Source organism: Globicephala melas, chromosome 3, assembly GCF_963455315.2.
Source record: "Globicephala melas chromosome 3, mGloMel1.2, whole genome shotgun sequence".
NCBI lineage: Eukaryota > Metazoa > Chordata > Mammalia > Artiodactyla > Delphinidae > Globicephala > Globicephala melas.
In genome coordinates this window covers 138,443,587-138,714,434 of record NC_083316.1, presented here as the reverse complement: position 1 = coordinate 138,714,434, position 270,848 = coordinate 138,443,587, and the positions used below count along the sequence as shown (strand labels likewise).

At 38.9% G+C, this 270,848-nt stretch overlaps 3 protein-coding genes and 1 long non-coding RNA gene across 4 annotated transcripts; 2 read left to right on the top strand and 2 right to left on the bottom strand.

Annotated features, from left to right (window-relative positions):
- Window positions 1-18,498: 18,498 nt before the first annotated feature.
- Window positions 18,499-47,046, bottom strand: HMMR (hyaluronan mediated motility receptor). The gene is made up of 18 exons (XM_030841241.2): window positions 47,001-47,046; window positions 43,701-43,799; window positions 43,166-43,245; window positions 40,994-41,041; window positions 37,807-37,995; window positions 36,687-36,773; window positions 36,496-36,596; window positions 34,497-34,571; window positions 34,184-34,362; window positions 33,565-33,713; window positions 31,856-32,070; window positions 28,906-29,022; window positions 24,046-24,192; window positions 23,647-23,799; window positions 23,461-23,560; window positions 22,224-22,400; window positions 19,391-19,553; window positions 18,499-18,611 (listed from the first exon to the last, which is right to left on the bottom strand). The coding sequence occupies exons 1-18, from the start codon at window positions 47,044-47,046 to the stop codon at window positions 18,592-18,594; spliced, it is 2,145 nt and encodes a 714-aa protein (XP_030697101.1). The 3' UTR covers window positions 18,499-18,591.
- A 571-nt stretch (window positions 47,047-47,617) lies between these two features.
- NUDCD2 (NudC domain containing 2) lies at window positions 47,618-54,695 on the top strand. Its single transcript, XM_030841234.3, has 4 exons — window positions 47,618-47,902; window positions 50,439-50,487; window positions 50,704-50,855; window positions 53,027-54,695. Exons 1-4 carry the CDS (start codon window positions 47,714-47,716, stop codon window positions 53,108-53,110), a joined length of 474 nt encoding a protein of 157 aa, XP_030697094.1. The 5' UTR covers window positions 47,618-47,713; the 3' UTR covers window positions 53,111-54,695.
- A 4,426-nt stretch (window positions 54,696-59,121) lies between these two features.
- On the bottom strand, window positions 59,122-65,957 carry CCNG1 (cyclin G1). Its single transcript, XM_030841202.2, is given in 9 exon segments — window positions 59,122-60,361; window positions 60,363-60,381; window positions 61,253-61,273; window positions 61,323-61,447; window positions 61,674-61,772; window positions 61,853-61,931; window positions 62,508-62,761; window positions 64,381-64,644; window positions 65,721-65,957. Coding segments are annotated over 8 exon segments (909 nt in total). The 5' UTR covers window positions 65,721-65,957; the 3' UTR covers window positions 59,122-60,313.
- Window positions 65,958-66,213: 256 nt separating this feature from the next.
- Window positions 66,214-246,761, top strand: LOC115844270 (uncharacterized). The gene is made up of 3 exons (XR_004036051.2): window positions 66,214-66,249; window positions 120,857-120,998; window positions 246,648-246,761. It is a non-coding gene; the product is annotated as an uncharacterized lncRNA (long non-coding RNA).
- Window positions 246,762-270,848: the final 24,087 nt, after the last annotated feature.

Below are 270,848 nucleotides of genomic sequence, written 5' to 3'. Positions count from 1 at the left end.
TACCTCTGCTTCCCCCATCCCAGTTGTTCCCATTTCTGTGACTCTGATGTCCACACAAATGGCTTTGACCAATACTCTCTCCCAAACCATAGTTTCCACATTCTAGATGCCCAAAAGGCATTTATACCTGATATTCCACTGACATATCAAACTCACAGATACAAGAAACTGAAAGTAAATTTAATATTAATTGTTCGTCTTGCCCCCAAACCTGCTCTTCCTCTTAACCTCCCAGGTTTATGTGAAAGACACTATTACATTAATTAATTCAGCTAGACTCAAATATGCATATGGAAATTTATTAGGGGATAAAGATAATAAATTAAAAATGAATCATTAAAAACAATAAGGCTGGGGGACTTCCCAGGTGGCGCAGTGGATAGGACTCTGAGCTCCCAACGCAGGGGGCCCAGGTTTGATCCCTGGTCCAGGAGCTAGATACTACATGCATGCCGCAACTAAGAGTTTGCATGGCGCAACTAAGACCCAATGCAACCAAATAAATAAATATTAATTAAAAAAAAATAAGGCTGGATTCCTACTTCACTTATACTAAAATAAGTTCTTGACAGATTAAAAAAGTTTAACCAAAATATGGAACAAAAGTACTAGAGGAAAATGTGTAGAATAATCTTAGAGTGAGGAAGTCTTTTATAAGCATATCATGAAATTCAGAAACCAAAAGTGAAAATATCAAGAAAATAGACTACATAGATTTTTGTAAATATCTGCATAACAACAACAATAATGATAATTAACATAATCAAAAGAGACTGGGAGAAAATATATGTTATGCATGAGAGACAAAGAGCTAATTGCCATGCTACATAAGGAACTTTTGAAAATCAATAGGGAAAAAGCCAATAAACAGAAATTGAATATTGGACTTCCCTGGTGGCACAGTGGTTAAGAATCCGCCTGCCAACGCAGGGGACACAGGTTTGAGCCCTGGTCTGGGAAGATCCCACATGCCGCAGAGCAGCTAAGCCCGTGTGCCACAACTACTGAGCCTGAGCTCTAGAGCCCATGAGCCAGAACTACTTGGAGTCCGCGTGCCTAGAGCCCCTGCTCCGCAACAAGAGAAGCCACCTCAATGAGAAGCCCGCGCATCGCAACAAAGAGTAGCTCCCGCTCGCCACAACTAGAGAAAGCCCGCACGCAGCAACGAAAACCCAATGCAGCCATAAATAAATAAATAAGAAATTGAATACTGACATTAAAAGGCAATTCAGTTGGGAGTTTGGGGTTAGTAGATGCAAACTATTGTATATAGAATAGGTAAACAACAAGGTCCTGCTGTATAGCACAGGGAACTATATTCACTATCCTGTGATAAACCATAATGGAAAAGAATATGAGAAAGAATGTATATATGTTTAACTGAATCACTTTGCTGTAGAGCAGAAAATAACAGAACATTGTAAATCAATTATACTTGAATATATGTTTTTTAAAAAAGAAATTCAAGATGACAAAATTTGAATGGCCAAAACACGTGACAAAATACTCAACCTCACCATTAGTCAACAAAATGAAATTGACACTATTTTAAGTTCTCTAACAGATTGAAAAATCTTTAAAGATATATATATATATATATATTTTTTTTATTTTTTATTTTTTTTTTGCGGTACACGGGCCTCTCACGGTTGTGGCCTCTCCCGTTGCGGAGCACAGGCTCCGGACGCGCAGGCTCAGCAGCCATGGCTCACGGGCCCAGCCGCTCCACGGCATGTGGAATCTTCCCAGACCGGGGCAAGAACCCGTGTCCCCTGCATCGGCAGGCGGACTCTCAACCACTGCGCCACCAGGGAAGCCCTAAAGATATTTTTTAATTAATAATTTTTGTCTGTTATGTTAACTGTTGTATTTACTAGTCAAGATAGGCTAGTTTACACTATGTTAACACATTAAATCCAAGATCTCAGTGGCTTCACTTTAAGAAGTGAAGGTCAACCAGCTAGGGCTCTGCTTTACAGTTACCACAGAAAGCCAGGTAAAGGAGGTTCCTCCATTCTGTAACTCCAAGAATATCTAATAAAAGGACATTCCAGGCAGAGGAAACACCAAGTGCACAGAACACGTGCCTAGGCAGCCTGATGGGCTCAAGCATCTGCAAGAAGTCTAGTGTGGCTGAAAAGAATAAAATAGGGAAGTAGGAGGTAGGAGGTGAAGCCGGAGAGGGGAGGGGTGGGCATGTGGGGATGGAGGTCTGTTAGGGCCATTTAGGTCACGTGATAACTTTGGATTTTATTCTTGGCGTCTCTGCACATTGCACTACACCACCACCCACTGAATAACCTTTTTAAGACATAGATCAAATTGTTTTCCTACTTTCTTACAACCTGTCAATAACTTCTGGTCTACATGACCATACATGATCTTTGTCCCACCTTTGACTCCGCTCACACTGTCAGCCTCTCGCCTCAAAAAGACATACAGACAGACACATGTAGACACACAGACACACACACACAATCTTAATTAGGTCTCCATGTTTTCCTTTCTCACAGCATTTTACACCTTTATTCTTTTAGCGTTTTTAATGTGTGATTACCATCATTTACTTCATGTCTGTCTCCTTACACTCAAGTATAAACTTAAGTTTTTCACCTCTGTGTATCAGCTCCAGACTCAGCACCTGGCACAGAATGGATATTTTGTAAATATTTTTTGAATATATGAATCAATGAGTAAATGAATGGATTAAAATCAATATCAAAAGCAGAATTTGGGCTTCCCTGGTGGCGCAGTGGTTGAGAGTCCGCCTGCCGATGCAGGGGACACGGGTTCGTGCCCCGGTCTGGGAAGATCCCACATGCCGTGGAGCGGCTGGGCCCGTGAGCCATGGCCGCTGAGCCTGCGCGTCCGGAGCCTGTGCTCCGCAACGGGAGAGGCCACAACAGTGAGAGGCCCGCGTACCGCAAAAAAAAAAAAAAAAAAAAAATGCAGAATTTATTGGTGAACTTATTTCGTTCTTACTAAATTCTCAATTGTGTAAGTACATGAATATAGTACTTTTTTGATTGTTTTTTCCCCCAAAGTAGACTTTATTCTAAACAATCCAAATTAATAAGGTATGTGTTTGTCATTATTCTGTTGCTAAAGATAACTGGTTTGCTCTTCTAAGCACCAGTGATTGAAGAGACAGCACATCTTAACTGTGAAAAGAAATCACTATAGGAAAAGGCAGAATAGTAGAAAAAGTGTAGAAAGAGTCTATTTCTGTTGATGATTGCTAATAGCGAAATTGAAGTATGTATATTTAAAGAACAAATATTCAAAATATTTATTGTTGAAGATGAAAACACTGACCAAAACTAGCCTTTGTTGTGTCAGACTATTTTTATGTTGTACTGGCAAGAAAATTTGCATTCTAGGAGGTAACATATTTCTGGGCAACTTAAGATGGCACTCTGTTTAAGGATTTTTTTTTTAAATAGCTTTATTTATATATAATTCACATACCATAAAACTCAATTTAATTGTACAATTTGTACAATTTAATGGTTTTCAGTAGATTCACAGAGCTGTGCAGCCATCACCACCATTCAGTGACCATTGCCAAATTCTCTGAAGTGACCATGGGAATTGTCAGGTTGGTGGAGTGAGGGTACAGAAGTTCAACTGAAGGGTGAGGAGAGAGAATGGAAAATAAAGACATGGATGCCAATACTGTAGAAAATTCTTCCAAATACTTTTCCTGTGAAGGGGTTAAGTAAAGGCATGGAAGCTGGAGAGTGATAGAAGATCCCAGGAGAATTGTAAGTTTGGGTTTTAGGTTTTGTTTTGTTTTAGCAGGTCCAATATTAGATCATGTTGATGTGATAGTGGGCATGATCCATTAACCAGTGGGAGGTGTTATGGGTTGATATGTTGAAGTCCTAAGCTGCAACACCTCAGAATGTGATCTTTTTTGGAAACAGGGCCATTGACCAACTCACATTTACCAGGGCAGGGGTGTATAATTCTCTTAAAGGGAGGTACACTGTGAGTTTCATGGCCCAGCCTAACATCAATGGAGGTGAGAAGTATAATCCTCCCCTTGGAATTACTGTATTTGAAGAATAATACAAGGTGCTGCACCTTGTAAGGAGTAAAGGCAGGGGATACGAGTACATAAGTATTTATGTTGGAAAATTTAATAGAGAAAGGATGAGGAAGTCCCTGTCTGACTGCTTCAATTTTCAGTGAAGTATGTGGTAATGCCATCAGCTGAGGGTGATAAGGAATGAGGGATACATGAGTCAGGACTTTGAGGAGAGGCCTGAGCTAAAATTATATGTTATCACTTTTTAGCTAATGTGGGGAAACTTTTTAAACTTTTTAAAAAAATATTTATTTATTTATTTTTTGCTGCATTGGGTCCTTGTTGTGGCGCACAGGCTCTTCTCTAGTTGTGGCACGCAGGCCTCTCTCTAGTTATGACACACAGGCTTAGTTGCCCCACGGCATGTGCGATCTTAGTTCCCTGACCAAGGATCGAACCTGCATCTCCTGCATTGGAAGGTGGATTCTTAACCACTGGACCACCAGGGAAGTCCCCTTTAAAACTTTTTATTATAAAAATTTTCAAACTTACAGAAAAGTTTAAAGAATAGCTTAATGGATACCATTATACCTTCTACCTAATATTGTTTGGTTATTATATCTTATTCATTTTATTTTCATCTAAATCAACACTTCTACTTTTTTAAAAGAATTAAACCTCTTTTTTTTTAAGAGCAGTTTTAGGTTCATAGCAAAACTGAAGGGAAGTTACAGAGGTTTTTCAAATACCCACCGCCCTCACACATGCACAGCATCCCCATTATCAACATCCCCCATCAGAGTGGTACATTTGTCACAACTGATGAATCTATGCTGACAAATCATAATCACCCAAATCCCATAATTTACATTATGGATCACTTGTGCTGTTGTACAGTCTATGGGTTTAGACAAATGTATAATGACATGTATCTATCACTGTGGTATCATACAGGGTATTTTCACTGCCCTAAAGATCTTGTGCTCTGCCTATTTATTCCACCCCACCCTTCACCCCCTGGCAACCACTGATCTTTTTACTGCCTCCATAGTTTTGCCCTTTCCAGAATGTTATGTATTTGGAATCATACAGTGCATTGTCTTTGCAGATTGGCTTCTTTCACTTAGAAATATGCATCTAAGATTCCTCCTCTAGGACTTCTCTGGTGGCGCAGTGGTTAAGAATCCACCTGTCAATGCAGGGGACACGGGTTTGAGCCCTAGTCCGTGAAGATTCCACATGCCGTGGAGCAACTGAGCCCGTGCGCCACAACTACTGAGTCCGCATGCCACAACTACTGAAGCCGGCGTGCCTAGAGCCCATGCTCCGCAACAAAGAGAAGCCACTGCAATGAGAAGCCCATGCACCGCAAGCAAGAGTAGCCCCGCTTGCCGCAACTCGAGAAAGCCTGTGTGCAGCAACAAAGACCCAAGTCAGCCAAAAATTAATTAATTAATTAATTAATTAAAAAAAAAAGATTCCTGCTCTATGTCTCCTCATGGTTTGAGAGCTAGTAATTTTTAGTGCTGAATGAGCTTGCATTGTCTGGAGGTCTGGATGTACCACAGTTTATTTATCCATTCACCTACAGAAGGATATCTTGGCTGCTTCCACGTTTGGGCAATTATGAATAAATCTGCTATAAACATATGTGTGCAGGTTTTTGTGCAGACATTCCTACTTTTTTTTTCCGTCACTTTGGCTTTTTGAAGATACCAATGATGATACCAATTATCTGATTATTTTCTTCAGGGAGTCATTTAATATTCCACTAAGCTTTGTGTTTTCTGTAAAGTGAATTTTTTTTCAGATTTGATTAGATTGACGATGCTGTGTATTCCATATTGTAACACATTAGATGACAAAAGATCATCTCAATATTAGTGATTTTATGTTTTCCCATTTGTTAGAGTGGTACTTTTTTTACCCTTTGCAATAGTAAGTAATCTTTGGGGTCCTACTTTGGAATCTGTAAATATCCTGAAACCTAACAACTTTCACCAAATTGCCTCCATTGACGTTCCTCATCTAAATCAATTATCACATCGGATGCAGCAAAGTGGTAAAGATGGTGTTTGAATTCATGAAATTCAGTGAGCTCATGTAGGAAGAGAGTGTGGATAAAGAAGAAACGGTTAATCCCTTACTCACCCCAACAGTTACAAGTATAGTGCAGGATGGTCCAGCAAAGGAGTGAGGAAAGAAACAGGTGAAAGGAAAACCAAGGAAATGGCCTCAGCAGTCTAGAAATGAGAGCTTTCAAGAAAGAGGAAGTTGTGAATTAGAGTAAGATGGAACTAGAGAAGTGTCCATTGGATTTGGCAAGATAGAATTCACTGGAGAAATTAGCAGGAGACTTCACAGAGGACTGGGGACAGAAACCAAACTACAGTGGGTTAGAGTATATGAGAACTAACAAAGGAGAAAGAGCCATACTATGTACCTTTTTCAGAGGTGGCTTTAAGTATCTCTAGCTTAGGCATGTCAATAAACATTTATTGGCTTTCACAAATTTTACATTTATTTCTCTTCCTTTGGTCATTTCTCTCAACGTGAGCTTTTTTTTTTTTAAATGTCCTAATGTCAGTGGATTATTTTTTTAATTTATTTAATTAATTTATTTTATTATTTTTGGCTACGTTGGGTCCCCGTTGCTGCACAGGGTTTTCTCCAGTTGCCTCGAGCTGGGGGCTACTCTTCGTTGCGGTGTGTGGACTTTTCATTGCAGTGGCCTCCCTTGTTTCAGAGCACGGCCTCCAGGCGCGCGGATCCCAGCAGTTGCGGCTCGTGGGCTCCAGAGCGCAGGCTCAGCAGCTGTAGCGCACAGGCCCAGTTGCTCCACAGCATGTGGGATCTTCCCAGACCAGGGCCTGAACCCATGTCCCCTGCATTGGCAGGCGAATTCTTAACAACTGCGCCACCAGGGAAACCCCTCAACGTGAGCTTTGAAGTGTAGCATGGTGGGATAAGATCTTGAAATACTAACCTTCATGGTTTTTACATTTCTTACTGCACTTCCTTAATTTTTCCTACCCAGGTGGCAAGCATCCGTAGAGCCAGGAGGAGAATTAGGATGATTCAAGTGAAAGTACACAGAAACAGCAAATATTTTTTCTGCTGTTGTTATTCTCTTGAATCTAGAGCTAACAGGGACTGTGAAGTGAATGGGGGAGGGAGAGGATCAATCAATTCCAGCTCAGGGAGAATGGATAAACGTAACTGAGCTGGAGATAGAAGGTATTGAAGCCACCCTCTCTGTTGTAACAGTCTCCAGAAAATCTAGTCAACAAAATTTGATTTGTGATTGAGGTTCAGATGACGTCTAACTTAAAGGACTATTGAATGAGCTAGACTTGGAGTCCTAACTAAAACCTTTGTAATGAGAGTAGATGTCTCAATGTCTTTAGACTCTGGGGCCTTATCTTTTACACTGCCTCCACCCTCCTGGGCCCCACCCTGTACAATGTGGTGTTCATGTAGAAGTCATGAATGGCAGCAAGAAGAGAGGATGTGGTAGAAGGGTTCCAGGGAGAGTGGGGAAGGTGGCAGGGCATCCCAAACTGCAGACAATCCCCTCTTGTCATTAGTGTGGAGCATGGACGGGTATTCACGGTTAAGGGCTATGATGGAGAGATAGGGCCTGAGTGGAACTAGACACACCCCAAGCTTCTCATCACTTGGATTTTTACCTGTCAGCCCAACACACACAGGCCAGGTCCTGCATGTTCCTTGGCAGGCAGCATGGCAAAAACCTTGAGGCAAAAGTTTGGAGGCTTAATAAACAGACCGAAGTTTAGCTCATTCTTCCCAAAGAGACCTCACCCACACCTTCAGTACACTCTAGCCTGACACTCCCTCAAGAATGCAGTCCACTCATATCAGAGCTGAATTCTGAAAGATCTAAAATCTCCCCCTAGATATCCTCTTCTTTTGCAGAAAGCCAGGACTATTACTACTACTACTAACTACTACTACTTAGCAACTTTATGGAAAGCTAACCTCATTGGCCACTCACTCATGTAGCTGGTGTAAACCCTTGCTGGTCATTTATTATCATCCGTACCTTCATCCCCATAACACTATTAAAGCTGCGCTCCTTTCTCTTCAGGGTAGTTAAATGACTTTGTAATGTTACATTTATAAGGATTGTCTTTCTAGCTATACTGTATGATTGTCTTTCTAGCTATACTGTAAACTCTGAAGATAGGAATTGTCTTGGTTCTTTCTATAGCCTCTAGCACAGTGGTTATTTAAAAAATCTTGATAGTTGCTAAATGACTCTAACGTTCGGGCAGATCTCACTGATCCTAAAGATCAATTACCATCGGCACAGTCATCATTTCCAGATGTGTGTCTCTAGCTCAGAGCCTTTTCCTGAGGGCGTATGTATGCAAGATTCTACCTGACATCTCCACTTCCTCAAATTCAGTGTGTATCAAACCGAAAGTGTCAACTTGCCTATGCAAATGTGCTTTTTTAACCCAAGTTCTTTATCTCAAGGAATAGTATGGTCTTTCCTCCAACTTCCCAGGCCAGAAAGCCTTGAATTCTTCCTCAGGCCAGGGGCCACATTTTACCCTTACGTGGAGTATTGTCTTTTTTTTTTTTAAGCAACTAGACAGTGTCTAACTATATATGAGGTATTCATAAATAGTATTGGATGAATAGTCTGACTTCAGGTTTATTCCCATTCAATTAATTTCCTACTCAGCAGTCAGAGTGATGTTCTGAAACACATACCTGTTGCTGCTCTAGTACCCTTTAATGGCTCACCATTGTCCACAGGTTAAAGATCAAACTCTTATTGCATGTTTTGCTCTTTATGATTCACACAATCAGATCTACTTACTCTTGCAGTTTAACTGCTCACCACTTTTCTGCTGGTGATACTGAATGTTCAGTTTCTCAAATATGCCAAACTCTCCTACCTTCCCATTTCATGTAATTTACATTTGCACTGAATCCTCATATCCCCAGCCCCCTTCCTCTGACTCACTCCTACTAATTCTTGAGGTTCTACCTTAGCACTCACCTCCTGACCTGACCTGGACAAGGTTAGAGACTCCTGGCTAGATCACTAAGTACTTAGCTAATCAAGCACGTACTTAATCAGGCACTTAGTTAATCAAGGACTACATTGTCTTTTGCTACCAAACAGTTTTGTACAGAATATTCTTATACTGAATTCTATCCATATCTGTATGGATATCTGAAAGATTAAGTCCTAGAAGAGGAATTTCTGGATCAAAGAGCACATGATTTTTGACTTTAACAGATACTGTCAAGATGATTTTTATGGGGACTTCCTTGGTGGCGCAGTGGTTAAGAATCCACCTGCCAATGCAGGAGTCATGGGTTTGAGCCCTGGTCCGGGAAGATCCCACATGCCATGAAGCAACTAAGCCTGTGCACCACAACTACTGAGCCTGTGCTCTAGAGCCTGTGTGCCACAACTACTGAAGCCCTTGAGCCTAGAGCCCATGCTCCACAACAAAAGAAGCCACTGCAATGAGAAGCCCACGCACCACAACGAAGAGTAGCCCCTACTCATCACAACTAGAGAAAGCCCACACGAAGCAACAAAGACCCAATGCAGCCAAAAATAAATGAATAAATCAGTTAATTTTAAAAAACGATGATTTTTATGATTAAGTTGTACGATATGCCATTTCCTCCTACCTTCACCTTAGTGTGTCATCAAAGTTTTGATCATTGTTAATCTGATATGGAAAGATTAACATTTCATCTTACTTTGGATACCTTGGATGATGAGTAAGATTATCTTCTCAAAAATAAAGAACATTTGCATTTCTTCTTTTAAGTTACATCTGTATGGATCTGGTTTACTTATTGATTTAAAAAAGCCTCTAATCAGAGGAAATTTGCATTGCATGACTTTGTGTTTGTCATTTTATTATGGAATTTTTCTACATCCAGATTCTTTTACTTTTTAAGAATTCACAGCTATCTTTTCTGGCTTCATAATCTTCTTTAGAAAGTCTCTCCATTTTGAAATTATAAAGACATTCTCCCACATTATCTTGTAATAGTTTTCTAGTTTTTTTAATTAAAAAAATTTTTTATTAGAGTATAGTTGACTTACAATGTTTGTTAGTTTCTGCTGTACAGCAAAACAGAAATAGAGTCACAGATGTAGAAAACAAACTTATGGTTGCCGGGGGTGGGGGGTGGGGGGTGGGGGGGGTGCGGGGGGCGTGGGGGTGGGGGCGGGGAAGCACAGCAGGGTGAAGAGGGATAAATTGGGAGACTGGGATTGACAAATCCAGTCATATCAAATATGATATATATCAAATAGATAACTAACTATATATCAAACAGATAACTAACAAGGACCTACTGTATAGCACAGGGAACTCTTCTCAATACACTGTGATGACCTATATGGGAAAAGAATCTAAAAGAGAGTGGATATATGTATATTGTTTTTTTTTTTTTTTTAATTTAAATCTGGAGTTTATTTTTGGTTCGAGAGTGAGGTAAAAGATGCAACTTCTTTCCAACACGCGGAAAGCCAGTTATCTCAAAATCATTTGTTGAATAATCTACATTTTTAGGAAATTCCACCATTGTTATTTTAATTTTCTTTGTGAAGTAGAAGTTGCTATCATCTGCTGAGGGGAGGTGGTAAAGTCTGAGGTTTGAGAAAAATCCAAAATGGGAAAGAAAAAGAAACAATAATGTTAGATGACATTAAGAGCCTAGTTAAGGTAGAAAGCAGGACCTTGCCATGGCCACCAACTCTGAAATTAGACGATTTTCTTTAGTAGTGCTTGACGGCCTGGGTACAAAAGCATAAGATACAGACATTTGAATCTGTGAAGTGTTGAATTTAATAGGGAGGTGAGAGGAAAAAGAATGGAAAGATAGAGGGTAGAGTGATGGAACATTGAGTCTAAGATAAGTAGTAAAGGGAATTAAATAGAAGGTAGTCTGGTAACAACTCACTCTAAAACCTTGTGGCTTAAATGGCAACATCTATTTTGTCCACAAATCTGTAATTTGGGTAGGGTTCAGCCCAGGCCATTCATTGCTGCTTCACACCTGGGGCAGCTAACTCCAAGGATGGGAATCAACTGAAGGCGAATGGCTTCCAAGAATGAGTATCCAAGAACACGAGGGAGACACTGTATCATCTTTGATGAATATGGTAGACAAGCTAATGACTCCACCACATATGCCCACATCCTAATCTCTGGAACCTGTTAATAGGTTACTTTACATGGCAAAAGGGACTTTGCAGATGTTACTAAATTAAAGACTTTGAGATTGGGGGATTATACTTGATGATCTATGTGGGTCCAGGGTAATCAAACAAGTCCCTATAAGAAGGAAGCAGGAGGGTCAGAATCAGAAAAGATGTGACAGTAGAAGCAGAGATTTGAGTGATATGCTTTGAAGAGGGAGGAAGGGGCTATGGACCAAGGAATGCAGGTGACCACCAGAATCTGAGAAAGACAAGGAAACTGATTTGTCCCGGGAGCCTCCAGAAAGAATGCAGCCCTGCCAACACCTTGATTTCAGCCCCATAAGATGCATTTTAGACTTCTCACCTCCAGAATTTTTAGATAATAAATTTGTGATGTTTTAAACCACTAATTTTGGGGTCAATTTGTTACAGCAGCAATATGAAACTAATATAGATGACTTAGCTACTGAAGTTACATAGTGCCACTTCCACTATAGTTAATGGGCCTTCCCAATTCATGGGGTGGGGAGGAAACAGACCACTGTCTCGCAATGGAAGCGAATGTCACTTCAAAGAAGAGCGTGTTGGTTAGGAAATATTATTGTGGCCATCTCTGGAAAATATTATCTGCAGTAGGAGGAAAATTGGGATCAACTTGATTAGTTAAGACCTATATGTTGAGAAGCCCAGTCTTCAGGAGCTGAGTACTTGTAAATCTTCATTAGGGCTTAACCGTGAACACTTTCCAATATGTGGCTTTTCAAGATTGGGTGCTTCTCAGAAATTATAGGCACTCTGGAGTAGTGTTAGCCAAAATATGGGAATATATTTTGAAGCTGTTCCAAATATCTATTAAAACTGCTAATAAATGGAATTTAGTACTTTATATAATGAGATAAAGGGGTTGTCTACCATTTCATACTCGAAGGATTGTATAATGCTGGGGATGAGAGGGGTTAGGTGGGGACAAGAAAATAAGGTTTGGGACTTGACATTCTCAATCTGAAACCATCATACATGTGGTACCAAAGATTCCTCCTAACAACTGTCCCATTTTCCTCATAATCTCAAAAGGGAAGAAATCATTAGCATCTACAAAAAAGGGCATATTTTTTTTTCCCTTAAGGGATTTTCTTCTGTTAATAATTTAAAAACAAACACATTCTGAAACCCTCCCCCCAAAACAAAGCTCAAAATTTTCTAAGAATGAAAACTAATTTCCTTTGAACACATCTTAACTAAAAATAATGCATGTAAAAATGAACAGGTCTTACTAGTCTGTCATACAGAGTGAAGTAAGTCAGAAAGAGAAAAACAAATACCTTATGCTAACACATTATATATGGAAGCTAAAAAAAAAAAGGTTCTGATGGCAGGACAGGAATAAAGATGCAGACATAGAGAATGGACTTGAGGACATGGGGAGGAGGAAGGGTAAGCTGGGACGAAGTGAGAGAGTAGCACTGACATATATACAGTACCAAATGTAAACAGATAGCTAGTGGGAAGCAGCTGCATAGCACAGGGAGATCAGCTCAATGTTTTGTGACCACCTAGAGTGGTAGGATAGGGACGGTGGGAGGGAGACGCAAGACGAAGGGGATATGGGTATACGTACAGCTGATTCACCTTGTTATTCAGCAGAAACTAACACAACATTGTAAAGCAATTATACTCCAATAAAGATGTTAAAAAAAAAGAACACACACACACACACACAAATGAACAGGTCTTAGGTCAATAAAAAATAAATCTAAAAAAAAAAATCCCCAAAGACCCCAAAAAGTTCTTCAGAAATAAAGCCATTTAAAACCAGTAGCCCAAGAGACAAGAATAATCACAATACTAAAACTTTAGTTTCAGAATGAACTACTTTTTAAGAGCTTTACTGAAGTATAACTGACATAATAAACTGTATGTATTTAAAGTGTACAATTTGGTATGTTTGATATACATACCCATAAAGTTGTCACCATAATCAAGATAGTGAATATATCCATCACACACAAAATAATGTCACCTTTCTTATTCCTGATATTGCTAGTTTATGTATTTTTATATTCTCTATCAGTCTAGCTAGATGTTTATCAATTTTATTGGCTTTCCTCAATGAATTATTTTCATTGATTTTTCTCTATTGTTTTTTCGTTTTCCTGTTTACTGATTTCTGCTCTGACCTTTATTATTCCTTTCCCTCTACTTACTTTGGATTTAAGTTGCTCTTTTCTTTCTTATTTCTAAGGTAAAAGCTGAGGTCATTGATTTGAAACCTTTCTTTTTTTTGAAATATAGGCCATCAGTGAAGTAATTTTGTGCTAAATCTGCTTTAGCAGCATTTCACGTTTTGATATGTTGTGTCTTCACTTTCATTCTGTTCAAAATAGTTTCTAATTTCTCTTTTGATTTATTCTTTGACCAGTGGCTCACTTAAAAGTGTGATAATTGATTTCCAACCATTTATGGGTTTTCCAGAGATTTTTGCTATTGATTTCTAATTCAATTCTATTGTGGACAGAGAACATACTTGGTTTGACTGGAATCCATTTAAATTTATTGAGACTGTTTTCATGGTCCAGTGTATAACCAATCTTGGTAAATTTTGTGTGCTCACTTAAAAAGTATTCTGCTGGTGTTAGGTGATGTCTATAAATGTCAATTTGATCAAGTTGGTTCACAGTATTTTTTAAATCTTCTATGTTCTTTCTCATTTTCTATTTATTTGTTCTACAATTTAATGAGGGAGACTATTGATATCTCTGACTATAATTACAGATTTTTCTATTTCTCCTTGTAAATCTACCAATTTAAAAAAATATGTATTTATTTTTGCCTGCGTTGGGTCTTTGTTGCTGCGTAAGGGCTTTCTCTAGTTGTGGCGAGCAGGGGCTGCTCTTCTCTGCGGTGCGCGGGCTTCTCATTGCGGTGGCTTCTCTTGCTGCGGAGCATGGGCTCTAGGCGCGCAGGCTCAGTAGTTGTGGCACACAGGCTTAGTTGCTCCGTGGCATGTGGGATCTTCGCAGACCAGGGCTCAAACCCATGTCCCCTGCATTGGCAGGCAGATTCTTAACCACTGTGCAACCAGGGAAGCCCAAATCTATCAATTTTTGATTCATGTATTTTGAGACCATGACTGGGTACATAAATGTTTAGATTTTGGCCTCCTGATGAACTGACTCATTTATCATTATGAAATGAACTTCTTTATATTCCCAGTAATATTCTTTGCTCTGAAATCTATTTTGTCTGATATTAATACAGCTACTCTAGTTTTTGTTTTAAATTGGTTAACATTATCATGGCATATCCTTTTTTTTTTTTTTTGTGGTAAGAATATTTAACAGATCTACCCTCTAAGAAAATTTTAAGTGTAAAATACAGTATTTTAATTATAGGCATGATGTTGTAGAGCAGATCTCTAGAACTTACCTTGCATAACTGAGATTTTATGCCTGTTGATTAGCAACTCCCCATTTCCCCCGCCACCCAGGCCCTGGCAACCACCATTGTATTCTCTGCTTCTATGATTCTATTTTAGATACCTCATATAAGTGGAATCATGCAGTTTTTGTCCTTTGGTGATTAATTTAGTTTACTTGGCATAATGTCCTCAAGATTCATCCATTTCTTGGACATGGCAGGATTTCCTTCTTTTTAAAGGATGAATAAGATTCCATTGCAGGTATGTATCACATTCTCCTTATCCATTCCCACATCTTGGCTATTGTGAATAACAACACAATGAATGTGGAAGTGTAAATAACTCTTTGAAATCCCAATTTCAATTATTTAGGATAAATACCCATAAGTGGGATTGCTGGATCATATGGTAGTTCTATTTTTAATTCTTTGAGGAAGCTCCATCCTATTTTCCATAGCGTCACACCATATTAAATTTCCACCAACAGTGTATAAGAGTTCTATTTTTTCTACACCCTTGCCAATACTTTCTTTGCTTCTTTTGTCATGCAGAAAGTTTTTAGTTGGATCTAATCCCACTTGTCCATTTTTGCTTTGCTTGACTGACCTTTTGGTATCATAACCAAGAAATTGTTGCCAAGACCAATGTCATTAAGTCTTTTCCATGTTTTGTTACCGTAGTTTTAGTTTAAGGTCTTACGTTTAAGCCTTTAATCCTTTTTTAGTTGACTTTTGTGTAGTGTAAGATAAGGTTCCAATTTCCTTCTTTCGCATTTGGATATCCAGTTTTCCCAACACTATTTGTTGGAGAGACTATTCTTTCCCCATTTCCAAACGGAATTTGTCTGTATTGCTGTTGAATCAGTGTGTTTGTGGGAGGAAGGAGGGCCCAGGTCTTCCTCTCCCTTCAGCATGGTGTATCTTTTAACACCCTTGTACTTTTCACCTGTTTTTGTCATTATATTTGAAGTGTATTTTTGTTGGCAGCATATAGTCAAGTCTTGCTTTTTAATCTAATTTGATCATTTCTGCATTTTAATTGAGGTATACAGACCATTTACATTTAATGTGACTATTGATATGGTTAAGTTTAAATTCATCATACTGCTATTTGATTTCTTTTTGACCCCTCTGTTCTGTTTTCCTTTTCCTCTTTTTCTGCCTTTTTTTGAATTGAATATTTTTTTATGATTCCGTTTTATCTTCTTTGTTGGTTTATTGGCTACAAGTGTTTTATTTTAGTGATTGTGTTAGTGTTTACAGTATACATTGTTAAGTTACCAGTCTGTCTTCAAGTAACATTATACCACTTTACATATAGTATAAGGAACTTACAATCATATACTTGCATTCTCCCCTCCAGGGCTTTGAGCTATTGCTGTCATACTCTAATTTTAAGTATGTATAAACTACAGACCACATTGCTATTCTTTTTGTTTAAACAGTCAATTATATTTTAAAGACACTAATAAGAAAAAAGTTTTTTATGTCTGAAAGTAAGTTTTCATCTTTGCTTCTGAGAACTATTTTTGTTGAGATAGTTTTAGGTTGAGTTTTTCTTTATCATTGCTTTTCAGCAATTTGTGATGTTTCATATTTACTGTTCCTAGATTTCTAGTTTTCATCACATTTGGAAATGTTTCCACCAGTATTTCTTCAAATGATTTTTCTGTCCCCTCCTTCTATCTTCTGGGAACTCTGATTACATATATATTAGGCTGCTTGAAGTTGTCCCAGAGCACCTTGGTGTTCTGTTCATTTTTAGAATCTTGTTTTGATTAGATGTTACTTTAAAATTTACTTTTTTGAGTGCTTGATATTTTTATAAGCCTATAACTTTTCTTGAGCTTTGTTCTGGGATGTAATAATTAAGTTTCTTAGAGTCTGATCCTTTTGGGTCTTCCTTTTAAGAGTTGTTAGGTGGGACTAGAGCAGTGCTCATTTTAGTACTAATTATTCCCCAGTACTGAACACTTCTGTATACCCTACTCAATGCCCTATTAATCATGAGGTTTTCCAGTTTGGCTTGTGGGAACAGGCAGTATTTTCTAGCCTGTGTGAACTTCGAGCACTGTTACTTTTAATTTTGGAGGGTGGCTCTTCCCTAGGCTTCAGGTAGTTTCCTTATATATACGACTAGTCAGTATTCAGGTGATTACTTGAGGGACCCTTTGTGTATCTCCAGAATTCTCTCTCCCTGCAGTTTTCTCCTTTCTAGTACTCTGTCCTGCAATCTCTAGCCTCTTTCTCATCTCCCCAGGTCTCAGTTCTGTCTTTTCAACTCAGTTAGTTCGGTGGGCTCTGCCTGGGTTCCCCTTCCCTGCATCATAGTTTGGAAACTCTCTCAAGGCTGTAAACAGCGAGCAACTGTAGGGTTCACCTTGATTTTCCTAAACTCTAAGGGATTGTTGTGTTTCTTATTTCATATCTAGCATCTTGAAAATCATTCTTTTCTATATTTTGTCATTTTGGATAGTTTTAGGGGTGTGTGTGTGTGTGTGTGTAGGGTAGGAGGAGGAGCAATAAATCTGATTGCTGTTACTCCATCTTGGCTAAAAGCAGAAGTCTTGAATTCTTTCTTTTTTTTTTTTGCGGTACGCGGGCCTCTCACTGTTGTGGCCTCTCCCGTTGCAGAGCACAGGATCCAGACGCACAGGCTCAGCGGCCATGGCTCTGCGGCATGTGGAATCTTCCCAGACCAGGGCACGAACCCGTGTCCCCTGCATCGGCAGGAGGACTCTCAACCACTGCGCCACCAAGGAAGCCCTGAATTATTTCATTTTATTAGACAATTTTTCTAATTTCTACATTTCCTCTGAACTTAATTATGTATTAATATCTAATAAAATAATTTATTATGAAAAGTTATTCTTACTGTAATAGTCTCTGTTGGTCCATCAATGGGGCAACATTACAAAAAAGATGGACTATAATATCATACCAACTGTGTTAATCAGATATTTTAGATGGAGAATGACCACTTTCTAAGTAGTATATTACCATTAGTGATTCTGGAGACAAGTTGGGGAGGGGAGGGCACAGACAATAAACACAGCTTAAATAGAAGGATTAACGTAACTTCATATAATACAAGTTGTATAATTGGGTCAATGACTTAATGTGTGATTTTATTTCATATTACTTAAATATAAATCAAACACCCAGGAATCAGGCAGATGCCAAGTAGCATAAGACAAATTCCCTAAAGAGGTTATGAGCAGAGTTTCTAAGAATTAACCGCAGTTTGTTAAAAATGCAGATTTTCAGACCAAATCCCAGATTTTAATTTAGGAGGACTGGGATGGGGTCTAGGAATCCATAAATTATTAACCAACTCAGTGACTTTGGTAAGAGATAAAGAGGTTGCTACAGAATTAAGCACACCTTTATTTCTTACTTGAACTGTATAAATGGATGATGGGCAGGACAGAACGAACATTATTAGGAGAATCAAAATAGAGGCAAGCCCAAGCCAAGGTATTTTAGCCCGTAAGGTTCAGATTAGACAAGGCCTCCAATATCAAACTAAAAAACCTGGGGATTAGAGTCTTGAAACCACCTAAGGTTTCAGAATACAGAAATAATAGTTTGAGAGTCAGCATTTTTAAAAGAATATTGATTTGATGGGATGAGCTGCAAAGCTGGAAAGCCTGTCAGAAGGTTTAGAATGAGGTAATAAGGGTGAGCATCAAGGAAGAAATACTGACAATAGAAACTAAAATGTCAGAGACACTTAGTAAATGTAAAAATTCTGAACTTCCTTTCACATATGTAAGGAGAGGAAGTTACTATTAAATACGAGATTTAAAAATATTCATTACAAACAATAATAACAACAAAAGTAGCAACAATAACAATAAAAATAATAAGAATCAAATAATCTTCAACAGGCTTTTCAGATGTTTACTTGCATGATTCTTGAAACTCCATTAAGAGCTTAGGAGCAGTTTGTATTGCCTGAAAGGAGTATTAAACAGCAGTGTTAGTTTTCTAAATTAAAATGAATTCATCAGTCATTATGAACTAAAAACAGGCACCTTCTATCTTCTCTAAAGCAGATGAAGCAATGTGTGCACTCTTTAGCATAATTTTATTTATATTTCTTCATTCACTATTTCAGCCAATTTCAGTTTATTGTCAAAGATACAGAGATTTGTAGTCAAGAAAGAAGGAAAATCTACTTCTTCAAAATTACAAATTGGACATTTAGGTTAAAAATGCCAAGTGGGGGGCTTCCCCGGTGACACAGTGGTTGGGAGTCCGCCTGCCGATGCAGGGGACACGGGTTCGTGCCCCGGTCCGAGAGGATCCCTCGTGCCGCAGAGCGGCTGGGCTTGTGAGCCGTGGCCGCTGAGCCTGCGCGTCCGGAGCCTGTGCTCCGCAGTGGGAGAGGCCACAACAGTGAGAGGTCCGCGGACCGCAAAAAAAAAAAAATGCCAAGGGTATGATAGAGGGATTAACTCTGGTAGTGGGTGGGTAGGAGCAAAAAAGTCAGACAAGGTTTCAAGGAAGATATAACTTGAGCTGGGCTTGAAGGACAGATGGGATTTGAAGAAATGGAGAATAGAGAGTATGGAAGCAGGAAAGAAAAGGCATTTTATACAAAAAATCTCAGTAAGAATTTCTTTTATATCGGAAACTGTTAACAAATTTTCACAAAGATGGATAACTTGCTCAATGCTGTGAAAGGAAATCCAAAGGAAGATGAGACTTATGGACATTTATTCATTTCTTACCTTCTTTTAGCGGGGTTTTGAGAACAAAATTTTCTTTACTTTCATGAAGAAAAGACTTTGAAGGATCAAAGTGTTTGATACCCAGAACTTTATTCAATTCCTCCTGAAGTTTTGTTTCATGTTGTTTTCTTTTAGCAAGTTGAGCGCGGAGTTTTGACACCTCCTATATAAGAAAAAATACAGTCAATAAATAATTATTGAAGATCACGTTGGTGAAATACATTACCAATGTTACCGACAATTCCAAAGTTGTTCATTTTTCGAAACTTAATGGCAAAAGCCTACTAGATATAGGCTTTCAGACTATAAATTACAAAATGACTTTGAACAGCTGCGACAAAGAAGACAAGTCATTTAAATCTTCTTGTCCCTCTACAGATACAAAGCTATGTTTCTGATAAAAGTTCAACACCAAATTAAATGCTGAGATCCACTACAAGCATGATATCATGAGAAGCTCTGCTGACCTGTTCCCTAGTGATATAAAAAATTATAAAAAGGCAACCAATTAAAGCCTCTGAAAATGGTCTTAAGGTGAAACAGCAAGTGAAGAAATATTTATTCAAGCAGATCCACAAAAAGGTGGTTAAAAAAGGCAGCGGTCTATTGTGTTTGAACCAGTCCTGTTCCCTTTCTCTCCAATCCCTGCTTAGCGAAGCAAAGACTTTACATCAGACCCTTGCAGCCAAGTGCACAGGGCTCCCTCTTTCCCTAGCTCTCAGTCAGAGGCTTTTCCTGCCAGGAGGAGCAGGACATCAGCATCTCTCATCTTGCCCCCCAGCTACCTGTTGCTCTGAACCACAGCAAATGTTGTTGAGAGGTGGAGGGTCTTTTCTTCCAAGGAATGGAGGCCTTATCTCAGGTGCACAGTGCTGAAAATACTGAGACCCTGATCACCCTTTCCCTGGCTCATGTGACAATGGTTTCAAACCAAGAGAGGCAAGGTGAGAGAACCTCAGGGTGCTCCCCATCTCTCTCTCCCCCCAAGTCTACTGAGCATCTAGCTACTGGGACAGAGGTGTCATTCAGAGAAAAGCTTGCCATTGTCCGCAAATCCAGCTCTGAAGCCTGGGCTCAGAAATTTTGCCTGGTGGGAGAAGCAGGCTATAAAACACAGAGCTCCTAATTTATTCCCAAAGGATCTGACTTCACTTGCAACAGAGCTTAGAGAAGTTCAAGCTGAAGGGTGCTCTCAAGAACAGTAGAGGGACTTCCCTGGTGGCGCAGTGGTTAAGAATCCACCTGCCAATGCAGGGACACGGGTTCAAGCCCTGGTCCGGGAAGATCCCACGTGCCGCAGAGCAACTAAGCCTGTGAGCCACAACTACTGAGCCCGTGTGCCACAACTACTGAAGCCCATGTGTCTAGAGCCTGTGCTCTGCAACAAGAGAAGCCACCACAATAAGAAACCCATGAACTGCAACGACGAGTAGGCCCTGTTCGCCGCAACTAGAGAAAGCCCATGCGCAGCAATGAAGACCCAATGCAGCCAAAAAAAAAAAAAAAAAAAAAAAAAAAATAGAATAGTAGAGTTTGTAGTGCAAGGGAACTGGAAAGTGATTCAAAATGTAGGCTAGGACTTCCCTGGTGGCGCAGTGGTTGAGAGTCTGCCTGCCGATGCAGGGGACACAGGTTCGTGCCCCGGTCCGGGAAGATTCCACATGCCGCAGAGCGGCTGGGCCCATGAGCCATGGCTGCTGAGCCTGTGCGTCCGGAGCCTGTGCTCCGCAACAGGAGAGGCCACAACAGTGACAGGCCCGCGTACCGCAAAAAAAAAAAAAAAAAAAAAAAAATGTAGGCTAAATGGTAGGCTGTCTGTTTTGTAGAGGAGAACTGCTGAATGAGACGAGAGGGAGGAGCCCTCCTGGAGTACTGACATAAGACACAATTCCAACAAAGGAGCCAGAATTAGATTGGATTAGTCTGTACAGCAACTTATTATGCCCCAGGGCATTGTTGAAAATAACAGAGGGATAAGCCAGCAGCTATGAGTGTTTGGGGAGAGAGGAAGACAGCCTTACCAAAACCAAAGTCATCTCAGGTGACTGTGGGCACACCCCAAACTGAACCTTCCTCAGTAGCAACATCAGAGGCACAAACTACTGGGGCTGGGGAGGAGGAATACACTTCACTAAATAAGAAATAATAACATACCTGGAAAGGGATAGTAGTACCCAGAGGTGCTACCACATCTTACCTAAAACATCTATTTTCCAACAAAAAATTACAAAGTATGCAAACAGGAAAGCATGACCTATATACTGGGAAAAAGCAGGCAACAAAAACTGTCCAAGAGAGTAATCGGATATTGAATTTATCCAAAAAAGATTTTAAAGCCATTATAAACATGTTCGCAGAAGTAAAGGAACTAAAAAAAGGGAGTATACTCAAATTACTAGAATCAGAAATGAAAGAGGGGACATTACTACTGATATTACTAAAATAAAAAGGATTGTAAGGGAATATTATGAACAATTGTATACCAACAAATCAAATAACTAAAATGAAATGAACAAGTTCCAAGAAATCCACAAACTCCTGAAACTGTCTCAAAAAGAAATAGTCAATCTGATAGACCTCTAATAAGCAAATAGATTAAACTAGCAATCAAAAACCACCCACAAAGAAAAGCCCAGGTCCAGATGACTTTACCACTGAATTCTACTACACATTCAATAAAGAATTAATACGAGTTATTCACAAACTATTCCAAAAAAACGGAAAGGAGGAAACACTTCCCAGCTCATTTTATGAGGTCAGCACTACCCTAATAAAATAAAACCCACCCCACCCCAATATCAATATCAACAGAACTAAATGTGATTTTACAAACCGATTTGAGTTGGCTATTTTCATCTTTCAATTTCACAACATGCTTGATTTTTTGCTTTAGATTCTGATGACCCAATAATTTAGCATACGAATCTCTTAGTTTATTTAGCTGTTCCTGAGCTGCACCATGTTCATTCAACAAAGCCTGTTTCTCTGCTTCAAATGCATCCAGTTGTAGCTGAAAAATACATTTTTTTATAAAGTTAAGATTTAAACCTGCTAAATCTTACTTGACTCATATAAACTATAAGTACAACTAAAGTGAAAGAAAATAAAAAGGCAAAAGATAAAAAAAACATTATGCTGACTTACTCTTAGGGTTCTCCATAAATTGACCTTTTTTTTTTTAAAATTGACTCTTTTTAAAACAAGTTGTTTTTCATTTCAAAGATCATTATTAAAACAGAGGGAAAGAAATGAGGAAAGAAGCCCTGCTAGCCAGCCTAATCTGTATCAGCCACATCACCCCATTATAACTAATACTGTCTTCTGACTCTATTTAACTACCAAGATTAGCATTTATCCTTTTATGATCAGCGTATTAGAGAAACACTGAAAAAAAATCATAACAAAGTAAGTGTCACAAATTTACATAGCTTAATGATCAAAAGTTCACATCAGCAGAGCCTTCTAAGCTATTAACTTTAAGAAGCTTATTAAAAGGTAATTTAAAAATTTTTAGTTTCAGTTTTGGCTGCCTTGGGTCTTCGTTGCTACACACGGGCTTTCTCTAGTTGCGGTGAGCAGGGGCTGCTCTTCTTTGCGGTGGTTTCTCTTGTTGAGAAGCATGGGCTGTAGGTGCGTGGGCTCAGTAGTTGTGGCACACGGGCTTAGTTGTTCCACGGCATGTGGGATCTTCCCAGACCAGGGCTCGAACCCACGTCCCCTGCATTGGCAGGCGGATTGTTAACCACTGCGCCACCAGGGAAGTCCCTATGTATACATTTTTTTAATGTAATCTTTATAGGCTTAAAATTTACCTTTTAGGGACTTCCCTAAAGGGGAAGTAACTAGAGAAAGCGCACACACAGCAACGAAGACCCAAGGCAGCCAAAAAAAAGAAAAAAAAGTATGCATAATAATGCAATAAAATTTATAGGCTTTTTAAAATAGGAAGTTAAATTGTTACTGTAAAGGCACAGCAAAATGATCTTTCAGAAGAACCATGTCACTTTCATGACTGACAGGGAACAACATGAATTCTTAAATACAAGTAAGCTAAGGCCTAATTGACAGACCTGAAAAGGTTTTGTTTTATTATATAATTCTTCATAGAGGAGACGCCACTTATTCATTTCCTCAGTTAATTCTGCCATTGATTTTTCTTTTCCAGCTTTTCTGTAAGGGAAAATTAAATTTTAAACCATAGTATACTAAAAAAAATAACTGAGACACATGGCATTTCGGTTCTAAACCTAAATTACCTTGCTTCTCCCTTTTCCAGTTGTTTCTTAAAGTCTTCGCCTTGTTGCTTGAGTTGGTTCTGCAAATCAGTTATTTTTTTAAGAGAAGAAACTGTGATTTCTTTAACTTCTGCTTCTTTAAGTGTTGATTTGGTCTGCAGATCTAGAAGCATCCTTGGGTTTGAGAGAGAAGAGTCCACTAAACAATTTACAGCCATTTTAGTTTCTTTAACTCAAGCAACTATCAAGAACTGTACTTTTTTAACTGTGTAAATTCTTAATTTGCAATTGAAGATCACACAAAGCAAGCCATGGGACTACAGTTTCCTGCGTCACTTAGTAGCTGGCTTTCAACGACATTAAATTGTCTTAATGGTTCTCAGGTCACAGATGTCACCAGGTTTTATTTTTCCCCAATACCTTGTATATTCTTGATTTGCATTCTCAGTTGCCAATATCTCATGCTGAACATCCTCTGCACTTTTCTCAGCCTTGGCCACTTTTTCGTGAAGTGACATGTTCTCCACCTTAAGATCTTCTATCTCACTTGCTGCTGATGCTTTATAGCTTATAAAAAAGAAAAAAGGTTAAAGGATTTTTCTAATTGCTGTATGCAGGACAAACCTATAGCTGATTAGCTTATATTTTATGCACTTTTAGGCAGGGGTCCCCAACCCCTGGCCCGTGGACCGGCAGCGGTCTGCAGCCTGTTAGGAATAGGGCCGCACAGCAGGAGGTGAGCTGCGGGGCGAGCTAGTGAAGCTTCATCTGCCACTCCCCATCACTGGCATTACTGCCTGAACCACAGCCCCGCCCCTCCCAGTCCCAACCCCATGGAAAAACTGTCTTCCATGAAACCAGTCCCTGGTGCCAAAAAGGTTGGCGACTGCTGCTTTTAGGTAAAACAAATAAAATCTTATCTATTTTTGCATTTGCATAGGTAAGAATTCAGTGTTTTGAAGTCAGTACTTATATGAACTTATATGACACATGCTGTTCATTTAAAGAGTCAAGTGCCTACTATGTGCGGAAACTAGGCCTAGAGATGCAAAGAAATCAACTACCAAACATCGAAATTATCCCCAAACAAAAAGCCCACACATCCTTCCACCTATTGTCACAGACTTTATCATCCTGTGGGTAAGAGAGGGAAAAAAATGCCCCCACAGGTCTTTGCAAAAAAAAAAAAAAAGGAAAAATAAATATATATAATTAAATTTGTAGTAAGTGTTTTGAAGGAAAACTACAGAACATCTTAGCTGATTAGCTGATAGAAATGGAAGAGGCCTTTCTGAGGAATTTACAGTTAAGCTGAGACATGATGGATAGGAAGGATTTAGCTAGCCAGTTGGGGACAAGTATTTCAGAGGGAAAAGATGCATATGTGCTCAGAGACAGGTAGAACACAGTCCATAAAGAGCTGGGACTGGAGTCTAATGAACAAGAGAGGCAGGGGCAGAAGCAAGAGGCATGAGGCCAGTCATCACTGGTGGGGCACAGTGAGTGGGATTACCTGAGGGATAAAGGAGAGACTTCAAAGGTCTCTAAGTAAGTGTGTAGATTATTCTAGAGATACGTGGAGAACTGACTGGGGAAGGGGCAGGAATGCTAAACTGGAGGATTAACTAGAAGGCAATTATTTTTCAGCCCAGGTGAGTGGTAAAAGAATCTTGAACCAAGGAGTTGGCAATGGTAAGATATGAGCTCTCTTTTGGAGGCAGAATTGAAAAATTCAAGAAATAGATTGGATGTTGGGAGAAGGGGAGAGAAAATGATCAAGATGACTCTAAGATTTATGGAACGAGAAACTCAGAAGATGGAGATATCACTGACTGGGCTCAACAAGAATGAGAAACTAGAGGGAGAAAGAGGTAGAAAGGAGATCAAGAGCTGTTTTGGTCAGGTTAATGTTAGACGATAGTGAGATATCTACTTGCAGAAGTCAAGGAGGAAGCTGGATACATGGGTAGGAAGCTGAAAGGATAGGTCTGGTTTGAAGAAATAAATTTTAATGTTATTAGCATACTGATGGTGAGTGACATCATAGAATGGTTGAAAACTTCTTAAGGCAGTACTTTTTAAAATAGCAAGAAGGGAAATCGCTTTTCAGGGTTGAGAATAGCACTAAAAATTATATATATATATTTAATCTATATAATTCATATTCATGTTGACATGCATAAATTATAATTAAAATATATATACTCACATATATTATGTGTGTGTATATATATGTATGTCATAATATATCAGATGTAGGAACAGATCACAGGGGAAAGAAGGTACTAGTCAATGAATGGGTACTAGGCAATTGATTATCCATATGGGAAAACAAAAGTAAATTTTATCCCTTTATCACTACACATACAGAAATCAGTTCTAGGTGGAAAAATGAAAAGTGAAACTTTGGAACTTTTAGAAAAAAAATAGGTGAATATCTTTATGTTCTTGGGATAGAAAGAAGTTTTGGATGTGAACGTGTTCAATAAAAATTTGTAAACTTAAGCACATTAAAATCAAGAATTTCTATTTATCAGAAGAAACCATAGGCACTTCCCTGATGGTCCAGTGGTAAAGAATCCACCTTCCAATGCAGGGGCCTCGGGTTCGATCCCTGGTCAGGGAACTAAGATCCCATATGCCGTGGGGCAACTAAGCCCGAGTGCCACAACTATTGAGGTCGCATGCCTCAACAAGAGAGCCCATGTGCCGCAAACTACAGAGCCCACACACTCTTGAGCCCGCGCGCCACAACTATAGAGCCCATCCACCCTGTAGCCCGGGCACCACAACTAGAGAGAGAAAACCTGCACACTAAACTAGAGAGAAGCCCGAGCGCTGCAACAAAGAGACCGCATGCCGCAATGAAAGATCCCACATGCCCCAATGAAGATCCTGCGTGCTGCACCTAAGACCCGATGCAGCCAAAAAAATAAAGAAAAAAAATAGATAATCAGCAAGGACCTATGTATACCAAGGAGGTCTATCAACACTCTGTAATAACCTACGTGGGAAGAGAATCCAAAGATGAATAGATATATGTATATGTATAACAGAAAAAGATACTGTACACCTACAACATATACAATATTGTATATAAATGTTACCCCCCAAAAATAAAAATTAATAAAGAAAAGAGGTAGTGAGACACAAGCTTTAAAAAAAAAAAGAAGAAACCATAAAGAAAATGAAAAGACAAGCCACACTTTGCGAGAAGATATTTGCAATCCATATCACTGATAAAAACTACAAATCAACAAATTACAGAAATGAAATGAGAGAGAAATGAAAAAAAGTCACATACAAGCTTGTTACAGAAAAGGAAAGATAAATCATCCATAAGAAAAAGCTCTTTTACATTTATTACACTGGCAAAATTTATGAAGTCTGACAAGTTTTGGAGGGGAGATAGATCATTGAGAACTCACACATCACTAGTGGGAGTGTAGATTTTCACACCCACTTTGTAAAGTGATTGGGCATTAAATTTTAAGGTTGAACATTCACTTAAATATTACTTTAGATAAATTCTTACACGTGTATACTAGGAGACCACAAGAATATTCATTGAGTACTATTAAAAAAATGAAAGAAATGTGAAACAACCCAAAAGCCCAAACTGAGAATGGATAAATAGTGGTAGATTGATAAAATCAAATATTCTGTAACAGTGACCATGAAGGAACACTGGCAACACTGTGATTCAATCCTAGAAACATACCTAACGCAGAGTGAAAGGGCAAGTCCCAGGATATGGCATACACTACATGACATTTTTGGTGAAGTTCAGGAAAAAACAAAATTAGATAATATATTATTCATATGGATATACATGCTATAAAATTATATACAGGAAAAAAAGCAAGGAAATAATCAATGTAGACTCTGAGATGGTGTTATCTGTCGGAGGAAAGCATGAAGGCATGAAGATGGGATAGTGGAAGAACTCATATATATACCAAGTGGTTGAAAATCTTTTATCCTGTAGGTTGTCTTCTATGAGCTCATGCATGTTAATTTTACCTTTATGCTTTATAATTTATGTATACATTGTATATCTTTTCTATTTGTTGAACATACTAAAATAGATATAAGAAGAGCCCTTACCCCCAAATTATATAAAGTATATATAATAAGTAAAAATGTTAACATTAATATACTCTTGGTGTGAGACTGTGTGATGTATCGGTATTTGTTGTATTATCCTTTGCAACTTGTAGTCCCCTCCAAAATAAACTTTAAAAAAAGGGAAAATAACAAGTGAGAAAAATAGGAAGTGAAGAAGTGGATACAGTATATAATCTTCTATCAAGAAGATGGGCTATGAGATGCAAACTATTATATATAGGATGGATCAACAACAAGGTCCTACTGTATAGCACAGGGAACTATATTCAATATCCTGTGATAAGCCATAATGGAAAATAATATGAAAAGGAATGTATATATATATGTATAACTAAATCACTTTGCAATACAGCAGAAATTAACACAACACTGTAAATCAACTATATTTCAATAAAATAAATTAAAAGAAAAAAAAGAAGAAGATGGGGGGAATTCGCTGGTGGTCCAGTGGTTGGTTGGGACTCCACGCTTCCATTGCAGGGGGCACGGGTTCGATCCCTGGTCGGGCGAACTAAGATCTCACAAACTGCGCGGCCAAAGAAAAAAAAAGGCTACGAAGAGGAGTAGAATTTTGGGGTAAGAAGGGTGCTGGGAGTGACAGGTGTTATTGGATAACTGCAGAAGGAAGTGGGGGGTAAAGAGAGACTTTTTAAAAATGTATTTTAAAGATGAAGGCATATTGACATGATTTAATATTGACTGGAAAAATTCTAGAAGAAAGGCTGAAAATTATGAGACAAGGGATAAATGATAGCATGAGGTCACTGAAGGTTAAAGGAATTAGATACTTCATCTGTAATAAGTGGGAGGAAGACGGGATGAGCATAGATGCAGGTGCGTTTACAGGTTTGATGAAGAGGAAATAAAAGCGTTTGTATTCTTCATGAGGAAAATGATGACATCAGGAGAGTCGGACAGAAGTGCCAAAGGTCTGAGAATGCATGAAATTTGAAGTGGGTAGTTGGAAAGGGAAATTACTATATATTCTAAGATACGAGGTAACATTAAATGCCCATTTATGATTGGACACTATGGAATTTAAAGTAATACCAATTGTTTTATTTTTGTGATTATTTTGTGGACAGATGTTCCTACGTAAACACCCCTCCTTGCTCATGTATGTTCGAGAGTGCAGTCTCCCCATACAAATACCTTTCAAATTGAGCGGTAACATCTCTCAGGCTCTGCACTGTACTGTTATACCTTTCCTGCAAAAGCAGTGTGGTCTGAGCATGAGCAGCATTACTTTTCTCCAGTTCAGCTTCTTTCCTAAGAAAAAGGAACAGTTAAAAGATAAAATGCTAACTGCAAATCATTAGTCTCAGAAAGAGACTAGGATTACCTTTGACACTGTGAATCATATATCCCACATCTTCATGTTTATATCAGATACTGGCAGCTTAGACCTAAATTTATGACCTACATCTAATAGCCTGTTCATTTACATACAGCTTCATTTTATCTTTCCTGCTTTTATTTTACTTCTGTTTTCATCCTAATTTACTTACTTATCGTTTCATATCATACGTACTTAGGTAGGTAGTTTAAACACTTTTTTGGAAGAAAGTAGATTAAAAAGACTCTGAAAGAAAATCTTGATAGCAGCCAAATCTAAAGAATGTGAAGGATTACCAGTTAAAAAGCACTAGGGTTGAATAAAATTTAATTCTCTGCATTTAGACATTTAAGGAACACTAGGTACAGTTAAGTTAACTTCATTTTAAGAGTTCTTTTGAAAAAAGAGTTACAGAACTATGTGGATTTATTTTGATTACACCAATTACCACATAATAAATTGTTATCCAAAGATTCAACAACTTATTTAGTAGACTATTTTGCATAGACAGAATGGCTTTTAAGACATCTTTATAAATATATACTATAAAACTATAGAGATTTTAAAAAATATTAATATTACATATTACCACAATGGTGATACAACATTTTTGGTAGGCATATGAGCTTATAAGAGATCTTTTAAAGAACAAATAAAAACTGTAGGTAAGAAGCATTATTCACTTACAGACTAAGTTGGACACTGAGACAAGATAGTTGATCAAATTCATTCTGTAATGAGTATAGGGTTTAAAAAATATATACCACAGCTAAAAGCAATCAACTAGTACTAAAGGGTTTATAATAAAAATGTTCTCTTTCCTGCCCCCTAGAGGAATCGTTGTCAACTTCTAAGTTTTTCTCTTAAGCTTGAAATTTCCAGGCTGGAAAGAACCTTAGAAATGATCTCATAAAACTCCTTTATTTTATATCTAATAAAACAGAAAATAAAAGAAATTAAGATTGTCTTGCTCAGAATCACACAACTAGTTAACAGATCTAGGAATAAAATCCTTATCTCCTGACCTCCGGACTGAGTTTGTTGAGTTAGAATAAATGATTATCTCATCTTTCTTTCCTAAACTGACATCATCCACTCAAGTTTCTTAAAGTACCTGTTCCCTGAGGCTGGTTGCAATATAGAACAATCCCCCTAAGTACACTTTGGTAGTGTTCCCCAAAATGCAAGCATAGAGAAAACTTTCGTGTTTTTTTAATCAGTAACAAAAGAAAACAGATTAATAACAAAAGTACCTAATAAGAGATAGATACACACTTGTGAAATAAGTGGCAATTCTGTAGCTTTATGTCTAGTCCATGGTTCCTTGCTAGAAAATGTTTTACTGCTGAAATCCCAAGGATTCAAATATTTATTCACAAATTGAACTCAAGAATCAACCCAGATATTTTTGTTTTATTTTGTTTTTATACCTTTTGTATTTATTAGCGCTCTCTCTTTTTTTTAAACAACTTAAACTTGTAATTTTTATTTTATTTTATTTATTTTGGTTGTGCCAGGTCTTAGTTGCAGCAGGTGGGCTCCTTTGTTGTAGGTTGTTAGTTGTGTCATGCAGATCCTTAGTTGTGGCACGTGAATTCTTAGTTGCAGCACGCATGTGGGATCTAATCCCCTGACCAGGGATCGAACCCCTGTCCCCTGCATTGGAAGGTGGGTTCTTAACCACTGCGCCAACAGGGAAGTCCCTCAACCCATTTAAATAAATGTAGTGGAGAAGGACCTATAATGTGATGAAAATAGTATGGAATAAGAGTTTAAAAAAAAAAAAAAAGCATGAGAACTTACGCTTTCTACTTTTTTTTTTTTTTAAACCCACTAGCTTTGTCTACCTGAAATTGTCCTCCTCCTCTTTCTGGCTTTGGAGACTGAGGTTATTTATTTACTTATTTTTTTATAAATTTATTTTATTTTTGGCTGCATTGGGTCTTCGTTACTGCGCGTGGGCTCTCTCTGGTTGCAGCAAGCGGGGGCTGCTCTTTGCTGTGGTGTACAGGCTTCTCACTGTGGTGGCTTCTCTTGTTGCAGAGCACAGGCTCTATGTGCCCAGGCTTCAGTAGTTGTGGCACGTGGGCTCAGTAGTTGTGGTGCACGGGCTTAGTTGCTCCATGGCATGTGGGATCTTCCCAGACCAGGGCTCGAATCCGTGTCCCCTGCACTGGCAGGCGGATTCCTAACCACTGCGCCACCAGGGAAGCCCCAGGCTTTCTACTTTTAATGACAAATTTTTTATTTTTGAATGTTTCCCAGTTCTGGTTGTTTTTTTCCCATTGTGCTTTTTGATTGTTACTTCTGAAGTGTTTGTGCTCCCTCAAAAGAGGTAATTAAAAGTATAACTTACACTATGATGCATATATGGACAAAAAATGGAAATGTTTCTTATTAAAGGGTGGGAATCTTATTATTTTGGATATTTTTCTAAAACTGTTATCATTCTAATGCTAATGTCCAATAATTTTTAGAAAATATAAGAGCAGTATAGGAATACAAAATTTTGGTTATTAAAACTCTCTTTAGTTAAACCTTGGGCCTTAAATAAAGAAAGGGCATGGCTTCTGACTTTGGCTGTCATACTTGTTTATATGCACATCCTGTGCATGTACTTTACCTGTCTGTGTTTATCCCTTATTTGTAAAATAATTCCAACCTCACCACTCACACGATTGGTGTGAGAATCCTGAGAGAATGTACTAGAAAACACTTGTCAACATTTGAAGTCATATATAAAAATGAAGTCCTATTAATACAAACCCTTTCAGTCTTTCTTCCATGAGTTTTAGTTCTTCACCTCTAGATTCTGATTCTTCTTCCAATTGCTTGACCAGGCTTTCAACTTGTTCCTCCTTTTGCTGTAATTTATCTAGCTCATCCAGTGCTTGCTTTAATTCTCCCTCAAAGAGATTCCTCTCTTTAACCATTTCCTCTTGAAAAGAACATAGCTTCTGTTGAAGACTAGAAGATAATTCCTGCATCCAAATAGAAAACCATCAAAATAATTTGAAAGCTTTTGAAAAATTAATAAATAATTAAATTAAATTGAATGATTTGTGAGGTTTTACTGAGGGCAAAAAAGAAGTACAGATGATGAAGTATGGACACTAAATTCAAGAGCCTCCAGGAAACTTGAAAAATAGAGAGATATCATATTTATTTTACCATGGATTATATCCTACACTTTGTTAACATTATGGTAAATGCTATTTCAGTCTTTTTTCCTACGCAACACACACACAGACACGTGCGCACGCGCGCGCACACACACACACTTAGAAAACCAAAATCATATTCTACAACTGACTTTTATCATTTTTCTCATGATTTATATAAAAAGAGTACTATGATTTCAATGTTATATAAAATATTTTAATGTTATATAACATGAGTAAATATGAATAAATAAATACAAATAAATCACTTGTGAAAAAATTTTAACATTACAAATAAAATGAAAATTGCCTACTTGTATTCTAACCTTAGTTTTCCCATTCCAGAGATAACCACTAGTTTGGTATTCTATGCCTTATGGTCTTTTTCTATATATTTATATACTTAAAGTGTAAATGATATATACTGTGTATGCAAAGGTCATTTAAAATATCATAAAAATAGTAGTTGAGATCTTTTCAAGTCAATATATACAGATCTACTTAATTCCTTTGTTGTTGCAGATTGACCAATGATACAAAATTTCATGTGCATGTGAATGCCTGCTTGCCCAACTCTCACCAATGTGTCATATTAGTAAATGTTTTAATATGTGCCAATCTTGTAAGTGACAAAAACAAATTATTTCTATTTCTTGGATTACTACTAAGGTAGCGCATCTTCTCGTGTTTACAGACTACCTGAATTTCTTTTTTTTTTTTAATTTTAAAATTTTTTTGGCTGCACCATGCAGCTTGTGTGATCCTAGTTCCCAGACCAGGGATCGAACCTGGGCCCCCTGCAGTGGAAGCATGGAGTCCTAATCACTGGACCGCCAGGGAAGTCCCGAAGCTATCTGAATTTCTACTTCTAAGAATTATTTATTTCCATCCTATGCCTATTTTTTTTTTTTTTTAGTGAATTGTCCTTTTTTCCTCATTGATATGTAAAGTGTTCTTTATGTAATCTGCATTTTAAATAACTGTCAGTTTCCTTTCTTGTCTAATTAGACACTCTTTTACCATAGAACTGTAAATGCCGATGTAGTAATCTACAACAAGAATGTGCTGAAAAATTTTTTTAAACAATTTCCTTATTTTGCTTCAACTGCTCCTTGAATTTTTTCACATTATGAATAACGCTGTGGTGAACAGCAGTTAAATACGTGGCATAGGCACGATTATTTCCTCAGGATAAGATTCTAGAAGTAGAATTGCTGGATCAAAGGACATATACAATTTAAAGGTTTTCTGATATACAGGGAAATGTATTACCTAAAAGAAGCACTAGCGTTTTAAAATATTGTAGTAAACTACCTTTTCTTGTTGCAGAAGTGAATCAATTTGCAACACTTTTTGTTGTAGCTCTTCGTGTTCTTGTTGTTTAAGAACAGACCTCTCTTTTAAGTTTCGTATCTCAGAGTTTAGATTTTCATCCCGTTCTCTGTCCCTATTGATGAGGTCTTCTAGAAAAGGGAAAACATTAACAATGCTGTAATTAGATACTAATATTAACTTTGAGAAACCCAGATTCCCATAATATTCCACTATACTGCTTTGTAGCATGTTACAGAGATCAAGTATTTCCAAAGGGGGGAAAAATAACTCTGAAGTTGGTATGATTACTATATATAAAATAGTATGTATATTATATAATAAAACCCCCAAACCTAGTTCTATGTATCTACCAATTTTAAATGGCCACCCAATGGGGAAGTCAAGAACTGCACAACCATATATATTTCAATCAAGACAAGAAATATATTGAAATAAGCAGACAACAAATATCATAAAAGACAAAAATTCCCAAACATAGAACAAAATTTTTGTTGTTTATATAATTATTTTAGAAAGTTGTTATAACATAGCAGTACTTTTAAAAAATATCATCGGTAGTACTTATCTAAAGAAAGTAGTACTATAAACAGTGGAATACCTTTTTCTTTTTCAAGCAGCTGGCATTTAGCATTCATGTCTTCCACTTGTTTAGACAATAGAGCAACATTTTCCTCCAGAGACTGCTTAAGGCTTAAAACTTCATGATTCTTCTCTTTCAGATTTTCTTCTAACTGGGCAATATCTAGCTTGTATTTTTCCACTTGATCTGATGCACAACTGCATTAAAACAAATTATGTTGAAGAGCACATCTATTTAAGCATAGGGAACATTAAATGAAAAGAGATGAAAATGATGTATTCATCACAGTTCCACAAAATAAAGTCCAATTTAAAACTACTCTTCATATTACCTTATTTCTTCGATGTATTCTAAAAGTTTTTCTGTTTCAGATTTTTCATCAATCTTTTCTTTCTCTATTGAAATACTAAAAAAAATTGCACATATTAATATACACAATAGTCACGCATAATGCTTACTCTGTACCAGATACTGTTATCTCAGGTAGGCTGACTCCGGAGTCCAAACTCCTAACCATTCACTTATGTGACCCCTCAAGTTGGCAATTTAATATATGCAAATAGGAGGCTCAAGTTTTTTACTTTTAAGTAAGAAAGCTTTCCAAATATATTCTGACAAAAGGGTTATGATGATGAGAGTCATCCTCTGCAACACTCCAAGTGTAACAGAAATCATCTTTTCTGTAGCTTTCCTAGCTTCCCCACCCCCCACACATACAAAATAACATTTTGTGTGCCACAAAGCCTTTGTTCCAGGCTGCCTTATACTCAATTACTTATGTGTTTACCTCCTCCAAACACCACAATTTGAGAAACGGGCGAGCGACCAACAGACACCTTACACAAGGATATATACGAATGGTCAATAAGCACATAAAAAGATGCTCGACATTAATAACAACAAATTAAAATCACAAATGAGGGACTTCCCTGGTGGTGCAGTGGTTAAGAATCCACCTGCCAATGCAGGGGACATGGGTTCGAGCCCTGGTCCAGGAAGATCCCACATGCCACGGAGCAACTAAGCCCATGCGCCACAACTACTGAGCTCACGCACCACAACTACTGAAGCCCGTGCGCCTAGAGCCTGTGCTCTGCAACAGAGAAGCCACCGCAATGAGAAGCCCGTGCACTGCTATGAAGAGTAGCCCCCGCTCACCGCAACTAGAGGAAAGCCTACACACAGAAACGAAGACCCAATGCAGCTAAGAATAAATAAAATAAATAAATTAAAATAAATAAATAAAATCACAAATGAGATACTACTTCACATCCACTAGAAAGGCCGAAATCAAATAGATGACAACATCAAATGTTGATGAAGATATGGAACAGATGAAACTATCACACATTGTTAGGCGGGAGTGTAAAACAGCAAAACCACTTTGAGTGTTTTAAAAAACGTTATATGTATACAACCCTATGACACAGAAATTCCACTCCTAGATATTTACTCAGAGAAATAAAAGCCTGTGTCTACAAAAAGGCATATATAGTTGACTTATTGATAATAGTCAAAAACTGGAAACCCAAGTATTGATCAATAGGAGAATAATAAACAAATGGAGGTATATTCATATAATGGAATACTACTCAGAAGTGAAAGGAGCAAATTATAATACACCCAACAGTACGGCTGAATCTCAAAAAATTATCTTAAACAAAAGAAGCCACATATACACACATATGCATGCATGTGGTAATAAATGTCTCCAAAAAGGGCAAACTAATTTATGATGATAGAAGTCAGAAAGTGGTTGCAGGGGTACGGGGGCAGCCATGGGGGAGGAACAGGGGAGCAGGAAGGAGCACGAAGGAACTTTCCGAGGGGATGGCCACACTGTCTACCTTATTTGGGTGGTGGTTATACAGGTGTATACAATTGTCAAAAGTCACTAAACTGAATACTTACGATCTGTGCATTTTACTGTATACGAATTACAGCTGAGTAATAAAAAGAAGGCTAGGATTGTGCATTCATCACAGCTCCCTATACCAATACTTCTCAGTTTTGGTCTCACTACAACCTCCGTAAGATTATGTTGTTAGAAAGACCATGAGTCTTTCCTCATTACTGATACAGAAGACGTACAAAAGTAATACATTCATACATCTTTCAGCATAAAACGTTTGGGAATGATTAGGGCTCAACTGTCACTTAGGAAGAGAAATAGGGCAAGTAGAGGCAGGCAATGAGGTAAGTATGAAGGGAAGGTTAAAGTCTCAGTAAACAATAACTAGCCGAGAAAGGTAAATCAAAAATTGGTCACACACACACACACACACACAAATTGGTTATACAAAGGAATCTCTTTCCTTTTAGTCACTCACATCTTCCCCTCAAGTTGTGCTATTTTCTCCTGAGACTCTTCGAGATTCTTCTGGGTAACCTGCAGCTTCACCTCCATGCCTTCTTGTTTAGCCATCATGCTCTACACAACAGAAATATCTGTTTTAGGAAATGAGAACTTGTTCAGATCCCCCGCTCCAGACACAGCAAACTTACCAAAGGTATCACTCACCCTCATCTTTATTTCTCTTTTGTTTCGAAGTTTCATCAACTCAAGGCTTAGAATTCTCAAATTCTTCTGGTTACTATCATCAGAAAACTAAGTACAACGAACATAAAAAATCGAGAAATATTTTCTATTAAGTCCTGTAAAAAAAATCACTTAAATATTGATTATCTATTATTGGGACTGTTATTTGCCTACAACATACTCTGGTAGAGAAAAGAGCCAGGATTACTGGTTTTACACTACTACTGTTCTTGTCTCTCCTTTTCCTTCATGTGACTTTCTGGTCTACTTTTGAAATCAGCTTCAGTGGTCGTTTATCTGTATATGCTAGAAATTCCACTGTGTGGCTCTAAGACAAGCTTCTTGGAGAGAATTTCGTAAAGTGTGTTTGCTTAACAAAATGCATCTGCATTGTTTGGTCTACTTTGAAATATGCAGACTATAGGGTTCATCGCAGGCCTAATAAATCAGAATCTCCCTGAGTGGGGCCTAGGAATCTGCTCCCTTCCCCGTGCTTAATTCGTATGCATTCTTACTCCCTTTGTAATCAAAGAGCTCCGCACATGACAGGCCCTGAATAAATGACTCTTATTAAGCTGAAGAGTGATTTACAGCTTCCTTCTACTTCTGTAAAAAAGCAAGACGACCATGTTAAGTCCTTTAAGATCATTATTATATTAATATTGATAAATACAATTTATCTATTGAACACATTTAGTCCACACAATTATTCATTTCCCACTATATTTCCAAAAGGATTTGAGATGGAAGCTTGCTATTATGCTATTATTTCTTTCAGAGAAAGATCTTTAAAGATACTTCTAGATGTAAATTCTGCAACATTTATTAGTGGCCTTATTTATTGGGGGTGATTTTGAAGAAGGCGAGAAAGTGTCAGACATTAAAACAAAAAGTAAACTTTTTTGTTTATAACCTCTTATGTGCCAGGCACCAAAATAAAAAAGATGCAATAATAATTCCTACTGGAAGCAGCTTAATATTTAAAGTACATTTAGTGAAGGAAAATGACTAAACTAGGCCTAAAATTCCCAAACAGCTATATGAGAAAAAAAACATGTTTATTATTTATTCAATTGTAAATATTATCATGAGGTTCAAATACCTTAGATTTTAGTAGCTCATTAGTCCTGGTTAATTCAATAAGCTGTTTTTCCAGTGAAGCATTACTTGCAGAGAGAGATGTTTTTTCCCTGACGGCAGCATTTAGTTTTGCTTCCATCTTCTCCAACTCAGCTTCCAGATCCTGGATCCGCTTGTCTTGAGCACCACGTTCCTGCACAAGAACACGAATCTGGACAGAAACAAGGTGATAAATGAATAATTCACTGATTACTACCAACATAATCACTAAATGCTACTGATAATCAAAATATTAAAGTTCTAGACAAACTTCTGATTGTGACATGATGCTCTTAGATATTCTTAGCTGTTTAAGCAATCATATTTATTTTATCACACATCTTGAAAAACTGTAAGCATTTTAAGAACAGAGGATTTGAACTGTCATAAACTTCTAGGTGTAATTAAACTGTTTATTCACTTTTAAGGATTTCTACCTATAAAAAGTCTTCTTTACTCTAGTTCTAATTATAGGAAGTCAAATTATAGCTTGAAATGCTAAATATCTTTTTCATTTCTGGGAAAGCAGAACTGGGCTTCTGAGTAGGATATGGTAGGCATCAGCAAGCCATCATTCCTGCTGCAATTACTAGGTAAAAACCAAAACCTAAATCAAAAACACATACTTGTCAACAAAAAATGTGGAAGCCAGAAGACAATGAAATGTTTAAAAATGTATGCAGAAAATCTGCCAATCAAAAATTCTATTCCCAATGAAATATCCTTTAAAAATATGAAGGTGACATACAGATGTTTTCAGAGGGGAAAAAAAAAAGGCTGAGAGTATTTGTCAACAGTAGAACTGCATAAGGAATTCTAAAGGAAGTTCTTCAGGCTGAAGGAAAATGATCCCAGGTGTTTGTAAGATATGCACTTTAAGGACATAGATTGACAATAAAGGGATCGGAAAAGATTTACCATGTAAACATTAAACAAAAGAAAGCTGATATGGCTATGTTAATATCATACAAAGTAGACTTTAAGGCAAAAAATATTACTAGGAATAAAGAATTTTACGGGTAAAAGATTATTTCAAGAGGAAGACATAATCTTAAATTTGTTGTGCACAACAAAGTAATATCATAACTTCAAGATATACAAAGCAAAAACTGACAGAATTAAAAAGATAAATAGACTAATCCCCAGAGCTACAAATTTAAAAATACCTTTCTCAGTAACTGATAGAGTAAACAGACAAAAATATCAGTAGAGATAAAGATCTGAAGAAAACTGTTAAACAACTTGAACTAATTGTCATATATAGACCACTATAACCAACAAGTGCATGTACATTCTTTTCTAGTTCACATAAAACGTTTACCCAAATAGACTGTTAGCTGGGTATAAAAGTATCAAGAAAGCACAGCTGCATTAAATCACATGAAAAGTATTTTCTACCCTCATTGGCTTTGTATTCATACTAATCTCAGTATTCTAAGCCAATTGCTTTAACTAAAAATATATCAAGCACCACTTATATATACAGCTGTGAACTAGATGCTAGGGACTGAATGAGCTTTAAGATTCCCTACTATAAGATTCTTTATGCCTACATTATTGGTTTAAAACCAATGTTGATAGCACATCATAAAACAGAAAAAAGGATGCTGAGATTATCTACATCACACTTTTTTCAGTTAAAGAAACTTAAGCTCCAAAAAAGGACTGTAAACTCAAAAGACCAAGCAGATAATATAAATAAGAGAGCCAGGCGAGGACTGACTGAGCAAATGTGGGGTCTAAAGAAGGCAACGGATGCGGAAACTGTGCTATCAGATCTTCTAATTTTGCAAGAGAAGTCAGAAATCTGAATTTGTTTTGCATGATATTTTACTTTTAAATATCGATAATTAATTCAAATTAATCAAACGAACAACAAATACTGTGGGGCTTAAATAAAATAGAGCTGTATTTGTCAAAAATTTCTATTCTAAAAGATTAAGTAACTGATACAAATTACCAGTTCTAATCCTGGCACTGTCACTCACTCACCAGCTATCTCATAGACACTCGGAGACACTCAGTTATTATATATCTAAGTATTAACTCCTACATCATAGGCATGCATCCTCAATAAAATGATAGCCAGTATTACTAAAATAAATACAAAAAGGATCAGAGCAACAAGGGCAGAGATTTGCAAAGTTATTTTGACATATTCTGGATCTTAAGCCAACATTTAACTGTAATCAATAGTAAGTTTTAATACGTCAAAAGAATATGTCTAGGGGACTTCCCTGGCGGTCCAGTGGTTAACACTCCACGCTTCCAATGCAGGGGGCACAGGTTTGATCCCTGGTTGGGGAACTAAGATCCCACATGCTGTGTGGTGTGGCCAAAAAATATAAATAAATAAATAAGTAGAAAATTCTTATTAAAAAAAAGAATATGTCTACTAGAAAGAGTTGCTCAGTAATGGAAACACAGAAAAAAGACTGCCAGAAAAGCAAAGCTGGCAGTGATCAGCCTTGCCCTGCTTAGGGAAGTAGGCAGGTTTTTTAGGTCAGCTTTGCTCAGTAGAGATTTCTGCTACGATGGAAATGCACTGTGCAGTATGGTAGCCACTTACCACTAGTGCCTACTGAGCAGGTGAAATGTGACTAGTGGAACTGAAGAACTGAATTCTTAATTTTATTTAAATAGAGACGTGGTAAATGGCTACTATATTGGATAGTACAGGCAGTAGGTCATTTTATCCTTGAGGAAGGCATATACCTATAGTGCAGAGATGCAGTAAGTTAGCACAACTCCATCACAATTCAAATAACCTGCTAGGATTTCATGCTCACCAAGTTTTCTAGCTAGTTACTGTCTGAACACATAGATTACTATATAGGAAGAGTGTATGCTATGAGTAAAGGTTAATATTTGATCCACATATAGTTGTAATAAACTAACATATTGATTTTAGTTATCCGTTTTTCATGAAGTAGATTACCTTGAATCCATCCCTTACTAAGCTAACAAATTGCATACCACATTGACAACCACGCTCTAAAATATGGTATCCAAGCCAAGGATTGGTTACCCTGTAGGTACTGGCCTGGATGGTACATATGCCTCACTATATGACTCCTCAAATAGCAACAGAATCCTTGTCTCTTAACTATGTGTAACTCTTTTTCCATTATATTACACTTACTTTTCAGTAAGTTGAAAGTACTGCTTACCTCTTTTACCAACATCTTCAAATCTTTTTCATTCTTTTGAGATTCTTTCTATTTGAAAATCAAAGAACAGAGACAATCAAATTTAAGTGCCACAAATACCATAGCCAAATTTGATTTTTAGAAAAGATTAAGGGTTCCAAACATTTCACTGACTCTATAAAATATTTTGTAGGTGACTTACCTAGCAAATGAAGGAAAAGGTTCTTCAAATCTTAAAATATTTCAGGCTTGAACATTTTTTACCCCAATAGATGAGGCTTTTGCTAACAAGTCCACTGAAAAGAACAGGTCCTCTTTTCTAATGTTAAACAGCAATACATTTTAAATACTTAAGTATGCTATCTCAGAAAAAAAAAAAGACTCTTAAAAAGAGAAATCAGGGCTTCCCTGGTGGCGCAGTGGTTGAGAGTCCGCCTGCTGATGCAGGGGACACAGGTTCGTGCCCCGGTCCAGGAAGATCCCACATGCCGCGGAGCGGCTGGGCCTGTGAGCCATGGCCGCTGAGCCTGCGTGTCCGGAGCCTGTGCCCCGCAACAGGAGAGGCCACAACAGTGAGAGGCCCGCATACCGCACAAAAAAAAAGAAAGAAAGCAACTTAAACTTAGATCCCAAATATGAGAAAAAACTAGAAGTGCAAAAACATAAAGAAAAACTGAAATAATACACACTGATTCTAATCTACTCATTGCCTTTATTCTCAATAAGATGTATTTTTACGTATCTTTTTATATCCAATAGGCTTTCTGAGATAACGGCCCAAAACAGAATATCTATCTTTTCCATCTAAAGATGGAAGAAAAGTCATAAACACCTTGAACAAAATGTGTTTCATATATTTCTAAGTTGGGGAAGGGCCACCAGTCTCATGTTTATTAATTTCACACTTGATAGCATTTTCTATCAAGGAAGGCCTATTATGTAGGAGTTTTACACAAACTTGTTTGTAATTTAGTTTTAAATTTCAGAACTGTTTCTCTAAGAAATTCAAGTCAAGAAATTTACATCAATTTCCAAGAAAAGGGTATCTGTATCAGTGCTGCCCATAAAAATATAATGCAAGCTATGTACATATTTTCAAATTTTCTAGTAGCCATATTTAAAAGGTAAAATATTTAATAATACATTTTACTTTAACCAAGATATCAAAAATATTATTTCAACATGTCATTAGTATAAAATTATTAACAAGGTATTTTATATTTTTGGTACTAGGTCTTCAAAATTTGCTGTATATTTTACACTTACAGCACGTCTCAACTCAGATGCTAAATTTTCATTAGAAATAGCTATCTATATTTAGATTTCACAAAATATACAGATGAAAAGGTAGATTCACATACCCAAGTTATTCCAAAAACATTTAAGTTTTATAACAACAGAATCAAGTATCAGTTTTTAACTACCCATTAATTAAAATTAAATAATACTAAAAATTCAATTCTTCACTTTCAAGTGCTCAGTAGCCACACGTGGCTGATCACTTCCATATTGGACAACAGCTCTTTTTTTTATAGAACAAGAGACTTAGGTAATCGCCAAATTAATGAACAAGAATAAGCTTAACTTATAGCTTTGATTTCCCAACTCTGAATCTTTTCACATTAAAATACCAAGTTGTGCAACTCCTTAAGGAAGAACAACTTGCTTTATGAACTAATGGAAACCGTAATAGTAGGCTATTGCACAAGCTATAACATGAAGTTATTAAGAATTTAATCTCCTACCACTCCTTGGCAGTTTCTGAGTACTAGACCTCTTTTAGGCATTAGAATGTTTTTTCCTTTTTGTTTGCCAATATTTACTCTTCCGCCAAAACAAATAAACAAACAAAACCAGAACAACTCAAATTATGGTAACTAACAAATCAAAGCATTGCATAATTTTTAAAGGCTTTCTAAGTATTATAAAATTTACCCAGCTATAGAAATGACTGAGAAGTGGAGACCATTTTGTAACTTTGAACTAAGGGCACATTTAAACACAATATATTTAGTAATGACACAGGCAGGTATGTAAAGCTTGCTGGAGTTCCAATGATAATGTTTTACTAATTTACAGATTTACCAATAACCTTAATTTATACACTTAACCCATTCTAGTCAAATACAGTACCTTTCAGAAATATGTTCATATTACAGTTTATAAACCAGCTAGAATATAAGAGCTCCTTACCTTTAATCCCGAAGTCTTAACTTTTCTTGCTGAAGCAGGCAAGGTAGTATCTTTGTCAACATTAAGATTTTGTTGAGATTCTGCTATAAAACAAATTGTACAGATCATGGTTTGTGCTTACATATTTGAACCACAGACAAAACACAATTCCCAAATTTCTTATAGCAATATAAAGTTATTCTTTTCTTGATTGTACATTTTCAAATAATTAGTTGCACAATATTTTTTACACATCTCTTTCCTAATTTTCCTAATATTCTTTGTAATATTCTCCAACAGAGAGTTAAAGTAACCGAAAAGGAAAACTACATATCTATGGCATCTTGCTTAATTTTCCTGGTTATACAACAGTGTAATGATGAAAGTGTTATTCTGAAGTTGACCCTTTTGTAAATCTATCAATTAAGAAAAATTAAATATAGGTGTAGCTTCACATTTTTAGAAATACTACAGCATCTTTAAATTTAAATACTGTTTTCTTAACTTCAAAATTTACAAGATCATATAACCATTATTTTATTTTGGGATCAATTACCTTTTTGTGTTTTAAACCTTTGTGACTTCCGAAAGGATACTGGTCCTTTTAATACTTCTGAAGTTTTAACATCATAAGCACCTGGAGATGGTGCACATCCTAGAGGAAACATAAAATATTAAAATCTCATCTAATGTGACTTATGATCTTAAGTTAAAAGCATGTCTTACAAATATTATATGATATTTATATGTGGAATCTAAAAATTAATACAAATGAATCTATATGCAAAGCAGACACAGACTCACAGACATGGGAAACAAACTTATGGATACCAAAGGGGAGCAAGGGGGGAGGGACAAATTAAGTGTATGGGATTAACACATACAAACTACTACACATAAAACAGATAAGCAACAAGGATCTCCTGTGTAGCACAGGGAATTATATTCAATGTCTTATAATAACCTATAATAGAAAATAATCTGAAAAAAATATAATTGAATCACTTTGCTGTACACCTGAAACTAACACAATATTTTAAATCAATTATACTTCAGTTAAAAAAAAGTCATAGTAAAGTAATATAAATGTAAAAATACTATTAATAAATTGCTTCTTTTTCTAATTAAAAAAAATGATATAAATGAACTTATTTACAAAACAGAAACAGACTCACAGATTTCGAAAACAAAGTTATGGTTACCAAAAGGGAAATATGGGGAGGAGGGATAAATTAGGAGCTTGGGATTAACATATACACACATACATATCTATATAAAATAGATAACCAACAAGACCTACTGTATAGCACATGGAACTCTGCTCAATATTCTGTAATAACCTATATGGGAAAAGAATCTAAAAAAGAATGAATATATGTGTATGTATAACTGAATCACTATGCTGTACACCTGAAACTAACACAACACTGTAAATCAACTATACTCCAATAAAATTTTTTTTAAAAGTTTCCTTTATTTTCAAATGTAAAAATAGCACCCATTTGATATTAGGCTTCTCTGTGAAGAATAATAAATATAATTATCTTCCCAAATGACCTTTACTTCAATTGGGTCAAAGGAACACAGACAACCGAGCAAAACAACAGACAGTTTTGGGATGAAAATTGTGTCAGAACAAGCAATACAGCTTTGTTATTAAGGACTGAATATAAGAAATAAAATATTTGGAATCAACTCTACTCAGAGAGATTCACTGAGGAAACCATCAGCAGATTTTAGAAATGAAGCTACTAAAAATGTCTAGCCCTCAAGATTTAGCTTGGAATAAAAATTTAGTGACGATCTAGCTCTGTCTAGTATCAATACACCAGAAAATTTATAAAGCCAGGTTATGCAAAGTACAAACTACTATGCTAGACTATATTTCTATGTTTCAGCAATTTGTACTGTATAACCTCATGTAACTGGAGTCCCAAATCGAAGGCATTTCAGAGGGCTTATGCAAAGCTGACTTGAGATCCGGCTCTTGCTTACTTTAGATCTCAGCCTGGAGGTCGCCTCTTCCAGTTTTCTCCAAATCCTCAAATCAAGCTAGAAACCTCCATTCCACAGCAGCCTACGCATATTGTTACTATCATAGAACTTCTTGCAGTTTTGTAATGGGTTATAATAATGTACTTATCCATCTCCCACCTTAGACAAAACTGCTTGAAGTTAGGGACAGTCTCAATCATGTCCCTTTCCTCAGTATTTAGCTCAGGGTTGAGTTTGGCAGTGCGGCAAAGAAAACAGAAAGTTACTTGGGATGTGGGATTGGGAATAGAGTTTTGTATAGTAATCAGCTAGATCGATGTTCAAATCCAGCTTTGTCTGCCAATCAATAGATAATACCATATGCCAGGTACTTTGCAGTCATAGGGAGAAGATGATAAATAAGAACATTATACTCTCTCCTTTTCCAGTCTAGCTTTAAGACCCCTGGAAAGTTATTTCTATTTGAGACTGATTCTTCATTCACAAAACAGTAGCTACCTCATACTTTGGTTGTTAGGATTTCTGGAGTAATACGAGAAATCACTATAGTCACACACACACACACAGCATCAAATAGATGGTAACTTATTACTCTTGAAACTGTGAGCCTGAAATTTTGTGTAATTGGCAAAAGCAGTTTAATCTATTATAAAGCAAGCAAACAAACAAATCTCCTTAAAAGACACACTGCTGACAGAACTTAGAGTAGGTTCTTTGAATGTCTGGAAAATTATATGGTTCTTGAGTCTTCTAATTAAAAAATATGCTTGTGCTGATCCATTTGCCCCCTTGGCCTTCCTTTGTGAGCAGAGGTCTTTTCCATTTGCATTTTAGCTAATAGAAATTAAGGTGTAATGAGTGACTGTTAAAACTGTACATTATAAAGGATAAATCATGAGCTTTGATATTAAGCTGTCGCTTACAGGCTGCTCAGTACAGTTACAAAACCCCTTAGTGTCCTTAGCTGTAAAATGAGGACAATATCAGTACCTGCCTCACCTGGCTGTTGGCAAGAATAAACCAGATCTAGTAGGGAAGACCTTAGCATAGTCCCTGCATCCAGTTAGTAGCCACTAAATGATGAATGCCTTACCAACCACACGGAAGGCTTCATGGTTATTGTGCTTTTGCACCGCAGTGGTTAGGAGCACAGGAGGGGTTCGTGGAGGCCTGGTTTCAAGCCCCAGTTCTGACAGTTTGGATTGTGTAACATTTAGCAAATAGTCTCCATCTCTTTATCAATAAAATAATGAACAATAGGGATTTGGGGGAATTAAAATAGAATAATCTATGTAAAGACTTAGTGTGGTGCCTGGGGTACTGTCAAAATTAGCTCCCATTACTTCATCTATAGTGTTTTCACTAAGTGCTACTGCCATAATTTTACACCCATAAACTGCCTTTACCAATCTTCCTTCTTTTACGCCTGAATGGGATATCCAAAAGAAATCCACAAGTTCAAACCAAAAGCAATAGTAAATAAATAAATAAATATATATATATATTTTTAACAGTGAGGCCTTCGGACTTGACCAACAAATAGCTATCAATGCTTCCTAATTCCTATTCCCTTCCCTCTGCTTTAGTTTCTCCACAGCACTGTTTATTGGCTGCATTCTCCAATTGAATGTAAGCTTCATGGAGCAGGGATTTTGCTTCGCTCGCTGTTGTAACCTTATCATTCTGAATAGTGCTTGGCATGTAGTAAAACCTTAGCATGTGTTTCAGGAAAATGAATCAATTAAGTGAGCCCCATCCCAGCCCTAAAAATCGCCTTCTATTTGCCTCTGATGAAGGGAATCAAGAGGGGCAAGGGGCGTGAGAGCTTCTTCTGTCCCCCAGATCCTTTCCCCGTACGCACCAGAAGGGTCATTGAATCGTTTCAGGGGCGCCTTAGAAAAGGACATGCTGACGACCCGCCGCACAAAACCGAAGGTTTCTAGGGTGCTCCTCGGCAACTTCCTGCGGCTTGTTAGGCCCTATTCGCTTCAAATTCAAATCTCCCCGCTTATTCCCCTCCCACCCAACTTTAACCAATCGGAAAGCCAAAGCCTTGGACACACCAATCCAGGACGGGAACATCCATAGAGCATGCGTACTCGGTTCTAGCAGCGTCCAATTAGGTGATCTGTTTAGGCTACCATCCAATAGGAGACTATTACTGTCTCCTCTCGCCCCGCGCCCTCCCCACGGGCCCAACCCCTGCTGGCGTTACTCAATTTTAACTAAGCACCAGCAGCATTTGCGCAAGCGCAGTTCACATCAAAGAATTTTCAGTCGCTTTTGACGTCATGTTGGCGGCAGTGTAATGAATTCTGACTTTACTGGTTCCAGCTGTCTCCCGTCGTTCCTTGGAGGTAAACTTTTCCGGATTTCAGTTCGTTAAACCTGGGTTCTGCCACCGTCCTAAATGGCCTCTGAAAGGGAAAAACGAACACGAGCGGAGACTTCAGGTTACATTCCTGCGCATGTGCAGTGACCCGAGCGGAGAAGCCGGGGCGTGGCTCGAACGCGGATATTCCGTGCGTGCGCTCAGATCGCTCGGTGCCACCGCGGCCGAGAGGCGACTGGAGTATGTCAGCCCCGTTTGAGGAGCGCAGTGGGGTGGTTCCGTGCGCAACACCGTGGGGCCAGTGGTACCAGACCTTGGAGGAGGTGTTCATTGAAGTTCAGGTGCCGCCAGGCACTCGCGCCCAGGATATTCAGTGCGGCCTGCAGAGCCGGCATGTGGCGCTGGCCGTGGGGGGCCGCGAGATACTCAAGGTAGCGGCAGGTTGGGGCTTGTGCTCAGTTTCTTCCCGGCCCCCTGAAATCTCTGAGTGCTAGAGTTCATAGTTTCCTTGGAGACTGGTCTGCGGAGACCCCACCCTCAGGGCCAGTCCTGAGTTGAGGTGGGAATTTGAGTACACCACTTTTCCGGGCTTTGTTTCTAAGCCAAATGAAGCTGTTACTTTTGTTCCTCTGCGGGTCTTCAGCTGAGAACTGCTTAACTAGATCGTTGAAGGAACAAATACTTATGGTACCTATACTTTCCTCTAGGCACTGATCTCGGTGCTAGTAGGACAGCGGTGAACGAGCCAGGTAATGTTCCCGCACTCAAGAGAGGTTATGCTCTTGTAGGGAGTCATAATTAAACTAATAAATATTTAGGCAGTTATAGGAAAATAAAGATGAAAATAAAGGATAAAGATGTCAGGACGAGGATTCGAAGGTGATGTCAGGTGATTTATTTTCTCATCTGAAATTAGAAAAATTCTCATTTGTGGAGTGGTTAAGCAGTGTCAAGAGGTTGTGAAGAAAATAATATCCCTTTTATTCTCATCAGTACCCTTTGGATCTGGTACCGATTATTTCCTTGTTAAAATTTATAGTTAAATTCAGTTAAGTTGAAGTTAGATTTCTTTCTCAGATTAGATGCCCAAGATATTTGATGGCAGTGTTGTGTAATGGTCAAGGGATACTACTTGGTAAGATGCCTGGCTTTGTCATTTTTCCAGTTGTGTAACCTTGGGCAAGAGATTATTCATTGTTTAAGCCTTCATCCACAAAGTGGAGTAATTATAGTACCTTTCTCAGGATTGTTTTCAGCATAGCATGGTGAGTGAAGAGCTTGGAGTAAGTAGTGACTGGTATGTAATAAGCTCACACTACGTGTTATTATTATTTTATAGGAAAGTGTTTTGAGTGCCTCAGAGAAAAGGAAGATTCATGTGAAAGACATTGATTTATGTCAGCTTGGATCTTGATGACCTTTCTGAATAATTGTGCAATTTTGTGGGGTTTACTGAACGGTGATTTAATATTACACTTCAAATTTACTTTAGTAAATTTAGTTAATTTGCAGTAGCTTAGGGAATTTAGCAATAACTCTTAACTCTAGGATTTTAGACAAGTAGGATTTTTTTCCACTGGTATTGACATGAAAAGAATGTGTTTTCTTTTTTTAATGTGACATTTTAATTTCATCTCCTACGACAAATCAAAATGGATTTTAGCAGATGCATTCTCTTTTAAACTTATATTTTGGTTAGTTCTTTCTTAAAACGAGTTTCTGAAAAGTCAGTGACAACTCATCTGACCTCAGATGTACAGTATGTGCTTTAAATTTTTTTTAATGCTACATTGCCCTACAAAGAGATTGAACCACTTTTATTTTTTTATTTATTTTATTTTTCTTAACATCTTTATTCCAGTATAATTGCTTTACAATGGTGTGTTAGTTTCTGCTTTATAACAAAGTGAATCAGCTACACATATACATATATCCCCATATCTCCTCCCTCTTGCGGCCCCGTCCCACCCTCCTTATCCCACCCCTCTAGGTGGTCACAAAGCACTGAGCTGATCTCCCTGTGCTGTACGGCTGCTTCCCACTAGCTGTCTATTTTACATTTGGTAGTTTATATATGTCCATGCCACTCTCTCACTTCGTCCCAGCTTACCCTTCCCCCTCCCCATGTCCTCAGGTCCATTCTCTACGTCTGTACCTTTATTCCTGTCCTGCCCCTAGGTTCCTCGGAACCTTTTTTTTTTGTTTTAAGATTCCATATATATGTGTTAGCATACGGTATTTGTTTTTCTTTTTCTGCCTTACTTCACTCTGTATGACAGACTCTAGGTCCGTCCACTTCACTACAAGTAACTCAATTTTGTTTCTTTTTATGGCTGAGTAATATTCCATTGTATATATGTGCCACATCTTCTTTATCCATTCATCAATGGACACTTAGGTTGCTTCCATATCCTGGCTATTGTATATAGAGCTGCAGTGAACACTGTGGTACATGACACTTTTTGAATTACAGTTTTCTCAGGGTATATGCCCAGTAGTGGGACTGCTGGGTTGTATGGTAGTTCTGTTTTTAGTTTTTTAAAAGTTTGTTTTAAAAGACATCATTTCTTCTTAATATCCATAGGAGAGCTCTTCTTGTAGTTTATTATAGTTGCTAAAGTTAAAGCATTTCACATATTAACTTCACATTTGGCCAATCAGTGATCAGTAGTATTTCTTCATCCTCTAAAAATTAAGGAGCCCTGATCTTTCTGTAGAGAGCCCTGTGTTCTTTGTCGTAGTATATATTCCGTAGTGTAAACTAGGTTCTTCACTCGCTAGGAGGGAACTTAGGGTTGAGCACCTATCAGTGTGTTGAAATGGTATAAAATTTGATCTCCCTACTCTAAACAATTTAAGTAATTATATGTGGATTAGATGGGAAGTAAGGTAAGTCTTAAATCATGAAAACTTTATGAAAATGAATGGAATTTCTTTATTTTTAGTACTCATACGTTTATTTTTCAGGGCAAACTCTTTGATTCTACAATAGCTGATGAGGGAACATGGACTCTGGGTAAGGGTAATCTATTATATTTCTTAGAATCTTTTTAAAAATTAATTTTGTCTTGGAAATTAGTATGTTTATCCCTGCTGTAGATTTGCAGCTTTGGAAGATATAGTAAAAGAAATGTATTGAAAACAATTTTATGTCAAGATTCCCTAATGATTTTTGAAAATACAAATTAATGATTAACTCTGATTTCTTTGTGATTTTTGTTTGTTTGTTTAGAGGATCGAAAAATGGTCCGTATTGTTCTTACAAAGACAAAGAGAGATGCGGCAAATTGTTGGACTTCTCTTCTAGAATCTGGATATGCAGCTGATCCTTGGGTGCAAGACCAAATGCAAAGAAAACTTACATTAGAGAGATTCCAGAAAGAAGTAAGTCAGATGAATGTATGAATATGTGTAGTTAAACATCTTAAACTCATAGAATAATTATTATTTGAAATTAAAACTCAAATGTGGTTTTAAAAAATTACTAAAATTCTTCAAAGAAATTTTTTTAAGTTAAATGGTTAGAAAAATGACTGGCCTTTCTATATATGGATTTGCATGCCTCAACTAAGAAGTCCTCATGCCACAACTAAGAGCCTGCATGCTGCAACTAAACATGCCGCAACAAAGATGCCAGTGCTGCAACTAAGACCCAGTGCAGCCAAAAAACAAAAAAGTCTTCAGTCTCTTTCCCTACTAATACATACAGATAAAATTCATTACTTTTAACTGCTTTAGAGTGTTCCCTAGTTTGAGTGTATCGTTATTATTTAGCTGTTCCCTCTTTGATGAGATTTAGATTTCTCTGTGTCTATTTCAAACAGTTTGTACTTTCATCTCTGAAAATATTCAAATTTTCCTTTAAGATAGGTATATGGGAGAATTATTACTGGATCAAACCACTGTTAAAGTTTTGATGGATAATTTCATCTATATGATAGTGTTTCCCAAACGTATGTCTCTGGCCTGGACTTTTCTCCTGAATGTTGGACTTGCATATCCAGCTGCCTATTTAACATCTTCACTTTTCTGTCTAATAGACATGTCAAACTCAACATGTCCAATGTGAACTCCCTAATATCCCTCCCGCATTTGTCCTACCTATGGCCTTCTCATCTCACGTGATGGAAACTGGTTCAGATCAAAAAAATCTGGGGAATCATCCTCCATTCCTCTCTCTCTCACACCCTCTCCAATTGTCAGGAAACCTTACTTGCATGGCCTTCTAGATATATTCAGGATTTGACCACCAAGTCTACTACCACTCTCACCTGGACCACCTCTAACGTCTTGCCTGACCTTTTAATTGTTCTCTTTACCTCTACCCTTGCCAAGCTACCGTCTTCTGAAAATAGCAGTTAGAGCAGTCCTTTTAAAATGCATGACAGATTATATGACTTCTCAGAACTCTTTCACTCAAGTAGAAGACAAAGTCTTTTATAAGGCCCTAATTGGTCTGGTCCTCCATGGTGTCTCTGACCTCCTCTCCTACTACTGCCCCCCTCATTCATTCTGCTCTAGCCATACTGGCCTTTTTGCTGTTCATTAAACATGCCTGGCCTTTTGACTGCAATGGTCTTCTCCCAAAGCTTAGCTAATTTCTTCACTGTTTTCAAGTCATTTCTCAATGAAGCATACTTGATCATTCTATTTAAATACTCTAATCTCCTCATTTTCCTTACTTGCCCTACTTTTCTTCTTTCTTTTTTTATCCTATACTATAGCACTTACAAACTTTTAACACACTAGATCATGGGGTTGGCAGACTATGGTCACTGGTCAAATCCAGCCCACTGCCTGTTTTTGAAGCAAAGTTTTACTGGAACACAGCTATGCTTATTTGTTTGTGTATTGTCTTTCATATAGCCACAGCAGAATTAAGTAGTTATGACAGAGACTATATGACCTTCAAAGCCTAAAGTATCTACTACCTGGCTCTTTACAGAAAAGCTTGCTGACCCCTGCTCTAGGTAATTTAGGGTTTATTATTTGTCTCCTCCTGTTAGAATGTAATCTCCACCAGAACATGGATCTTTGTCTATTTTGTTCATTCTTAAATTCCACATGCCTCTCATGGTGTCTTCTGAACAGTAGGAAATCAATAGATGTTTGTTGAATAAATGAAATGCCTCTAAAAATACTGAAGGCTGAGGTAGTACTTACTCCATGAGATTGTCGTGAGGACTGAGTATTTTAAAATATATATAGCTCTTAGAACCCTGCCTGGCATGTAATAAGCTCTCAAAAAATGCTAGTTATTGAAAATCTGTTGATACACTGATGGTAAAGTATATGTTTGCCCATACACTTGTCAACATTGTAATATGCATATTGATCTTCTAAATATTTGTAAATATGAAAGTTGGGAAAGTACCTCATAGTTTTATGTTCCACTTTGGTGATTACAGTGAGGTTTGATATCTTTTCACATGTTTATTGTCCATTTAGATTTCCTTTTTTGTCAATTGCTGGTTTATATCTTTTTACCATTTTCCTTTTGGGTTACTTATATTTTTCCTTATAAGTTTTATAATTGTTTTTTCCATATTTTTCAGAATCCTGGTTTTGACTTCAGTGGAGCAGAAATCTCAGGAAACTACAGTAAAGGTGGACCAGATTTCTCAAATCTTGAGAAATAACTGCCATCTTCTTGCTGCATTTTGTGGATCCTAGCAGATTTGCCAGCTTAATAAAACGAACAGATGATGTGGTGGAAGAAAAATGGGAATGTCTGCAGTTAACAAATTGCAAAATATATTTAAATATGGTTCTAAAAATTGCATTCAAATGTGAGTTACATAGGAAACATCTTAAATACTGTAGGAACTATTCTGTTGATATACGGTAACTTTTTTTTTGGACTTGTTTTTGCTCAGCATGAAGTTTTATATGCTGCATTTTACTAATTTCATATTTAACCTGTATTTTTAATACAAAAATCTTTAGGGTATAGATCATGTGAAATGACAGGGTACCATCAGGGAAAATTAAGTTTTTCTTTCAGTAAGTGTGATGCAGGAATAATGTTCAATAAACTTTTCTAAATAGGAATTGTGTACCCCTTTGTCTAAGTGTACCAGTTCATACAAGGAAAATGTATTACTGGAAAAAAATTTTCAGAAAAGAGAAAACAATCCACAGATATATTCTAAGTTAATTTTAAGAGTTACTGAAAATTTCTGAATTCCTTGAGAGATGCCTTTAAGTCAAGAAATTGAAAAATAGTTTAAAACCTATCAGTAAGAATAGATTAGTGCAAAAGAGAATTGGTGAAGTGAATATGGTTATTGGGTGAATCCTTTGTTAGTGACAAATACAAATTATAGTCAATGGTTATAAGTCAGTGACATCATTTTGATCTCCAGTGATCCAGACATATAGGTAAGAATTGTCTTGAAGTTTTACTTCATCCTTTTTATGTCCTTTCTAATTTTAAATATTTTAAAGAGTCTTAAATGTATTGAAAAGTTACAAGTAAAGAACACAGAATTGTTTTCTCCCTGACTCTTCAGGTTTGTGTGTAAGTTGATAACTTGATTCCCCATCACCTCTGAGTACCTAAGTGTGTATTTCCTTCGAAGGACATGCTGCTACATAGCTACAATACAATCATTAAAATCAGGGAAGTAGCATTGACACATTATGACCACCTAATCCTTGGACCTTCATTCCATTCAAGTTTACTTATTATCCCAGTAATGTTCTTTATAGCAAAAGGGTCCAGTCACAATCATGCCTTGCCTTTATTTTATTTTTTTTGCCGTGCCACATGGCTTGTGGGATCTTAGTTCCCTGATCAGGGATTGAACTTGGGCCGCCGTCAGTGAAAATGTGCTAGGTCCTAACCACTGGACTGCTAGGGAATTCCCCATGCCTTGCCTTTAATATCAGGGTCTTTAGTCTGCTTCAAACTGGAACAAGTCTTCATTTTAACCTTGACTTTTACAGCCTTGGCTCTTTTGAAGATTACAGGCTAGTTTTGTACACCTCTGTCATTGTGAATCTTGTTTGATATTTCTTCATGATTAGAATCAGGTTATGAATCTTTGACAGGACTGTTGCAGGAGTGTTGCTGTGTTCTTTCTGTATCCTAAGTTATTGGTTTCAATTTGTCCTTTTTCTGATAGTGTTTACTGTTGGCCTGCCATATGTGTGGGTTTCAAATTCTCAGATTCAACCAACCAAGGATAGAAAATAGTAAAAAAAAAAAAAAAAGTCCAGAAACTTCCAAAAAGCGAAACTTGAATTTGCCTTGCAACAGGCAACTAGTTACATGGCACTTATGTTGTTTACAACTATTTACATAGTATTAGGTATTATAAGTAATCTAGAGATGATTTAAAGTATTGTGGGATGGATGTGGTAGGTTATATGCAAATACTATGTCATATTATTGAGCATCTGGATTTTGGTGTCCGAGGGGGATGCTGGAACAAATACCCTGTGGATACTGAGGGACAACTGTACTTAGATCACTGATTAAGTGGTGTCTGTCAGTCTTCTCCACTATAAAGCTATTCTTTTCATGTTTATGGTTAGGTATTTTGTGTGATGTAGTTTCAAAAGTACCACCTTGTTTCTCATCAAACTTTAAATTTATCTATATATACTCATGATTTCCACTTTATTCATTGGGTTAAAATCTATTATTCCCATTACTTTGATCCTCAAAATTTTTTCTGGATTCGGCCAGTGGAAGGTCATTGTAGGTGGCTTCTATGCCCTTTTGACATGTCCCCATGATTATTTAAGCAACTTCTTATTCTCTGGCATAAGATATACCAGACTTATTATTGCTTTCCCTACCCTAGCACAAGAATCAGCCATTTTTCCCAGGAGCCCTGGTTCTCTAGTGAAGAATGGTATTTAGAAGCCAGGTTCTATGTGTTAGTGAGTAGTTGCTGTTGGTGTGTGTCTATTATGCATACATTTACATCTAGATTTTTATATTTATGTATATATTGAAAACCATGAGTTCACACTTAAACTTTCATTTCTGATCCCATGGGGTTCATTTTTGCTCTCTCCCTTTGTACAGAACTCCTTTCAACAGTGAGATACCTGATCCCTATTATCCTTAATATAGTTGGTTCACTATTCTAGGTCATCTTCCCATGCGAATACCTTTCTCACTGCTCAGGCTCCAAAACTCTATGCCAAGCAGAGATAACCCGCCTCACCTACTTGGATCCTAATGCCCCACTCTGGGCCGCTGCAGCCCAACCACACCCTTCGGCAAGATACCTATGATGTTCATTTTACCCAATAACTTTAGGAGTGAGTTGTTGGGGAAGAGGCGTTTTTCCTTTAATTGGCTTATCTATGTGACATTAAAATTTTTTAATATTTTGAATAAACATACAGTAAAATCAACTTTGTTTGTAGTTCTGTGAATTTTAACTTATGTAAAGATATGTGTAAAACCTCCAAAATCAGGAAATTGACTGGTTCAGTCAGCCCAAAACTCCTTCATGCTTTCTCTTTATAGTTACACCCTACTCCTAGCCTCAAACCCTGGAGCCCACTGATTTAGTCTCTGCCTCAATATTTTTTTTTCAAGATCTTCATTTAAATAGAATCATATATAATCTTTTAAAAACACAGCTTTGAGATAATTCACATACCATACATTTTACTCATTTAAAGTGTATAATTCAGTGGTTTTTAGGATAGTCACATTAAGTTCAACCATCACCATCGTCAACTTTAATTTTCATCATCACCTCAGAAAAAAACCCCACCAAATCCATACTTTTTAACTATCACCCCACCCAACCACGCACAGACACCCAACCCCCTGAAGCAACCAATAATTTACGTTCCATCACGTAGATTTCTCTGTTCTGGATATTTCATGTACCTGGAATCATAGTGTGGTCTTTTGTTTCTGGTTTCTTTGACTTGGCATAATGTTTTAGAAGTTCATCCACGTTCTAGTATGTGTCAGTGCTTCATTCTTTTTGGCTGGCTAAATAATGCTCCATTTATGACTACCACATATTTATCCATTTGCCAGTTGATGGACACCTGGGAAGTTTCCACCTTTTGGCTACTGTGAATAATTCTGCTATAAACATTCAAGTACAAATTTTTGTGTGCATCTGTATTTTAATTTCTTACCTAAGAGTGGAATTTCAAGTTTTATGGAAACTAATTATTTGAGGAACTGCTAGATTGTTTTGCAAAGTGGCTACACCATTTTACATTCCCATCAGCAGTATATGAGAGTTCCAGTTTCTCCACATCTTTGCTAACATGTGTTATGTGACTTTTGGATCCTAGCTATCCTGGTGAATATGGAATTGTATCACATTGTGGTTTTGATTTACATTTCTCTGATTGCTAATTATGTTGAGCATCTTTTCTTGTACTTATTGACCATTTGTGTATCTTCCTTGGAGAAATGTCTATTCAGATCCTTTGCCCATTTTTTAATGGATTATCTGCCTTTTTATTATTGAGACGTGAGAGTTCTTTATATATTCTGCACAAAAGTCCTTTATCAGATATGTGATTTGCATATATTTTCTCCTTTTATATATGTTTTTTCACTTTCTTGATGGTGACTTTTGAAGCATGAATGTTAATTTTGATGAAGTTTAATTCATCATACTTTTGGTGTCACGTCTAAGAATTTTGTAATCCCAGGTTATGAGGACTTTTTCCAATGTTTTCTTCTAAAGTTTTATCATTTTATCTTTTACATTTAGATCTGTGACCTATTTTATTTTTTGTAAGAGCTGTGAAATATAGGTTATTTATTTTTTTGCATATGGATGTCTAGTTTCAAAATCATTTGTTGGAAAGGGTATTCATTCTCCATTAAATTGTTTTTGCACTTTTCTCAAAAATCAATTGCTATTTATATGGGTCTGTTTTTGGTCTCAGTATTCTGTTCCATTGATCTGTGTGTCTTTCCCTTCACCAATACCACACTGCCTTGACAATTGTAGCTTTAAAGCAAGTCTTAAAATTGGGTAGCGTGATACCTTCAACTTATTTCTTCAGAATTGTTTTGACTGTGTTTTCTTTGCCTTTCTGTGTGAAGTTTAGAATCAGCTAGTCTGTATAACAAAAAGTCCTGTTGGAGTTTCCACTGGAATAGCATGTCTTCTGATCCATGAACATGGGGCATCTTCATTTAGCACCTCTTTGATATAGATCATCAGCATTTATGGTTTTCAGCTTATAGAACCTGTACATCTGTTGTTAGATTTATTCCTAAGTGTTCATTTTCTGGAGCTGTTGTAAATGATTTTTTATTTGGTGTTGGTACTTTTCAGTCCTTCTATGTCCTTGCTGATTTTCTAGTAGTTCTATACATTACTGAGTGGAGTGTTTAAGTCTCCAACTGTAATTGAAGGTTTGTTCATTTCTCCTTTCACTGCTGTTTTTACTTCTTGTATTTTTAAGCTCTGATGTTAGGTGCATACATATTTAAGATTGTCATGTCTTGGTGAATTGATTCTTTTATCATTTTTTAATATCCCTCTTTATTCCTGGTAATTTTGATACAATTTCACGAGTCCATTTAATCTATATTGGGAAGTAATGTGCAGAGAGGTTAAGAGCATAGCCTCCGAGTCAGAATTGCCTGGATTTGAATCACACATCCAAGTACAGGTGTATGACCTTGGGCTCATCACTTACCTGTTCCTTGGTTCTGGTTCATTTGTAAATTGGGATAATCTCATTCAATTTATAGGATTAAGGATTACATGAGATGATTCATCTGAAACATCTGACTATAGTACCTGACAGTAAAAACTATCATTGTTAACCACAAATGTTAGATCAGAAATGTCTAGTTTTTAGAAAGTATGTCACATAATTAGAAATACATAGAAGGTTCAGGTCCCTTTTTAAAAACAGCACTTCTGAAAAGAGGGATTATTAAATATATCTAACCTGAGTCAAATACCAAAGGAACCTTTTTTTTTTTGTGGTGCACAGGCTCTGGACGCGCAGGCTCAGTGGCCATGGCTTACAGGCCCAGCCGCTCTGCGGCATGTGGGATCTTCCCGGACTGGGGCACGAACCCGTGTCCCCTGCATTGGCAGGCGGACTCTCAACCACTGCGCCACCGGGGAAGCCCAGGAACCTTCTTTTATAAAAGTTTTTCTTTCACCAGTAATTCCATATACTGTCTACTTTGTATCTTGTTAGTTTAAACATGAACAGTTCAAAGTCATCTGTTGTTTCAGTTCCAATAATAATAATTAACAAGTGATCTTAGCAGATTAACTACGACCTGCTGGAATACTGTTTAATTAGATAATAGGGTTGCACAGAACTTCAGGTGGGCTGAATCTGAGGGTGAATTTGTATTATGGATAGCCATAGTAGTGATGAATCTAAATAATAAAAGTGACCAATAGTGTATAAACACTTACTTTTTAATGCATATTAAGCATATTTAATTGTCATCATCTTGTGTCTATCTTTAAAAAACCATTAGAAAGGAAAGTGTCAATTAGGTAATAGCCATACTCTTATACGAAATTTTGTTTCTCCTACCATGCATTTACTTTAGTGCTAAATTTAAATATAGTGAGTGAAGACAGCTTTTTATTGTGGTTCTATTATCACAGTGCCAAAATAGTTAATTAAATTAGAAGAGAAACAAATAGAAAACCACCCAGCAAAGGAATGCATTTCAGTAACTTTATTGAAAGGTATATCCCTTAGTACCAAAACATAATGGTAGTTGGTTAGGTTACCTCTGCCAACTCAGAATTAACACTGATGTATTCAAAATATTGAAATTTATCAGTCTTTTGGGAAAACTGGAAAGTTATCCATAAAACATGGTTTACAAAAGTATAAGATACACTGTGGTTCTTTGGTTTATTTTCCAATGCATATCTCCCCATAACATGATGTCAAACTTGGGTACAGCCATCCTGGATGGATTCGGGCTACACATTACATTAACTGACACTTTAACACAGTAGATCTCCTTAGGTTCACTGAAATCCTGAACACTACCTCAGCAACCTTATAATTATGAAGATGCCTACTTACCTTTCTTAATACTTTCCTTTGGCACAGTAGGGGCAATTAATGAAAGTATATTCTCTCCCTTTTAAGCAAAACTCTAAATTAGAAGCAATGGCAGTTTCATAAAAACAGTGCTTAGTAAAAACTTCTGGAGTGTTAAATCAAAGTTTTCAGAGTGACGTTAATTTGAGTTACTACTACAGTAAAAACTAATTTTCTTGATGGGACTAGACTGAGGCAGTAAATTTTGTATAAAACTTTTTAAATCATGGATATGAACATCACCTGTTTTCTAGAAAAATATTAAACATAACCTAATATGCTGAAATTAATAGGTCTGTAGTTTTGCTTTATATAAAATGCCCTCAAATTTAAATGTGACTCCCATGTAGCAATAAAGTCCACATCTCTGGATTACATATTACTTGCATTATGGGTGCCAAGAAACCATTTTCACTGCCTAGAATACTGACCCTTATTATGCCTTAAAAGTGCATTTGTGAAGTGGTGGTTTTGATGTAAACCTCATATTTAAATTTAAAGTTTAAATTTAAATTAAGTAGGTTACCGTTTTTAACACCACCTAAATACAATATATTGACCCAATACAGAAAGTTGGATCAGTGTTAGAAATGAAGATTCACAGTTTACCTTCCCAGGCTTGTCATTAGCATTTCACATTTATGCTGTTAGCTTTGATTTGTATGCTTCACAGGTGAATTCAAATGTGAGTAATTCCACTATAGGGTAATGTTAATTAGGCAGTTTTCCCAAATCTGAGAACACCAATGTTAATCTACTTGTGATATTTTGAGGCTTCACAGCTTAAATCTGTTATAACATTATGGAATCCACAGCTCAGGATTGTGGAGAAAGGCTTCAGAAGAGTTATTTGTTGGCTGTAAGAATCCTAATAAACAAAAAAATCAAGTTATCAGAAGTCTGCCAATCCTAATAAACAAAAAAATCAAGTTATCAGAAATCTACCACAAATATTACTACCTGTGAAAATATCTAAGACTAACAATCACGTCTTATGTAGATGTGTTCTATGTTAATATTTAGTTTTGAGTAGGAAGAAAGAAATCACCAACATGAATTAAACTTAGATGGCAAGAATGTATATCATATATTTGTGAGGAGGCTTACATTTTTTATGCATGTAAGTACTTTCCAGTGTTCAACTACTATAGCAATGATACACATACAGTTGAGATGTATAATGATACACTATACAGTTGAGACATCCTGGCAGTTTCTAGACACTCAATGTAGAGACCACCTGCCGCAACTTACTTTTTAAGTACAATACCCAAGTTCATACTGATTTTGCTAATAAGCTAACAGTCTCAAATTAGTTCAATGTATGGTTCAAACTTTTGGTCCTGCTCCCTCACTCAGGCTCGTGTAACTTTAAATGAGCCAAAGCTTAAGTCTACATACAGCAAAATGATGTGAAATTGAAAAAAGAAAATACTGTTTTAGTGCTACTTTTAAAGTTCAGGTTATTAACGATGCTGCTTTTTAAGCTGAAAATTTAATGAAATGGCTAACATGTATATGAAAGGTTAAGAGAATTCCTTACTCTTAGGGTGTTGTACCTTGAATGTAGTAAATGTCCTCAAATACAAGCTGACTAGATCAGAGAAGTCATTTTCCCCTCTGCTAGTCCAACTCCATTTTTTTAAAAATAATGCAGATTTAAATTCTTGAATTGCAGAAGAAAATTATAGCATTAGAAAAGTCTCTCTACATGGAGAAAAACTATGAACCAAATTTACCAATTAAGGGACCATTTCAGGAATTGTTGGGAGGTGGGTTATTCTGTAGTAACTATGCTTCAGTTGCCGTGCAGTACGCCCAGAAACAATCCATTTCAACTTCTGAACATTTGGTTTGGAACACTTGTTTGATGAATATTCAGTTAAACACTTGGATACGAGCTCTTGCCAGAAAGTCAAATCTCTGCCATTGATCTGTGAATAAATTAAAAAAATATATTCTTTAAAATAAAAGTCCTACAGTATTTAATTATAGTAATAATTGCAATCTTATTAACACGTGTGTTTCCTCGTCAAAAAAATTTGAGGATAAGCTACTTAATTGTCAAATAAACACAGGACATCTCATTTTACTTTAGGAACAAGTGGTTTAGTTGCTTTTACAGCTGTCAACAGGATTTAGGCTATGACCTTGACATACCTTGGAATGTTTCTGAAGACATTCTACTCCTTCTGTTAACTCTACACACCTCTGTGCCTGGATCTCCAAGGCAATGATAGACAATGCCAACACAGATGGCTAAAAGAGATAAATTTTAAAGTAAATGTTGAATATAAAAGTAGGTATATAAATAGGTTTAATCTTTATAAAATATTTACCTTTGCTTTAGAAAATATGATCCTGCAGTAGCATGCCTTAAGTTGAGCTTCTAGTCTTTCAAAATTAAGGCTATTCCTCCTTTAAAAAGAAAATGAAATTAATTTTATATAGATAATTTTACATCAAGTCAAAAGAAATTTTTAGAAAAATAAGTCAATTTTAAAGTGAACTTTATGCACACTTATCATAGAAAGTGAATTATTCGAAGAATTTCCTTTCCTTCAGAAACATTAACTTCTTAAGGATACCATATATGAATTTTAACTGATTTGGGCCAAAAAAAAAGTATCATGCTACAACTCCCAAGGTTTCTTTTCATTTTAATAAATCTATTTTTGAATCTGAAGTTCCTTTTTCCATACATCTGTGTTAGATGCTTACCTACTAGGTTCTATAACTTAACTTGTCTATAAATGGAAAATGTAATTTTATAAAAAGTTGAAATGTCCATCTTTAGAATTCACAGACTTCAAGAAGCTACTTTTGACTAAAAGTCTTCTCACTTCTGCTGGAGGGTGAAGTGAAACTCAAGGAGCTTAGCTGTCACTTTACTTATTTTGACTGGAATTCTCCCAGGATATTGATTTTATTTAACATCCGGACAACATCATTCTGATTTCCAAATCTGCTTTGTTAAAAACAAACATCACATACCTTTCATATGGCAAGTTCTCTTGAAGGAGTGCATAATAGAGTTGTAGAAACTGAAAGGCAGTTGTAGCTTTGACTTTCCAACACACCTTCTCCAACACAATCTTTTCCATTCTCATCAAGTCTGAAACTGTGAACCTATACTGGCTTATTCGGATCAAGTCAGTTGCCAATGGGACATTCCTTTCCTCTTCTATTGATTTTACAGCCAAATAGAAGCAGCTCAGTCCAACACACCCAAGGTGCTTGGGTTGTACCTAAAAAGACAGTAAGTCCATGTCTTTACCTTATTTCAGTTAAAAAAAACATAAAGGATAATCTAGAACTCAACCTATCACTTCGAAAATGTATCTTTGAGGTATATTTCTCAGCTGTGAAGGACTTAACAAGATCCACTGATACCTCAACTGTAGCCTCTTAATCATATGTACCCACTTGGAACCAATTTTTGAGCAAACAGACTAAGTTTCAGTGTAATGTGTGGCTTCAGCACATAACAATTCGTACTTCTTTTGGTTTGTTTAAATCAGTGCAGAACGATAAGCAATAAGCTACTAGGTCAAAGGCTTATATGAGGACTGAAATACCTTACAGCTTATGCACAAAATTTCTTTCCAGAATGTTGTGTTTTTCCAGGCTGTTTTCTTTGTAGTAACACATGTAAAATGTTTTTAAATACTACAGCACATACTGTTTACTCTGCCTGTAAAGCTCTATTCACTACCAGTATTTTAAATTTATTCATCATTTTCTGAATGTCTACAAAATTTGTCACAGTCAAAATTCTGTCCACTTTAAGTTCCGCTTAACGGAAACTTTATGAAGCCTTTACCAGTATTTGTGCTCTCCTCTTCTTAGAACCCCTTCAGCAATACATTTATGCCTCTTTTGAGGTATAATGTAATTATTTTTCTTATTATTCCTTGTACTATATAATAGTTATCAATGCAAACATTATTGCCACTAAGATTATAATACACTTAAGGGATAGATGTATTTCATCTATGTAACATTTATAGTCAAAGGTAGTGCCTGCACATGGTGTCTAAAGAGTTGTTTAATTAGGCTATTGAAAAAGTTTCTTGAACCATTCAATACACATTGAGTTCCTCCCATATATGATGCATTCTGTTAGGTACTGAGGACTAAAAGATGAGCTGCATTTTAACTGCCACATTATTTCATTATCTACCGATGACCACTGGCACACAGAGAAGTCAGATGTATTTGTAACAATTAAGCTCTGAAAGTTACACAGATGTCCTGCTTATCCAATACAGGGAAATAACTATATATAAATGCTCCTTCAGAAGATACTCTCTATTATATGCAAACTTAGGCTGGAAATGACAAGCATAAGCATGACTTGGGTAAATTTAAGGCTAAAACAATTAGAACTTTATTCTATATGAATAGAGATCAAGAAATATACTCTATGACCAGACGGTTGACAGCATCAACAAAAAGGGAAAAAAAAAAAAGAAATATAGTCTAATTCTTAACCCCCAATCTAGCATTCGGCCTCTAACACATTTCTTAAAATTTAGAAACAACAGTAAATAAATGAAAACACCCAACCTATCAAAAAAGACTTTTAAAAACAACAGCCAACTCTCCTACTGGGAGACTCTGCAATTAATTATTTGATATTAGACTACTTTTCAATGTCAGAAAGTAAGTTGAATAAATGATGCATCACTCTTAATTAAAAGGAAGGATTTCATCAGTGCTGTAGTACACAGAATTACCATAATGTTTTGGCTACTTGCTGAAAACAAAAAAAGTTATGAATACCAGCCCAAAGCTAGCAATACCACCTCCAAAACACATTGAACAAAACCACGAAATACTCAGGGTAATGTAGCTTTAGACGTACCTTCATTTTAGACAGGAATCTGTCCAGTAAATTCACAGCTAGAGAAAATGTCTCCGTGTCAAAGCCAAAGAACTGAGTTAGACTAAGGAGATCTTTTACTTCAAAGTCCCTCAGTCTTGCAGTCATTCTAAGGCCATTATCGTGTGCAGATTCAATTAGTCTCAAGCCGCAGACCTTTGGCTGACATCTCAACTCCTGTTCCAACAGGGCATTCAGCTGGTGTAGCAGTTTCTGAGAGTCAGTTGTTGTCAGTACCTCTATCATCTATATATAGAACAAAGCCCAGAAAGGAGTGAAAGAACAGCCCTTCCTGCCTTGTGTTGTGCCAGGTGCATTATAACACAAGTCTCCCCTCCCTCAATGCTATTAGTGAATCTAAGTCACTGCAAAATGCCATCTGTAATTCTCCACCTCCCCAACCAGTTGGTCACATCCTAAATTGTGAGTTCCTAGAGGGCAGTAGCCATGGCTTTTTAAAGAAAAAAAATGCAAATCTTCATGCCCAAACTTTGAAATTAGATGGTAGCATGTATTCTGCCATTTATTAACAATGTGAACTCTTCAAGTTAGTAAATTTTTCTTAGTCCTCAATTCCTAGTCCGTAAAGTGGGTATAAGGTTATTACCTATTTCACAGACACTTGTGAGGAATGAATGAGATCATCTAGGTACACAGGTACTTAGCACATACAGTAGGTGCCTAATAAACACTGGGCAATATTAATGAGCTTACTTCTAGTCTGTAAAACGAGGCATATCTGCCTCTTTGAATGGCTGTGAAGATTAACCAAGATGATTCAACTAAAGAGTTTAGCATAGTGCTTGGCACTCACTGCTCAGTAACTGTTAACTTTTATTGATGTTAGGAAAGGAAGCTTAAAGGCAGTTATGGGTGCACGCAGTGGGGGCGGAAGGCTAATCCAGCCTGCAAGAGGAATCTGGGAGTTTCATTAATTTAATACAATACTGAACATCTACTATGTGCCTGCTGCGGGCACGGGCTAAGCCCTGGACACACGGACGGTCCCTCCTCGCAACAATCGAAAGACAGGGAGGCAGAAAGAATCCTTAGGGTTGCGCGACGGAAAGGGTGGGCAGATGGAGAACCGCAAACTTCAAGGGTCCAACTCTTTGGCCCCTGGGCTGGGATCGGGCCCATAAGACACTAAGACATCTCAGGAGGTCGCATCTGGCCCCGCCCCTCCATGCTCGTACTAGCCTGAACTTGTTGCTCGGGGAGAGTTAACCGAGGAAAAGGGCTCGAGACCTACCCCTCACCCCGCGCCCCCCAACCTTGTTCCCTACCCGCACTCCGAGGTCAACCCCGAAATCCGAGCTCACCTTGATCGCGATTGCAGCTCCTCAGCGGTAACCACCCTCCCCGGGCCTGCTCTCACCTCACCCCAAGATATTAGAACCGAGAGGCCTATGAGGCGAGTGGGCTCGCGGGCAAGACAGGAGAGGCCCGGGGAGGGGGAGCCGTCTTGGGTGGAGGTCTCTACAGCGCCGCCGAGACGACACTGCCCCCCTTGGGGTCTGCTCGGAGCCGAAGGGGCCGCGCCTGGCCTCCTGAGTAATATATTGGAGGGCGGGGTTTTCTCGCTGCGGTGGGAGGGGCACATGGGAGGCATTTTCGCCGCTGATTGGTGTAAGTCTTACGATAGATGGCTCCTGCTGTCCAAAGAGGGCTGGTCCGTAGAGGGAAGAAGTCCGGCCAATCAGCACACGCTTTTCACTATCCCGGAGTCAAATTCTCCGCCCCTTGAGACCACGCCCCCTACCTCTAACTGTCTCTCATTGGAGGATTTCCCCGAGTGTCTTCAATGAAGAGGAGGGGGAGCTGAACGCTGCGCGCACCAACCCAGGCCCGGTAAGGCCTCTGCTGGCGGGCGGATTGGCCAGAATATCGTTCCAGAATGTACTGGGAGTTTTCGTTCCGTTCGGTTTAGTAGAGTGCTTTTGCTCTCTCTAAAAATACAGTGTCTGATTACACAAAAAAAAAAAAAAAAAAGGCCTGGTTTTTCACTGCAGTTGGAGAGGTGGTGGATATTCTATGGTGTGGTTTATTAAATCTCCAGAAGTTTCTCCGTGTGAGCTTTGGAAATCACTTGTTCCTTGCCTTGTTTTGCTTTTTTGTATAATTTATCAAAGGGTGGAGTTGGGCTACGTACATTCTTGGTCTCCTACCAATTTCCTGAATTTGATTTTTGAACAAATTAGAAAAGTTGGTAGTTCTTCATCGGCTTAAAATGAAAGGTGTGTGGTTGACTCAAGAGGAATAAGTAGACAAAAATAATTGTAGTGCTTATGAATCTGAGTTCACAGATCCGTGTGTGAAGCAATGTTAGTCTTTTTACTTGCTGTCCATGAACTTAATCTCTGATTGTGAGCCTTTGCCTGGTAAGTGGAAAAATAGTTAGCTTGAAGCCTTCCTGGACTCACTCCTTCCCTCTTTCTTTCCCTATTGTCACAAATGGGAAGGGTCTACATTAAAAGGGCCTGAGGATTGGTGAACAAGGAATTGGTTATCAGTTCTGGTGGACTGTACTTTGATGTCTCTGTTCTCATGGTCTCTTCCTGGTTAGTGGCTACCTGGGCTTTGAAAAAATTAAAATCTGAAAGATTTGCTGGCATGTTTGCTGTTTGCCCTGCCGGGTGCTTCCCTGAGGCAATGACACAGAACCAAGCCCTGAAATGGGAGCAGAGTTGTGGAGAGAAAGGGGAAGGGAAAACCTGAGAGAAAAAGTTAATGCCCTAAAATATTACCTTAGCCACATCACTAGGTCAGTTTGTCAAACCTCTGTGTTTCAAATGGGGAAGAGGCCTTGGTCATCCTTGAAAAAGAACTCACGTAATGAATACAAATGGGCAATTAAAAACATTTAAAAAGTTCTTTTTACAATAATGTGTGAGTTTACAAATGTAAATGTTTCTCCTTTAGTAACAAAGGAACAAAATTAGTAACAAAATTAGGAATATAGGTATGTACACATGCACTCTTTCACTACTTGTTGAACACGTAATATGTGTCAGTGGAGGACAGAATATACTGGTTCCTGTCCTTGTGGATTGTGTAGTTTTGTGGACAATATAAACTGACTTATTTTCAAGTCACAGACTACTAACTAGGTACATGACTTTTAGCAAGTTTTTAATCGCATTGAGTTTTCATTTTCTTTTATTAAAAAATAGGAAGTAAAAGCACCTTATTCACAGGGTTATTGAGAGGATTAAATAATGCAAAGTACCTAAAGGGTAGGCATTGTGCCCAGAGCACAGTAAGTACTTGATAAATGGTAGCCTTTATTATTAAATTACTAACATTTCTTTTGAAATGTCTTGCTTAACATACATTTAATTCTGTTTTATCTATTGTCAGAGTTAGTCTTCTAGAATGGGAGTATTGGAGTTGTTTACTTAACACTAATGAAAGTATCTAAATTGTGTGTATTAATTTCTTTTTTTTAAAAGATTTATTTATTTATTTATTTTTGACTGCGTTGGGTCTTAGTTGCGGCATGTGGGATCTGCGTTGGGGCATGCGGGATTTTTCGTTGCGGTTAATGGGCTCTTCGTTGTGGCGCCCGGGCTTCTCTCTAGTTGTGGGGTGTGGGCTTTCTCTCTCTAGTTGAGGCGTGTGAGCTCAGTAGTTGTGGCACACAGGCTTAGTTGCCCCATGGCATGTGGGATCTTAGTTCCCTGACCAGGGATCGAACCCACGTCACCTTCATTGTAAGGTGGATTCTTTACCACTGGACCACCAGGGAAGTCCCATGTGTATTAATTTCTATGCCTTTTTTATACTTAAAATTTTCACATGCATTAGGTAATATATCATTGTTTATGTAATAAAAATGTTTTCTCTTACATTAGGATCTTATTACTTTTTATTAAAATCTGAAATTACCTGCATGAAAAAAATTGTTTCTATAGCACTGAAGAAACATTGATTCAATACAAATCAGATCAAATGGACATTTTTTACCTTTTCTCCTTCCCCTCACCTTCACTGTCATTTTTATTGCATAATATTAGAATACAATCATTTAAATAATTTTAAAGTCCTAATTAGCAAAATGTGCAAATGTAAGACTGAATTATGTACTGTTGTAAAAGAAAAAAAATGAGCCTTTTGTTAATTGTGATTTATATTTAAAGACTTACAGATTTAGTAATGAGTCTATCAGGAATCTTTCAAAGGACTGACTTCCAGGGTATTTTCTAGGCTCAGTGATATATTCAGCCGCCATCTTCACACCTTCTTCTTAATCAGCAGTTAAGTGCAGCAAGTACTGAAGCTCAGAATAATGGCCTCAAGGCTGGGCAATAATCCAAGGCAGTTAACAGGAGGATTTAATCATATTCTCTACACTGCAGATTATAAAAGTGCCTTGAGCAGCAAAAATTGTAACAAGCAGGTATAACAGTGGTGGCTTGTCAAATGCTGCCCTGACGAGGGAAATTCCTCGTTGGTTCTGTTTCCATCCTAGAGACTGGAGGAGTCTTTGTACCTCACCCTCTGTTGAGGCTCCCTGACAAATGTCCAGAACTTTTGAATGTGGGCTTGTCCAACTGTGATGAGGGCTGAAAAAGTGAGGATCCAAAGATCTCAGCTCAGTCTCTTCCGCTCTACTTCCTGATCCTTCCTGGAGCTAATTATGGCCCCCTCCACCTCTCCAACTATTCTCTAGTGCATCTGCTCTGTCTTAGAAGAGAACTTGCTTGGCTGTGGCTTTTTGGAGTCTTCATTAGCCCCTGGGATAGCAGAGAAATTGTGTATAGTTTGGGTGGTGATGGGGAGGCAGGGAAAAGGATACATAAGAAAACAGATTAGTAATGTCAGATATATCTTGCCTTTCAGAGATTCTAGCTATCTCTGATAAAGTAACCCTTTCCAATTAATTGAGATGTTACTATATTCAGTGGAAAAATAAACTTTGTCAAGTAACCACTGCTATGCAAAGGCACTGGGAGACATTAGATACAGATCTCCCCACTTGCTAGCATTTAGTCTAATGGCCATAGGCTCTGTTGAGTACAGGGCCCAAAGCCAAGATCAGCCAATAACGATAAGAGTTTGCATTTGTTATGTATTTCCCAAGTGCCAGGCTGTGTGCTGAACTTAAACACACATGATCTTATTTAGTCCTCTAACAACTCTGATATTATTATTATGTTCAGAAATGAGGAATATCTCGTATATCTCCTGTTTAGCAGCTACTTTTTACTGTTTACTAAATATTCTTAACACATAGCTTGAATTTGGATTTTACAGCGTTTAAAGACAAGTTTTTATTTTGGAACCTTTTAAACTCATTACCTAACTTCAGTAATCATCAACATTTTGCCCATGTTGCCTATTTACTTTCTGTTTGTCTCATCATTCAACAAATATTTATTGAGAACTTTCTAGGTGCCAAACCATTGTGTTTTGTAGTCCCAGATTGAAAATGTTACAATTTTGGGCCATAGGGTGTGTTGGATATTGTGTTTTGTGAAGATAGGGGTTGGTAGGATCAGCTGGGTCATTCTCCAGGTGCATCTCTTTCTAGTCTGAAGCCCACACTGAAGGTGTCTCTGGGGTCTGCTGCTTTGGTAGGAGAAGGAGGAATGGGGAGGGATAATAGTTCCCTTCCTTATTTAGGTCTCTGCCTGTACTGCTAATCTTCCTCACAAAAGTGCATGCAGACACACCCAGACACACACACATACCCCTTTACAAAAGATTTTGACAGAGTTGAATTTTGGGAAATGAAGTACTTTCTAATCTAGCTTTTTTGTCCCTTAGGGATCTCATAGGTCTGAACTTTTGTTCTCTAGGTCAGCCTTCCTTGCCTGAGGTCACCACTTTCCTCATTTCTTTAGCCTTTTAACTCTTTAACTCGTGATCTGAGTTTTGATGCAGCCAAGTGAAGAGGTTGGTGCAAAGGGCATTCCAGACAAAAGCAACAGTATGTGCAAAGGCATGGAGGAAAGAGAGACTATGTTGATTTCTGTAAATGAAATACAGATGACTCTGGCTAAAGCATGGAGGGTGTTGGAGGTGGGGGAGTCTAGCAGTGAGGTGGGGAAAGAAGCAGTTGCTTATCCTGAAGGACAAGGTATACCATATATACCATTATTGGAATTTTGGACTTTATAGGCTTTGGGGAACCAACCATGGAATTTAAAGGGACTGTCACAACTGGATTTGTGATTTAGAATGACCATTTGGCATCAGTGTGAAGAGAGGAAAGAGGGGGCCAAGAGTGGAGTCAGAAGAGCAGTTTAAGAGGCCACTGCCTTCACCTAGGAAAACATGAGAAGATTGAACTGAGGAAGTGAGAGTGGGAATGGGAAGGAGATGGATTCAAGGGACCTTAGGAGGTTGAGCTGATGGATTGTGGTGATTGATTAGATTTGATTGGTTAGGTGATCAGGATGAAGGCAGAGTCAAGAATACTGTTCAAATTTCTGGTTCAGGCAAAAAGTTGAATGAAGAGTCTATTTATGTGCTAAGTTCAGGGAATACAGGAAAAAGACCAGGTTTGTAGGGGAAGACGTTGACCTAGAGATGCCTGAGGGAACTCCAGGTGGAGATGTCCAAAGGTATCCAGAGAAACATTTGGTGCTACTGATAACTTTGGGACTCATCAGAATATGGGAGGTGATTGAGTCATGGAAGGAGATCAGTCAGGGACAGTTGAAGGTGGTAAGAGAAGCCTGAGGAGAGAGTCTAGGGAACAGGAGTCTCTGAAGGGATCTAGAAGGAGAAGGCATGTTACTGGAGTTAAGAGAAAGTGTTTCAAGGAGAGAGTGAGCACCAGTGTCTGATGCTGCAAAGAGGATGAAATGAAGTATGAACAACAGAGAAAGAAAATGAAATCAATGAATGTGTGACCCACTCTTGCAAGGGGCTGGACTGTGAGGGATAGAGACCCTGGACAGAGAGTGGAATGGTGTTGAGAGAGATATTTTGCTTTTCAGAGATGAGCTAGACTTGTGCATGTTTAAGTAATGACCAGAAAGAGCCAGCAGAGAAAAAGAAGGATCTGACTGCTAGAACAATCTAAGTTCTCAGATGACACTGGTCAATTTGCATTCCGTCAGCTGTATTGTTATAGAAGCTTCTATATAGTCAAATACTCACAGACTACAATGGAAGGGAACAACACAAAGGGGCAGAAATTATGTGTGTTTAGCAAGCCTAAAATTCTCTAAATAGATGTTAAGAAATATCACTACATGCTTTATAAATGTTTGTTTTCTATTGCTATTTTATATTCAGCATTTCCAGTTTCAGATTATCCAAAGCACTCCTCTTGATTTAAAATATTCTGGCTTGCCAGGTTTAGGAGCTTTATATCAGTGTTGAAGTAAGAGTAATAAATAAAAACATGCATTTTATGTAACCATATGTAGTTAAAATATGATAGAACAAGGCATCCATCCAAGCCTTAAATATCTAGCTTTTGTTGAAAGTCAGCCATACATAGATTGAGCTCAAATAGAATAAAAACTTTAGGCACATTATGGAGGTTTCTATTTTTAATGGAAATATACATATATTTACATCATACAACCCTAAATGTGTGTGAGCATGGAAATATGTGGATGTGATAAGTAATACTGCCAAATAGCATTGATATAGATTTTTTTATAACACATTTCCTGTCAATCCTGGCCTGTGGAAGAATTTTTAATAACTAAAAGCAGTGGTTTGGTTGAGACATGAAGGGACAGACTACAGTCTGGGTCTCATTTTCCCCAGTTACTATCTCCCACTCTCAATATTTTCATATTTTAATTGGGAAAATAATAACAGTACTACATCAGAGGTTTAATTAATTGAACTAATAATCAGAAGTAGCATATGTAAGGACTTATTAAATGTTAGATATTATTATCTGCAGAAATAAGTAAACTTCTGTGAGATAAATAAATTGCAACCCACCATACTGCTGACGTCAATTACTAAGTATATTTAAACGAAGCAATGTTATCAAGGTCTTTGCTCTTTTTTACTTACAATAATAAATTAGTCTTCCAGTTGTTTTCACTTTAAAGTGGGAATTCATCTCCTACTATGCCAGATACAAGACCTCATAAACTGGGAGAGTTGCTAGAACAAATCAACTAACAAACATAAACCAATGTTTTAGGTTTTTCCTTAGTCTTTCTTCTGTGAAGCATTTTCCTTAAGCGGACTCTCCGTTACGTATGAAAGTGTATGATGATTCCCATCAAGATAAAAATCTTCTATTTTTAGTAAACTTCATAGTTTACCAAGGATTTCACATATATTTTCTCAAACTCCCTAAAGTCCTTGCCAGATTTTCAGGGCATAGATTGTGTGTTAGTTTGCTAGGGCTGCCATCACAAAATACCACAGACTGGCTGCCTTAAACAACAGAAATTTGTTTTCTCACAGTCTGGAGTCTGAAGTCCAAGGTCGATGAGACGGTAGGTTAGGGTTCTCCTAAGACCTTGCCTTGGCTTGCATGGGGCCACCTCCTCGCTGTGTCCTCACGTGGACTTTTCTGTGTATCTGCATCTTCCTGGTGTCTCTTCCTCTTCTTATAAGGACAATAGTCGTATCGGCTTAGGGACCTACCTTTGTGGCTTCATTTAACTTTAATTATCCCTTTACAGGCCCTATTTCCAAATATAGTCAGATATGAATTTGGGAGGACACAATTCAGTCCATAACAGATGGTGATCCATATTTTCTTGGGGAGAACAGAAAGGCCAGAGAGGTTAAATGATTTTATTCAGGGTCACTTGGCAGGACTTTTCATCCTCCTATTTTTCCCCATTGAACATCCCACATTCCCTTCTGGAATTACTTCTCCAGAAATGCTTTTTTTTTTTTTGCAGTACGCGGGCCTCTCACTGTTGTGGCCTCTCCCGTTGCGGAGCACAGGCTCCGGACGCGCAGGCTCAGCGGCCATGGCTCACGGGCCCAGCCGCTCCGCGGCATGTGGGATCTTCCCGGGCATGTGGGATCTTCCCGGACCGGGGCATGAACCCGTGTCCCCTGCATCGGCAGGCGGACTCTCAACCACTGCGCCATCAGGGAAGCCCCAGAAATGCTTTTTTTTGGTGGCATGTGTTTATGAAAATGATTTTAAGTTCATGGACTAAAGAATGCTATTTTATCCTGAATTTCACAATTTCATTGCTTCATTGTACTTTCCTCTATTCAACTAAACTCTGTCTTAGACTTCACTGTTGTTAATTTTTAGATGGTTATTTCACAATAACTTTTGGACTATCTTGAGAAATTAAGGGCAAGCTTATTCAAATACTCCCTAACGCACAAACCCCTTAACAATAATAAGAACCTGAAAAAGGAAAGAGCCTATTATGAAATTGCTTGTGAGGAATGTGATGTTAAGAACCTCTCTTGGGCTGTGAATTAATTATTATTGTGGTTCCAAGTTTTCATTTTTTTAAAACAGGGGAATGAATAGGGACATCTTGTCAGTACCGATACAAATGAAATGTCCTCTGTGGAACACAGAGTCTCAGTTCTTCTGGCCTCTCCCACCCACAGTCCATCATCCCACAAGGCTCAAAAAATTTGTATAATGTTGAGTAACAGAATTTGGTAATATTTGAGGACTCAAAACATCTTTCTAATCAGACATTTTATTACACTTACACATTTACTCTTGATTCATTATATATTGAAAAAAAAAGATGTTTCATACAGACTTATCTCTGATTCATTGTACATTTCAAGCAAAAGGTGTTTTCATAGCCAGTATGACTATAATCCCCTTTCTTCCAAGGAGAGGTCATCATACCAATACTCTACAGAAAGACATCCACACAAAAGGCACACCTGCTACCCTTTTCCTACCTCTAATTTGAGATCATTACTAAAAGGAATTTAATGAATCTATGGACATAAGTGTTTGTTTTTGAATATATAATTCCTTCTCACATGTATGTGCCTTCCATAAGTGACCATATATATCATTTCTTCTCTCAAAGTGATTTTTAAAACTTTTTGAATATTTTTATCAAGATTTTAATTCACATACATTTCACCCAAAGTGTACAATTCAATGGATTTTATTATATTCATAGAGTTGTGCAACCATCACCACAATCTATGTTTAGAACATTTCACCCCCAAAGAAACACCATATTCTTTAGCAGTCAATTCTTCATTCTCTTCTCTCAATTCCCCAGCTCTAGGCCATCAATTATTTACATTCTGTCTCTATATATTTGCCTATTCTGGACATTTCATATAAATGGAATCTTAGGATATGTGGTCCTTTGCAATTGGCTTCTTTCACTTAGCATAATGTTTTCTAGGTTCTTCCATGTTGTGGCATGTATCAGCATTTCATTCCTTTTAAATAATATTCCATTGTATGAATATACCAAATTTTGTATATCTTTTATACAGTTTATGGGCATTTGGATTTGTCTTAGTCAGCTCAGGCTGCTATAACAAAATACCATTGACTGGATGGCTTAAACAACGGATATTTATTTCTCATAGTTCTGGAGACTGAGAAATCCGAGATTAAGGTGCTGGCAGACTTGGTTCCTGGTGTGCATATAGCTACCTTCTGGCTGTATCCTCAATGGTGGGGTGGCAGGGGAAGTAGAGAGAGAACTCTCTAATCCCATTAAGTGGGCCCCACTCTCATGGCATCATGCAAACCTGATTACCTCCCAGAGACTCCCACCTCCAAATCCCATCACATTGAGCGTTAGGGCTTCAGCATATGAATTTTAAGGGGACACATGACAGGGTTGTTTCTATTTTTGGCAATTATGAATAATGCTGCATTCATGCACATGGACATATACTTTTTGTATGTTTTTGTATGGACATATACTTTCATTTCTGTTGGGTATTTACCTAGCAGTGGAATTGATGGTCATATGGTAGCTCTATATTTAACATTCTGAGTAACTGCCAAACTATTTTCTAAAGTAGCCGCACCACTGTACATTCCCACCAGCAATAGGTAAGGGTTCCAATTTCTCCACATCCTCGTCAACACTTGTTATTATCTGTTGTTTTGATGATTGCCATCCTAGTAAGTATTTCATAGTTTTGATTTGCTTTTACCTATTAACTAACGATGTTGCGCATCTTTTCATTTGCTTATTGGTCATTTTAATATCTTATTTGGAAAAATGTTCAAAGCCTTTGCCCAATTTTTTTTATTGTGGTAGTATATACATAAGATAAAATTTACATTTTAACAATTTTTAAGTGTACAGTTCAGTGGCGTTAAGTACATTTACATTGTTGTGCAACCATCACCACCATCCAGCTCCAGAACTTTTTCATCTTCCCAAACTGAAACTCTGTACCCAGCAATAACTCCCCGTACCCTCTTCCCCAGCTCCTGGCAACCGCCATACTACTTTTTGGCTATGAATTTGACTATTGTTAAGTGTTTCATGTAAATGGAACCATACAGTATTTGTCTTTTTGTGACTGGCTTCTTCCGCTTAGCATAATGTCCTCAAGGATCATTCATGTTGTAGCATGTGTCAGAATTTCTTTCCTTTATAAGAGTAAGTAGTAGTCCTTTGTATGTATATACCATATTTCTTTATCCATTTATATGTCAGTAGATATTTGGGTTGTTTCCATCTTTTGGCTTTTGTGAATAGTGCTGCTATGAACGTTGGTATATAAATATTTCTTTGAGACTCTGCTTTCAAGTCTTTTTGTTTATATTGAAGTGAGATTGTTGGTAATTCAACTTTTTTTTTCTTTCTTTTTTTTTTTTTTTGCGGTACGCAGGCCTCTCACTGTTGTGGCCTCTCCCATTGCGGAGCACAGGCTTCGGATGTGCAGGCTTAGCAGCCATGGCTCAGGGTCCCAGCCGCTCCGCGGCATGTGGGATCCTCCCGGACCAGGGCACGAACCCGTGTCTCCTGCATTGGCAGGCGGACTCTCAACCACTGTGCCACCAGGGAAGCCCTCGGCTTTTAATTTTTTGAAGAATTGCCATACTATTTTGTATAATGGTTGCACTATTTTACGTTCTTACCAATAGCACACAATAGTTCTAATTTCTCCACATACTTGCCAATACTTGCTATTTTCTTTTTGTCTTTTTTTTTTTATAAGAGCCATTCTTAATGGGTAAGAAGTGGTATTTCTGTGGTCTTGACTTGCATTTCCCTAATGATTAGTGACATTAAGCATCTTTTCATGTTCTTTTTATTCTTTTTTTAATTCAACTGTTGTTTATTAGGTGTCTTCCAAGACCTAGGTCTGGGCATACGGAAACAAAGTACATCCATAATCCTGGACCTCAAGAAGCTCTTCTTAGTAGATTATAATCTAGTACTTAAGACCTCTTTGGATTTAGGATAGCTCTAGCTGTGTGACCTTGGGAACATTATTAACTTGTCTGAGAATCCATTCCATCTTCTGTGTAAAAGCAATAACACCCATTTCACAGGGATGTTGTGCCTTTTCATGTTGTTATTGACTATTTATATATCTTCTTTGGAGAAATGTCCAGTCCTTTGTCCATCTTTTAATCAGGTTTTTTTTGTTGTCGTTGAGTTGTGGGTGTTTTTTATATATTATGGATATTAACCCCTTATCATATATATGATTTGCAAATATTTTCTCCCTTTCTGTGGGTTGCCTTTTCACTCTGATGGTAGTGAGCTTTGATGCACAATAGTTTCTCATGTTGATGAAGTCCAATTTTTTATTTTGTTGCCCACACTTTTGGTTTCATATCCAAGAAATTATTGCTAAATATAATGTCATGAAACTTTCCCCTTGTATTTTCTTCTAAGAGTTTTATAGTTTTAGCCTACTCGACATAAGCAGAAAAAAAATCTTGCCTTAGATGCAGTATCTCTCTTCTTCCTTTTTCTCTTCATGTTGTAATCCCGCATGGTTTTTATAAATTTATTTATTTATTTATTTATGGCTGCGTTGGGTCCTCACTGCTGCGCATGGGCTCTCTCCAGCTGTGGCAAGCGGGAGCCACTCTTCCCTGTGGTGTGCGGGCCCCTCACTGCAGTGGCCTCTCTTGCTGCGGAGCACAGGCTCTAGGCGTGTGGGCTTCAGTAGTTGTGGCACGTGGGCTTAGTAGTTGTGGCTCGCGGGCTATAGAGCGCAGGCTCAGTAGTTGTGGCTCACAGGCCCAGTTATTCCACAGCATGTGGGATCCTCCCAGAGCAGGGATAGAACCCATGTCCCCTGCATTGGCAGGTGGACTCCCAACCACCGTACCACCAGGGAAGTCCCCCTCACGGTTTTTATATCTACTACAAAATGGCTAGCTACTCTGAAAAGTTAACCTGTACCAATATTAATGTGTTACTCCTATTGGTTATCTATGGGTACATAAAAACCTCTCCAAGCTAAGTGATGTAAAATAATGATGTCATTTACTTACTAACAAATCTACACTCAGCCAGTGTTGGCTAGAGTGGGTTGGAGTCTGGTGGCTGGAATTCTCTGAAGGGTCACTCACTCACTCAGACGTGTGTCCTTAATGCTCTCTGAGACTTCAGCTTTGGCTGTGGTCAGAATGCTTACATGTGACCTTTTCATGTGGCCGCTGGGCTTCCTCACAGCATGGAGACAGGGTTCCAAGGGTGATCACTTAGAGACAGAGACAGAGACAGAGAGAGTTAAGAGCAGGCAGAAGCCATATTGTCTTGTCTGAGCTAGTTTTAGAAGTCGTGCTTCTTTCCTTCTGCTCTTCTATATTGGTCAGGTAGCCTAGCCCAATTCAAGGACAGGGAAAATAGGTTCCACTTCTTGATGGAGAGCTGCCAGGTTCTGGAAGAGGATGTAAAACTGGAAATATGGCTGTGGCTATTTTGAAAAATATAATCTCTGCACCTCTCAGTGGTAATACACAAATTTTAAAAAGGCAAGGTCAAAAAAAGTGGGAATTTCAGGCAATAAAGCACACCTCTGGCAGAGATATTTAGGCAGCTCTTTCAATAACATTAGGTAGGCAATCACATATTCTTCAGTTCTGAAAGGGAACCATGAACTTTTCTAAGGCTTAAATGAGCCAAGCTTTCCATGGAAAGCCTTGCAAAGTAGAATTTATTTTTGCAAACTCACTAATCTCAGGATTTGAAGGGAATGTTCTAATAAGTTTTTTTTTATCATTCTACTGAAACTTGTACAGAAATATATTGCCATCCGAAATGGTCAGGGTGTTATTAGTGTGGGTTCTTTTATAAAACTCCGAAACCACCTAATTATAAAATTAGTAAAGTTTAGACAGTATGAAAGATGAATGTTGAACAAAGTAATATATCAAGGAAGGTCAAAAAAAGACATTGGATTTGAAGGCCATTTAGAATTCTATGGAGAAAGAGTCACTGTGTTGCTAGAATATGGTCAGTGCCTTTATTCATGCTGATTTTGAACTTAAAGTCTCAGTGATTTACATTTGTGTAACCAGGTCTGATTATTTCCATGGTCAGTATGTGCCTGTTGAGAAAGTTACTCATGACTGGGGTGGGGGAGAACTACTCCAAATTTTATTGTTTGTCACTTTGCTAAACAGACAGTTCTACAGATAGATATAATTGATATTTTTATGCAAACTTCAGTCTACTTACTGGTACCAAATTTTGACACTCACAGGAATTAAGCATTAAGTGAATATTGAATTGCTACAGTTAGAATTATTCTGATTTGAGAAGAAAGACACCGTTGCTTCATTCTCTTGGTCACATGCTGTTACTGGTGGTGTTGTCCCTCCTTATTTACTCCCTTGAATTGTGGGTTAAAAGTTAAGGAAACCCAAATGCTATCAGTTAACCAGAATATTTGAGTAACTCTCCTTTATCATTCCCTGGACAACAGAGCCTTTGTTTCATATGTAAGCTCAAGATTATTGTGGTAGGTACAGGGAGTTCTTGTTAAACAAGTGCTTATGAAAGTTACCCCACAGTTGCAGTAGTGGATTATAATATGAACATACTCACTAATGAACTAAACACTTATGAAATTAGTCTCATCTCAAAGATTCTTTCACTCATTAGCACTTGTGTCTAGCCCACCCATCAGGTCAACATCTTTGTCAAGCAGAATATATAATGTAAATAGGACACAAATGGATTACAAAATGAAATTGCAAACCTTGTAAAAAGGATGATGACAGGATAGATGATTCAGAAGGGAATGATTTGAATATCAAAGGATAAGGAGAGGCCCTTGGGAAAACTGATGAAGCTCTGGAACATTTTACAAAAAATCTGAAAATTGAATATGAAAGACTGACTTATTACTCTCAGAAGACTTTATCAAAAGAATCATGCCAAAAATAAAACAAAGTCTACCCTTAATACAGTTTTTGTTTGTTGTGTTAGAAGTTAATTGTAATTATAAAATAATTTTTAAATGTGTGATAAAGTTATTTCATAATCTTTGGTTTCTCTTCTCATTATGAATATCCTTATAAAATTTTTCTCATTATTTGCTATGAAATGATATTCTCTTTTTAAGTCGATGTAATTTTCTTGTTATTATTTATCCTCAGATAATGAAGACATCCTAAATCAATACTCTTCCTCTTGGTAGTTTCCTAAAAACCTGGATATTAATACATTAATTCTCCCTACAAGACTAGCACCCCACAGACACCTCCTAATCCCAAACACTGGGTTGACATCCCCCTCTTAAAATATTTGAGGATTACAGCAATTGCTGGAATATTAGAGTTTGACATGACATAACATGCACTGCATCTAACAGTGCAGCCCTCTGCCTCTAGTTGAAGAAACTAAACTCTTTCCCTTGTTTCCCTATAATTACTCCAGTAACATTGATTCTGTTCTCCCTGGCTTTTGTATTCTATCTCACCTAAACATAAATTCCTCTGCCTGAAATGTCTCCCACCTTCTTAGCTCCTCCCTTCTCAATTGTTATGGCCCTTTAAGATCGTTTTCAAACACAGCTTCTTCAATGAAGATATTCCCAGTTCTCAAAAGAAAAATAGCTTTTTCTCTTTTAAGTTTTTTACATCATTTGTCTTCAGCATTTGGCAATTATCACTTATGTCTTCTTAGCACTAATAGTAACAGCTATTTTCGTATCTATCATGTGACTCAAATCCCTGCCCGACTTCTTCCCATCCCTCACTTCTGTTTATTAGAGATAAAAGCCCTTAACATTTTAACTACTTTTTCTTGCATTTACAACCACACTTTTAAAATGGAGGGCAGAGGTTCTCATCTGGGCGTGATTTTGCCCTCTAGGGGACATTTGCCTACATCTGGAGATGTTTGTGATTGTTACCACTGTGGAAGATCTATGCCTTTTACTGGCTAGAGTCCAGGGGTGCTGCTTTTACTGGCTAGAGTCCAGGGGTGCATCCTATAAAGTACAGGACAGATCCCACAACAAAGAATTATAGGGTCCAAAATGTCAATTCTGTCTAGATGATTGGGTATAATGACCTCTGCTATATTAGTGATAAGACAACTGGGAGATATATTCACAAAATTATTTCAAAAATTATTGTCTATAGAGCTTCTTGGGGAGACTTCATTTTCTACACCAAGGGATCCTCTAATAGTTTGTCTGCAGAATTAAAAGAAAATAAGTTCAGCTGACAGTGTTCGGGGAGTGAGGTAGGGAAGTCCACTTGTTTTCAGCAAGGTGCCCCACCCCCTCTCCTCAGTGCCTCGTGTTCCAGAGCCCAAGATCTCTCTGCCTCAGTGTCTTTAGAGAATGAACCCAGCAGTGTCCATGGTGGTCTGGGAGAAGCAATTACCTGGCTGTGACGTGGGGATGGGGAACTGGGTGGTTTACTGCTCCTTTTACAGAGTTTCAAATGATCACCAGTATTTCACTCTGTCTTCTGAGATACCTGGAGCCTTTAATTCCTGTGGTGCTTCTCTCTCTCCCCTCCCCTCCACTTTCCCTTCTCTTTCTTTTTTTGACTGAGTAGGTTTTCTTTTTTTGGCGGCAGGAACGGTGGGAGGGGGAAGCTCTTTCCTGCAGTCCTGGTTTATGCTTTCTCAGCTCTGGTAAATCAGTTACCGTTGTGCTAATTACTTCTCATCTTTCAAAAACATGTTAACTTCTTCATTGTCTCCACTCCCATTCTCTTTGTATTTTGGAATTACACTGTTTTCATTTCTTTTACTGTTTTTTTCAGTGGGTGTCAGAAAGGAGTGGCAGTTAACGCATGTATCCACACTGTCACTTTAAACGAAGTCCAAAATGCTGTCAATCCTTTTGCATGGCTTTGAAGTATCATAATAAAAAACCGACATGAAAGAATGAAGTGATTTTCACTCTAGAGATTCATCGTCTGGTTTTCTGGCATGGGGTGTGTGATGGCCAAACAAAGGCAAATAACCAGAGAGCACACACATCAGACCTGAGACTGCAGTATCCACTGGAGAAAATTCACAGAGACAGAAGTAGCAGGCAGGTGGGTACTTTTGCCCATTCCTTCTAGGGCAGCACAGAGATCCAGCAAAGGCAGAGATCAGATTGCATGAGAGGGATTTTAGCTGCATGATTAAGGAAGCACTTGCCCCACTTCCAGAGGGTAAGAGGCCAGGATACAGCAGCAGTATGACGTGATGGAACCTTGGCTGCAGCCCTAGCCCCCATCTAGAGAGTGGCAAAACCTCGGAAGGAACTGCCCTTGGTGGGCCCAGGAAGCTGAATTCTGGGGCTACTGGCTAAGGGAAGTCCCTTGTGCTCTATCGACATGGTGGCAGTGGAACCGCCCACTTCAAGGGGTCCTGCAAAATCAGACATGAGGATAATGGCAGGAATCACAGTGGACCGAAGAGTAGATGAATTTTGTTGATTTCTTAAGTACAATACTTGTAAGCTCCCCAGATTTCCATGTAACTCTAGAGAAGGAAATAATGATGGAATTGGGTTAAAGAAAAATAAATGTGAGATTTCTTACACACTTGAGTTGGTGAATTAGGTGTCACATATACTATATATGTTTGAAATATTGTCCCACTGACTCACTATGGCCTGACATAAATTAATATGAAACTAGGATGTTTTCAAAGGCTTGTTGGGGGCCTAAAACAGAGTTGATCTTTTTTTACTGAAAAGACTATGGAGACTATTTATTGCTATGACAGTTTCAGTATGTTGGCCCCTAGACGTTCCGAACTTCAGGGGGACATTATAGTGATGAGGAAGTAGAAATGAAAGAAATTTAAACGGCACAATTGGAAGAGGAGTAAGAGCAAGATGAATCTAGATGATACAGACCAGTATGGGGCAACCACATGTTCTCCCCCTGTATTGGACCAGCCACCAGGCTATTGTCAAAAAAAACAAACTCAGAGGGGCTTCCCTGGTGGCGCAGTGGTTGAGAGTCCGCCTGCCGATGCAGGGGACACGGGTTCATGCCCCGGTCCGGGAAGATCCCACATGCCGCGGAGCAGCTGGGCCCGTGAGCCATGGCTGCTGAGCCTGCGCGTCCGGAGCCTGTGCTCCGCAACGGGAGAGGCCACAGCAGTGAGAGGCCCACATACCACAACAAACAAACAAACAAAACCAAACTCAGAGTACTGGATAAAACAAAGCAGGAAGATGAATTTATTGTTAGGGTTTCAACCTGAAGCTGGGAAACTCAAGGCTTACGTGAGCAATGAGTTCTGAGTTGCTCACAGACTAAGGGATTTTTATGGGGTAAATGTGGCACTAGTTGTTTGGCTTTTCCAGCTGACTGGTTGCCTAGTGGCCTTCTTCCTTATTTGGATCAGGGTAGCTGGGTCACGGGAACGAGGAAGTCCAGAAATACTGTGAACAGATTTGACATTTGGGGATTAGGTGGTGTCCTCTGCTGATCTCTGAGAAGAGTTGTAAGTTTCCGTTAGGTGAGGTTGTTTTTTTTCCCTTTCTGTGCCTGCATTGACTGTCTCCATTTTGTCCCTGACATAAGTGACTCCATTTTAGTTTGGTTCCAAATTATAATTTTAGAAACTGGCCCAGAGAGGACCCACTTCTCTTGCCTCTGAGGTCTTGTGCTGAACAAGTGCTTCTGTGTTCTGCTGGCTGGTCTCACAGATGAAGGAGGATCAGGGGTGTCTGAATACCACACAGCTTGGTCTGGGAAATGGATCAAATCCAGACTGGTAAGCTCTGGGACCTTGGGTGTAGTGTGAGTGGAATTTCTGAGGGTAGGATGATGTGGGCGTTTGGCCTGGAGGCTAAGAACATCGTCAAAGTAAAATTAACCTCGGCTGAGGCAAATCATGCCTTTCAAAGTAAGTAGACTGAAGACGTCTTCTGTGGCTGAAAAATATAGTTGTCTATCTTGTTTTCATTTGAAATAGCTTATTTTGCACAGTTACCTGTGAAGAGATGGTATGAGCAAACAACATTTCACAGTTAACTAGTTTACAGGATCTATCAAAGGAGAGAATATCTTATCTTACTAACAGCTGAACATGTTCAAAAGCCTAGAATTCAACTGTATAGATACCACAGTACATGCTAGTTCTGAAGTGACTGTGATGTTAGGTAAAAAGAAAAAAGTTCCTTCAATGAATAGGAAATAATAAAGAATTTTATTAATGCAAATTGCATTTGCTTTATAAATATGTGTATATGTGTGTGTATGTATATGTGCATGTATACACACACACACACACACACACATATATATATATATATATATATATACACATATATATATATATTTTTTTTCCTGCATTGTGGCATGTGGGATCTTAGTTCCCTGACCAGGGATCAGACCTGTGCCCCCTGCATTGGAAGCATGGAGTCTTAACCATTGGACCGCCAGGGAAGTCCCTGTATATGTGTATTTTTATAAGTGTAAAATTTACAACAGGCAACCTGTGTGGAGTTTGAGAAGGGCAGTGACATGTGGGGGAGTGGGTGTGGTCATTCTCACATGTCCTCTCTCTTGTACTTTGAAGCTGGTCCCAGAACAATGGCTCAGGAGGCCTCAGTGCCAGGCACTGAGGGGTAAACATGATCTTTCTGGGACTCACTGGCTTCATTTCCAGTGATGCTGCAGAGTGCAGGCTTGGTTTTGTTGAAGTAATTAAATGAGAAGGCCATTAGACTGGGGTGACTTTAATGCTTTGGCACCTTAAGGAAGCAAAGCAAACCAAACCCTAAGTCAAAGTCAATGCACTTGAATCCAAGAAGCTGGAACTTATGAGCAACCAATCACAAACAGCAACTAGGCTTTCCCAAATAAGGCAGTCACTTCAGTTACAGCCAAGGTAATGATTTCCTTGTTTTGCTTCTATGGCTTCTCTGTAAAAACCTCTCCCCCTGCTCCTGTCAGGTGCTCCTAACAGTTTCTGGTTTGGTGCTGCCTGATTTGAATGGACGTGTGCTCAAGTAAATTCTTGAAAAAAAAAAATTTGAACATGCCTCAGTTTACCTTTTAACGGTTTGCTTTTACTGCAACATGGTGGTAAAGAGCATTGGAAGTGGGGGCAGGGGACAGAGGGAGAGCTGGTCTCTGAGTCTGTTTTGGTCTGAGGCTTAGGAGAAGGAAAGCTTCCATATGGTACAAATTGATTATTAGATTTCTGTCTGGAGATTGGGTCCAAGGCTCTGGCTGGTACTAAAGTGTTCCTTTCCTTTTCTATATCTGGGTAAGAGCAAGGATAATAGCTAAGATAATTCCCTTATTTCTGAGTTTGATGGCCATAACAATATCCAGATATCTCTCAGTACGACTCCAATTTCTAACACAGCATGAGGTTCTCAGCCCCTCTCAACCTGGCGGCTGTCTACCTTTCGAATTGACTTATTTCGCTCGGTGTTCCCTCATCAGATCTCTTCCTGTCCTTGGAACACATGATACTCTCATGAGCTTATACGTTGTTCCTTTCTTTCCTTTGTTCTGTTTTCTTTATCTAACAGCTTACTTTTTTTTTTTTTTTTTTTGCGGTACGCGGGTCTCTCACTGTTGTGGCTTCTCCCGTTGCGGAGCACAGGCTCCGGACGCGCAGGCTCAGCGGCCATGGCTCACGGGCCCAGCCGCTCCGCGGCATGTGGGATCTTCCCGGACCGGGGCACGAACCTGTGTCCCCTGCATCGGCAGGCGGACTCTCAACCAGTGCGCCACCAGGGAACCCTAACAGCTTACTTTTAACGCATCCTTCAAGGCTGTATTGGTTTCCTAAGGCTGCCATAACAAATCACAAACTTGGTGGCTTACAACAACAGAAATGTTTTCTTTCACAGTTCTGGAGGCCAGAAGTCCAAAATCAAGGTGTTGGCAGGATTGGTTCCTTCTGGAGGCTCTGAGGGGGATTCAGTTCCATACCTCTCTCCCAGCTCTGGGGGTGGCTGGCAATCTTTGGCCTTCCTGGCCTTATCACTCTGGTCTCCGCCTCCATCTTCACATGGGCTTCTCCTTATTTTTCCTCTTCTCAAATCTCCCTTTTCTCTCTTTTATATGGACACCAGTCATTGAATCTAAATCCAGGAAGATTGCAAGATCTGTAACTTAATTACATCTGCAAAGACCCTTTTTCCAAATTCTATCACAGTCACAGACACTGGGGACTAGGACTTGGGCATATCTTTGGGGACTATTGTTGAACTCATTACAGCAGCCTAACTCACTTTTCTCACTCAAGTCTTTCCTAATCAGTCCACACCGTTTCCCCCTGCTCTGTGATTCTGTGGCACTATTCTAATTGTGTGCCTGTTTCACGTGGGAGATTAGGAACTACTTAGACTTGGCGTTCCTAGCACAGTGCCTGACATATTGTAAGACCTCAGTGTGCTTGTTGAACTTAAAGCATTGCTCATGTCACTTTGTCATTCTAAGGCGGACTTACAACAGCAATTATGTTATTCAGACCAGAGCAGCTCACAATCCATTGTGAAATCAGTGAGCTCCTACCAAGGCCCGATACCTTCTCTGAACTAGAAAACATTTTACTCACCTGTTTTTTAAAAAAAAATTATTTATTTAATTTATTTTTGGCTGCGTTGGGTCTTCATTGCTGCACGCAGGATTTTCTCTGGTTGTGGAGAGCAGGGGCTACTCTTCGTTGTGGTGCGTAGGCTTATTGCGGTGGCTTCTCTTGTTGCAGAGCGTGGGCTCTAGTCAAATGGGCTTCAGTTTAGTTGCTCCGTGGCATGTGGGATCTTCCCAGACTAGGGCTCGAACCTGTGCCCCTGCATTGGCAGGCGGATTCTTAACCACTGCACCACCAGGGAAGCCCTGCTCACCTGTTTTGTGTCTTAGATATGGAGCCAAGTGGAGAGGGCAACTGTTCATGTGATGCTTACTCATGTGATGCTTATTCATTCAACAAACACTGAATAGCTGTTCTTAGCCAGGCCCTACCCTCGGCATTTGAGATACAGTGTACATGTAATAAAGCAGTTGGTACCCAGACTGGGACTGGAACATGTGGACACTCAACTTGTATTATGGTAATGGCTTGAGTGCTGAATGAAGTGCCGGATGCTGTGAAGTTCCTAACATGAGCCCAGAACCTACATGGGTGGGCAGGGAAATTATTTGGGAAGAAGCGACCTGAATTCTGAGACCTGAGGAACACCGAGGAGTTATGATGGCGAAGGCGTAGGGCTGGAGCGTTCTGGGAGAGGCATGTGACAATGGTGGCAATGAGAGGGAAGGTGTAGCATGCTTGAGAAATGGCTGAGAATGGCCAGGCAGTGGTTCTTAAACTTCGGCTGCATCAAAATCACCTGGAAGCTTGTTAAGCACAGGTAGCTGGGCCTTACTCCCAAGAGTTTCTAATTCAGTAGGTCTGGGAAGGCTGGAAAATTTACATTTCTAACAAGCTCCCAGGTAATGCTGCTGCTGCTGGTCTGGGGACCATACTTTGAGAACCATTGGGCTAGAAAGAGCACAATGAGTGAGGTGCAGAATTGGCTAGAAGTGGGCTGGACATGAAGCAGGGGCTAGATTATAAAGGGTCTTAAAAGATGTTTGAATTGGGTCCTAAGGTCCATTGGAAGCTTTTGATGGGGCTTGATGGTGACATACTTTTGACTGCTTCAATCTATGTACGGAGAATCTGTTGGAGACGGACAAAACTAAAGAGGCTGTTGTAGGAATGGAGAGAGGTGGTGGTCACCTCAAGTACAGAGATGGCAGCAGGGATGGAGAGGAGGGATGGATTTCAGAAATAAAGGAGATAGCACAGGAACAGTCTGCAGAGGTGCTCCTTTAAAAATTCTCTCCCTCATCAGCTGTATCCTGTTATGAAATTCTGTCGTGGAAATTGGAGACCAGAGTGTGGTCCCCGGACCAGCAACATCACAACATCTGGGAAATCGTTAGAAACCCATGTTTCCAGAAAGTGTAGGGGCCAATATTCTGTGATTTATAGAGCCCTCAGGGTGATTCTGATGTACACCAAGGTGTGAGAGACACTGCCTAAGCAATTGTGTCCTTAACTGAACAGAATAAGATGAAACGCAAAATAAAACAAAATCCAAACTAAATCAGAACTAAAATGCAAATCTCCCATGGAGTGACCCTGCATTAGGAATTTTAAAAAATAAAATAGCACTGTAAATGAGTCAGATTCTTTCCAGTGTGGTAGGTGGCTGACAGCAGGTTTTGACGGGCTGGATAGGGATAAGACTAGCAAGACCTTGGCCGGAAGGTGGGGCACCAAGTTGGAGAGAACTCAAAGAAGGGGTTTGTGTCAGTAGCTTTGTTGCTATGCTTAAGGAAGTTGGCACTTTACTGCCAATCAAGTCTTGTGGCGAGGGAGTGTTTTTAAAAATAGGGGTACCTTTTGGGAGGATTCATAACTCTGGTTCTGAAATACAAAGAGTTTGGCTTTCATTCATTCAACCACGAGATGGCAGCCTCGTGTCACTTTTCGAATAGTCAGCAAAGTCTAAATTTAGGAGGAAAAGACTCCAGCTTAGGAGTTTGGAAAGGATGCCAGCTCATTCATCTGTATCCTGCGCGTGGTTTTGACATTCTGTTTTTTTGGACTTCCTCCATTAATTATGACACTCAAAGTTTTTGTTCACTGAGAGGCAGAGAGCCAAAGCTTTAATTAAACCCTTGGGGGCGCTGCCTCAATAACTACCATGCGCCAGGCACTTTATATGAATTGTTTCATTTAATTCTCATAACATCCCCATGAAATAAATATTATTACCTCTCATTTTACATTGGAGAAGACTAAGGGTCGAGAGGTTTAGTGATGAGCCCAAGACAAAGCAGCCAAAATGTAGAACTGAGTTTGGAACCCAGGTTAGCTTAATTTACCAGTAAAACACCCTTGCTTAATTCTTGAGAAAATGTTGATTGCAGTTAGATTTTTTGAAAATCTCAGTAAATTACAGCTAGATTCAACCCCAAGTTTTATAAGATGGGACTCATGCACAAGGCTTTAAATTAACTGTTCCCCATATTCCAGCATCAGAAGATTCATTGGTTTTATTTGTAGGGATGGCATTTAGCCTTTTCTAGATTTATTATAGAAAAGAAATCGGTTTAATCAGGATTTAGATATAAAAAAATCTCCTATTCCAACTGGACGTTAGAACTCTAACTCTTTTGCTTCAAAGCTTATAGAAATATAGGCATGATTTTCTTATGACGTATCAGTTTCTACTTTGTACTATAAAGTGGTACACAGATAAAATCATCTATTTCCCTGTGAGTTCAGGAAGATAGGAGCCATGCCTGAGCCATTTCTTCATATTCTTGCCTTCTATTGCCTTTATTGAGTTTGTGTATAGTCAGAATGTGTGTAATCAGGGCAGAAACAAAATAAATGCAAAATAATCCATATGAAGAAAATATCAAATATTTATATAAAGATAGGACCAGTATCAGTGCCATGCTGATCCATCTCGGAGCCTGAGGCAAAAGGTTCCAAAAGGTTTTTCGATGCCCCCTTAAATTTTGCACTCAAATGGGTGTCTCACTTGCCTTTCCCTAGTCCCAGCCCTGGAAATACTCCTAAGTGATTATTCAGATGGATTTCCTCAACATTTATCCAATAAAAATTTATTGAGTGACTACTACATGCCAATCACTGTGCTCAGTGTTTTTTTTTTTGCGGTACACAGGCCTCTCACTGTTGTGGCCTCTGCCGTTGCGGGGCACAGGCTCCGGATGCGCAGGCTCAGCGGCCATGGCTCACAGGCCCAGCTGCTCCGCGGCATGTGGGATCTTCCTGGACCGGGGCACGAACCTCTGTCCCCTGCATCAGCAGGCGGACTCTCAACCACTGCACCACCAGGAAAGCCCTGTGCTCAGTTTTTTTAAACAAAATGATGAGTAAAGATGGACCTAATTTTTCTCTCATGGAGCTTTATTTTTCCTATGTAAAGTTGGAAAGCACTCTTATGCAGTAAATGACTATTACTTACTCACTTCTTTGTTATAAATAGGAAAAACAGGTGGCAAACTGAGCCATGTAATGGCACTTTAATGGAGCCCTGTTTCACTGATTAATTTTATAGCTTCTAACTACAGTTTGCAGATTGAGACCAGAAAATATTCTGAAAGAAGTTTAACCTGTTGAAATAAACCATTGTCCTTAACTCCTCTTCTTTCATTAGTTTTCTGACCAGGAAGATTGGCATACTGTCATAATCGGGGACACCATACGTTGTTTTCCAGTGTCATAGTGATTATGAGTGTGGGTTTGGGTTGGTCAGATTGAGTCTGTGAGTTATTAAGAACAACTGGTATTATAATGCTGGGGTTTGCATCCTGCCTCTACCACTTTGTAGTTGGGTAACTTTGGAGAATTTAACATCTCTTTGCTGCTGTTGCCTCATTGATTAAAGGAAGGTGATGAGCAAATAAGCTAATCTATGTAAGGTGCTTAGAACAATTCTTGGTACATTGTAAATACTGTATATGTATATTCCTACTAATTATAGTAGCAGTAGTTCTGTCACTGTGATCCTATGTAAATTACGTGCTTATCTAACCTTCAGTTACCTAACCGGCATATGGAAAAAATAATAGTACTTTTATCATGAGGCTCCTGTGATGACCAAGCAAGAGAATAAATGGAAATCACTTAGCTTGGCATCTAAATGCTCAAAAAAGGTATCTCTTTTATGTTTGTCTTCTCAACTAAAGATCCTTTAAAATCCAGTAGGAACTATAGATTATTCATCTTGTATACTTGGTGTTATTCAGAGTGTCTGGGACACAACAGATACCCAATAAATCTTTGATGAGAGCATTTAGAAATGACTAAATATTGGAATCATAAAGCTCTTATGTTCTGAGGTGTGTATGTAGTTGTGAAGTAAATAAAGGTCATTTTGGGTGTGTGTGTGTATGAGAGAGAGAGAGAGAGTGAGAGAGAGAGATTATACCTATCTAGGAAAGTACTATGGTCTGAATGTTTGTGTCTCCCCCAAATTTACATGTTGAAATATAATGACATTAGGATGTGGGGTGTTTGGGGTTAGGTCATGGTGGTTCTGCTCTCATGAATGAAATTAATGCCCCTATAAAAGTGGCTCCAGAGAGCTAGCTTGCCCCTTCCGCCATGTGAGGACACAAGGAGAAGATGTCAGTTTGTCATCTGGAAGAGGGCCCTCAGCAGAACCCAGCAATCCTGGTGCCCTCATCTGGGGCTTTCAGCCTCCAGGACTGTGAGAAATACATTTATGTTTTTGATAAGGCACCAGTCTGTGGGATTTGTTATAGCAGCCCGAATGGACTATTGACAGAGTATAAATGAGGAGCTGCATTGAATTCCAGTGAACTTTTTACGTGCATCCTTTGCTAGTGTTTAATAAGGACCACAAAAGAAGTCTTCAAGAAGATAATGCAGGGCTTCCCCGGTGGCGCAGTGGTTGAGAGTCCGCCTGCCGATGCAGGGGACAAGGGTTCGTGCCCCGATCCGGGAAGATCCCACATGCCGCGGAGCGGCTGGGCCCGTGAGCCATGGCCGCTGACCCTGCGCGTCCGGAGCCTGTGCTCCGCAACGGGAGAGGCCCGCGTACTGCAAAAAAAAAAAAAAAAAAAAAAAGAAGACAATGCAGATTTTTGCGTGGAAAAAAAGGATATTCCCAGTTCTATGCCTATCAGTTTCCCTGAGAAATCACCCAAGTCAAGTGGAGTTATTCAAGTAGATACCAGAGTAGATTAGTTTGTTGGAAAAATTTAGAGCTGAGAAACACAGAATAGTGGTGATATTTTTTTTCCTTTTCTTCTTGATCCTCTCCTCCTTGATCATGTTCTCAGTTTAGCTCACCCTTTTATTCTCTTTTTAAAGCTTTTTCAAAAGTTAGAGAAAAAACACCAAGTCAATCAATATTTACTTTGAAGATTAAAAGCTGTAGCTGTTTTAGAGTACATCTGTGAAGCTGGTGCCATTGTTATGAGGCTGTCTGGACTCCCACCTCATGTCCAGAAAGGTTTCATCTGCATTCAGTAAGAATTAAATCATATTGAACAATTGACAATAAGAAATAATCAGTTTAGTTCTTGGGAGTTCAGGCTGTAGTGTTTTTATCATCATAATGTCAGGATGGTTGGTCTAGTTAAAAAAAAATCCATTATCTTCTAGAATTTTGCCTGTGCCTGTTAAATAGTTGAATTAAACTATCCACTTAAGAAAAGAACTAGCCAAGAAGGTAAGAGTGTGAGCTCTTGGGTCAGACTGCTTGGCTTTGAATCCCGATTATACTGTTTGTCAACTATGGGACTTTTGTAGTTTTCTTGAACTTTTCGAGTGTCTGTTCCCTCATCTCTAGAATGCAGAGAATAATATCTGTCTCATAGTTGCTGTAGAAATTAAATGAAGTAATGTATGTAAAGTGCTCAGCACAGTGTTGGCTATGACAAGTGCTCCATAAATATTAATTATCACCATTGTTATTCAGCTGATTGAGCATCCGATGGCTGCAGCCACTGGTGAAGTCACTTCCGAAAGGGGGAAAGTCAGAGCATACATTTTTTTCAAGGTTGCTATTTTGCAAACTTTAATATTAATGCACTCAATTCAAGGGATCAGCTTCAGAAAAATTGGATAGCTGGAGAGGAAAATTACCTAATCACCAATGTGATTTAAAAAGGTTGTTTCAAATTACACTGAACTGTTAGGGAATGAGAATATGGATCATGCCCTGTGTTATTTCATGTTCTCAACTGCACCCCACAGACACTTTCTCAGAAAATATCGGGATTAGAAGCTCTTTCATTGTGTATATAAGAGAATGTATAGTGTATAAACTATTTCTTTGTTTTTTTGTTTTTTTTTAATTTTTTGGCCATGCCCCATGGCTTGAGGGATCTAAGTTCCCCAACCAGGGATTGAACCTGTGCCCCCTGCAATAGAAGCGTGGAATCCTAACCACTGGACCACCAGGGAATTCTCTTTGAAACTGGTTATAATACTTGCAAAAATTCCTAGGGTACCAGAAATTTCCAAATAGTTGGACATAAAAGAAACATAAATTTAGGGTAAAATATTTTAATGTAGTCTCTTCCACCACCAAATGAAAAATAACTAGAGGTATTTCTGGCTAGTCTATATAATATAAACTCACACGAGTAAAAATATTATTAGCAACTATTATTTGGTAGGTTCTGTGTTTAGGTTTGTCCAAAACATCTCATTTGCATTGTCTTTCTCTGAAGGGGGTCAAGAACTTATTCATTTTTCCGCCCCGTAGATCAAATGTTATTTATTTATTTTATTTTTGTGCAGAATTTCAGGTTAATCCACCAGTGATTTTACTCTAGAGGTATGATTATCTATTGAAAGTTGATCAGTTCTAAATCTGAATTTTGCATGGATGAGGCATAGGTAGGGCTAATTTATCCCCTAAGATATTAGGGCCTGTGGGCTTCTAAAGGGCTGTGTTTGAGACCTGAAAAAAAAAAATTCTTTGAATTGGCTCAGAAATGCCATAAAAAGTTAAAAAGTCATAATGTAATAAATGTTAAATCAGATGTTCACAAAATATATATTGTCAATTTTAATAATCTTAAATAAATGTCATAAAAATTCATTCAATTTGAAAACTTTTAAAAAATTAATTTGCTCACCTGGTAGGAATTCCTAAGTATGTGTGATGATTGCTGATAAAAATTAAATGTGTTATCCAGAGCCAAATGATTTAACAAGCAAAATTTGTAAAATGTCTAAGAATGTTTATATAGCAAAAATTACTTTAATGAGGCATTTGTAGTTATATTCTCATAGAATTCATTAACATGATGTGAGGGGAAGTCTGGAAGTGTGAGAGTGAAACGGCCTTGTGATTGTCTCAAAATATTCTGGGCAGGCTTTTAGTTTTAGTTCGCTGTCTCTTTCTACATGACCAATATGGTCGTGGTTAAGCACTCTTACAGGATTGAGGACTAAAAGCTAAGACAGCAAGCTCCATTTGTTCCTGTCCCATCATTAAGTCAACAGAAAATAAGCAAGGTAATTGCTTTTCAGTCAATATTGTCAGCTGGGTACTGTACTGCTGTAATGGCCTGTCAGCTCTGATTCACTTACATAGAAAGATTAAGAGGGGGAAAATGCCCTTTTAATCATCCTGCTGGGAATCGACCTGCTCTTTCTTTGTAACCAAACAAGAAAAAACTGAGGTGTGAGTGCTGATCTCTTGAACAGCAGGCAGGACTTAATTTTCAAAAGAAACATGAAACTCCCCAATGCAATTGCTAATCTTGATTTTAGGGGCCTCGCCTGGGATCAAGATGAAGTCTTGGGTTGGGAAGTGAAGCCTTTAGAACTCACCACACATGCTCTTGCACCCTGGAATGAATTTAATTAATTGATTAATGTTTTAAATAATGAAGAAAGAAAACCAAGAGCACCAAGTCCATATTTTCTATCTCTAACAAAAGACAAGTAGGAACAGGTTCATGTATTCCTAACACTGGATCAGAAATTCACTCTGGGTTCCTGCTTTGCATTCTTATGCTCACTTTTCCAGTGATTATTTGCTGAGCCTTTTCTATTGGCCAGGCACAATGCTAGGCCCTAGGCATATAGCAAAGAACAAGTCAGATAAGCAATGTGTTCCCATTTGGCTTATGTGAAACACAGCATCAGGTCATTCTGTTAATGGTGGACACAATTAAGAAGCTACCAGGAGTGTAAGATAGTAAGTCACTGGAATTTACAAAGGATGGTCTGGGGTGTCTTCTGGGAAGAAGTGGCATGTAAGCCAAGAACTGAAGGATGAGAATGAGCCAGCTAATTGAAGAGATGGGGAAGCGCATCACAGGGAGAGGAACAGCAGGTGCAAAGGTTTAGTGGTGGAAAGTGCACCTCTGTCCTTCACGAATGGCATGGTAAGGAAGGAGCCAGCGAAAAGTAGGGGAGCCCCCCTCCCAATTAGATAATTCTTTATGATTTATTTAACAAATACTGATTAGGAGGCATTTTACTAAGTACTTTTAGGGACATGGTCCTTGCCCTCAAGGAATTTATATAGAAAATGTTATTATTTCCCTGGTAGAGATTCATTCTCTAAGTCAATGAATAAATAAATATACTATAGCTTTGTGTATGCTGGTAATATATATCTCAAATTTAGCTTATGCTAAACAAACAAGCCAGCTGACAGGCAGAAAAAATGGTCTGTAGGGTCAGATTTTTAAAGATGTAGACTTGAGCCGCTCCAAGAAGCTGAGCAGTTAAGACATACTATTATTTTGATCTCATGGCTTTAAAATCTCAGACTTCCTCTGCTGCGTGACCTCCAATGGGGACTGTAACTTTCTGGGCTTCACACACAACATCTGAAAAATGGAGGTTTTGGGTGGAATCTAGCTGTTGGTTCAAGCTGATTCTGGAACTGAATGATGTGACCATGTAACTGTTGCCAAATAATTGCAGAAAGGAAGTACACGTATCCCAAGTGTGCTCTTTCTTCCTGCTGGCATTTTCTTGGAGGAAGTAGGAGGACTAGAAGAGACATAACAACAAATACTATTTGGTAATCTACTACTTTATCCACCTACCATGGTAAGCCCCTTTATTCAGTGTATCTCTTTTAAATCTAAAAAGTACAGATGAGGGCTTCCCTGGTGGCGCAGTGGTTGGGAATCTATCTGCCGATGCGGGGGGCACGGCTTCGTGCCCCAGTCCGGGAGGATCCCACATGCTGCGGGGCGGCTGGGCCCGTGGGCCATGGCCGCTGAGCCTGCGCATCCGGAGCCTGTGCTCCGCAACGGGAGAGGCCGCAGCGGTGAGAGGCCCGCGTACCGCAAAAAAAAAAAAAAAAAAAAAAAGTACAGATGAGGAAACAAGTTTAGAGAACCCAAGGTCATATATCTAGAAAATGGTGGAGCCAGATTTGGAATTCTTATTTGTGCTCTTTCCACTGTATCTAAAGAAAGCCCAATTGTAGGCAAATGGGTAGATGATGAGGGACAGCTTTTCTGGTATCATCTTTTAGGAAGAACTTCCTAAATGAGATGCTTGCTGTAGCCTGGAATGGTTGCTAAAGGGAGCTGTTAGGCTTTTAAAAACAGAATAGCTATTTAGCTAGAAGAGAAATCAGGCAAAGCAAGACAGTAACATTTATTGTGAGTGTATACTTTGTACTAGACTCGATACTATATGCTTTCAATACATCTCATTTAAGTCTTCCAAGAAACCTTTAGCAGGAAATGTGATCACCCCACTGTAGATGAGGGTATCAGTCCTGACCAAGAAAGTAAGGCCAAGAGATTAGGGAACTTTCCCTTGGACAGATAGCTGGTGAGCAGCAGCTATGACGTTCAAACTCCTATTTCTTTGAACATCAAACCTGGTCTATTTCCACTAAGAGAAGCCAAGTTTTAGACAGGAATATAGATGATTTCTAGACGTTTTTCTAGTTCCTAGTATTGTTTTTTTTTTACCCTTTGGCCATCCTCATCTTATTTCATTTTTTTACTTCTGCATCTATATCTTTCGTGTACACAAAACATCGTTGATGTCTATTTGCCTTCCTTTACTTTCAGCTCAGCTCATTTTAATATATCTTTTTTTCCCCTTTGCTGTCTATGACCAAAGGCTGATTGATGAAAAGTTAACAGTTCTCTAGTTAGCATATTAAATAGACTTTTATCCCTCCTGCTGATATTGAGGCAACTAATTAACAGTCCCGTTTAGGAGCAAGGAAAGTTGACCTCAGATGGAACAACAGAGCCTTTCAAAGAGAAAAAGGAAAAAGTGGGGTCTCCAAGCTCCCTCAGCTCCAAGCCAATCTGATATAATTGCCTGAGAACAAGGACTCAAGTACTTGGAGTCTTCATAGATAGAGAGCGACAGAAATAATGATTACAGCAAATCAGGACTCATGAATATGCAGCTTATTTCTGCTTAGAGACACTTGAGTTATCGAAATTAAAAATACAAAATTATGGATTGCAAAGAAAGCAGCGGGTTTTTTTTTTTTTAATTTTAACAATTGGAAAATATCACTGGAAATGAAGTCTTCCTGCCAACATGAAGCACATAATAATCATGCCAGGGAAATAATGCTTTTCTAAATGCTTGTTTAAAATAGATTTCTCCCCCCGACAAAAAAACTGTGTTTAAAGATAGACTATGGAAGCTTTAACTCATGTGATTTTTCTTTCTGTGGATTTCAGTTTCAAGGTTATTCATTTTGGAACAGAGTCTAATACCATCTCATTCATGAGATGTTCTCTATAGTTAGTATCTACCCTCAAAAGCCCTGAAATAAGGCAACTTGGTTCTGGTGCCTTTTTCTTTCAGAAGTCCCTTCCTTTTTTTCAGCATTCCTCTAGGCTTGACATTTTAGACCCTACCACATGCTTTAGACCTTTCTTCTATTTCCTGCTAGTTCATCAAAATGACTCATTCTGTGCTCTCTTTATTCAGCATTTTTTGAGGCAATATGGTTAACAAATGTAAGTGAATGTGCTAATGTTTTATAATTTGTAATGTTACTATCATCATTTAAAAATTTTCTTACTGTTTATTTTTTTAATTAAGAATGATTTTCTTTTAATTAATTTATTTTTTTGTCTGCACTGCGTGGCTTGTGGGATCTTAGTTCCCTGACCAGGGATCGAACCCATGCCCATGGCAATGAAAGCGTGGGGGTCTTAACCAACGGGCTGCTGGGAAATTCCACTATTATCTTTTTATGAGTTAAATTTGCAATCCAATTTTTAAATGGGCTTGCAACACCAGGTTGCTACCATGTGGTTAAAATTGCCTTGATCACATGGCTTGTACTACTAGATGCAAGAATATGTAACTAAAATAGTTCTTTTAAAATGACTGTGTGTGTGTGTGTGTGTGTGTGTGTGTGTGTGTATTTGAAGAAATAAGTAAACCAAAGCACAGGATTTAGTGATACACAGGACAGTTGGCAAACATATAGCAGGCATTTTTCCATTTCTCTCTTAGTGACTATGGCAGATATTGCTAATTGCTGAGTCATCCTTTCAACTAAATTAGGATAAGACTTCAGAATCCTTCTTAACACAGTACCTGAAATGGGCTCTATCTATTAATAGGAAGTGGCATTTGGGATAAAATCACATATCTTTCTTGATACAGAGGAAGTTAAAAATAACAACAGCAAACCAAGGCTTTGAATTATCAGGCTGGTGAGCTGGTGCTGGGATGTAGGAATGAGACAGAGATGATTTTTGGTTATAGGGGTGAAGTCCAGGTAGAGGTTGGAGTGTGGTATTAATAGGGCAATTTAAGTGAAGCAAGTTTCAAAACCAAAAGGCAGTGTGAAAGGTCAAGTTATAAGGGGGTGGGGCATGCAGAGAGGCAACAACCAAGAATAAAGTGAAAGGAGTGTCATCTTGGGGGATTGGGCAGGTTTGGGAGGGTAAAAGGGGCAGAAATGGTAGAGATTTCTTGAGGCTTTGCAGTTTTACTTCTGCTCAAAGCATCTGAACCTCAAAGCCTTTTCCAAATGCACACCATCTGCCTACATAAAACAACTTGGCATTTGCCATTTTGAATGTATAGGTTGGCACACCTACCATGCTCTTTGCATTCCTAAGTGGGCTTCTGATATTGAGTAAATAGCCACGTTTTCTAACTAAAAAACAACGGAGGCAAGAACAGGACAACATGCTTCTCCTAGAATCCTTGTTTCTTGAACAGTGCAGTTAACCCTAACCCCATTTTACTTTCTGTGCTTTTCAGCTGAGGTTAAAATGACAAGTCCCAGACTTTCCAGGCTACTTTAGGACCAGTTAATAACTACCTTCACTGCATCCTGCTTTCTCGCTACCTATTGGAGAAACAATTGAATTTCATGCTCAGATTGACCAATGAATAGGATGCTAAGGGCCATATTGTTCTGCCAAAACTGTACACAGGCCTATAAAACAAACTTGTTGGAGTCATGGGATCAGGGGTATCAAATTTATAGTCTCTTCAGTAAAGTTCTGATTCATTTTCTTGGCTGGGTGTGAGGCTAATGCTTCTGAAATGGAAAAGTTGAGAAGCCTAGATATCTTCCCAGGCAGTTCTGGGTCTTGACCTTCACCTGACACATAGACACAGATGGTTGGGATTGCTAGTTTTGCATTTTCAATATTATCTTCATCCCTCCCTCCAGCCCCTCTCCCACCACTTGCACAGGAAGGAACATAAACCCACATGGAACTGAAAGGGAGAGCTAGATTAGACACTGAAACTAGGACTGAATTGCTTAGCAGGTTAGAAAGGGAAAGCTCTGCCTTTTAATGGTCTCTTCTCTGTGGGCCAATGAATAGAGACTGATTAAGCTGTTAAGTCTTTTTGGTCAAGGTTAATCTAAACTCCTTTACGTGAAATCAGGTTTACTACATAATGACCAACCAAAGTTGAGGGCTGAGACCGTTATCTGGATTATTTAGTCCGTAGGAAGAAACCTAATTTTGCTTCAATTAATCTGATTTTACTGAATAAAACAGTAGAAATTTGGCCTGGGTTATGAAGGTAGTTTGGTCTGAGGAGAATAGACTAAACCCTTTCTTCATTAGAGTGAATGCAAAAATGAAAGTTTAAAGTTCTCAGAGGTAATGTATTCCTTCTTTCATTTCCACTCTTGTGATGATGTTTCTTGCTTTATGGATCGGTTGCCCAAAATGTTGGTTTGGTTTTTTCCATAAGGTGGCTCCAGTAGTGAGCACTTAGTTGCCTTTAACTTCATTCGAAACAATTTTGTTAGATTGTATTGTGAGAGCTGTCATATCAGCGTGCATTAAAAAAAAAGCATCAAAATTGGTGAATTTTTGTGTAGCCATTTTAATATTGAAGATGGAAGAAAAAAAGCAACATTTTCTGCATATTTTGCTTTATTATTTCAAGAAAGTAAGAAACGCAACTGAAACACAAAAAAAGATTTGTGCAGTGTATGAAGAAGGTACTGTGACTAATCGAATGTGTCAAAAGTCATTTGTGAAATTTCATGCTGGAGACTGCTCAGTGGTCGGGTAGACTAGTTGAAGTCGATAGTGATCAAATTGAGACATTCGTTGAGAACAGTCAATGTTATACCATGTGGGAGGTAGCCGACAAACTCAAAATATCCAAATCAAGAGTTGAAAATCATTTGCACCAGTTTGGTTATGTTAATTGCTTTGATGTTTGGGTTCCACATAAGTGAAAAAACCTTCTTGACTGTATTTCCACATGCAATTCTCTACTTAACCATAATGAAAACATTCCGTTTTTATTTATTTCTTTTTTAAAAAATGTTTATTTATTTGGTTGCACCTGGTCTTAGTTGTGGCAGGTGGGCTCCTTAGTTGCAGCTCCATGTCTCCTTAGTTGCAGCTCGCTGGCTCCTTAGTTTCGGCTCTCAGGCTCTGTATTGCAGCACATTGGTTCCTTGGTTGTGGCATTCGAACTCTTAGTTGTGGCATGCATGTGGGATCTAGTTCCCCGACCAGGGATTGAACCTGGGCCCCCTGCATTGGGAGCGTGGAGTCTTATCCACTGCACCATGAGGGAAGTCCCCAAAACGTTCCGTTTTTAAAACAAATTGTGAGGGGTGATGAAAAATGGATACTGTACAATAATGCGGAATGGAAGAGATCGTGGGGCAAGCAAAATGAACCACCATCAACCACATCAAAGGCCTGTCTTCATCCAAAGAAGGTGATGGTGTGTATATGGTGGGATTGGAAGGGAGTACTATTATGAGGTCCTTCTGGAAAAACAAACGATTAATTCCAACAAGTACTGCTCCCAGTTAGACCAACGGAAAGCAGCACTCGATGAAAAGCATCTGGAATTAGTCAACAGATAATGCATAATCTTCCATCAGGATAACTCAAGACCGCATGTTTCTTTGATGACCAGGCAAAAACTGTTATAGCTTGGCTGGGAAGTTCTGATTCATCTGCTGTATTCACCAGACATTGCACCTTCAGATTTCCATTTATTTAGGTCCTTACAAAATTCTCTTAATGGAAAAAAAATTCAATTCTCTGGAAGACTGTAAAAGGCACCTGGAACAGTTCTTTGCTCAGAAAGATAAAAAGTTTTGGCAAGATGGAATTATGAAGTTGCCTGAGAAATGGCAGAAGGTAGTGGAACAAAACGGTGAATACGTTGTTCAATAAAGTTCTTGGTCAAAATGAAAAATGTGTCTTTTATTTTTACTTAAAAACCGGAGGAACTTTTTGGCCAACCCAATATTAGTTTCCTACAGCTGCTGTAACAAAGTACCCCAGACTGTGGCTTCAGCAATAGAAATGTATTGTCTCACAGATCTCACAGCAAGGTTGTTTGCTTCTGCAGCTGTGAAGGAGAATCTGTTCCATGCGTCTTCCCGTGTCTGGTAGTTTTCTGGCAATCTTTGATGTTCCTTGGCTTGTAGAAGCATCACCATGCTTGCTGCCTTTATCCTCACATAGCATTTTCCCTGTGAGTGTTTGTCTTCAAATTTCCCGTTTTTATAAAAATACCAGTCATATGCTAATTACCTCATTTTAAATTGATCATCTCTGTAAAGACCCTGTCTCTGAATACGGTCACATTCTGAAGTATGGGGTGGGTTATGACTTCAACATATGAATTTTTGGAGGACACAATTAAACCCAAAATACTCTAATATATTGTGTGGATCCCTTATATACACACTGAATATATAATTATAAAACCATAATTATATAATCAACATGCCATTGCCTTCATTAAGCGAGTCTGGTTGGATAAGCTTTTCAAATATATATATTTCCTCTTCCTAACTTGAAATGAGAGAGTCAGAATTTATCAATATCTGCTCAGCATTGTGTTGGAGCTGTGTAGTAATCCTTTTTGCTATTTGGGAAATAGAACTGGATGGACAGCTGGCTTCAGAGTTTGCATGAAGAGTACATAATCCTACTTATGTAACCCATCATGTTTGCAAAATCTGCACTGCAGTTTTTGAGAGGGAATGAGATGTTTGGAAATAAAATCTGCTGTGCAGGAGTGTAAAATTTATCCACTCCTCACATTATTTTTATTGTCTATATTCTTATTTTGCATTCTCAAGAGGTATGTATCCCTGCTTGTGTGTTTCTTTCCTGCACATCTTAGGAATTCAGAAAAGGTGAATTATGTTTCTAGGTCTATTCATTGACTTCTTTGTGATGTGCAAGTTGTTTAATTCCTCAAGGAATTAATTATAATTTCTTAAGTCTAGAGTCAATCAGATTAGACTGAGGTGGGATGAGGAAAGAGTGAATTAGGAATGAAGAGTTATGCTGCCCTTAAAAGTATGAGGGTTCGTTGTTTAAATTGTAATTCTGCAAACAAAGTCGGTCCTTACATACATGTACTAGCCATATATATATATATATATATATATATTTTTTTTTTTTTGATCAGCCCAGCAACACTTCTACCCTGCTTCTTCTGATTTATGGCACTATTACCCCTTCTTCTGTAGGAACTTTTGTCACTGGCCAGTCATATTACCCTATCAACTGGTGACAATGATTGGACAATGATTGGACAAAGACATGTGAACAAGTCAGCCAATCAGAGACCTTCCCTGTGATTTTAAATACTAAGGCAAGGTTGGGAAAAAAAGTTTTCATTTTTTGTGAGCTTACCAAGCTGGGATGACTTAGTCTTATCTGAAGTCATAGCCTGCTCAACATCTTATGACCAAAGCCTCCATATGATAGAAAAGAATTAGACAACACATAGACACACAGAGAGAAAGAGAGAATGACATTATCATTTGAATTCTTAGAGAAGGTCAGTTTCATGTGTGAACTTTTAAGGTTCTTGAGTCGATAAAGTTGTCCCATTGCTTAAGTTGGTTTCAATTGGCATTCTGTCAGTTGCAACAGAAATAGTCTTTTTCTAAGACAGTCCATAAAAAGAAAAAGCAATAAAACTTGTGTTAAAAGTTCAGGTCTCGGGGCTTCCCTGGTGGCGCAGTGGTTAAGAATCCGCCTGCCAATGCAGGGGACATGGGTTCGAACCCTGCTCTGGGAAGATCCCACATACCACGGAGCAACTAAGCCTGTGCACCACAACTACTGAGCCTGCGCTCTAGAGCCCACGAGCCACAACTACTGAGCTTGCATGCCACAACTACTGAAGCCCACGCACCACAACTACTGAAGCCTGCACACCTAGAGCCTGTGCTCTGCAACAAGAGAAGCCACCGTAATGAGAAGCCCGCGTACCACAACGAAGAGTAGCCCGCACTCGCCGCAACTAGAGAAAGCCTGTGCAGCAATGAAGACCCAACACAGCCAAAAATAAACAAAATAAACAAATTACAAAAAAATTCAGGTCTTGGGCTTCCCTGGTGGTGCAGTGGTTGAGAGTCCGCCTGCCGATGCAGGGGACGTGGGTTCGTGCCCCGGTCCGGGAAGATCCCACGTGCTGCGGAGCGGCTGGGCCCGTGAGCCATGGCCGCTGAGCCTGCGCGTCCGGAGCCTGTGCTCTGCAATGGGAGAGGCCACAACAGTGAGAGGCCCACGTAACGCAATTCAGGTCTCTCTTTTCAGTGCTAAAGAAAACTTTCTGCAGGTAGCAGTATTTGAAAGGTTTTAGGAATAATATGTTTTTCATAATCTTACTTTTTAGAATTGAAGCTAATATTTTTAATGGAGTTACTCTTCCATTATCACTGGGGATTTTACTTCTCACTTCATGTTTGCATTTCCCATAATTTGAGGGGACCTTAAAACTAGTATCTAGGGCCCTCAAGGCCCTCTGAAAGAGAGGAAGGTCTTTAAGCTTATGCTATACACTATATGAAATGCTTCTTGTTTTCCACTTATCCTTTAAGACCCGCTGAAATGCTACCTTCCTGGTGAACTCTTCTCCAGTTTGCTTGCTTAGAAGTGGATCTTACCTGTGTCCCATATCACCCTATGTCTTAACGACACCAATCCCATCCTGCCTTCTCTTATGGATTCCAGTGCTGTGTAATGAATCATCCCAAATTAATGGCTCTTTTATCATAACTCATCATTTTCTTGGTCAAGGATTTGAATAGGACTTAGCTGGGGGATTGTTCTCCATCTGTTGTTGACTAAGGTCAACTTGATAGTATTTAGCTGGTCTGGTCTAGAAGATCCAAGACAGCTTCACTCACCAGTTTGGCACCTTGGAGGGGTTGCCACTGCTGTTGTCTCCTCTATGTTCTTTCAGGTCCTGTTTTCCTTTTTCTTTTGGGTTCATGCTTGAAAAAAATCCCTTGCCTCTTATTTGAGAGGGGTTGCTGGAGGGAGGATGTGTTCAGTCTAGCATTTTTACCTGGAAGTCCCCAAAACCTAGTTTACAAAGTACTTTCACATTCAGTTTCTATTTTGTCTTTACAAGGGCCTTATGGTTCTTATTCCTCTATCTTTCAAGATAGGAAAACTAAAATGGACAAGGTTGAGTGTTTTGGTATTCAGGAATAGAAATGCATTGAAGCCAGTGAAGGTAAATATCACTTTTCCATTTCCTTTAAATATCCTATCAGCCCCCAGGCTTACACTTGTGTTAGAAGGTTGCTCTAGGTACACCATTTGGATTCTCCTGATTTCTGGAACCCAGGTGTTTATTAGGGTTCCCAGATAAAATACAAGATGCCCGGTTAAATTTGAATTTCAGCTATACAACAAATACTTTTTGAGTAAAGTTATTTCAAATATCTCATGGAATACTCATACTAAAAAATTTCATTATTTATCTGATATTCCAATTTAAATAGGGATCCAGCATTTTAATTCGCTAAATCTGACAACCCTAGTTTACTTAGGCCAACATAGGGTCTATTCTTATGAGGACTGGTTGGATTTTGAAAGAAAAATTAAGAAAACATCCTTGGTGCTTTGCTGCCAACTGTTTGTAAACCTGGAATCATTCTTTAGCAAAATCTTAAAGAAAGGGAAATGTCTGTTTTTTTTTTTTAATTTTTACCTTATCTTTCTCCCTCATCACATGTCAGGTGGCTTGAGTAATCTTTAAGCTATTTTGCAGCAACATTGTCCTTGCCATACATCATAATAAAAATAATAACTGTCATTGATTGGGCTGTATGCCAGGCATATTGCTGAATACTTTAGGTGTGTTATTTAATTCTCACACTAATAGTAGGTGATATGATATCTGCTTTTACAGGTGAGGAGAGGGCTGAGGCTCATAAAGCTTACCTGACTTGTCTAAGATTAGTTCATAAGTGAGAGAGGAGGCAGTGGCCCAGCTTTTTCCCAAGAGCAGTTTTGTTGAAAAAGAAGGAAGGAAAGTCTGTGAAATTAGTCCTTTGCATCTTACTGTGAATGTGCTGGGAAGTGTTCTTTTCCCAGGGACTTTGGAGTTTTGTTTTGGCCGTGAAAAGAATCCACGTCTCTGAGTTCCTTATCTCTTGTCTTCATGGCACTGTAGCAATTCTCCTTCCCTCCTAGTTGCTCATCTTTGCAGGCTGTTGGGCAAATTCGAATTCCAAAATAGAAGAGAGCCTGCAAACCCCGAAGACATTGACTTATACTTCATTCTTCCACAAAACGATGCTGGGTGGTTCTATTCTGCTGGACTAAGCCTGGGAGACTCATCACGTTCATTGTTCAAGGCAATTGATTAACCCTTGAGAAAGCAGGCCAGTAACTGAAGTTTGTTTAAACAGCGACTCAGCCGTAGTCCAGAATTAGGTAATAGGTCTTTATTACCTTTACTTTCTTTCCTAGAAAAAGAGTTGACTAAGTTTTAATAGTGGAGTGATTGTAACGTTTGGAGGTCCTTATAAAAACTTCACATGTTGTCACTAAATATTTTTCAGGATCCTCAGTATGACATCCTTCTCATTTCAGTTCTTCCTTATTAAAAGAAAAAGGTGCAGTTTTTATTTTTCTTGACTCGGTCACCAAGATCCTTCTCTTGAGTTGTGTGTGTGCGCGTGTGTGTGTGTGTATGTGTGTGTGTTTCTGTGTTTCTTCCCTCAAAAGACACTAATAGGCCTGTGTGATAATATTTTGCTAGTCACATCTCTTTCCCCAAATCTTAACAGACATTTATTCTGCAATTTGAGATTGTAATTGAAAACAGGGGAATAGAAGAGGCCAGGGAATCTTTAAACAAAGGGACATTAAACTACATCCCAACTAGTTTAATTTCCCATTAAACTACATGGGAAAATTGGGCCTCTTCATAATAGGCATACTATGTCTTTGTGTTGAATAACCACAGCTAATCTGAATACAACTCTGCCTTGGGAGACGTACCGCAAAAAAGGCTAAGGATAGCTCAGGCTCTGGCACTGGTCAGCTGTGTGATTTTGAGCAATTCGCGTAACATCACTGCATTTCAGTTTTCTCATTTCCAAAGGTAATGTTCAGTGTTCCTCAAGCTTCGTTATCTGTATATCCTTCTTCATGGTTTCTTTTTTTTAATTGTTGTTGATGCCTCCTCACATCTATACTCTTATTGAGCTAACATTAAAATAAGGCTCTTTTTTTTTCCCTTTTAACTGAGGTAAATATTGTAGATGAGGAATGAAAGGCAGGTGTGAAAGATAGAGACAATGGCCAGGAGAGAATAAGCTACAGCCTAGAAAGGCCAGGGCAGAGGGAAGTGGGTTGGAGGCTGGAAAGATTTTGCCAGAACAGGTGAGGGCAGACAGAGCTGGGCTTCCTGGAAGTTTTTAGGAAAAGAAGTTTGGGCCCAGTGATGGAGAGAGTAGGAAGATCTAAGACTAAAGAGGGTTCTAAATGAAAAGGTTGCCAGTAGGGGCTTAGGAAAGCGGACTCTTGGGGCCGCAGAGCTGTCTGCTCCACGTTGAAGCACACTGGGCTTCCTCCCTCAGCCTCTTTCCCCAACCCCACCCTGCTGGAACCTCAGGCCACCACCCTATGCTTCCTTCAGGCTCACTGGTGTCTAACCTGTCCCCTACGGCCCCGCCTTAGGGAAGGCAGAGCCGAGGGAAAGTGAAGCGTGGGAGTTGGGACCCTGGAGGGAAGGTTGGAGGGGGATTCAGAGATGGGGGCAGAAGGATGGATGAGGTTAGGAGGGGCCAGAGAAGCTGGAGGTTTTAGAATAGGGAAACAGGAGGGGATGAATAACAGCCATATCAGACTGAGCAGGTTGTGTCTTGAGATACTGTGCTGCATAGTATCTGGTGAGTTATGTGTAAGCTACCTGAAATAATAATTGTTGCATACAATTGCATCTACCTCAGTATGTTGCATGGTGTGGTATGTGTAGAGGTAGTAAAAACATACCTAAAATAACATCCCTAACCATTTGGGAAATATCCAGGTTGATGCGATTATATTGAACAATTGTCTTGTACTAATGTCCTACCTATGCTACCTCGTTTAATCTTACGATACCTACTGTGAGGACGGGTATATTAGTCTATATATTTTATAGATGAAGAAACTGAGGCTCAGAGACATTCAAGGACACGTAACTGGATTGGAAGCCAGATTTTTGGAGTAAGTCTGGGCTTCAAGGGATGCTTCCAGCTCTACTGTTCTATTCCACCTCTCCCTGCCCCCCACTGTTGCCAGTTTCTGAAAGGGAAAAGATTCTTAATGAGAAAGGGCAACTTGTGGGCTCCATGTTCCATGCCACTTATTTTATAAACTCTACAATCAAAAGTCTGCAAATCAAATGACTTACCTATCTTTGTTTTTGGCAGTTTTCTTCATCATAATTATTTCAAATAACCTGATTCTCTTTTCATCATGGTTTTACATTCAAGCGATAAGAGAGCTAATTGGAAGAATTAAAGAATGACTGAAATAGAACTTGACCTTGACCTTGGTGGTGGAAGGTGCTCAAACTTTGGAGTTAGAAGGCATGGATTTCAGTTTTGGTGCTACCACTTGCGGTGGCCATGGTTAAGCTATTTAAATTCTCCAAGTCTCAGTTTCATCCAATGTATAATAATAATATGGATAATAATACCACTTCATACAGTTGTTGAAAAGGGAAGGAAAAGATAAGATGTCTGTGACAGCATTTTGTTAAGCACAAGGCACTTATGGATAGAAAACATTATATTGTGTTGGACATTGATGTAACGATTAGGTCTTTCTCCAAGAGCAAAAGAGAATTTTGGTATTCATTATATTTGCTTGGTTAATGCCTACTATCACACTGCTGGTTTGAATTACAAATCTAGTTTTCTATTTCTCCCTAACAAATGAATGCAAAGATTGCCAAATATTTACTCACTTTGCACTGTGTGGATATATTAGGGGAACCACTGACGGAAACCACCCACCCTAGCCAGGCCCGATAGTAACCACTTGCATAGTTATCTTACAACAGGAGGTCCTGGTAAGGAATGCAGAACTAACAAGCTACCACAAACTGCAATAATTTAGGAAAGGTCAAAAGGATGGAGGAGATGCCAGTCCATATGTCCTGCCAACCTCCCAGAATCCTTCTTGCTGGAATCCATCTTGGCTGAGCGATGTGTGCGCCACCAGGAAGGACCCTGAGTCAGAGTGATTGGCCAGAGACAAGCTGGAAACTAACCCCATCACCATAAAACCTGAGACTGCAAGCCACTTGCTAGAGCAGTTCTCCTGGGCCCTGCTGCTCTCCTCCCAGGTGTCCCCTCCCAGTAAAGTCTCTTGCTTTGTCAGCACGTATGTCTCTTCGGACAATTCGTTTCCAAGTGTTAGGAGCCCACTCTCGGGCCCTGGAAGGGGGTCCTCCTTTCCTGCAACAGATATAGCCCAAGTAAGAGAGTTTAATATAAAAAAAACTTTCACAGGCACTACTTGATCATTAAGAAATTTTGGAATCGGAGTCTTCTAATATCCCACCAATATTCACCTGAATCTGCTGCTACAGAAACTGCCAATTAATTAGCAAATATTTATTGAGACTTTACTCTTGGTAGAGGATTTTTGTGAAATTGAGCATGCAGTTGCCAGAGGCAACTGTACACAACCATGCAGTACAGCCAAGGGGCATCATTCATATGGACTGGGATGCCATGGTACTGCTCGAAGGTATGCAGTGCGGAGGCTGAAATATATATTTTCTGGATTAGCAATGAAAGTACAAAATAATTTCAAATGATGCCCCACAGGGCTTTTGCAAATAGTGATAATTTGTACTTGGAAGTTTATTTCAAGGGAAATTCAAACATTTCAACCCAGAATTATCTGGTAGCCTACTATGAATTCATGAAAGAATTCAAAGGCAATACTTTGTTTCAAATTCATCAGACCTCTCCTTTCCTGAAGCAATAGAGAAATTTACCCTGAAAGGGCTTAGAAGAATGAAACAGGCTAAGGTGATTGTATAAACTCTCTCAAAATTCTAAATCTAAGAGTGTGATTACTTTCTTCCTAAGGCAGGGCAAGAAGTCAAAGGTATTTCTAAAATCTTCAAAACTGAAGCATTAAATTCTGATTTCTTCCAAGTCTGACATCTTTTAACAGTAAAATTATTGACAGGTTGGTTCTTTATTTGCAATTAAGAAAACAAGTACTCATATTGAGTAATAAACAATTTTATTTTTTAAGTTAAGTAGCCATCACTCAAATATTTCAGGTTTAAACCTAATTAGTTAATTATACCTACCATGTTCCGATATAAATATTGAATTATTTTACTGATTGTAAGTTATGTTTTCTCTCTTGTTGAAAAGCTGTAACTTGGAGTTTTAAAGTCAACTTAAGAGGGACAATATTGGATATGAAAAATCTCTCTTCTCTGCCTTATAAAAATAGTTTAAGAATCAAATTATGCAGTGGCAACTTAGCAATTGAATTAAGTTAAAATTATCAAAAGAAAGGTATGGAAACATTACTCTTAATGAGTGATCTGTTTGATCCTGAACTGGAAATGTTCCTAGGAAGTAAGAGTATAGAATGGAGTTTTGTAGAAAGTAATGGACTGAGAATGAAAAAAAAAAAAAGAATCAAAAACAAAAAAATAAACCCCACACTGGATGATCCTGCTGGCCTCATTTCACTTCTGTGTCTCTGGAAGGTGTGGGTGTAATGGCTGGTTCAGTTGGTAATATTTGATCCACAAGGTCATCTACGAGTCATCAGTACAAACCGTTTGAAGAGTATGAGACCTCCAAATGTTTCTTTTATTCTATGCAGAATCAGATTACTATTTTGAAGAATCTTTGCTATGTGATGGGGCAACCAGTCCATTCATTGTAGTAAATTAAGCTCTTGTCTGGTGATTTGAGCCATGTAGACAATCATGATTGGATTACTATTAGCAGGTAAGAATTTCTAGGGGTTATGGGTTCACTCTTATTGGAAAAGTACAAATTAAAGCAGTTTCCTCATAAGATATTGTTCATAGAATTGGTTGCCTTTGGACATTTCTGACCTTGTATAATCACTGTGGTCGAATATTAAATACAGTCATTACAGGTAATGAAGCTGTTTTAAAAATTACTTTAAAAACTGAATACTTATACAATCAAATGATTATTATTACATTAAAGTCCGTTCCCTTATCCAATTATCCTATTAGAGAGTGAAACAGCTCTAGAATAGTGCTGGAAAAGACCTTGGTGATCAAGTCATTCTTAGTTGACTGATAAGGAAAGCAAGCTATGTGGAGGCTAAGTTGCTCAAGTTCACCCAGAATGATAATTAAAACCCAGTTATCCTCTTATGAAATTGCCTTCAGAAACACACAAGAAAACCACTCATTGTGGTAGAGACAAACATAGTTTTCAACCAAAATGGAATAATACATTTGAATCAACACCTCACTCATGAGACTTGCTTCCAAATTATTTGAGGCTTAAATTATTTTTATTATGGAAAATTTCAAACATATACAGAAGTACAGAGAAAAATATAATGAACCCTAGTGTACCTATTATTCAGTTTCCATATTATAAAACATTTTGTTAGTCTTATATTATTATTTTTTTTAGATTTATTTTGTTTATTTTTTATTTTTGCCTGCGTTGGGTCTTCGTTGCTGCGTGTGGGCTTTCTCTAGTTGCTGCAAGTGGGGGCTGCTCTTCGTTGCAGTGCACAGGCTTCTCATTGCGGTGGCTACTCTTGTTGTGGAGCACGGGCTCTGGGCACACGGGCTCCAGTAGTTGTGGCACGTGGGCTCAGTGGTTGTGGCTCATGGGCTCTAGAGCGCAGGCTCAGTAGTTGTGGTGCATGGGCTTAGTTGCTCTACAGCATGTGGGATCTTCCCGGACCAGGGCTCAAACCTGTGTCCCCTGCACTGGCAGGTGGATTCTTGACCACTGCACCACCAGGGAAGCCCAGTCTTATATTATTTCCCATCCCTACTACTACTACTACTATTGCTACTACTACTACTACTGGTGATGGTGATAGTGTTTTTGCTGGTATATTTCAGCCTTTAAAGAAAATCCCAACTATCCTGTCATCTAACTAGAGTTACTAGTTTATTATGCACATTATACACATATGTCTGACATATAAGGGCATTTTTTTTTAAAACACAAATCAATGCCATACCTAACAAAATTAACAATGTCTTAACATTATCTAATACCCAGTCCAAGTTTCCTTGATTATTTCAAAAGTGGTTTTTAGAGTTAGTTTATTTGAATCAGGGTCCAAACAAAGTGTGCACATCACATTTGGTTTTTATATTTTTAACTCTTTTAATTTATAATGGTCTCTCCTTTTCTTGTTAAAAAATGCTACTGTTTATTGAGTAAACCAAGTTAATTATCCTGAAGAATGTGCTGGATTCTGAATGTGGCTGATTGGTTTCTTCTGGTGTTTAACTTTTTTGCTAGCCTCCTTATTTTATTTTATTTTTTTTGCGGTAGGCGGGCCTCTCACTGTTGTAGCCTCTCCCGTTGCGGAGCACAGGCTCCGGATGCGCAGGCTCAGCGGCCATGGCTCACGGGCCCAGCCGCTCTGCGGCACGCGGGATCCTCCCGGACTGGGGAACGAACCCGCGCTTCCCGCATCGGCAGGCATACCCCCAACCACTGCGCCACCAGGGAAGCCATCTCTTTTTTTTTGAAGCAAGTGCTTTGTACTTTTTGTTGCATCACATGAGGAGGCATAACTTTGGATGTTCCATTTTCAGATGGTGTCAGCCTGATTTCTTCCTTATAAAGTTCCTTATCAAATTTCACCTAGTGGTCTTAGCACCTATGATGATTATTGCCCTGATCCATTATTTTAGTAGAGGTTGCAGAATGTTGACTTTCTAATTTTACTATACTTGCTGCACTTATTGGCTAGAAATGTTCTGTAAAAGACTTTCCTCAGCAACTATTGGCTTTGCTGAAATATAGCTCATACAGGAAAGCTGGCCTAAGTACTCAATTTATTCCCTTTATTTGTCAGTTTTTAAAGTAATGGGTTGGTGATATAGCCAATTCCTGTTATGAAAATGAGGTTTATTTTCCAGTATGTTTTTTCAAATATTTGCTCTATTTTAATCAGATACTATTATTATTCCTTTTTGATACTCAAATTGTCCCATCTTAGGCTACTAGGAGTCTCTTCAAGATTGGCTCTTGAGTCAGGTTGGCCTTTTGATATCTTGTTCTCTGGCACAACGTAAACAATACCTAAAGAAAGAGACAAAATTTGTGCCACAGACATTTAAAGGAATATATTAGTTCTGAGGATCATAAAGGAGGTTAATTGTTTTTGAGTTGACAGTGATGTTGGAATAAGTATTCAAAGTAATTCATCTGAAGGGGACAATAGTCATATGAATTTTTTTGGTGATATTTATTCTTAAAAACCCAACCACTTCACATCGTTTTACAGGCATACCTTAAAGTGTGATCTTCATTTTAAACCAAGTGACATGGAAGTTCAGAATATTATGTCACATGTTGTTCATTAACTATCTTTTTCAAGGGCTGAGGATCCAGGGATGGAAAATAATGCAGGAGAGGCGTACTGACTCAAAAAGTTGGGTTTATCATTTAGGTTCCAAAAAAAACCCCGTTTGGTTTCTGTAATGGGGAGTGGAGCACACTGACGAAGAGATCAGGTGTTGGGTTCAGAGGGATGTGTATTGTGACTCCTCCAGATTCTGGCTCTGACGCCTGTCAAAGTCACCTAACCTTTGCAAGATTTTTTTCTTCATATGTGAAACAGGGTAATACCGCTGATTTCATCATGTAGGAATTAAGATGTGATGAAGTAATTGTAAAGCATTCTGCATAGGACATGCATTGGTGACTGGTGAAAGCAGCATTTGGTAAAGATGTCTGGATTAGGTTGATGGGGGCAGGGAGGACAGTACAGCATGGAGGGGGTGGACCATCGGAAGGAACCACCTGCTGACTTTTCAAGTCCAGAATCCATTAGTCTCCATCATATTTTAGGATGCTAGCTTTATAAAATTTCTGAGAAGGGACTTTACAGGACTTCTGTCTAACCCCCCATGTTATACGTAAGAAAACTGAAGCCCAATGAATTTAAGTGACTTGCAGTAACACCACTAGCACTATGAAATGAAAGCACTAAGCCTGGAGCAGCATTGTCCAACAGAAATACAGTGCAAACCACAGACATGATGTTAAGTCCTAGTAGCCACTCGTATATTCACATATACAGAACGTCTCAATTCACACTAGCAACATTGCAGGTATTCAGTACCCCGTGTGGCTGATGACCACTATATTGGACAGGACATCCAAAGCTAGTTCCTTAATTCTCAAGCTTATGCATTCTCTGGTACAAAACATGACCTTCTTATTATTATTCATATCAGAAATAATTGCCTTACAACATACATGGACCATCAACCATTATTTTTTATCTTGAAGAAAATGTCTCTTGTGGTCATGATGCATTTTAGAGAATTCTAGATAAACCTTTCCCAGAGACCTACCACTTCTAAAAGCTCTACCAGTAGCTTACCAATGAGTATTTTTTTTTCCCACACACACACACACTGTATTTTATTTTTACAACAGATAAATCAACTGACACCAAGCACTGTAAATGGATGACCACAACAAAAACAACGATTGCAATTACCAAACACAAAACACACCAATGAGTAATTTTAAAGGAGGACTTTTTTTTTAGACACAAGGTGCTAACTGCAATCATAGAGACATATTTTTCTGAGAACATGACTTTTGGCTAAAAGTTCTTTCAATACATTATTAGAGAAAATCAAATTGTTGGCCCATTTCCAGGAGATGCACAAGTTTTTACAGCATGCATTAGCTTCACTCCAGTCTTCATTGTATCTTGCATATTTTAGTTTCCCATTAGCACATTTACTACTTTTTAAAAATACTGTCATTTAAAAATTAAAGTTATACATACACCTGGTTTTAAGAATAAAAAATTAGAATTATTTTAAAGACAGCGATTATATCTTTTAACTCTATTTCCTGATTCACCTTCGCCCCAATCCTCCAGAGACAAATACTTCAAACTCTTCCAGTTACTTCTTCACAATTGTAAATAAAACGTTTGTTTTCTATCTTGACTTTCCAGTTTTAGGCACTTTTATGGCAACTTTTGTGCTATGAAAGATAAAGATACAGCTCCCTCTCCCCCCTCCCCCCATCGTTCTCCCCCCTTACAAATGTAATCACTCTCCTGACCCCTCTCCCACCCAAAACAGTTATATCATAATTCTGGTTAGAGAGTTCAGTGTTCGTTTGGCAATATGATTGTTGTCTGTAAATATTATTCATGCCTTAGTCATGAAGTATACAGTAATTGTTCTTCTTTTCTTACAAAGTCTTTTCTGCTGGAGTTAACAATCTTGTTTTGTTGTTTTATTTGGATTTTCATTTATGTATCCAACCCCAAACTCTCTTACCTGAGAAGTGCAGTTTGAGCTTTTGCCTGCAAGATGAGTACATGAAAATTAGTTGATGGAGGGGTGGAAAGAGGAAAAGCATCTATTAAGAGGGAAGAATATGCGCAGAGGCCCTGTGGCTATAGGACAATATGGTAAAAGCGAAACCATGAGGTGGTCAGGGTGAGTAGAATTTAGAGATTAAGGGAGAGAGATGAAATAAACTGCTGGAGAGGCAGGAAGGGCTAGGCCATGCACAGTGTATAGGCACTATTAATGCTTTGGTCTTGATCTTAATTACAGTTAAAAGAAATCCACTTAAGCATTTCCAGCAGGAAAGTGAGATGGCCAGAATTACACTCTTTACTCCATTCTGTGCATTCCTTCATTTTTTTTTTTTTTTTTTTTTTTTTTTTTTTTGCGGTACGAGGGCCTCTCACTGTTGTGGCTTCTCCCGTTGCGGAGCACAGGCTCCGGACACGCAGGCTCAGCGGCCATGGCTCACGGGCCCAGCCGCTCCGCGGCACGTGGGATCTTCCCAGACCGGGGCACGAACCCGTGTCCCCTGCATCGGCAGGCAGACTCTCAACCACTGTGCCACCGGGGAAGCCCCCATTCCTTCATTTTTTTATAATGACATTATACTTTGATTAAGTTAGGATCTTTTCTGTTGTTTGCAATCAATGAAGCTTAACTGATTCCGCAGCTCTCTCGATTTGCATTCTGTTGTCAACACTCAGTTGGACTGGATTTCATTACACTGGGTCCTGTTTTATTCTGTTGCCTGAATATTGCCTAAAGCTACAAATACACCATTCAAAAGATTCTTTTGTATTTGTAGCATATAGTTGTTTTTGGTTCCCTTTAATAGCTGTTGTTGAATTCAAATCCATTCACAGCTGTCATTTTTCAGGTACAGTTCTCAGGTTAAACCTCTTTTTAGTCAAGTCTTTTACTGTGTCAAAAAGAACTTTAATTTGTTTCTGGCATGTTATCTCTTTTAAGTCCTAAGAACTCCAGGCATGACCATTGTCACCGCACGATTCAGCTGCATTTGTTGTCTTGTTTTCATTTGTTAATAAATTTTAATTTATTTATAAAAGGGGCAAAAATTCATGATGCATGAGTATCACATTTTTTCCTTTCCCCTTACCTGAACCTGAAGATTTCGTGCCTGCCCACGGCTACCTCCTCTCCTTTTATCTATTGTGCTGATCAGACCAGTCAGTGAACCAGGGATGGGGAGGGAGTTGTTTCAGAAAGAGCTAAGAGGTATTGCGAAGTGCAAAAATGCCCACCCAAAATGCTAGTACAAAAGAGAATTCAGGAGAGGAACAAGAAAACAGAAGTGTCTGTGATGATAGGAATGTTGGGTAATTAAAACATTTTTTTTCCCAGAAAATGAAGAATGAAGAATGAGGAGAACAATTTGGGGCAGTTACCATGAAAGTTGGGGGTGGAGAGAAATGTGAGAAGAATTTTAAGATGTGGTGCAGTAGGTTTATTTTAAAAAATAACTTGAAGAATCAGAATCAGAATTACTTTTTTTCTTCTTTGAATGTTGTGAGACTGGGTCATATAGACCCTCACTTATATTTGAGTAGTAGTAGATTTGTAGTAAGATTGGGAAACAGCAGATGGAGCTCCAAGTTATTTTTTTGATAAATCACGCTAGTGGCAGAGTTCTTTGCTAGTATGAAGAAATAGGCTCTGGGCATCATCTGGAAGGAGAGGGCAGTATCAAAAACTACTTTTTATGCATAAAAACATCATGGGAATATGATTTTTGAGAGGGTATCTTAAGGGATTAAGGAACCAGGGAGATGGGGAGAGGGTCAAGCAACATGATGAAAGGGCCAGGACTCCAGTGCAAAATATGGCCATTGCAAAATTTCCAGTGGTGAAGATGGCTGGGAGAAATTCAAGAACAGTGATGTGTAATGTTAGATTTATAACTGTTTGCTCTGCCATGACGGAACCCTCCGTTGTTATGTCCAACACGACCCTGTGGGAGACATACTTAGGGAGATATTCAGTTAACATTGGACAGAGAAAAAAATAGCTATAGGAAGCTAGAATGAGTAAGAATAAGGCTTCTGTAGGATCTCGAAATAAGAATAAGTAGTAATATGAGAATATAATTTCCTATAATCTGTAGAAGCATTGGGAAGAGCATTATGGATTGGGGGCAGGAGTAATGGAAGCATGACCCTATAAATTGGAAGCAGACACGTAGATTACGAGAATACCATAGCTTTTCTCCCATCATCGACAATGGTTGTTTCTTTGGATGGTTTTCATTTTTTTTTGACTGATGTGAAAATCCTCCACAGTCAGCTACTGAAGAAAGAATTTGCAAAAGCATCCTTTCTGTCCAGAACGAAGTGATAATTGAGTTCAAACAACAACAATAAAAAACTTTGTTGCTCTTCTAACAGCAAAGTTGGCAAATCACAAGACATTTAATTTTATGGGGCTAGATGGGCTCCTGGGAAACCCAAGACTAAATACCTTGAACAATTTGTTAAGGGTTCTGCACTCTAAATGGCCTCTAGATCAGCACAGCTGCGGGCAATTTGCAGGAGACTGGCAATGTGGTGTGTGGACCCAGTGGCAGGGAATGCTAATCTGAGACTATCCCCTCCAACAGCTTTTGCCATTCATCATTTTCACATCCAGATGGCTCCCATTGTCTTTCTAGTCCTCTTTTTGTGCAAAGTGGCTGCTCTTAAATCATGGTATATTAGTCTTGGAAGCAATTTTATTATTCATCTAGTAGTCCAATTACAACTCTTTGTAGAGGAGGAATTGGAAACCCAAAGAGGGGAAATATCACGGTTAGATCTACCCAGTTACTTCATGTCACAGCTGAGACAAGAACATTTATCTCTTGGATCTCAGCCCGGTGCTCATTCCAGTTCACCAGGATCTCATAACTTTGGTGAAAACATGTAGCACAGGATTTGGAGTCAGATGATCTCCAGTCCAGATCTCATCTCTGTTATATAATGTGACCTGGGAATGTTAACCCTGTTTTCTCATGTGTAAGATGAGGATGATAATGGAACCTCCATCACAGGCCGTCATGACAACAAATGGATACTGATATTTAAAGTGCTTATTATGGTGTCTGGTCCATAGTAAATGCTCAGTTAGCTTTTATCATTATGGCTCCAAGTCTTTTCACATTAAAGCATGAAGAATTGGGTCTTTTTAGGAAAGAAGGCGGAAGAGTTTTTTGTTCATGAGCTTCTGGCCAGGCATACGTATTAATAATATAGTTCAGTTCAGTGATCAAGGCTTGCCAACATGATGGTTGAAAATGTCTTTCAATAGGGAACATTTTGCTAGACAGTACGGAGAATGAAAATTTTAAGTTCTTAAATACTGTGCCCCCTGTTGGTATCTGGCAACCATTGGTAATTCATTGATAATGATCATTAGTCAACCTTGTCAGCAACTTGGGGTACCAAATATAAAGAGACTCTCTGAATTCATGGTATTCTGCATATTTAAGGAACTGTTTGATTTTTCAAGATTATAAAAATGGCTTCAAAATAAAACAACACAATCTCTGAGTTAAAAACTTGAAATCTTGTAAGGTGATCAGCATCTGGAAAAAATATACACTTGGAAAAAATTAGCAAGAAAACAATAGTGTTTGACGTACTGACATTTATTTACTCTCTATTGAACAGTCTTTCCCATGAGTCATAACATCTTTACCATTAGCTACAGAAGTTCAATTTCCATGACATCAAAAGCCTCCACAGACTAATTGCAGAGGAATTACATGAGGGCGAAAGTTTTAAGATTCAAATTCCTTTGGTTCTACCCTAGAGGTTTTGGTTCAGAAGGTCTAAGGCAGGGCTCAGGAATCTGCATACCTAAAATCTCTCTAGATGATTCTTGGACACCTAAAAATTGAAAACCACTGGCCTAAGGGAAGTACTACTTTGGGATTCTGTTGCTTCAAACAAAAATATTCCACGTATTAAGAAAACCTAACATACTCAAATCTTAGAATTAAAATGACTAGGTAGGACCCGGCGGTCCAGTGGTTAAGACTCCTCACTTTCACTGCCGAGGGTACAGGTTCACTCCCTGGTTGGGGAACTAAGATCCCACAAGCGGTGCGGTGCAGTCAAAAGTAAAATAAATAAATAAATAAATAAAATAAAAATGACTAGGTAATGCTTATATGCATCTCTCAAGGATTTCTTGCTCTATAAAACGATTTATGTTTTGTTTTTATAATAGTGAGTTTTTGCACATGTGATTTTCTTTGTACAAATTTGATTAATGCTAACCTCCCCTCCCCAAAACAACAATAAACATCCAAACAAGCAACAAATGTCAATAATCAGCTCAAATCTGACCTTACCTATGAAGTCTTCTTCTGAGTTTAGATGGTCCTTGATATCTAAGTCACTCACCATCCTGCTTTGTAATACAAGGCATTTTCACATGTATATAGCTTGTCTCCTTAATTATATTTTGAATACTTTCAAGACAAGGACTGTGAGTACATTTGCTTGTGATCCTTGCATTGTTCCCTTCTTTCCTTCTTGCTTGCCGTTATTCATTTATTCATCAAAATTTATCAGATGTCTGCTGTAAGTCAGGTTCTGTAATAAGTTCCAGGGTGGAGGGAAATCCAATGACACTAAGATGAGGGTATGGACTATATCAGGTGTTGGCAAACTACAGTTCACTGGCCAAATCTAGCCAGCTCCTTTTTTTTGTAAGTAAAGTTTTATTGGAATACAGCCATACCCATTCATTTAGGTATTGTCTGTAATAGCTGCTTTTTTGCTACAGTGGCAGAACTGAGTAGTTGCTGTAGAGACTATATGGTCTGAAAAGCCTAAAATGTTTACTGTAGTCAGCTCTTCATATCCATGGGTTCTGCATTCATGAATTCAACCAACCACAGATTGAAAATATTTTTTTAAAAAATTCCAGAAAGTTCCAAAAAGCAAAACTTGAATTTGCTGCATACTGGCAACTATTTACATAGCATTTACATTGTATTAGGTATTATAAGTAATCTAGAGATGATTTAAAGTATTTGGGAGGATGTGTGTAGGTTATTTACAAATACTACACCATTTTATGTAAGGGACTTGAGCATAAGCAGATTTTGGTATTGCAGAGGTTCCTGGAATCAATCCCCCATGGATACCAAGGGACAACTGTATTTGTCCCTTTACAGAAAGTTTGCTGACTCCTGGATTATATGATTGCTAAGGTCCTGCCCAGTTCACAGCACTCCACTGATGAATGCTATGAGCTGGAAGTGCAGGGTCCTGTCAGGGGCTGATGGGTATCTCAGGAGGCAATATTTAATCTGAGACCTGGAGGATTTGTAAGAGTTAAGTAAGGCAGGCCAAGAATGGGGGAAGGGCATTCCAAGTTTTATGAGTTTTATGAGATTTTATTTCCCCCCAAAATGTTGTGGCCCAATAGATGGGGAAAATAAAAACATATAAAGACTACCAATATTTATTGTTATTATATAGGAAATATGATGAAATGATTATGTTCTGAATCAGTGGTCTTATGACTTTTTTTCAGCTAACTAAGCATGTGGAATTAGATGCCATTTAACCTTTTAGAGCAGGGATCAGCACACTTTTATCTTAATGGGAAAATAGTAAATATTTTAAGCTTTGCCAGCCATACAATCTCTGCCACAACTATTCATTTCTGTTACTGTAGCATGGAAGCAGCTATAAGCAATATGTAAATGAATGAGCATTGGCTATGTTTCAATAAAACTTTATTTATGAATAGTGAAATTTGAATTTCATATTATTTTCATGTGTTGTGAAATATATATTATTCTTCTTTGATTTTTTTTCAATGAATTAAAAATGTAAAAACCATTCTTAGCTCGTGGGCCATACCAAAACAGGTGGTGGGATGAATTTACCTGGTGGGTCATAATTTGCAGACCCCTGTTTTGGTATGACATTCTTTGCTGCTAAAATGGGAGGATATTTTCTCTACCAACCACCTAGGGTGGTGATGAGTGAGAGGCATTTGTTCTTTGAAGTTCTTTGCATAGGGCAACATGTTCAGATGTGATATACTGTCATTGTATATTCACAAAAATTATCGAATTATCCACAGTTGCAGGATGCACAATTTTCCTGAGAGTTGATGAGAAATTTATCTTTTTCATGAATAATTTTTTCTGAATGAAGGGAAAATTTGAATATATTTTGCATATGTAATAGTACAAGTATGATTCTTTTATTCCTAATATTCCTAGAACACTGGTTGTAAGTTATTTTTCTAAGCAGAGAAGGGTTTGAGCTAATTACAACAACTCAGATATCTTATTGTACTTTATTTTTCCTCTTCTCATTGAACTTAACGTTTTTTGTTTTATGTAGATGGTTTGTTGGAGAGACTGGACTTGAGAAGGTACAATCAGGAACCAGCTTCATTATTTTCCAAGCACTGCCTTCAACTAGACTCTTTGGATCACCTTCCCCAATTGAGAGGATTTCTTCGCCAAATCTCAGACACTTTCAGGTATTTGAACAGTCTCATTATCAGATATTATGAATTTGTGTGCAACCCAAATCGAAACGTTAATCACTCATCTAAGTCAGGGTTTCTGTCTAAGCAACCTCTTCCCTGCAGGCCTGACCGCTGAATCCCTAGTCTACCACTGGGAAAGGGCAACATAGTTCATTCTTTGGTTGTGCTTGCTCCACCTGGTCCTTCCATTCACTCTGCTGCTTATGGCTCTTCTAGAGTTGAGCACAGAGCGTGTGCGAGTGTATGTGGATGTGTGTGTGTGTGTGTGTGCAAACGTGCACGCACGCGCTGAACTTACAGAGAAAGGGCCAAGTGTTACTTCTCTGATGCTGGTCAATTTGATTTCTGGTGCTTTGTTTCATGACAAGGGTAACCTGCTGGCTCTTCCTACCATGGGGCACTTGTAAGGACTCTTTGGGCACCCCATGAGGAACAAGTGCTGCCCTCTTAGGATACTGACATTCCCTTGACTTCTGCCCACTGGCAGTGCGCTCCTGGTGTTCCCTTTATCGTGAAGCAGGAGTTCTCTCAAGATGGCTCTGGCTCACCAACCATTCTGTGTGCCCACCTGCCCTTCCCACCCCAACACTCTGGATTTATTTCCCCCCAATCTCCCTGAAGGATTCTCCTGCTGACCCTTCGCGGAGCTTGAGGAGAGAGAGGGCGTATGTTTCAGAGCACTCTGTTTCCACAAACACCCTTCAAAATATACTCTCTCTTCCTTATTGAATCTCTGGGCTTCTTTTATCCTGGGTGGGGTTACGTGATGACCTAAGGACTCCTACTGGACTGGATAGCAATTCCTTCAGAGGTGTGCAATGTATGGGCATTAATTGACCGTGATTGTCATTAGGGTTCCAGGAGACAAGAAACGTCCCATGTAAATTGCTGTTTCATTTATATATGCCTATTTGTCTCCCCTGTTGTATTTCCCCTTACTGTATTCATAAGCTACTTGAGGGCAAGATTTCTTTGCATTTTCCCCAGTTTTAATACTCATTCAATGGATCATTGAATTCCCTCCTAATTACTAAGTAAATGGGGATTGAAGTCAGTGGGCTGATTCATTCATTCAGTATTGAATGCCTACCATATGCCAAGTTCTGTAATAAGTGCTGGGGATATAGTAGACCAAAAAGACATAATCCATGACTTCAAGACTTTATTTTAGTGGAGGGGATATATATTAAACAATCACAGGAATATACAATTAATTTCAAATTTTGATGTGTGCTGTGAAATAGTGCAGAGTCCTGTCAGGGAGTATAAATGGGAACTTAATTTAAATTGGGGTGATGGGTATCTCAGGACGTGGTATTAATTTGAGAACTGGAGGATTTGTAAGAATTAAGGCAGGCCAGGAATGGGGGAAAAGCATTCCAAGCAAGAGAAATAGTGTGTGTATAGACCCTACTGCAGGGAAAAGCTTGGCGTTTTAGAGGACGCTTTGAAGGATGTAAAAAAAGGTAAGTGTAGCAGATTGTGAATTGGGGGGAAAGAGTGGGGTAAGGTGAGGATAGAGAAGTAGTCCGGAGTTTGACCATACAAGGAACACAGGCCATGCGAAAGGATTTGGATTTTATCTTAAGAGCCGTGGGAAGCTTTTGAAGAGTTTAAAGCATCCCATTTGCATGCCTAGGTGGTTCATATTGAATAACTTTTTGGCATAAGGGATATAGTTAATAAATACAGGAAAGGTGCCTTATCAACAGAGGTCAATGCCTGTTTTAGCCTTATACATGTCCTGCAAATCCTACTGCATTCAATGAAGACATTCTTCAAAAAACACATCGTGTTCCCTGCTAGTCTGAGACTGCATTTGATCATACAGATGGAGTTGTGTTCTAAGGACATTCCATTGCTCTGCGGAAACATTTTGGAGCAATCCTGCAGATTTCAGATAACCTAATGGTGAGAATTCTGTTCTTTCAGTGGGAAACCATAGCAACATACCACTTAGAAGGCACACTATATAATCTATCTGTTCTTCAGTTAGTATTTTGCAGTCCAGAAATAGTCATCATTGCCTAATGTGAGTATGCAAAAGGTCACGCAAATATAAGCCCCAATGACAGTGCAGTTCTCCCTCTAACCACAGGGTGGTGGTGGGGAACTGCACCTTCTCTGGGAGACGCACTATCAGGCACATGGGGGGCCAGGAAGGAGAAAGGAATTTGGGCTAATAGCTCTGTGTTTCAGCACAAATTGTAAGTTGATCCTCAATCTCTAAGTACAAAGAACGGGGCTATGATCGATAGATCTGGATGTTTATCCAAAACCTCATATACAGACAGACCCAGTACCCCTGGGTGCAATTCTTGTTAAACTGCAGGATTTATGGTTCAGAGATTTTATGTCCCAGCACCTTTTGTGATTTCAAACACACTCCCTATCTTGCCTTAGGTGCAAAATAATAATCTATAAATTCTCCAATAAATACATAAAGAATTGAGAAACTTAGAGAGCCAAAGCTGCCAGCTTGGTATCCATCAATGTGTAATGGTTAAAAGGGTCTTTGCTAAAAAACAGGTAGAAATGGTAAGATCTTTAGGGATGGGGATTCAAGATAGTTGGTCACAGTATTACTTCAGTTAGTATTTGGTCAGTGAAAAATGGTGAAACGCTATGGAAAGAAAAGAGAAAAGCAAAAGGAAAAGAATCTCCTGGGGTCTTCTACACTGCTGGTAAGACGTATGGATATGTTTTGTTTTGATGAGAATCACGTCTTAAGGTGCCATTTTCTTCTCCTATCTTCCTCCTATCTAGGATATTTCCCCCCTTTTCTTTCTCCCTGTGATCTCATTGGGTCTTGCATTGTTTGTTTGTTTTTTTTTTTTTTTTTCCGTACGCGGGCCTCTCACTGCTGTGGCCTCTCCCGTTGCGGAACACAGGCTCCGGATGCGCAGGCTCAGCGGCTATGGCTCATGGGCCCAGCCGCTTCGCGGCATGTGGGATCCTCCCGGACCGGGGCACGAACCCGCGTCCCCTGCATCGGCAGGCGTACTCTCAACCACTGCGACACCAGGGAAACCCTGTCTTTTTAATTTTTAGTGCTTTGTGCTGGCACCATTTTGTGAACTGGCTCCCCAAGCAGCCCATCTGTAAGGGCTCCAGTGGGCTGTGTGCTCTATCCATCACCCTCTCCTTAATGCAAGCATTACAAAGATTGGTTGCTAAGAATATTTACTTCCCACCCTTGTTGACTCACATCCCCAGTGTGTCAAGGGCCCACCAAGAAGACCTTTAAAAGACATCGCACAATTACATGGGAATGATACCATGACAGAGGCCTAGGGGAACACAGTAATGCTACCCCAATGTAAAATGGGCATTTGCTTTAGGTCTGTACCTAAAGTATGGAGAGGGCGAAAAGAGAAGTCAGAGCTCCTGGAAATGATGCCCAGAGGTATTTAGTTTGATTCATTCATTCATCTCTCCCTTCATTCTTTCATTATTCAACAAATATTCCTTGAGTACCTACATGTCAGGTATTGTGCTAAGTATTGGGGATATAGCATAGACCTGAATAGACATAGTTCCTCCCTGAAGATAGTTCATGGTCTTGTTGGGCTGCATCCCGCGGGCCTGCAAGCCTTGTAATTGCTCAGCTGAGAGACTAAGGAAAGAGCCCAGAGACAGTGACAGAGACATCAGTTGTTTACTGTATAGGGAATCTTACAAGTCTGAAGCAAAGTCCTGGAGTGACAACCCACTGTATACAGCAGCTGGTGGACAGGACATGGCAACAGTCTTCGCTACTGGGGTGGGGGAAGGGGGGTGAGAAGGAGGCTACTAGTTATAGGGGGAATTGATGTCAGTTTGGCTTATCAGTTACCAGGGAAACCAGAAGATGGGGCAGGGGGCAAGCATGTAGGGAGTTACTGATTAAGCCCTATAATAAAGAGGATTGGATAGTCATGTGAGTAGGTGTAGGTTAAGCAGGGAATGTACAGAATGTACAGAGAGCAAGAGGAATAGCTATCTTGAGTGGCCTGTCCATGCAGTCTGCTATGGTAAGTAAATAAATGGGCAATTACTATACAGTGTGATAAGGACAATGCGCCTTAGTCCTGTGGATTTTATGTGAGTGAGAAATAAACTTTCTGAGATTTTATGGTTGTTTGTCACTATGGCATAGCTTATCATAACTAACAGACTGTATCTGCATAAGAGGAATTATACCAGCCTAAATCCTCTCTCAAGTCTTCTTTTCATGTTCTAGGAAGATATTCAGAGGCCAGGATTCATTCCTCAAATTGATCTCTATTTAGCCACATTATTGTAGAAATTGGCCTTTCCTTGCCTCTGTCTCATCAAAAAAGAAAGCTCAGGTGGATATTCCTGCTGCTTACCTTATGTTTAATGGAATCCTCCTGTGATTTGGCTAAACTTGGCATCTGAAGAAATTTCATACCATCCATTCTCAGCAACCAAGAAGCAAGTTCTGTTTCTTCTCTGCTTCAGTGCTCCTGCCTGATGCTAAGACAGCTGAGTAATTTTTCCCTACTTATTGCTCTTCCAAAGCACAAAAGCTGTCTTCACTTTAACATTAATGAGTTATTCAGCTGATATAACTATTTCTAGCAAGTAAATTACCTACAGCTCCCTATCAACAAGGCTAGGGCAAGGTGATTACAAAAGAGAGGGATTTTATTTAAAATGAAATTGAGCTAGTTTCTTAAACCATACAGTCTGTCCCTTTTGGCCATCAACCAGAAGGGGACAGTATAAGATCATGGTTTGCTCACGGCTCACTGCACCAAGTCTTTGAATAATCTGCATTTGAGAATGTTTTTTGTTAGAAATCACACCAAGTGCTTTGTGAAATTATTTTTGCATATATTTCCAGGGCTGAGAAATTCCAGAGCATTAAAAAAAAACCCTCCAACATATACGAGAGATGTTTAATGGCCTTGGTTTAAACTCCAGGAGACCGAGGTGGAATTTTTCTAGCAAAGGTCGGTTAAAAGGTTGACTGGAGGAAGAACAGGCAAATGAATTTAAGCCCAAAGTGTCCTTGTTCAGCTTCTACTCTTGGTGGAGTGGTTATAGGAGGGTTGAAAACTTCTCTTTGTACAATTTGGCTTTCTCGTATTCTCCCTCTGACTGAAGGCAGCTAACACTCAGCAGTCCTTTAAAAAGGGTTCCTAAATCAGCACTAATTTTGCATATTCAAGAGCACCAACCACTAGTTATTTCGGAATAGGAATGTTGAATCTGACAGGTGTGGAAGGAAGAATAGTGGATTCTGAGTTTGCCAATGAGAGGCTGAGTGTCATCTCATCTCTCCACACTTCAGTTATCTTCCCTCTTAAATGAGGGGCCCCAGATAAAAAAATCTCTGGAGTTTGTTCTATGTTTGAACATCTATGATTCTACAGTCAAGCAGGATTATTCTACTACTACTGTCACTATTACAGCTATTATAGATGTCACTGATTGAATGATTAATATATACCGGGCATTGTGTTAACATTTCACATTCATTATCTTTAATTTTGAAGCAATGCTATGAGGTAGATATTATCAAGTTTGTTAAATAGGTGCGAAAGTTGAGGACCAGAGAAGTTACAGGAATTGTTGAAGGTCCCAAAGCTAGCAAGTGGTGAAGACATGAACCAAAATCCAAATATTTTGACTCCCAAGTTCCTACTCTTAACCACTGCCACGTATTTCTTTCTTTCTTTCTTTCTTTTTTTTAATTTCCAGCACTTGGGTCCTTACATTATTAGTTTTTAACATTCATAGGCGTGATGCCAGGCTACAATGATTGAACTCTCTTTGGCCCCTAGCCTTTGCTTCTCTGTTCTTTCCATTTTCCATGTCTTACAATGCCCTCTTCCTGGCTATCCAAATATTACTCACCCTTCAAGTTCTAGTTTATGCCTGCTCTCTTGCCTGACCACTCTCTCCCATACTAATCTGATTTTCTTCTGGGATTTTATTGCATTTATAATCCATTCCATGTAATTCAGACTCAACTCGATATTGTCTCTTATTTTGCTCTGTTTTAAATAAGTTAGTCTTGTCAACATTAACTACAGTGCAAGGCTCTTGAGGATGAAGAACACACCTTAGTCTTTTTAATCTTCTGCTGTAAAGCGCACGGGAAGGGTTGCATAACAAGTTGAGGATCAATACTTTCTTCTTGTTTGCTAGAGACAGACCTTAGGCAAAAATGATCCCCTTTGCTTCTAAAAATTATGATGTTCTCTGAGAAAAATTGTTTTCTAGTCTTGCTTTAAAAAAACCCTATGAAACTGCAAACCTTCCTGGCCAATATAGTCAAGTATTTCACAAGTTTAAAAATCAGAATTTATTATTGTTATCATTATCATTAACATTATACAAATAGTTAACATGTATAGGTTACTTGCTACATTCCTTGCATTGATCTGATGTTTTACATGGAAATTTTATACTTACAACAGCACTATGAGGTGGGTAAGTATTCCCCACTTCACAGAGTACAACAGGTTTAGAGAGATTGAGTAATTCATATAAGGTCTCACAGAGCTGGTAAGTGGTAGATCGGCTACAACCTTTTTTAAAAAAAATTTTTGGTGTGGCTTTCCTAGATCTAGGCTACTTGTACCGTGTAGTAAATTAGACTATTTCTACAAAGGATGGTGCATGGCTGTTTTTTATCCACCTGTTCCACTCTGTTTAGAAAGCTGCCTAGGATTTCGTTCATCTGATTATTTAAAAATTCCTATATTAGATTTTGCCTCTCTATCCTGGTGTTCAGTGGTAATTCACGTTTCCAAATTATGGTGGGCTGAATTATGGTCCCCCAAAGATGTTTACCTCCCAGTCCCCAGAACCCATGAATGTCACCAATATTGCAAAGAAATTTTGGACATGTGATTAATTTAAGGGTCTTGAGATGGGAAGATTATCTTGGATTATCCTGTGGGCCCTAAAGGTAATCACCATGGTCTTTATAAGAGGGAGGCAAGAAGATCAGAGGTGGAAGAAGGCTATGTGACAATGGAGCAGATATTGAAGCGATGACACCAGGAGCCAAGGAATGTTGCAGCCTTTAGAATCTGGAAGAGACAAGGAGCACATTCTCCCCTGGAGCCTCTAGAAGAAACAAGTTTCCCAACACCTTGATATTTGTCTCTTAAAACTCATTTTGACTTCTGACCTCCAAACTGTAAGAGAATACATTTTTGTTGTTTTAAGTGTGTGGTAATTTGTTATGACAGCCATAGGGGACGAATACACTAATACAGAGTTCTATAAATGTGCCCATTTGCAGAGGCTGAGAGTCAAGACTGAGTCCAATTGCTCATACTAAACCCTTACTCTCCCCTTTGAGCCAGAAGAGATGAATCCATCTGAAAGTTTTGAATTAATAAGGGCCAGCCCTAAATGCTGTCTAGTGTCTGAGCAGTAGTAACTAGAGAGTACAAGAAAAATGTGCAACCAAACTCACACTCCACTAGGGTTTTTCTTTATTCTGCAAAGGAGGGAAAGACTGATGGAGCATGATTTCATAAGGTACCATGGAATGGGATGGGGGGGACTTAATGTTTAGGTGGTTTTATTGAGGCTGGCTTTTGTTTGTTTATTGTTTTCTTAATAGAATTCTTCCTGCTTGGATTTAAATGTCTGTTTTCAAGATACTAGCACTACTGCACCAATAGAACCACTACCAACAACAATTAAACACTAGAAGATGCTGCCGTTTACAGCCTTAAACTGCCTGCTTTTTATTTTGTTTATAAGCAACGGAATGTAAATGTTGCTGACTCTGCTTTTAGGTACCAATATCATGCATTCCTTTAAACCAGGTGATAAACGTCCACCTGGGAACCACCTTTGGTTTTGTAGGGAAATGAGTCATACTGAACTCCTTGAATTTGCCTGTGACAAGCAGAATCCACAGGTACTAGGAGTTTTGTTGAGAAGTTAGCAGAGTAAACTGTTGACGAAATGTTTTCTGAGGACATGCCAGTGAGGTCATCCATCAAGACTGCCCCATTCCATTTTGTTACATAGAGCTTAGCTGCTAAATCAGAATCCAAGAATTGTGAACAAGTTCATGAAAGCATCTGGAAACCATTTAACACAATTATTAACAACAACGTTTTTTTTTTTTTTTTTTTTTCCGGTACGCGGGCCTCTCACTGTTGTGGCCTCTCCCGTTGCGGAGCACAGGCTCCGGACGCGCAGGCTCAGCGGCCATGGCTCACGGGCCCAGCCGCTCCGCAGCATGTGGGATATTCCTGGACCGGGGCATGAACCCGTGTCCCCTGCAATGGCAGGCGGACTCTCAACCATTGTGCCACCGGGGAAGCCCAACAACAAAGTTTTGACTTCAGGAACTCTGTTACCTGGTGTGTGACCTTGAACAATTCACTTAACTTCTCTGAGTCACACTTCCTTCATCTATGAAATGGGGATAATTATGGTTTCTCATGTACATAAAAATGTTACCAAAGAATCTAGCATAAAGGGTCTAGTCAAGACCTTTTTGGTTATAAGTAGCAGAAACACAATTCAGGTTTGTTAAGCAAAAGGAATATGTTTTACGTGACTAAAAATCAAGGCTAGACCTGGATTTGGCGCTGCTAGATTCCATAATTCAAAAATGTGATTATAAAGAGAGACTCATTTGTGAGATAGGTTCTTTCCTAGAAACATCTCTCTCTAAGAGCACTGGCTGAACGTTCCTGGGGAGCTCCTGCCTTGGCTTCTCTGTGTACCCTTGAACCCTAATTACTGTAATCTGAGGGATGGACGTGCTCTAATTGGCTAGGCCTGGGTCTCATGCTGGTTCAAATGTCTTTTGTTTGCAAGAGACAGAGAGTTCATTTCAAACTATTAGAAACAATAAAGGAAATCTAATGGCTCATACAGATTTGATTTCAGGTGGGGTTCAATCCACAAACAATGTCAGGGATCAGATTTCTCCCCATCTCTTTACTCTGTATCCTATATTGTTGACTTCATTATCGGGCTCTATACATGGCCCTGGCAAGTGGAGGTTCTCTCTTCACAGGATCAAACTGATTTTATTTCTCACACCGTGTGATTCAAGTTGAGAGTACTCTTTCAGTGCTCCCACACAGTTTCTGACATTCATCCCCTCTTTTTTTTAAAAAAAATTTATTTTATTTATTTATTATTTTTGGCTGCGTTGGGTCTTTGTTGCTGCGTGCGGGCTTTCTCTAGTTGCGGCAAGCGGCGGCCACTCTTCGTTGTAGTGTGTGGGCTTCTCATTGCAGTGGCTTCTCTTGCTGCGGAGCACTGGCTCTAGGCACGCGGGCTTCAGTAGTTACGGCTTGCAGGCTCTAGAGCGCACGCTCAGTAGTTGTGGCGCACGGGCTTAGTTGCTCCGCGGCATGTGGGATCTTCCCGGACCAGGGATCGAACCTGTGTCCCCTGCATTGAAAGGCAAATTCTTAACCACTGTGCCACCAGGGAAGCCCCATCCCCTCTCTTAATGGCTGGCACTGGGTCACATGCCGCCTCCTATGGCCTGGAGGATGGAATGTGTCAATTGCATTAAGCCAAAAGTAGCTTACTTATTCAGCTAGGACATGACTAAGAATGGGGAGATGCATGTTCCATAAAGAATATCAGGGCAGTGTGGGTGAGAAAAGGGAGTTAAATGCTGGGAAGAAGTGTATCATGGTGGCACAAACTCAGTCCAGACTACTTGTAATGACTTTCTCACTTGTAAGACAGGTCCTGTTACTTGACAGAAGGTAAAGGGATGTGTATAGGATAGGCAAAAGCAACAGGTATCCATGACATTCATATTAATATATGTTAGTTATTTTGTTAGGATATTACCATCCCATTCATGTTGTATAAACTGGGGTCCTGAAAGATGAAATGACATCCATAAAGTAGCAGAGGTAATAAGTAGCTGAGCTGATACCAATATATTCAGAAATATATTCTTTGTGAAAAGCAGTTATGCGAAGTAGTTACAAGGGCCTACTATTCAGTCCAAGTGCTACATCACGTCAAGGAAAAAAATGCCCAAGCATAGACCTAAGGGGGCAGAGAAATGAAAGTACTGAGTATGAGAAAAAAAGACTTTCAGAATTCCCAATTATATTTTAAAACAGAGATCCCCTGATAACCATTTTTCTATTGTTCTACTTGAGGATCTATGGTCTAGAACTTGAGAAAACATATCTGACTCAACAGCTCTCCTGAGGCATGAGGCTTTTAGCCACTTCTAGTTTCCCACTTAGCTAGGTAGGCTAGTGAGACAAGTGGCTTCTTTTTATCCACTTTTCAGGGTGGGATTAGGAGTTCAATCACTGGGTGAATAGACCAGACCATATGGGAACAGCAGGTGGACACAAGGCAGTTATTAGAGCAACCAGCAAGAGGAAGAAGAGCTGGGCAGATGGGACCTGGTATTTACAGAGCATGATGGCAGGTGGGAGGTCTTAGGCCTGGATGGTGTTTGAAAAGATGGCTATCAGTTTGAAAGGATGATACAGCAGGCAGATGGTACCTGTTTGGAGATTTGGATTTTTTTTGCCTTGATATCCTTTATACCTGGTATAGTCTTACTGTGGTAAAGTCTTGCCACATAGTAAAGCCTTGATGTTTCTTAAAAAAATGAACATTTAGAGATGTAGAATGGCAGCTGGCCTCAGGGAGATTTGGTAGAGGGTGAAGAGGGAACACATCCATAGATAGGGTTTCCCAGATGCAGGACTTTCAGGGCTAGAACTGGGATGGTCTTGGGAACACCCAGATGATTGGTCACCCTAAACCACATGGCCCAAAACTAAAGGTTGAATTCTGGGAGACTAGTAGCAGTGGAAGGCATCCTTTCTCAACTTCCTAGGTGTCATATCTGGCTCAGTACAAGGTCACCTCTTGACGCAGAGCACCTCTAGTTCGTGGCTCCTCTAGGGTGAGAGATGAGGATTCTCTTTTTTTCTTTCTAACATCTTTATTGGAGTATAATTGCTTTACAATGGTGTGTTAGTTTCTGCTTTATAACAAAGTGAATCAGCTATACATATACATATATCCACACATCTCCTCCCCCTTGCATCTCCCTCCCACCCTCCCTATCCCACCCCTCTAGGTGGTCATAAACCACCGAGCTGATCTCCCTGTGCTATGCAGCTGCTTCCCGCTAGCTATTATACATTTGGTAGTGTACATATGCCCATGCCACTATCACTTCGTCCCAGCTTACCCTTCCCCCTCCCTGTGTCCTCAAGTCCATTCTCTACGTCTGCGTCTTTATTCCAATCCTGGCCCTAGGTTCTTGAAAACCATTTTTTTTTTGATTCCATATTTATGTGTTACCATACAGTATTTCTTTTTCTCTTTCTGACTTACTTCACTCTGTATGACAGACTCTAGGTCCATCTGCCTCACTACAAATAACTCAATTTTGTTTCCTTTTATGGCTGAATAATATTCCATCGTATATATGTGCCGCATCTTCTTTACCCATTCATCTGTTGTGGACAATTACGTTCCTTCCATGTCCTGGCTATTGTAAATAGAGCTGCAATGAACATTTTGGTACATGACTCTTTTGAATTATGGTTTCCTCAGGGTATATGCCCAGTAGTGGGATTGCTGGGTTGTATGGTAGTTCTATTTGTAGTTTTTTAAGGAAACTCCAACTGTTTTCCATAGTGGCTGTATCAATTTACATTCCCACCAGCAGTGCAAGAGTGTTCCCTTTTCTCCACACCCTCTCCAGCATTTATTGTTTCTAGATCTTTTGATGATGGCCATTCTGACCGGTGTGAGATGATATCTCATTGTAGTTTTGATTTGCATTTCTCTAACGATTAATGATGTTGAGCATTCTTTCATGTGTTTGTTGGCAATCTGTATATCTTCTTTGGAGAAATGTCTATTTAGGTCTTCTGCCCATTTTTGGATTGGGTTGTTTGTTTTTTTGTGATTGAGTTACATGAGCTGCTTGTAAATTTTGGAGATTAATCCTTTGTCAGTTGCTTCATTTGCAAATATTTTCTCCCATTCTGAGGGTTGTCTTTTGGTCTTGTTTATGGTTTCCTTTGCTGTACAAAAGGTTTGAAGTTTCATTAGGTCCCATTTGTTTATTTTTGTTTTTATTTCCATTTCTGTAGGAGGTGGGTCAAAAAGGATCTTGCTGTGATTTATGTCATAGAGTGTTCTGCCTATGTGTTCCTCTAAGAGTTTGATAGTTTCTGGTCTTATATTTAGCTCTTTAATCCATTTTGAGCTATTTCTGTGTATGGTGTTAGGGAGTGTTCTAATCCCATACTTTTACATGTACCTGTCCAGTTTTCCCAGCACCACTTATTGAAGAGGCTGTCTTTTCTCCACTGTATATTCTTGCCTCCTTTATCAAAGATAAGGTGACCATATGTGCGTGGGTTTATCTCTGGGCTTTCTATCCTGTTCCATTGATCTATATTTCTGTTTTTGTGCCAGTACCATACTGTCTTGATTACTGTAGTTTTCTAGTATAGTCTGAAGTCAGGGAGCCTGATTCCTCCAGCTCCATTTTTTGTTCTCCAGATTGCTTTGGCTATTCGGGGTGTTTTGTGTTTCCATACAACCTGTGAAATTTTTTGTTCCAGTTCTGTGAAAAATGCCAGTGATAGTTTGATAGGGATTGCATTGAATCTGTAGATTGCTTTGGGTAGTAGAGTCATTTTCACAATGTTGATTCTTCCAATCCAAGAACATGGTATATCACTCCATCTATTTGTATCATCTTTAATTTCTTTCATCAGTGTCTTATAATTTTCTGCATACAGGTCTTTTGTCTCCTTAGGTAGGTTTATTCCTAGATATTTTATTCTTTTTGTTGCCATGGTAAATGGGAGTGTTTTCTTAATTTCACTTTCAGATTTTTCATCATTAGTGTACAGGAATGCCAGACATTTCTGTGCATTAATTTTGTATCCTGCTACTTTACCAAATTCATTGATTAGCTCTAGTAGTTTTCTGGTAGCATCTTTAGGGTTCTCTATGTATAGTATCATGTCATTTGCAAACAGTGACAGCTTTACTTCTTCTTTTCTCATTTGGATTCCTTTTATTTCCTTTTCTTCTCTGATTGCTGTGGCTAAAACTTCCAAAACTATGTTGAATAAGAGGGGTGAGAGTGGGCAACCTTGTATTGTTTCTGATCTTAGTGGAAATGCTTTCAGTGTTTCACCATTGAGGACGATGGTGGCTGTGGGTTTGTCATATATGGCCTTTATTATGTTGAGGAAAGTTCCCTCTATGCCTACTTTCTGCAGTGTTTTTATCATAATGGGTGCTGAATTTTGTCGAATTCTTTCTCTCCATCTATTGAGATGATCATATGGTTTTTCTCCTTCAATTTGTTAATATGGTGTATCACGTTGATTGATTTGCGTATATTGAAGAATCCTTGCATTCCTGGAATAAACCCCACTTGATCATGTTGTATGATCCTTTTAATGTGCTGTTGGATTCTGTTTGCTAGTATTTTGTTGAGGATTTTTGCATCTATGTTCATCAGTGATACTGGCCTGTAGTTTTCTTTCTTTCTTTCTTTTTTTTTTTTTTACGGTACTCGGGCCTCTCACTGTTGTGGCCTCTCCCATTGCGGAGCACAGGCTCCGGACGTGCAGGCTCAGTGGCCACGGCTCACGGGCCCAGCCGCTCCACAGCATGTGGGATCTTCCCGGACCGGGGCAAAAACCAGTGTCCCCTGCATCGGCAGGCGGACTCAACCACTGTGCCACCAAGGAAGCCCCTTTTTTCTTTTTTTAAAAAATATTTTTAATTTTTTTTAGTTTTCTTTCTTTGTGACATCTTCGTCTGGTTTTGCTATCAGGGTGATGGTGGCCTCCTAGAATGAGTTTGGGAGTGTTCCTCCCTCTGCTATATTTTGGAAGAGTTTGAGAAGGATAGGTGTTAGCTCTTCTCTAAATGTTTGATGGAATTCCCCTGTGAAGCCATTTGGTCCTGGGCTTTTGTTTGTTGGAAGATTTTTAATCACAGTCTCAATTTCAGTGCTTGTGATTGGTCTGTTTATATTTTCTATTTCTTCCTGGTTCAGTCTCGGAAGGTTGTGCATTTCTAAGAATTTGTCCATTTCTTCCAGGTTGTCCATTTTATTGGCATATAGTTGCTTGTAGTAATCTCTCATGATCCTTTGTATTTCTGCAGTGTCAGTTGTTACTTTTCCTTTTTAATTTCTAGTTCTATTGATTTGCATCTTCTCTCTTTTTTTCTTGATGAATCTGGCTAATGGTTTATCAATTTTGTTTACCTTCTCAAAGAACCAGCTTTTAGTTTTATTGATTGTTGCTATTGTTTCCTTCATTTCTTTTTCATGTATTTCTGATATGATCTTTATGATTTCTTTCCTTCTGCTAACTTTGGGTTTTTTGTTCTTCTTTCTCTAAGTGCTTTAGGTGTAAAGTTAGATTGTTTATTTGAGATGTTTCTTGTTTCTTAAGGTAGGCTTGTATAGCTATAAAGTTCCCTCTTAGAACTGCTTTTGCTGCATCCCATAGGTTTTGCGTTGTTGTGTTTTCATTGTCATTTGTTTCTAGGTATTTTTTGATTTCCTCTTTGATTTGTTCAGTGATCTCTTGGTTATTAAGTAGTGTGTTGTTTAGCTTCCATGTGTTTGTAGTTCTTACACATATTTTCCTGTAATTGATATCTAGTCTCATAGTGTTGTGGTTGGAAAAGATACTTGAAACGATTTCAATTTTCTTAAATTTACCAAGGCTTGATTTGTGACCCAAGATATGATGTGTCCTGGAGAATGTTCCATGAGCACTTGAGAAGAATGTGTGTTCTGTTGTTTTGGGATGGAATGTCCTATAAATATCAATTAAGTCCATCATGTTTAATGTATCATTTAAAGCTTGTGTTTCCTTTTTTATTTTTATTTTGGATGATCTGTCCATTGGTGAAAGTAGAGTCCCTACTAGTAAAGAAAAGATAGTGAAGTCCCCTACTATGTTTGTGTTACTGTTGATTTCCCCTTTTATGGCTGTTAGTATTTGCCTTATGTATTGAGGTGCTCCTATGTTGGGTGCATAAATATTTACAATTGTTATATCTTTTTCTTGGATTGATCCCTTGATCATTATGTAGTGTCCTTCTTTGTCTCCTGTAATAGTCCCTCTTTTAAAGTCTATTTTGTCTGATATGAGAATTGCTACTCCAGCTTTCTTTTGATTTCCGTTTGCATGGAATATCTTTTTTCATCCCCTCACTTTCAGTCTGTATGTGTCCCTAGGTCTGAAGTGGGTCTCTTGTAGACAGCATATATACGCGTCTTGTTTTTGTATCCATTCAGCCAGTCTATGTCTTTTGGTTGGAGCATTTAATCCATTTACATTTAAGTTAATTATCGATATGTATGTTCCTATTACCATTTTATTAATTGTTTCGAGTTTATTATTGTAGGTCTTTTCCTTCTCTTGTGTTTCCTGCCTAGAGAAGTTTCTTTGGCATTTGTTGTAACGTGGGTTTCATGGTGCTGAATTCTCTTCGTTTTTGCATATCTGTAAAGCTTTTAATTTCTCCATCAAATCTGAATGAGATCCTTGCTGGGTAGAGTAATCTTGGTTTTAGCTTTTTCTCTTTCATCACTTTAAATATGTCCTCCCACTCCCTTCTGGCTTGCAGAGTTTCTGCTGAAAGATCAGCTGTTAACCTTATGGGGATTCCCCTATGTGTTACTTGTTGTTTTTCTCTTGCTGCTTTTAATATTTAGTTTTTGATAGTTTGATTAATATGAGTCTTGGCATGTTTCTCCTTGGATTTATCCTGTATGGGACTCTGTGCTTCCTGGACTTGATTAACTACTTCCTTTCCTATACTAGGGAAGTTTTCAACTATAATCTCTTCAAATATTTTCTCAGTCCCTTTCTTTTTCTCTTCTTCTTCTGGGACCCCTATAATTTGAATGTTGGTGTGTTTAATATTGTCCGAGAGGTCTCTGAGACTGTTGTCAATTCTTTTCATTCTTTTTTTCTTTATTCTGCTCTGCAGTATTTATTTCCACTATTTCATTTTCCAGGTCACTTATCCGTTCTTCTGCCTCAGTTATTCTGCTATTGATCCCTTCTAAAGAATTTTTAATTTCATTTATTGTGTTGTTCATCTCTGTTTGTTTGCTCTTTAGTTCTTCTAGGTCCTTGTTAAACGTTTCTTGTATTTTCTCCATTCTATTTCCAAGATTTGGATCATGTTTACTATCATTATTCTGAATTCTTTTACAGGTAGACTGCCTATCTCCTCCTCATTTGTTAGGTCTGGTGGCTTTTTGCCTTGCTTCATCTTCTGTGTGTTTCTCTGTCTTCTTATTTTGCTTAACTTAATGTTTTTAGGGTCTCCTTTTCCTAGGCAGCAGGTTCGTAGTTTATGTTGTTTTTGGTGTCTGTCCCCAGTGGCTAAGGTTGGTTCAGAGGGTTGTGTAGGCTTCCTGGTGGAGGGGACTAGTGCCTGTGTTCTGGTGGATGAGGCTGGATCTTGTCTTTCTGGTAGGCAGGTCCACGTCTGGTGGTGTGTTTGGGGTGTCTGTGGCCTTATTATTATTTTATTAGGCAGTCTCTGTGCTAATGGATGGGGTTGTGTTCCTGTCTTCCTAATTGTTTGGCATAGAGTGTCCTTCACTGCAGCTTGCTGGTCGTTGAGTGGAGCTGGGTGTTGGTGTTGAGATGGAGATCTCTGGGAGATTTTCACCGTTTGTTATTGCGTGGAGCTTTGAGGTCTCTTGTGGACCAGTGTCCTGAACTTGGCTCTCCCACCTCAGTGGCACAGCTTTGATGCCTGGATGGAGCACCAAGAGCCTGTCCTCCACATGGCTCAGAATAAAAGTGAGAAAAGAAAGAAAGAAAGAAAGAAAGAAAAAGATAAAATAATATAAAATAAAATATAGTTATTAAAATAAAAAATAATTAAGAAAAAAATTGTTTGTAAGTTAAAAAAAAAAAACTAAAACGTGCACAGACAGAACCCTAGAACAAATGGCAACAGCAAAGCTATACAGAGAAAATCAGACACAGAAGCATACACATTCACACTCACAAAATGAGAAAAAGGGTATAAAATATATATATCGTTGCTCCCAAAGTCCACCTCCTGAATTTAGGATGATTCGTTGTCTATTCAGGTATTCTACAGATGCAGGGTACATCAAGTTGATTGTGGAGATTTAATCCGCTGCTCCCGAGGCTGCTGGGAGAAATTTCCCTTTCTCTTTGTTTGCACATCTCCAGGGGTTCAGCTTTGGATTTGGACCCACCTCTGCCTGTAGGTCGCCTGAGGGCATCTGTTCTTCGCTCAGACAGGACGGGGTTAAAGGAGCATCTGATTCGGGGATTCTGGCTCACTCAGGCCGGGGGGAGTGAGGGGTAAGGATTCAGGGCGAGCCTGCAGCTGCCAAGGCCAGCATGACGTTGCACCAGCCTGAGGCGCGCCGTGCCTTCTCCCGGGGAAGTTGTCCCTGGATCACGGGACCCTGACTGTGGTGGGCTGCACAGGTTCCCAGGAGGGGAGGTGTGGATAGTGACCTGTGCTTGCACACAGGCTCCCTTGTGGCTGCAGCAGCAGCCTTAGCATCTTATGCCCGTCTCTGGGGTCTGCGCTGATAGCCGCGGCTCACGCCCATCTCTGGAGCTCCTTTAAGCAGAGCTCCTAATCCCCTCTCCTCGCGCACCAGGAAACAAAGAGGCAAGAGAAAGTCTCTTGCCTCTTCCGCAGCTCCAGACATTTTCCCGGACTCCCTCCCAGCTAGCTGTGGCGCACTAGCCCCTTCAGGCTATGTTCACGCAGCCAACCCCAGTCCTCTCCCTGGGATCCGACCGAAGCCCGAGCCTCGGCTCCCAGCCCTCACCCATCCCTGCGGTGAGCAGAGGAGCCTCTTGGGCTGGTGAGTGCTGGTCGGCATCGATCCTCTGTGCAGGAACTCTCCGCTTTGCTCTCCGCACCCCTGTTGCTGCACTCTCCCCCATGGCTCCAAAGATTCCTCCCTCCACCACCCGCAGTCTCTGACCGTGAAGGGGCTTCCTAGTGTGTGGAAACCTTTCCTCCTTCACAGCTCCCTCCCACTGGTGCAGTTCCCATCCCTATTCTTGTGTCTGTTTTTTCTTTCTCCTTTTGCCCTACCCAGGTACGTGGGGAGTTTCTTGCCTTTTGGGAGGTCTGAGGTCTTCTGCCAGCGTCCAGTAGGTGTTCTGTAGGAGTTGTTCCACATGTAGATGTATTTGTGATGTATTTGTGGGGAGGAAGGTGATCTCCGTGTCTTACTCTTCCGCCATCTTGAAGCTCCTCTGTAAAAGTTGTAATTTCTCCATCGAATCTGACTGGGATCCTTGTTGCATAGAGTAATCTTGGTTGTAGGTTTTTCCCTTTCATCACTGTAAGTATGTCCTGCCACTCCTTTTTTGTTTGCAGAGTTTCTGCTGAAAGATCAGCTGTTAACCTTATGGGGATTCCCTTGTATATTATTTGTCTTTTTTCCCTTACTGTTTTTAATATTTTTTTCTTTGCACTTTATTTTTGATAGTTTGATTAATATGTGTCTTGGCATGTTTCTCCTTGGATTTATCCTGTATGGGACTCTCTGTGCTTCCTGGACTTAATTAACTATTTCCTTTCCCATATTAGGGAAATTTTCAACTATAATCTCTTCAAATACTTTCTCAGACCCTTTGTTTTTCTCTTCTTCTTCTGGGACCTCTATAATTCAAATGTTGGTGTGTTTAATGTTTTCCCGGAGGACTCTGAGACTGTCCTGAATTCCTTTCATTCTTTTTTCTTTATTCTGCTCTGCAGTAGTTATTTCCACTTTTTTATCTTCCAGGTCACTTATCCGTTCTTCTGCCTCAGTTATTCTGCTATTGATTTCTCGTCGAGAATTATTAATTTCATTTATTGTGCTGTTCATCATTGTGTGTTTGCCCTTTAGTTCTTGAGGTCCTTGTTAAATGTTTTTTGTATTTTCTCCATTCTATTTCCAAGATTTTGGATCATCTTTACTATCATTACTCTGAATTCTTTGTCAGGTAGAACTGCCCATTTCCTCTTCATTTTTTTGGTCTGGTGGGTTTTTACCTTGCTCCTTCATCTGCTTTGTGTTTTTCTGTTTTCTCATTTTGCTTAACTTACTATGTTTGGGGTCTCCTTTTCGCAGGTTGCAGGTTTGTAGTTCCTGTTGTTTTTGGTGTCTGCCCCCAGTGGCTAAGGTTGGTTCAGTGGATTGTGTAGACTTCCTGGTGGAGGGGACTAGTGCCTGCGTTCTGGTGGATGAGGCTGGATCTTGTCTTTCTGGTGGGCAGGACCTCATCCAGTGGTGTGTTTTCGGGTGTCTGTGACCTTATTATGATTTTAGGCAGCCTCTCTGCTAATGGGTGAGGTTGTGTACCTGTCTTGCTAGTTGTTTGGCACAGGGTGTCCAACACTGTAGCTTGCTGGTCGTTGAGTGGAGCTGGGTCTTAGCGTTGAGTTGGAGATATCTGGGAGAGCTTTCACTGTTTGATATTATGTGGAGCCAGGAGGTCTCTGGTGGCCCAATGTCCCGAACTTGGCTCTCCCACCTCAGAGGCACAGGCCTGACACCTGGTCGGAGCACCAAGACCCTGTCAGTTACACGGCTTAGAAGAAAAGGGAGAAAAAAATAAGGAAAGAAAGAAAAAATAAAATAATGTTACTAAAATGAAAAATAATTATTAAAATTTTTTAAAAAGTAATTAAAAAAAGGAAGAGAGCAACCAAACCAAAAAACAAATCTACCAGTGATAACAAGCGCTAAAAACTCTACCAAAAAAAAAACAACAAAAAAAACAGGCAGACAGAACCCTAGCACAAATGGTAAAAGAGAAGCTATACAGATAAAATCACACAAAGAAGCAAGCTTATACACACTCACAAAAAGAGAAAAAGGAAAAAAATATATATATCATTGTTCCCAAAGTGCACTGCCTCATTTTGGGATGATTCGTTGTGTATTCAGGTATTCTACGGATACAGCGTATATCGAGTTGATTGTGGAGATTTAATCTGCTGCTCCTGAGGCTGCTGGGAGAAATTTCCCTTTCTCTTCACACAGCTCCTGGGTTTCAGCTTTGGATTTGGCCCTGCCTCTGCGTGTAGGTCGCCGGAGGGCGTCTGTTCTTCGCTCAGACAGGACGGGGTTAAAGGAGCAGCTGATTGGGGGCTCTGGCTCACTCAGGCTGGTGGGGAGGGAGGGGCACAGAGTGCGGGGCGAGCCTGAGGTGCGCCGTGCCTTCTCCCGGGGGAGTTGTCCCTGGATCACGGGACCCTGGCAGTGGCAGGCTGCACAGGTTTCTGGGAGGGGAGGTGTGGATAGTGACCTGTGCTCGCACATAGGCTTCTTGGTGGCAGCAGCAGCAGCCTTAGCGTCTCATGCCCGTCTCTGGAGTCCGCGCTGATAGCCGTGGCTCGCGCCCATCTCTGGAGCTCCTTTAAGCGGCGCTCTTAATTCCCTCTGCTCACGCACCAGGAAACAAAGAGGCAAGAGAAAGTCTCTTGCCTCTTCGGCAGCTCCAGACCTTTCCCCGGATTCCCTCCCGGCTAGCTGTGGCGCTCTAGCCCCTTCAGGCTGTGTTCACGCTGCCAACCCCAGTCCTCTCCCTGGGATCTGACCGAAGCCCGAGCCTCAGCTCCCAGCCCCGCCCGCTCCGGCAGGTGAGCAGATGAGCCTCTCAGGCTGGGGAGTGCTGGTTGGCATCGATCCTCTGTGCGTGAATCTCGCTGCTTTGCCTTCCGCACCCCTGTGGCTGTGCTCTTCTCCGCGGCTCCGAAGCTTTCCCCCTCCGCCACCCGCAGTCTCTGCCCGTGAAGGGGCTTCCTAGTGTGTGGAAACCTTTCCTCCTTCACAGCTCCCTCCCACTGGTGCAGGTCCCATCCGTATTCTTTTGTCTGTGTTTATTTTTTTTTCTTTTGCCCTACCCAGCTACGTGGGGAGTTTCTTGCCTTTTGGGAAGTCTGAGGTCGTCTGCCAGTGTTCAGGAGGTGTTCTGTAGGAGTTGTTCCACGTGTAGATATATTTCTGATGTATTTGTGGGGAGGAAGGTGATCTCCACGTCTTATTCCTCCGCCATCTTGAAGGTCTCTCCCGAGGTTTCTCTTAAGCCTCAGGGTTTTTTTTTTAATGAAAAACCGTTGGCCAGGTATCATGACTAGAATGGCCATTAGAGATGAACAGTATTGGTTGATTCTCAGCCCCACCAAGTAGGACATATCATTGGGTTGTTAATAAATTGGTGTTTGGAATCAGAGGGACCTGGATTTCCACCCCTGACTTTATATAGTAGCTTAGGTGAGTTACTTAATTTCTTTGTTTGCCCCATCTGTGAAATGGTATAATAGTCTCTATATCAAAGGAGTGTTATAAAACCTAAGTGATATAACGTACGTAAAGCACTTACTACCGCACCAGCCTCATAGCAGTCAATCAATTAATAATAGATATTATTCTGTGGTGAGGGTTTTCCGTAGTCTGCTTATGTGGGTTTAATAATGACGTAATATTTTGTAAACACAACTTTGGGTTTACCTCTAGGAGAACCCAAAGCTGTACCTGGTCCAGAACACAAATGAATCTGATTAAGAAATAAGAGAAGCTAATGCATGAAATATGAGAAAATAATTCACATTCAGAGTGTTTTAAGCCTTTGTTGAAGTCAGATAAGGATGCACATTGTATGAATTGTTAAAAAGCAGCTAAAATCTAGAATGCTTATGTGATTCTGAGATTTTACTGGGAAAAGCTAATCATGAGATATAAATTTATTAAAATAATTTTGTTTAAAAGCTGTACTGATGTATCTGTAGAGTTAGAAACCAGGCCTTTGATGTAAGGCTTCTTGAAGACTGGGAAAGACAATTGCATGCCTCAAAGAATTTTTATAAGTTCAGTGTAACTGTCTTTCCAGTGAATTGATGTTAATTAATGTTAACTCTGATGGGAATATGATTACTGTTTTCTTTCAAAACGAATGTATTCATATACAGAAAAGCAGATCAACCATGTGTTTATGAACAGGAACCTACTTTAGCATTAATTGGGAGGTTTGTTTGCTGGATTTTGCTCCCCTTTCTACTCCTAATTATATGCAGCCTTAAGCAGGTCACTTATGCTCTTCGTGCATTAATTTCCTCACTTAATATTTTTTATTTTTATCTTTGTGGGGGATAAAATGACATATTAAATGTTGATTATGCAGGTCAGTGGTTCCCAATCAGGTATGATTTTGCCCCCCAGTGGACATTTGGCAATATCTGGGGACACTTTTGGTTGTCCTACGTGAGGTAGGGCCATGCTATTGGCATCTGATGGATAAAAGCTATAACTTATGCACAACATCCTACAATGTACAGGACAGGCCCCATCCTGTCCTCCTCCTGCCATATTAAAGAATTACCATAATCATGAAATTAGTTGAATATTTTTCTATTTTTACCGTTGAAGAATTCAGAAAAATATTTGAGTATTCTCTACTTTATATCGTCCTAAAATTTGTAAACAGGATTTTTATGAACAGATTAGGGAAGTCCTCTTCCGTTCTAGGCCCAGTGCTGGGTGCTGGCGTGCAATGAAGAACTAACTAGTTATGGTCTACGTCTTCACACAGTGTCGGTCTTGTGGATGAGTCAGACAGTGATAAGTAAGCAAAGAAATGCTTAACAAAATTTAAAATACATTGTCATAAGGGAAAACAACAGGGAAGCCTCTCTGAAGAGGTGACAGTTGAGCTGAGCCTTGAAGAGTAAAATGGTGCTACTCTTTTAAAGGATGAGTAGAAGGATGTTCCAGGTAGTGGGATGAGTGTGTTTACTGGTTTTGAGGTGGGAAAGAACTTGGCGTGTTAGAGGACCGGAAAAAAGCTAGTATGACTGGAATGTTGTTAGTGAGAGGGAGAGGGGGTGAGATGAGGTTAGAATGAATAAAGACACAGGCAGTCACCAGAGCATGTGAGCTCTTGGAGACTCGTTAAGGAGCTTGGATGATTTTATAAATATAAGGGAAAGCCAATGAAAGGATTTAGGCAAGAGACTTAGGTGTTCTTATTTATGGTTTTAAAAGGATCCCACTGATGTTGTAGGGAAAATGGATTGGATTGGGGCAAGGATAAAAGCCGGAGATCAACTGAAGTTGATTGGAGTAGCCCAGACAAGAGATGATCATGGCCTGGACATGGGTAGTGGCAATGGAGCTGAAGAAAAGCTGATGGAACCCAGACACAGATTAAAAGTAGAATAGATAAGACTTGATGATAAAGGGGATAACTTTAGAGGAGTGTGAAGACAAGAGAAGAGTCAAGGATGATGTAGGTTTCTGGTTTGAAAAGCTGTGTAGGTGCAGAATGGTGCCATTTAGTTAAATGTCAATGACAGGGGAGAGAGAGGTTATAGGGAGCAGATGCCAGGAGTTCTGCTTTGGATCTAATCATACTGAGGTGCTTGTGAGTCTTCTAATTGGAGATTCCAAGCAAGCAATTGTAGAATACCTGTCAGGAGCCTAAAGGGAAGTCAGGTTAGAGACATAATCTTGGAGTCACCTACAAAGAGGAGTTAATTAAGACCACAAGAATAGATGTAATCATGTGAGAAGAGGTGTAGAGAAAGAACAGTAGTTGGGGGCCTGGGGCTGAGCACAGAATGACTTAAATATTTCAAATCTGGCCTGAAGAAATGCAAAACATCAGTGAACAAATGTGAACAGTGTATGTTCACACTTGTTAAAAATCCTATTCTACCCTCTCCCCTACCCCTCAAATTTAAGTTCCATATTATCAGTCATGCTTCTTCTGCTCACTGAGCTAATGGAATTCCAGTTTTAGCCTTCAAACTCTAGCCACCTGTAATTGCTGGTGCAAGAAATCTTGGTGCTCCAAGGAGAAAAATTTCCACCTTCTCTTGTAGCTGCAGATTCTGTTTTGTTTGCACCATAAAATTCTCTTTGCAATGGATATTTTTAATCATAGTATCTTGTAAGACACTGGGACTTCACATATTGATAGGTTCTATGAAAATAACCTTTAACCTCTAAAATGTCTGTAAATCTCATTAGTTTTGCTTAAGAATGTGTGGCCCAAAAAATAATATTTCAGTTGACATCTTTGTTTTCAAAAAATTTTAAATACTTGTGAGTTTTCTTTGTTAAACCAGAAGGGGGGCATTCTTCCTCTACATGTATGAAGGTACACCACCACCAACAAAAGAAACCTAAATCTCTGCTAATTTCTTATTTAAACAAAATATTTCAGAAATTAAAAAAAAAAAAAAAAACCTTTTAATATGACAGACAGAAAGAGCTAGCAAAGGAGGTTGAGGAATCACCAGATAGGCTGGTGAAATACTAGGAGAGTGGAAGTGCAGAGCCTAAATTTAGAAAAGAGTGTTTCCAGGAAGTGATGAGTTATGGAGAGATGTCTCAAAAGGTGTTGACTGAAAATGTCCACTAGATCTTTATAGCATGGAAGTGATTGGTGACCTTTGTCTGACCAGTTTCAGTGGAACAGTGGAGATGGAAGCCAGTCTGGGCTAGGCTGTTTGGAAGGTGGAAAAGGCAAAGACTGTCTGTGTGGGGAAGAAGATACAGAGGAGGTGGGTGTAGGGCACTGACGGAGGCAGCAAATATCTTTTAAGTAGCATGAAACCAGCTTGTTTCACCACGTAGCACATGATAATTTTGTAGGACTTTTCATTTTCATTTCCAAGACTTCTATCAAGTCAGTGAGATAGGTCTTTTATCTCCATTTTTATTGACAAGGAAATAGATAATCACTTACTTACTCCAAGTTTCAAAGCAAGTCAGTACTGAGTAACAGAAGCCAGGGCTTGAAACTAGGTCTACAGAATCAAGGCCAGTACCCTTTTTGCTTGCATATATAAGGGGAGGCAATGTTCAGGAGAGGCGGAAGTGACCCAAGAACAAAGCATCCATACCAAATTAACAAATTTCTCCACTCTAACTGGCGCTACACTTGGTTCCTACCTTTTGTAAGTGAATGAAATGGTGGATGGAACATGCCTAATTCTTTGCAGAGGACAGGAGACCCTAGGTTCATTGCACAATGAAAATGGTACATTTCTAAAGGAAAATTCAAAGAACCACCATTTAGACAGCAAGAAGCAATTGAAGAGAATTTAAAAAGCTAAGCATCAGCATGAGAGACATTCATCGTTCTTGCTTCAACTATGCTGACAAGAAGTGCTGGATCCTGGAAGTATCAGTATCAGATATACCTTTTATGGGCTCACATGGTACATCTTGGTCTCTCCGGAATTCAACAGCAACACAATGAGAAACTGCATCAGCTGGACATAGGAAACGTATCTGCTTAACTCTTGAGTGGCTTGAGTTTAAAATAGGAATACCATTTTTATGTCATATTCCTTGAATTTGTCAGATTCTTTTAAAGTATCTGAATTTGTTCAAGGTGTAAAATTACTGAGATAAATTGAAAAACGTTCTATTGATATTTCTTACCCTTGAATATATGCAGAAAGCAAATATCAACATGGAATCTCTAAGAAATATCCAATTAAAAAGAACAGGGTTATTTGCAATTTTTGAAGCCTGAACACCCTGCTGGGATGGTGGTCCTGGTTTAGAAAGTTCTAAAAAAGTTAGGTACGATGTTTTTTCTTTTTAAAATTTAATTTATTATTTATTTATTTACTTTTGGCTGCATTGGTTTTTTGTGTTTTTTTTTTTTTGTGGTACGCGGGCCTCTCACTGATGTGGCCTCTCCCGTTGCACAGGCCTAGCGGCCATGGCTCACGGGCCTATCCGCTCCGTGGCACGTGGGATCTTCCCGGACCGGGGCATGAACTCGTGTCTCCTGCATTGGCAGGCGGACCCTCAACCACCGCGCCACCAGGGAAGCCCTGCATTGGGTTTTTGTTGCTGCGTGCGGGCTTTTAGTTGTGGCGAGCAGGGACTACTCTTCGTTGGGGTGTGTGGGCTTCTCATTGTGGTGGCTTCTCTTGTTGCGGAGCACAGGCTCTTGGCGTGCGGGCTTCAGTAGTTGTAGCACGCGGGCTCAGTAGTTGTGGCTTGCAGGCTCTAGAGCACAGGCTCGGTAGTTGTGGCGCACTCCGCGGCATGTGGGATCTTCCCGGACCAGGGCTCGAACCTGTGTCCTCTGCATTGGCAGGCGGATTCTTAACCACTGCGCTACCAGGGAAACCCACGACATAGTTAAACTGATGTCAATTACATACTGTATGATTCCAACTATATGACATTCTGGAAAAGGCAAACCTAAGGAATTCCCTGGCAGTCCAGTGGTTAGGACTCTGCGCTTTCACTGCCAGGGGCGCCGGTTCAATCCCTGGTCCGGAAACTAAGATAAGATCCTGCAAGCTGTGCAGCATGGCCCCCCAGCAAAAAAAAAAAAAAAAAAAATCAGTGGCTGCCAGGGATTAAGGGGGAGGGAGAGATAAATAGGCAGAGCACAGAGGATATTTAGGGCAGTGAAACTACTTTGTGTGGTACCATAATGATGGATACATGCCATTTTACCTTTGTCCAAATCGAAATCCATGGAATATACACCACCAAGAGTGAACCCTAAGGTAAACGATGGGCTTTGGGTGATTATCATGTGTCAGTGTAGGTTCATCATCAGTTGTAACAAATGTACCATTCTGCTTGGGATGTTGATAATGTGGAGGCTATGCATGTAGAGGGGCAGGAGGGATATGGGAAATCTCTGTACCTTCTCCTGAATTTTGCAATGAACCTGAATGAATTCGTGACCAGTCATGTTTCCCTCTAAACCTCTATCCATTTCCCCTCCTCCTGTGTTATTTTAAAGAAATTCCCAGGTATTATATTAATGAAGTTTTTTTGCTTTAATTTAAATCAGCAGAATTGCATATGCTTGCTTTATATAACTTAAATGTATATAGTATATGACATACATTGTATAATATATGTTGTATGTTCTCAAATATCATACCTCTCTATCTATTGTCTCCACTGTGGGAATTGTAATAAATTCAAAATTTTCATTAATATTTATTTACTTTTTAACAGATAGTACATGCACACAGTTCACAATTCTAAAGATTTGAAAAGGTATCCATAAAAAGTTAAGATTTCTCCTTCTCCCTCCTCTTCTCCCTCTCTCCTCCCTCCAGCCACTGTGTCTGGTTTATGTATTTGTTCATAGATATTCTGTGTATGTATAAAAGTGTGTGTGTGTGTGTGTGTGTGTGTGTGTGTGTGAGAGAGAGAGAGAGAAAGAGAGAGAGAGAGAGAATATTTTATTTACTCTGACTTTGTTTTTTTCACATAACAATATACCTTGGACACCTTTCCTTAACAAGATTTATGAACTGTAGAGCTGCCTAATTATTTTTAAAGGCTGCATAGCATTTCATTTTGTGATGTTACCATAATTTGTTTAACCACTTCTATTGCTGCACATATAAGTTATTTCCACTCTTTTGCTGTAATATATCTTACATAAATTCCAACTCTCTGGTACATTTTTAAAAACTGAATGCCTTGGAACCAATGTTATAAGTACATTCTGACTTTCTTTTCCTACCCATTCTTTGTTCTGGTCTCTTTGCCCTAATTTCCCACCCACAGCCTCCTCACCACGTTTTTGGCATGTGATTGAAAGTCAAGGGCCATGCCTTGCTCTTAAGGCAGTGACACAGTGATGATCAGGAGGCTTAACTTTCCTTGGCTCAGCTGAAATCAGCTAAGCCTGGCAGCCCAGCCCATTGTAGGATAGTAAAGCTGGATACTTTAAATTCAACCCTGTCATTTAATGGTAAACTGAGGCCTAGGAAAATTAATTATTTTACCCAGTTCCTCAGGATTCTTAACTTCTTACTCAGAGGAGAGAGTCACAAAAAGACTGAAAAAAGTCTAAAGATATTTCTTCTTAAAGGGAGATATAAACTTGTCTTAGAGTGTGGCTTCTGTACTTAAGGAGTAAATGAGGAAAATGTTCTGCTGACATCACTGGGAGAAAAGGAGGCTGTGGTATGTATCACTCGCCCTTATTCATATAGCGCATCTAGCAAGACGGGGGATAAACCGTTTTTCACTGAGTTCCCCTTAAGGTTCATATTCATAACATCTTTTTCCCACTCTAAGCCTCTCCTTGGATGCTCATGATACCTTATTTTACATGAATAATAGTAACAGCAACAACAACAGCAATAACAGCAGCAGCTCATACTTGCACGCTTTAAACGTGTTCATTTAATCCTTACAGGCGTCCTATGAGGGAGGTACTATTACAAGTGGAGAAACTCAGGGCAAAGAACAAATATAACTTGCCTAAGATCACAGCTAGTAAATAGCCAAGCTGAGATATGGGTTTGGTCAGGCTCCAGAATCTGTGTTCTTAAGCCTGATGCTATACTTCCCTTTGAATAACAGTGTTTGGGAGAAGGGGAGTGGGAGTGACCTGGACCAGTTCACAGATATTCAGATTTTTTGCCCTAGTAGTGGGGCCAGGAGTTGGATGGACCTGGAGTTCTATGTGCTTGAGCCAGGTCTGGATGGGATGGTACTACTCACGGACTTCCAAGGACACACCAAGAAAGATCATAAAGCAGACAACCAGGCAGGACGCTAGTCAAGTCAGGCACACACTTCAGCCAGAGGATTAACACAGGGGAGCTGTGCAGTCTGAGGGAGGCAACAGAACAGAAGCTAGAGCTGTTGGGAAAGAGTAGACAGGTTCAGCATGGAGGAAAATAGACTTCCCTCAGAGTTTCCTGAAATGTGGGAGCCCAACATCACAGACTTTTTTAAAAATTAAAAACAATTTATTTATTTATTTATTTATTGGGGCCGCACCACGTGGCATGTGGGATCTTAGTTCTCTGACCAGGGATCAAACCCGTGCCCCCTGCATGGGAAGCATGGAGTCTGAACCACTGGACTGCCAGGGAAGTCCCCAGGGACTTTTAAAAAGAGCTTGTAGCCTCCTTTGTCGGGGAGGAGATTTCATAGGGGTGTTGCTTCACTAACACAATTCTGTACAATAATTACATGGGAAGGTGGTTAAATATTCAGATTCCTGGGCCTCACGCCCTGAGGTTCTGAGGTAGAAGGTCTGAAACTGGCCCCTGGAATCCTGTCTCCAGCAAACACCTCAGGCAGTTCTGAAGCAGGAGTTCCATGGCCTTCACTGTTGAGAGACTGTAGATAAGTATGGAGAGGCAAATTGTTTCCTTCCTCTTGACCTCAAATCCCATTTACTTAAATGATGGAAAAGAATGATGTTTGGAAATTTCACAGTAGAGACTAATCTGTATTATAGAAAAAGAAGAAAATAGCCACAGGGATGTGGGCAGGGGAGGCGTTGCCATGTTATTTGTCTGTTGGCTGGGTCCACGTCAGAGAAAGCTGCAGCAGGGATTCTTCACTTGGTTGTATCTTTAATTAATTAATTAATTAAAAAAATTATTGTAGTGTAGTTGATTTACAATGTTGTGTTAATTTCAGGTGTACAGCAAAGTGAATTAGTTATATATCTACATATATCCAGTCTTTTTTTGGATTCTTTTCCCATATAAGCCATTACAGAGTATTGAGTAGAGTTCTCTATGCTGTTCAGCAGGTTCTTATTAGTTATCTATTTTTTTAAATGAATTCATTTTATTTTTTATTTATTTATTTTTGTCTGCGTTGGGTCTTCATTGCTGCGTGTAGGCTTTCTCTAGTTGTGGCGAGTGGGGGCTACTCTTCGTTGCAGTGTGTGGGTTTCTCATTGTGGTGGCTTCTCTTGCTGTGGAGCATGGGCTCTAGGACCGTGGGCTTCAGTAGTTGTGGCACGCGGGCTTCAGTAGTTGTGGCTCACGGGCTCTAGAGCACAGGCTCAGTAATTGTGGCACATGGGCTTAGTTGCTCTGCGGCATGTGGGATCTTCCCGGACCAGGGATCGAACCCATGTCCCCTGCACTGGCAGACAGATTCTTAACCACTGTGTCACCAGGGAAGTCCCAGTTGTCTATTTTATATATAGTAGTGTGTATAACTGGGAGATTGGGATTGACATATACACACTTGGTTGTATCTTTCATGTGCCTGGGAGTGTCCTGTTTTCTGTCCCCAAGAAATCTGAAGATCAAAGGAACAAGCTAGATTGAGAACTTTATTCATATTTTCAGCACTTAATTATATAAAATAATAATTAGACATTCATTAGCCACGTATGTGTGCCAGACACTGTTCTAAGATTTTGGAGGTACAAGTGAACAAGTCCTTGACCTCGTGGGGCTCACAGTCTGGGGAGTAATTGAAAGAGATGGGATTGCACAGTGACTAAAAATGCAGTCTCTGGGGTTGAAACCTCACAACTCAGACTGGGACTTAAACCCACTGTCTTTTAATTAAGATGACACACCTGGTCTCAGGACCTACTGAAGTTCAGGTTCTTTATGTCTCAGCGCAGAAAGAATTTAATGAGACACAAGGTGATAGGTAAGAAGTGGATTTATTTAGAGAGATACACATTCCATAGACAGAATGCAGTCCATCTCAGAAGGTGAGAGCAGCCCTGGGAGAAACACACTTCTCTGTGAGAGGCCCCAAAATATGGGGTGGTTAATTTTTTTTTAATATCTTTATTGGAGTATAATTGCTTTACAATGGTGTGTTAGCTTCTGATGTATAACAAAGTGAATCAGCTATACCTATACACATATCCCCATATTTAGGGTGGTTAGTTTTTATGGGCTATGTAATTTCATAGGCTAATGAGTTGGAGGATTATTCCGACTATCTTGGAGAAGAGGCGGGGATTTCTAGGAATTGGGCCAGGAATTGACCTTTTATGGTAGGCCTCAGAACTGTCACAGTGCCTGTGGGTGGGTCATTTAGCTAATGAATTACCATGAGCATATAATGAGTCTCAAGTTCTACTGGAAGGTGAGTCTTCTGCCATCTTGGGCCTAATTGGTTCTAACCAGTTTTTGTCGTCTCCTCCAGGGCTCTGTCATTCTTTAGAGATTGTGCCCTGCCCCCTTGCCTCCTGTTTCAGGGTCAGACTGCCTGGTGCAAACCCTGGCTTCACCACTTACCGTGTGACCACTCTATGCCTCAGTTTCCTCATGTATGAAAAGTGGCTGATAATGACACCTCTCATAGAGTCCTAAGGGTTAAATGTGGGAATGAATGCAAAAATTTTACTGTAGGCCTGGTGTATGAGTTAATACACAGCATTGTTTTTCCAAGGTTAGTCTTCTTTTGGAGTCTTTGGTTTATAGCTCTTGGTAGTCAACTTCCTGGATTGTCTTCATTCCCTCTCTACCTAAGTGGAGCTGCAGGTCAAGGAGAGCTTCCTACAACCCCAGTAATCTTCACTCAGAAAGAACCTCCTCTGAGCTTCAAACTTGGCTACTTGTTGCAACTGAAACTTATAAATTATGTAATCTGGTTTGTGCCCAGCCTAAAGTTTTGAATTATTTGAGTCAGTGTGGGAAAATGTTGAGGGAAAGGAAAAAGAAGTGATATTCACTCCATGTGATTTTTAAAAAGTATTCTGTATGAATATTCAAGACCTTCACCAGCACCAGTCGCAGCAGAGAAAGGCTGGCCTAACATTTGCTCCCTCAAGTGTAGTCTGTTTTTCTCCAGACAATTTTATGTAAAATATCTACATTATGAAAAAGAAAATTAGAGTGAGATACTAGGAAGGGATAGATGGAGCCACTGTGTGCTTTGATAATTCTGCATCTGAGTAATTAAGAATACCCTCAAATGCTTCCAGATTCTACTGAGCTGTTTCTCAGAAAACTGCAGAATAATTCATTCCTATTACTCACCATTTTAAGGACAAACCTCCCGTCATGGATGCGCTTTTGCAAAGGAGAACTACATAATGTCTAGACTAATTGAGAATGTTTACATATCAAATGCAAAGTTTGGGGAGGATTTGGAAATAAATTCAATGGGAATCAAGACTGGAGTCCATTTGGCTTTCAGATTGGAACATGCTGCCTTTTAGATTGGAACCTTATTTCTTGGTCTGATCAGAGCACAGTCTAGGCCCTAAGGATTGGTTAAAAACTTTTCTTTCAAAAGTCTTCCCAGGTTCCATTTATCTCAAAAGAGAAGAAACAGGCTGATCTGCATTCAACAACTGACTGCCCCAGAGCCTCTGCAGTGTGAAGATTTGAAATCGACTTTCTCCCTGGAGGATGTTTCTTGTATGCAGGAGGGGAAAAAAAGTCAGCTAAGCCAAGCCATCTTTAAAGATCTTCTCTCAGAAGCAAGGTACAAACTGTGCTCTTTAGACAATACATTTCCAATGTTCTAAGCTGTGACCTTCCCTACTTCAAATGAATACCAATGAAAATCAATTCCTCCCTGAGTGAGAAACAGAATTTACTGGGGTTAGGAGGTAGGTGAGAAGGGAATTTAGTATATGAAGGTAATAGTAGTTTTTCCAGGGCTTACCGGATCTGCTAAGCAAGTTTTCTCTAAGGGGAAAAGAACTTTAAGGAAAGTGGGACGTTTACTTCAATCTTGGAATGCAAGAAAATTGAGACTTTTGTCACAAAACGGACATTCAGAGACCTTTGAACATAAATGTACTCCTTCCTCAACAGGCAGAGCACACTCCAGTCTGATCATGTTTATCATGACTTTGACAATCATGATGTTGGGAAAAGCCTAAGTACTGGGTTGGGCAGACCTGGGTTCAAATCCTGCCTCTGTCGCTGTTAGCTCTGTGTTCTAACCTCCGTAACCTCACTTTCTTTATCTATAAAATGGAGATAAGAGAGCTCCTCAAGATGGCGGAGTAGAAGGACGTGTGCTTACTCCCTCTTGTGAGAGGACAGGAATCACAACTAACTTCTGAACAATCATCGACAGGAAGACAAAAAAATATCCCACGTCCAAAGACAAAGGAGAAGCCACAATGAGACTATATGAGGGGCACAATCACAATAAAATCAAATCCCATAACTGCTGGGTGGGTGACTCACAAACTGAAGAACACATAAACCACAAAAGTCCACCCACTGGAGTGATGGTTCTGAGCCCCACGTCAGGCTTCCAAATCTGGGGGTCCGGCAACGGGAGGAGGAATTCTTAGAGAATCAGACTTTGAAGCCTAGCGGGATTTGATTGCAGGACTCTGACAGGACTGGGGGAAACAGAGACTCCACTCTTGGAGGACACACACAAAGTAGTATGTGCATCAGGACCCAGGGGAAGGAGCAGTGACCCCAGGGAAGACGGAACCAGACCTACCTGCTGGTGTTGGGGGGTCTCCTGCAGAGGCGGGGGGTGGCTGTGTCTCATCATGAGGACAAGGACACTGGCAGCAGAAGTTCTGGAATGTACTCCTTGGCGTGAGCCCTCCCAGAATCTGCCATTAGCCCCACCAAAGAGCCGGGTAGGCTCCAGTGTTGGGTCACCTCAGGCCAAACAACCAACAGGGAGGGGACCCAGCCCCACCCATCAGCAGGCAAGTGGATTAAAGTTTTACTGAGCTCTGCCCACCAGAGCAACAGCCAGCTCTACCCACCACCAGTCCCTCCCATCAGGAAACTTGCACAAGCCTCTTAGATAGCCTCATCCACCAGAGGGCAGACAGCAGAAGCAAGAAGAACTACAATCCTGCAGCCTGTGGAACAAAAACCATATTCACAGAAAGATAGACAGGATGAAAAGGCAGAGGGCTATGTACCAGATGAAGGAACAAAATAAAACCCCAGAAAAACAACTACATGAAGTGGAGGTAGGCAACCTTCCAGAAAAAGAATTCAGAATAATGATAGTGAAGATGATCCAGGACCTCGGAAAAAGAATGGAGGCAAAATTCGAGAAGATGCAAGAAATGATTAACAAAGACCTAGAAGAATTAAAGAACAAACAAACAGAGATGAGCAATACAATAATTGAAATGAAAAATACACTAGAAGGAATCAAAAGCAGAAGAACAGATACGTGACCTGGAAGACAGAATGGTGGAATTCACTGCTGCAGAAGAGAATAAAGAAAAAAGAATGAAAAGAAATGAAGACAGCCTAAGAGACCTCTGGGACAACATTAAATGCAACAACATTTGCATTATAGGGGTCCCAGGAGAAGAGAGAGAGAAAGGACCAGAGGAGATATTTGAAGAGATTATAGTCGAAAGCTTCCCTAACATGGGAAAGGAAATAGCCACCCACGTCCAGGAAGCACAGAGAGTCCCATATAGGACAAAACCAAGGAGAAACATGCCGAGACACATAGTAATCAAACTGGCAAAAATTAAAGACAAAGAAAAATTATTGAAAGCAGCAAGGGAAAAGCGACAAATAACATACAAAGGAACTCCCATAAGGTTAACAGCTGATTTCTCAGCAGAAACTCTACAAGCCAGAAGGGAGTGGCATGCTATACTTAAAGTGATGAAAGGGAAAAACGTACAACCAAAATTACTCTACCTGGCAAGGATCTCATTCAGATTCGATGGAGAAATCAAAAGCTTTACAGACAAGCAAAAGCTAAGACAATTCAGCACCACCAAACCAGCTCTACAACAAATGCTAAAGGAACTTCTCTAAGTGGAAAACACAAGAGAAGAAAAGGACCTACAAAAACAAATCCAAAACGACTAAGAAAATGGTAATAGGAACATACATATCGATAATTACCTTAAACATGAGTGAATTAAATGTTCCAACCAAAAGACACAGGCTTGCTGAATGGATACAAAAACAAGACCCATATATATGCTGTCTACAAAAGACCCACTTCTGACCTAGGGACACATACAGACTGAAAGTGAGGGGATGGAAAAAGATATTCCATGCAAGTGGAAATCAAAAGAAAGCTGGAGTAGCAATACTCATATCAGATAAAATAGACTTAAAAATAAAGAATGTTACAAGAGACAAGGAAGGACACTACGTAATGATCAAGGGATCAGTCCAACAAGAAGATAAACAATTAAAATTATATATGCACCCAACATAGGAGCACCTCAATACATATGGCAACTGCTAACAGCTATAAAAGAGGAAATCGACAGTAACACAGTAATAGTGGGGGACTTTAACACCTCACTTACCCCAAAGGACAGATCGTCCAAACAGAAAACTAATAAGGGAACACAAGCTTTAGATGACACAGTAGACCAGATAGATTTAATTGATATTTATAGGACATTCCATCCAAAAACAGCAGACTATAGTTTCTTCTCAAGTGCACATGGAACATTCTCTAGGATAGATCACATCCTGGGTCACAAATCAAGCCTCAGTAAATTTAAGAAAACTGAAATCATATCAAGCATCTTTTCTGACCACAACACTATGAGATTAGAAATCAATTACAGGGAAAAAAATGTAAAAAAACACAAACACATGGAGGCTAAACAATACATTACTAAATAATGAAGTGATCACTGAAGAAATTAAAGAGGAAATCAAAAAATACCTAGAACCAAATGACAATGAAAACACGACAATCTAAAACCTATGGGATGCAGCAAAAGCAGTTCTAAGAGGGAAGTTTATAGCTCTACAAGCCTACCTCAAGAAACAAGAAAAATCTCAAAAAATCTAACCTTACACCTAAAGGAACTAGAGAAAGAAGAACAATCAAAACCTAAAGTTAGCAGAAGGAAAGAAATCATAAAGATCAGATCAGAAATAAATGAAATAGAAACAAAGAAAACAATAGCAAAGATCAGTAAAACTAAAAGCTGGTTCTTTGAGAAGATTAAAAAAAAATGATAAACCATTAGCCAAACTCATCAAGAAAAAGAGGAAGAGGACTCAAATCAATAAAATTAGAAATGAAAAAGAAGTTACAACAGACACCACAGAAAAACAAATCATCCTAAGAGACTACTACAGGCAACTCTATGCCAACAAAATGGACAACCTGGAAGAAATGGACAAATTCTTAGAAAGGTATAACCTTCCAAGACTGAACCAGGAAGAAACAGAAAATATGAACAGACCAATCACAAGTAATGAAATTGAAACTGTGATAAAAAATCTGCCAACAAACAAAAGTCCAGAATCAGATGGCTTCACAGGTGAATTCTATCAAACATTTAGAGAAGAGCTAACACCCATCCTTCTCAAACTCTTCCAGAAAATTGCAGAGGAAGGAACACCCCCAAACTCATTCTATGAGGCCACCATCACCCTGATTCCAAAACCAGACAAAAGTACTCCAAAAAAAGAAAATTAGAGACCAATATCACTGATGAATATAGACACAAAAATCCTCAACAAAATACTAGGAAACAGAATCCAACAACACACTCCATACTCCAAGGACCATACTCCATGATCAAGTGGGATTTATTCCAGGGATGCAAGGATTCTTCAATATATGCAAATCAATCAATGTGATACACCATAGTAACAAATTGAAGAAGAAAAACCATATGATCATCTCAATAGATGCAGAAAATGCTTTTGACAAAATTCAACACATATTTATGATAAAAACTCTCCAGAAAGTGGCCATAGAGAGCACCTACCTCAATATAATAAAGGCCATATATGACAAACCCACAGCAAACATCATTCTCAATGGTGAAAAACTGAAAGCATTTCCTCTAAGATCAGGAACAAGACAAGGGTGTCCATTCTCACCACTATTATTCAACACAGTTTTGGAAGTTCATCCATGGCAATCAGAGAAGAAAAAGGAATAAAAGGAATCCAAGTCGGAAAAGAAGTAAAACTGTCACTGTTTGCAGATGACATGATGCTATACAAAGAGAATCCTAAAGATGCCACCAGAAAACTACTAGAGCTAATCAATGAATTTAATAAAGTTGCAGGATACAAAAATAATGCACATAAATCTCTTGCATTCCTATACACTAATGATGAAAAATCTGAAAGAGAAATTAAGGAAACACTCCCATTTACCATTGCAACAAAAATAATAAAATACCCAGGGATAAACCTACCTAGGGAGACAAAAGACCTATATGCAGAAAACTATATAACACTGATGAAAGAAATTAAAAATGATACCAACAGATGGAGAGATATATCATATTATTGGACTGGAAGAATCAATATTGTAAAAATGACTATACTACCAAAGCAATCTACAGATTCAATGCAATCCCTATCAAATTACCAATGGCATTTTTTACGGAACTAGAACAAAAAAATCTTAAAATTTGTATGGAGACACAAAAGACCCCAAATAGCCAAAGCAGTCTTGAGGGAAAAAAAACGGAGCTGGGGGAATCAGGCTCCCTGATATCAGACTATACTACAAAGCTACAGTAATCAAGACAATATGGTACTGGCACAGAAACAGAGACATAGATCAATGGAACAAGATAGAAAGCTCCGAGATAAACCCATGCACCTATGGTCAACTAATCTATGACAAAGGAGGCAAGGATATACAATGGAGAAAAGACAGTGTCTTCAATAAGTGGTGCTGGGATAACTGGACAGCTACATGTAAAAGAATGAAATTAGAACACTTCCTAACACCTTACACAAAAATAAACTCAAAATCGATTAGAGACCTAAATGTAAGACCAGACACTATTAAACTCTTAGAGGAAAACATAGGAAGAACACTCTTTGACATAATTCACAGCAAGATCTTTTTTGATCCACCTCCTAGAGTAATGGAAATAAAAACAAAAATAAATGGGACGTAATGAAACTTAAAAGCTTTTGCACAGCAAAGGAAACCATAAACAAGATGAAAAGACAACCCTGCAAATGGGAGAAAATGTTTGCAAACGAATCAACTGACAAAGGATTAATCTCCGAAGTATATAAACAGCTCATGCAGCTCAATATTAAAGAAACAAACAACCCAATCCAAAAATGGGCAGAAGACCTAAATAGACATTTCTCCAAAGAAGATGTACAGATGGCCAAGAAGCACATGAAAAGCTGCTCAACATCCCTAATTATTAGAGAAATGCAAATCAAAACTACAACGAGGTATCACCTTACACCAGTTAGAATGGGCATCATCAGAAAATGTGCAAACAACAAATGCTGGAGAGGGTGTGGAGAAAAGGGAACCCTCTTGCACTTTTGGTGGGTATGTAAATTGATACAGTCACTATGGAGAACAGTATGAGGTTCCTTAAAAATCTAAAAATAGAGTTACCATATGACCCAGCATTCCTACTACTGGGCATATACCCAGAGAAAACCATAATTCAAAAGGACACATGCAGAGAGATCGGGATTGACATGTATACACTGATGTGTATAAAATGGATGACTAATAAGGACCTGCTGTATAAAAAATAAATAAAATTAAATAATAATAAAAAAAAGAAATGGAGATAATACTTGCAGACGTGTTCCAATGATTAAATGTGATTACTACGTAATGCAGTGAATGCAGTACTGACCCTCACTGGGTGTCCAACGCATGGTTCTCTCTTCTCTCCTCCCCTTCCCCCCTCCCCCTCCTCATTCTCCTCCTCCTCCTTCTTCTCTCTCTCTACACACACACACACACACACACACACACACACACACACGCTCACTCTGAATTTCCTCTGTGGATTGCTCTCTTCTCCCTTCTCTGTCTCTCATTTGCTCATTCTGTAAGGCTCAGCTCTCATTGCCTTCCTCTTGGCCCTCTTTCTACATATATGTCTCCCTTTTTACTTTTTCTAGTGCTCATAGTTTTGTCCATGATCCTCAGGAGTTTATTATTTGATTAATATGGCAAAACCATAATTTTAAAATACTCCACAGCACTGCAAACTTTGAAGGATACATAATAAGTTTACAATAAATTTTACTGGTTGATATTATTATTTTTTCCTTCAGGTACAAAGTCCCCTGATTTCTTCTTTTCTCTAAGTTGATCTGGAGGCATCATTCTTAATATTTATTGAGTAAACATACAATTTACATATATTAACTCAGTCCTTCATAAGCGCTCCATGAGACAGGTATTGTTATCCTCATTTTGCCAAGGAGCAAACACAGGGTCGGAGATTTTCAATAACTTGTTCAAATTATACACCAGGGGGTGGATTGTTAGGATTTGAATTTAGGTCTTTCTGATTCTAAAGCTTAAACTCTCTCTGCCATATTATGTGATTTTTCCATTAAGTTTGTGATGAAAATGTCTTTAGGGTTCTCAGTCATGGCTTTTGAGCATGATTTTCTCTGAATACTCTTCATTACTAAATTAGTTCATCCCTTGGAACAGACCCAGCCTCTCCTTGGTGGCCCTTCCCATATGATTCTGGGTCCCTGTGAGCAGTGGAAGGAGGTCCTTGGATTCCTTTCTTCTGTTCAGAGATTTCAGATGATACTCAGTCTCCTGTCCATACCCCTCTTCTCGCTGTGAACATCATTAGACAGCTAGCAGCTTTCTTAGAGAGGCAAGAGAGAGCATTATAGATAGAGAGTAATTTTTTTTTTTAAAGTAAAGAACTCTGCTCAATAGTTACATATGCAGTTGTGGCATCTGCAAAAAGAACCAAAGAAAACACCCATATACAAATAATTTGCTTCTTAAATATAAGTTTTCCCCTGCTACAAAACTTTAATAAATAGGTTGGGAAATGATATGCACACATCTGTCTGGATAATCTAAATGGCAAATTTTCCCCTTAAAATCAGTGAAAGGAACAGTGCTATTGCAAATAAATTCACTTTCCCCCCACAAATGAGAAGTATTTTCTGTACTACAATGCTTTCCAATTATGTTGGGTAGCTTCATATTGAATAACAACAGAAGATCCCAAATTAAGGGCTTGTGGCCAGTATCGAAGCTGAATAATTTTGGTAATAGATCTTTTCCATGCTTAAATGGATATGTAAACATCATATTAGAGGTTTTGCAGGATAGATATGACACTGTTTTCCTTAGACCCTGTAATTTCTGCTTTGGACAATGATCGGTGATTTCCCATTATATTCCTAACTTTCCTATTTATTTGTATTAAAAAAAAAGCCTTAGTACTAGAATTGTGTTTTCTCTTCCCTTTTGGAGGGTAACAAATCCAGTAGGTTGGGCAAATTATTTAAGTGCTTACTGTTGTTCTCTTTGCTGTAGATTGCCATAAATTGCTGTAAACTTTTAGAGAAGATGATTCCAAATCCGCAGGCTGTTTTGCTGCATTTCTTAGAGGGCTCAAGGAATATGTATTTTTGGAATGAAGAAAGGAGACACACAGAAGAGAAACATGTGAGCAAGGCACTCTATGGTCACGTTTTATCCTTGAATGCCATTAATTACACATAATTAAAGTGGATTCCCAAAGTTTGGTGCAATTTAAGTATGGGGATCAATTTTATTTCATGTCTTTCTCAATTTAGTTCCTAATTTTGATATTATCTTTCAGTTGACTCAAGTGTCTCCTCAAATAGGATTTTTTGTTTGTGTGTTTTTTGGAGATTTTGTGCACCTGAGCATGTCTTTATACATTTAAGATGAGTGATCTGGATACCAAGTTATTGGGTCACTGAATTTTCTCTTCAGGATACAATTTAATGTTAAATCTTAGGCCAACCTAGCTTTTATTTATTGTAGGCAACCTGTTTCTGCTTCTTGACTGAATACTTTTAGGATGTTTTCTTTATTCTTGTAAACCAAAATATTTGTTGTGATGTGCCTGGATCTCAGTGTCTGTCTATTGATTTCTCCTGGAACATGGTGAATGCGTTCATACTGCATACTCAGGCCAGGTTTATTTTTCCAACAAGGGAAAATTTTCTTTGATTATGCCTTTAATTATTAATATTTTAACATCAAAAATCTTCCCCTGTGGTTTTTTACAGGTACTGAGTTTACCCAGAAAAGATAGTAAGCTTGTTCTTAGTGACCCAAGGAAATTTATTATCCTTATCAGAGACAATGTTATGTTTGAAAAGAGTACTTTTAAAGTATATACAGATTATAGAAATACCTTTTCCTGAGCAGGGAGAAAGAGACTGTTTTTTTTTGGGAGGAGGCTGGTTTTTTTGTGTGTGTTTTTTGGTCCATATTTTCCATTCTTTTTGACATACATGGTAAACAGTACCTAAGGGTATTTTTCTCTTAATTTTGGAATCCAGGATAGATCTCTTGTTTTAGAAAACCCAAGTGGTATAACTTTAATGCTAGAAGGAAATCTAGGTCCCTAGTAGCAAGGAGACTATAGGTGTGTGGGTGGAGGTGTTGGTAAATAAGCTGGAAGAATCATCATAGAGTCATGACTTAACTGCATGATACAAGCTTTTCCCTTTTATAACAAGCTTATAGCACTGTAGCAATATATATTAATAATTACTTTTGTCGCAATTGCTCTGTTTTGTTGCTTCAGAGTATGTATAATTCTTAGCTTGACTCACCATTCTCTCCGCTCTCTATCATTTTCTCTCTCATCAGACTCATCTTTTTGTCCTTTACTTAATCAGGAGCATTTAATCACAATGTAAGGCAGTATAGAGTTAAATGTAAAACTGAGAGGAGTGGAAAAGGAGACATGAAAGTAAACCCAAAATGTTAGGTGAGACTGTTAGAAAAGGTAACATGTGATTTAGCCCTTTAAGAGTGTATAGTATTGAACCGGCCTAAAGGGAATACTTCCGAGTGATATTTAGGTAAATATGATGGGAAAGATAGCTGGTTAAGAAGTGGTTTCACCCATCTGGGTAATTTTTAGGTTAAGATATTTTGTGCATGGCTTTGTTTATAGGCTGAACTCCACACAGTGGGTTTTATCTAGGGAGACTTCAGACTTTTTTGAGTAGGGGTGATGTTGTCACAGACATGGCTGTCAGCCAGTTCACACCTCTTAAGTGTGAATCAGAAAAAAGAGAGGGAATAAGCCTAGTACTATAGAGCTGATGGTGTTGGTAGTAGGGGCAGTGGGAGGCCTCAGATTTATCAGTGTTCAGAAGCAGCTTAAGGTCTGTGAGTCAGGAAATCAAGGTACAAATGGGAAAACTGGGATATTAGGGATCAGGATGAAGACCCAGGAACAAGGTTGCTAAATAAAGTGGACGGAAGGGACCAAAACTTGATGGTCAGTATTATCAATAGTATACCATAGCAATGAACTGACTCCAAGACATCTGATAGAATCAAGATCAATGCACCAGGAGTAATATTCAGGAAGCCCCTCCAACCTGCCCCTTATTTTGGGCGAAGACTGCTTCTTCACTGGAGAAGGTCTTACTTGGATCCTTTTTGATCCCAAAGGAAACGCAAATTGCAGGATACTAAGAGACAGGCACTGGTCAGAGGATTTCATTCTCTATTTAATTCCGCTATGAAGTTGGGATTCTTCAACTTTCTGAACAACTGATGTAGCTTCAAGAGAATGGACATCGACAAATAAATGGAGATGGATTTCTAGCAATGCTACCAATTTCGTGAAATTTTGACAAAGGCATCTTCTTGGAAAGAGAGACGGAGATGGAGGAGTGAATTTCTCCTTTTTTTAAAAAAAATAATTAATTTATTTATTTTTAGCTGCATTGGGTCTTCATTGCTGCACACGGGCTTTCTCTAGTTGTGGTGAGTGGGGGCTACTCTTCGCTGTGGTGCGAGGGCTTCTCATTGTGGTGACTTCTCTTGTTGCAGAGCACGGCTCTAGGCTGGCGGGCTTCAGTAGTTGTGGTGCGTGGGCTTCAGTAGTTGTGGCATGCAAGCTCAGTAGTTGTGGCTCGTGGGCTCTAGAACGCAGGCTCAGTAGTTGTGGTGCACAGGCTTAGTTGCTCCGTGGCATGTGGGATCTTCCCAGACCAAGGCTTGAACCTGTGTCCACGACATTGGCAGTCGGATTCTTAAGCACTGTGCTACCAGGGAAGCCCGCGAATTTCTCCTTTATTATTTCCTTATAGCAGAAGTATGGACCTTGGTGACAACCACTCATGACATTCTTTTTCCTTATTTGGATCACTATTGTTTGTTTGTTTTTAACATCTTTATTGGAGTATAATTGCTTTACAGTGTTGTGTTAGTTTCTGCTGTATGACAAAGTAAATCAGCTATATGCATATGTATAACCCCATATCCCCTCCCTCTTGCATCTCCCTCCCACCCTCCTTGTCCCATCCCTCTAGGTGATGGCAAAGCACCGAACTGATCTCCCTGTGCCATGCAGCTGCTTCCCACTAGCTATCTATTTTATATTTGGTAGTGTATATATGTCAATGCTACTTACTTTACTCTGTATGACAGACTCTAGGTCCATCCACTTCACTACAAATAACTCAATTTTGTTTCTTTTAATGGCTGAGTAATATTCCATTGTATTTATGTGCCACATCTTCTTTATCCATTCATCTATAGATGGACACTTAGGTTGCTTCCATGTCCTGGTTATTGTAAATAGTGCTGCAATGAACATTGTGGTACATGACTTTTTGAATTATGGTTTTCCCATGGTATATGCCCAGTAGTGGGATTGCTGTGTCATATGGTAGTTCTATTTTTAGTTTTTTAAGGAACCTCCATACTTATTTCCATAGTGGCTGTACCAATTTACATTCCCACCAACAGTGCGAGAAGGTTCCCTTTTCTCCACACCCTCTTGAGCATTTATTGTTTGTAGATTTTTTTAAATTTAATTTTATTTATTTATTTTTTATACAGCAGGTTCTTACTGGTTATCGTTTATACATATTAGTGTATATATGTCAATCTCAATCTCCCAATTCATCCCACCAACACCCGCCCCCCTTGCTTTACCCCCTTGGTGTCCATAAGTTGGTTCTCTACATCTGTGTCTCTATTTCTGCCTTGCTATCCGGTTCATCTGCACCATTTTTCGAGATTCCACATATATGCATTAATATAAGACATTTGTTTTTCTCTTTCTGACTTACTTCACTCTGTATGACAGTCTCTAGGTCCATTCACATCTGTACAAATGACCCAATTTCATTCCTTTTCATGGCTGAGTAATATTCCATTGTATATAGGTACCACATCTTTATCCATTTGTCTGTTGATGAGCATTTATGTTGCTTCCAAGGCCTGGCTATTGTAAGTAGCGCTACAGTGAACATCGGGGTGCATGTGTCTTTTATTTTTATATTTTTATGTGTTTAATTCCATATCTGTACACACACACACGCACAGATTGTCATGATAGATTTTTTTAAAACATCCTTTACATGCAATCGTACCTATTTCTTTTTAAATGTCTTTATTGGAGTATACTTGCTTTACAATGGTGTGTTAGTTTCTTCTGTATAACAAAATGAATCAGCTATACATAAACGTATATCCCCATATCTCCTCCCTCTTGCGTCTCCCTCCCACCCTCCCTATCCCACCCCTCTAGGTGGACACAAAGCACCGAGCTGATCTCCCTGTGCTATGCAGCTGCTTCCCACTAGATATCTATCTTACATTTCGTAGTGTATATATGTCCATGCCACTCTCTCACTTCGTCCCAGCTTATCCGTCCCACTCCCCGTATCCTCAAGTCCATTCTCTATGTCTGCGTCTTTATTCCTGTCCTGCCCCAAGGTTCTTCAGAACCATTTTTTAAAAATTCTATATATATGTGTTAGCATATGGTATTTGTTTTTCTCTTTCTGACTTACTTCACTCTGTATGACAGTCTCCAGGTTCATCCACCTCACTACAAATAACTCAATTTTGTTTCTTTTTATGGCTGAGTAATATTCCATTGTATACATGTGCCACATCTTCTTTAGCCATTCATCTGTCAATGGACACTTAGGTTGCACCATGTCCTGTCTACTGCAAATAGAGCTGCAATGAACATTGTGGTACATGACTCTTTTTGAATTATGGTTTTCTCAGTGTATATGCCCAGTAGTAGGAATGCTGGGTAGTATAGTAGTTCTATTTTTAATTTTGTTAGGGAACCTCCATACTGTTCTCCATAATGGCTGTAATTTACATTCCCACCAACAGTGCAAGAGGGTTTCCTTTTCTCTACACCCTCTTCAGCATTTGTCTTTTGTAGATTTTCTGATGATGCCCATTCTAACTGGTGTGCGGTGGTAACTCATTGTAGTTTTGATTGGCATTTCTCTAATAATTAGGGATGTTGAGCAGCTTTTCATGTGCTTCTTGGCCATCTGTATGTCTTCTTTGGAGAAATGTCTATTTAGGTCTTCTGCCCATTTTTGAATTGGGTTGTTTGTTTCTTTAATATTGAGCTGCATGAGCTGTTTATGTATTTTGGAGATTAACCCTTTGTCAGTTGATTCGTTTGCAAACATTTTCTCCCATTTGCAGGGTTGTCTTTTCATCTTGTTTATGGTTTCCTTTGCTGTGCAAAAGCTTTTAAGTTTCATTAGGTCCCAATTGATTATTTTTGTTTTTATTTCCATTATTCTAGGAGGTGGATTCAAAAAGATCTTGCTGTGAATTATGTCAAAGACTGTTCTTCCTATGTTTTCCTCTAAGAGTTTAATAGTGTCCGGTCTTACATTTAGGTCTCTAATCGATTTTGAGTTTATTTTTGTGTAAGGTGTTAGGAAGTGTTCTAATTTCATTCTTTTACATGTAGCTGTCCAGTTATCCCAGCACCACTTATTGAAGACACTGTCTTTTCTCCATTGTATATCCTTGCCTCCTTTGTCATAGATTAGTTGACCATAGGTGCGTGGGTTTACCTTGGAGCTTTCTATCTTGTTCCATTGATCTATGTCTCTGTTTCTGTGCCAGTACCATATTGTCTTGATTACTGTAGCTTTGTAGTATAGTCTGAAATCAGGGAGCCTGATTCCTCCAGCTCCGTTTTTTTCCCCTCAAGACTGCTTTGGCTATTTGAGGTCTTTTGTGTCTCCATACAAATTTTAAGATTTTTTGTTCTAGTTCCGTAAAAAATGCCATTGGTAATTTGATAGGGATTGCATTGAATCTGTAGATTGCTTTGGTAGTATAGTCATTTTTACAATATTGATTCTTCCAGTCCAATAATATGATATATCTCTCCATCTGTTGGTATAATTTTTAATTTCTTTCATTAGTGTTTTATAGTTTTCTGCATACAGGTCTTTTGTCTCCCTAGGTAGGTTTATTCCTGGGTATTTTATTCTTTCTGTTGCAATGGTAAATGGGAGTGTTTCCTTAATTTCTCTTTCAGATTTTTCATCATTCGTGTATAGGAATGCAAGAGATTTATGTGCATTAATTTTGTATCCTGCAACTTTACTAAATGCATTATTTAGCTCTAGTAGTTTTCTGGTCGCATCTTTAGGATTCTCTATGTATAGTATCATGTCATCTGCAAACAGTGACAGTTTTACTTCTTCTTTTCCAATTTGTATTCTTTTTATTTCTTTTTCTTCTCTGATTGCCGTGGCTAGGACTTCCAAAACTATGTTGAATAATAGTCGTGAGAGTGGACATCCTTGTCTTTTTCCTGATCTTAGAGGAAATGCTTTCAGTTTCTCACCATTGAGAATGATGTTTTCTGCGGGTTTGTCATATATGACCTTTATTATGTTGAGGTTTGTTCCCTCTGTGTCCACCTTCTGTAGAGTTTTTATCATAAATGGTTATTGAATTTTTTCAAAAGCATTTTCTGCATCTATTGAGATGATCATATGGTTTTTCTTCCTCAATTTGTTAATATGGTGTATCACATTGATTAATTTGCGTATATTGACGAATCGTTGCATCCCTGGGATAAATCCCACTTGATCGTGGTGTATGATCCTTTTAATGTGCTGTGGGATTCTGTTTGCTAGTATTTTGTTGACGATTTTTGCATCTATGTTCATCAGTGATATTGGCCTGTAGTTTTCTTTCTTTGTGGCACCTGTGTCTGGTTTTGGTATTCGGGTGATGGTGGCCTCGTAGAATTAGTTTGGGAATGTTCTTCCTCTGGTATATTTTGGAAGAGTTTGAGGGGTATAGGTGTTAGCTCTTCTTTAAAAGTTTGCTAGAATGCCCTTCTGACACCCTCTAGTCCTGGGCTTTTGTTTATTGGAAGATTTTTAATCACAGTCTCAATTTCAGTGCTTGTGATTGGTCTGTTATATTTTTCTATTTCTTCCTGTTCAGTTTTGGAAGGTTGTGCTTTTCTGAGAATTTGTCCATTTCTTCCAGGTTGTCCATTTCATTGGCATATATTTGCTTGTAATAATCTCTCATGACCCTTTGTATTTCTGCAGTGTCAGTTGTTACTTCTCCTTTTTCATTTCTAATTCTATTGAGTTGAGAGTTCTCCATTTTTTTCCTGATGAGTCGGGCTAATGGTTTATTAATTTTTTTATCTTCTCAAAGAACCAGCTTTTAGTTTTATTTATCTTTGCTATTGTTTTCTTTGTTTCTATTTCATTTATTTCTGCTCTGATCTTTATGATTTCTTTCCTTCTGCTAACTTTGGTTTTTTTTGTTCTTATTTCTCTAATTGCTTTAGGTGTAAGGTTAGGTTTGTTTATTTGAGATGTTTCTTGTTTCTTAAGGTAGGATTGCATTGCTGTAAACTTCCCTCTTAGAAGTGCTTTTGCTGGATCACATAGGTTTTGGGTAGTTATGTTTTCATTATCATTTTTTCTAGATATCTTCTGATTTCCTCTTTGATTTGTTCAGTGATCTCATGGTTATTAAGTAGTGTATTGTTTACCCTCCTTGTGTTTGTTTTTTTTTACAGATATTTTCCTGTAATTGATATCTAGTCTCATAGCATTGTGGTCGTAAAAGATACTTGATAAGATTTCAATTTTCTTAAATTTACGAAGGCTTGATTTGTGAGCCAAGATATGGTTTATCCTGGAGAATGTTCCATGAGCACTTGAGAAGAAAGTGTATTCTGTTGTTTTTGGATGGAATGTCCTATAAATATCAATTAAGTCCATCTTGTTTAATGTGTAATTTATAGCTTGTGTTTCCTTATTTATTTTTATTTTGGATGATCTGTTCATTGGTGAAAGTGGGGTGTTAAAGTCCCCTACTATAATTGTGTTACTGTGGATTTCCCCTTTTATGGCTATTAGCATATGCCTTATGTATTGAGGTGCTTGATGTTGGGTGCATAAATATTCGAAATTGTTATATCTTCTTCTTGGATTGATCTCTTGATCATTATGTAGCGTGTTTCTTTGTCTCTTGTAATAGTCTTTATTTTAAAGTCTATTTTGTCTGATATGAGAATTGCTACTCCAGCTTTCTTTTGATTTCCCTTTGCATGGAATATCTTTTTTCATCCCCTCACTTTCAGTCTGTATGTGTCCCTAGGTCTGAAGTGGGTTTCTTGTAGACAGCATATGTATGGGTCTTGTTTTTGTATCCATTCAGCTAGTCTATCTTTTGGTTGGAGCATTTAATTCATTTACATTTAAGGTACTTATCAATATGTATGTTCCTATTACCATTTTCTTAATTATTTTGGGTTTGTTATTGTAGGTCTTTTCCTTCTGTTGTGTTTCGTGCCTAGAAAAGTTCCTTTAGCATTTGTTGAAAAGCTGGTTTCTTGGTGCTGAATTCTCTTAGCTTTTGTCTATCAGTAAAGGTTTTAATTTCTCTGTAGAATCTGAATGAGATCCTTGCTGGGTAGAGTAATCTTGGTTGTTGTTTTTTCCCTGTCATCACTTTAAATATGTCTTGCCACTCCCTTCTGGCTTGCAGAGTTTCTGCTGAAAGATCAGCTGCTAACCTTATGGGAATTCCCTTATTTGTTATTTTTCCCTGCTGCTTTTAATATTTTTTTGTTTTTATTAAATTTTGATAGTTTGATTAATATGTGTGTTGGTGTGTTTCTCCTTGGATTTATCCTGTGTGGGACTCTGTGTGATTCCTGGAGTTTTTAACTATTTCCTTTCCCATGTTAGGGAAGTTTTCATATGTAATCCCTTCAAATATTTTCTCAGTCTCTTTCTTTTTGTCTTTTTCTTCTGGGACCCCCATAATTCGAATGTTGGTGTGCTGAATGTTGTCCTAGAGGTCTCTGAGACTGTTCTCAATTCTTTTCATTATTTTTCTTTATCTGCTCTGCAGCAGTTATTTCCACTATTTTATCTTCCAGGTCACTTATCCGTTCCTCTGCCTCACTTATTCTGCTATTGATTCCTTCCAGAGAATTTTTAATTTCATTCATTTTGTTGTTCATCATTGTTTGCTCTTTAGTTCTTTTAGATCTTTTTTAAACATTTTTTGTATTTTCTTCATTCTATTTCCAAGATTTTGGATCATCTTTACTATCATTACTGTGAATTCTGTTTTAGGTAGACTGCCTATTTCCCCTCATTTGTTTGGTCTGGTGGGTTTTTAACCTCGCTCCTTCATCTGCTCTGTGTTTCTCTGTCTTCTCATTTTGCTTAACTTACTGTGTTTGGGATCTCTTTTTTGCAGGCTGCAGGTTTGTAGTTCCCGTTGTTTTTGGCGTCTGCGCCCAATGGCTAAGGTTGGTTCATTGGATGTGTAGGCTTCCTCGTCGAGGGGAGTAGTTCTTCCGTTCTGGTGGATAGGCTGGATCTTTTCTTTCTGGGTGGCAAGACCGCCTCCGGTGGTGTGTTTTGGTGTTTCTGTGACCTGTTTTTGATTTTAGACAGCCTCTCTGCTAATGGGTGGGGTTGTGTTCTGGTCTTGCTAGTTGTTTGGCATAGGGTGTCCAGCACTATAGCTTGCTGGTTGTTGAGTTGAGCTCGGTCTTAGCGTTGAGATGGAGATCTCTGGGAGAACTTTCGCCATTTGATATTACTTGGAGCCAGGAGGTCTCTGGTGGACCAATGTCCTGAACTTGGCTCTCCCACCTCAGAGGCACAGGACTGACACCCAGCCGAGCATGAGGATTCTGTCAGCCACATGACTTAGAAGGAAAGGAAAGGGAAGGGGAGGGGAGGGGAGGGGAGGGAAGGGAAGGAAGAAAATAACAAGAAATAAAGTTATTAAAAGAAATAAATGAAAAAATTATTAAAAGTTAAAAAAATTAAAAATAACAAAAAAAGAAAAAAGAAAGAAGAGAGCAACCAAATGAAATAACAAATCCATCAATGACAACAAGTACTAAAAACTATACAAAAAACCCCCCCAAAAAACGGACAGACAGAACCCTAAGACAAATGGTAAAAGCAAAGCTATAGAGACTAAATCACACAAAGAAGCATACACACACACACTCACAAAAAGAGAAAAAGAAAAAAATATATATCTTTATATATAAAAAAAGGGAGAGAGCAACCAATAAACACATATACCAATGATAATAAACTCTAAATACTAAACTAAGATAAACATGAAAGCAGAAACCAGTCAGCATAGCATAGCATAGCATACAGGTCATAGCATACAGGTAATAGCGTACAGGAAACCGCAAGCCCACAGTTGCTCCCAAATTCCACCACCTCAATTTTGGGATGACCCATTGTCTATTCAGCTATTCCACAGATGCAGGGTACATCAAGTTGATTGTGGAGATTTAATCCGCTGCTCCTGAGGCTGCTGGGAGAAATTTCCCTTTCTCTTCTTTGTTCACACAGCTCTGGGGTTCAGCTTTGAATTGGCCCTGCTCTGCGTGTAGGTCGCCTGAGGGCTTCTGTTCACGCCCAGACAGGACGAGGTTAAAGGATCTGCTGATTCGGGGGCTCTGGCTCACTCAGGCCGTGGCGAAGGAGGGGTACGGAATGCAGGGCGAGCCTGTGACAACAGAGGCCAGCGTGACGTTGCACCAGCCTGAGGCGTGCCGTGCATTCTCTCGGGGGAGTTGTCCCTGGTTCACAGGACCCTGGCTGTGGCGGGCTGTACAGGCTCTTGGGAGGGGAGGTGTGGATAGTGACTTGTCATTGCATACAGCATTCTTGGTGGCTGCAGAAGCAGCCTTAGCGTTTCATGCCCATCTCTGGTGTCCGTGCCGACAGCTGCGGCTCGTGCCCTTCTCTGGTGCTCGTTTAGGTGGTGCTCTGAATCCCGTCTCATTGCGCACTCTGAAATAATGGTCTCTTGCCTCTTAGGCAGTTCCAGACTTTTTCCAGGACTCCCTCCTGGCTAGCTGTGGCACACTAGGCCCCTTCAGGCTGTGTTCACGTAGCCAACCCCAGTCCTCTCCCTGGGATCAGACCTCCGAAGGCCGGGCCTCAGCTCCCAGCCCCCACCCGTCCCGGCAGGTGAGCAGACAAACCTCTTAGGGTGGTGAGTGCTGGTCGGCACCAATCCTCTGTGTGAGAATCTCTCCACTTTGCCCTCTGCACCCCTGTTGCTATGCTCTCCTCCGTGGCACTGAAGCTTCCCCCCTCCCCACCAGCCCCCGTCTCTGTCAGTGAAGGGGCTTCCTAGTGTGTGGAAACTTTTCCTCCTTCATGGCTCCCTCCCCGTGGTGTAGGTCCTGTCCTTATTCTCTTGTCTCTGTTTTTTCTTTTTTCTTTTGTCCTACCCACGTACGTGGGAAGTTTCTTGCCTTTTGGGAAGTCTGAGGTCTTCTGCCAGCTTTCAGCAGGTGCTCTGTAGGAGTTGTTCCACATCTAGATGTATTTCTGATATATTTGTGGGGAGGAAGGTGATCTCCACATCTTACTCCCCGCCATCTTGGAAGTCTCCCTGTTGGAAGATGTTTTATCACAGTTTCAATTTCAGTGCCTGTGATTGGTCTGGTTATATTTTCTATTTCTTCCTGGTTTAGTCTCTGAAGGTTGTGCTTTTCTAAGAATTTGTCCATTTCTTCCAAGTTTTCCTTTTTTTGGCATATGGTTGCTTGTAGTTAGCTCTCATGGTCCTTTGTATTTCTGCAGTGTCAGTTGTTACTTCTCCTTTTTCATTTCTAATTCTGTTGATTTGAGTCTTCTCCCTTTTTTTCTTGATGAGTCTGGCTAATGGTTTATCAATTTTGTTTATCTTCTCAAAGAACCAGCTTTCAGTTTTATTGATCTTTGCTATTGTTTCTTTCCTTTTTTTTCATTTATTTCTTATCTGATCTTTATGATTTCTTTCCTTCTGCTAACTTTGGGTTTTTTTTTGACTCTTCTTTCTCTGATTTCTTTAGGTGTAAGGTTAGGTTGTTTATTTGCAATGTTTCTTGTTTCTTGAGGTAAGATTGTATAGCTATAAAGTTCCCTCTTAGAACTGTTTTTGCTGCATCCCACGGTTTTGGGTCGTTATGTTTTCATTGTCATGTGTTTCTAGGTATTTTTTGATTTCCTCTTTGATTTGTTCAGTGATCTCTTGGTTATTTAGTAGTGTATTGTTTAACCTCCATGTGTTTGTATTTTTTACAGTTTTTTTCATGTAATTGATATCTAGTCTCATAGCATTGTGATTGGAAAAGATACTTGATATGATTTCAATTTTCTTAAATTTACCAAGGCTTGATATGTGACCCAAGATATGGTCTATCCTGGACAATGTTCCATGAGCACTTGAGAAGAAAGTGTATTCTGTTGTTTTTGGATGGAATGTCCTATAAATATCAATAAGTCCATCTTGTTTAATGTGTAATTTAAAGCTTGTGTTTCCTTATTTATTTTCATTTTGGATGATCTGTCCATTGGTGAAAGTGGGGTGTTAAAGTCCCCTACTATGATTGTGTTACTGTCAATTTCCCATTTATGGCTGCTAGCATTTGCCTTATGTATTGAGGTGCTTGATGTTGGGTGCATAAATATAAATGTTATATCCTCTTCTTGGTTTGATCCCTTGATCATTATGTAGTGTCCTTCTTTGTCTCTTGTAATAGTCTTTATTTTAAAGTCTATTTTGTCTGATATGAGAATTGCTACTCCAGCTTTCTTTTGATTTCCATTTGCATGGAATATCTTTTTTCATCCCCTCACTTTCAGTCTGTATGTGTCCCTGGGTCTGAAGTGGGTCTCTTGTAGACAGCATATGTATGGGTCTTGTTTTTATATCCATTCAGCTAGTCTGTGTCTTTTGGTTGGAGAATTTAATCTATTTATATTTAAGGTAATGATTGACATGTATGTTCCTATTACCATTTTCTTAATTGTTTTGGGTTTGTTATTGTAGGTCTTTTCCTTCTCTTGTGTTTCCTCTCTAGAGAAGTTCCTTTAGCATTTGTTGTAAAGCTAGTTTGGTGGTGCTTAATTCTCTTAGCTTTTGCTTGTCTGTAAAGGTTTTAATTTTTCTGTTGAATCTGAATGAGATCCTTGCTGGGTAGAGTAATCTTGGTTATAGGTTTTTCCTTTTCATCACTTTAAATATGTCCTGCCACTCCATTCTGGCTTGTAGAGTTTCTGCTGAAAAATCAGCTGTTCACCTCATGGGGATTCCCTTGTATATTATTTGTTGCTTTTCCCTTTCTGCTTTTAATATTTTTTCTTTGAATTTAGTTTTTGATAGTTTGATTAATATGTGTCTCAGCATGTTTCACTTTGGTTTTATCCTGTATGGTACTCTCTGTGCTTCCGGGACCTGTTTGACTATTTCCTTTCCCATGTTAGGGAAGTTTTCAACTGTCATCTCTTCAAATATTTTCTCTTTCTCTTTTCTCTCTTTCTCTAAAGTCCCTTTCTTTTTCTCTTCTTCTTCTGAGACCCCTATAATTCAAATGTTGGTGTGTTTATTGTTGTCCCAGAGGTCTCTGAGACTGTCCTCAATTCTTTTCATTCTTTTTTCTTTATTCTGCTCTGCAGTAGTTATTTCTACTATTTTATCTTCCAGGTTACTTATCCTTGTTTTTGCCTCAGTTATTCTGTTATTGACTCCTTCTAGAGTGTTTTTAATTTCAGTAATTGTGCTGTTTATTACTGTTTGCTCTTTAGTTTTTCTAGATCCTTGTTAAATGTTTCTTGTATTTTTTCCATTCTGTTTCTGAGATTTTGGATCATCTTTACTATCATTACTCTGACATGGTAGGTTGCCTATTTCGTCTTCATTTATTTGGTCTTGTAGGTTTGTACGTTGCTCCTTTGTATGTAATAAATATTTTTGTCATTTAATTTTTTTTTGGTTTTTGACGTGTGGTGATGTGTTCCTGTCTTACTGGTTGTTTGGACTGAGATGTCAAACACTGGAGTTTTCAGGCATTTGGATTGAGCTGTGTCTTGGTGCTGAGAGGAGGACCTCCAGGAGGCCTCACTCCAATTGATATTCCCTGGGGTCTGAGGTTCTCTATTAATCCAGCAATTTGGACTGAGAGCTCCCACCACAGGAGCTGGGCCTGACCTCTGGCCTAGGAACCAAGATCCTGCAAGCTTTGTGGTGTGGTAAAGAAAAAAACAAAAGAAAAGGAAGAAAGAAAGAAAAAAAGGAGCAGTACAATATCAAAGAATAAAAAAAAAATTAGAAAGATAAAAAACATATTAGGAAAAATAAAACTATAATTGAAACTACTACAATAAGGTAAAATAAAACCACAACAGAAAAAAGAAAAAAAAAAGAAGGGGGGGCAGACAAGTCAAAAGGAGAGAGCACTAACAAAGTATAAAGAATAAAATAAAATTAGAAAAATAAAAGATTTATTAGTAAAAATATAAAAGAATCAACAACAATGAATCAACAAGGTAAAACAGAACCCCCATCTAAAAGAGGAAAAATGAAAAGAAAAAAAAAAAGCCTTGGCTATGGGAGTAGGGTTTAGGTGGGGCGGTTGGGGGGGATGGAGAGGTGGACCTTAGGCAGGGAAGGGGTTTATGGTGGATGGGACCTAGGTGTGTGGGGGGGGTGAGTTTTCAGTGTGTGGCAGGGCCTAGGCTTAGGACCGAAAAGGCCCTGCAGGTGGGCCCTAGGCGGGGTGATGTTAAAGCGTGGGGCGGGGCCTCTGCGTAGGACCTGCATGGAAGAGGAGAGGCAGCACATCGGAAGGAGGGCCTCTGGAGTGTGGAGTTCTGGAGTTTAGAGGTAGGGCCCTGGGTGAGGGTGTGTGGGTGGGGTTTAGGCCCAGTGCGTTGGAGGGGGTCTCCGAGTGTAGAGGTGGGGCCCTGGGTGGGAGTGTAGAAGTGGGGCCCTGGGTGGGGGTGTAGGGGCGGGGATTGGGCTTTGTATGGCAGGAGGGAGGCTCCGAGGGCAGAGGATTAGGCCCAGGAGCCCAGCAGGCTTCCCGGTGCCTAAGTGGAACAGGGAAAGCACTGACCCCGTTCCCTTCCGTTCCTTCATGCCCCTCCCTGACCATCTCCCCCAGGGTCTCCCCCGTCGCCGCTTGACTTGTAATCATGGGTGGGTCCCACTGGGTAGAGGAACTCCTTCCCTCCCCCAGCCACCCCTCAGGGGTGCCGATCCCAGAGGTCCGGCCTTTACTTTTGCTCCCCCTTCCCTCCCTCCCACTCCCTCAGGACCTGCACGGCTGGAGGGGGCCTCCATGGGCAGAGGATCAGGCCTGGGATCTCAGCAGGTTCCTGGGGGTCCAAGTGGGCAGGGGAAACCTGGCCACACTCTCTTTTGATCCTCTGCCCTCCCAGTGTTTCCCCAATTTCCCCCTTCCAGCGTGGGATCCCTTCCCCTCCCCCAGCCGCCCCTGAGGGGTGCCAGTCCTATCCTGCCTCCACTTCTCCTCCCCCCACGCTCCATGCCCTACCTGGCTGCTGGGGGTTCCTCCCACCCCCTTAGGTGTCTCTGTCCCCCACCGGTGCCTGGTAGGTGCCCTAGTTGTGAGGAGACATGAATTCTGCGTCCTCCTAGTACGCCATCTTGACTCCACCCCCCCACTATTGTTTTATAAAATCTTGAAAAAAGCAAATACATAGTTTCTAAAGAAAGAGTCCTTGAGCAGTAGACTTAAAGACATTATACATTCTCTTTTTTCAATGCAGATATACAACTTTTCTCTTAGAACTGCACATAGGCATTGACTTGTGGACATTGACTAAGGGCTTCCGGTTAAATACAGAGGATTGAACATATGCATTTATTTTCACACCCTTCTAAGTCCCCCAAAATGAATAAAAATATGTGCTTATTTAAAAGAGTTAAACAGAAGAGGACAACACAGGACATTTTGGGAAGGGAATTTAGATGGAATAGTAGACACTGAATTAGCCAACCTGAGAAAGCTGAAACTAAAGCCTGCAGTGGATGAAGCCAATGAGAGAAGAGGAAAATTATGTCCTGGCATCTAGAAAGGTGTAGGTATTAGAGATACCAGGTAGTTTTAAAAAGGGAACATGGCAAGAAGTGAAAAATGGGGATTCATTTAAACTTCTGTGTCATGAGCATTTAGACCCCTAGATGACCTCTCTTAGCCCTCTTAGCCTAGAAGCTGCTCCTTGTCTATCCTGGTAGAAAATGGGATGTTCACACTGGAGAGGTTTGTACAGCTGGGGATCACAGTGAGATGTTGAATGTCTGCAGCTTGAATGGTGAGCTCCCCTATCCCTATTCTCCTGAAATGCTTTCAGAATACTGACAGCCAGGCTTATACCCCCAACAGGAGGAACGCACAAATGCTGACAGTTGGGTATTCCTCAACCAAATGGCCCACTTTCTACCCCACCATCTGATTGTGACTTGAAAGCCACGTGGATGCATTACTTTGCTAAAATTAAGAAAGCATTAAGTGAAAAAGAATAACTCACAGCCTGTTGAACCATCTGCTTCTAACAAGAAGAAGAAAAAAATGCTTGTCATGAGGCCAGAGTGAGGGCTCATAAGCCCATATAGGGAATTTTCCTAAGGGTATCCTATAACAGATGGGAATCCCTTGGTCACAAATATGTATATAAAGAGAGTCATTACAGAGATTGACTATTGTATCTCCAAGTATGGCCTGATTAGAGTTATGCTGGGGAAATAGGGTTAATTGCAGAGATAACTTACTTGAGATTTTTCAAAACAAGTGTCATAAGAGATAAAGTCTGTGGTTGTCAGAGTTATTTCTCACTGCTTCTTTGTTACTATATCCATTCTTTCCCCAAGTTGCAATGGTGCTTGTAAAAGACACATCCACCTGGCATATGTTTGTTCTTTTGTTCAGTCATTCATTGGAGAAGTATTTTCCATCCTCTTATATTTCATTGGGCACTATTCCAGTAGTGGGAAAACAAAACAGAGTCCATGATTATGAGATGTAATTTACATTCAAGTGGGAGAAATTGACATAAACAAATAAAAACTAAATTCTTTCTTCCCTTCCTTTTACAAGAGTTGACTTCATCCTCTCCAGGGGCCAAAAGCAGAGAAATGAGAGATTTACATTCTAACATTTTTTTTTTAGATTGGGAAATTGGATTGGAAGTCAAAATGGGAAATACAAATTGGAACTTTCTATAGAAAAATTAGCCCTTGAGGTGATAATGGAATGGTAAGTGTTAGAGGAAACTGGGAAATTGAAAGATCAAGATACGCAAATGGGCCAATGAAGTATACTGTGTTAATCTACGAGCAAACCACTCTGGAAAAAAAGCGCATAAATATAATAAATACAGGTACAAGTATTCTCTGAAGTCTTGTTCAATTTCTGGGAGATTTCCTCATCGTCTTCTTTTATCTATTCCATTGAGTTACATACACACACACACCCCTGTATATAAACACACACGTATGTATATGTACTATGTACATATAAGTGTGTATATATTTATTTTTCCCAGTAGCTCTTTTTTTGTTCTTTCTTTTCTTTCTCCCTCTTCTTCTCCCGTCCCACTTCTTTTCCTCCTCTTTCTTCTTTTAATAGTACCATGTTCTTATTTCATATATATTATAGCTTGCCTTATCTTTTGAGTAAAGCAAGGATAGTTTGTTTAAAATTTTATTCTCCTTGCAAAGACTGTGTTCTCCAAGTTGCTTTTATTTCTTTCAAACCCTACCTTACATGTTTGAGTCTTTTTTTCTGATGTTAGTGATCCTTCAAGACTGGGGCAATACACAGCTGACAGGAAGCTCCTGAGCGCATGTGTGGGGCTTCTGGACTGTGGGCTCCATTATAGTTTGATCTCAGTGGGCCCTTTCATTGAGGCAACTCCTGATGGAGAATCCCTCTTTTTCCATCTATAATATTTTCCATCTATTATCTTCACCCTTAATTATCTATGCCTTTTGTTCTCCATCTAGAGAGTAAACCTATCTTATTTCCTGTAGAGGATAAGCCCCTTTTATCCTGTTGGGGCAGAGATAATGCACAGACTGACTGTATGGAACAGGGAAGGGATAGGGGTGTAACTGAATTTCAGAATTCTCCAAGTACTTCTTTAACCATCTTTCCAACTGTCCTCTTGTTTTTAATTTCACTTCCACATCCATTCCCAGAGGACCTAATGTTGCCAATTCTAGAGCCTTTGTAGATTCTGCAAAGCATATTGAGTTTCTTCCTGGCTTCTTCCACTGGTGGTTTAGGACTGAGCTTTCTTTAGATTCTTTCCCACTCATCCAGCTTTCAAAACTGTGCTGCAGTTGTTCCTTTTTTCTTTGTCCTTGTGGTTTGTGCCCTTTAAAAAGTTTTTTTCTGATCTTTTAGTGTAGTTTTGGGAGCGAGTTAAATAAATGGAAATTTACCTGAAGGTCTCCCTTGTTTTCTTAAGTATTTAAAAAATTACAACAGTAATTCAAAAATACATGAATTTAAATTCAAACAATCCAGCAATAAATTAACGAAGATGTGGCTATCTTCCCCCCACCCCCACCTTTGGATTCCACGTTCACTTCCCCTGAGCTAAACAATATTAACTATCGTGATTATTTTTCCAGTTCTTCTTCTGTGCATTTACATGCACTTACTTACATATTTCAAAAGATAATTGAGATTGTATCAAACACATGATTTTATGTTGTTTTGTTTGCTTTTTTTTAGACTTGGTGATCTTTCCACATAAATACATGTATTATAGTTCTTTCCTGTTCTTTGAACAGCTGCAAAGTAATCTAAAATAGTGGTGCCATATTTTATTTAACTTCTTCTCTATTTAGGAATATTTAGTTTTTTTTTCAGTTTTTCTGTATTATTATAACAAGGCTATAGTGAACATATTGGAACAAACTTTTTTTGCACATGTACAAGTATTTCTTTAAGAAAATGTTTAGTGGCTCCTAGCCTAGCTCTGTGTTTTCCAAACTTAACTCAGTTGCATTCCATTTCTTGATTTTTGCTATATATGCATAACACATGTACTATTATATACTTAATTTCCCCTTAAATTAACTAATTTTTATTTTATTTGCAATGGAAGCTTTATAGTATTATTTCTATTTATTTATATAAATAGGAAAAGAGTGCCATTTGCCATAAATAGATGGTAAATATAAAAGTAAATGCAGATTTAATAGAAACAATTTTATTGAATTTGAAGTGGATGTGGTTGCTTTCTCTCTTTGTTAAAAAGGATATTAACAAAGTGTTATAGAGCTGTTAAAGTCATATTAGTACCAAACCCAAAACTCCTTCAAGTCTTCTGAAAATGAAGATTAAAATAGAATATATTTTTCACTGTGTAATTCAATATTACTTAATTCCATGTTCAGGTACCACCTAAAATCATTTCATATACCATCAGTGGGTAAACTCTCTTTCTAGTCCAATACATATACTACTAACAGTATTATCTTCCTTTGATGCTTCACCATGTCACCTCGCTGCTCAAAGATTCTTTAGATCTTCACTACCTAGAGAATAAAATAAATATTCTAAGACTTAAGGTCCATCACTTGATCTTAATCAGACCCAGTATGGGCTATTCCCATGTCTTTATTGCTTTTTGAGTTTCTATAGGATTGCTATATACACACATTTGCTTTGTATGACATTCCACAGTTTTATATCTTTTCTTGCATTCTTGTTATTGTTTTCTCTAATACAACATTATTTCTTTGGGTAAGACCTGTGTCTTTCATCTTACACTTTCTTATGCCTTTTACCATGCCTAGCACAGTGCCTTGTACATGGTAGATGCTCCATCAAAGTAAGGTAATTATTTATTTATAGGCTTTATTTGTTACCACAAATGAAGCGTTCATTACATAAGAGCTTAGTAGAGATGATTCAATTATCAAGGCATCTAAATTCTCATGATAATGGAATGAGATTTTTCTTTATAATACTGCAACATTAGAAGACACAATAGAAGAAGGACTTTCTAATGATGACACTTTTCTACTGAGTTTGAGTTCATGTTCATCATATTTGTTTCCTTAATTTGAAAGCCTAAGCTCCCATAACTTTTTATGGACTAGCTTATTTCCATGTTTCTGAGTCACTTCTGGAACACATTTTATCTTAATAAGAATAACCCATCAAGCAAGAAAGACAGCAGGCTTCTCATTATCATTTTCTGTATATAGGAGTTTATCTTTTGGCTGCCAAACCTGATTTCCACACTGTCCGACTTTAGAAAATGGATTGTTTTTAATGGGTAAGTTTGAGTGACAAAGGCAGAGAGCAAGCCAGTGGCCTGTGCTCTCAGTTGATAGGATTAGATCTGAATGAATAAAGGCATATGATGGGCTGCAGACTTTAGGGGAAAGTCTGCAGTGCACATTGGCACTTCTGAGCAGCATTAACATTCTCTGCCCGCTGTACTAACTCTTTAAAATGCCATTTGCATTGACGATGGTATAATTGACATTGCTCCCAGAGGAGCTCAGAGGATTGTGGGGAGGTGGAATCAAAGAAAACTCATCCCTTCTGAAGGTTCTCCTCTGGCTACAATATGCAGAGAGAAAAGGACTCTTGTAACTGAGTGATGTCATATTAATAAAAAACAAACAGGCACAAAAATCTATCCATCATCACATTTTTCCCAGTAGCCTTTTTTTTTTCTGTCTGTTGTTGTTTTTTTTTTTTTTTTTTTTTTGCAGTACGCGGGCCTCTCACCGCTGTGGCCTCGCCCGTTGTGGAGCACAGGCTCCAGACACATAGGCCCAGCAGCCATGGCTCACGGGCCCAGCCGCTCCACGGCACGTGGGATCCTCCCGGACCGGGGCACGAACCCGCGTCCCCTGCATCGGCAGGCGGACTCTCAACCACTGCGCCACCAGGGAAGCCCCCCCAGTAGCCTTTTTATCTCATCATGCATAGTCTTTCTAATTGCATTCGTAGCATTTATTTGGATGCATGATATTATTATTATTAATTATTATTTTTGCACTAAATATTTAAGATTCTTTATGACCTATTTGCTCTCATTAATCTCTCTTTAAAAAGTTAAACTTGTGTAGTTCCATCAATAGCTTAATGCCTAGTCAGACGGCTATGAGTGTTTATGAGAGAGGAGGCTTGGGCAGGGGACTCAGTATTCAGCCTTTGCTATAACTGCACGAGGTTGAAATAAACATGAATGAATGAACAAGGCCATTTTGGGGTCAAAGAACAACTTCAGTGTGTTGAAACCATAATGTAGAAGGACACATGCACAGATATGAATAAGGGCTTAAATGAAACTGTTAGATTTTCAACAAGGTCAGTTGTGATATATTTTCTCCCTAGATTTGTGCTGGATCAGTGTATATTAGCAAAATTTTGATAAATGTTTTGTGAACAATGGGTTAAGTAGAGGAAATAAGTGACTTCTAACTAGCATTTTATAACAGTTATAGTAAAAATAACTGATTTCTTATAGCATTTTATATAAGTTAAATCAGACAAAAGAACATACACAACCAAAGTAGAACACAATCTCTAGTCCTAATACTGGCTTTTCACACAGCAGTGGATCAAGGGATAGTTTTTTTTGTTTTATTTTGGAAAAATGCCAGTAAAAATCTGTTTTTCTCCCTTTAATATTTGTTCCAAATGGAAAATATAATGATATTTGTAATGTAAGAAACAACATAAGAAGATTCAAAAAACAATGAAATGACTGGAAAGCATTTAAATGAAGTTGTCAGGTTAAAGTTGAGAGTTCAGAGTTTAAAAGAATCCTCAAGGTACCTTATAAAACATAACCCAAAGGCACTGGATTATTCTGAAGGGCCTTCTAAGTCATCTAGGAAAGATCAAAGTATGTTTGGTGCTATTTTGAGGTTGTTCACTTAATTGTATTATAATCTTTGAACAGTTAATCTGTGTATATTATATGTGTCAGTGCATGTTTGGTTGCAAAGGAAAGAGAGCTATTCAAATTTGCTTGAGGACTTACTGTAAATAAGAGAGGGGAATCACAGAGAAGTCAGTTTAAGGCAGTATAGCTAGACCTCCAGGTGAGTAGAAGAGATAGACACTCAACTCAGGCTAGCCAAAGCAAAAGAGGGATTGTGTCACAAACCTAAAAAGCATGAGTGAATCAGTATTTTTGTATCCAGGTGCACAGACAAGGTCAGGAGTTTGTCTCTGTCCCTAAACAGAGCTTTCCTCTCATTTGGCTTCATTCTTAGGTAGGCTCCTTCCTTCTGGTGATAAAGTTGCAACTTTGGCTTACATCCTCAGATCTTAGCAACCCTAGTGAAGAGATATTCCCTCTCCTAAGAGTTCTTACAAAAATTCTGGGTCTGGCCCTCACCGTTTCAAACTGGGTCATGAGCTGGTGGCTAAACCCATAATTACGACCCTGTTAGTTGGAAGCCTTGCTCATGTCTATTGATCACTGGAGTTGGGGTGGGAAGAGTAGAGCCAACCCCACTAGCACAAGCTGAGAGTAAAGGAAGAGTGCTTCCCTGAGGGAACAATGAGGTTTATTAACAGGAGAAATGCAGGAGGTGCTGTTGGTGCTCCTCCCAGATCCATTTACCAAGTTGGGGCATCCATCCCTGAGCTGCTATGACTGTTGGCTGCTAACAGCTCAGAGCTTCCCTCTTCTCCAGTTAATTGCCTTCACCAAAGGAAACAGCTCATCCGGAAAGTAAATCACCCCTTTCTTCAGCAGCTTGCATCTCGTGACTGTTTGATTCAAGGGCACAAAGGGCTGCCTCTTTTCTCAAGGAGGGAATAAGTTCATAATGCACGTCATGTTTCAAAGTTCTAGCGGAGAGCACAACCTTGATTAGCTTTCCCCGCTTCTCATCATTCTTCCCTCACTCCCTTTTTCCTGAGACTACAGCCTCTGCTTCTGGGGAACCTAAACTAAGATTTAGGGCTGGACGTTGGACAGGGAAAATAATTAATGTCCATCTAGACAAGAACTGAGATCTTTTTCTCCATCTCTCAAGGGTTCCTTCAGTCCTTTCCTTTCTCTGAATATCTGTCTCATTCTCTCAGAAGACAGCTTCCTTAAATTGTGCAGCCTCTGGCTCTCAGTTTTCTTGCTGATTCTTCTCCCTTTTTCTGACCTCCCAATACTGATATACTGGAATGTTAAGTTCTCAGTCCTCTGTTTTTAATCTATCCTGATTTCCTAAAGAATCCACCCAGTTACATGGTTTCAAATAACTATCACTGATAATTTCCAAATTTACATCTCCAATTCCATCTCTCCCAGAGTCCCAAACTCATATGTCCAATTGCTTCCTTGACATTTGCATTTAGATATCCAATAAGTATCTTACACTTGATAGAAATCTTGATCCCACCCTCCAAACCCATCTCTCTCTCTGAGTCTTCCCCATGATTAGAAGAAGAGATACTGGCTGATCAAATATTCTGTTAGAGTGATCCTATCACAGCAAATATAGTGGCCAATCTGCCTGCTCATCTTCTGTGAGATTCAAACTGCCACTTACAAAGCCATATTGGTACCTCATGAACAAACAGGGCCTCCTGGTTCTCATGCAGATACAGCTTACCAACCAGGTGAAGGTGGAAAATTTAAGTAGATCCTCCTTGATTTTCTCATTTCATGAGATGGGAAGTAGAAATAGGCAAGAAGAAGGAAGAACATGAGACAGGACCATGAAGAAGCAGCAGTCTCCATGTGGTGCAGCAACCCTGCAGCATGGCCATTTTAAGCTGAATGATTCTTTGTTGTGGGAGGCTGTCCTGTGTGTTGTAGGGTGCTTAGCAGCGTCCCTGGCCTTGACCCACCAGATGCAAGTGATATCTGCCCTCCAACCCCCATCCAAAGTCGTGGAAATGAAAAATGTCTCCAGATGTTGCCAAATCTCCCTTGGCAGCCAAAATGTTGCCAAATCTTCCCTGGCAGCCAAAATCACCCCTAGTTGAGAACTTCAGTATAAGAAAGTAAATGTATGCATGTCAGACTGTCACCAAACTCCCCAACCATTTATAGCTTTTCTTCCTATGGAGAGAATCCAATAACGGGTGAAGAGAAGTGTGGAAGCTTTTTTTATCCAGCTCTTCCTAGAGAAAGCTGAAGTTTTGACGAAAGCTTCTATTTTATGGAACAAGTTGAGACGAGGAGGAAAGGGTATAAGAAGATGTTTCTATGAGGCTTTACTGTATACTATCTTTTCACAGCATGTTGAGGTTTAGTTTATCCATTTCCATTCAAATACGTGTTCAGTTAGGCTCATCTTTCCAAATTGACTTGTTCAAAGATTTAGATCTAAAACCCTATGCTATTCTTTCAAAGTATCAGATAAATAGGGCAAACCAATTGTCAGTTTATAATACAGTTTGTAGTGTTTCAAGACACAAAGGAATTTTTTTCCTCACTTGATTCTTACTTTGATTGTAGAAGACACCTCTGTTAAGAGATGCATGATAAATGTGGAATTTAGGAGTAGGAGCCAACTCTACTCGGTATTTTGCTTGATTTGCATTTTAGTCTGATAGGTGTTTACCTTTGTCTTGATGGAAAATCAAACCAAACCAAACTAAACCTAACATACCTCCATGCCCAATTTTCACAATATTGTCAATTCTATTCTTTAATACATAGTCTTTAATCCATGGATTTTTAAACTCTTAAATTTAAATTTTATTGATTTATTTCATTCCATTATATTTTCATAGCATTATACTGCTTTTTTCTTCTTAGTCTACTTTGCATTTGATTTTCTGCTCTTATTTTACACAGGTTATATATTCTGGCATCCTATTGAGGAGTGCTGTAGCATTTATAATGTTTTTCCTTTGTTTCTACTAGTAGATCCCTTTCAGCGTCATGGTCTTCTTATGATTCTTCAGTGCGATTTTTCTTCTGAATGTTCTGCATATATCATCATTCTTTGAGGACACATCCCTCTCTGTCTATCTCTCTATCCCCCAGTCAGGAGACACTTATCCAGATTCAATGTTTACCAGCAGAGGGTTGTGTACATTTCTCATGCTTCTTCCCTGCTTGTTAAATTCTTGTGTCAAATCAACCATAAGAAAGTAGCTCTCTTTCCGATGCTTTATAGATTTAAATACAGGGATTTTGTTTTTAATATTTTAATTTTACTGGAGTATAGTTGATTTACAATGTTGTGTTAGTTTCAGGTGTACAGCAAAGTGATTCAGTTATATATATACATATATTCATTCTTTTTTAGATTCTTTTCTCATAAAAGTTATCACAGAATATTGGGTAGAGTTCCCTGTACTCTACAGTAGGTCCTTGTTGGTTATCTATCTTATATATAGTAGTGTGTGTGTGTTCATCCCAAGCTCCAAGATACAGGGATTCTTAAACCCTACTGCCTGGACCCTGAACATTTCGAACTGATTCCATATACATACTTCAGTAGGTACTTCTTTCAAGATCTTCCTTTCTTAGCTTTTCTTTGACCACATTCTTTTCTTGCAGAGACTACACCTTCTATGGGAGATATATCTCTGCCTTTCTTCTTTATATGTCTCCTATTTATATTTTTGAGAGTTGTTCTCCCCAAATGACAAACTGATTCTGGGTCGCATAAGCCAGAGGGATTTAATATTTTGGAAGAAATTAGAGACTTGTACAATTATTGGGATACTAGATGGGCATCACTGCTGCATTTGGGCATGAAATTTAAATGTCTTTCACCTTTGTGCCACTTGGTCAAACTTTAATATAGGGGCTGGGAGCATCCAGTGGGCTGAGATCTATCAGGTCATGTGCCTGGGTGGAAAGTGGGACAGTCTGACTCCTTCTGCAGTACAGGGCCACAGGGCACTGCCTCACACCAAAACGCACACGTTGTAGGTTGAATTGTGTCCCCTCAAAAGATATGTTCAAGTCCTAACCCTTAGAATTTGTGAAGGTGACCTTATTTGGAAATAGGGTCTGGTGTAATCCAGTTAACACGAGGTATACTGGATTAGGGTGGGCCCCTAATCCAAGGACTGGTGTCCTTATGAGACGAGGGAAATTTGGACACAGCTACACAGGGAAAACACCATGTGACAATAGAGGCAGAGATTGGAGTGATGTAGCTGCAAGCTAAGTCACATCAAGTGTTGTGGGCAACCACTAGAAGCTAGGAAGAAGTAGGGAAGGATCCTCCCCTAGAGCCTTCAGGGAGAGCATGGACTTCCCTAGGCCTTGATTTCAGACTTCCAGACTCCAGAACTGTAAGTGAATAAATTTCTGTTGTTCTAAGCCATGTGGTTTGTTTTAATATGTTATTGGAGTCCTAGGAAATGAATACAACACACAATAGGTGGAATTCTTCTGAAATTTTTAAGGGGGCAGGTGGATGCTGGCCAATAGCAGAAACCCAGTGGTCCAGTAAGGAGAGGGTAGAAACAGGCAGTGTCCTGTCCATCTCTTTTAGTAGCTGAATGCCCACCCTCTTTTCTTATTGTCCAGATCCTGGGTCTCTCAGGCATCAGACCAGAGTGGAAAAGGAATAAATCTCTTCCTCTCTGTTATCTGGGTTGCTCTGTCTGATGAACTAAAGCATTTTTTTTTTCTTTGTCCAATTTCATAAGCCATAGCATTGTGGGAATCCTCCCAGATTTTGGAAATAACATATTTGTTCATCTTTAAGCTTTTTCAAAAAATCGTTATTATGTGTGAATATTTATGAGAATTTTTTTTTGTGAGACATCAGGAGGATCTACAATCAGAGACACCCTGTTAAACTTCTCCATTACTCTATCTCTTAAATTATAAGCTTAATTGAAAAAGGTTAGAGAATAGGGGCAAAATTGGCACCAAGCAAGGCGTCATGTCATACTATGTTATCTAAAATTTTGTCAGCTTTTTGTTCCCTTTTTCCTATAAGATGGGGCAACTAGCCTATTTCTAGAGATGTCTAGATTATCTAGAGCTCTCTTATGTGAGTACTGCAGTCTTAATTAAGAAATGAAAGAACTGAAAAATTCCTTCTCTAATATCTTGGTTTGTTAGTCTTTGAATTATGTAATACGTAAATAGCATTAAGCCAATTTGAAGAACTTTAAAAGCAAAATTATGCATTAAAATACTAAGTCACCAGAGCCAGTTAAGAGTCAAAAGCAGGTAGCTGCTTTTGAATAATAATTTGAATGATTTAATGGAGATAAACTCTTAAACAATTGTTAAGAGAATAAAGACATAATCTTGGACTTTGAAATACTTCTGAGAACATTTTGAACAACAATTTGTTAGCTTGAAGTTTATTTCAAATGTCTATCCCAGGAATGTAATTGAAACAAAAACAAAAACTGTCTAGTCTAATTTTGAACTTTATCCTCTATCTTAAAGTTTGAACAAGTTAAAAAAATAAGCATTTTAGGGCCAGAAAGTTTTTCAAAAATCAGAAATCTTCCTCTGTTTTACTTATGTTGAAGATATGTTTTTTTGATTAAAAAGCAGAGAAAGCTACCCTTTTCTTTAGCAAATTTCAAGGCATCTGTTCTCATAGATAGGGTATTTACAGATGAAGACTATCGAAGGTAATTTAAAAAGCAGTGAGACTTGATGAGGGGAAATAGGTATTTTATTTTTGTACTGATACTGCTGTCACTCAACTCTGCAGAGAAAAACAGAGAAAAAAGGAACAACAAAAGGACAAAGTCATTTACTTTTAAATGCTCAAAAGGTGCAGGTGGTGTCTGTGCAATGGTTTGCAAATGAAAGGATTTTTCTTCTTCCTACTCATTTTTATTAGACCTCCCTGAACAAGGGGAAAAAAGTAATTTAGATAGAAAAATCAGAGTCAATGAAAATTGTTATGTGTGGGAGCTTGTAAAATTAATTTTAGTTGCTAGGCCTTTTGATATCAGGGTGTGTCCTATGCCCTGTGCCCTCTTTTATGTGGCTCAGGGCAGATGTATTTTGAAAATGTCACCTCTATTGACCTTAGTTGTATACCTCTCAGAAAAAAAAAAATCACTGAAGTTATATTTTGAATGCTGCCCATGCTGAATAATTGCGACAGAATGTTAGTTTGAAATGTAAATGGTGTCTTGACTATTCTTTTCAGGTAGGAGAGAAACAAGGTGGTAAAGAAAAGCAAAGATGCTTCTCACTCTGAATTTCGTATGACATTGTGACATTGTGATGTTATGTAAGAGGGTCTAGAGAAAACAAGAATCAAAACAAGAACTTTTAAAAGGAGGAGAAAAATATCTATAGATGTCACAGTGCCAGACAGTGAAATGATAATAACTAATGTTTACTGAGTGCTTATAGGATGCCAGCATAGCACTAAATGCATCACATGCTTTAGCTCGTATTTTCTGCCAATAGCTCTAATATTATCATCCCATTTTTATAGCTGAGAAAACTGAGGCACGGAGAATTTAAGAAACGTGGCTGAATTCTCACCACTAGTAAATGGTGGAACTGAGACTTGATCCCATAGTTTGCCTCCCTGGATCTTGCTCTTAACTTCTCTACTCTCATGCCTCCCTCCCTTGTAATACCTCTTCCATCTCATCCTATTTATGTGGGTACAGGGTGTAGATTTCAGTGACAAGTGGGATGACTATTTATAAATTGCCAGGTGTGTGATAGCATTTGCAGAAAAATGATAAAGGATTATGGTGGCCTTGATTGATTTTGTTGGCTCAGTGTCTCCTCTCTCTTATGTTGGTATCAGCATCCTGATTTTGCTTAGGAAAACTATCTCTCCCTCATCATACAGTATTTATTTGGGTGTCCTGCCTTCCCTTGGCTAAAGGGTAGACTAGGGGTGCAAGCTAGTGGCATCAGATCATCTGTCCCTGGATTTTGAATCTTAAGGGAAATGAGAAAGACCAAAAATAGTTGCAGTTCTTCCATCTTGATGAGGGTGTCAGGAGGAGACTGACCAGAGTTCTTGTAGTACATTATGATTCCTGAAGGTGCTCTAGCTGGGCCCTCTTAGAAGTATGTCGTGTTTGCTTTCCTTCACTTCCGTGAGCCGTCCCAGGTCTCTCAAATAAGTTCCTTTCTGCCTTAAGATAACCAAATTCTATTTATTTTGCTTGCAGCCAAAGAACCTTAATGGATCCACTGACAACTGTCTCTCTTTTGTGAGACTGAATAGTGGTATTGCAGGAGGGCCTCCATCAGCTCAGATTGGAACACCAGGTCAGGGGTTCACGGCTTGAAAGAAAGGTGTGTGCAGTTTGGGGCCTGTTGCTCTCTTGCTCTGAGTTGATAAGGACTTTGTTCTTCCTTGCAAACAGCCATTTGCCATTTTGTGCCAGAAAAGTTAATTTTTTCTTTTTTTTTTTGGTAGAAATCAATTCTGGTTTCACTCGGAAGCTCCTGTTGTCCAGTAGAAAGGACTGTAGGGTGAAGGGTTGAGTTCTGGTCATAGCTTACTGTTATAAAAACTCTGTGAAGTTAAATTCTTCTTATGGCATTTAATTTAGCTTTTAAATGAGGAAGAAAATAGTCTTGGTTGACAGATGTGAAATAACTTAAAAATGGTTAAAGTTGTTATTACATTCTAGGGGAGAGTGGGCAGACCCATGTCACTTCCTTGCTTCGGCCTCTCCTCTGCCAGCCTCTTCATAACCTCCAACACTCGCAGTGTCTTGAACTGACCAGACTGTTTCAAGTATCTTATGTGATTTCACTTCCTCAGAATGCCTCTCTCTAACATGTCCATCTAGCACACTTCTATTAATCCTCCAACAGGTCACTCCAACATCTTCTCTGTTACATAGCCTTCCCTTACTCTTCCAAGCCTGGCTAATCACTTCATCTCATCATGCTAATCTGTGTGATCTTATCTGATTAGAAGATGTATTACACAGTATTTCAATTATTTAACGTACAGGTTCATTTCTACCATTTCTATGAACTTCCATAGGGCAGCCCCTTGCATTTTTGCATCTCTAATATATTTTGTCATACTGAAAATGCTTAATAAATATTGAGCACACCTTGACAAAATTCCCAAGAAAGCTTACCATTTAAAGGAACTCTGTTACAGATTCTCTGTAAATTTAAAACTTCTCCGAAAATGCTAAACTCATTTCACAATGATATGCTTTTTAAATCATTTTTTTCACATTAATACACTTTTGGATCATTCAACTAAGTCTATTCAGGCTGCTATAACAAAAATACCATAGACTGGATGGTTTATGAACAACAGAAAATTATTTCTCACAGTTTTGGAGGCTGGAAGTCCCAGATGAGGGTGGAAGGTTGGTTGGGTTCTGGTGAGGACCTGCCTCTGGGTTGCAGACTGCCCTTTTCTCCTTGTATCCTCATGTGACAGAGAGCAGAGTGGAAGTAAGCTCTCTCGACTCCTTTAGCACACTAATCCCATTCGTGAATTCGTGAGGGTTCCTTTCATGATTTCATCTAATCCTCACCACCTCCCAAAGGCCCAACTTCCTAATACCACCACAATGGGGGCTAGGGCTCAACATAACGACTTTTGGGGGAACACACATTCAGTCCACGACACGAAGTTTTTTAAAGTTGCAGCTCAATTATGAGAAGCTGCCTGCTACCTGCACAGCTTGTGTCTTGAGGACTTGATGACTGTCACTTTTCCTGTGGGTCTTTCTGTATCTCCTACCTCTAAATCCCTAGAAATGTCCTTAGACATGTGTTTGAAATAGAAAATGCCATACCGAGTTAGAACAGCAAGGGAGAAAAAGAAATTCTCAGCGTATTTTCTACTAAGCATCCAAAAAACGGACTAGGAGATTGCTGGGGGCTATGCATCCATTAAGAGGTGTGATTGACAATGGAAACTGTATTATAAAGCTACTGGGATTTCTCAGTTCATAACAAACTAGTTTTATTTCATTTGTGGGGAGGACAGTCATCTCCCACAGTCCTCCTTATGGTCTAACTTGTCTTGATTTTAGGATACACAGAAGTATCTCGAGTAGCAGAACTGAAAGCAGTAATGAGAGAGTGCTCTTTAGAAAAGCTTTACATTTGCATGTGGTTAGAGACCTATGAGTATGTATCCGCTCTTGGGACAGATTTTCCCTTTTTTTTTTTTATAGCATCTTTATTAGAGTATAATTGCTTTACAATGGTGTGTCAGTTTCTACTTTATAACAAAGTGAATCAGTTATACATATACATATGTCCCCATATCTCTTCCCTCTTGCATCTCCCTCCCTCCCACCCTCCCTATCCCACCCCTCTAGGTGGTCACAAAGCACCGAGCTGATCTCTCTGTGCTATGCGGCTGCTTCCCACTAGCTATCTATTTTACGTTTGGTAGTGTATATATGTACATGCCACTCTCTCACTTTGTCCCAGCTTACCCTTCCCCCTCCCCGTATCCTCACATCCATTCTCAAGTAGGTCTGCATCTTTATTCCCCTCTTGCCCCTAGGTTTTTTTGACCATTTTCTTTTTTTTTTTTTTTTAGATTCCATATATATGTGTTAGCATACGGTATTTGTTTTTCTCTTTCTGACTTACTTCACTCTGTATGACAGTCTCTAGATCCATCCACCTCACTACAAATAACTGAATTTCATTCCTTTTTATGGCTGAGTAATATTCCATAGTATATATGTGCCACACCTTCTTTATCCATTCATCTGTTGATGGACACTTAGGTTGCTTCCATGTCCTGGCTTTTGTTAATAGAGATGCAATGAACATTTTGGTACATGACTCTTTTTGAATTATGGTTTTCTCAGGGTCTATGCCCAGTAGTGGGATTGCTGGGTCGTATGGTAGTTCTATTTTTAGTTTTTTAAGGAACCTCCATACTGTTCTCCGTAGTGGCTGTATCAATATACATTCCCACCAACAGTGCAAGAGGGTTCCCTTTTCTCCACACCCTCTCCAGTATTTATTGTTTGTAGATATTTTGATGATGGCCATTCTGACTGGTGTGAGATGATATCTCATTGTAGTTTTGATTTGCATTTCTCTAATGATTAATGATGTTGAGCATTCTTTCATGTGTTTGTTGGCAATCCGTATATGTTCTTTGGAGAAATGTCTATTTAGGTCTTCTGCCCATTTTTGGATTGGATTCTTTGTTTTTTTGATACTGAGCTGCATGAGATGCTTGTATGTTTTGGAGATTAATCCTTTGTCAGTTGCTTCATTTGCAAATATTTTCTCCCATTCTGAGGGTTGTCTTTTGGTCTTGTTTATGGTTTCCTTTGCTGTGCAAAAGATTTGAAGTTTCATTAGGTCTCATTTGTTTATTTTTGTTTTATTTCCATTTCTGTAGGAGGTGGGTCAAAAAGGATCTTGCTGTGATTTATGTCATAGAGTGTTCTGCCTATGTTTTCCTCTAAGAGTTTGATGGTGTCTGGCCTTACATTTAGGTCTTTAATCCATTTTGAGTTTATTTTTGTCTATGGTGTTAGGGAGTGTTCTAGTTTCATTCTTTTAGATGTAACTGTCCAGTTTTCCCAGCACCACATATTGAAGTGACTGTCTTCTCTCCATTGTATATTATTGCCTCCTTTATCAAAGATAAGGTGACCATATGTGCGTGGGTTTATCTCTGGGATTTCTATCCTGTTCCATTGATCTATATTTCTGTTTTTGTGCCAGTACCATACTGTCTTGATTACTGTAGCTTTGTAGTATAGTCTGAAGTCAGGGAGCCTGATTCCTCCAGCTCTGTTTTTCTTTCTCAAGATTGCTTTGGCTATTCGGGGTCTTTTGTGTTTTCATACAAATTGTGAAATTTTTGGTTCTAGTTCTGTGAAAAATGCCACTGGAAGTTTGATAGGGATTGCATTGAATCTGTAGATTGTTTTGGGTAGTAGAGTCATTTTCGCAATGTTGATTCTTCCAATCCAAGAACATGGTATATCACTCCATATATTTGTGTCGTCTTTAATTTCTTTCATCAGTGTCTTATAATTTTCTGTATACAGGTCTTTTGTCTCCTTAGGTAGGTTTATTCCTAGGTATTTTATTCTTTTGGTTGCAGTGGTAAATGGGAGTGTTTCCTTAATTTCTCTTTCAGATTATTCATCAGTAGTGTATAGGAATGCAAGAGATTTCTGTGCAGTAATTTTGTATCCTGCTACTGTACCAAATTCATTGATTAGCTCTAGTAGTTTTCTGGTAGCATCTTTAGGATTCTTTATGTATAGTATCATGTCATCTGCAAACAGTGACAGCTTTACTTCTTCTTTTCCAATTTGGATTCCTTTCATTTCTTTTTCTTCTCTGATTGCTGTGGCTAAAACTTCTAAATCTATGTTGAATAATAGTGGTGAGAATGGGCAACCTTGTCTTGTTCCTGATCTTAGTGGAAATGGTTTCAGTTTTTCACCATTGAGGGTGATTTTGGCTGTGGGTTTGTCCTATATGGCCTTTATTATGTTGAGGAAACTTCCCTCTATGCCTACTTTCTGGAGGGTTTTTATCATAAATGGGTGTTGAATTTTTTTAAAAGCTTTCTCTGCATCTATTGAGATGATCATATGGTTTTTCTCCTTCAATTTGTTAATATGGTGTATCACATTGATTGATTTGCGTATATTGAAGAATCCTGCATTCCTGGGACAAACCCCCCTTGATCAGTGTATGATTCTTTTGATGTGCTGTTGGATTCTGTTTGCTAGGAATTTGTTGAGGATTTTTGCATCAGTGATATTGGCCTGTAGTTTTCTTTCTTTGTGACATCTTTGTCTGGTTTTGGTATCAGGGTGATGGTGGCCTCGTTGAATGAGTTTGGGAGTGTTCCTCCCTCTGCTATATTGTGGAAGAGTTTGAGAAAGATAGGTGTTAGCTCTTCTCTTATGTTTGATAGAATTCACCTGTGACGCCATCTGGTCCTGGGCTTTTGTTTGTTGGAAGATTTTTAATCACAGTTTCAATTTCAGTGCTGTGATTGGTCTGTTCATATTTTCTATTTCTTCCTGGTTCAGTCTCGGAAGGTTGTGCATTTCTAAGAATTTGTCCATTTCGTCCAGATTGTCCATTTTATTGGCATAGAGTAGCTTGTAGTAGTTTCTCATGATCCTCTGTATTTCTGCAGTGGCAGTTGTTACTTCTTTTTCATTTCTAATTCTATTGATTTGAGTCTTCTCCCTTTTTTTCTTGATAAGTCTGGTTAATGGTTTATCAATTTTGTTTATCTTCTCAAGGAACCAACTTTTAGTTTTATTGATATTTGCTATCATTTCCTTCATTTCTTTTTCATTTATTTCTGATCTGATCTTTATGATTTCTTTTCTTCTGCTAACTTTGGGGTTTTTTTGTTCTTCTTTCTCTAATTGCTTTAGGTGTAAGTTTAGGTTGTTTACTTGAGATGTTTCTTGTTTCTTAAGGTAGGCTTGTATAACTATAAACGTCCTGCTTAGAACTGCTTTTGCTGCATCCCATAGGTTTTGGGTCGTTGTGTTTTCATTGTCATTTGTTTCTAGGTATTTTTTGATTTCCTGTTTGATTTCTTCAGTGATCTCTTGGTTATTTTGTAGTGTATTGTTTAGCCTCCATGTGTTTGTATTTCTTACAGATTTTTTCCTATAATTGATATCTAGTCTCATAGCGTTGTGGTTAGAAAAGACACTTGATATGATTTCAGTTTTCTTAAATTTACCAAGGCTTGATTTGTGACCCAAGATATTATCTATCCTGGAGAATGTTCCATGAGCACTTGGGAAGAATGTGTATTCTGTTGTTTTTTGGATGGAATGTCCTATAAATGTCAATTAAGTCCATCTTGTTTAATGTGTCATTTTAAGCTTGTGTTTCCTTATTTATTTTCATTTTGGATGATCTGTCTATTGGTGAAAGTGGGGTGTTAAAGTCCCCTACTATGATTGTGTTACTGTGGATTTCCCCTTTTATGGCTGTTAGCATTTGCCGTATGTATTGAGGTGCTCCTATGTTGGGTGCATAAATATTTACAATTGTTATATCTTCTTCTTGGATTGATCCCTGGATCATTTTGTAGTGTCCTTTGTCTCTTGTAATAGTCTTTTTTTTTTTTTTTTTTGCAGTTCACGGGCCTCTCACCGCTGTCGCCTCCCCCGCTACGTAGGACAGGCTCTGGATGCGCAGGCCCAGCGGCCGCAGCCCACAGGCCCAGCCGCTCCACGGCACACGGGATCTTCCTGGACTGGGGCACAAACCCACATCCCCTGCTTTGGCAGGTGGACTCCCAAGCACTGTGCCACTGGGGAAGCCGTAGTCTTTGTTTTAAAGTCTATTTTGTCTGATATGAGAATTGCTACTCCAGCTTTCTTTTGATTTCCCTTTGCGTGGAATATCTTTTTCCATCCCCTCACTTTCATTCTGTATGTGTCCCTAGGTCTGAAGTGGGTCTCCTGTAGACAGCATATATACGGGTCTTGGTTTTGTATCCGATCAGCCAGTCTATGTCTTTTGGTTCGAGCATTTAATCTATTTACATTTAAGGTAATTATCGATATGTATGTTCCTATTACCAGTTTCTTAATTGTTTTGGGTTTATTATTGTAGGTCTTTTCCTTCTCTTGTATTTCCTGCTTAGAGTAGTTCCTTTAGCATTTGTTGTAAAGCTGGTTTGGTGGTGCTGAATTCTCTTAGTTTTTTCTTGTCTGTAAAGCTTTTAATTTCTCCGTGAAATCTGAAGGAGATCCTTGCTGGGTCGAGTAATCTTGCTTGTAGTTTTTTCTCTTTCATCACTTTAAATATGTCCTGCCACTCTCTTGTGGCTTGCAGAGTTTCTGCTGAAAGATCAGCTGTTAACCTTTTGGGGATTCCCTTATGTGTTACCTGTTGTTTTTCCCTTGCTGTGTTTAATATTTAATTTTTGATCGTTTGATTAACATGTGTCTTGGCATGTTTCTCCTTGGATTTATCGTGTATGGGACTGTCTGTGCTTCCTGGACTTGATTAACTACTTCCTTTCCAATATTAGGGATGTTTTCAACTATAATCTCTTCAAATATTTTCTCAGTCCCTTTCTTTTTCTCTTCTTTTTCTGGGACCCCTATAATTCGAATGTTCGTGCATTTAATGTTGTCCCAGAGGTCTCTGAGACTGTCCTCAATTCTTTTCATTCTTTTTTCTTTATTCTGCTCTGCAGTATTTATTTCCACTTTTTTATCTTCCAGGTAACTTATCCGTTCTTCTGCCTCAGTTATTCTGCTATTGATCCCTTCTAGGGAATTTTTAATTTCATTTATTGTGTTGTTCATCTCTGTTTGTTTTCTCTTTAGTTCTTCTAGGTCCTTGTTAAACGTTTCTTATATTTTCTCCATTGTATTTCCAAGATTTTGGATCATCTTTACTATCATTATTCTGAATTCTTTTTCAGGTAGACTGCCTATTTCCTCTTCATTTGTTAGGTCTGGTGGTTTTTTTCCTTGCTCCTTCATCTGCTGTGTGTTTCTCTGTCTTCTCATCTTGCTTAACTTACTGTGTTTGGGGTCTCCTTTTCGCAGGCTGGAGGTTCATAGTTTCTGTTGTTTTTGGTGTCTGTCCCCAGTGGCTAAGGTTGGTTCAGTGGGTTGTGTAGGCTTCCTGGTGGAGGGGACTAGTGCCTGTGTTCTGGTGGATGAGGCTGGATCTTGTATTTCTGGTAGGCAGGTCCACGTCTGGTGGTGTGTTTTGGTGTTCTGTGGCCTTATTATGATTTTAGGCAGCCTCTGTGCTAATGGATGGGGTTGTGTTCCTGTCTTGGTAGTTGTTTGGCATAGGGTGTCCAGCGCTGTAGCTTGCTGGCTGTTGAGTGGAGCTGGGTCTTGGCGTTGAGATGGAGATCTCTAGGAGGTTTTTGCCATTTGATGTTACATGGAGCTGGGAGGTTTCTTGTGGACCAGTGTCCTGAACTTGGCTCTCCCACCTCAGAGGCATAGCCCTGATTCCTGGCTGGAGAACCAAGAGCCCGTTATCCACATAGCTCAGAATAAAAGGGAGAAAAAAAAGAAAGAAACAAAGAAGAAGATAAAGTAAAATAAGATAAAGTAAAATAAAATAAAATAAAGTTATTAAAATTAAAAAATATTACTAAGAAAAATAAAAGCTTTTTAAGTAAAAAACAGAAACAAAAATGGACAGACAGAACCCCAGGACAAATGGTAAAAGCAAAGCTATAGAGACAAAATCTCACACAGAAGCATACACATACACACTCACAAAAAGAGAAAAAGGGAAAAATATATATATATTGTTGCTCCCAAAGGCCTGCTCCTCAAATTGGGATGATTCGTTGTCAGGTATTCCACAGATTCAGGGTACATCAAGTTGATTGTGGAGATTTAATCCGCTGCTCCTGAGGCTGCTGGGAGAGATTTCCCTTTCTCTTCTTTGTTCGCACAGCTCCCGGGGGTTCAGCTTTGGATTTGGCCCTGCCTCTGCATGTAGGTCGCCTGAGGGCGTCTGTTCTTTGCTCAGACAAGACAGGGTTAAAGGAGCCGCTGATTCGGGGGCTCTGGCTCACTCAGGCCTGGGGGAGGGAGGGGCACGGAGTGCGGGGCGAGCCTGCGGCGGCAAAGGCCGCGCCGTGCGTTCTCCTGGGGAAGTTGTCCCTGGATCACGGGACCCTGGCGTTGGCGGGCTGCACAGGCTCCCGGGAGGGGAGGTGTGACCTGTGCTCGCACACAGGCTTCTCGGCGGCGGCAGCAGCAGCGTTAGCGTCTCATGCCCATCTTTGTGGTCCGCGCTGATAGCCGCGGCTTGCGCCCGTCTCTGGAGCTTCTTTAAGCTGGATTTTAATCCCCTCTCCTCACGCACCAGAAAACAGAGGCCAGAGAAAGTCTCTTGTCTCTTCGGCAGCTCCAGACTTTTTCCCGGACTCCCTCCCGGATAGCCTGGTGCACTAGCCCCTATAGGCTGTGTTCACGCCGCCAACCCCAGTCCTCTCCCTGCGCTCCGACCGAAGCCGGAGCCTCAGTTCCCAGCCCCGCTCACCCCGGCGGGTGAGCAGACAAGCCTCTCTGGCTGGTGAGTGCCGGTCGGCACTGATCCTCTGTGTGGGAATCTCTCCGCTTTGCCCTCCGCACCCCTGTGGCTGCGCTCTCCTCCATGGCCTGGAAGCTCCCCGCTCCGCCACCCGCAGTCTCCGCCCGGGAAGGGGCTTCCTAGTGTGTGGAAACCTTTCCTCCTTCACAGCTGCTTCCCACTGGTGCAGGTCCTGTCCCTATTCTTTTGTCTCTATTTTTTCTTTTCTCTTTTGCCCCACCCAGGTAAGTGGGGGGGTTTCTTGCCTTTTGGGAGGTCTGAGGTCTTCTGCCAGCGTTCAGTAGGTGTTCTGTAGGAGTTGTTGCACATGTAGATGGATTTCTGATGTATTTGTGGGGAGGAAGGTGATCTCTGCATCTTACTTTCCCACCATCTTGAAGCTGCACCCCCAGATTTTCCCTTTCATCCACTCTATCGTGCTTCATACACAGGTATTTTCCAAAGGGTGGTTTAGGGAACATTACTTTCTTTAAGTATTCATTGGTGTTAAAGGGAGGAGGACAAATTTTTTTGAAGCTCAATAGATTTGGGAAGCACTGGATTAAACCGGTGGAACTAGTTTCTTCACTGTCATACGTGTTAATCATAGAGCAAGATGAGGCATTCAGCCCAAACATACTCAACCCCGGACCCTCACAGAGAATTTTGCTTGTGGTATATGTTGAAGCAAACAGTGCTGTGATAAATGGCCTGATTCTTTCTGTTAAAAGAACAATTAAGGCTCATGGTTGTTGAATATTTTGTGGCATAGCTAGCGTTTATTCATGTGTTGTTTTTAGCCCCCAGAGAGCCTTAGAATTAATTTGTTGTTTTCTGTTCTTTTGCGATGAATTGGTTTTATTCACTTTCTTGCTTGATCACCTTTTTCTAGGTACTTAGGATACTCTGCTTTTATGTCTTCTCTGTTGTTATTTTTTTAATGGCTGATAGTAATGCCAAAGCATTTCCCCCTACAGAACAAACAAAATAAAACAAACAAAATCTAAATGCCAATAGTTCTTCCTTAATGTCTGCCACAGGAAATTAGCCAAATTCAGTGGGACGAGTTCCACAGTTATAACTCAGGCTTGGTGAGTTGTGATTCTGCTGCTGCTCTAAATTTGCTGACTGGACAGACCTCATTGTCTATAAAATGAACTTGAGGCTAATTGGCCTCTGAGCAAGTTCATTTTTCATGAATTCAAGACATTAATTAATTCAACCTGTATTTACTAAGCATCTTTTATTGGTCCTTGGGGCATAGTGAATAAAATGAATGTGACTGTTTCCTGGAGGTTTCTATCTGATGGAATAGAGAGAAGGAAAGAGACAACTATAATGCAGGTGGATAGGTGATAGTGATGAGTGAAGTTTAGAGGAAATACACAGAAAATCCATCTATTTATTTGAGAGATTAGTTATTCACAAAAAAAGCAAGTGAGAGAGGAAAGATATTCCAAGCATGGAAGAAAATGTCTGAATACAGTTTTTATTGAGCATTTGCATCCCACTGTTCTAGGCACTGGAGATAAAACCGTTCCAGTTTATATGGAAACATACATTTCAGTCAATGAACTCTTAAAAAAGAGGTTTAGGGACATGTTTCTATGGCAGCACAGAGGAGGAAAAGATTTTGTGGCTGGAATATTATGAGGTTGACTGACATGTGGTGGCTAAGAATCATTTAGTTGTCAGTTGCTACCTTAACAATCATTTAGTTGTCAGTTGCTACCTTAAAGTGTCCCTAAAATAGGTTGAGACATATTTACAAGGCAGGAGTTCTCTGGGACACAAGCGTTTTCCCAACATTGCTGTGACAATCACTACCTACAGCTCAATCCTGTGTAAGAAACCTGTTAGCTACTATGCTGTCTCAGAGATTCAGTGCCCCCTTGTTCATTGGCTCACTGAGTAATTCAAAGACTTGGGAATAGTTTTTCGTTGCACTCTTTCTGTGGTTCAAATTGAACCCATTTGCTCTTTATATGTTTAACAGTGATCCTTTTTCCCCTGAGCATGCTACTTCTGCAGCCACGCTGTCTCCTGGTCCTCGAATGTGCCAAACCTTTTGCATTTCCTGGCCTTTCTTACATATTTAATAATAATTACTATAACTTTGAGTGTATGTGATGTGCCAGTGAATTGTGTTTTAGAAGTTATTGTAAATCTAGACAATAATTCTACAAGTGTGGAACTGAAACTCACAGAGGTGAAGCAACTTGCTGAGACTCACACAGCAGTTTGTGAAGGAACAGGCATGGACCAAGGTCTGTCTGACTTGGAAACTTCGTTCTACTGTATCATGTAGCATTTCATTGATTGTGAGCCAAAGGGACTGGAAGTGAGTTTTAGAGGGTAACCAGTGGCTGAGGGGATCAGGCTGGCATAATAACTCTAAATAACTAAGGATAATGTCTAGAGACCAGAACAATCCGCTGAGGCAAAGAGAAACATACTGTGCCCTGAAACTACAGAGATTAAATATGGAGCCTAGGGTGCTTGGGTGAATGAGAACCAGTGGATTAGGGATCTGAATAGAGGTTCTGTTCAGAGAGATCCAGGCAAGGTGGGACTCTCTGGCTCGTGATCTAGGCAAGGCACCCGAGGCAGAGGCATCCACAAGAATGTGTGCCTTGGGCCTGTCTGACATACATTTTGCCTCGCAGACCACCCTTCCCGCCCCCAATGCAGAGTCAGACCTAACTTCGGGAGAGAGGCTGTGAGTCTATACATCATTGCATGTTTGTTATCACGTGTGTGCTTAGAGTCTGTTGTTCATCTGACTTCTCTCTCTCTCTCTCTTTTTTTTTTTTTTCCAGTGAGCTCCATTGGAAATTCCTGGATTCATTTACTTCATTTCTCTTTTACTTTCCATTTGATATATATACATAGTGCCCACTTTTCTTTTCAATCTTAAATTGACTAACTATCTTTTTCTGCCAGAGAAATGGCAAGCCCAATTTTAAACGTCCCACATTTTTTAATAAGACATATGAATACTGTGCTTAGTTTTGCTTCTATTTTACGGAAGGTCTTCTTAGAATACTTACAAGTATATATACATACACACATTTTAGAATTTTTCTTAGTGTTTATATGTATATATACACACACACTAAGAAGTAATATATATACATATACACTAAGAAGTATGTATTCTCTATATATAACCTACTAGCATCCTATATAAAAACCAAATATATAAATATATATTATATATTTTTATTTTTATGTATAAATTGTCTTTTACATAGGCTGTTAGTTTTCTTAATTCGTCCTCATGCAGTTCTTCCAGATGAACAAGTTTGATTTATTGTCAATCTATTTTTCTATATTTTTGTTATTTGAGATAAATAGCTTTCCAATGAGATTGCACTTTATCTGAAAATAAAAATCAGTGCTATTTGATTTGTTTTGGTTTTGTTTTGTTCTCTCATAGGTAATTTGGTTGCCCTTGGGATGTGGCCTTCAGGTTTGCTTTCTGCCATGCAATGTTCAGAACATTGCTGCCTGGTTTCCCAGACTTTCCTACCTTATCTTGTTCCTAACCTCCCGCTGATCTGGGTACAGTGAAGGCTTCTAAATCCCTGTGTTTTCTATGACTCTCAAACTGATCATCTGAAATGGACTCTTAACTTTCCCCCACAAGCAGAGATATTCTAAGATGATGCTCTATAGTGGAAAACAACCTTAAAGTAAGAAAAAACAACAATAACAACAAATACCATCTCAAATTAGAAATCATAAAATAAATTTAGAATCTAGAAAATTTTGCATCTGCAGTGTTATTTTTGTGCAAGGACAGTTATATGTCTTAGTTAAAATTTTTTTCAATTAAAAATGGAAATTGAATGATGTTCTGATTTTCCTATAGCTCTTCAGCACTCTTTTAGAGATGAAAAACAGCTGCAGAATATTATTTTTCACAAGTTTGAAAGATGCTTTATATTTTGGAAGGTCTGTATAAATCTTTCAGGTTAGTTTTCCTTTATCAGCTTTGTTCTCTGTAGAGAAAGTTTATATTTAGGCATTATGACCTATTGTTATCATCTTTATTACCATTATCATCATCATTATCCTTGTTCATTTTGTACTTTTAACCAAAGCCAGCCATAGTTTGTCAAAGATTACAATCCCTAAATTTTATATTTAATTTCTCTTCAGAAGAAAAGTTCCATTTTTTAACTTCATTTGAATTTATAGGAAGCCCCCAATAAATTTAGGTCCCCACAGAGATCAGCTCTCAAAGATTATTTCCCCTCATTTTACTAGAAACACCAGAATAATAAATTTTGTGCCATAATCTCAAATGGCTGATGTTGGCATAAGGACCTGGCATGGTAAATAATCTCTTTCTTTCTCCCCTGTTATTTCCACAGCACATAGCAGACATCACTAAGCAAACACAAAATATTCTCCTCCCCCCAGACATTACTAATCTATCAGGAAACTTTCCCTTCATGCAGGAGAAACCAGACGTGCTTTTAAATTTCTTGACATGGAGCTACAGGCATCCACTACCAACTGATCCTAGTTGGAGCATGATCTGATTATAAGATTGTCTTACCTTCTACCAGCCTTCAGGCAGCAACTGTCTCTCCCCCTTTATTGATATCTTTATCTCCTCTGGTCATTGTTGTCTTTGAGATGGTGAGAACAAAAGAGTTTAGGTTTGTTTGTTTTTGTTTTAAAGAATAATAAAAATATAAGGCAATGGATGACCACAATGATTATGTAATATAGTAAAAAGAGCAAAAAAAAATTCAGAGTCACAGAATATGGTCCAGGCTTTCACACTATCTTTTGGGTTACTTTGGGTGGATGACTTTGTTTTGTTGGACTTAAGTTTTCTTATTTTAAAATGAGGGATAGAATACCTTCTCCATACACATGATAGAATTTTGTGAATATCAAGCTAAAAAGAAATAATGAATGAAAAAACCCTCTACTAAGAAAAACACTGAGTGCTATACCTGAAATTATCCTTTGGTTGAAGACATTAATCCAAGCCTGCCACAATCCATTTCCAAGGTGGTTTCTTTAACATTAAATCTCCATTACCCTACCACCTGAGTACAAGAAATTGGGCTCGAGATGAACACCTGATCCTAAGTCACCAATTCAAAAGCTGGCCTGTGTTCTATGTCAGCAGTCCCCAACTCTTTTGGGCCCAGGTACCAGTTTTGTGGAAGACAATTTTCCCACGGACTGTGGGGTGGGGGGGCGTCGGGGGCGTTCAGGATGGTTCAGGTGGTAATGCCAGCGATGGGGAGCAGCAGATGAAGCTTCACTGGCCCGTCGCTCACCTCCTGCTGTGCAGCCCTGTTCCTATCCACGGCCTGGGGTTTGGGGACCCCTGTTCTATGTGATAGTCTTCTGTGGTGAGGAGTGGAATGGAAAAGTTTTGCCTCATGTGGCCACAGACAAGTAACTGAACCAATCAGATCTTTTCTTGCACAGTTTGGATTTAAGACTCGTTTTTAACTTACTTAAGCAGTTAGTATGGGAGCAGAGGCCAAAATAGAGGAGGAGAAGTGGTCTTGATATTTCTGAAAAGAGAGATTCAAAGAATGAGAGAGAGTCTCCTACTGGCCTTGGAAAAGCAGACTGTCACATTGTGGAGAGGGCCACATAACAGGGTCTGAGGATAGCATCCAGGAGGCCCTATAGCAGCCCCAGGCCAAATCAGCAAGAAATCAGGGAAGATTCACTCAGGCCCACTCAGTCTTCCTTGTGTCTCATGGTTGCCTTACCCATGGCTACCCTATATCATAAGAAAATTCTAAACATAGGAAAAGGTGGCTTGGAAAGAGACATACGTATAATGGCTTCCTGAGGTAACTAGCCTAGATCTACATAAACATGTATATAAGAACATTTGCAACTTCAGATTACAATGGAGCTGAGAGAGTTGTGCTGTCTACATGAGGTCTATGTTTTTGTTTGTTTTTTTTTTCTTTCTCATCTCCCTGCATGGAAAATCATAATAGAAACCATCTAAACTTACAATGTTTAGTCTGTAGTTTTCAGATTACAACATTTGTCCAACTTTAGGAGGCTCTGAGGTCTCTGTGCCTTCCCCCTTCCTTAGCTCCTTGTATTCTATGAGCACCCCCAGTATTCCTTCCTAGGCTTTAGCTACTGCTAGATGTGTTCCTCCCACTTGCAAGTCAAAGAGTTCTGCCTCTTTGAAATTTGTATTATTATATTTTCTGGGAAAGGTATTAATATTCATGTTTCAGGGAAAGAGAGACATAGTTCAATTATTGCCCAAGGTCTTGTGTTATTATAGCTCAGATTGTCTTACTCCAAACTCATATTCTTTCAGTCCCATTAAACTTCCTCCTTCCTATATGAAAACTGCTTCCAATTTCTTTCTCTCTTTCTTCTATCCTTTTTCCCTCTCTCCCCTTCCTTTCCAAGGTTTCTTGAGTGAAGAGTGAATGAAAGATTTCTGTGGAAATTTCCCAGCTTGTGTGACAAAATGGCATTTACTGCAAGAACAAGGTCCCTCAGGAAGCTCTCCGTCTCTCTGTATTTATCAGCTACTAACTGAATATTATGGAGCCTCTAAAATGTGGCCACTTGGAGAGATAGTACATAAACCTAAATAAAAATAAATAAAATATGTCAGTGCATGGTTAACTTGCTTGATTACAAAATAAAAACGTTTCAAAGTAATTGCAAAGATAATCTTGGATGTCGATTGGGCAAGTCTGGCAATCTGTGCACAAGGACTTAGAGATGGCTGTGACTAGAGTCATCAGGGAAATAGCCTTATGAATTGCCTGTATCTTTCCTATCATCTGTACCTCATGTATTTGTCTCCCAAAGGACCAGAGACATCATACATTAATGCAACGTTTATTGGGCACTTAACTGGTACTAGGAACTATACTAGATGCTGTTCATAAGAAGATGAGTAAGATGTACGTTTCTAAGGACAGGAGAGTTGCTTTGCCAAAACTTCAGTACTTCTCATTTCTTTCCAGAAAACTTTACATTCCTGCTTTTCTGAACACCATTAATATGTTTTCCATTTGCCTTGGCCTATGACCTATGTCTTAGGAAAAAGTCCTAAGAGAAGGTGATACCCAAGGAATAGGAGTCCTCTGAGAGATAGTGCTTCCTCCTCACCAACGGGCAGTGGATATGCCAGAGCTTTATTTAAGATTATTTTAGGGGGAGCAAGCAGGTTGTTGGAAGAAGAGGTAGTTAGAGAGTTGTCATAAAATAAAGTCTCCATAGCAAGCACACTAATTTTATTTAGATTCTGTATTTGAATTGGTTTGGGGGGAAGAGGGAGAGAAAAAGATAGACAATATTGGGAAAAATTGAAGATTTCCCCAAGCCAATCCTTGGTGTTGCCATTGTGGATAGAACTGTAGTGATCTACTGTTCCTACAGCTGAGTGTCTTACTGAGAGAGCCACCTTGCAAACTTAAGGAAAAGCAGTTTCTATGGCAACACTCAAAGCATTTGAAGAAAGACTAGATAATCCTTTCTTATAACCGAGGAAGCAGAGATGGAAATTTATTAAAAGGTATAGTTCAAATATATTCAAATACATATTCAGGATAAGTATGTTCCATCTGTGTCCTGTCATACATCTGACTTAAATCCCAGAGTGTTAAATACTGATGTATCTCAATGGCTTAATTAGTTTTCCAAGACACATTTAGCCTACTAGGATCATTAACATCATGATTAAGGACATACTGTGAAGCCTAGATTCATATCCTGGCTTGGACACTTACTATATTCTCAATTTTAATTTATTGACCTATCTGCTGTTCAGGTTCTCATCTTTACAATGGAAACAAATATAATATCTACTCATCGTGTTTTTGTAAGCCTTAAATAAATGGATATGTATAGGCACCTTAGAACAGTGTCTGGTAAATAACCGTTCAATAAATATTAACTATTATAATTAGCAAGTTTTTCAGCAACTAAGTAGCTTTCTCTATTTACAGATAGATTTGGAATTCATAGTGCATTTAAATAAATACAAGTAAATTCAACTAACATTTCTTGGCCATCTATTTTATACAAGGTGTCACACTCGAAGTTGTGGGTAATGAAAAATGAATACTGTATCACTTCTGCCCTTAAGTAGTTTATTATCCACTGAGAGAAGTGGAAGGAGACAGACAGACAGCCATTTACAGCCCAGATTCCAAAGGCAGAAGGGCTTAATAAAGGGTCATATTCTTAGCCTCTCTCCTCTTCTTCAGATACTCTAGCCTCGCTGGGATACATACCAAGCTTATTCCTGCCCCAAGGACCTTTGTATTTGCTGTTCCTGTGCTGGATTGTTCTGTCTTAGTACCTAGAAGGGCTGATTCCTTGTGGTCATTCAGGTCTTAGCCCCTATATCACCTCCTCAGAGAGCCATTCCCTGAATACTTTTACAAAAGTTGGTTCCTCCTGGTCATTTTCTATCAGAGCACCCTGTTTAAAAAAAATTTTTTTAATTAAATTTTTTTTATTCCTAGCATTTTAACAATTTATAATTATTGGTTTTAATTAACTTGTTTGCCTGTGTCATTGACTGCACTGAAGCTCCATGAGAGAAGGGACTATTTCTGTTTGATTTGCAGGTTTATCTCCAGTACCTTTCATAGTGTTTGGTGTCTAATAGGTACTTATTTAATGAATGAATGAATACAGTGAATGGGAATGTAGAGGAGAAATTAATAATTTTACTAGGCACTCCACACAGTTTTTAAGAGAAATGTTGAAAATGTAGGAGAGGCATTGTAGAGCTCAAGAGCACTAGGAGTGAAGACATGGAGAATTTCATGCCTTTTTCTGCTTTTGATGGAGAATCTGTGTATCCTCAGAAGCTGTCTCCTTACTTTGCTCCTGTTATTGTGTAACTTTTCCTTTCACAGCCTTGTCTTTCCAATCTTGTTACCATCCACTTAAAGAAACGTACCAGAATACAGTGCTATCTTGTTGCTCTGAAGCAGGAGATTTTGCTAAAACATTCACACCCACGCTCAAATTATGCATTCACCAGGGACTGCATAGATAGTGCAATCATGTTTACGCAGCTGAGAGCAAGAAAAGGTCAGGTGACTGGTGGAGATCACTTAACTAAGAGCTATGGGCCTGTATTAACTGTGATGACCAGAGACTACTTTCACTGCTGAATGAGAGTTGTAAGATAATTAGGAAAAGTGCGTGCCAGAATACCAGTGCATATTTCTCCTAAATTAATACAGCCTCATCAAATAGGTTACATTAAAAACAGATACTTTATGATACAAGATCATTGATTGGCTGAATTAATAAGAATCAACAGCCAGAGTCAGGGCCTGCATTCACCTTGGCAGCAGCTGGGGATTTGGGGAAGGTAACTGAGCAAGAATTATCTGCGGGGAGTAAATCCATGCTTACAAAATAGCTTCTGAGATGAAGCCTGGCTGTGCACTAATGCAGCTTCTGTGATCTTCACACAGCTCTTTCCAAAAGGATCTCCCTTGGGAGGACCCACCAGGGTCTTGTTCCAGAGCAAGGTAGGGAACCTGCCGTGGAGAGATGGATGGTTCAAAGCCACGAGATTCACTGGTGGAGATGAATCAATCAAATACAAAACTTTTCTAATTTTGCTAGCAAAAAGGACTCAGAAACTAAAGCACAGGGACACAGTGATAATGTGCAAAAAGGTAGAGACTTAGAAGTAACATTGTCCAGACTAAGCAACACAGCATTCCTGATAAGGTGGTTTATCTAGCCCCATGTGAGATGAAAAGTCCTGCATTCCAATTATGGAGATTTTTGGAACCCTTACTTCCTAGATCAGAGAGAAACTTTTGCTGTGGTCTGAGTGATATTCTAGGAAATCTCCAGTTATTTCAACTGGCAGATTTAGTGAACAAAAACATGAGACGTCCAGTTAAATTTGAATTTCAGATAAATATGCAGTATTTAGGACATACTTGTTCCTAAAAAAATGTCTTCTGAATCCAAATTTAACTGGGTATTCTGTATTTTATCTGGCAACCATACATTGTTTTAATTCATTTTATTTTTAAGTGGAATATCTTCTGGATTTACAGGGAGGGAGGAGACCAAAATATGTTTAAAAAATTAGCATACATATACTGAGCATTTTCTGAGTTAACTGGTGGGGATATAAAAATGAATAAGATTCATTTCCTGCCCTCATAGGGTTCAGTGTACACTAGGAGAGACAGACTTCAAAGAATATCATCTGATAATTGTTTAATACGTGCTGTACTAGTGATATATCCAAGATAAAGTAAGGTCACAAAGGAAGGAGTGACACCAAAATAGTTGAGCATTATTGTCCCAACTAAGGGGTAGTATCATCACACATTAATAATATGTTTCACGCTCTTCTCCCACTATCATTTTATCTTCATACAGTTTAGTTCTTAAAAAATACAGAAGAATGGATTACCTTCTTGGGAATCAACTTTTAGGTAGTAATAATAACAACAAGATATTTTCAATGCCCTTTTATAGAACCTTTAGAAAGCAATCTTAAAATTTGTAGAATTTGGTTGTTTGGCAGAAATGATGAAATAATGACAGCCAGTTAGATAATTGTAACACTGATGCAACACCGAGGCTGTCTTAAAGTATATGGATCACCAGTGTGCTGATTGAGACAAAATGGGTAGCTCTGACATGAGCCAGTTTTGAAGCTGCTTCATACTATTTAAGGAAAAGAATATGCAAAAAAGTGTATCAACGTGTTTCCTGTATTTTTAGTATTTACTGGTTTGATTCTTGACTTTTAAAGAATTTTTTGGAGATTTGATCTTGCACCAACAGTGTCCCCTTGAGACCAAATTTTCTTGTGCCATTGAAGCTAAAGATATGCATATTTTTGAACTTTGTCATGCAGGGTTGACTAACTGTTGTTGATTATATTTAGAATTGGCAAGGGTTCAGAGAAAGTACTTCCACATATTGGCAGTGCCTACTTTATACTAAATGCTCAATAAATATTTGTTGACTGAATATTGGTTGAATGAATACCTCTTAAGCAGCAATTTTATTTTTAGGAATATAAATGAAGAAAATAATAAGGAGGTGACAATGATTTAGCAATAAGGATAAGTGCAGAGTTTTTATAATAGTTAAAAAAGAGGGAAAAAACTAAATAAGCAGTGGCAGGTCACTGAATAACACAATTATGGCTCCATTATTTAATGAACTATTAGCCAGCTATTAAAAATTATGCAGATGTACGTTTATTGAAATATACAAACACTCACAATGTATTATTAAAGGAAAAAACATTTCATCAGCAGCAAGTACTCTCTTATCCCATGTAGAGTGTGTGTGTGTGTATTTGTGTGTGTGTGTGTGTGTTTATGGAAATGGAAAAAAGCCTAGAAGAGTGTATATCAAATATTGACTACGGATAACAGGATTCTTAGTGATACTTTTCTACACCCATTTCTTTTTCCTTTTTCCTGGGACTGTGGTAACATGTGAGATCTTTTGATATTGTCCTACAGTTTGGAGTCTCTATTTTTTCAATCTTTTTCTTTCTGTTCTTTAGATTGCGTACTTTCTATTGCTCTATCTTTAATTTCCCTGGCTCTTTCCTCTTTCATATCCATTCTGCTATTGAGCCCCTGCAATGAATTTTTAAAACTTAAGTTATTGTATTTTTAAGTTCTAAAATTATCATTTGTTTTTTTTTTTTTTATAGTTTTAATTTTGCTTCTGAGAACTTTTATCTTTCTCTTAATTTCAGTAGTGTTTACCTTTGCCTCATGGAAGATTGTTATAATAGCTACTTTAAAAGTCTTTAATGGGCTTCCCTGGTGGCGCAGTGGTTGAGAGTCTGCCTGCCGATGCAGGGGATGCGGGTTCGTGCCCCGATCTGGGAGGATCCCATGTGCCGCGGAGCGGCTGGGCCCGTGAGCCATGGCCGCTGAGCCTGCGCGTCCGGAGCCTGTGCTCCGCAGCGGGAGAGGCCATAGCAGTAAGAGGCCCGCGTACCACCAAAAAAAAAAAAAAAAAAAAAAAAAGTCTTTCATAATTCCAACATCTGGTCACCTCAGGCTTGTTATCTGTTGGCTGTCTATTCTCTTGAGTATTGGTCAGATAATTTTGGTTCTTTGTATGTCGAATAATCTAATCTTGGATGGTATCCTGGATGATTTGAATATTGTGTTGATAGACTTTGGGTCCTATTAAATCTTCCTCAGAGTGTTATTTTTTTGTTCAAGCAGGCAATTAAACCTCATTACATTCAGATCACAAGTTCTGAACTCCTGATGGTGGTGTTTCCAAGGTCAGATTGGATTTTAAGCCTTTGCTGTGCCCTTTGGATCAGCCTGGCACATGTGCCTCTTGGGGTTAGTCTTGGACTTGGGCAAAGGTTTATATGGTAGTTCACTTCTTGAAGCCTTTGCTCTTTTCTTTGGGTCTGTTCTGTTTGTGCACGCCTTGAAGACAAGTCCAGAAATTATGTGACTTCATACACAAAATTAGAGGAATCTCCTTAGCTGTCTCCCCTGAGATTTCCCCCATACTCCCTGGATCCCAGGGTTCTCTTTTCCCTGCACCTCTGATCAGAAAGATTTAAATATTTTCATCAGACTTTTAGCTTTCTCTACTGTTAGGAAGTTCCTCGTGCCTGGTGCCTCCCACTTTGCAGACAATTATTTAAATTCTGATTTTAGTCCTCAATCCACCAGCTATTTTTTTTTTCTTTTCAGAGTCCTCAGGTGGTGCATTTTGCATTCTATTCAGAATCTTTAGTTGTAAATCAGTAGGAGAGAGAACCTTTATCAGCTTCTCTGTCTTAGCTGCAGCAGAAGTCCCTTGATATTTTATTTTCCTGTAAATCTTTATTTTCTAAATCTTCTACCATGAACATATGCTATTTGTAAGGGTAAATTTTTTTTTAATTTAAAAGGAATAATTTTTGTGAAGAATACCATGATTTTTTGGGAAGCATTGTAATGATATAATTCTTTTTCAATGATCAGATAATTAAATATGAAAATGACTGATAATAACCAATGTGGGTGCAGGTATGGGACAATAGGCAATCTGTTATAATGACAGCGGTATACACATTAGTACAGTCATTTTCATAGTCATATACTGTCTTGATAAATGTAAAATGTACATTTCCTTTTATCTAGAAGTTAAAACTTCAGGAATACATCAAGCAAGCAAATACAGTAAATGTTCTTTCTAGCATCATTATATGTGTGAAAATTGGAAAGAACTTAAACTCTCATCAATATGGCAATAGTTTAATGGATTACAATATCCCCATACAATTAACTTCTATGTACCTACTAAAACGTCTGTATTTACTTACTGAAAAAGGTATCTACAGTTAATGTTTGAGTGAACAAATGGGTTACAGAAGATTATGCATATAAAAAAATCCCATTTATGTTTATATATGTGTTAATAAACAATGTACAGAATCACTGTACAGGAATACACATCGAACTGGTAAGAGTAATTTTCTTTGGAGATTGGAAAATTAGGGGAACATGAATGCTATTTCATTGTCTCTGTTGCTTGAGATTTTGGAAATTAATAAATGTTAATGTGATATTTTTAAATCGAAAAAAATATATATATTTTTTTATTTTTTATTTTTATTTTTTGCAGTATATGGGCCTCTCACTGTGGCCTCTCCCGTTGTGGAGCACAGGCTCAGCGGCCATGGCTTACAGGCCCAGCCACTCCGCGGCACGTGGGATCTTCCCGGACCGGGGCACGAACCCGTGTCCCCTGCATCGGCAGGCGGACTCTCAACCACTGCGCCACCAGGGAAGCCCGAAAAAAATAGTTTTAAATGCTTCTGGAAAGAGCTTTCAGTCTCTTTGAGAAGTTTAAATTTTTGTTTTCTCCATAATTGACAATTAAGTAATCTTTGCTAAACCTGGGGCAGGTGGTGTGATGACAGATGTGTGACTTAGCTTCAGGCTGCTGCCCTGAGAGTTGCATAAGTTGCTCTGAGTGATAATGGAGAGAACCTTCTGGACAACCAGTTAGGAAGAGATGGTATTACCAGTAAGGAAAGCACCATGTGACATGAAGTAGACCACAGTGACACTGATTTTGAGACAGTGAATGCATAGATACATATGCAAAAGCTTGCCTTACCGAATATTTGAAGGTTCAGTTATAGAGCAAGAAATGCTAGAGTGACTGGTCATGGGTACCCATAGAAATTAGGAGTAGAGTTTATGTGCAACTGATTCCTACTTGTTAGGTTGATAACCTCAGCAGCTGTTTCTTACCAAGTACCAGATTTTTGAATCAAGACTTTTGCAGAGTCATGAAATGATGGGGTTGGTAGATCAAAGTTTAAGGGTAAAGGGAACCTTTGGGAGAGTATCTCTGAATTCTGGTATACTAAGTGTCCAAACAACTCCCATTCATCACCTGCTTCTCAAAGGATCTGCAAAATTATTTCATGCATGTGAAACTCATTTCTAAACTATATGTTTCTGGAGGGAGTGACTCCTTACTATGCTTTATTTTTCTTGAGCACATATACTACTTACTATTTTTCTATGACATTTTAATTTTATTTTGTTATTTATCATCTGTTTCCTCTACTACAAAATTGGCTCTAAGACTGACTTTTCATCTCTTGTTCTGTGCTATAGGCCCACTATTGAAATGGTGCCTGAGCCAGATTGGGGACGTAATAAATATTACTGATTAAAGAATAACACATGAGGGCTAGACATGGGGTTTCTACCTTTTCTCTCTCTTTCCTCATATTCTCTTCCTACCTCAATTTCTCCTATTTCAGTGCATAGCACAGTGTTAGGACTTTGACATCAACAAAATGGGGGATTTGGAAATCAAGACAGGATTTGAAAGTGCCTTTTCTATCCATCTTTGAAACATTCTGGACCTGAAGACTCTCCACTGTTGGCAATATGAGTGGGTTTCAAAATAGGAATTAATTCCACAATTTTCATTTTCCTACTTGAAACCTTAAAGCCAATTCTTCCCAAACAGGGGCCACAACTAATACATTTATACTTGCACCTAATCCCTTATATTACTATTTTCACAACTTCTCAAGTGAGCATTTTATTTCACATGTTAATATATATGAAATATGAATGTCTCTTACTATCATTGGCATCTTAGCAATATGTCATATTTTAATTTGTAATGTTTAATGTATCATACAATTTATGGATCTGAGGTTTTATGAAATATGGTATTTGGGTTTAATCATACTTTTTATATTAGTATTTTAGGGAATTAAATGGAAATTAGTGTTGTAGAAAGAGGACTTGAGTTGTAAACAGAAAAACTGAATTTGGTTTTGCTAATTATGTGTGTGACAATGAGCAGGGACATTGCCCTTCTGGGCCTCTCTCTGATCTGTAAAATGTCAGTGGAAGATAGCATTGGTCTACTATTTTAGTGAGGGATTATTTGGTGGATAGAAACAGAAACTATAAGGTGAAAGAAGTGGCTGTAATGAATCATGAGTTAGCATTGAAATCAAGGGCAGAAAGTAGAGTTTGTTTTCATGAAATATTAATACCTGGAACTGGAAAATGGTCAGGATCTGAGGAGTTTACTTTCTTCTTTCTTTTTTTCCTCTTTTCCCTTATCTCTTTCATTCCACATACATTCTCTTCATAAATTGCTTTTTCTTTTTTTTTTTCTTCCAATACTATGGACTCCTTTCCCTGAGTTGGTATGTACATGATCAAAAATGGCTTCTCTAGCTTCTAGTTTAATTCCAGAGGCTAATTAGCACGGTTGAGGTTCAAGTCTAATCTGATTCTCCCATGTCGGTTCAGGGAAATCTATGCCTGTGAACAGGTAGGGAAGAATCATTTATTACAAACACCGCTGAGAGGTCCACTCCAGTATTTGGAGGGAGTTAATTCTCAGAGAAGAGGGACAAAAGGACAAAAGTTAGGCAGGTTCTAGCATAGCTAGATAATCTCTATGGTCTCTTCCTGCTCTAAGACTTGATGAACCATGATGTGGAAAGAAAATGAATTTTTAATGTAATCCAAAGCTTTTCTGCTAAAGATGGTCTTGGTGATGGATTTCAGGGTGGTAAATAGCCCTTCCTTTATACTGTCTCAGTAATGAAAATCTTACTAACTCCTGAATCTTTTTCTTATTTTATAAAAGGACCTATATAGATATGGCTGTTTCCCAAATCTGGCATGAAGCTAGTGAGGAGAGAACTTTAAAAGGCATTAATATCATAACTTTCCATTTTTTTTCAATTGAAATAATTAGCCTAAGGGTAATTATTTGTTGTTGTGAGGTTTTTTTTTTTTTACCTCTTTATTGGAGTATGATTACTTTACAATGGTTTGTTAGTTTCTGCTGTATAACAAAGTGAATAAGCTATACGTATACATATATCCCCATATCCCCTCCCTCTTGCGTCTCCCTCCCACCCTCCCTATCCCACCCCTCTAGGTGGTCACAAAGCACTGAGCTGATCTCCCTGTGCTATGCAACTGCTTCCCACTAGCTATCTATTTTACATTTGGTAGTGTATATATGTCCATGCCACTCTCTCACTTCGTCCCAGCTTACCCTTCCTCTTCCCCATGTCCTCAAGTCCATTCTCTATGGCTGGCTCTTTATTCCAGTCCTGCCCCTATGTTCTTCAGAACCAGTTTTATTTTATTTTTTTTAGATTCCATATATATGTGTTAGCATATGGCTTCTGTTTTTCTCTTTCTGACCCACTTCACTCTGTATGACAAACTCTAGGTTCATCCACCCCACTACAAATAACTCAATTTCGCTTCTTTTTATGGCTCAGTAGTATTCCATCATATATATGTGCCACATCTTCTTTATCCATTCATCTGTCGATGGACACTTAGGTTGCTTCCATGTCCTGGCTATTGTAAATATAGCTGCAATGAACATTGTGGTACATGACTGTTTTGAATTATGGTTTTCTCAGGGTATATGCCCAGTAGCGGGATTACTGGGTCATATGGTAGTTCCAATTCTAGTTTTTTAAGGAACCTCCACACCGTTCTCCACAGTGGCTGTATCAATCTACATTCCCACCAACAGTGCAAGAGGGTTCACTTTTCTCCACACCCTCTCCAGCATTTATTGTTTGTAGGTTTTCTTGATGATGGCCATTCCAACTGGCATGAGGTGATAACTCATCATAGCCCTGACCTGCACTTCTCCAATGACTAGCAATGCTGAGCATCACCTCATGTGCTTGTTGGCAATCTGTATATCTTCTCTGGTGAAATGTCTATTTAGGTACTCTGCCCATTTTTGATTACGTTGTTTCTTTTTGTTTGATATTGAGCTGCATGACCTGCCTGTAAACTTCGGAGATTAATCTTTGGTCAGTTGCTTCATTTGAAAATATTTTCTCCCATTCTGAGGGCTGTCTTTTCGTCTTGTTTATGTTTTCCTTTGCTGTACAAAAGCTTTGAAGTTTCACTAGGTCCCATGTGTTTATTTTTGTTTTTATTTCCATTTCTCTAGGAGGTGGGTAAGAAAGGATTTTGCTGTGATTTATGTCATACAGTGTTCTGCCTATGTTTTCCTCTAAGAGTTTGATGGTGTCTGGCCTTACATTTGGGTCTTGAATCCATTTTGAGTTTATTTTTCTGTATTGTGTTAGGGAGTATTCTAATTCATTATTTTACATGTAGCTGTCCAGTTTTCTCAGCACCACCCATTGAAGAGGCTGTCCTTTCTCCATTGTATATTCTTTCCTCCTTTATCAAAAATAAAGTGACCATATGTGTGTGGGTTTATCTCTGGGATTTCTATCCTGTTCCATTGCTCTATATTTCTGTTTTTGTGGCAGTACCATACTGTCTTGATTACTGTAGCTTTGTAGTATAGTCAGAAGTCCAGGAGCCTGATTCCTCCAGCTCTGTTTTACTTTCTCAGGATGGCTTTGGCCACTCGGGGTCTTTTGTGTTTCCATACAAATTGTGATATTTTTTGTTCTAGTTCTGTGAAAAGTGCCATGGGTAGTTTCATAGGGATTGCATTGAATCTGTAGATTGTTTTCGGTAGTAGAGTCATTTTCACGGTGTTGATTCTTCCAATCCAAGAACATGGTATATCTCTCCATCTGTTTGTATCACCTTTAATTTCTTTCATCAGTGTCTTATAGTTTTCTGCATACATGTCTTTTGTCTCCTTAGGTAGGTTTATTCCCAGGTATTTTGTTCTTTTGGTTGCCATGGTAAATGGGAGTGTTTCCCCAATTTCTCTTTCAGATTTTCCATCATTAGTGTATAGGAATGCCAGAGATTTCTGTGCATTAATTTTTTATCCTGCTACTTTACCAAATTCATTTATTAGCTCTAGTAGTTTTCTGGTAGCATCCTTAGGGTTCTCTATGCACGGTATCATGTCATCTGCAAACGGTGACAGCTTTACTTCTTCTTTTCCGATTTGGATTCCATTTATTTCTTTTTCTTCTCTGATTGCTGTGGCTAAAACTTCCAAAACTCTGTTGAATAATAGTGGTGAGAGTGGGCATCATTGTCTTGTTCCTGTCTTAGTGGAAATGCTTTTAGTTTTTCACCATTGAGGATGATGTTGGCTGTGGGTTTGTCATATATGGCCTTTATTATGTTGAGGAAAGTTCCCTCTATGCCTACTTTCTGGAGGGTTTTTATCATAAATGGGTGTTGAATTTGGTCAAATGCTTTTTCTGCATCTACTGAGATGATCATATGGGTTTTTTTTCTTCAGGTTGTTAATATGGTGTATCACGTTGATTGATTTGCATATATTGAAGAATCCTTGCATTCCTGGGATAAACCCCACTTAACCATGGTGTATGATCCTTTTAATGTGCTGTTGGATTCTATTTGCTAGTATTTTGTTGAGTATTTTTGCATCTATGTTCATCAGTGATATTGGCCTGTAGTTTTCTTTCTTTGTGACATCCTTGTCTGGTTTTGGTATCAGGGTGATGGTGGCCTTGTAGAATGAGTTTGGGAGTGTTCCTCCCTCTGCTATATTTTGGAAGAGTTTGAGAAGGATAGGTGTTAGCTCTTCTCTAAATGTTTGATAGAATACACCTGTGACGCCATCTGGTCCTGGGCTTTTGTTTGTTGGAAGATTTTTAATCACAGTTTCAATTTCATTGCTTGTGATTGGTCTGTTCATATTTTCTATTTCTTCCTAATTCAGTCTCGGAAGGTTGTGTGTTTATAAGAATTTGTCCATTTCTTCCAGATTGTCCATTTTATTGGCATAGAGTTGCTTGTAGTAATCTCTCACTGTATTTCTGCAGTGTCAGTTGTTACTTCTCCTTTTTCATTTCTAATTCTATTGATTTGAGTCTTCTCCCTTTTTTTCTTGATGAGTCTGGCTAATGGTTTATCAATTTTGTTTATCTTCTCAAGGAACAAGCTTTTAGTTTTATTTATCTTTGCTATCATTTCCTTCATTTCTTGTTCATTTATTTCTGATCTGATCTTTCTGATTTCTTTCATTCTGCTAACTTTGGGGTTTTTTTGTTCTTATTTCTCTAATTGCTTTAGGTGTAAGGTTAGGTTGTTTATTTGAGATGTTTCTTGTTTCTTAAAGTAGGATTATAATGGTATAAACTTCCCTCTTAGAACTGCTTTTGCTGCATCCCATAGGTTTTGGGTCTTTGTGTTTTCATTGTCATTTGTTTCTAGGTATTTTTTCATTTCCTCTTAGATTTCTTCAGTGATCTCTTTATTATTCAGTAGCGTAGTGTTTAACCTCCATGTGTTTGTATTTTTTACAGATTTTTTCCTATAATTGATATCTATTTTCATAGCGTTGTGGTCTGAACAGATACTTGATATGATTTCAGTTTTCTTAAATTTACCAAGGCTTGATTTGTGACCCAAGATATGATCTATCCTGGAGAATGTTCCTTGAGCACTTGAGAAGAAAGTGTATTCTGTTGTTTTTGGATGGAATGTCCTATAAATGCCAATTAAGTCCATCTTGTGTAATGTATCATTTAAAGCTTGTGTTTCCTTACTTATTTTCATTTTGTATGATCTGTCCATTGGTGAAAGTGAGGTGTTAAAGTACCCTACTATGATTGTGTTACTGTCGATTTCCCTTTTTATGGCTGTTAGTATTTGCCTTATGTATTGAGGTGCTCCTATGTTGGGTGCATAAATATTTACAATTGTTATATCTTCTTCTTGGATCGATCCCTTGATCATTATGTAGTGTCCTTCTTTTTCTCTTGTAATAGTCTTTGTTTTAAAGTCTTTCTTGTCTGATATGAGAATTGCTACTCCAGCTTTCTTTTTTTTTTTTTTTGTGGTACGCGGGCCTCTCACTGTTGTGGCCTCTCCCGTTGCGGAGCACAGGCTCCGGACGTGCAGGCTCAGCGGCCATGGCTCACGGGCCCAGCCGCTCCGCAGCATGTGGGATCTTCCCAGAGCGGGGCACGAACCCGTGTTCCCTGCATCGGCAGGCGGACTCTCAACCACTGTGCCACCAGGGAAGCCCTCCAGCTTTCTTTTGTTATCCATTTGCATGGAATATCTTTTTCCATCCCCTCACTTTCAGTCTGTATGTGTCCCTAGGCCTGAAATGGGTCTCTTGTAGACAGCATATATATGGTCTTGGTTTTGTATCCATTCAGCCAGTGTATGTCTTGGTTGGAGCATTTAATCCATTTACATTTAAGGTAATTATTGATACGTATGTTCCTATTACCATTTTCTTAATTGTTTTGGGTTTGTTATTGTAGGTGTTTTCCTTCTCTTGTGTTTTCTGCCTAGAGAAGTTCCTTTAGCATTTGTTGTAAAGCTGGTTTGGTGGTGCTGAATTCTCTTAGCTTTTGCTTGTCTGTGAAGGTTTTAACTTCTCTCTCGAACCTGAATGAGATTCTTGCTGGGTAGAGTAATCTTGGTTGTAGGTTTTTCCCTTTCATCACTTTAAATATGTCCTGCCACTCCTTCTGGCTGCAGAGTTTCTGCTGAAAGATCAGCTGTTAACTTATGGGGTTTCCCTTGTGAGTTATTTGTTGTTTTTCCCTTGCTGCTTTTAATATTTTTTTCTTTGTATTTAATTTTTGATAGTTTGGTTAATATGTGTCTTGGCGTGTTTCTCTTTGGATTTATCCTGTATGGGACTCTCTGTGCTTCCTGGACTTGAGTAACTATTTCCTTTCCCATATTATGGAAGTTTCAACTATAATCTCTTCAAATATTTTCTCAGTCCCTTTCTTTTTCTTTTTTTCCTCTTGGACCCCTATAATTCGAATGTTGGTGCATTTAATGTTGCCCCAGTGGTCTCTGTGACTGTCCTCAATTCTTTTCATTCTTTTTTCTTTATTCTGCTCTGCAGTATTTATTTCCACTATTTTATCTTCCAGGTAACTTTTCCGTTCTTCTGCCTCAGTTATTCTGCAATTGATCCCTTCTGGAGAATTTTTAATTTCATTTATTGTGTTGTTCATCTCTGTTTGTTTGCTCTTTAGTTCTTCTAGGTCCTTGTTAAACGTTTCTTATATTTTCTCCATTGTATTTCCAAGATTTTGGATCATCTTTACTCTCATTATTCTGAATTCTTTTTCAGGTAGACTGCCTATGTCCTCTTCATTTGTTTGGTCTAGTGGGTTTTAACTTGCTCCTTCATCTGCTGTGTGTTTTTCTGTCTTTTTATATGCCTAAGTTACTGTGTCTCCTGTCTCCTTTTCACAGTCCGTAGGTTCGTAGTTCCCGTTGTTTTTGGTGTCTGTCCCCAGTGGCTAAGATTGGTTCAGTGGGTTGTGTAGGCTTCCTGGTGGAGGGGACTGTTTGTGTTCTGGTGGATGAGGCTGGATCTTGTCTTTCTGGTGGGCAGGACCGCATCCGCTTGTTTGTTTTGGGGTGTCTGTGGCCTTATTATGATTTTAGGCAGCCTCTCTGTTTATGGGTGGGGTTGTGTTCCTGTCTTGCCAGTTATTTGGCATAGGTGTCTAGCACTGTAGCTTGCTGGTCGTTGAGTGGAGCTGGGTCTTAGTGTTGAGTTGGAGATCTCTGGGAGAGCTTTTGCCTTTTGATATTACATGGAGCTGGGGGGTCTCTGGTGGACCAGTGTCCTGACATCAGCTCTCCCACCTCAGGGGCACAGGCCTGACACTTGGCCCGGGCACAAGACCCCGTAAGCCACATGCATCAGATGAAAAGGGAGAAAGAAAGAAAGAAAGAAAGAAAATATATAAATAAATAAAATAAATTTATTAAAATAAAAAAATTATTAAAAATTAAAAAAACGTGTAATAAAAGAAAAATAAAAGGACAGACAGAACCCTGGGAGAAATTGTAAAAGCTATACAGGCAAAATCATACAAAGAAGCATGCAAAGAAGTATACACATACACTCTCACAAGAAGAGAAAAAGGAAATAAATATATATATATATATATATAAAAGAAGAGAGCAACCAAATCAATAAACAAACCTACCAATGATAATAAACTCTAAATAGTAAACTAAGGTAAACATAAAACCAGAAACAAATTAGAGCAGGGATTTGCAAACTCCAAATCTACAGTTGCTCCTAAAGTCCATCGCCTAAATTTTGGGATTTTTGATGTCTATTCAGGTATTCCACAGATGCAGGGTACATCAAGTTGATTGTGGAAATTTAATCTGCTGCTCCTGAGTCTGCTGGGAGCAATTTCCCTTTCTCTTCTTTGTTCACACAGCTCCTGGGGTTCAGCTTTGGATTTGGCCCTGCTTCTGCGCATAGGTCGCCTGAGGGCGTCTGTTCTTTACTCAGACAGGACGGGGTTAAAGCAGCAGCTGATTAGGGGGCTCTGGTTTACTCGGGGGGGTGAGGGAGGGGTATGAATTGCGGGGCGAGCCTGTGGCGGCAGAGGCCAGCGTGACGTTGCAACAGCCTGAGGTGCGCCCTGTGTTCTTCCTGTGAAGTTGTCCCGGGATCACGGGACCCTGGCAGTGGCGGGCTGTACGGGCTCCCGGGAGGGGAGGTGTGGATAGTGACCTGTGCTCGCACACAGGCTTCTTGGTGGCGGCAGCAGCAGCCTTAGCATCTCATGCCCGTCTCTGCGGTCCGCGCTGATGGCCACGGCTCGTGCCCGTCTCTGGAGCTCATTTTATTTGGGCAGTGCTCTGAATCCCCTCTCCTCGTGCACCCCGAAGCAATGGTCTCTTGCCTCTTAGGCAGTTCCAGACTTTTTCCCGGACTCCCTCCTGGCTAGCCGTGGCGCACTAACCCCTTCAGGCTGTGTTCACGCTGCCAACCCCAGTCCTCTCCCTGGGATCCGACAGAAGCCCGAGCCTCAGCTCCCAGCCCCGCCCGCCCCGGCGGGTGAGCAAACAAGCCTCTCGGGCTGGTGAGTTCCCGTCGGCACCCATCCTCTGTGCGAGAATCTCTTCGCTTTGCCCTCTGCACCCCTGTTGCTGTGCTCTCCTCCGTTGCTCCGAAGCTTCCCCCCTGTCACCCCCCGCCCCGTCTCTGCCCACGAAGGGGCTTCCTAGTGTGTGGAAACCTTTCCTCCCTCACAGTTCGTTCCCAGAGGTGCAGGTCCCATCCCTATTCTTTTGTCTCTCTTTTTTATTTTGCCCTACCCAGGTACATGGGAGTTTCTTGCCTTTTGGGAAGTCTGAGGTCTTCTGCCAGCGTTCAGCAGGTGCTCTGTAGGAGTTGTTCCACATGTAGATGTATTTCTGATGTATTTGTGGGGAGGACGGTGATCTCCACATCTTACTGCTCCGCCATCTTGAGGGTCTCGGAGGCATTTTTTTAATCTTCAAAAAGATAGCAATGCTTGAATCAGGCATCCTTCTGTAGAGTTTGTGTTTATTCTGTTGCTTCCATTGAGTGAAACAATGTAATCTTACTGTTTTTTCTTGCATTTGGGACACTGTGTGTGTGTGTGTGTGTGTGTGTGTGTGTGAGAGAGAGAGAGAGAGAGAGAGAGAGAGAGAGAAAGGAGGAGGGAGAAGAAGATGAGGAAGAAGAGGAGAGGCTACAGTAAAGGACCTTGGGGACAACCATGCTCCAGGCTCATTCATCTAGGATGTTAAATTTCTCATGTTTGGGGCAAGTGGGAAAACCAAGGTCACTAACAGTTGAGGTGACCTGGGACAGTTGTTCACTGTGGGCAAATGACCTAAGAGATCTTAGTTTCCATGGAATGAAAAGTAATAGTACTTGCATATATACTTTGTACTAGACCCTTTTTATATAGTAGCTTCAATACTTGTAACAGTTTGGGAAACTATTATTATTCCCAAATCACTGAAAAGAAATAGTGGGTAACTTCAACTAGGTTACACAGCTAGTGTATGGTGGATCTGTGATTTGAATGTGGACATGTCTGCTTCCAGAGCCTGGAGTCTTTCATCATATCATCGTGTTTACTCTTCAGGACTGAGATTCAGTGCACAAGCTCTAGTCCTAGCATTTGTGAAATTGCTCTGAGATCTTAGGCAAGCTCCTTAACATTTCTGTGCTTCATTTTCATCAGGCATAATGTCTGTCAAATAGAAATTTATTAAAAAGTATTTAATGAATATAATTGGATACTCATCTAAGTCCAGGGTTATTGTGGGTGATTTGTGTATAGAGCATGGGGAGTAAGAGTTTGGGCTTGCTTAGTCCATCTACGTGACTGGGCTTAATTTCTTTAAAACTTGGTTTTCTTAATGATAGAACAAAGGATGAAAGAAATGTACAAAGTATTATGTATAAAATAAGCTCTGAAGATAGATTGTACAACACAGGGAATATAGCCAATATTTTATAATAACTCTAATGGAGTTTAATCTTTAAAAATTACTTATCACTATATTGTACACCTGTAACATATAATATTGTACATCAACTACACTTCAATTAAAGAAAAAGAAAAAAGAAAACTAAGTCATTGGATCATTATGAAAATTAAAAACATGGAAAATATTTACCAAGAATCTAGGCACATATCAATTGCTCTACAAATTTTAACTGTTCACTCTTACGAAGGAGATTTTATATGGCCAAGGACTTGGAAACTTTGGATTCAGAGTGCAGAGTTCTCACCATTACATCCTGGAACCGCCTAAGATTTGGAAACTTTTCTGGTGTTGAAAAACAGAAGTTTGAATCCTTGCTCTGGTGGTGCTGTAACCCCATTTCAGGGTCTCTGGGACACACACAACTCACATTTCTCTGTGGCAACATCTGATTCCAGACTTGTAAGCAGCCTAAGGGCAAAAAAGATGAGAATTCTGGGCATCATTAGGAGGCATGTAGAAACTTTCCAGGATATAACATGTAAGTTTAATTTTCCAGTTTTCCTTACCTAGACACAGTTCTATAACCATGAATGTCTATGACTTCCTTTCACTGACACTCAGAAATCTGAGTTTAGTTGAGGCAAGAAGAAAGAAATGGAGAGAAATTAGCAACAAATTTACTCTTATGATCGGATTTTGAAAGATTCAGTGTCTGTGTATGTATTTGTATAATCCGCATCTACTGATACCTTTTAATGTAGAAAAATGACTAATATCCCTTCTACATGCCACAGTTTGTAAAGAAGCGGGCACTTTGTCACCTTTCTTTAATAGATTACCATAAAGTATGTGGTGGAAGATTAGTCCACTCTGTTAGGTAATTATATAAACTACTTTAGAATTCAATTTAGATTTGGGAGTTTCATTCTGTGGAATGATGGGGATATCTTTTGGTAGTTTGCTTTTTTTTTAATAAACTGATATTCCTTACCATTACCCATTGGTAGATATCAATCTTCAAGTTCCAAGTAATGCCCTTTCATAGAATTGAATTTTGCTTTCCTTTGTCCAGATAAAATTTCCCTTCAAAAACTGGCATATATTTAGTGGGATATTCAAAAATTGTTGGTAATTTATGGATAGTCCTGCTGGGCAAGAATTAACCTTTTTCTTTATTATAAGACCATAAGTCCAGTGGAGTGAAACCATAGAAGAACTAGAATGAAAGATCTTATCAGACTCTGCTGCAGCAGTAAAGAAAATGACACCAAGACAAGCATCCTGAAGAATTTAAAGACAGTGTAATATATTTTAAATCTTGTCTGTTTGATATCAATATAGCACATCGTAAGACTCTTACCTTTCATTTCACCTATGGACAGTAGATAAATATTCTGGACTGAAATATTTAAAAGTGAAAGGTTGTGTGGTTTCAATTTCATGAGAAAACATTATATTTCAGATCTACTTTTCGAGGACTCAGCAGCATTTTTGAAGAATTCCTCTTCAGTCTGAGAGCTGAAGGTGGAGCCCTTGTGCTGTGTCCAAAAGACATTCTTAGCATTAACTCTTCTAAACTTGTTTATGCAGTTCTAGAAAAGACACAGGCTAGCAAAGAAATTGTGACTGTTTTTTAACTTTTGGATTGCCACCTTGGATAGTTTGTGGAGGAGGCTGATTTATAGGATTTCATGGGACATGGTAAAACCAGCCAAAAGCCCTATTGAGGTTTGGAGTTTGGGGTTTTTGGAGTGACTTGTGGTTTTGATAATTTCTGGAGGCTGGGAGGAAACTGTCATTGCTCATTCACATCTTCGTGGATGTTCTCCTAGGAACATCCCTGAAGGGCCTCAGTTTTACCCTTTGTAAAAGGAAAGGGATCTATTAGCTGTTTCTTTCACTCCTTTCTCCTTAGAACATTCTGCGACTCTGAGGTGTTTTTAAAGTGTTCTCCATCCAGATCAGCTTGAGGAAGTGTAACTTCTTTAGGTGTGAGGGCAAGGAAAGGAGCGAAAAAATAATACCTGTCAAATCCCTACTCTGTGCCCAGAACTTCACAAATGTTGTCTCATTTTCTTTTTAACGACAACCCTCACAGGGTTCACAGTAGATATTACTAGCACTCCTTACAGATAGAGATGCTCAAGCTCAGTAACAGTAAGTAATTTATGCAAAGACACATATTGATGAAGTGCAGAGTGAGATTTGGACCCGGCTCAGTTAAACTTCAATTTTGGGGGTATTTCCACTGAAATCAAAACTTTGTTTACACCTGCAACAGAAACTATGGAAAGTAGCCTTTTTTTCCTTGAAATGAATACAGATAATTTAAATTAAAAATATGTAGCATGAGCTTAAGTTACACAGAAATATTATTTTTCACCTATCAGGAAGGCAAAAGTAATTAGCACATTGTTTCCACAAAGATGTTACAGAAGAGACACGTCAATGCTCTGACCAGACTTTTCCTATATTTCACATACTTGAAAAACCTTTCCTTTTTTATATTATTAGTTGTAATTGTCTTTGCCTAGTTTGTCTTTTTATCAACTTTCTCTTTAGATATTGTGTCATAGTTTTACATATCTTCCCCAATTTGAGATTCTAAAAGAATTTGCAAATGGTTCCTTCTAACACTTTTATGTTTTGTAAATTCCTTCATCTTTTTGGGAGTTTATCTAAGTATAAGGGGGATCCAGTTTTCCAAACAGCTAAATAGTTGTCCTTATTGCCTAAGCTATCTTTTCCTTACTGATTTAAGATGCTCTTTAATAATACTAAATCTTTGTATGCATTTGGGTTCATTTTTGCACTTCTGTTCTAAGCCACTGATTATCTCTTCATGTGCTGCTACCAGGGTGCTTTAGTTATTGTGGCTTCATAATGTTTTCATGCTTCCTCGGGCCAGTCCCTTTCAATACTCTGATTTTTTTCCTCAGATTTTTTTTTCCTGGATATTCTTGCTTGTTTATTGCTCCATATAAATTTTGGAGTTAAGATTACCCTACATTCATAGATAAATTTAAGGAGAAATAACATTTCTATGATGTGTAATCTTCCTATCTAGGAATATGGTATGCTTTTATTTGTTCACCTTTTAGAGTCTGTCAAGAGCATTTAAAACTTTTCTTTATTTAAATCTTGTGAATTTCTTGTATGTTTATTCTTAAATATTTTGTATTTTAATTGCTATTGATTTTACAGCATTTATTCCATTATTCTTTCTAGGTGGTTATTGTTTGCAAATGTGAAAGCCATCAATTTTTGTATATTAATTTTATTCCAGCCTACTTATTTGTATTTTCTTTTTTGGTAACAGCTTTTAGGTTGAAATCTTGGATTTTTCTGGTATGTAGTCATATCATCTTCAAACTTTAAACAACTGTACGTTTTGTTTGCATCTACTAAAAGAGCCAGAACGATGTTCAATAATTGAAGTGAGAAGGAACATCCGTTTTTTTATGTAAATAATTTTCTAATGTTTAACCACCTCTCGTGTTTCTGGATCCATCCCAATTGGTTATTATTTTAAATTATTTTACTATATTGCTGGGTTCATTTTGCTAACAATTTTTTTTTTAATCTTCACAATGAAACTGGTTTATAATTTTCTTTTCATTATACTCTTATTGGGTTTCATATCAAAATGGTTATTGCTTCATAAAATGAACTGTGAAGTTTTTCATCTTCTTCTGTGGTCTGAATCCTTGAAGGTTTGGGAAAATGAGTCCCTAAAACATGGATGTTTCATTAATTACCTTTTAAATTTGTTGTATGGTAATTAGTCTGTTAAAGTTTCTTACTGATTCAAGACTCGATTTTCATAATAGATGTTCCAAGAGAACAGTCCATTTTTTTGAGTTGTTGGTTTATCAGTATGAGGCTGTATAGAATACTCTCTGACCATTATTTTGATGATAGAATATCACCAGTCTTCATCCCCAGTGAATTAATTGATGTGGCCAATGATTATCAATGGCTGTTATATCACAAAAGCAGAGAATCGGATCCCGATGGAAGTACACAATGTCACCTATAAAATAAGTTGTTTTGTCAAATAATGGAACCTGAATCTTATGGAGTTTCTGGATCTGACTGCCAGTTTTCAGCAAATGAAGAGAACAAAGAAACATACTAAATGACACTGCAGATGTAATCAACAAAATCCAGGCTGTGGGTAAACCATAGGACAAAAGTCAGTTTCCTCAACAAAAAACTTACAAGGAAAAGATAAGGGAAACATACATTAAAAGAAACAGAAAAGACCTATCAACCAATAACAATGTAGAGACTGTTTCGATTCTGGTTCAAACAAACTAAAATATTATAAGATGACTGGGAAATGTAAAAACAGAAATATAAATACTGAAAGCACGATGATGATATAGTGGCTGTCTTTAAAAACAGCTACTACCTTTTAGTGATACATACTGAATATTTACAGATGAAATCATCTGATGTCTGAGATTTGCTTTGAAATCATCTAGGCTGTGGGGAGTGATAGGGGATAGAGATGAAACAAAATTAGCCAGGAATTAGCAATTACTGAAGCTGGCTAATGGATACCAGATTCATTAGTGTATTTTTTCTACTTCTGTACACATTTGAAATTTCCCAAAACCCCCAGATATTGGTTATTTAGTTTTTCTTCATTTTTTCTTGATAAGGCTTTGCAGAAGTTTGTCTGTTTTATTAATCTTTCCAAAGAACCAGCTGTTGTTCTTCAGTCTACATCTGAAAAACAGATGTAGACTGTTGTTTTTTGTTGTTTCATCAGTCTACATCTTTAAAATTTGTTTTACTTTCTAATAATTTCTGATATTTTTTTCTGATTAATCGTATTCTTTTCCTTTCTTCGGCTTTATTCTAACCATACATCTAGATGCTGCTCGAGAGAGAGGAGTGAGGTTTGACTTGTTTTCTGGGAGCATTTCTGTCCACAGCACTGGACTTGATTATTCTTTCTCCCCAAAACCTGTGAGGATTAAACTCATCATGCCACACATTGCTGTTTACCGCAGTCACCTCTAGAAAATATAATCTTCCTGAGCATTTATTATCAATCCCATTTTCTTTTTCATCTGTGTACTGTCCTGTATGTGACCAGCCCCTCATTCCTGGCTCCCAGAGCCTCCCTTGTGTCTTCTGGGACCTGCAGTGCTGATCAGTAAGCTGTCCTGTTTTTCCTCTTCTTCTTGCATGTTCTCTTCTTATTGTAACTGAAACATAGGTGTCTTCTCTGGGTTCAACTCTCTTTAAAAGGCTGTATTTTTTTTCTTCCCTCATGCTCCATGTACCTCAAGAGCAGATGTTAGAGTAGGCATCCTGCTTGTGCTTTATTGGTACTTCTAGACCAGGACTCTCTCCTTGAACAAAACCTGCTCCTTCTGGAAATACATAATCCCTTTCCTCACAGTGTCCCTATCACATCACATGGTCTTCCCTGTAACTTCGATGCCTATCGTCATTCTTGGCAAATCCAGTTGCCACCCTTCAATATCTGGCTTCTTCATTCCTGGAACTTAGTATTAATGATCTTTTCCTTTACTATACCAGCCTTTTAGTTCCATAGACACACTCGGAACCACTTAAAAAGTGGCACCTCATCTGTAACCTCAATGTCAACATACGACCTTGAATACAACCCTCTATCTCAGTGTACTTCAGTGTACTTTCTCAAGTACAACTGTTTCTCAAGTACTTTCTCCAGTTTCTCAAGTACTTTTTCCTAGTGTAACAGTTTGTTGACTGCATCATCACTTTAAACTATTATCACCATAAATTTAACCTTATTCTATAGTTTATTATATTTAGCATAGTTTACTTCTAAATTGTCCTTAATTTCGGTTTTTCTACTATTTTATTATGAACATTCAGAGATTTTGAAATAATTTTAGGGCGAACATCAATATACCCACCACCTGGATTCTACCATTACCCTTTTATTCTACTGTTTACCATGTATCTGTTCATGTACCCATTGCTCTGTCTATGCATTGTCATTATATTCTTTTGGATACATTTCAAAGTAAATTGCAGTGTTCAGTATATTTCCCCCCACATGCTTCCTCATGCGTATTTATCTTTAACTAGAGTTCAGTATTCATTTATAAATTATTTTGTTGGATTTAAAAATTATATATAGGGCTTCCCTGGTGGCGCAGTGGTTGAGAGTCCACCTGCCGATGCAGGGGACACGGGTTCGTGCCCCGATCCGGGAAGATCCCACATGCCGCGGGGCGGTTAGGCCTGTGAGCCATGGCCGCTGAGCCTGCGCGTCCGGAGCCTGTGCTCCACAACGGGAGAGGCCACAACAGTGAGAGGCCAGCATACCGCAAAAAAAAATAAATAAATAAATAAATAAATAAATGGAATCACTATGTTGTGTACCAGAAACTAACATAGTGTTGTAGGTCAATTATATTTCGAAAACAAACAAACTCATAGGAAAAGAGATCAGTTTTATGGCTCCTAGAGGGGAGAGTGAGGGGAGGGGCAATTGGATAAAGGCAATCAAAAGGTACAAACTTCCAGTTATAGGGTAAATAAGTACTGGGGATGTAACGGACAATGTGATAAATATCATTAACACTGCTGGACGTTATATATGAAAGCTGTTAGAGTAAATTCTAGGAGTTCTCATCACAAGGAAAAAATATTTTTTCTATTCTATATGAGGCGATGGATGTTCACTAAACTTATTATGGTCATCATTTCATGATGTATGTAGGTCAGATTACCATGCTGTACACCTTAAACGTACACAGTGCTGTGTGCCAATTGCATCTCAATAAGAATGGAAGAAAAAAAATTTTAATTAAAAAAAAGTATGTGCAACGAAATGTAAACTACACACTTGCTGAATTTTGACAAATGCGTATTGCTGTGTCGTCCAAACCCTTATTAGGATGCAGAATGTTACCAAGGTCCCAGAAATTTCCCTCATGTCCTGTCCCACTCAGTCTCTGCCCCACATCTCCAGAGGCAATTGCTGTCCTGATTTTTTTCATCGTAGATTTGTTTTGCGTCTTCTAGAATTTCATATGAATCAAATCAAATAGGTGTTCCTATGTGTAAGATTTCTTTCACACTGCATAAAGTTTTTGAGCTTCATCCATGTTTTTGCATGTTTCAGTAATTTATTCATTTTTTATTGCTGAATAGTATCCTATTGAATGAATGTGTCACAGTTTATCCAGTCTCCTGTTGATGGACACAGACTATTTCCACTTTTTACTATTAACTTCTCATGTATTAATTGGCCATTTGTATATCTTCTTTTGTGAAGTTACTGATTAAAACTTCTGCTCAGTTTTTAGGTTATTTATCTCTTTATTCTTGAGATGGAGGTGTTCTTTGTATAATCTGGATAACGTCCTTTATCAGATATGCTTTGCACATAATTCTGCCTTGTTTACTCACTTTTTAAATGCCATCTTTTGATGAACTTAAGTTTAAAATTTTGATGAATTATAATTTATCAAATTTTAATGCTTCTTACTTTCTATGACTTGACCAACAAACATTTGCCTACCCAAAGTCATGAAGATATTCTCCTATGTTTTCTCCAAAAGTTTTATGGTTTTAGCTTTTACTTTAGGTCTGTGATACACCTTGAATTAATTTTTGTGTGTGGTATTAGGTAGGGGTCATGGTTTATTTTTTCCCATATGGATAGTCAGTTGTTCCATCACCGTTTATTGAAAAAATTTTCAGTTCTCCATTAGTTTGCTTTGGTGCCTCTGTTAAGTATCAAATAACTGTGTAAGTTATGCCAGTGTATATATATATAACATATATATTACATACATCTATACATACACTCATATATATGTAATTTTCATTTTAAACATTTCTTCAGCAATGTTTTGTATTTTTTTAGTCTGCACATTTTGATGTTACTCTGCTAAAATTATTTTTAATTATTTTCTTTTTTTAAATTTATTTTTTTAACATCTTTATTGGAGTATAATTCCTTTACAATGCTGTGTTAGTTTCTGCTTTATAACAAAGTGAATCAGTTATACATATGTTCCCATATCTCTTCCCTCTTGTGTCTTCCTCCCTCCCACCCTCCCTATCCCACTCGTCTAGGTGGTCACAAAGCACTGAGCTGATCTCCCTGTGCTATGCGGCTGCTTCCCACTAGCTATCTATTCTACGTTTCGTAGTGCATATATGTCCATGCCACTCTCTCACTTTGTCACAGCTTACCCTTCCCCCTCCTCATATCCTCAAGTCCATTCTCTAGTAGGTCTGTGTCTTTATTCCTGTCTTACCCCTAGGTTCTTCATGACATTATTTTTTCTTAAATTCCATATATATGTGTTAGCATACGGTATTTGTTTTTCTCTTTCTGACTTACTTCACTCTGTACGACAGACTCTAGGTCCATCCACCTCAATACATATAGCTCAATTTCGTTTCTCTTTATGGCTGAGTAATATTCCATTGTATATATGTGCCACATCTTCTTTATCCATTATATGTGGCACATCTTCTTTATCGATTCATCCGATGATGGACACTTAGGTTGTTTCCATCTCCTGGCTATTGTAAATAGAGCTGCAATGAACATTTTGGTACATGACTCTTTTTGAATTATGGTTTTCTCAGGGTATATGCCCAGTAGTGGGATTGCTGGGTCATATGGTAGTTCTATTTGTAGTTTTTAAAGAAACCTCCATACTGTTCTCCGTAGTCCTGTACCAATTCACATTCCCACCAGCAGTGCAAGAGTGTTCCCTTTTCTCCACATCCTCTCCAGCATTTATTGTTTCTAGATTTTTTGATGATGGCCATTCTGACTGGTGTGAGATGATATCTCATTGTAGTTTTGATTTGCATTTCTCTAATGATTAATGATGTTGAGCATTCTTTCATGTGTTTGTTGGCAGTCTGTATATCTTCTTTGGAGAAATATCTATTTAGGTCTACTGCCCATTTCTGGATTGGGTTGTTTGTGTTTTTGATACTGAGCTGCATGAGCTGCTTGTAAATTTTGGAGATTAATCCTTTGTCAGTTGATTCATTTGCAAATATTTTCTCCCATTCTGAGGGTTGTCTTTTGGTTGTGTTTATGGTTTCCTTTGCTGTGCAAAAGCTTTGAAGTTTCATTAGGTCCCATTTGTTTATTTTTCTTTTTATTTCCATTTCTCTAGGAGGTGTGTCAAAAAGGGTCTTGCTGTGATTGATAGATCTTGCTGTCATAGAGTGTCCTGCCTATGTTTTTCTCTAAGAGTTTGATAGTGTTCGGCCTTATGTTTAGGTGTTTAATCCATTTTGAGTTTATTTTTGTGTATGATGTTAGGGAGTATCCTAATTTCATACTTTTACACGTAGCTGTCCAATTTTCTCAGCACCACTTATTGAAGAGGCTGTCTTTTCTCCACTGTATATTCTTGCCTCCTTTATCAAAGATAATGTGACCATAGGTGCGTGGGTTTATCTCTGGGCTTTCTATCCTGTTCCATTTATCTATACTTCTGATTTTGTGTCAGTACCATACTGTCTTGATTACTGTAGCTTTGTAGTGTAGTCTGAAGTCAGGGAGCCTGATTTCTCCAGCTCCGTTTTTCGTTCTCGAGATTGCTTTGGCTATTCGGGGTCTTTTGTGTTTCAATACAAATTGTGAATTTTTTTGTTCTAGTTCTGTGAAAAATGCCAGTGGCAGTTTGATAGGGATTGCATTGAATCTGTAGATTGCGTTGGATAGTAGAGTCATTTTCACAATGTTGATTCTTCCAATCCAAGAACATGATATATCTCTCCATCTATTTGTATCGTCTTTAATTTCTTTCATCAGTGTCTTATAATTTTGTGCATACAGGTCTTTTGTCTCCTTAGGTAGGTTTATTCCTAGATATTTTATTCTTTTTGTTGCAATGCTAAATGGGGGTGTTTTCTTAATTTCTCTTTCAGATTTTTCATCATTAGTGTATAGGAATGCCAGAGATTTCTGTGCATTAAATTTGTATCCTGCTACTGTACCAAATTCATTGATTAGCTCTAGTAGTTTTCTGGTAGCATGTTTAGGATTCTCTATGTATAGTATCATGTCATCTGCAAACAGTGACAGCTTTACTTCTTCTTTTCCGATTTGGATTCCTTTTATTTCTTTTTCATCTCTGATTGCTGTGGCTAAAACTTCCAAAACTATGTTGAATAAGAGTGGTGAGAGTGGGCATCCTTGTCTTGTTCCTGATCTTAGTGGAAATGATTCCACTGTTTCACCATTGCGGATGATTTTGGCTGTGGGTTTGTCATATATGGCCTTTATTATGTTGAGGAAAGTTCCCTCTATGCCTACTTTCTGCAGGGTTTTTTTTCATAAATGGGTGTTGAATATTTTCAGAAGCTTTTTCTGCGTCTATTGAGATGATCATATGGTTTTTCTCCTTCAATATGTTAATATGGTGTATCACATTGATTGATTTGTGTATATTGAAGAATCCTTGCATTTCCGGGATAAACCCCACTTGATCATGGTGTACGATCCTTTTAATGTGCTGTTGGATTCTGTTTGCTAGTATTTTGTTGAGGATTTTTGCATCTCTGTTCATCAGTGATATTGTCCTGTAGTTTTCTTTCTTTGTGACATCTTTGTCTGGTGTTGGTATCAGGGTGATGGTGGCCTCGTAGAATGAGTTTGGGAGTGTTCCTCCCTCTGCTATATTTTGGAAGAGTTTGAGAAGGTTAGGTGTTAGTGCTTCTCTAAATGTTTGATAGAATAGGCCTGTGAAGCCATCTGGTCCTGGGCTTTTATATTTTGAAAGATTTGTAATCACAGTTTCAATACCTGTGCTTGTGATTGGTCTGTTTGTATTTTCTATTTCTTCCTGGTTCAGTCTCGGCAGGTTGTGCATTTTTAAGAATTTGTCCATTTCTTCCAGGTTGTCCATTTTATTGGCATATCGTCGCTTATAGTAATCTCTCATGATCTTTTGTATTTCTGCAGTGACAGTTGTTACTTCTCCTTTTTCATTTCTAATTCTATTGATTTGAGTCTTCTCCCTTTTTTTCTTGATGAGTCTGACTAATGGTTTATCAATTTTGTTTTTCTTCTCAAAGAACCAGCTTTTAGTTTTATTCATCGTTGCTATCATTTCCTTCATTTGTTTTCATTTATTTCTGATCTGATCTTTATGATTTCTTTCCTTCTGCTAACTTTGGGGTGTTTTCTTCTTCTTTCTCTAATTGCTTTAGATGTAAGGTTAGGTTGTTCTTTTGAGATGTTTCTTGTTACTTAAGGTAGGATTGTATTGCTATAAACTTCCCTCTTAGAACTGCTTTTGCTGCATCCCATAGGTTTTGGGTCTTTGTGTTTTCATTGTCTTTTGTTTCTAGGTATTTTTTGATTTCCTCTTTGATTTCTTCAGTGTTCCCTTCGGTATTAAGTAGTGTATTGTTTAGCCTGCATGTGTTTGTATTTTTTACAGATTTTTTCCTGTCATTGATATCTAGTCTCACAGCATTGTGGTCGGAAAAGATACTAGATACACTTTCAGTTTTCTTAAATTTACCAAGGCTTGATTTGTGATCCAAGTTATGATCTATCCTAGAGAACATTCCATGAGCACTTGAGAAGAAAGTGTATTCTGTTGTTTTTGGATGGAATGTCCTATAAATATCAATTAAGTCCATCTTGTTTAATGTATCATTTAAAGCTTGTGTTTCCTTACTTATTTTCATTTTGGATGGTCTGTCCATTGGTGAAAGTGGGGTGTTAAAGTACCCTACTATGATTGTGTTACTGTTGATTTCCCCTTTTATGGCTGTTAGTATTTGCCTTATGTATTGAGGTGCCCCTATGTTGGGTGCATAAATATTTACAATTGTTATATCTTCTTCTTGAATCGATCCCTTGATCACTATGTAGTTTCCTTCTTTGTCTCTTGTAATAGTCTTTATTTTAAAGTCTATTTTGTCTGATATGAGAATTGCTACTCCAGCTTTCTTTTGGTTTCCATTTGCATGGAATATCTTTTTCCATCCAATCACTTTCAGTCTGTATGTGTACCTAGGTCTGAAGTGGGTCTCTTGTAGACAGCATATATATTGGTCTTGTTTTTGTATCCAATGAGCCAGTCTGTGTCTTTTGGTTGGAGCATTTAATCCTTTTACATTTAAGGTAATTGTCGATATGTATGTTTCTATTCCCATTTTCTTAATTGTTTTGGGTTTGTTATTGTAGTTCTTTTCCTACTCTTGTGTTTCCTGCCTAGAGAAGTTCCTTTAGCATTTGTTGTAAAGCTGGTTTGGTGGTGCTGAATTCTCTCAGCTTTTGCTTGTTTGTAAAGGTTTTAATTTCTCCATCAAATCTGAATGAGATCCTTGCTGCATAGAGTAATCTTGGTTGTAGGTTTTTCTCCTTCATCAATTTAAATATGTCCTGCCAGTCCCTTCTGGCTTGTAGAGTTTCTGCTGAAAGATCAGCTGTTAACCTTATGGGGATTCCCTTATGTGTTATTTGTAGTTTTTACCTTGCTGCTTTTTTTTGTGTGTGTGGTTCACGGGCCTCTCACTTTTGTGGCCTCTACCATTGCAGAGCACAGGCTCTGGATGTGCAGGCTCAGCGGCCATGGCTCACTGGCCTAGCCGCTCTGCGGCATGTGGGATCTTCCCGTAATGGGACACGAACCCATGTCCCCTGCATCGGCAGGCGGACTCTCAACCACTGCACCACCAGGGAAGCCCTACCTTGATGCTTTTATTATGTTTTCTTTGTACTTAATTTTTGATAGTTTGATTAACATGTGTCTTGGCGTGTTTCTCCTTGGATTTATCCTGTATGAGACTCTCTGTGCTTCCTGGACTTGAGTAACTATTTCCTTTCCCATATTAGGGAAGTTTTCAACTATAATCTCTTCAAATATTTTCTCAGTCCCTTTCTTTTTCTCTTCTTCTTCTTGGACCCCTATAATTCGAATGTTGGTGCGTTTAATGTTGTCCCAAGAGGTCTCCGAGACTGTCCTCAGTTTTTTTCATTCTTTTTTCTTTATTCTGCTCTGCAGTAGTTATTTCCACTATTTTATCTTGTAGGTCACTTATCCATTCTTCTGCCTCAGTTATTCTACTATTGATCCCTTCTAGAGAATTTTTAATTTCATTTATTGTGTTGTTCATTGTTTCTTTGCTCTTTAGTTCTTCTAGGTCCTTGTTAAACGTTTCTTGTATTTATTCTATTTCCAAGATTTTGGATCATCTTTATTATCGTTATTCTGAATTCTTTTTCAGGTAGACTGCCTATTTCCTCTTCATTTGTTAGGTCCGGTGGGTGTTTCCTTGCTTCTTCATCTGCTGTGTGTTTTTCTGTCTTCTCATTTTGCTTAACTTACTGTGTTTGGGGTCTCCTTTTTGCAGGCTGTAGGTTCGTAGTTCCTGTTGTTTTTGTTGTCTGTCTGCAGTGGCTAAGGTTAGTTAAGTGGGTTGTGTAGGCTTCCTGTTGGAGAGGACTAGTGCCTGTGTTCTGGTGGATGAGGCTGGATCTTGTCTTTCTGGTGGGCAGGTCCACGTCTGGTGTGTGTTTGGGGTGTCTGTGGCCTTATTATGATTTTAGGCAGCCTCCGTGCTGATGGATGGGGTTGTGTTCCTGTCTTGCTAGTTGTTGGCATAGGATGTTCAGCACTGTAGCTTGCTGGTCATTGAGTGAAGCTGGGTCTTGGCGTTGAGATGGAGATCTCTGGGAGATTTTCACCGTTTGATATTACGTGGAGCTGGGAGGTCTCTTGTGGACCAGTGTCCTAAAGTTGGCTCTCCCACCTCAGAGGCACAGCAGTGACTCCTGGCTGGAGCACCAAGAGCCTTTTATCCACAGGGCTCAGAATAAATGGGAGAAAAAATAGAAAGAAAGAAAGAAAGTGGATAAAATAAAATAAAGTAAAATAAAATAAGATAAATTTATTAAAATAAAAAAAAATTCAGAAAAAAACTTGAAAAAGAAAAAAAAAACAAAAACAAAGAACAGACAGACAGAACCCAAGGACAAATGGTAAAAGCAAAGCTGTACAGGCAAAATCACACACAGAAACATACACATACACACTCAAAAAAGAAAAATGGGAAAAAAATATATATCTTTGCTCCCAGCATCCACCTCCTGAATTTGGGATGGTTCGTTGTCTATTCAGGTATTCCACAGATGCAGGGTTCATCAAGTTGATGGTGGAGCTTTTATCCGCTGCTCCTGAGGCTGCTGGGAGAAGTTTCCCTTTCTCTTCTTTGTTTCCACAGCTCCTGGGGTTCAGCTTTGGATCTGGAGGCGCCTTTGCGTGTAGGTCACCTGAGGGCGTCTGTTCTTTGCTCAGACAGGACAGAGTTAAAGGAGCCGCTGATTCGGGAGCTCTGGCTCACTCAGGCCAGGGGGAGGGAGGGGTACGGAAGCGGGGCGAGCCTGTGGCGGCAGAGGCCAGCATGACGTTGCAGCAGCCTGATGCGTGCGTGCTTTCTCCCAGGGGAGTTGTCTCTGGATCACGGGACCCTGACAGTGGCGGGCTGCACAGGCTCCCAGGAGGGTAGCTGTGGGCAGTGACCTGTGCTTGCACACAGGTTTTTTGGTGGCTGCAGCAGCAGCCTTAGCATCTCATGCCTGTCTCTGGGTTCCACTCTGATAGCCGCTGCTCATGCGCGTCTCTGGAGCTCCATTAAGTGGCACTCTTAATCCTCTCTCCTCGTGCACCAGGAAATAAAGAGGGAAGAGAAAGTCTCTTTTCTCTTCGGCAGCTCCGGACTTTTTCCCGACTCCCTCCCGGCTGGCTGTCGCACACTAGCCCCTTTAGGGTGTGTTCACGCTGCCAACCCCAGTCCTCTCCCTGGGATCCGACCAAAGCTGGAGCCTCAGCTTCCAGCCCCTGCCTGCCTCGGCGGGTGAGCAGACAAGCCTCTAAGGCTGGTGAGTGCTGGTCGGCACCGATCCTCTGTGCGAGAATCTCTCCGCTTTGCCCTCCGCACCCCTGTGGCTGCGCTCTCCTCCGCGGCTTCGAAGCTCCCCACCCCCTCCGCCACCTGCAGTCTTTGCCCGCAAAGGGGCTTCCTAGTGTGTGGAAACCTTTCCTCCTTCACAGCTCCCTCCCACTGGTGCAAGTACCGTCCCTATTCTTTTGTCTCTGTTTTTTATTTTTTCTTTTGCCCTACACCAGGTACGTGGGGAGTTTCTTGCCTTTTGGCAGGTCTGAGGTCTTCTGCCAGCGTTCAGTAGGTGTTCTATACGAGCAGTTCCACATGTAGATGTATTTCTGATGTATTTGTGGGGAGGAAGGTGATCTCCGCGTCTTACTCTTCCACCATCTTTAAGCTCTCCCTCTCTTATTTTCTAATTCCAAATTTTTTTTTTGGTGGTATTGTAAATGTAATTAAGAAAATCATTTTTTAAATTGTTGAATGCCATGTATGTAAAAATGCAAGTTTTTTTGTATATTATTCTTATACCCTGCAAAATTTTCAAATTTACTCTTTAGTAGCTATTTTATAGATTTTAAAAAATTTTTCAGGTAAGCAATTATGTCAGCTGCAAATAGAGACAGTTTTGCTTCTTCCTTTCTAATCAGTATGCCTTTTAATTCTTTTATTGGGTGGGCCAAAAAGTGCCTTTGGTTTTTTTAAGTGAAAATAAAAGACACATTTTTCATTTCCACCAAGAACTTTATTGAACAACATATTCATCCTTTTGTTCCACTACCTTCTGCCATTTTTCAGGCAACTCCATAATTCCATCTTCCCAAAACTTTTTATGTTTTTGAGCAAAGAACTGTTCCATGTGCCTTTTATAATCTTCCAGGGAACTGACATTTTTTGCACTAAATGAATTTTGTAAAGACCGAAATAAATGGAAATCCGAAGGTGCAATGTGCGGTGAATACAGCGGATGAATCAGAACTTACCAGCCAAGCTATAACATTTTTTGCCAGGTCATCAAGGAAACATGCGGTCTTGCGTTATCCTGATGGAAGATTATGTGTTTTCTGTCGACTAATTCTGGACGCTTTTTGTCGATTGCTGCTTTCAGTTGGTCTAATTGGGAGCAGTACATGTTGGAATTAATCATTTGGTTTTACGGCAGGAGCTCATAATGGAGGAGTCCCTTCCAATCCCATCATATACACAACATCACCTTCTTTGGTTGAAGACCAGCCTTTGGTGGTGGTTCATTTCACTTGCCTCAGGATCTCTTCTGTTCCACATTGTTGTACAGTATCCACTTTTCATCACTCGTTACAATTTGTTTTAAAAACGGAACATTTTCATTACATTTCAGTAGAGAATCTTATGCGGATGTATGTCAAGAAGGTTTTTTTCGCTTAACTTATATGGAACCCAAACATCAAAGCGATTCACATAACCAAGGTGGTGCTTTATTTTCAATGCTTGATTTGTATATTTTGAATATGTCAGCTCTCTCCAGTGTGATATAACATTCATTGTTCTCATTTATTGTTTTGATTTGATCGCTATCAACTTCAGCTGGCCTACCTGACCGTGGAACATCGTCCAGTGACAAATCCCCAGCACGAAACTTCACAAACCACTTTTGACACATTCGCTCAGTCACAGCACCTTCTCCGTAAACTGCACAAATCTTTTTGTCTGTTTTATTTGGTTTTGACCTTTCTTGAAATAATAAGGCATAAGATACTGAAAATGTTCCTTTTTTTCTTCCATCTTCAATATTAAAATGGCTACACAAAAATTCACCAATTTTGATGTCTTTTTTTTAATGCACGCTGATATGACTGCTGTCACAGTACAGTCTAACAAAATTGTTTCGAATGAAGTTAAAAACAACTAAGTGTTTCTAGAGCCATCTTACGGAACAAACAACGAACATTTTGGCGCACCCAATACTTGCCTTATTGCAATTGATGGATCCCCATTCAATAGGTGTAGTGAGGATTGGCATTTTTGTCTTATTATTGTTTAGTGAGAAAATGCCCAATATTTCACCATACAGTGTAATGTCAGTTATTGGTTTTTCATAGATTCCCTATATCAGATGAAGTGAGTTCTATTCTGTTCCTAGCTGACTGAGAGTTTTAATCTTGAATGGGTGTTACATTGTGTCAAATGTTTATTCTTCATCTATTGAGATTATCATATGGATTTTTGTTTTTAGTCTGAACATGGTAAGTTATGTATATTGATTTTCAAATGTTAAACCAGCCTTGCATACCTCAGATAACCCTGCTTGCTAATGGTGTGTTATTCTTTTTATGTATTGCTTAAAACATTTGACTTAAAAAAAATGATGCTTGTGTACATATTTTTGAGAGATATTGATTTGTGCTTTTCTTTTTTGTCATATCTTTATCAGGTTTGCTATTAAGATTATGTCAGCTTCATAAAATAAGAATTGTTTTCCCCCTTTTAATTTTATGATAGAGTTAGCATGAGATTTGTGTTATTCTTCCCCTAAATGTGCAACAGACTGCATCAGTGACAGACTGATCTAGGCCCATCTATCTGGGCCTAGAGTTTGAGATGGTGTTTAATAATGAATTTGATTACTTAATAGGGGTATTCATATTTTCTGTTTTGTTTCAGTCATGGTAAGTTGTCATTTTCAGAAAATTTGTTCCTTTCATCTCAGTTATTAAATTTGTTAGCATAAAATTGTTCATACTATTCTTTTATTATCTAATTAATTCCAGTTTTAATGTTCATTTTTACCCATAACTTAAAAAAAATTCTAGCAGGACAGATATTTTTGTGGTACTTTTAAATTTATTTTTTGTTTAAATAAACTTTTAATTTTAGAATAGTTTTAGATTTACAGAAAAGTTGCAAAGTTGTTACAGAGAGTTCCCGAATACCCTTCACTGAGTTCTTCCTATTATTTACATCTTATATTACTATGGTATATTTGTTACCACTAAGAAACCAACATTAGTTCATTACTATTAACTAATCTCCATACTTTATTCAAATTTTAATAGTTTTTTAATACTGTCCTTTTTCTGTTCCAGAATCATCCAGGAGACATTACATGTCTCCTTAACCTTCTTTTGTCTATGCTAGTTTCTCAGACTTTCTGTTCTTGTGTTTTGTCTGTTTGTTTTTGTCTTGTGATGACCTTAACAGTTTTGAAATCAAGCTTTTTTATAGAATGTCTCTCATTTTGGGTTTGTTTCAAGTTCTTCCTCATGATTAGTAGTATATGGTTGTGGAAGATCACAGAAGTGAAATGCCAGTCTCATTATATCATATCAAGAGAGTATACTGTCAGCATAACTTATCACTAGTGATGTTAACCTTGATCATGTGGTGGAGGTGGTGCTTGTCCGGATCGCCACTGTAAAGCTACGTTTTTCATCCTTCCATACTCTTACTCTTTGGAAACAAGTCACTAAGCACAGCTCACACTCAGGGATGGAGAGTTAAGTCCCACCTCCTTGAGGGGCAATATCTACTCAAATTATTTGGAATTCTTCTGTAGAGGATATCTATCTCTTTTATGGGAGTTTTTTTTTTCCTTTACTATACCATAAAAATTTTTAATTTCTACTTGTATTATATTGACATCAAGTAGTGTGGCCAAATTGTCCCCACTTCACCCCACCCCCACTCCCACCTTCCCTTTCTCTCCAATCCAGATTAGAAGTTCAGTTATACTGGTGAGCAAAACTAATCAGTTTTGTTGATTGATATAAACATTGTGGTATTTAGGAGAACTTGTTACCATTTTGCTTCCTTCTTCACATGAGGCTACTGGTCACTAAAATAATAATTTATCAGCAACATCAACAGTTTAAACCCCAGTATGGAAGTTATAAGGTTGCATAGCAGACAATATCATAATGCCTTTTACTCATAAAACATTCTCAACTGGGGATGAGTGTTCATGATGTTTGAAACATTTATTGAATTTGCAGTGTCATGACCATACTGTTTTTGGTATGGGTGGAAGCGAATAATTCTACTTTTGAATCATAGCATAACAATGAAGGCTTTTAAAGAGAAGGAATGAGAATAGTAGGTGCTATTTTGGCTCTGAACAACAATACCCAGTGAACTCTGCCTGCTGCCATCACGAGGCACCTGGTGAGAAACACCTGCAGCTCCTCTTTTCTACCATTAAAGAACTTGATGTCAGGAAGTTAAACTCTTCCAATGACACATTCAGAAAAGAAAGGGTACAAAGCCTTATATACTTAGGAAGTTTGTGTAGCTTTTGAGAAAATGGCTTATATCAAATGTCCTTCTCCTCAGGATGATAAATGGTATAGGTATTTTTAATGACATTAATTGTGAAGTATCTTTTGTATGAATTCCCTACCACTCTTTAGAAATAAATGGTAAAATAAATGGTATAAATATTTTGGTTGATACTCTTTCAAAGTAGTTTCCAGGCCTATACACAAGTATATGTATACTTATACAGTGCTCTAATCATACTAAATATATTATTTTAGGACAAATATCATGAGCATTTCTTCATATTATTAAAAACTTTCACATCATTTTAATGTCTACAGCATTCCAGTGAATGGAGACACTGTAATTTAATGAGTCTCAGATTATGAAACTGTCACAAACAGTGCTAATGAACACACCTGGATAGTCATCTTTGACATATTACTGATTATTTCCTTAGAGCAAAGTTTCTCAAACTTGGCACTATTGACATTTCGGGAAGGAAACTTTTTGTTGTTGTTGTAGGGGACTGTCCTGTGCACTTTAGGATGGTGGGCAGCATCCCTGGCCTCTATCCACTAGATGCCAGTAGCACCTCCACTCCTCGCTGTGACAGCCAAATCAGTCTGCAGACATTGCCAAATGTCCCCTAGGAGCCAAAATTTCTCCGCCATTGAAAACCACTGACTCAGAGTAAGTTCTTTGAAGAAGAATTTTCACATAAATGATATGCACAATTTAAAGTTAAAAAAAATCTGTGTGGGTTTTATTTTCAATTTGAAGAAAGTAATAGGATATAGAGTGATAACTTAAAAATTTGTGAAAAAAAATTTTCCTAAACCTCTCCTACCAAAATTCTTAGAGTTAACTGTGCCCAGGGCTTAATACAGCAGGGTCCTATTCCACCTTAGCTACAGAAAAATCACTCTATGTAGCAAGAGAGTGACAGAGGGAATTCCCTGGCGGTCTAGTGGTTAGGGCTCCATGCTCTCACTGATGAGGGCCCAGATTCAATCCCTGGTCAGGGAACTAAGATCCCACCAAAAAAAAAAAAAAAAAAAAAAAAGAGAGAGAGATAGAAATCATGGATATAGGAGAGAAGGCCCAACTCTCAAACTGCTTCTCATCTTTTTGACTCCACAGTATTTTGTGATCTCAGATTCTATAACCATGTTTACACATTTTTGTTTTTGTTTTTTTGCGGTACGCGGGCCTCTCACCGCTGCGGCCTCTCCCGTAGCGGAGCACAGGCTCCGGACGCGCAGGCCCAGCGGCCATAGCTCACGGACCCAACCGCTCCGCGGCATGTGGGATCCTCCTGGACCGGGGCACAAACCCGTGTCCCCTGCATCGGCAGGCGGACCCCCAACCACTGCGCCACCAGGGAAGCGCACCATGTTTACACATTTTTGACCCCTAATGTTTTTCTTTTCTAGGCAGTAAAGAGGACTAAGTGTTTAGATATTGAAATAAGTCCAACCAGATTCTGATACTGTCCCTTACCAGTTTCTAACTAGTTGATCTTGGACCACTTTAATCCTCTTTCTCTATCTGTAAAGGGTCCACCATACAGAGTTGTTGGGAAAATTAAATATGAGATGTTTTAAATCTTGGCACCGAGAAAGGACTCGTTAAATATTATCCACTCTCCCCCCAACAAGTTGAAAGAAGAATTATTTATTTTCTCAATTTAATTATCTACTTCTAGGCCATCTGAGGAGGCATTAAAACAGAAAGCATTGTCCTGAAACTTTTTCATTGGTATAATAACTCATGTGATATGACAAAAGTAAATTTCATAATTGTGTATGAGACACCATGGTGGCTGCTATTTGAGTTACTTGGAACAGTATCCCATTGGGTGAGTGTGGGAAGAAAATACTAGATGCTTGATTTTCTGTGTATTTTAAATTTCATCCATTTTATTTTCTACTTTTATATTTACTAATATTTTAATATATTAGTACAATGGTGTGATGTATATGATTTATAAGTAAATAAAAATACGTTGAGGATGCTTGTTCAAAGTTTCTTTACTGCTGGGGTGTGAGATCAACATCTATTTTGGAGACCCTTGACCTGGAAGATAGCTTTTTGCTGTTTCTGTGATTTGGGATGGAGGAAAGGAGTCATAAATTTCACTGCCTGTCAGAATCCCCACAATTCACGGAGGGTTATTTCAACATCATTATGCATGAACGGGCCTCTCACTGTTGTGGCCTCTCCCGTTGCGGAGCACAGGCTCCGGACGTGCAGGCTCAGCGGCCATGGCTCACGGGCCCAGCCGCTCTGCGGCATGTGGGATCCTCCCGGACCGGGGCACGAACCCGTGTCCCCTGCATCGGCAGGCGGACTCTCAACTACTGCACCACCAGGGAAGCCCCGAGGCATGTTTTAAATGTTCCACCCTAGTCTCTCTTTCAAGATTGGTTGGAGTAGGGAGCAGGACGAAGTATTTTCCTATGTCACTGAGAGTACCTGGGAAGGTATTTCCCTCTGTTTTGAAAATGGAAAATAAAATACTACCTTTCTCTTTTGAAAAAAACTAAGCTAGGTATTAGGGGACAACAATGTCCAAATTAAATCTTCTCCTTGTGCCTTTCTTCAATTCTCCCTTGAATGGAATACGGATATCTAAAAGATAATGGAGATGTATGGTAAGATTGGTGGCATGTAAAATGGTGTCAGGGTTCAGAAGGTGTTGGGAAGGAGTGGGTTGTGTGTTTGTGTGTGTGCACACACACAGACACTCGTGTTTGAATGGGAGAACCAACATTCATGGGTTCCAGGTGTCTGACAGGTTCTTTACATGGAACATTTACATCATCCATATTCACCCTCATACAGCCAAGACATGGGAGAAGAGAATTTCTTGCCCTTCTCATGGTAAAAATTTTCAACATAAAGGAAAGATAAGGTGGAAAGTTAAGGTCCTGTTGTATCCCACATTGGTCCTTCTCTCACTGCACAGGCTATCAGTATTTTGTGTATCTTGTACTTCCAGAAATTTCTATGTCTACAAGGAAAAAAATACATATACAGCCTTTTCACAAATAAGATCATAATGTGCAAATAGAAATCATATTAAAGATTTGTTATCAAATTGCTTTTCCTCACTCTGCAATAAAATTGGGATATTTTCCATATCAGTATATATAGATTTACCTCATTCTTTCTAGAGGCCTCATGGCATTCCATTGCATGGATTTACTATAATAAATTTAGCTACTTTCTTATTCAACACTGTAATATTGTTTTTTGGCTGCGTTGGGTCCTCGCTGCTGCGCAGGGGCTTTATCTAGTTGCTCTGCTACGGTGTGTGGCTTCTTATTACGGTGGCCTCTCCTGCTGCAGAGCATAGCCTCCAGGCATGCAGGCTTCAGCAGTTGTGGCATGCGGGCTCAGTAGTTGTGGCTCACGGGCTCTAGAGCGCAGGCTCAGCAGCTGTGGTGCACGGGCTTTGTTGCTCCGTGGTATGTGGGAACTTCCCAGACCAGAGCTCGAACTTGTGTCCCGTGCATTGGCAGGCGGATTCTTAACCACTGCGCCAACAGGGAAGCCCCAACACTGTAATATTTTTTGCATGTATCTTTGAATACTTTTCGAGGGATACATTTATAGAAATGGAATTACTGGCTCAAAAGGTATGCATATTTAAAATTTAAATCCATCATGAGTGCATCAATTTATCTGCCCACAAGTGAGACATTAAAAAAAATTCATATTGTTTAATTTTTTTTTTCTTTTTTTTTTTTTTTGCGGTACGCGGGCCTCTCACTGCTGTGGTCTCTCCTGTTGCGGAGCACAGGCTCCGGACGCGCAGGCTCGGCGGCCATGGCTCACAGGCCCAGCTGCTCCGCGGCATGTGGGATCCTCCCGGACCGGGGCACGAACCCGTGTCGTTCGGCACGGACTCTCATCGGCAGGCGGACTCTCAACCACTGCGCCACCAGGGAAGCGCCCATATTGTTTAAATTTTATGGGCAAAAAAGGCACTTAATTTTTTCTTTCAAATATTGAGTGATATTGTGCATCTCAAAGCGGTCATTTGTAAACGTGACTGAGGTTAGGGCTCTTTCTACAATATGTTTGTTGCATCCTAAACTGTTTCTATACTTAGGGTCACCAGAGAAGCCAGAGTGCAGACTGCAGGGAGTACGGGTTTGAATGAACTTTGGCTGCTCCATCAAGCATGCTGATCACTGAGGAAACAACAGAAGACTCACCCAAGTGACTCATCCCCCAAATCCAACAGAGGTAATAGGATAACTTACATTGCACAGCCTTTTGGCTATTTAGTTGGATGTATGAGATCAACAGTGCACACTTTCTCTGCTGGATGTTGCTTTGGGAAAGAGACTTATTGGTTAGATGTCACATTGCAATGCAGTCAGGGGCTTTGGGACCTGATTCCCAATACTCAGAAGCATAGAGAAAAATTATTTAGCATCTTGGCCTCAGGCAACAATATCTACTTCATGGAGTTGCGTCAGGCATCAAATTCTATGGGGATGTACTACTGTCCACTGCATTAACTATCCTTCATGTTGTTTCATTATTTTCTGAGGCTGTACTTTGTATTGGATGGTGGAAAGCTTGAGGCTAGAGATAACCAAGGTGGCAATTTTAAGAGGCACATGAAATAAAAACGTGAGAGGTCGTGCACGTGGATGTAGTTTTACCCGGATTGGATTCATGTGCTATAATTAGTTTTAAATTTATTACTATCTTTTTCATGAAATTCAGATAGTCTGACTAGTTTATATTCTCTAAACATTTCTTGTTTTACTCTTTCATCAGATTCCACTCTTAAAATTCACTGCATGGTCTCCACAGACAAGAAGTGAAGGTTCTGCATTGCTACAGCCTCTCAGTTAAAAGACAGGGAATCCACATTTTCCCTCATTTTACTCTTAGGCCGCCAGTATGTTTTATAGTCTCCCACACACTTTTCTTCTCTCAAAGACATTTTCAAGTTTAATAATATATTTTTTAAAAGTCAGATAATTTTCAGGTAATAAAATTCTGGAATCCTGCAGACTTTAAAAGAAATACAAAGAATTTAAAAAAACCCTCACGTACCGAGCCATTTACCACGTCTATGTAAAAATTACAGCTACCCATTAGTAAGTTGCATTATAGAATTGCTAATATTACCTACTTTTTAAAAACATTAAAATAAACTTCTTTGGAAGTGATGTTATTTACCAAAAACAACAAGGCAGAATAAGGCATATATCTAAGTTGGTTTAAAATTGAAGTATATTTTATGTAAAATGGGACATTTTAAAGAATAATCTGAACAGGGAAGTCTTTTCCTACATAAATTTTTTATAACGTCGTACTGTGTAATATGGGAGTTTCTCCTGTTAATTTGTGGTTTTGAGAAGTATAGCTCTTAGTTAAAAAGTACCCATTTGAAGGTTTCTTAGCTTTCATTATGAGGGTACAGTGACCAAAAAAAATCACGTGTCTCATAGTATTCTATGTACTGCATGTAGTCTGGTCAAATGGAATCATCTACTTCAAAGTTATTGTGAAAGAAAACTGAAAAAGAATAAATTGTGTGTAATTGTGTTAAAGAGTAAGCTTTTACTGATCAGCTAGAAAATAACAAAGACATATTCGCTGTCTGTGCCTGGGTAATCAGTGGGGGGTTAGTAATATTATTTTGTACAAGAAAGAATATTTTTTAAGTGTGTTAAGTTGTTCTTTACTGAAGGGCATGAGAACATTGCATAATCTTTAACTCCTGCCAGAGAGGCTTTGTCACTGGGTAGAATCAGTTTTATAGTCTATTCATGTATTCAACCAGCATTTATTGAAACTCTCTTCTTTTTATTCACTCTGCTAGGTACAGAGTTTGGGGTGAACCACGTTGGGGGTAAAAAAATCTCAGGGAAGCACACTGCCTTAAGTATTGACAAGCTTGAGGATGGGAGAGTATAGAGAGACTATCATGTAAATAATAAATGATAATACAAAGAAGAATGAGAAGTAGTCATCAAAGGTAAAAATGACATAATAATAAGTGCTAATATTAGCATAGTGTTTACTAATTACCCATCATTAACTAAGGAGTTGACTCTGCACAGTGGGTCTTAGGTCATTTCCCCAGCATCCATTCCCCTCTCTGTCTCCATCTCATACTTACTGTGCAGTTTATAGGCAGATAAATATTTTCCAGGGTTTGTAATCCCCTCTCCTATGCTACAGTGATTGGTCCATTTGAGCAGGTCTGAGCCAATTAGTAATTCCTCTGATCCAGGCAATGGTTCCAGAATGGGCTTGTTATTCACACTGGACAGTGGGACCTGAGAGGTTTTCTAAGAATGTCTGGAAAAGTTCTCCATTACTATTCTGGGAGAGCTTTTCAAAGTGATCATTTTCTTCACTCCTTTGTTTTGGATGAGGAAGCCTATAATCCAATGATAGCCTCTCATAAGCATGAGGGAGAACCAGCCTTAAACTGAATCTGACACCTTAGAAGACAGAACAGAGGGAGAGAAATTAGATCCTTGATCCATGGCTGAACCACTGAATCAATCCAAGGCTGAAGCCTACCTTTCCTCTGGACTTTGAGAAAAGTGAGCCAATAAAACACTTTTGTTTTTTTATGCTAGTCTGAGTTGGGCTTTCTCTTACCTTCAGAGAGTCTAAATTATACCAAGGAGGTTTCTTTTTCAGTCTTCATAACAAACCTATGAAATAGATGATATTATTGTCATCATTTTATGGATGAGAAAGCTGAGGCCTGGAAAGTTCAATAGCTTGCGCTGAACCACGAAAGCAGTAAGTGGTAAAGCCAGGAGTTTACTTGTGGAGTTTAATGCTAAGCACCGCGTCCTATTGCTTGCCATGCTTGGGGTTGCAAAGAGCATGTCAGTTAAGTTGTAGGAAAATTATCCCAGTGCTGGAAGCACTGGCTTTGGGCCTGTAGGTGGAACTTAAATCGGCACGAGATGGAGCTGAAGCAGCAGATTTGGAGTAGAGGGGGTCAAGTGGCAGTGGCTGGGGGTCTAGTCCACGTGTGGCCTCTCAGTGGGGGAGGGGCAGCACCAACAGGAAAGCCTGGAGGTCCCCCAGAGGCTAGAAGACAAAGAGGGAGATCAGAAAAAGGTGGCATGGTCAGACAGAGGAAGTTCAAAGGAGAGAGGAGTCCTTGAATGGAAATGGTGACTCAGCAGAGGAAGCAGAAATACTGAGATTGATAATGACCTACTTGTAGTCCCTGAGATTTGGGGATGATGGGACTAGGGGTGGATTAGTGGGGGGGAGGAAAGATGACATCACCAGGATCTGTGTACACTTGAGAGTTCAGTATTATCATTATCTGGGCAACGCCAAGTTTCAGTTTAGGAGAGAAGGTAGAGGAAGTCTTACTAGAAGGGTTTGAGTGAGAATGTGTGTCCAAGGGTTTAAAAGAGCACAGTGAAGGGGTACTAGGGGAATGGAGGGGAGAGGGGGAGGGTAAATGAAATGGAGAGAACACAAGCATGAGAGGGCTAGCGGGCTAGCTAGGGAAGCAGGTGTGTTTTTTTTTTTTAACATCTTTATTGGAGTATAATTGCTTTACAATGGTGTGTTAGTTTATTTTGTATAACAAAGTGAATCAGCTATATGTATACATATATCCCCATATCTCTTCCCTCTTGCGTCTCCCTCCCTCCCACCCTCCCTATCCCACCCCTCTAGGTGGTCACAAAGCACCTAGCTGATCTCCCTGTGCTATGCGGTTGCTTCCCACTAGCTATCTATTTTACGTTTGGTAGTGTATATATGTCCATGCCACTCTCTCACTGTGTCACAGCTTACCCTTCCCCCTCCCCATATCCTCAAGTCCATGCTCTAGTAGGTCTGTGTCTCTATTCCCATCTTACCCCTAGGTTCTTCATGACATTTTTTTTTTTTTAGATCCCATACATATGTGTTAGCATACGGTATTTGTTTTTCTCTTTCTGACTTACTTCACTCTGTATGACAGACTCTAGGTCTATCCACCTCACTACAAATAACTCAATTTCTTTTCTTTCAATGGCTGAGTAATATTCCATTGTATATATGTGCCACATGTAAAAGAATGAAATTAGAACACTCCCTAGCTCCATACACAAAAATAAACTCCAAATGGATTAAAGACCTAAATGTAAGGCCAGACACTATCAAACTCTTAGAGGAAAACATAGGCAGAACATTCTATGACATAAATCACAGCAAGATCCTTTTTGACCCACCTCCTAGAGAAATGGAAATAAAAACAAAAATAAACAAATAGGACCTAATGAAACTTCAAAGCTTTTGCACAACAAAGGAAACCATAAACAAGACCAAAAGACAACCCTCAGAATGGGAGAAAATATTTGCAAATGAAGCAACTGACAAAGGATTAATCTCCAAAATCTACAAGCAGCTCAATAATAAAAAAACAAACAACCCAATCCAAAAATGGGCAAAAGAGCTAAATAGACATTTCTCCAAAGAAGACATACAGATTGCCAACAAACACATGAAAGAATGCTCAACATCATTAATCATTAGAGAAATGCAAATCAAAACTACAATGAGATATCATCTCACACCAGTCAGAATGGCCATCATCAAAAAATCTACAAACAGTAAATGCTGGAGAAGGTGTGGAGAAAAGGGAACCCTCTTGCACTGTTGGTGGGAATGTAAATTGATACAGCCACTATGGAGAACAGTATGGAGGTTCCTTAAAAAACTACAAATACAACTACCATATGACCCAGCAATCCCACTGCAGGTGTGTTTTGGTCAATGTATCAAAACGAACAAGGTGTGGAAATGTGGGAAGGAAAGAGGCGGCTTCCCAGGTTGCATTTACATTGTGGATTCCTTTGCAATTCTGACTCCCAGTGCTTTACGTCCTGCTGGCAGAAGGGAACCGAGGTGGCTATGGCAACCTGACAAGCCCCTAACAGTATTAATATTCACAAACATCTGAAGGCTGCAGTCTTTTAAAAACAACAATAATAGCAGTGGCAGCAGCAACAACCACCATAGTAATTTGTAACTCTTCCCTCTGGAGAAGCACAGAGCTGCATGTATTGTATTTTAAATAATCAGTCACAAATTAACTAATTGCTGCAAACCTTAAACCTGTTTTTCCCTCCAGCTTGTCTTTATCTGCAGATGTCAAAACAAGTAAAATAGATGGACCAGATTTCCTTCAGATGTTTGCCGATAATAATTGTTCTCTTAAAAAATTAAAAATTATATAAGTCTGAGAGCAAAATTCCTTCCTGTGTTGTGACTTTAAAATGTCTTGTTTTTGCCTTTAAATTTCTGTTCAAGATTTTTAAACTCTGCCTTGCTCCTTTTCTGAATCATCAAATCCAGTGGTTCACCTGGAGAACTGGTTAAAATTCACCTTGGAAGAGCAATTAAAAATGCACATTGTTGGTCCCTACCTTAGAGAAGTAGATTTATTAGGGCTGGAGGAGGGGGTTGCCAACGCCCAAGTGTTAGTTTATGGAGGTTTATATCAGGGGTACTCATGCTAGGAGTTCTGTGCTTTTACTCCCACCTTTCCCTTTCTTTTTGGCTCTGAATGAAGGCTCATTGGTGAGTTGCTGAGCCCTGTCGTGGGTGGAGAAAGAGGAGTGCTATGAGACTGACAGCAGAGCAAGAGCATGTAGGCAGTGAGGCTCCCAGAAACCTCTGATCTTGCACAGGGTGCTGAATAGGAAAGGCACAAGGCAGGATAAAGGTATGATTCTGCACATTTATGTTGTCTGTTGAGGGCACTGAGCAGAGAAAGTAGAGACTTTGATCTCTTTCATTTCTGCCTTTCCTTCTGGAAAGTTGATAGGGTAGGGTCGTGTAAGGGCAGAGATTAGAAAAGGATTTTCTTGTTCATGCTGTTCCTTCTGTGTCCCTTCTGTGTACTGTAGACATAGGGACTTGGTGAAATTGTGGAGAGTTAAAGCACACCCTAGCTTCTGTGTGTACTGCTGTGCGTTCCACAAAACCTGTTACCCATCCAGTGTTTTGGCATGAGAGGATTTCTAGTTTCAGAATTATCATTGAACAGGATCAGTGGATGGAAGTAGATAGTTTAACTGTTGCCTTGTGTTGGAGGAGGACATTGAGAGGACGTGACTACCACTTGACCTGTGAGCGGGTTTTATAGTGTCTGACCTTACATTTAGGTATTTAATCCATTTTGAGTTTATTTTTGTGTATGGTGTTAGGGAGTGTTCTAATTTCATTCTTTTACATGTACCTGTCCAGTTTTCTCAGATCCACTTATTGAAGAGGCTGTCTTTTCTCCACTGTACATTCTTGCCTCCTTTATCAAAGATAAGGTGACCATATGTGAATGGGTTTATCTCTGGGCTTTCTATCCTGTTCCTTTGATCTACCTTTCTGTTTTTGTGCCAGTACCATACTGTCTTGATTACTGTAGCTTTGTAGTATAATCTGAAGTCAGGAAGCCTGATTCCTCCAGCTCTGTTTTTCGTTCTCAAGATTGCTTTGGCTATTCGGGGTCTTTTGTGTTTCCATACAAATTGTGAAATTTTTTGCTCTAGTTCTATGAAAAATGCCAGTGATAGTTTGATAGGGATTGCATTGAATCTGTAGATTGCTTTGGGTAGTAGAGTCATTTTCATAGTGTTGATTCTTTCAATCCAGGAACATGGTATATCTCTCCATCTATTTGTATCGTCTTTAATTTCTTTCATCAGTGTCTTATAATTTTCTGCATACAGGTCTTTTGTCTCCTTAGGTAGGTTTATTCCTAGATATTTTATTCTTTTTGTTGCCATGGTAAATGGGAGTGTTTTCTTAATTTCACTTTCAGATTTTTCATCACTAGTGTATAGGAATGCCAGTGATTTCTGTGCATTAATTTTGTATCCTGCTACTGTACCAAATTCATTGATTAGCTCTAGTAGTTTTCTGGTAGCATTTTTAGGATTCTCTATGTATACCATCATGTCATCTGCAAACAGTGACAGCTTTACTTCTTCTTTTCTGATTTGGATTCCTTTTATTTCTTTTTATACTCTGATTGCTGTGGCTAAAACTTCCAAAACTATGTTGAATAAGAGTGGTAAGAGTGGGCAACCTTGTCTTGTTCCTGATCTTAGTGGAAATGCTTTCAGTGTTTCACCATTGAGGACGATGTTGGCTGTGGGTTTGTCATATATGGCCTTTATTATGTTGAGGAAAGTTCCTTCTATGCCTACTTTCTGCAGTGTTTTTTGTAATAAATGGGTGTTGAATTTTGTCGAAAGCTTTCTCTGCATCTATTGAGATGATCATATAGTTTTTCTCCTTCAATATGTTAATATGGTGTATCACGTTAATTGATTTGCGTGTATTGAAGAATCTTTGCATTCCTGGAATAAACCCCACTTGATCGTGGTGTATGATCCTTTTAATGTGCTGTTGGATTCTGTTTGCTAGTATTTTGTTGAGGATTTTTGCATCTATGTTCATCAGAGGTATTGGCCTGTAGTTTTCTATTTTTTCTGACATCTTTTTCTGGATTTGGTATCAGGGTGATGGTGGCTTCGTAGAATGAGTTTGGGAGTGTTCCTCCCTCTGCTGTATTTTGGAAGAGTTTGAGAAGGATAGGTGTTAGTACTTCTCTAAATGTTTGATAGAATTCGCCTGTGAAGCCATCTGGTCCTGGGCTTTTGTTTGTTGGAAGATTTTTAATCACAGTTTCAATTTCAGTGCTTGTGATTGGTCTGTTCATATTTTCTATTTCTTTCTGGTTCCGTCTCAGAAGGTTGTGCATTTCTAAGAATGTGTCCATTTCTTCCAGGTTGTCCATTTTATTGGCATAGAGTTGCTTGTAGTAATCTCTCATGATCTTTTGTATTTCTGCAGTGTCAGTTGTTACTTCTCCTTTTTCATTTCTAGTTCTGTTGATTTGAGTCTTCTCCCTTTTTTTCTTGATGAGTCTGGCTAATGGTTTATCAATTTTGTTTATCTTCTCCAAGAACCAGCTTTTAGTTTTATTGATATTTGCTATCATTTCCTTCATTTCTTTTTCATTTATTTCTGATCTGATCTCTATGATTTCTTTACTTCTGCTAACTTTGGGGATTTTTTGTTCTTCTTTCTCTAATTGCTTTAGGTGCAAGGTTAGGTTGTTTATTCGAGATGTTTCCTGTTTCTTAAGGTAGGATTGTATTGCTATAAACTTCCCTCTTAGAACTGCTTTTGCTGCATCCCATAGGTTTTGGGTCATTGTGTCTCCATTGTCATTTGTTTCTAGGTATTTTTTGATTTCCTCTTTGATTTCTTCAGTGATCAGTTCGTTATTAAGTATTGTATTGTTTAACCTCCATGTGTTTGTATTTTTTACAGATCTCTTCTTGTAATTGATATCTAGTCTCATAGCGTTGTGGTCAGAAAAGATACTTGATACAATTTCAATTTTCTTAAATTTACCAAGGCTTGATTTGTGACCCAAGGTATGGTCTATCCTGGAGAATGTTCCATGAGCACTTGAGAAAAATGTGTATTCTGTTGTTTTTGGATGGAATGTCCTGTAAATATCAATTAAGTCCATCTTGTTTAATGTATCATTTAAAGCTTGTGTTTCCTTATTTATTTTCATTTTGGATGGTCTGTCCATTGGTGAAAGTGGGCTGTTAAAGTTCCCTATATGAATGTGTTACTGTCGATTTCCCCTTTTATGGCTGTTAGTATTTGCCTTATGTATTGAGGTGCTTCTATGTTGGGTGCATAAATATTTACAATTGTTATATCTTCTTCTTGGATCGATCCCTTGATCACTATGTAGTGTCCTTCTTTGTCTCTTCTAATAGTCTTTATTTTAAAGTCTATTTTGTCTGATATGAGAATTGCTACTCCAGCTTTCTTTTGGTTTCCATTTTCATGGAATATCTTTTTTCATCCCCTCACTTTCAGTCTGTATGTGTCTCTAGGTCTGAAGTGGGTCTCTTGTAGACAGCATATATATGGGTCTTGTTTTTATATCCATTCAGCCAGTCTGTGTCTTCTGGTGGGAGCATTTAATCCATTTACATTTAAGGTAATTATTGATATGTATGTTCCTATTCCCATTTTCTTAATTGTTTTGAGTTCGTTATTGTAGGTGTTTTCCTTCTCTTGTGTATCTTGCCTAGATAAGATCCTTTAACATTTGCTGTAAAGCTGGTTTGGTGGTGCTTAACTCTCTTAGCTTTTGCTTGTCTGTAAAGGTTTTAATTTCTCCATCAAATCTGAATGAGATCCTTGCTGGGTAGAGTCATCTTGTTTGTAGGTTTTTCTCCTTCATCACTTTAAATATGTCCTGCCAGTCCTTTCTGGCTTGCAGAGTTTCTGCTGAAAGATCAGCTGTTAACCTTATGGGGATTCCCTTGTGTGTTATTTGTTGTTTTTCCCTTGCTGCTTTTAATATGTTTTCTTTGTATTTAATTTTTGACAGTGTGATTAATATGTGTTTTGGCCTGTTTCTCCTTGGATTTATCCTGTATGGGACTCTCTGTGCTTCCTGGACTTGAGTAACTATTTCCTTTCCCATATTTGGAAAGTTTTCAACTATAATCTCTTCAAATATTTTCTCAGTCCCTTTCTTTTTCTCTTCTTCTTCTGGAACCCCTATAATTCTAATGTTGGTGGGTTTAATGTTGTTCCAGAGGTCTCTGAGACTGTCCTCAGTTCTTTTCATTCTATTCTGCTCTGCAGTAGTTATTTCCACTATTTTATCTTCCAAGTCACTTATCCATTCTTCTGCCTCAGTTATTCTGCTATTGATCCCTTCTAGAGAATTTTTAATTTCATTTATTGTGTTGTTCATCATTGCTTGTTTCATCTTTAGTTCTTCTAGGTCATTTTTAAATGTTTCTTGCATTTTCTCTATTCTATTTCCAAGATTTTGGGTCACCTTTACTATCATTATTCTGAATTCTTTTTCAGGTAGCCTGCCTATTTCCTCTTCATTTGTTAGGTCTGTGGGTTTTTATCTTGCTCCTTCATCTGCTGTGATTTTCTGTCTTCTCATTTTGCTTATCTTACTGTGTTTGGTGTCTCCTTTTGCAGGCTGCAGTTTCGTAGTTCCTGTTGTTTGTGGTGTTTGTCCCCAGTGGCTAAAGTTGGTTCAGTGGGTTGTGTAGGCTTTCTGGTGCCTGTGTTCTTGTGGATGAGGCTGGATCTTGTCTTTCTGGTGGGCAGTTCCACGTCTTGTGGTGTGTTTTGAGGTGTCTGTGGACTTATTATGATTTTAGGCAGCCTCTGTGCTAATGGGTGGGGTTGTGTTCCTGTCTTGGTAGTTGTTTGGCATAGGGTGTCCAGCACTGTAGCTTGCTGGTCGTTGAGTGAAGCTGGGTGTTGGTGTTGAGATGGAGATCTATGGGAGATTTTCGTCGTTTGATATTACGTGGAGCTGGGAGGTCTCTTGTGGACCAGTGTCCTGAAGTTGGCTCTCCCACCTCAGAGGCACAGCACTGACTCCCGGCTGCAGCACCAAGAGCCTTTCATCCACACAGCTCAGAATAAATGGGAGAAAAAGTAGAAAGAAAGAGGATAAATTAAAATAAAGTAAGGTAAAATAATACAAAGTTATTAAAATAAAAAAATAATTATTAAGAAAAAAAAATTTTTAAGTTAAAAACAAAACAAAAAATTGGACGGTTAGAACCCTAGAACAAATGGTGGAAGCAAAGATATACAGACAAAATCTCACACAGAAGCATACACATACACATTCACAATAAGAGGAAAAGGTGGAAAAAGTCATAAATCTTGCTCTCAAAGTCGACCTCCTCAATTTGGGATGATTTGTTGTCTATTCAGGTATTCCACAGATGCAGGGTACATCAAGTTGATTGTGGAGCTTTAATCCGCTGCTCTTGAGACTGCATGGAAAAATTTCCCTTTCTCTTCTTTCTTCGCACAGCTCCCGGGGCTCAGTTTAGGATTTGGCCCCGTCTTTGCGTGTAGGTCGCCGGAGGGCATCTGTTCTTCGCTCAGACAGGACGGGGTTAAAGGAGCTGCTGATTCGGGGGCTCTGGCTCACTCAGGCCGTGGGGGCTCTGGCTCATTCCGGCCGTGGGGAGGCAGGGGCACGGAGTGCGGGGCAAGCCTGCGGCTGCAGAGGCCAGTGGGACGTTGCACCAGCCTGAGGCGCACCGTGTGTTCTCCCGGGGAAATTGTCCCTGGATCCGGGACCCTGGCAGTGGCGGGCTGCACAGGCTCCCGGGAGGGGAGGTGTGGAGAGTGACCTGTGCTCGCACACAGGCTTCTTGGTGGCGGCAGCAGCAGCAGCCCTACCATCTCATGCCCGTCTCTAGGGTCTCGCGCCCGTCTGTGGAGCTTCTTTAAGCGGCGCTCTTAATCCCCTCTCCTCGCGCACCAGGAAACAAAGAGGGAAGAAAAAGTCTCTTGCCTCTTCGGCAGGTCCAGACTTTTCCCCGGACTGCCTCCCGGCCAGCCGTGGTGCACTAAACCCCTAAAGGCTGTGTTCACGCCGCCAACCCCAGTCCTCTGCTTCCTTAAACTTTTTTTGATGTGTGTGTGTGTTTGTTTGTGTTTTCCATGACATTGACTTTTGAAGAGTCCAAGAACGACATTTTGTGGAACTGTCCACATTCAGGAGATTTTGAAAGTGTTTTAAAGGACACTGTATTGAGCCCTTTTATTTCACAGCCTTTGGTAGGCAGTCACTTTGTTAATTCTCTGGTTGTTAACTCCAGGTGAGAATAGATTTTTAAGGTATGAGGCATTTGCCCATGGCATGATACTGAGAATTTGTCTTGTGAACATTTATCCTAGGAAAATCAATATTAAATCCTTTTTTTGTTCTGATCCTGTAGGAAAGCTCACATTTCATCCAGCTTTAGACTTCACTGTAGAAATGGACTCTCTTGACTAGCATGCCAACTTTGCCTGAATTGTATTTTTATATGATAGGCTTTATTCCTTAAGCTAATGTAACTACAATTAATTTCTGGGGCAAAAATAGTTATGTTTGTCTTAAGACTTCTCTCTTCTTTACAAAGAAAATTAACCAAATAGAAAAATATTTAAAAGGACTAGAGTTTCATTTGCTTATTTCCTTACATTTTCGGTCCTGACTGGGGAAATAAAAACTGGATTGTGAAATGTCTGACTGCATGAACATGCCTTCTTTCTGGCTAGTTTGTCCAGTAAGGGTGACCAACTGTGTGGCATGAATGAATGCACTGCAGAAACATTTCTTCATGTGGTAGAGTCTCTGGGATTATACCCCCTCCCCATTTAAAACATGTGTTTACAAATATACTTTGGAGTTATTAAAAAAATACCTATCATAAAGCTCACAACCCTCAAAACATGAATAAGAACTTCTCTATTAGTTTATTTGTTCATTTTTACTTTATCTTTTTTTACAGTTATAAACTTTACAGTTTATGTAAATGAATCCTTGGAGCAAATTAGTAGATACTTAAGATTTAATGTTTAAAACCTGGTCTCCCTATTTCTTCAAGCTATTTAGGGTAAAATTTACCCTAGTTTTATTATATTCTAGACTGTGATGAGCCAGAAATCAGAGAAAGCTTTTTTGCTTATCAGTATGAAGTTATTTAATAAGTCAGTGATCTTCATGGGCACACCCACATGGAATAACCTTGAAAACTGAAAACTGTCAAATCTTTCTTGGGATACAAATATTTATAAGAAAGCTTTAAACTAAAATGTAGTCATATAGTAATAGGAATAACCCTTTTCTATTGTAGGATGAGTCAAATTTTCTAAATGGCAATGGGTCATAATATACTAGAGCTAGAATGGATATCGTATATCTTAATAATAGACTAACAATTACTGAGTGCTTTCCTATGTAACAGAAACTACAGTTTGCATGCCTTATTTCATGTCATTCTTTCAGCAGCTCTTGCCCTATGTTCTATTATTTCCCCAGTTTAACGAGGAATCTAAAAATCAGAGAGGCTAAGGAACTTGATCAAGGTCATGTATCTCATTTGCTTAATATTCTCATCTTGGAAGTATGGGTTGATTAGGTATTTTTCAAGGTCATGTGTAAGTAGCAATTTACTAGAAATTATTTTTGAACTTTGAATTTAGAAAGCTAAACATTCCTTGTTGCATAACCTTGTTGTATAAATGGTTGGTTTTCAGATTTTTCATGATTTAATCTCCCTGCTGAGAAATCTTTTTTCCTATTGCAAAGGCTCATAATATGTGCAGACTTCAGAGCCTAGCTTGACTTTCCTATAGGATGCTTATTGACTGAGCCATAGAAAACTCTGTGTAATTAAAGAAAAATTAAGTGATGTGTGAATAAGTCTTATGTCAGTTGCTGAGGTAGGGGTTAATGCTTTTGAGTATTTTTCAGCTCTCTGTACAGGTCATATCCATGTCTGATGTGGCAGCAGGCAAGAAAAAGGATAAAGAGAGAATATACAGGCAGAACAAATAATTTGTCAAGCAGCTTCCTCTAAGCATAGAAAAGTAATTAATTAAATTATATCAAGTGTCCTGCATTTAATATGAGAACTTCATTAAAGGTAATAAGGCACTGATTAACTTCCCCTCTGAAGGGAATGTTCTATAGGCAAAATGCAGGATGCCTCCTGGCCTTAGTTCATGTTGCCTTTGGAGCCTGTATATGGGTACTAATCTATTCTCCTTGATGTAAAAATCCCAAAGTCTTCGAGGGTTGTGAGAACTAGCATCCATGGATATGCTCAAGTTTCAAGAAGCTTCCCCAAATAATAATATCACAAAAGGATTTTTGGTAAGAGAATAATAATAATAATGATTAATATTAATAGTAATAGCTTTCTCTGTTTCACCTTGGGCTATTACTGCAACCCTATGATAACCACATTGGTTATAAAGCAGATTGTGATTCTTATTTGACAGATGAAGAACATGAACATTAGAGAAGTAATTTGGCCAAGTATCTCTCATACCAGGTGCAGAAATGGGATTGAACTCCAAGTCTGCCTAAACCTCTAGTCCTGTTCTCTGAATGATTATGCTCTATCGTGACTTAAATAAAAGATAAATGGTATATTTACTTAAATATTTTACCTTTTAAAACAAAAGTTTGTTCTAATTTTCTAAGTCATAATTAAGCTGTCATGTATACAGGAAATTACAAGTTGAAGAGAAATTATAGGTGCAAACAAATGAGAATTCAAAATACATATTTTGCATTAGTAAGGATCTCAGCAGGAAAAGAGACACTTGTGTGGGATAATTTGAGAAAAGTTTAATAAAGGGATTATTGTAAGAGCATAGGTTAGTGTCTAATACTGCTCAGGCTGCCATAGCAAAATACTACAGACTGGGTGGTTTACACAACAGAAATGTATTTTCTCACAGTTCTGCAGGCTGGAAGTCTGAGGTTGTTAGGGGAACCACTGACTGAAACCTCCCACCCTGGCCAGGCACCACAGTAACCATTTTCATGAGTTACATTGTGACACGAGGCCCTGGTAAGTAACGCGGAACTAAAAAGCCACCACCAACCTGAAGAATTTGGGAAAGGTCCAGAGGAGAGAGGAGACACCAGTCCATATGTCCTACCAACATCCCAGAATCCTTCTCGCTGGAATCCATCTTGGCTGAGTGATGCGTGCACCACCAGGAAGGACCCTGAGTTAGAATGATTGGCCAGAGACAACCCAGAAACTAATCCCATCACCATAAAACCGGAGACTGCGAGCCACGTGGCAGAGCAGTTCTCCTGGGTTCCCTCACCTCCTGCTGTTCAGCCGGGTGCCCCTTCCCAATAAAGTCTCTTGCTTTGTCAGCACATGTGTTTCTTCGGACAATTCATTTCCAACTGTTAGACAAGAGCTCACTCTCAGTCCCTGGAAGGGGTCCTCTTTCCTGCAGCAAGGTCAGGTTGCCAGCATGGTTGGGTTGTGATGAGAGCTTTCTTCCTGGCTTGCAGAGGGCTGCCTTCTCATCGTGTCCTCTCATGACTTTCGTGGGGATACAATTCAGTCTATAGCAGTTAGGGAAACCACACTGCATACTACAGTGCCCTGTGGCTACAAACATTAGGGAGTTACCATTCTTGGGCCTGAAGTAACTGAAGAGGGTTTGGCCACTACTATGGGCAGAGAGAGAATTCATGTGGTGACGGCTACCTGGCAGGAGCTGTAACCATAGTTGGGGAATGCAGCCAGCCAGCAGCAACCCGTCAGAAAGATGGGAGGGCTTCACTCTTCTGCCTGCCTCTGATTTTACCCTTGTGCTTCTCAGCGGAGGAACCTAACTGGAAGCCAGAGGTAAAAGAATTTTCATTGCTGAAGTCCATACATGTGTAGGGGAAAAAAGATGATTTTTTCTCTACCCTTCTGAGTTAGACCTCTGTAATAAAAGACAGATTAACAAGAGAAAAACAAACAGAAGTTTATTAACACATATACCTCATGTATACATGAGAGATACCTAGGGAAAAATGAATAACTCTCTGAGGTGGCTTAGATTTCAGACAAATACCATCCTTTAAAATTTTTTTTAATTAAAAAATTTATTTATTTTTTATTTTATTTTATTTTTTTAAACATCTTTATTGGATTATAATTGCTTTAAAATGGTGTGTGTGTTTCTGCTTTATAACAAAGTGAATCAGCTATACATATACATATATCCCCATATCTCTTCCCTCTTGTGTCTCCCTCCCTCCCACCCTCCCTGTCCCACCTCTCTAGGGGGTCACAAAGCACCAAGCTGATCTCCCTGTGCTATGCGGTTGCTTCCAACTAGCTATCGGTTTTACATTTTGTACTGTATATATATCGATGCCACTCTCTCACTTTGTCTCAGCTTACCTTTCCCCCTCCCCGTAACCTCAAGTCCATTCTCTAGTAGGTTTGCATCTTTATTCCCATCCTGCCCCTAGGTTCTTCATGACCAGTTTTTTTTTTTTTTTAGATTCCATATATATGTGTTAGCATACAGTATTTGTTTTTCTCTTTCTGACTTACTTCACTCTGTAGGACAGACTCTAGGTCCATCCACCTCACTACAAATAACTCAATTTCATATCTTTTTATGGCTGAGTAATATTCCATTGTATATATGTGCCACATCTCCTTTGTCCATTCATCTGTCGATGGACACTTATGTTGCTTCCATGTCCTGGCTATTGTAAATAGAGCTGCAGTGAACACTATGGTACATGACTCTTTTTGAATTATGTCTTCTCAGGGTTTATGCCCAGTAGTGGGATTGCTGGGTCATATGGTAGTTCTATTTTTAGTTTTTGAAGGAACCTCCATAATGTTCTCCAAGGTGGCTGTATCAATTTACATTCCCACCAACAGTGCAAGAGGGTTCCCTTTTCTCCACACCTTCTCCAGCATTTATTGTTTGTAGATTTTTTGATGATAGCCATTCTGACTGGTGTGAGATGATATCTCATTGTAGTTTTGATTTGCATTTGTCTAATGATTAATGATGTTGAACATTCTTTCATGTGTTTGTTGGCAATCTGTATATGTTCTTTGGAGAAATGTCTGTTTAGGTCTTTTACCCATTTTTGGATTGGGTTGTTTGCTTTTTGATATTGAGCTGCATGAGCTGCTTGTAAATTTTGGAGATTAATCCTTTGTTTGCTGATTTGTTTGCAAATATTTTCTCCCATTCTGAGGGTTGTCTTTACGTATTGTTTATGGTTTCCTTTGCTGTGCAAAAGCTTTGAAGTTTCATTAGGTCCCATGTATTTATTTTTGTTTTTATTTCAATTTCTGTAGGAGGTGGGTCATAAAGGATCTTGCTGTGATTTATATCATAGAGTGTTCTGCCTTTGTTTTCCTCTAAGAGTTTTATAGTGTCTGGCCTTATATTTAGGCCTTTAATCCATTTTGAGTTTATTTTTGAGCATGGTGTTAGGGAGTGTTCTAATTTCATTCTTTTAGATGTAGCTGTCCAGTTTTCCGAGCACCACTTATTGAAGAGGTTGTCTTTTCTTAGCTGTATATTCTTGCCTCCTTAATAAAAAATTAGGTGACCATATGTGCGTGGGTTTATCTCTGGGCTTTCTATCCTGTTCCATTGATCTATATTTCTGTTTTTGTGTCAGTACCATACTGTCTTGATTACTGTAGCTTTGTAGTGTAGTCTGAAGTCAGGGAGCCTGATTCCTCCTGCTATGATTTTCTTTCTCAATATTGCTTTGGCTATTTGGGGTCATTGGTGTTTCCATACAAGTTGTGAAATTTTTGGTTCTAGTTCTGTGAAAAGTGTTATTGGTAGTTTGACAGGGATTGCATTGAATCTGTAGATTGCTTTGGGTAGTATAGTCATTTTCACAATGTCGATTCTTCCAATCCAGGAACATGGTATATCTCTCCATCTATTTGTATCATCTTTAATTTCTTTCATCAGTGTCTTACAGTTTTCTGCATACAGGTCTTTTGTCTCCTTAGGTAGGTTTATTTCTAGGTATTTTATTCTTTTTGGTGCAATGGTAAATGGGAGTGTTTCCTTAATTTCTCTTTCTGATTTTTCATCATTAGTTTATGGGAATGCAAGAGATTTCTGTGCATTAATTTTGTATCCTGCTACTTTACCAAATTCATTGATTAGCTCTAGTAGTTTTATGGTAGCATCTTTGGGTTTCTCTATGTATAGAGAGAAACCTTTCCTTTCTGATTTGGACTCCTTTTATTCCTTTTTCTTCTCTGATTGCTGTAGCTTAAACTTCCAAAACAATGTTGAATAATAGTGGTGAGAGTGGGCATCCTTGTCTTGTTTCTGTTCTTAGTGGAAATGGTTTGTTTTTCACCATTGAGGATGATGTTGGCTGTGGGTTTGTCATATATGGCCTTTATTATGTTGAGGAAAGGTCCCTCTATGCCTACTTTCTGGAGGGTTTTTATCATAAATGGTGTTGAATTTTGTCGGAAGCTTTTTCTGAATCTATTGAGATGATCATATGGTTTTTATTCTTCAGTTTGTTAATATGGTGTATCACATTGATTGATTTGTGTATATTGAAGAATCCTTGCATTTCTGGGATAAACCCCACTTGATCATGGTGTATGATCCTTTTAATGTGCTGTTGGATTCTATTTGCTAGTATTTTGATGAGGATTTTTGCATCTCTGTTCATCAGTGATGTTGGCCTGTAGTTTTCTTTCTTTGTGACCTCTTTGTCTGGTTTCGGTATCAGGGTGATGGTGGCCTCATAGGATGAGTTTGGGAGTGTTCCTGCCTCTGCTATATTTTGTAAGACTTTGAGAAGGATAGGTGTTAGCTCTTCTCTAAATGTTTGATAGAATTTGCCTGTGAAGCCATCTGATCCTGGGCTTTGTTTTTTGGAAGATTTTAATCACAGTTTCAATTACAGTGCTTGTGACTGGTCTGTTTATATTTTCTATTTCTTCCTGGTTCAGTTTCAGAAGGTTGTGCATTTCTAAGAATTTGTCCATTTCTTCCAGGTTGTCCATTTTCTTGGCATATAGTCGCTTGTAGTAATCTCTCATGATCCTTTGCGTTTCTGCAGTGTCAGTTGTTACTTCTCCTTTTTCATTTCCAATTCTATTGAGTTGAGAGTTCTCCCTTTTTTTCTTGACGAGTCTGACTAATGGTTTATCAATTTTGTTTAGCTTCTCCAAGAACCAGCTTTTAGTTTTATTGATCTTTGTCATCGTTTCCTTCATTTCTGTTTCATTTATTTCTGATCTGATCTTTATGATTTCTTTCCTTCTGCTAACTTTGTTTTTTTTTTGTTGTTGTTGTTCTTCTTTCTCTAATTGCTTTATTTCTTGATCCCTAACTTCTGACCCTGTGTGCCTGGACTCAGGGACTAATTCTCTACCAGGCATCTAATAACCCAATTATGTCCCCATCCAAAATATCTATATTTAAACCATGACCTTCATTATCTTATCCTAAAGATACCCAAAGACTTTTCAACTCAAATCACATTCAAATTAATTCAGATTCCTGTGACACTAATGACACAACTTGTCTGAGGCCCTCCTTCCCAAAATCGGTATTTCAACACCAAAAGAAAATAAACTGGAAAAGAATGGAAAAAAACAAGAAAAAAGACTCAATCTTCCTTGGTTGATAAAACTCCTGGGTAGAGGATTTATGACAACTGAGTTCCCTTTGGAGGATCTATCTTTAGCCAGATAAAGGGAGTTCAGAGTAGGCCTCTCCCTGCATTTGCTATTTTTCAAGTGCCTATAAGCTCAAAATAATCAATACACCAAAGCGGCATATTTCATATCTTGGGGTAGCATGTCCTGAACCCCTACAGCCATATTTTGGGGTGCCATATTTTGCTGCCCTTCCCATGTCTTCTCAAGGCACAGAGCAGGGTGGAAAAGGAAGGAGTGTGAACCTGAAAGGACAAAGGGAAGATATCAAAATGTATCTACTGTCAACTTTATCTTATAACTGACCACCTTGTCTAAAATGGACCGTCTGATTCATCTCTCTCCCCTCACATTACTCTCTACCACATCATTGGTTATCTCCTCCATATCACTTACTCCAATGGGGGTACATATCTCCCCTATTCATTTGTATATTTTGTATTTGTATGACTCCTTTCACTAATAAGTTTCTAAGAGCAGGGACTTTTATTGTTGTGATCGCTGCTCTGGCTGTCATCTTCTTTTCCTTTAGGTACCTGGAGAGATTGTACTTCCCTGCCCCCATTATGATTGGTTGGTACTGAAACCATATAACTCAGATTGGAACTTGAACCCATGTGCTGGGACTCAAACCTGGCCTAAAGCCAGACTGGGACTTGAACCCAAGGTCTTTTAATTGAGATCACACATGTGGTCTTAGGACTTAATGAAACTCAGGTTCTTGATGTCTCGTCACAGAGAGAATTCAGTGAGAGACAAAGTGATAGGTAAGAAGTGGATTTATTTAAAGAGAAACACACTCCACAGACAGAGTGTGGGCCATCTTGCAAGAGGCACCAGGCTACAGGAGTTATCAGTTTTTATAGGGGTGGGTAATTTCATAGGCTAATGAGTGGGAAGAGTATTCCAGCTACTTTGGGGAAGGGGTGGGGATTTCCAGAATTGGGCCATGGCCCACTTTTTGACCTTTTATGGTTGGCCTTGGAACTGCCATGGTTCCTGTGGGTGTGTCATTTAGTGTGCTGATGTATTACAATGAGCGTACAATGAGGCTTAAGGTCCACTGGGAGTCGAATCTTCTGCCATCTTGGATCTAGTTAGTTCTAATCAGTTTTTGTCATGTCTTATGGCTGTGTCATTCTTTTAAATGTTGTGCCCTGTCCCTTTCCCTCCTGTTTCAGTATGGCTATGGCTTGTTTTTATCAATAACTTCTGAGTGAAGTGAGAGTCATTTCTAGGCAGAAACAGTTAATCACTGGTGCAACACACCCTAGAGCTATGTTTTCCCATTGTCAAAATGACCAGCAACATTTGAGATGGTTGCTCCTCTATCAGCTGCCAGCCAGAGTGAGACAACCTGCAGTGGCAGCAATGTGGTGTGAAATAGACCTTGGCTTTTATAAGTCAGTCAGTGAGATTTGGGGATTGTTTGTTAGCAGAAAATAGCATAGCTCTATTCTGACAGATCCTTTATTGTGGAAAGAATGAACAAGCTTGTCTCTTAATTTGAGCAGATTTGTAGAGCCTGTGATTATCCAAGTAGCTAATTTACATAGTTTTGAAACTTTAGCTTGTCAATATGTCCTTGTCATGACCTTAAAATTCACAAGTTTAATGTTATATTCTATCTCACAGTAGAAGGATTTCTAAATATAACTCTCATCAATGCCAACACTCTTTTGCATATTGGAATGACACTCTAGCCCTTGAAATTGTAACTTTGAGTGAGAACGATGCATGAAAGACAGATCAGAATCAGGCAGTCAGTCTCTCCTGGGAGGACAGGAATTAATTTGAGTTTTGAATTTATCCTTTTGATGTTCTATTATTCCCAACAATAGTCAGTAATTTTGAGATGGACAATTGAAGCTGCCTAGGCCTGTTTTATTCTCTCATGTCTAGTCCACTCTTGTTATTCAAATGTGACTCTCATTTATTACTTGTATTTCTAGACAAATAGGTCTGTAGACATATACTTTGTTTTGTACTGAATGTTAAACAGAGAAAAAAGGTTCTCAGCATGGTAATTTTACAAAAAGCATGAAAAATTTGAAGTTGAGTACATAAAAAGCCAAGACTATGCTTTAATTGTCTATTTTACTTTATCTTGCTTTGGGTGAGAATATTTTTTATATTATAGGTTTAAAGTTAAATCAAACTGACAGAAAATTTTAACCAACTATAACTTTTACCCAATATTTTTTTGGGGAGGTGATTCTTTTGGGGACATAAGAAACATAAAACCTTCATCTGTCAATTTCAGTAAAAAAAATTACAAGCCCATTGTTTATCCCAGAGTAGGGAAAAGGATCAGACATGAATATGGACTGATGATTTCTCTATTTTGTTCTATGTGTTCAAAGACCACTGTTTAAGCAGCCAGCTCAAGAATCATATATGTGAGTAATCAGTGGTTTTCAGAATTTGCTTAAGGGTATATGAAAAATAAAAAGACTTTTCTAAGTGAAGTTATTACTGAAAATTAATTGATATATGCCTCCAAAAAGGATTAAGAGTAATTAGAATTATGCTGATTTCTGGGAATAAGATAACTAAATGAAATTGGGGTGGAAGAGTTGTCAGTTGTATAGTGAGAAATTTAGGTGCTGCATAAAAGATGGACTCATGGTCTGGTAAAAAGAAAGACTTTATATTTGTTTTGTTTGGTGGACTTAGGGGAAAAGGATTTGGGAAGAAGATGTTCTTGAGGGCTTCATACATAGGAAACCCAGTCAAGTAGATTCCTGTGAATTAACTTTCATTACATGCAAACCTGACCAATTGGATTCCATCTATTCGTATTCCTGCACCCTAGCTGTTTACTTTTCTACCTCAGCCCCAGCCATCTTTGCAGAATGCTGTTAGGGAGATGGAGCCAGTTGTTGGATTAAAACAGATGATTGGGCCAGGGGCTAGGAATTATAAATGGGGCCAGGAGCTAGGAACTTTAAATGGGATGAATATGAAGGGAATCTGTCACTTCATAGGTAGCTCTGAATAAGGGGTGAGTAGATAGGAAGGGAGGTTAATACAAATTTTTCATATTGAATGGCATCAGTAAAATCCTCACTTTTGGGAATTCTAAATGCTGGTCAAAGAAAGATGATTTAGGCCTTTTAGTTCAAGGTTGTTGTATCTTTCAAGACTGAACAACTACTTGCAGTTATTATTAAAGCCTACTGAATATTCTGTAGCTGGGAAGACCAAAGCCAGCATGACTATGCCATTACAAGTAAATTCACCTTCTACTTTATGATATTATGAATATTTGTGGTAAGCTTTTGTCATTCTAGGTAACAGATCAGTGTTTCTTTTGGTAATCTGGAGCATCTAATTGGCTGGACTTATGCAGGTTCTTTATCAATATGTATTACATACATTTAATGAAGGACTCTAAGTTGTCTCTTTTTCAGAAAATGAAATATATACAAATCTACTTTCTGATATGTACAAAGCAGCCTGATGTTGACCATCTGCATTTATGGTGTAACTATTGCTGATCAAAGTCTTCTTAAAGCCTTGAAAGACATTCAGGCACGGAGAAAGATTAAATTATGCAACACATATGTGGATAACTAGATATAGATAGATACAGAGAGACGATGTGTGTTTGTGTGTGTGTTTGTATTAAGAAATTGTTGAATTAAAGGATCTTCTGCCTCAATATTTAACTAACCAGACAATTCAATTAACCATAGTTTTTCAATGCATTAGCTTTGTATTTAATGTAAAATGTTTAGATTAGCTGATAAAATATTCAATTAAAATACAAAATGAAATTCAAGACCATATCACAAAAGCGTTTATCTAACCAGTTACTTATTATAAAATCTGTGTTTAAAAGTCATTGTTAAAATGTACTTTTCTGAACAATTTTAATTCTTATATAAAAGGCAGCTAACGTAGGCATTTGTTTAATATACAGAAAACAGTCTTGAAATTATTACCAAGAAGGTACATAATCATGAGTCTTTGAGTGTGTTAGTGGTATAGATTGAATATTTGTTACTCCAGAATTCATATGTTGAAACCCTGACCCCGATGTGGTGGTATTTGGATGGTCCTTTGGAAGGTAATTAGGTTTAGAAGACTTCATGAGGGTGGGGCCCCCATCATGATATTAGTGTACATATAAGAAGAGGAAGAGACCAAAATTCTCTCTCTCTTTACCCTATGAGGACATAGAAAGAAGGTGGCCATTTGCAAGCCTGGAAGAGGCCCCTCACTAGGAACTGAATAGCCTGGCATCTTGGTCTTGTACTTTTCAGAACTGTGAGAAATACATTTGTGTTGTTTAAACCACCCAGGATATGGTATTTTGTTATGGCAGCCTGAGCCGACAAATGTAGTTATCTCATCACTCTGGTGTTAGTAACCCATGCATCAGAGTTCTGCATTGACTGGAATGTAAAGGCAGGTGCTTTTTCTGTTCTAAAGCTCTTTGAAAATGTAAAGTGATATGGATTTCATGGCATGTATTTTGTCAAAGCTTACTTTGGAAGTGTAGGTGGAACTTGTGATGGTTGGGTGTGGTTGGCTTCTTGTGACTTTGTTAGGTACTGTGTGGAGAACATATGGGGTAAGTTCTTGGTGAGTTATATTTGAAATAGAATCTGGAGTAAAGCTCGATTTTTTTTTTAATTGAATATTGTTAGAGTGTTACTTTGGGAGAACAGTTTTTTTTTTAATATTTTTATTACTTTTAAAAATCAGTTTACTGTTTTTATTATTATTTTTAAATAGCTACAGGTTTGAATAATCAACAACTTTTTTTCAGTTTTTATTTATTTATTTATTTATTTATTTATTTATTTATTTATTTATTTATTTATTTATTTATTTATGGCTGTGTTGGGTCTTCGTTGCTACATGCAGGCTTTCTCTAGTTGTGGTGAGCGGGGGCTACTCTTTGTTGCAGTGCACGGGCTTCTCATTGCAGTGGCTTCTCTTGCTGCGGAGCATGCGCTTCTAGGTACGTGGGCTTCAGTAGTTGCAGCATGCAGGCTCAGTAGTTATGGCTTGCGGGCTCTAGAGCACAGGCTTAGTAGTTGTGGTGCACGGCCTAGCTGCTCTGTGGCATGTGGGATCTTCCTCGACCAGTCATCGAACCTGTGTCCCCTTCATTGGCAGGCGGATTCTTAAGCACTGCGCTACCAGGGAAGTCTCCTAAAGCTAGTTTTAGTCAGGGAAATGAAACTGTCTGATACATTTGGTTTGGGGGGTAGCTCTTTGCATTTGGATAGGTC

Excerpts from the sequence above, each read along its gene's own strand:
- HMMR (XM_030841241.2), bottom strand. The coding sequence starts at position 47,046 with ATGTCCTTTTCTAAGGCGCCCCTGAAACGATTCAATGACCCTTCTG. Across the intron at positions 34,572-36,495 it reads GCACAACTTGAGGGGAAGAT|TATTTCAATAGAGAAAGAAA; the intron begins GTGAGTGACTAA and ends AATTTTTTTTAG. Across the intron at positions 29,023-31,855 it reads ATGGAAGAAAGACTGAAAGG|GAAAGAAGCTGAACTGGAGA; the intron begins GTTTGTATTAAT and ends CCTTTTTCTTAG.
- NUDCD2 (XM_030841234.3), top strand. The coding sequence starts at position 47,714 with ATGTCAGCCCCGTTTGAGGAGCGCAGTGGGGTGGTTCCGTGCGCAACA. Across the intron at positions 47,903-50,438 it reads GGGGCCGCGAGATACTCAAG|GGCAAACTCTTTGATTCTAC; the intron begins GTAGCGGCAGGT and ends TTTATTTTTCAG. Across the intron at positions 50,856-53,026 it reads TAGAGAGATTCCAGAAAGAA|AATCCTGGTTTTGACTTCAG; the intron begins GTAAGTCAGATG and ends CATATTTTTCAG.